The sequence below is a fragment of the Zootoca vivipara genome, chromosome 13, assembly GCF_965207765.1.
Source record: "Zootoca vivipara chromosome 13, rZooViv2.hap1.1, whole genome shotgun sequence".
Taxonomy (NCBI): domain Eukaryota; kingdom Metazoa; phylum Chordata; class Lepidosauria; order Squamata; family Lacertidae; genus Zootoca; species Zootoca vivipara.
Genome location: NC_142596.1, coordinates 34,171,346 through 34,427,976, shown reverse-complemented (window position 1 = coordinate 34,427,976; position 256,631 = coordinate 34,171,346). Strand labels below are relative to the sequence as shown.

The 256,631-nt window shown below is 45.4% G+C and overlaps 7 protein-coding genes and 1 long non-coding RNA gene across 19 annotated transcripts; 3 read left to right on the top strand and 5 right to left on the bottom strand.

Moving 5' to 3' along the window:
- The first annotated feature begins 20,462 nt into the window (after nt 1–20,462).
- On the top strand, nt 20,463–89,665 carry LOC118092967 (syntaxin-binding protein 4-like). Its single transcript, XM_060282778.2, has 22 exons — nt 20,463–20,647; nt 47,776–47,849; nt 58,460–58,555; nt 59,031–59,100; nt 59,297–59,371; nt 65,019–65,104; nt 65,899–66,025; nt 68,522–68,663; nt 69,392–69,498; nt 69,998–70,151; nt 71,881–71,953; nt 74,294–74,391; nt 74,633–74,729; nt 76,453–76,580; nt 77,070–77,162; nt 77,467–77,532; nt 79,624–79,812; nt 80,090–80,206; nt 80,703–80,752; nt 83,371–83,510; nt 86,369–86,426; nt 89,526–89,665. The coding sequence occupies exons 1-22, from the start codon at nt 20,583–20,585 to the stop codon at nt 89,632–89,634; spliced, it is 2,214 nt and encodes a 737-aa protein (XP_060138761.2). The 5' UTR covers nt 20,463–20,582; the 3' UTR covers nt 89,635–89,665.
- Nucleotides 89,555–98,952, bottom strand: LOC148683684 (uncharacterized). Its single transcript, XR_015946931.1, has 3 exons — nt 98,854–98,952; nt 91,429–91,609; nt 89,555–89,694 (listed from the first exon to the last, which is right to left on the bottom strand). It is a non-coding gene; the product is annotated as an uncharacterized LOC148683684 (long non-coding RNA).
- Nucleotides 93,347–147,617, top strand: SEC14L5 (SEC14 like lipid binding 5). 4 transcript variants are annotated; one of them, XM_088657420.1, is made up of 18 exons: nt 93,624–93,667; nt 113,531–113,606; nt 114,622–114,685; nt 115,518–115,567; nt 125,920–126,069; nt 126,178–126,309; nt 132,829–132,957; nt 133,768–133,984; nt 134,828–134,940; nt 135,926–136,115; nt 136,606–136,694; nt 138,295–138,365; nt 138,803–138,974; nt 140,021–140,155; nt 141,832–141,969; nt 142,592–142,837; nt 144,228–144,406; nt 146,425–147,617. In XM_088657420.1, exons 3-18 carry the CDS (start codon nt 114,676–114,678, stop codon nt 146,528–146,530), a joined length of 2,127 nt encoding a protein of 708 aa, XP_088513546.1. In that variant the 5' UTR covers nt 93,624–93,667; nt 113,531–113,606; nt 114,622–114,675; the 3' UTR covers nt 146,531–147,617. The 4 variants fall into 4 exon arrangements, with proteins under 4 accessions (XP_034986521.2, XP_060138741.2, XP_088513546.1 ...); XM_088657419.1 differs by lacking the exon at nt 93,624–93,667 and adding an exon at nt 112,462–112,516; XM_035130630.3 differs by lacking the exons at nt 114,622–114,685; nt 115,518–115,567 and adding an exon at nt 112,374–112,516 and having other exon boundaries at nt 93,347–93,667.
- A 6,310-nt stretch (nt 147,618–153,927) lies between these two features.
- Nucleotides 153,928–164,888, bottom strand: LOC118092525 (adenine nucleotide translocase lysine N-methyltransferase-like). 6 transcript variants are annotated; one of them, XR_015946929.1, is made up of 7 exons: nt 164,749–164,888; nt 164,362–164,516; nt 163,483–163,587; nt 160,429–160,569; nt 159,820–159,870; nt 156,845–157,011; nt 153,928–154,106 (listed from the first exon to the last, which is right to left on the bottom strand). XR_015946929.1 is itself a non-coding variant. In XM_088657421.1 (6 exons), exons 2-6 carry the CDS (start codon nt 164,512–164,514, stop codon nt 153,966–153,968), a joined length of 591 nt encoding a protein of 196 aa, XP_088513547.1. In that variant the 5' UTR covers nt 164,515–164,516; nt 164,749–164,888; the 3' UTR covers nt 153,928–153,965. The 6 variants fall into 6 exon arrangements, 4 of the variants coding, with proteins under 4 accessions (XP_088513547.1, XP_034986529.2, XP_088513548.1 ...); XR_015946930.1 differs by lacking the exon at nt 153,928–154,106 and adding an exon at nt 154,945–156,478; XM_088657421.1 differs by lacking the exon at nt 156,845–157,011.
- Nucleotides 164,889–166,418: 1,530 nt separating this feature from the next.
- On the top strand, nt 166,419–216,000 carry WDR90 (WD repeat domain 90). 3 transcript variants are annotated; one of them, XM_035130626.3, is made up of 43 exons: nt 166,419–166,546; nt 168,678–168,769; nt 169,692–169,868; nt 171,046–171,184; nt 172,450–172,620; nt 173,382–173,505; nt 174,725–174,792; nt 175,469–175,578; nt 175,769–175,999; nt 176,583–176,645; nt 178,383–178,451; nt 178,567–178,677; nt 180,574–180,719; nt 181,651–181,708; nt 181,822–181,940; nt 182,174–182,335; nt 183,472–183,602; nt 184,256–184,372; nt 185,274–185,509; nt 187,399–187,538; nt 188,480–188,610; nt 189,362–189,492; nt 190,539–190,700; nt 192,008–192,136; nt 195,461–195,594; nt 195,723–195,760; nt 196,640–196,771; nt 197,678–197,860; nt 198,475–198,581; nt 198,908–199,010; nt 199,714–199,835; nt 200,209–200,368; nt 201,135–201,325; nt 202,509–202,677; nt 204,141–204,252; nt 205,295–205,466; nt 205,562–205,684; nt 206,364–206,544; nt 207,223–207,353; nt 209,024–209,167; nt 209,904–210,023; nt 211,870–211,954; nt 213,955–216,000. In XM_035130626.3, the coding sequence occupies exons 1-43, from the start codon at nt 166,537–166,539 to the stop codon at nt 214,140–214,142; spliced, it is 5,622 nt and encodes a 1,873-aa protein (XP_034986517.3). In that variant the 5' UTR covers nt 166,419–166,536; the 3' UTR covers nt 214,143–216,000. The 3 variants fall into 3 exon arrangements, with proteins under 3 accessions (XP_034986517.3, XP_060138740.2, XP_088513544.1); XM_060282757.2 differs by having other exon boundaries at nt 166,522–166,546; nt 198,481–198,581; XM_088657418.1 differs by lacking the exons at nt 166,419–166,546; nt 171,046–171,184.
- A 121-nt stretch (nt 216,001–216,121) lies between these two features.
- Nucleotides 216,122–230,173, bottom strand: NAGPA (N-acetylglucosamine-1-phosphodiester alpha-N-acetylglucosaminidase). Of its 2 annotated transcripts, XR_015946928.1 has the most exons (12): nt 230,017–230,173; nt 227,946–228,431; nt 227,130–227,269; nt 226,138–226,246; nt 224,961–225,089; nt 224,502–224,710; nt 223,612–223,659; nt 221,270–221,398; nt 220,257–220,388; nt 218,920–218,971; nt 216,959–218,145; nt 216,122–216,899 (listed from the first exon to the last, which is right to left on the bottom strand). XR_015946928.1 is itself a non-coding variant. In XM_035130634.3 (11 exons), exons 1-11 carry the CDS (start codon nt 230,139–230,141, stop codon nt 217,926–217,928), a joined length of 1,779 nt encoding a protein of 592 aa, XP_034986525.2. In that variant the 5' UTR covers nt 230,142–230,173; the 3' UTR covers nt 216,122–217,925. The 2 variants fall into 2 exon arrangements, 1 of the variants encoding a protein (XP_034986525.2); XM_035130634.3 differs by having other exon boundaries at nt 216,122–218,145.
- A 3,885-nt stretch (nt 230,174–234,058) lies between these two features.
- Nucleotides 234,059–241,850, bottom strand: LOC118092968 (olfactory receptor 5V1-like). The gene is made up of 4 exons (XM_088657261.1): nt 241,818–241,850; nt 239,059–239,184; nt 238,687–238,771; nt 234,059–234,996 (listed from the first exon to the last, which is right to left on the bottom strand). The coding sequence occupies exons 1-4, from the start codon at nt 241,848–241,850 to the stop codon at nt 234,059–234,061; spliced, it is 1,182 nt and encodes a 393-aa protein (XP_088513387.1).
- A 438-nt stretch (nt 241,851–242,288) lies between these two features.
- Nucleotides 242,289–251,409, bottom strand: C13H16orf89 (chromosome 13 C16orf89 homolog). The gene is made up of 7 exons (XM_035131840.3): nt 251,260–251,409; nt 250,122–250,269; nt 249,286–249,400; nt 247,538–247,673; nt 246,465–246,569; nt 244,283–244,357; nt 242,289–243,702 (listed from the first exon to the last, which is right to left on the bottom strand). Exons 3-7 carry the CDS (start codon nt 249,352–249,354, stop codon nt 243,632–243,634), a joined length of 456 nt encoding a protein of 151 aa, XP_034987731.3. The 5' UTR covers nt 249,355–249,400; nt 250,122–250,269; nt 251,260–251,409; the 3' UTR covers nt 242,289–243,631.
- Between the last annotated feature and the right edge of the window lie 5,222 nt (nt 251,410–256,631).

Sequence of the window (256,631 nt, the reverse complement as noted above, 5' to 3'; positions counted from 1 at the left end):
TCATCTAGCTGCCCTCTTTGAGGCCAGGATGCTGGACTAGATAGGCCTCTGGCCTGATCTAGCAGGGCTATTCTTGTGTTCTCTTGAGGCTGACGGAATATTCATGCCCTGTGAGCTGCCTGCCAAAGGATATAATGTTGAGAAAACCTACAACCCCCTCTCTCTTTTTAAAATATTCATGCCCAAGCTCAGCCTGTTGATTTTAACTTCTCTCTGGAGCTTTTAGGAGAGACCTGTGAATTCTCTCCAGCCTATGTTGAGTGCTGGCTGCTGATCCTGCACTCTAATTATGTCATCTTGTTTATCGCTCCTACCGGTATCAATTCATCATTTTAAAAACCACCTTGGCCCAACGCCCAAAGCTGGTCTTTCATCCAGCTCTGTGGTGAAATTCAGTGTGCAATTTCACGACAACAGGGTTGATCAAAATAAGAGCTGATGTGCAAATACGCTCCTTCCCAGCCACGCCACTCCATAGCTGTCAACTTTCCCCTTTTTTAAAGGGAATTTCCCTTATTCCGAATAGGATTCCTTGCGAGAAAAGGGAAAAAGTTGACAGCTATGCATGACTCCTATTTATATTTTAAAGAAAGGGCCTGTACCACGGCTACCCTTCCATGCACCCTGCTATTTATGTGCATTTGCGATAATGAATATAGTCAACAAACAACAAACAATAGCTCCCAGCATTATTTGGGAGAGGTTGTGAGTGGTTGAAGCTTCAATGTGACCAATGGAAATATTTTATAATGAAAATACAGGGTACATATACATTTTGGATAACATCATGTGTGAACTGTGGTTTTTAAAAAGGCAGCATGGGAAATGCAGTGTGTGCTTTGTAACTGGGAATGTGAATATGGTCTAGGACTCCATAGTTGTCGGAGAGTCTTGTTTGAAGCCAACAAGTGGCATCAGTTATACAGTGTGTGGGGAGACACACAAACAAACAAAAGGCCTGTTGGGAAGCAGGGGAGGAGATGGGAACAAGATGGAACAAGCCTAAAGAGAATTCTAACAAAGCAGGAAGGCAATAGGCAGTGCCAAGATTTCCAAGGCCCTCCAGTTAATCTTCCGAGTTGTCCTGACTTGCCAGATTTCACACCTGCATTTCACTGCACTGATTTCTCCGTCATATTCAAGAGATCAAGTAAATAATGAAAGTGGCTTATTCTCATTTGCAATCTTGGTGCATCAAGCCCCATTTTGTCTATTACTGAGTACAGATGGAGGGAGAAATTCAATTCAGTTCACGTTTAAAGGCAAATCTATCAAATTCACACTTTTTGAAGCAATATGACAAGTGAAACACAGCCACCCTTCGAAATTGGCAAGTATATGAATTTTGCACTGTAGTTCTCCAAACAAACAGCTATTTGCAAAAAAAAAAATGCATATATTAGGAGGAAAGTGCGCAAAAATATACAAAAATGCATTGTATTAGGAGAAGCTGTATGGAAAAATGCTTACATTAGTTAAATGCACACAGAAATTTGTTTATTAAGAGGAAGTCATGTTAAAATGCTGATGAATTTTCACAAGGATTCGGAATGAAATGGGAACTGCTGCAGAAATGGGGAGAACTGAATTTAAGATTGGGGGGTGTAGAAACTGAGAGAAAACAACATTTAAAACATTAGGAGAATTTTCTTGCCAAAAAATGTGTGTGAATTTGAGTTTTTTGTTTGTTTTTTGTTTACAATTAAACAGTGTCTAAGAGGTTTTGCCAAACAAACAAACAAATAAATTTGTTGTGGTTACATTAAAATCAAAAAGCAAAAACCCCACCACCCTCTTGATGTGTTCAGTGGCTTTTCCAAACCTGAATAGTGAGTTGGTGGCTTAACAACATAAAGCCTTTTCTGGCTTGACCAGTGTGAAGTTGGCAGCCACACTGACAGTCTCCTCCTGTAGCATCTCTGTGAGCAGATTCTTTGCAGGTGACTCCAGCAGTGCGGCACTTGTTGATCTAAAAGTGGTTTTCTGCCATAACTTGTGGGAGCAGCAGGAGGCTGGGAGGGGCCAGGCGGAGAGAAAGCATCTTATGCAATTAATTTTCTTGGCACCCTCTGCCTCTTTCTTTCTCTCTTTCTCTCTCTCTCTCTCTTTTGAAAGGCATCTCACACCCTTCTCCTGCCCAGCCCCTAATTCTGTTCTCTCTACTATCTGTAAATATTGTCTGAAATAGCTGCTTCCCAGGAGGGGAGGTGGGGGTGGGGAGGAGGAGGCTTTTTGTGTTGAAAGCGTTCTCAAGAGAGGCACTGTTCTGAGAGGCTGCATCTTGGGGGCATAGCTCAGTGGTAGAGCACCTGCTTTGCATGCAGAAGGTCCCGGGTTCAAGCCCTGCAGGTAGGGGCTTTAGGAGCCGCCACTAGGTAGCATAGAAAATATTGAGCTATTGACTCAGTATAAGGCAGCTTGCTATGTTGCACTGCACCATGGCTTTGTAGTCTTTAATGCTTCCTGGTCCAGGAAAATGGGAAGGCACGCCCAGCAGCAATGCCTATGCAGCTTCCTATGATCTTATGTTCCCTTCTCCTTTGCACCTACTCAATAGCAGCTTCTGCTTGCCACTGCTTCCCCTGAAGCACATGGATAATGCCCTCTGGCAAAAGCAGAGGTGCAGAACCACTCTCCCCACCACCGCCTGGCTGTAAATTCAAACTGTAAATCCAGAAACACAACATGGTTTGCTCATACATAGTATCATCTCTCTCTCTCTCTCTCTCTCTCTCTCTCTCCCTCCCCCACCCCTTTTCTCAGGCCTCTCCCTCTCTGTTCTAATCTTGAGAGGTGAACGGAAAATTCTTTCAATGCATTGACATTTGCAGCCAAAAAGAATTCAGGCCTCTCCAAAGACTGGCTTCGCCAACTGGGTGCTGCCCAGATGTTTTGCATTACAGCTCCCAGCCTGCATGACCAGACCCAGAGCCACTTAGCTTCAGCAAGGTGGTAGACCATACCCTGGAATTATTTCGTGGACTTTTAGAACATGAGGACGTAAGATGAGCCCACTGGATCAGGCCAATGGCAGCATCCTTTTCTCACAGTGATTGACCAGATACCCCAATGGGAAGCCTGGAATCTGGACATGAGCACAACAGCACTCCATCCACCTGCAATTCCCCCAAAAAACCTGAAATAATTTGTGGGCTAGAGTCTGATTTATAAAATGGACAACATATCTATCTTAGACAGACAGACAGACAGACAGACAGACAGACAGACAGACAGACAGACAGACAGACAGACAGACAGTGTATCCCGTATTGGCCTGAATATAAACTTCACTTTCCCCCCAAATTCTGACTGTGAAAAGTAAGTGTGGCTTATATTCATGACCTTACGGTATGCAGCCAGGAGCGTGGGGCAAACAGCGCCAGGAGCGCAGCAAAGTGGCACCCGCCCCACGCATAGTCCCCAGTCCTCTCCCCCCAACGCAGGGAAGGGAGAGAGCGATGAAGGGGGAAGGCCACTGGCAACAGAGCGCGGCTTCCCCCCCCCCCAGCACGCAGCCAGGAGCAGCAAGGAATGGAGCGGCTTATATTCGGGTGCAGCTTCTATTCGGGCCAATACGGTATCAAGACATGGAAGGAAAATTTATTAGACAGAAATCTTTATATACTGTAAAGATTTTAAAAGTTGCTGTTATTATTATTATTACTATTATTATTATTATTATTATTATTATTATTATTACCCACCCTTCACCCCAAGGTCCTGGGGCACGTTGCAGCAATATAAAAAGATATATGTTTCTCTTTTTCATCATTGTTTATCATCATTGTTTTCATCAATGTTTCATCACTGTTTAATGCATATTATTGTTTTGTTACTTCACATTGTTGAAAGCCCCCCTGAGTGGTGCACAGGCAGTTAAAAGGGTGGTATAAAATATTTTGTATGCAAATCAAAGAAAATATTAATTAATTGAAGCCAGTTAGCCATAAAGTGCACCTGTGAAAATTCAGTTAAAGCAGGGGTAGGGTACCCTGTTTAGCATGGAGGCAGGGGTGCTAACTTGAGGTAAGCCCTGCATAATCAATCACATGATGTGGCACCCACCCACCATTTGAATAGCAATGCCCATCAACTTGGGGGTGGGTGGGTGGGTCTGGCCTTCTCCACAAAATTATTGCAAGGGTGGGGGCAAAGGGACCTCAGCCCCTAGGAGCTGGCTGCATGCATGAGAGCCACATTCCATTCTGAACAACCTTCTGGGGCTCACATGCCAGTGGCAGTGGTGGGTGAGCAATAATGGACAGGGAAATCAGTGTGCATGCCACCTTTGCGCAGTAGGCTAGTTTCTTTCTGCACATGGTCATTCACCCCTCTTTACCCTCAATCCAATGAAACAAGAGTCGTGAGCCAAGGACACATTTCGGCCAGGTCAGAAAATTCAAGCCGGTGCAAAGGAGGGTCGGTTGGGATGTAGCTGGGAAGTTTTGAAGCCAGAGGACCAGACAGGGTTTCAGACAGAGGGTATTCCTCATGGTGAACATGCTTCTGAAAATGATAACACATTTAACATTAGGGAAGCTTTTAATGTTTAATTGATGATATTTTAATGTTCTGTTGGAAGCCACCCAGAGTGGCTGGGGAAACCCAGCCAGATGGGCGGAGTATAAATAATAAATTATTATTATTATTATTATTATTATTATTATTATTATTATTATTATTAGAGGGCCAGAGGATCCCCACCCCTGAATTAAAGCTAAACTGTTTGCTCAAATCAGCACAAAGACCATTCACAATTCTAGTAATTGGTGATAAAACACAATTATCTTAACTTCGCTATGTTAATTATCACCTCTAGTGTTTTATGTTCTTCTTCTTTTTCTACGCATGTGAGAAAACTAGATAATCCAAATTTAAATGATGGGTGTCTTTCATGCTCCCCAAATGCTTAAAAGACACAAACATGTCAAGCTTCCACATCCCAGTGTGGGAGGTCTGTTCTAAGACTCTTGACACCCAGCAGCCTTCCGCATCCCTCTGGGCTATTTGGATCCATGAATTGACGTGGAACTTCTCATGCATCAAACGGATTGCGTACAGCCCTGGAGACAATATTACACAGCCTCCCTCTCCTCCTCCCTCTCTTGAACAACTAGATGCCCAGGGACTGCACTGTAGGGTTATGGCAAGGAGAGAGAGCAAAACGGATGTAATTTTTTTTTTTTTTTTTTAAAAAAAAACACCCTCCAGTTTTGGTGTCCCAGCGATAAGTGGCAGCAATTACACTAATTAAGTCCTATAGGTTCATGGGATGCTTGAAGGGAAGGATCCTGTTGCCTTGAAAATAGGGTGGCCAACTGATGGGGGTGGGAATCAGGCTGGCTCGCTCCTGTGCAGTTTTAATCAGCAGTTTTATCTGCAGAGATCGACAAGTGGAGCTTTCAGGGCAGGGAGATGAATGCGACCACCTGCTAACATCTGCAGGTGAAGCTGCTGCTAAAGGTGGAGGAGCACGGGCTAGTAAAACTGTTGGCAACCCCACTCAGATATAAAAGTCATAGATTGCTTTCATTGAACTGGCTCCCAAGTAAGTATTATTTCCTGCCTCTGGCCTTCTCTCCTCCAGCCCTACCACCCTCAGCCACCCATGTCCCCATGTCCCTTAAAGGGCTCCATCCTTTGTTAGTCTGTATGCCTGGAATGTCCTTCCAGAATGCCCACCTGATGGGGCCACCTCTCTTTCTTCTTTCAAAACGCCCCCTCCCAAGGCTCAAAATACATCTTGCCTCATGGAGGTTCTAGTCCTCATTGCCAACAAAGCTGAAGACTACACTTGCCCATACAGTACTGTATTTATCCCTGATTTATCCCAGCTTCTCCCTGTTGGAAGTACAACACCAGGGATCATTCAGTTAATAACCAATGGGTTAATTCTGTTTACAGTTAGCCAACCAAGAAGTGGTTCCCAACAGCCAGCCAGATTGGCCCCACTGAGGTAATTCATGTTCTGAGTGGCTGGTTAGTTCTGAGGGAGTTTTCCTCTGTATGTTAGCTGCATCTCTTCCTGCTATGGACTAGCCCTGAACCTTGTAAGAGAGACAACGCCTCTCTGTTTATTTCTCCTCTTATTATGTGCTGCTTTTGTTCAGCTTACCTAGTAAAGTATTGCCAGTTTCTTTTCTCCCAGGACTCCCTCAGCATGATTTAAGTGCCTCTGCCAACACTTCCTTCCTTCTCTTTGTTGTTCCCCTTGCTATGGAAATGTAGGGTCATCAGGGCAGAGACCTGTCCTGTTTTGTTTCGGCATAAGTGACTTTATAAAGTATGTCAAAGGTGTTATGCTAAATAAGTTCCTTATAAATGACCCAAATATCCTGAGGATCATGGCTCCCCTCTGAGCAACTATGACATCAGCTGGGGTGTGAAATTTGAGGAAGCCCTCCTCAGCTGCAAACTGCCCGGTGTGAGAGGAGCCAGAGTCAGGCTCTTTGCCAACATCACTGAGTAGATGGGCACAACTCGTTGGGCAGGAAGGCGCATCATTGGATGAGCTGGAATTAGTTCGTTGGATGTTGGAAATGTAAAAAAGCTGAAGGAGATCACTATCATATGTGGTGGCGGTGTGATATAGTCAAGGGATTTTGGGAACAAATTTATAATGAATAAAAAAAAGTATTACAGTACACGTTCCCCAAGAGGCCGGAGGCTTTTTTATTAGGCATGGTGGGCCAAGAGATAAACAAAAAGGATCAAAGATTTTTTAAATATATATATGCTACCACAGCAGCTAGAATAATGTTAGCGCAGAAATGGAAAACAACAGAAGTTCCAACGATCGAGGAATGGAGTATAAAATTAATAGAATATATGGAGTTAGCAAAATTGACCACAAGGATAAGAGATCAAAAAGATCAAAGGTTTTGGATGGACTGGAGTAAATTTATTGAATATATAAAAAAGTATTGTAAAGATTTGAAAATACTGACAGGTTTTACATAATGCCGGCAATCATTAATATAAAAAATCTCTGACCATAATAATTATAGGGAGAGTAAAAAGGCAAAAAGGACAGAGGTAAACGTAGGAAAGCGAAATAAAGATGATATGGGAAAAAACCAATGTAAAGAAGGAAGGAATTCACAGGCTCGGTAGAGCATCAGTCTAGGTTGACAAATTGTAAAAATATAAACTGTATATATGTATTTTTGTATTTGTTTTTTCTTTATGTATGTCTGTTATTTTTCTTTATTTTTCTTTTATCTATTGTTATTGTTTCTATATTATTGCAAAATAAAAATATTTATTTTTTTTTAAAAAAGGAATTAGTTCGTACGTCGCTTGGATATGCAGTTTGCAGGAGGGCAAACCCCTTGCCTTTTTCAAGGAACGTTTGGGAGCAAGACTTGTGCACTTATCCCAGGTGTAAGTCATTTTTCAACCCAAGGGCCACGTTCCCTTTGGAACAACCTTCCAGGGGCCACGTGCCAGGGATGGGCCGGGCCAGAGAGGAAAGTGGGTGGAGGAACAAATGCAGAAGCTCCCTTTGTACCACAGCTGCCACCAGACTACTTCCGGAAGACATGTGTTCATGGAAAACATGGTACCTGGCCTCTTGGCATCACAGGCAAACAGGCATTGCTTGTCACGCAACGTAAGCCCTGACGTGCGACAGGAAGCCATAAATAAGCTGTGTGTCACTTACAGGTATTTTCTCCCATCAAGTCAAACTGCTATATATCAGCCGGCTGTTGACAATTTGGGTGTTTCCCCCCCTACTTTTTAATACCTTTCCGCCTACATGGAGGAGCCTGCTGAACAACCTGCCCTGTCCTGGGATCTAATTGCACCTTGAATGGTTTTGCCACTAGGAGGAGGAGGAGGGTCACCACTTAAGAAATCACCAAAAAAGGGAACCAAAGGAGACGAGTATTTGCATCACATTTGCATATGCCGACTTACGTGTCCTGAATCTGCATGTTTAGGGTTGTTGCCGGTGCTACTCCTATCCAGAGTAAACCTTCTGAAGTTAAAGGGCAAGACTTACTTCGACACATTAATTCTGATGAGTCTACTCTGAGCAGGACTTAGAGAGAACCCTGAGTGTCAAAAGAGGAGGGCCCCCACCCAGCCTTTTTGCCAGACAAGGGCTCTGTGCTTTATCAGACACATATTCATCTGGTTCTACATTCCCCCAGCCTTGCCAACTGGATCGCTGCCCATCACATTTCTGTTAAAGAGACAAGGGCCCTACTAGCAATAATTAGGGGGAAATGGTTTGTTTGCAGGATGACCCTATGTTAAGTTAGCACCTTATTAATCCAATGCTGAGCTTCTTCCCAAAATAGAAAACTCCTCGGCGGTCAAAAGTACAAGAGGAATCTGTCCTGCCCCACCAAGCCCTGCCCCCCCTAAAAAAACCCACTTTTGGTTAGCCCAGGGTGTTCCTTCTTCACGTGACACACAGGTATGTGTGGCATTCTCATTTCACCCATCCCTCAAGAGCTACGTGAATCACCTTTCTGGCACTTGGGCTATGTGGGCAGAACTGGTGCCGCATTGTCCGAAGCAAAAGAAATTTAAAGACCTGGTGCAAAACTCCGATTTTAAATGCCTGCACAAATGGGCTGGCGAGACTCCGGCACATGTTGGCTCCCCTTCTTGTCTTTGTTTGCTTGTTTCATTTTTGTCCCCACCCTTTATTTAAGGAACTCCCACGGGCAGACTGGATGGGGCCTTTGGCCTAATCCGGGAGTCAGGTTCATGCGTACCCTCCAACATTTCTCCAATGAAAATAGGGACGTCCTATTATTATTATTATTATTATTATTATTATTATTATTATTATTATTATCTTATAGCTTGCCATCTGACTGGGTTGCTCCAGTCACTCTGGGCGGCTTCCAACATATATAAAAACATAATAAAACATTAAACATTAAAAAAAATGTCCCTATACAGGGCTGCCTTCAGATGTCTTCTAAAGGTTGAATAGTTTCTCATCTCTTTGGTTCAGGGGGCACATAACACCAACATTTCTCCTTAGGGATATCCTAAGGAAAAGTGTGACATTCCAGGATTGAATCAGAAATTGGGATGGCTTCTATAAATCTGGGACTGTCCTTAGAAAATAGGGACACTTGGAGGGTCTGCTCAGGGTTCCTTCCAATGCCTGAGTTCTATGATTCTACGCATTGGTAAACCCAGAGAGGCCTGGAGCAGAGCTGGCTCTGCCATTAGGCAGACTGAGGCTGCTGCCTCAGGCGGCAGAAGCCCCTAAGGCGGCACAGAAGCAGCGCCAGTGTTAGCGCCAATATTGACTGAAATCGCATCCAAAATGGCACGAGATCTTGCAGAGCGTGCAAGATCTCATGCGCTATCAGCAAGATCTGCTCAAATCAGGGGCGACCTTGCCCAAAACTGGGAACGATGGCAGCGCTGCTTTTCCACCAGCAACTGAGGAGGTGGGTGGAGGAGCAGCGCCAGCAGCAGTAGCAGGTAATGGTGGCAGCAATGGAAGCAGCAGAGCAGGACAAGATGTCACTTCCCATTGCACCTCTAGCAGCATATTGCAATATGTTGCCCCTAGCCTGGAGGTCTGCATTTGGCCTCTGGATGTGAGGCTTCTCGCCCCCTGCTCTAACCACTTCCCTGCAATGGGACTGAGCTTTAGACTGATCCTTTCTCCAACGGCATTACTATGCTATGGCAGAGGGAGTTGCCGCTGTCTTTCCCTGGGCTTCTGCTCGGTGTACAGGTGCAAGCCCTCCTGACAGGGCAGGTCTGTGTTCGCACACCTGAAACCGCCACCGACCACAGAGCACAGGTTCCCTTTGAGCGTTGACTTGGCAGAGCCTCTCCCTTGACGAACCAGCTCTGGGGTTTCAGGAACAGGTTGGGCCTGCCCTGCGGAGTTGTCTTCACCCCTCCCTCATTCCATCTCTAAAGAAAGTAGAGGGTTACACCCTCCCTTGTGCTGCATCTCTCTCTCTCTCTCTCTCTCTCTCTCTCTCTCTCTCTCTCTCGTCAATGGATTGGAATCTGCAGCCCATCCCTGAGAGCAGAGCTTGAAACTGTGGGTGACTGCATCAAGCCCCAAGGAGTCTCTTGAAGCCCCCCACCCTTGAAGCCTGTAGAGGCAGCACCCACCTCTGCTGCCCTGTCAGATGCATTCAGATGTCCTGGTTGTGAGAAGCAGGAGGAAGACTCATGAAGCTGAGTGCTCCTTCCAAATGCACCGAGTATGGTGCATCAGACCCAGGAGCAAGGAACTTCAGGTCAGGAGGTCAGCTCTGGCTCTCCAAGCCTCTCCTCGGCCTACACCCTTCCCTGGTCTTAATTCACACCCTCCTCGAGAGCTTTAGCCTGGCTGGAATGTGTCCTTGAACTGGGATGGTGCTTCCTCTCTGCCTGGATGGAGGATGGAGAGGTGGGTTGGGAGACCCCTCTGACTTTTCCCTGGCTAGAATGTAGCCTGCCACACCTACGTAAGGTCCCATATCTGCACTATGCATTTAACGCAGTGCCACACCCTTTAAACCAGGGGTCCTCAAACTTCTTCAGCAGGGGGCCGGTCCATTGTCCATAGCTGCCAAGTCTCCCGTTTCCCCCGGGAAACCCCCGTGTTAAAAGCCGTTTCCCGCTGTCATCACGAATGGCGAAATATCCCGTAATTTCCCCAGATTTCTTCCGGTGCTGCTCTGCCCATGTCTGGGCACCGGAAATCGGGCAGCGGCGGCAACGAAGTTGCTTCTACGCATGTCTGGACATGCGTAGAAGCGACTTCCGGTGGCGGCACTGCTGATCCCGTATTTTTCTAACCGGGACTTGGCAGCTATGCCACTGTCCCTCAGTCCTTGTGGGGGGCCAGACTATATTTTGGAGAAAAAAATGAATTAGGGACAATGAATGATGCATGAAAGGGCTGCAGAGAGCGGCCGCTCAAGAGGGGCACTCAGCCAACCGTGGCTACTGTGTCTTGCGAGTGGCAGGGGCTGGCAGCGGCAGTGGCAGAGGGATGATGAGCGGGGCACAAAAGGGCTCCGGAGAGGGGCTGGCACCAACAAAGCCCAGCCCCTTCCTCCTCTAGGCCAGACATGGAGAAGCCAGGAGGAGGGACGGAGGAGGTGCTGTCGCCGCCGTGTGAGAGAGCGGGAGGGAGAGGGAAAGAACACGTGCGCTGGCGATCCACATGCTGCCAATCCACACGGTGATTCCCAGACTGTCCGCGGGCCGGATTTAAAAAGCAATTGGGCCTGATCCGGCCCGCAGACCTTAGTTTGCCGACCTATGCTTTAAACAGTCATGGCTCCCACCCTAAAGAATCATGGGAACTACAGTTTGTTACAGAGCTGCAATTCCCATCAGGGAACTCTGGGAATCATAGCTCAGAGATTAACAGGTGTTGCCTTAGGCCAGCAGTGGAGAACTTCTGATAAACTCACTGTTAGCTCTGTGAGGGGCATAATAACAGCTCTCAGCTCCCTTGTGAAACTACAGTTCCCAGACATTTTGAGGCCCCTGGGTGGTTGCTCATGGTGGCTCGCCATACCTGATCTGGCGTAGAAAGCTATGTGTGGGTCTCTGATTAATGAATTGCTACCGGTTTGAATGAACGGCTTCTTCTGCAAAGTGGTGTGGGATCCCTGGAGATGGGATCTTTCCCTGAATCTGACCCTGTGGGTGAGGGGGCTTGAAGTTTCCCATCCACAGACTGAAACAGACAGAGCAGACCCTGGGGGCAGAAAAGGAATGTAAGCCCCAACACCGCTCTCCTTTGAGATCCAGCAACCCTATCAGAAAACAGAGTGATCAGGTGCAAAAGGCAACAGATACTTGAGTCATATCACTTCCTGGAAAACACAGGAGTGGGGAGTGTTCCTGTGTTCAGATCCTGCTTGCCAGTTTCCCACAAGCACCTAGTTGGCCACTGTGAGAAAAGGATCCTGGACTAGATGGGCCATTGGCCTGATGAGTCTTATGTTTATAGTGGAAAAGACAGGCTGCTCACCCATTGGCATAGTGGATTGCTTTTGATATATTTTATTTTTATTGCATCTCATTCTCTTTGCCTCTCAGTATTTGCCTATCAAATGTCAATTGTTATCACAGCTGGAAATTGCCTTGACACTATAAGGACTGACAAGGAATGTGCATTTTTGTAAAAAAAAATAAAAATAAACCAATAATAAAAAGTAAATATACCCCCTTCCAATACTTTGGCCACATCATGAGAAGAGAAGACTCCCTGGAAAAGACCCTGATGTTGGGAAAGATTGAGGGCACAAGGAGAAGGGGACGACAGAGGACGAGATGGTTGGACAGCGTTCTGGAAGCTACGAACATGAGTTTGACCAAACTGCGGGAGGCAGTGGAAGACAGGAGTGCCTGGGGTGCTATGGTCCATGGGGTCACGAAGAGTCGGACACGACTAAACAACTAAACAAAAGCCCCTTCACCCCTGCTTAGGGCTGGCCCAAAGTGCCCTTGATGTAGTATCACTCTTGGGGTGTTGTGGGTAATTAAAATGGCAGCTAGATTCAGCCAAGCAGTGTCGATTGCAACAATGGCTGCCTAACAGAAACCTACAAAGCCTCCCTGACAATGGAGGGGATTTTCCAGAGTTCACTGTGGACATAAGAAGAGCTTGTTAAATCAGTTTTGTCCGCACACCGGCCACCCAGATGTTTGCAGGAAACCCTCAAGCAGGCCCTGAGCACAAAAGCACTGCTCCCCCCCCCCAGTGGTTTATAGCAACTGGTATTCAGAAGCATTACTGCCTCCAGAAGTGAAAGCAGAGCATGGCCATCGTGGCTAGCAGCCACTGACAGCCTCCTCCTGCATGAATTTGTCCAATCTTCTTTTAAAGCCTTCCGAGTTGGTGGCTATCACGGCCTCCTGCAGGGGCGAGTTCCATAGTTTAGCTATGTTCTGCGTGGGCCTCTCTCAAACCTGTAGCTTCCCTTGCCCAGCAGTCTTGGGGTTTGCCTTTCTTTTCTTTTTACGGGACCAAATGCCCACTTCACCTTCTTGCCTGTGGATTTGCCGCCTTACACTACTGTATTTCTCAAATGAAATGCTTGGCTGAGAAACAACAAAGGCTAAAGGAGGCGAGAGGGAGGTGAGCCTTTAGCCGTGACAGGAGCTGCTGTAACGCCCAATATCTCAGCAGAATTGTTGGGGGAGGGCTGGCTGAGCTCCTCGAACCCAGAGTCACCTGGGGGCCGGGCTGGATCCTGAACAGTTTCGACAAAGCCTCCCCCAAATTCTGAGCCTCTCCACCACTGAAGGTGGAGCCGGTTTTTGCCAATCGCCTCCTTGGGCGCCTACTTGCCCCGTGGCTCTCTTGCAAACAGGAGGAGGAATTGGTTTTGCAAAGAAAATAAATAACACTTGTGGTATCGTACTTGTGACACCAATGGCCCATCCCTGAGAGGAACAATAGAAGGAATAGCTGGGCCCCGAGAATGGACAGAGAAGAGGACAGGGATGTTTAAAAATAGAGTGGGTTGGGCTCCCCAAGTTGTCTGGCAAGGGGGGTGAGGCTGCCTCAGCTTTGATTGCTACACAGGTGTGATCGCCTTTGTGAGGCTTCCAACATGACAGAGATCAGAGAGCGCCTCCTGGAGGCAGTATGTTTGCATGCATCAACAAATCTCCAGGAAAGCATGTTCCAGGTGTGAGGAAGGAGTGTAGCTCAGTGGCAGAGCACTGGTTTTGCATGCAGAAGCCCCCAGCATCTCCAGGTAGGGCTGGGAGAGATCCATGGCCTGCAACCCTGGAGAGCTTCTGCCAGTCCGTGTAGACAATACTGAGCTAGATGGACCAATGGTCTGATTGATTAAAAGGCAGCTTTGTATGTTTCCCCACAATGGAGAACCTGGGCCCTAAGCGTTGAGCAAGTGTGATAGATTTAGGGTTGCCAGACTCAATAGAGGACAGGACTTCTGTGCCTTTAATTGTTTAATTTCCAAGCAAAGGGTCTGCTGGTTTCTCTTTAAGGTTTCCAGACTCAAAAGAGAGCAGGGCAATTAAAGGCACAGAAGTCCTGTCCTCTATTGAGTCTGGCAACCCTAGATAGATTCTCCAATATTTTGCACACAAGACCAGGAACTGTCTTTTCTAAAGAAAAAGAAAAAACCATCCAAGGGCTGCCCTTGGTTAACAGGCAGAACTAAAGCTCACAGCACTGATCTCCATACATGGTCCATGTTGCCAAACCATGCTAAGCCGATGTGCTCCATGTTGCCCACAAGAGGGAACCCCTGGGCTACATTCAGTTGGTGTCTAGGGGCTTTTAAATTAAGGTGGACTTGCCAGCTAAGTAGGACTCAGATGTTCAGTTTAGTTGGAGTGCTGCTGCTGCTGTCATGAGTGAGAGGTTGGGTTTCCAGGTTTGGGTGAAAAGAGCACTCTAAAATGCTGGTGAATTTTCGTGGGTTTTTTTGTTTTTTAAAGAGCATATTGTTGCACAAATGTGAAGAACTGAATTGAATTTGAAGATTGGAAAAATGAGAGGATGAGAAAAAATGATATTGACAGATTTGTCCGTCCCTAATCTTGGCTTAACCAGCTGAGACCTCAGCAAACATTTTGCCCAAGCACACAGTACCTTTGCTGCAAACTACAATTAAATTAGGAAGTCTCTAATGAACCACTGTTCCCTATTTTGTCTGAATCTACAGTCAGACTATGGTTTAAGATCCTGGCTTGCTCTGAGCCTGGTAACCTGTTACCGTACATAAAGTGGCATGTGCTGATTTTAAAAATGAGGGAGTGAGGTGGACAGCCCTCTTGAGGCTAATAATAACAATAGCTGCTATTTGTTGTTGTTGTTGTTGTTATTTTATTTGCATGCCTCTGCCTGTCACTCCATGCCTCGGTGATGCCATGGGACCTGTGATGTGGGGAGAGAGTTGTTATGTTTAAGTCCTGCTTGCGGATTTCCCATTGGGACATCTGGGTGGTCACTGAGAATAGAATAACGGACTAGACCAGGCATCCCCAAACTGTGGCCCTCCAGATGTTTTGGCCTACAACTCCCATGATCCCTAGCTAACAGGACCAGTGGTCAGAGATGATGGGAATTGTAGTCCAAAACATCTGGAAGGCCAAAGTTTGGGGATGCCTGGACTAGAGGAACTGATCTAGCAGAACTCTTTTTAGGTTCACAGGCTCTTATGCTGCAGGTGAATGCAGAAGATGATGTACACTTGTCATCTCCCCAACCAAGTCTAATATAGGAAGCCGTATTATGCCGAGTCAGACCCTTGGCTCATTCTGCTTAGCACTTACTGGCAGCTCTTCTGCAGGGTTTCACAGAGGGGGCATTCCCAGCCCTACCTGGAGATGTGGAGGATTCAACCTGGAACCTTCTGCATGCAAAGCAGATGCTCCATCCCTGAGCCCTTCCCTTACACAGCTCTCTCTTTGGTTCATTGAGCAGGTAAAGTGGGATGGGGAACCTTTTTCCAGCTGGAGGGCCACATTCCATTCTGGGCAACCTTTGGGGGGGGCACGTGCCAGTGGTAGGTGGTGTGAGAAGAAAAAGTGAGCAGAGAAAGAAATGTGAATTTTACCTCCAGTTTCTACACACGCTTGCACACCCCTCTCCCTCCTCCATCCAGGCAAGCAAGAGGCACCTTCAGGGTTCAAGTACACATGCCAGCTGTCAGGAGTGAGCCAGCAGTAAATCATACCGTTCAAATTGGAGGTAACTCCCTATTAGCAACGACACGATCTGCACTGACTTAGTGGAGTGTCAGGCCTAATGAATATAGCCGTGCATTCCTGGTAGGTCTTGCCCCATGGATCAGTTGCTGAGATTGCAAGTCCCCACCTTGCCACAGTTGTCTAAGTCCACTCCTCTCCAGGGCTTTTCCCAAGCAATCTGAGACTGCCCCAGCATGGAGCCATCTTCTGCTACACTCTTTTCATGCCTCTTCTTGTTCTGGGAGGGAGAGGGGAGCTTGTCGCTTGCAGGAGGGGGAGACACCCATGACTCGTCACCAGCCTGACTCATCTCTGCCTCTTGGCCTATTTCCTTCCATTCTCCTGATTCAGCTTCTGTCCATAGCTGCCAGTCTCCTGTTTTTTTGCGGGAAACCCCCGTATTTTGAACCGTTTCCCACTGGCAGCCCGGATTGGAAAAAATCCTGTAAAACCCCCGGATTTCCTACCTGCCAGGGAGGCTCCATTTTGGGTCCTGGCACTGCCCAGACATGGGTAGCACGGCACCGGAAGTCACTTCTATGCATGTCCAGACATGCGTAGAAGCGACTTCTGGTGCCGCTCCGCCCATGCCTGGGCACCGAAAATCAGGCAGAGCGGCACCGGAAGTTGCTTCTACGCATGTCTGGACATGCATAGAAGCGACTTCCGGTGCTACGCCGCTGCTGATCCCGCATTTTTCAGCGGTAGACTTGGCAGCTATGCTTCTGTCTCTGATTTTGCGCTTCTCTCTGCTACAGACTCTCCCAGATCGCTAAGTCCTATTACCACTTCAGCTTCTGACACCTCCTCTTCCCATCCTTCTCCCTCTGACCACTCACTGTTGTCCGACCACAACTCCCCTGGCTCTGAGCCTTCTTCCCTTGGGGGTTCCCCAGCTGGTCCCTTGCACCATTCCTCTGCGTCCAAGCAGTCTGTGACATCAGCCAAGCAACAATGCTCAAGTCAGGTGCCGCCTGGAGAGAGGGGGTGTGGTCTAAGGTGGGGTGATTCCCAAGGGCTTGGAGTGTGGCATTCAGCGCCCAAGTTCCCCACCCGCAGTGCAAAGGGGGCTGCTTGCCTGTAAAACAGTCCTTGCTGGTGGGCTCAGCACCGTTTAATCACAGCAGTGCCTATTAAGAGGCCTGGAGCTTCAGCGTGGCTTTGTGCCACTAATGCCTTTGCTTGCCATCAACTCCATCAGGAACCCCTTGCCAAGGTGTGACACATCCCCACCAGCGATTAACCTCTTAGCTTCACTAACACCCGTGATCCAATAGACCTATGCACCCTGGCAGGTGCCCTGGTTCTTCACACCTCCATGCCCATCCACCTGCAGCTTCTGCTCATCTAGCTACGGCAGGGAGAAGTTCCTGCCAAAGCTGAAAGCTCTTTCATTGTGTTAGATCTCAGCCGGCATTTGCGCAAAGGAAGACATTTGAAAGAAGAGGCATACCAAAGGATGGACCAGTCTTGTTGGTTTCAATTCTTCCTCTGTTCCTCTTCCTTCCAGTCTTCTGTACATCTTCGCCCCATCCGTTGTTGATTTTTATACATTTTCTTTTTAAAAAACAAACAAACACAGCTATATTGTCAGGCTTGCAGGAGGTGGCAGCCTTAGGCATGTGCAAACACCCCTTATGTTTGGCATTCGGTGTCCTTTGCTGTATGCTACATAATTCTAAGGATCATGATTCAAAAAGCGCCTTCAGCTAAAGACAGTCAGAAGGCCATCTTCTTCTCCAGTTTGCAGTAATAAGCTGTAGGGTCACCAACCATTTTCTCCAAGATAAGGTCCTATGCCTTTTATAATTGCTTTACAAGCAGAATTGAGTAGGTAAAGTTCCCCCAGCATACAATTCTAGGGGAATGCTTCATGGGTTGAATTTTTGAATAACTCTGCGCAGACTTAGATATTAAAATATGGAGGTCTAAGCATGCAGCCAACATTTTACCTAATCGCTCACTAAGAAGTAACACAATTCAGCAAGTTTAAACATATTGGGCTACCTCATCTCCTCATTTTTGGAAAGCAATTTCCCCTGATATATTTTGCACATTATGTTCACAAATATCTGGGTTCTTATGCACATTTCCCCTGATCTCTAAGGCGCTACTGGAAGGATTTTTTTGTTTTGTTTCCCCCGATAAAGACATTTTTAAATTACTTGATTGCAAAAACGTGCACATTTGGCAATATACCATACAAAAATATGTATATTAGCAGGAAGGTTCCCTAAAATGTAGACAAATTTTCATGAGGACCTTTTTTTGAAAATAAACCTTCTACGCTGATGTAGAAATGTATTGAACTGAACCGTAGTCTATGAAAACTGAGAACCTGGGAGAAACTGAGACAGATCACCCACCTCTCATAGGACCATAATCTTGGCCTGTTGCTTGTCTGTGTGATTCTATTAATCATACTGTGAACTATCCCTTTCTGAGGGTAGGCCGGTCATGCTTCAGATGATATGGAAGCTCTGCTATTTGTGGCTTTGCTAACTCCTGTCCCTCAAAGCAAACACAGAATATGTGACGAGCAGACATGCATTCCTAAGTGCCCAGGGAGTAGGGATGGGCAAATATATCAGTTTCTGTGGGGATTGCAACTGGATTGGCGCTGGCACACCACGTCGATCCTCTAAAGCATAAGGAATAGCGTGGCATACCAGCTAATGTCAGAAAGGAAAACACGTGTAACAGGACAGGTTGGGAGGCCTGGGTCAGCAGGGCAACAGGTCATGGCAATACAAGTAGACACAAGGAAGGACATGATACATCTGGACAGAACTGGATAGAACGGGATGAGCCAGATGGATCAAGACAAGTCAGGGAAGACAATGGGATACAGGGAGGGTGTGTGTGCTGAGGGACATGTGCCAAGAGCATGGATAGAGGGCATGGCAAAACTGCACGTAGGTAATGGAGACATTTTGGGGTGGTACCGGGAAATGACGTGCACAGGAACATCACCTTCTATGGAGTCGCGCTACCACCATTGGTTAAAACTTGCGCTAACGGGTTAATCATTAGCTCTCATGTAGAACTGTCAATAAAAGGGAGCACCCGAAAATGCTTGAGGTCGCCTTCCCGTTGGAAACCATCCTGTCTCATTGCGTCGTTCTTCACCAGCCGCAACAAGTTTCCAATCCTTTCCCCTATCTTAAGTTCAGTTCTCCACCTTTCCACATCAGTCTGTGATTTTTTAAAATAAATAAATAGAAGGCCTCATGGAAATTTGTCAGCATTTTCGTGAATTTATCCTAATATGCCCCTTTCCTTTATACACAGTTTTTCATAATTTGTGCAAAACAACTTTCCCTAATAGAATGCACTTCTTTCTATCCATCATTTTTGCAGTATTTTTACGCACAGCTTAGTATATGCATTTTTGCACGTTGTTTGGCAGTTAGAGAACTGCCTTGCAAAATTCTGAGAAATGCAAATTTTGAAGGATACTTGTGTTTTGCTTCATGTAGTGTTTCGGAAAGTGTGAATTAGGTTTGCCTTTAAACATGAACTGAATTGACCCCCCCCCCCGCATCCCTGACAGGGAGCTCTGATTGACCTCAGTGTTGTACTACCAGGCTACTACATGTCTGAGAGCATGTCTGCTTGCAGCTCTTCCCACACTGCAAATACTGTTGGAACACAAATGTGTATCCATTGCAAACATGATTGCCGTGAAAAGTGTGAAGGCAGCTCTCTAATCTATCTCTGGGCAGCCTTTGAGGGGGAGGGTTTTAGCTATCCATTAATCTGTTTTCCTTAGCTGTTGAAATTGGATTTTTAAAGTTTCCAAGAGGGACATTTCTATTCTCTTTAATCTTTTCTTTCCCGGCCTGAATTTTGTTGCTGGGGATAGAGTGGGTGAGCAAATTTATATATGTGTATATATTGTGATTTTAAAAATAAATAAATCTACAACGCGTGTGATCTAAAAGAGTTTTCTATATTTTAAACATCCTGGAACAAACATCTTTCTCTGCCTCTCTTTTTTCTTTTAACTGGCCTGCGGGATATTTGGACTGTTTACATACTAACTAAAACCATAAAATCTTCTTTTCCTTGATCTGCTCTTGGGCAAGGGATATTTTATCAACTGAGTGGGAGGGAAGGGCTTCCGGCTTGATTGGCAGCATCTGTAAGTCTGGAACGCGGGGAGCAAAGAAAAGGCTCCGTGCCAACCTGCCGTTTATTGCGTCCCGAGTGTGATTCTTAAGGATACCTTGTGGAAGGCTCCTGGTGCGCTTTGCTTGTCTCCCCAACGCATGAAACAGACTCATGATGACCCACTAACAGCAGCATCCACGATGCTCCTGGGAGCTCTCCTTCATGCAGGAGGAAAAAGGAGACACGCGGGTCCCTTTGATCCTAGCTGTCCCTTCCAGGAGGTTTTTGCAGCCCCCCTCTTGTTGTTATGTCTGGAGCCAGAGCTAAAACCTTTGGAAGCCCTTGGGAATGATTCTGCCCTTGACGGACCTGCCACTTAGGATTAACAAAGAGTCACAACATCTGTTCCTCGCACGCTGTGCCCGAAAGGCTGCCAGAATGAAATGCTCAGGCCAAGACCGTGGCACCAGCCCACCTTTGTTAGCCGACGCAGGAGGGAGTTGAGGGCTTTGCCCTTTTGCAAATTATATTCCTCAAATCAATTTGCATTTAGAGCCAAGAGAGGCCTCCAACTCTGGGGATCCCGTCGCATGTCACGTTTTCCCCTTGGAATTAGAGGCATCGGATTCCACCCCTCAAACGCTCCCGTGGTTCTGTAGGTGTTTGGATTGCCGGGGAAAGCGCTTGCCGTCGAGTCGCTGACATATGGCTTTGCAACTGAGCGACCAGATTTGTTGCACGGTCTTATTCCATCGCTGGGGACAATAGGAGGGAGCCAGGCATTCCGGGGCCACGAGAGAATGTCCTATCTTAAGCCGACTGGCAGGGAACTTGAACGCTTTGACGGACTCTCTCTGATTTATTGGTAAGAGGGGCTGCTTGCGGTCTGGGGAGTGGGGAGAAGGCTTAAGTGTCTTCCTGCACAACTGCTTAATTGTCTTACTGCACATCAGTGGAGACGTTTCGGGATTTTCAGGCGGGGTGTGTGTGTGTGTGTGTGTGTGTGTGTGTTTGTGTGGTGTTGTGTACTTTGGAATGTTCGCCCAAGAGATTCGTGAGGCCGGACCAAGTTGCAGATCATAATGTCTTTTCTAAACCGTTACAGAAAGCTTCTTAAAACAGTGTAAGGAGCGTAAATGCCAAGATGCTGGCACACAGCCAAAAGACTGGATCAGAGGATACCATGTTTTGGAAAAGGCAAGGATGTTCCTTCCTGGGCAGTGTTCCTTGGCATATAATACTTGCAGGGAGATATAGTGAAATTCCAAGCCCGTTAATGGACAAATTGGAAACCAGCTATCCTTTGAAAGCCACTCTTCTGCAAATTTTGTGGTGTAATTCTCCAGCTTAAAAATGTGCACAAAAATGCATGCTGGGGGGGGGGGAATTATTTATAAAAATGCTCATATTAGTAAAAAAAAAATGACCCAGATTAAAAGCATTATATTATGGGGAAATTATTGCAAAAAATTGTGTATGAGGCAACATTGCATGCATGTATAGGTTAGAAGAAAGATTTAAATGCTGACAAGTGCTGATGCAGAAATATGGTGAACAAGACTGGGAAAATGAGAAGGTCTGTGTGTGGGGGGACACACACCAATATTCACCCATCTTAACATCTTCCAGTGTTGCATTAGTACCTCAGTCAAGAGATCCTTACACCATTCAAAGTGTGTGGCACATGACGGCCTTGCACACGATGGTCCCAGATATGACTTCTGGTGGGTTGCCAGGTGGAAGAGAAGCGGCTTAGGGAACTTAGTACGTTTAAAGTGGTGCCTGGGTTACAAAAACAAAACAAACAAACAAACAAAAACTCGAGGAACATTCCTCTCTAGGGAGTCACATTTAAAGATCTGTGGGGGGAATCAATAATGTCTGGATTACAGTGCAGACAACTACCGGTATTTTAGATTGAACATTGGTTTGGAACAATGTTTTGATCCTTGCTGGTATCGCTAGGGAGACAAAGTCCTTAAGTTCCCCTTGGCAAGGCAGTTGTGGTACTTGCAGCCTACAGGTCAAGCCTAAATCTGCATGGAGCGTGTCCACCACCCACATGCCAACATCTTTAGGCAAGGCGTGGCTGTGTACATATTGCACGGGCAACTAACTTGTATCCTTCCATGCATATGTACCCGTGTGTATCCTCTTTTGTGCACACAGAGTTTCGGCAAGCGAGTCACGGGTGGGAGGGGAAAACGTTCTGTGTGATTTTTTCCCCTTGGGGGGGGTCTCCTCTGTTATATTGCAAAATACGGTACTTTTGTAGGAGAAGGAAAGTCCTGATGTGAACACAGAACCTGCTTTTGCATGTAGTCATGATTGAAGGCTATCCCGGCTGACGGCTATTTTGTCTGTAGATTTGGGTATGTCCCTGGGTGGATGGGGTCTCCTCGGGAATATTATTCATGCCTACTGAATGCCTTTCAGTGATGTGCATGCAGTTGTAAAAACCCTGGGTTAGTCTACTTGACATGATCGGTATGTGTGCCTTGAGTCTGTGTTTGCATAGATGCATATGCTGTGGTTGGTGCAAGCTGAACTGAGAATGTGTACAAACATTGGCTGTTGCGCACGTTCCTGCAAATATATTGAACTGTACACAAGCACATAATATTAACAAGAGATTTTTGCAGTCTCCAAATGTAACTGGAGACAGCAGAAATAGGCATCAGTCAGGTAGTATGGACATTGCTAGGTCCCGATGTACATATTCTGAGCCTGACCAAAAATTATTAATGGATTTTGTCTAAAGCAAGGGTGAAGAACCTAAGGGTTGGGATCCAAATGTCACCCCCTAGCCCTCTTGATCTGGCCCTCAAGACTCTCCCTGGGGCATGCCCCCTCCCAGGCCCCACACATCTCTGAAGGTAACCTCCCTCCTGAGTCCTTCCCCCCCTCCTTGATCGGCGTGCATGAATGGAGACATGTGTGTGTGTGGCATGTAAAACCCTGCACCCCTCCTTCATGGGTTAAAATATTTGCCTAGTACACCAGGTAGAGACTGATATGCATAGGGTTGCCATACATCTGGAATTTCCCAGGCATAGACTGAATACGGCAGTCAGAAGTAGTGTCCGGACGGAATCCTAAATTATGGCAACCCATGTTAAAAGTCTAGATTTTGCTGAATTTCCTTTAGCTCTAAAACTTTTTTTTTTGGAGATTTTGCAAAAGCAGCTTTGTGTCTGGGTTTTCACCTTGTGTAATATGGCACCCCTCAATATGCAGGTACAATGGATTCTGTTTGTTTGCCACTTTTTGGCGGTAGCACAGCGTGGAAGGAGAAGGTTGGTGGTAGCCAATTGTAGTAGGTTGTAAAAGAGAGCTGTTGTGCTGTAGTGGTTAGAGCAGGGGTCAGCAAACTTTTTCAGCAGGGGGACAGTCCACTGTTCCTCGGACCTTGTGGGGGACCGGACTATATTTTTTTTGGGGGGGGGGGGAATGAACGAATTCCTATGCCCCACAAATAGCCCAGAGATGCATTTTAAATAAAAGCACATATTCTACTCATGTAAAAACACCAGGCAGGCCCCACAAATAGCCCAGAGGTGCATTCTACTCCTGTAAAAACACACTGATTCCCGGACCATCCGCAGGCCAGATTTAGAAGCGATTGGGCCGGATCCGGCCCCCGGACCTTAGTTTGCCTACCCATGGGTTAAGAGTGTTGGACTGGGACTGTTGTTGTTGTTGTTTAGTCGTTTAGTCGTGTCCGACTCTTTGTGACCCCATGGACCATAGCACACCAGGCACTCCTGTCTTGCACTGCCTCCCGCAGTTTGGTCAAACTCATGTTTGTAGCTTCAAGAACACTGTCCAACCATCTCGTCTTCTGTCGTCCCCTTCTCCTAGTGCTCTCAATCTTTCCCAACATCAGGGTCTTTTCCAGGGAGTCTTCTCTTCTCATGAGGTGGCCAAAGTATTGGAGCCTCAGCTTCACGATCTGTCCTTCCAGTGAGCACTCAGGGCTGATTTCCTTAAGAATGGATAGGTTTGATCTTCTTGCAGTCCATGGGACTCTCAATAGTCTCCTCCAGCACCATAATTCAAAAGCATCAATTCTTCGGCGATCAGCCTTCTTTATGGTCCAGCTCTCACTTCCAAACATCACTACTGGGAAAACCATAGCTTTAACTATACGGACCTTTGTCGGCAAGGTGATGTCTCTGCTTTTTAAGATGCTGTCTAGGTTTGTTATTGCTTTTCTACCAAGAAGCAGGCGTCTTTTAATTTCGTGACTGCTGTCACCATCTGCAGTGATCATGGAACCCAAGACAGTAAAATCTCTCACTGCCTCCATTTCTTCCCCTTCTATTTGCCAGGAGGTAATGGGACCAGTGGCCATGATCTTGGTTTTTTTTGATGTTGAGCTTCAGACCATATTTTGTGCTCTCCTCTTTCACCCTCATTAAAAGGTTCTTTAATTCCTCCTCACTTTCTGCCATCAAGGTTGTGTCATCTGCGTACCTGAGGTTGTTGATATTTCTTGGACTGGGACACCAGGGTTCAAATCTGCCCTCAGCCATGACGTTCATTAGGTGACCTCAGGCCAGTCACTGTCTTCCAGCTTAGCCTACTTCACAGGGTTGTTAGGAGGATAAAAAGGGGGGACATGTGCTGATGAGCCAGTGTGGTGAGCAGCAAGCTGTTAAAAGATCCAGAAAATCCAGAATGACACCAACCTACAGAAGAAATGGGAGAGAAACATCCAAAAGTGCTGCAAAAGAATATTATCTGGTGCATTTGAATCTTGCTGCTCTTTTCAAGGGTATTATGTATTTGCAGGAAAGGGATTCTTTTTACCTTTTGATTAGATCAGGGGTGGGGAGCCTTTGGCCTGGGGGCCAAGAGCAGCCAACCCTCCAAGCCTCTCTACCTAGCCTTCAAAACTCTTCCTATACCACAGCCCCTTCCCAACCACACCCCTTCTCCCCAAGCCACACCCCTCAAAAATTCTGGTTTACACCCCCACTTGTGTGTTTTTGCCTGGATGGAATGGACTGTGCCCTTGAACTCTGATAATGTCTCTTGATTGTCTGGATGGAGGACAGAGAGACCACACTTCTTGTTTGGTGTAGCTCAGCTGTTGTGTACACAGGTACACCCATTGAACATTACATGTCAATAATTGTATGAGTGTACAGCTCAGCTATCTGTGTCCGTAGGTACACAGACTGTACACTCGTTGAACGCAATGTGTGAACGCCCCATGGGAATAGCAATGCAAGTGTACAGCTCAACTATTAGTGTATATAGACACACCGATTGTACACTCATTGAATGTAACATGTGAACACCTCTAGAATGTGCACAGGCTCAATGCATTGGATGGGCAGCATGTTCACAGCCACTGCCCCCAATCTCAACTCCCTTGCTTTGAGTGGCTCTAGAATGCACAGGGCCTTTAGCTTGTCTGTGTACAGGCACTGTATCCAAACTTAATTTGGTACCCTGCAAAATGCAGCATCCCCAACTGCCACTGTAGAGTCGCATTATGTGCTGGAGCTACAAGTGAGACCAGCAGGTGCAATATCTGTTCTCGCTCTGGGCAATGAGCCTACACAGTCTAAATATGGGGAAATAGTTCCAGAACTTACTTTCTATCCCAGCTAGAAATTTGTATCAAAAGGAATATATCATTATACTATCTGATGACTGGGAAGGAGGACTCTCCCAGACAGTCTGTTTATTGAGTGTCCGTCCTCATTTGTTTGCACAAGATTTGCATGGTAGTCACACAACGTTGCTCTCCATTGGGTGGTCGTTGCGATTGGTTTGTGTGGAGGTTATGAGTAAGCTGTTCATCATCAACATTATCCCATCCTTTTTCCAGGGCATTTGCCCATCGCTAACCTTAAGGCAAAAAAACTTGAATTTTGCCCAATCTAAATATGCTGGTATAAAATTGAATCTGGAAAAGTCTGGAGGCAGCTGGAGTCTGAGTTTGGGCAGAGAATGACCAATGGGTTTTAAGCGCCTTTTTAAAAGTATGTTACTAGCCAGTTAAACTACTGCCAACCACATCATTGGTTAGGGAAATCACAACTATAACAGGGCCAGAAGAGTAGAAAGCAGCTACTAGTAGCATGGTGGGGTGGTGATGCTTGCCTGAGCCTCCTATCACTGGGATCTCTGCAGCTAATCAGGAGAGAGATTGGATGGCACAGCAGCAACACACCAGCAGAGCTAATCTAGTGCTCCTGCCAGGGTGTCTACACCATGCTGAACTCACTAACACCTTGACCCTCTTCTGCCCAGTTAGTTGCTGTGATACTGCTGATGGGAGGTCAGGTAAGCACCCTCTGCCCCACTGACTACGTTGGGTAGCTGCTAGAGAGGCTTCTGAAAAGGGAGAGCTTTCCTTAGAATTGGTCTCTTAGGCTGCAGAGGTGGGGATGTGCTATCTTCACACTCGCAGGGGTGAGGCAGGAGAAATTTAGATGACTTTCATAGTCATCTAAGCACAGTTGAAGATCTTTTTTGCTTAAACTCCTCCTTGGTCGCTTGCCTTCAACAGTTTTCGCCACAATTTTCCCGTTACAGCTGCACTCCTCCTGTATTTCAGATGACCTGCAGCCAGGGGACATACTTTTTTGCAGTCAGAGACCTGTGGTGGGGGAGTAGTTGGCTTCGGATCATGTTGTAACGCAGACCTGTTTAATTCGCGATCCATGAATCTATTTGTGAACTGAAGCACAACTATCCTTTGAAGTTCGCTCTTTTCTTAATTTTGCAGTGAAATTCTCTGATCCCCAAATGCTTATATTAGGGGGAAGTGTGTACAAGAATGCATGTATTGGTGAACATAACATGCAAAAAAAATGCATCTTCTTGCACAAAAATGCATATAAAACTGTGAATATTAGGAGAAATTCAGATTAAGATGTTGGTGAACTTTCATGAGGACTTTCTTAAAAAATAACTTAATATTAGAAACTGAGAGAAACTGAAACTGACAGATTCAATGGGAAAGTGAAGTAGGCAGATTCTTCAAAAACGAGAAACCAACAATGACAGGTTCCTCCATCCCTATTAGAGACAGTAGCACAGTCACCAGCTTCTTCTTTTAAAACTTTTCCACCATCCATCCTTTTAAACAGTTTAGGCTGCCACTTTCCCAGGGCATCAGTGACCTGTTCCGAAAAAAGGTGTGTAGAATTTACTAAGTCCTCGAGGGAGAAAAACAATCTGCTGGTAAACAGCTTCCTCCAGCTGCTCCTCCAGCTGCTGCCCCGTGGGTACAGCTGAGGCTGGCAATGGTGGTTGCAGCAGTCGGCAATGGCGGCAGCTGGCAATGGCCACCTAAGGCAACCACCCATCCATGCATCATGAACACACCAGCCCTGCCAGATGCATTGTGGGACAGATGCCCCTGACTGATTCCATATTTCCCTGGTCCCTGTTGTAGACCCCTTCCTGCTCTACTGGACCTCCAGGCTCCTTAGGCACAGTGAGTGGGGCAGATGCCCCACTGTCTCAACTATTTCCTCCATCACCACGGCCACCACTTTGTCTTTCTCTTCTAACCTCTTCCAGCTGGTGCAGAGTGCCTGAATCGCTGCTGCTGGCACAATTAGCATCAGGGAAAGGGCTGCAGCTCGGTGGCAGCACACCTGCTTTGCCTGCAGAAGGTCCCTGGTTTGATCCAATTCTGCCAATGCAATTCTGGGCTGCATCAATAGGAGTACAGCATCTAGATCAAGGGAAGTAATAGTACCACTGTATTCTGCTCTGGTCAGACCTCACCTGGAGTACTGTGTCCAGTTCTGGGCACCACAGTTCAAGAAGGATACTGACAAGCTGGAACGTGTCCAGAGGAGGGCAACCAAAATGGTCAAAGGCCTGGAAACGATGCCTTACGAGGAACGGCTTAGGGAGCTGGGCATGTTTAGCCTGGAGAAGAGGAGGTTAAGGGGTGATATGATAGTCATGTTCAAATATATAAAAGGATGTCATATAGAAGAGGGTGATAGGTTGTTTTCTGCTGCTCCAGAGAAGCGATGGATTCAAGCTACAAGAAAGAAGATTCCACCTAAACATTAGGAAGAACTTCCTGACAGTAAGAGCTGTTCGACAGTGGAATTTGCTGCCAAGGAGTGTGGTGGAGTCTCCTTCTTTGGAGGTCTTTAAGCGGAGGCTTGACAGCCATATGTCAGGAATGCTTTGATGGTGTTTCCTGCTTGGCAGGGGGTTGGACTGGATGGCCCTTGTGGTCTCTTCCAACTCTATGATTTTATGATCCCTGGTACTTCCAGGTACAGCTCTGAAACCCTGGAGAGTCACTGTGTAGACAATACACTGGACTAGATGAGCCAGTGGTCTGACTCAGTATAAGCCCCTTCCTATGTTCTTCTAGGAGTAGAGGTGCAGCTCAGAGCTAGTGCATCTGCCTTGCTTGCAGAAGGCACCGGGTTCAATCCCCAGCATCTCCAGCTAGGGCTGGGAGGGTCACCTGCCCGAAATCCTGGAGAGCCCCTGCCTGATGGCACTGAACTAAATGGGCCAATGGTCTGGCTTGGTGTAAGGTAGCTTGCTATGTTGCACTGCGTCATGGCTTTGTGGTATTTAAGGCCTTCTGGCAAGGAGAAGGTACACACTTGCACTGCATTGAGACTATGTAGTCTTTAATGCCACTAGGTGGGCAGCAGCAACTCCTGTGCTCAGCATCGGCTGGTTCTGGGAGGTGCTGGGAAGGGGGAAGGAGATCTTAGCGGACTCAGCAGCTTGCCTGCTTCTGGGGAGGAGAGCAGGGGGCAGCCATGGCTGACAGTGAGCCTTGAATAAGAAATGGCAGCCCTCCCGGCAGAAGCTGCTCTGTTTGTTCTCCAATATGGGGATGATTAGTTCTGGTGACGCATCAGCGGCAAGTTGCCCGCCCTGAGCAAAAGCCGGAGCTCTATGGCCAGAGCGGCCCCCTGCGTGTGAAAAGGGCCAGCTGTGCGGCCTGATGTTCAGCTGTCCTTACACTTTTATTAGGATTTTGTCCAGCAAGCCAGCTTTGGAGGGCAGCAAACAGATGGCCGGGGAGATAATGTGTCCCCATCACTTTGATAAATATGGCCCAACTCAGTGACTGATTAAAAGATTAATTTGTTAGAGAGTTTGGGGATGTGAGGGGGGGGAGGAGGAGGAGATGGAGAAACAGAAGGAGAAGGAGAAGGAGAGAGAGAAGAAGGAACAAGATCTTGGCCTGGTACTTTTCCAACCTCCACATGTGGCAGAATTTGATAACGGAAAGGTAGGAGAGAAATCCCCATTATCCCCTCTCTCCCCAGAAGGGAGCATGCTTAGCCAAGTTCTCCTCCTCCTCCTCCTCCTCCTCCTCCTCCTCCTCCTCCTCCTCCTCCTCCTCCTCCTCCTCCTCATTTCAAATAAACAAGGAAATTCAAGGATGCAATATGATGCCATTATATATAGTGTATTTTTACAATAGCACAAAAAATGTTGTATGGATGAATATTATCATGGATTCCAATGATGATGATGATGATGTAAATGCATAGGATTGCAGCCAATGTTAGTTTTACTCAGAGTAGGTTCATTGAAATGAATGAACATAACTTAGGTCTATTAAACTCAATGGGTTTTTTGTGTAGCAATCAGGGATGGGGGAGAAATTCGATCCAGTTCACATTCAAAGGGCAATCTACCTAATTCTCACCTTTTGAAACATAAGTGAACTGAAACATAGCCATCCTTCAAAAATTCTCATTTTTTCTGAATTTTGCAACAGAGTCTTCCAGCCAAGTTGTGCACCTAGGGTATTAGAATCTAAAAGAATATACAAATATTAGGGGAAATTGTTTTGCAGAAAATGTGTACATTAGGAAAAATTGCATAAAAAGATGAGTACAGTATATTAAGATAAATTCACAATAAATGCAAATAAATTTCATGAGGGGACACACACACACACACACACACACACACACACACACACACACACACTGCCACGTGAAAAATGAGAAACAGAGATACACCAAAATTGACATATTCACCCATCCCTAATAGCAAGTGACTAATCCACTCTATTGTTGTTGTGGTGGTGTTATGACTTCCTTAATCTTAGTTGCACAAGGAGTACTTTTCTTACTCTGTGGTGAAAAAGAAATACACTCTGTGCATGCTCAGCATCGACTGCTCCTATCACATCACTTCTCATTTCCTGCAAGGGCTCTGAAAACAAGGTCCAGGGTCTTAGGCCTAGTTGAAATTAAGCCATGTTTAAAATGGATCTAAAATGGACAGCGAGTAAGACTGAAGCTTGCCAGGAACCAAAGCCTTTCTCACAGGAAAGTACTTTCCCCCATTCTCAGATGGGAAATGCACTCTGCACATGTTTACAGATACCTTTGTCCTGCTTAATTATGTCAGGTCTTCCTAATTAAGCCAAGGGGGCATGATTACTACATGTCTTCTAATGCTAATATTTGGAGAGGGGTGGAATGTAGGTGCACTTCTTTAAGCCAAGTCTGTGCTAAAGTGGCTGTTTTTTTGTTTGTTTTTTGCCTTGTGCTTTTGGAAAGACAAATACTGTATATCATATTGTGAGGGACAGGGGATATCGCGAAGTCCCTCCCCTCCTAAGTTCAAGCCAATCCCCGAGCACAGGGGGAAGCAGAGAGAGTTCCGATTCCAGTGGGGAAGCAGGAAGTCGTGTCCGAGGCTCAGGCAAGGTAGAGGAGCCAGGGTCCCAGGTGGGACAGGAAGGGGCGAATAAGGGCGGGAGACCCATCCCCCCAACTCCGGAATTACGCAGAAAGAGGAGGGGAAAGAGGATGGGTCTGCCAAAGCTTTTGTGTTGGAGAAAGACGCGCCAAAAGCCATTAGGAGGTTCTGAAACCGACTGACAACATCACTCCGTGTAAATAGCAATGACTTGAGCACTGTAAATACGCAGCACCAATAAAAGAATAAAATGCAGAGCTGCGTAGCGTCGTTACTCTGAAGTAGTCCACTCCGGCCACTGTGACAGCAACCTCCTAATCCTTTTTGGGCTACTTTGGAGTTGCCGGGATGAGCGTGTCAGAGGCGGAGAAATGGCGGCAGATCGCGGAGCAAGCCCAGCAAGAACTGCAACAGCTGTCGCTGCAGGCGCAGGGGGAATTGAAGGCAGCTAAAGAGGAGACTAAGAAGGTCCAGGACGACCGGCTACAACTTGCGGAACAGGTGAGAGCGCTTCAGGAAAAAGAGCAGCAATTAAGGGCGGTGGCGGTAGACCTCCAAAACAAGCTGGATGCAGAGAAAAACAAGGCGGGAGGGGCACCCCAAGTCCAAGTGCTGCCAGGAAGGAGAGCCGGGACCCTAGTAAGCAAGTTCAATGGAGACCCGAGGGAATTTCAGGGCTTTGAGACTGAGATTGTGTATGCTCTTGAGCTGCACCACGATGAATTCCCTGATGATGAGCACAGGGTAGCGTTTATTGTGGAGCACCTTACCGGGGCAGCCAGGGAGTGGCTAAGACCGTTAATTGCAACAAGGAATCCTTGCATGAAGAATGTCAAACTATTTCTAGAAGGTTTGAAAACGATGTATTCGTCCGATAGTCATATGGATCAGACTAAGGAGGAACTTCATAATTTACGCCAAGGAAATATGACAGTTCGCGCGTATTGGGCGAAATTCACCATGCTGGTGCACAGATTGGGGTGGGAACTTGAGTCCCCCCCAATGCAAGCGGCGTTCTACTTGGGGTTGCATGAGGAGGTGAAGGATGAGCTCTCGAGAGGTCCAAAGCCCAGTAATATGGATCAGCTGAGCAAAGCGGCTCTGGCGGTGGGGGTGAGACAGGAATCCCGGTGGAGCGACAAGCAAGCAACGCGCGCAAAGCGGGCTTGGTTCCCACGGTCGCAGGAGAAGCCACTCCCCCAACAACCCTTTCAAGCCACGCCTGGGGCCAGTCAGGACCAGGAACCCATGCAGATTGATAGCGCGCGCGCGCGGGCTTTTCAAACCCCAGCGGCGCCAAGACGCAAGGAGGGAAGGGGTGGGAATTGCTTTCTCTGCAACTCCCCCCAGCATCTCGTCAGAGACTGCCCACATCGCAGGGAGTGGCAAGGAAAGGCGGGAACGGTTGTGCCCTCCCCCACTGACGCAGCACCACAGCAGGGAAACGGGAAAGCCTGGCTGCAGGAGACAAGGGGCGGCAGCCAGGCACAGTCAGCAGACAACAGCCCCAGCCCACCCACCCGCACAGAGAGGAGCAGAGCCAGCCCACCCCTCCCAGAGCAGGAGTGGTTCTAGAAGTGACGCTCACGCTTCCAAATGGCTATCCCCTGACAGTCCTCGCCCTAATTGACAGTGGGGCGTCAGCGAACTTCTTCTCGAGAAACTTTGCAGAAGAGCACCAGATCCAGCTTCTGCAGCTGGATTTTCCTCTGCACGTGGCAACCATTGACGGCAGAGAGCTGCTGGGAGGGGCCATCACGCATCAACCCCCCCATGAGAATGACGGTTGGAAGGCACTCAGAGACACTGGCATTCAACGTCACCACCATCTCAGACCCCCCCATCGTTTTGGGCATGAGCTGGCTGGCGCGCCATGACCCCTCCATAAGTTGGCACCAGAGATGCATCACTTTTGGATCGGACTTTTGCCTGGAACATTGCATGCAGCACCAACCAGGGGAGGGGCCTCCGATAGCCACGGTGGCCACCATGCACGTCAAAGGGGGTGAAGCGATACCCAAGCCGTACTGGGACCTGCAGGAGGTCTTCAGCGAAGCGGAGTCCGACCACCTACCCCCACACAGGCCTTTTGACTGCCAGATCAACCTGGTGCCAGGGGCAACTATACCCCCAGCCAAGCTGTACGCCATGTCAGACCAGGAACTGGAAGATCTGCGCGCTTTCATCGACAAGAACCTCAAGCGGGGGTTCATCAGAGAAAGCAAGGCAGCAGGGGGCAGCCCGGTCTTCTGGGTGGACAAGAAAGACACGCAACAGCGCCGTCTTGTGGTGGATTTTAGACGCCTGAATTCAGTAACAGAGCCAGTGGCTTTCCCCATGCCCAGAGTGGATGATCTCCTGACAGCGGCACGCAGGGGCAAGATTTTCACCAAGCTAGACCTGAGGGGGGCGTACAACTTGATCAGGATCCGGGAAGGCGATGAATGGAAAACCACGATGTTCACGCCTCTGGGCTCTTTTGAATATCTAGTGATGCCCTTCGGGTTGCAAGGGGGCTCAGCATGCTTCCAGGCCTTCATGCACCACGTCCTGGGGTCCCTCCTCTTCAGGAAATGCTTGGTCTTCCTGGATGACATCCTTATTTACTCCAACGACCCAGTGCAGCACGTGAAAGATGTCAGGGAGGTGTTGCAGCGCCTGAAGGAGAACCACCTGTATGTGAAGCTGGAGAAGTGCAAGTTTCACACCAAGGAGGTGGACTTCCTGGGCTACAAGCTGTCAGACAAGGGGCTGGCGATGGACAAGGACAAGGTGCAGGCCATCCTGGACTGGCACAGCCCCAGGACTCGCAAAGATGCCCAACGCCTACTAGGCTTCGCCAACTTCTACAGGAAGTTCATCAAGAACTTCTCTCGCGTTACGGCTCCCATCACTGACTGCCTGAGAGGCAAGCAGAAGTTCAGGTGGACACCAGAGGCGCAAGCAGCATTCGAAAGCCTCAAGAGGGTGTTCGCCTCAGACCAGAACCTGTTCCACGTGGTTCAGGACGCGCCCCTACGCGTGGAGACAGATGCTTCTGATAAAGCTGTGGGCGCCATTTTGTTGCAACTGGACGCCAACCGAGAGTGGAGACCCTGTGCCTTCTTCTCCAGGAAATTGACTCAGCCAGAGCGAAACTACACAGTGTTTGATCGGGAACTTCTGGCGATCCACGCTGCGTTCCAGCACTGGAGACACTTCCTGGTGGGCGCCAAGCACCCCATCCAGGTGCGCACAGACCACAAGAACCTGGAGTTCTGGAGAACTGCCAGGGTGCTCAACCAGCGGCAGATACGGTGGGCAGAGTTCTTCTCGAACTTCAACTTCTCCATACACTACATCCCGGGAGAGCAGAATGTCAGGGCGGATGCCCTCTCCCGCAAGCCAGAATACATGGAGGAGGAGGCGCCACCGGCACCCAGGCACATTTTCCCCCCGTCAGCATGGTCCTGCGGAGCAGCAGTGGTGAGCGAGGCAGAACTCACAGCACTGACGGCAGCGGATGAATTTGCCAACCGCATCTGCAGAGAACTGAGAAGGGGGGGGGAGCAGGCAAAAGACTTTGCAGAACGCAGGGGGCTGCTTTTCTACAAGGGTGCACTGTACCTGCCCACCACCCAGCTTAGACGTACGGTCCTCAAGCAGATGCACGACAACCCAACGGCGGGTCATTTTGGGAGGGACAAAACCACTCACCTAGTCATGAGACACTTCTGGTGGCCAGGGGTGCGGGAAGATGTTCGAGACTATGTACGGGGCTGTGACACCTGCCAGCGGGCAAAGGTGGTCAGAGCAGCGCCACCGGGATTGCTGGAGCCCTTAGCCACGCCACACAGGCCGTGGGAAGTGGTGTCCATGGACTTCATCACAGATCTGCCTTCTTCCAGGGGCAAGACCGCAGTGTTGGTGGTGGTGGACCTCATGTCCAAAATGTGCCACTTTATACCGTGTGCCAGGGCGGTCTCGGCAGAAGAGACAGCCAAACTGTTTGTGGATCACGTATTCAGACTGCATGGATTACCCTTAAGGGTTATTTCGGATCGTGGCCGCCAATTTGTTTCCAGGTTCTGGCGGCGGCTCATGAACCTCCTGCAGGTGGAGGTCAGCTTGTCGACGGCTAGACACCCGCAGACCAATGGACAGGCGGAGAGGGTCAACGCCATTCTGCAGCAGTACCTGAGATGCTACGTCAGCCAGAGGCAAACGGACTGGGTGGATCGCCTGCCACTGGCAGAATTTGCCTACAACAATGCGGTGCACGTCTCCACAGGGGTGTCGCCCTTTAAGGCCAATTACGGGCGTGACCTCAGATCTTTCCCTGAGAGGGAGGGGGAGGAGGAGGAGGAGGGCCCACAGGCTGAGGATTGGGCAGAGGAACTGGAGACGGTGCACCAGCAGCTCAGAGAACACTTGGAGAGAGCCAAGGAAGCGTACAAGAGGGGGGCAGATCGCCACAGGCGACCGGGGGAGGTCATTAGGGTGGGGGACAAAGTTTGGTTGTCCTCGGAGGGCCTTCCCATCAGAGGGCGATGCAAAAAGCTGGCGCCCAGAAGGTTGGGCCCCTTCACGGTCACGCAACAGGTCAACCCGGTGGCATACAGGCTGGCACTGCCAGAGGACATGAGGGTGCACCCAGTGTTTCATAGATCGCTGCTGTCACCGTACAGGGAAAGCAGCAGGCTCCGAGACAGCGAACAAACCCCTGAGGGAGGGGGGGAGAGGGAAGGCAGGGAGCAACTCAATGAGGCCACAGCCATCCTGGATTCAAGGTGGGGGGTGGGGGGCCTGGAGTACCTCATGGCATGGGAGGATGCTCCACCGTCCCAGAATGAATGGGTCCCAGCCACTCAGATACAGGAGGAATTCCTGGTAGAAGAATTTCACGCCCTTTTTCCCCATAGACCCAAGCCCTGGCACATGGAAAGGGAGGGGGAGGGGGAGGAAGCACGGGAGAGCAGTTCACCATGGCGCTGGGAAGCGGAGTTTGAGGAACCAGAGGATGAGGTATGGGTGTCACCGAGATCCACCCAGTCAGAGGAAGGAGCAGATTGGCAGAACATTTTTACCCCCACCAGCTCTGACGCCACAGACTTTTTGGGATTCCCGTCCTCCCAGGCGGAAGGGGGGGGCTTGCAGGACTGGGGGGAGGTGTTCACACCAACGGGCTCGGAAAGCACTGAGTTCTTAGGCTTCCAGTCGTCACCGACACCTGGGGGGGACCTGGGGAGGGGTGAAGGAGAGCTTGGGAGGGGGGTGGATGTGAGGGACAGGGGATATCGCGAAGTCCCTCCCCTCCTAAGTTCAAGCCAATCCCCGAGCACAGGGGGAAGCAGAGAGAGTTCCGATTCCAGTGGGGAAGCAGGAAGTCGTGTCCGAGGCTCAGGCAAGGTAGAGGAGCCAGGGTCCCAGGTGGGACAGGAAGGGGCGAATAAGGGCGGGAGACCCATCCCCCCAACTCCGGAATTACGCAGAAAGAGGAGGGGAAAGAGGATGGGTCTGCCAAAGCTTTTGTGTTGGAGAAAGACGCGCCAAAAGCCATTAGGAGGTTCTGAAACCGACTGACAACATCACTCCGTGTAAATAGCAATGACTTGAGCACTGTAAATACGCAGCACCAATAAAAGAATAAAATGCAGAGCTGCGTAGCGTCGTTACTCTGAAGTAGTCCACTCCGGCCACTGTGACACATATGCTCCAACATTCCAGGGCATTTCAGCGATTTCCGCCTAGACACTGTTTCCGACTGCCATATGTCCGGGAAATTCAGGACGTATGGCAACCCTGTTGTTGTTGTTGTTGTTGTTGTTGTTGTTGTTGTTGTTGTTGTTGTTGTTGTTGTTGTTGTCCCACCCACCTGAGTGGGTTGCCACAGCCACCCTAGGGGGCTTCCAACATATATAAAAACATAATAAAGCTTTAAACATTAAAAAAAACTTCCCTATACAAAGCTGCCTTCAGGTGTCTTCTAAAGGCTGTACAATTGCTTATCTCCTTGGTTCATACTCCATACCCTTCGATGAAATGAGGGACATCCTACCATACCCGCCAACACTTCTCCGATGAAAATAGGGACATCCTTAGGAAAAGCAGGACATTCTAGATTCAAATCAGAAACTGGGACTGCTTCTGTAAACCTGGGACTGTCCCTGGAGAATAGGGACACTTGGAGGGGCAGGTGCATCTCTCTCACTTTGCATTACCAGCTTAAAAATTTGTAATTGAACTACCTCAAATTTTGGGGAGAAGGGACAGCTAAGAACACAGTCAGTGAAGTAGTCATTTTTCAAATGTATTTCTTATTGTTACTTATTAAAAATATAAACAGGCTGCTACTTACTCAGGTTTCATGGCGTGTAACGTAACAGTGAAATGCTACTTTCACAATGGCTGTTTTGAAATCACATTTTTGTTCGTATCAGGGAGAAATTGCATGGAAACCTATTCTTTCTTTTCAAGAGCGTGTTAAAACTGTCCATTTTTATTTTCGAGCCCTGATCCAAAACACGCTTCCATTCCCAATCTGGATCTCAGAGCCGTGTGCCAATTTTCTTCTGAAAATAACCTCACCTGACAGCTATTTGCCCCCGAAGGTGATGCTTGTTGCAAGCTGAATCTCCAGAAGCAAATAGGGGAAACAACACCCCTCCGTATGCAGCCTCAAGTGGTGCTGTCCATCCCCACCACAGGATGCGGCCACCTCGTTCTGCCGCAGCAGACCAAGCCAGACCACAAGTTAGGCATAGAGGGCTTTGAAGTGGTACATGGATGCAATAAGTAGTGTCTTCCACCCCCGCCCCAAAAGGAATGCTTCGTGTATCTTTTTTGCTTCGGAGCTTCCATGAAATCAGCTTTGCAAAATTGTCACAAAACGGCATGGCTCGGTCTGCCAGCTTCTAGTGGGATGAGGATAAAGCAAATAATGAGATTTTAAGGGCCTGTCAAAATTGGAAGCTCCTCTCTCATGAGGGAGGGAGGGAGTTTGGAAGAGCTGCTGCTGGGGCAGCACTGGGCATGGCTGAGATTGCTTCTCGACGCAGTCCAGCTCCACAGCCAAGCAAACACATGGCCCCGGGGGCTGGGGTTTTATTTTTTATCCCCAAAACAAGGGCACAAATGTGCTTGCAGAAGACATAGATGTGATCAAGTTTGCCATGACCACATTCCAAGGGTGCTCCCCGCCCCCCAGGAAGGTTTGGCTGGTGCCTTCATTATACACCCCTAGGAGCCACGTGAAAATGTTCCTCTTCTTTGGCTGATTGACATTTGATGACCTTTTAAATGTGTTGTGGGAGGAGGGGTTATTGGTTTGTTCTTATTTTTATTATGTATTCTGTCTTTCTATTGTAATTTTTATGTTGCGAACTGCCCTGAGATCTACAGGTATAGGGTGGTATACAAATTTAAACAACAACAACAACTTCCATTACCTTATGTGGTAATATCCAGTGGTGATTTTTCCATTCCTTTGTTGAAGCAGTGATATTATTATTATTATTATTATTATTATTATTATTATTATTATTAAAAACAATAATTTCATGTCTCTACTGCTTAGCACACAGGGCAAACCAATTTAGGGAGCAGAGGGCAGACGGGCTTAGGAAATACAAGGCAGGTTAGCTTAAGGAGTGAAGGGCAAGTCAAATTAAGGAATGCAGGGCAGATTGGGAAGTACAGGGTGAGTTACTTTAGAGCAGGCACCCCCAAACTCGGCCCTCCAGGTGTTTGGGGACTACAATTACCATCATCCCTGACCACTGGTCCTCTTAGCTAGGGATGATGGGAGCTGTAGTCCCAAAACATCTGGAGGGCTGAGTCTGGGGGTGCCTGCTTTAGAGAGTGCAGGGCAAGCCAATTTAGCTTAGGGTTAGTTTAGGGAGGGCAGTGTGGGCCACAGAGCACATACATCTCTGCCTTCCAACACCAGTGCTGCTTGAGGCATATGCCTTACTCTGTATAAAGGTAGGGATGGCCCTACACACTCCCGGCAAGCTTCCCTCCACCATCCTGCAGTCCAGAGTCATGAGCCCATATGACCTTGAAGGCAAATCCACTTTTGTCATACCCAGACACATGCAAATCCCACCCTCACCTCAATCCCCACAAAGGACATGAATTGTGCCATGGCTTCTCCACTTACTTCCTTCCCACCCACTATAGTCCCTCAGCCAGTTTCCTAAGCTCTGCTAGCGAGGTCAGCCCTGGGACAGTCTAGACAGTCTAGAGACGGGCGTAATGGACCACCTGCTTCTGTTAATAAGTTTATAACCGGTAAAACCCTACAGACTGGGGAGTATTGGGGGGGGGAGTTGTGGAGGGACTTAGAAATGTCGGAAGACGGATAATCACGTTAACCCTTAATATGCCTGACTTACTGGTGGAGTGCAAGGGAAATGATTTCAGCGAGGACTCCAGCTCTCCCCCTCCCTTAATATTATAGAATCAGATGAGATGTGGAGTTATTATAGACTCATTCTCCTGAATGGAAAGGATTTATGAAGGGCAGGCTTGCATCATGTTCAGTGATTCAATTCTCACGTTATTATTATGTGAGAATAACCATGAATAACCAAGCTAGAGAGTTCCAGAAAAACGTCTACTTCTGCTTCATTGACTATGCAAAAGCCTTTGACTGTGTCGACCACAGCAAACTATGGCAAGTTCTTAAAGAAATGGGAGTGCCTGATCACCTCATCTGTCTCCTGAGAAATCTCTATGTGGGACAAGAAGCTACAGTTAGAACTGGATATGGAACAACTGAATGGTTCAAAATTGGGAAAGGAGTACAACAAGGTTGTATATTGTCTCCCTGCTTATTTAACTTATATGCAGAATTCATCATGCGAAAGGCTGGACTAGATGAATCCCAAGCCGGAATTAAGATTGCCGGAAGAAATCTCAACAACCTCAGATATGCAGATGACACAACCTTGATGGCAGAAAGCGAGGAGGAATTAAAGAACCTTTTAATGAGGGTGAAAGAGGAGAGCGCAAAATATGGTCTGAAGCTCAACATCAAAAAAACCAAGATCATGGCCACTGGTCCCATCACCTCCTGGCAAATAGAAGGGGAAGAAATGGAGGCAGTGAGAGATTTCACCTTCTTGGGCTCCTTGATCACTGCAGATGGTGACAGCAGTCACGAAATTAAAAGACGCCTGCTTCTTGGGAGAAAAGCAATGACAAACCTAGACAGCATCTTAAAAAGCAGAGACATCACCTTGCCGACAAAGGTCCGTATAGTTAAAGCTATGGTTTTCCCAGTAGTGATGTATGGAAGTGAGAGCTGGACCATAAAGAAGGCTGATCGCCGAAGAATTGATGCTTTTGAATTATGGTGCTGGAGGAGACTCTTGAGAGTCCCATGGACTGCAAGAAGATCAAACCTATCCATTCTTAAGGAAATCAGCCCTGAGTGCTCCCTGGAAGGACAGATCGTGAAGCTGAGGCTCCAATACTTTGGCCACCTCATCCTTGGAAAAGACCCTGATGTTGGGAAAGATTGAGGGCACTAGGAGAAGGGGACGTCAGAGGACAAGATGGTTGGACAGTGTTCTCGAAGCTACGAACATGAGTTTGACCAAACTGCAGGAGGCAGTGCAAGACAGGAGTTCCTGGCGTGCTATGGTCCATGGGGTCACGAAGAGTCGGACACGACTAAACGACTAAACAACAACAACAACCATGATTTGGCAAGTGCCATTTGGCACTTACGGTGGTTCAGAACCCAAACCTTTGCCTGTTGAAAATACTTCAGTTCTTCTGGTGACTTGCCAGTGTCTCTTCAGCTGGGATAAAGCAATGGCTGCTCCTTTCAGATCTGTTCCCCTAAGAAAGAAAGAAAGAAAGAAAGAAAGAAAGAAAGAAAGAAAGAAAGAAAGAAAGAAAGAAAGAAGGAAGGAAGGAAGGAAGGAAGGAAGGAAGGAAGGAAGGAAGGAAGGAAGGAAGGAAGGAAGGAAGGAAGGAAGGAAGCCATGCTGAGCTCTTACATGAGAGAAGGTGTTCATCTGTTGGGATTTTTTGGGGTGGAACTATAAATAAGGGCTTTTGTCAATGTCCGTCATAAAATGTGGTATCCAGAACTGGACATGCTACTCCAGATGCAATCTGGCTAGTGCAAAATAGAGTGGGGCTGTTACATTGGATTTGCATTCAGTTTAGCTGGATCCCTACTCACATCTGGTGATTTGTGCTGAAGTAGATGTCGGAATGTACAGTTCTCTCCCATTTAGATACACAGTTTTATCTCAGAGCTGTTGTAACCTGTTTAACCATTCACCATATTTTGTAGAAGGGAAAAGAAATTCTCCATTTTCCAGCCTGTCCTTTTGTTTTGTTTTCAGTGACGTCAGCCAGTAGCGTAGTCAAATGTAATTAGCCCCATAGCACATTTGATCACACCCCATTTTCTTCAGGTTACCCAATTGTCTGCAGTCACCAGTGTGACTCCTCTAGGAAGCATTAGCCTAATCCAGAATTGCATTCATTTCCTCCTGGTGATGTCACCACATAGTCAAACCTGATTGGTTTCATGGTGACATCATCAAATCCATTGAATGGTTTCTTGATGGAACCATTTTCTTTGGAACCATTTTCCTGGTCCTTTCCCTTTGTCCATTGTGGGTTGCCTCTGATATTGCTGAGATAAAGTTCCTACTCTGAGATGCCTGCTGTGCTTTGTGAAAGATTGGAGGGCCACATTCTTAAGAGGGGTGACATTGAAGGACTTCAAAGACATTGGTGGGTGGAGGAGATGCCCTTTTACTGTATGTCCAGGAGAACTGCATATGAAAAATGTGCATGATAGGGAAAAAATTGCAGTAAATTTTGGGTGCTTTTTTGCAATGAAATAACAACAACAACAACAACCATCATCATCATCATTCTTTATTCGACCGTCAGTCAGAAAAGATACAATTCTCAGTACAAAGTTAAAACATCTAAGACAGGCATCCCCAAACTTCGGCCCTCCAGATGTTTTGGACTACAATTCCCATCTTCCCCGCCCACTGGTCCTGTTAGCTAGGGATCATGGGAGTTGTAGGCCAAAACATCTGGAGGGCCGCAGTTTGGGGATGCCTGATCTAAGACAGGCATCCCCAAACTTCGGCCCTCCAGATGTTTTGGACTACAATTCCCATCATCCCTGAGCACTGGTCCTGTTAGCTAGGGATCATGGGAGTTGTAGGCCAAAACATCTGGAGGGCCACAGTTTGGGGATGCCTGATCAAGACATCTAAAAACTAAAATAAAACATGGGCAGCCCTAATAAAGGCTATACAGATAAACCTAATAATAATAATAATAATAATAATAATAATAATAATAATAATAATAATAATAATGGAGAAACTGAAATTAACAAGGGAAAAACGAGACACTGATATTGACAGATTCCTCCACCTCTTCCTTCGGTTGAGCCCTGCATGGGTAACTGATCTTCAGAGGGCTCAGCCTATTGCAACAGCTACTTCCTCAAGGGATTCTTTGCTCCTTTTGCCCACAAAGCTGCTTCCTGCTATCTACTGCTGTCTGCGCTAAGCACACCTCTGTGGTGCATGGCCTTTCTCCCCCGTTGCTATGGCTACAGCCATTTTGCATCATCCAGCTCTCTAATCATCCTATTCCAGCACACAGTGGACCCTTGATCAGATTAGGTGGCCGACTCAGCAGAGGGGGAAACAGGATGAGATGACGTAGCTGTTTGGCAGCTGAGGATTTAACTCTCTGTGGGAGACGGAGATGGAGGAATGGCAGCAGTAGGGGGAAATGGAGGCCTTCCATGGATGGTGCCCAGAAGGTTGCCTAGAAGGAAAGGATTGGAGGGGGGGAGGGGGGAAAAAATATTCATTTCACATTTAACAGCTAGTCTGCATCATTTCCCCAGATAGTGTGCAAACCAAAAAAAGTTATCTTTTGAAACCGGAACTTCTCTGAATTTTTCAATGCAAATAATTTGCACAAATACATTATGTTAGAGGAAATTGTTTTACAAAAATGTGTCGATTAGGTCAAACTGAATACAAAAATTTCACCATTGGGATAAATTTACACTAAAATGCTGATGAATTTCCATGATGAGTTCCCTCCCCCAATTGATGCAGAAATGTGGAGAACTGACTTCAAGACTGGGGAAGGGGTGTGTGAAACACTAAGAGAAACAGAAACTGACAAATTCCTTGATCCTACCAGAAGGGAACGTGACTTCTAAAGAGTCATTTTTTGTCAAGACTGCTGCAGCATAGGAAAGAGCTAAACACCTGTTGTCTACCTGCTGCTTCCCTGATTATGACTATGCTATATATATAATATAGATAGATATAGGCTTCTAAGTGGTTTATAAGATCAATTGTAAAATCCATGCATAATTAAAACGCACAATAGACCATTCAATCAAAGCATTAAAACAGTCATAATCTTAAAAATACAAGAAATTATGCCAGTTTTAAAGCATAGCAATTAAAACAGTGAAAAATAATAAGAACAATAAGAACAGAAGGTCACGTTTGGGGGAATGCTTGCCTAAACAGGTGTGCAAGAGCTGGTGGAATGCCAATGCAGATGGGATTTCTCATATTTCAGGAGGGAAGGGATTCCACAACACTGTTGCCACCAGGTAAAAAGCCTGCCTCCACGTTACCACAAGCTTATAGTGATCAGTCTCCCCCTCTCTGGAAAAAACACTGCTACGTCTTATTCTTTTTTTAAGTGCATATAAGAGGCATTGAGCACCACATCTAGGGCTCTGAACCAATTGCTGTTGGAGCTCATTTGCAAACAGACATTTATTTGCTATCTCACAGCTTTTGTTTTATGCAGCCAAAAGTCACTGTCTCGTCCCAAATCCTCTAATGCACCAGTGACCTTGTAGACCTCAATATTCAGAATAATGATCAGAGAAAAATAAATAGGCCACCATCCTGCCCCTTATATAGCTGCATTAGGGCATGGCTCAGGTTTTTTACGTTGTCAGCAGATCTTTTGAAACACAAGACCAAATTAGGCCTGGCTGGGCATTGTGAAAAACAAACAAATCTGAAATGCAGCCAGGAGAGGCTGTCTATTTGATAGGAGCAGCGATAGGTGGTATTTTGGGGTGGTGAGGGGGTGGGTTATGTAATCCTTTTCGTGTGGGCCATTTCCCAGTCAAAATTGCCTTTCCCCCAGCCATTTTTCTATCCGGATGTGGGGAAAATGCACAGGAACAATGCAAGATTTTGATCAGAAAAACATGTTGATTAATGGGTCACTCATCATCCACGTCACCTCTAGTTCACTAAACTTTTTTTGTCATTTGTGGGCTAGTTTCTCAGTTGGAAGTTGGTTTGAGCAGAGGTGACTAACCATTTCAACCTGATGGCTGCATTCACTTTTTGCCAACTCCCTGGAGGCTGAACACCAGTGGTGGGTGTGCCCAACCCACACTCTCACATGCTCACACACAGGACTCTGGTATTTACATAGCCAGGTGTATTCAGCTTGTAGTAGCAATAGAGGAAGAGAAGAATGGCTCTTCCCCAAAAACGTCTGCTTATATACATTATTTACACAATGGGCCTTGCGTGATTGGCTACTTCAGGGCTGCACCTGTGGGCCAATCAGGTTGCGGATTGACTTCTGCCAGCAGCCTGATTGGCTGCTCCTGCAGGCTAATCAGGTTGCTGATTCACTTCCACCTGGAGCTGGATTGGGTGGCTCCTGCGGACCAATCAGACTGCTGCATTCTGGATCCTATTGTTCTAGGATTCAGCTCAGTACATAACACCCCTCCCCACTTCCTGCAGATCAGCTGGGGAGGATGGATGGGGGAATGGATTCTTGCATCTCTCTGCTCATCAAAGGGAGAGTGGTCATTTGCATCTCCAGTGTTACATACAAAATCTAAACTGTGGTTAATCTTAGCTATGGTTTGTTGAAAAAAGCCAGCTTCCTAAACCATGACTTGTTAAAGTGTTCTATTGACGCTCAGGTGATACAGAAAAGCACTTCAAAATCACAGCATGGCAAATGTTTGTGTAAGGCACATTGTGTGGAAATGGTGATGTTGAAGCCTAATCAGTATGCACAACAGTTGGGTTGCTTTTTAATGTTCGGTCTTGGGTTACACCCACTCCATACATTCTGTGAGACTACCTTAACAGACATGGCTTCCTGCACAGACTCCTGAGAGCTCTGGTTTGTTAAGAGTACTGAGAGCTGTTGTTGTTTAGTCATGTCCAACTCTTTGAGACCCCATGGACCAGAGCACGCCAGGCACTCCTGTCTTCCACTGCCTCTGCCTCCCGCAGTTTGGTCAAACTCATGTTGGTAGCTTTGAGAACACTGTCCAACCATCCTCTGTCGCCCCCTTCTCCTTGTGCCCTCAAGCTTTCCCAACATCAGGGTCTTTTCCAGGGAGTCTTCTTTTCTCATGAGGTGGCCAAAGTATTGGAGCCTCAGCTTCAGGATCTGTCCTTCCAGTAAGCACTCAGGGCTGATTTCCTTCAGAATATATAGGTTTGATCTTCTTGCAGTCCACGGGACTCTCAAGAGTCTCCTCCAGCACCATAATTCAAAAACATCAATTCTTCAGCGATTAACCTTCTTTATGGTCCAGCTCTCACTTCCATACATCACTACTGGGAAAACCATAGCTTTAACTATGCGGACCTTTGTCGGCAAGGTGATGAGAGATGAGAGATGAGAGCTGTTAGGAGACTCCTATTCCCCCTCACAGATCTACAGTTCCCAGAGTTCTCTGGGAAGAAGTGGGATTGACTGTTAGACCACTCTTTGAATTATAGTTCTGTGGAGGGGGGATAGGAGTCCATACCATCCAACCTTTGGAGACCCTTAAACCGGGATGTGCGTCTTCCGGGATGCTCTCCCAGGCAAGAGTCTGCGGTGTCATGGCACCCAGAATGGCCGCCATGATCTCACGCAAAGAAACAGGGTATCCCTTTTTCCCAGGGCACTTGGCAAGTATGGGAGTCTTCTAATAACTTTCAGAGAAATGGCTGAGATGAAATCCCCCCCCCCCAATACTTTGTTTGCAGGCTGTAGAAAGGGCAAGCTGTTTCAGAGATACTTTGGTGGGGTTGAGTGAAAGACACATGTAGGTATGTATGTGTTTGCATGCATGAAAATCTTAAAGCCGCATAATAAGGGGAGCAATCTCAAGCCACTCATGCTGTCTTCTAAGGATCTCCATCCCCGTTCTTCCCCATATTTCATTCTTCTTCTCAACACAATGTTCCATGGCCATTGGATTTTTATCAGTCCTCATTAACATGGGGGGTTGTGTGTGGTTTTTTTGCTTCCTCCTTTATTTTCCCTGCTAAAAGTAAAATATATACTGCTGAAAATCTTGGGGCTCACCACCCCCCAGCAACAATGTAATAATCCACACTCTGCTATTAGCACATATTGGGATAGCTCAGTCTGGAGAGCATGAGACTCTTAAGCCCAGGTTTGTGGGTTCGAGCTCCACACTGGGCAAAAGATTCCTGCATTGCAAGGTGTTCAAACAGGTGACTCCTGAGGTCCCTTCCATCTGTACAATTCTATGATATATACTATTAGTATATATATAGGATATGTAATATATATGGTAGTTTTGGGCTATCCCTTCCCTTTAGGGCTCCCTCCATTTGTTTGTGCGTCTCCAAACCTTGGGTTCCACCCCTTGGTCTGCTGATACCTCCCTGCAGTGTGTGTGAAATCTGGGCAAACTTCCAGGGGCCACCTGCCAGGGGTGGGAGGGGCCAGAGATAAAAGTGGGCAGAACAACAAATGCAATTTTTACCTTTGCACAGTAGGCACAGTGGACACACACACACACACACACACACCTCTGTCCTCCATCCAGGCGAGAGATAAGCATCACCAGAATTCAAGGACAAATCCCTGCCAGGCAAAAGAATTCAGGGGTCAAAGGAGGGCCAGTGAGAGTCATGGCTTAGGGAGAGGGTGTGTGTGCCAGATAGGGTTCTGGGGCCAGATAGAGATGTTTTGAGGGTCATATTTGGCTCCCAAGTCTGAGGTTCCCCATCACAGTTATATAGGGCAGCGAAAGGAACGGGGTGACGTTAAAGAGAAATTCAGCAACAAGTTATTACAATGAGGGGCTTTCCATGGATCTCAACATACCCCAGGCAACGTCAAGGTTACCTGACTTCATCTGAGCTGTGTCCTTCCCTTGCTGCCTGTTCCAAACCAGGGCACCTGGCAAACAATAAAAACACATCAGAATAATTACTCTGCTGCTCTAATTATGCGTGAGCAACGATGATTTAAGAGCAAGGGGAGGGAACGTCCAGAGGATTTATTTCAGTCTAATTGAATTGTTTTGCCCCCTCTCTTCTGCCGAATCCCTCTGCGATAGGCCGAGGCTGCATCCGTAAAAGCCTTGCGTAAGCTTTAATCTTAAGAGAGCGATGGTTTCCCAGTGATCTGTGTTAATGTTTGGGGTGGACCTGACGTGCCATGGGGATGGTCACATGAGCTGCTCCCCATCTCCGCCACTTTTTGCCGGATCTCGGCCAAAGCAGAACGCTTACGGGCCAGGCAGCGGACTGGACATCTCCGGCACGCAAGATGCCAGCCATTTCGGTCCTCTACAAGGGAGCTGTCATTATTAGCAGGTAACGGCTCAGAAACAGGGCTTGAAGGGGGGGGAGGTCAGGCAAGCGCTGGCACATCATTGGGTCATGTAGAGAACTTTAGGGACACACATAAGAACGCAGGCTCCCCTCAAAGGGCAAGAGCTGTGGCTCCATTGCAGAGCATCTGCTTTGCATGCAGAAGGTCCCAAGTTCAATCAGTCTGCCTCAGTGCAGGGCTTCCTCCATCAGCTTTGCCGAAAGCCTGGCTCCACCAGGCACTTCCTACCCCTGAACTGTGCCAGCTGGTCATTATAAGAACACCTGTTTAAGAATTGATTCTTTTTCTCCTCCTCTTCCCTCCCTGTCCTTTGCCCCTTGTGCGGTGTGGTTGGTGGGTTATTGTTGTTTTTTTAGCTTGTAACCCTACAGGCAGAGGCTGCCTTGTTTTAATTGACTGTATATAAGCCACTGCGGGAGCTTTCCTAACTCAAGAGCAGGGTACAAATGCTCTAAATAAACACAGAACGTCAAATTTATTCTCCATCTCTAGGACTCTGTTTAGCGCTAGGGCTGATGGGAGTTGTAGTCCAAAACATTTGGGGGCCATGAGGGTGGTCTAGGCTGTCCTAGAAGGACCATAGGCCTGAGGCAGTATAACAGTTCTTCTCTTTAGAATCAGGGTGCCCCTGGTGTCTACAAACATTTTCCTTTTCATCCTGGTTTCTGCTTTCAGGACACTAATGGGACCATACGGAATGGATCGGACAGTCCATTGCATTGACTTCTATGACTGCGCCAATGGCCTGGGTGAGTGTGTCTTTTTCTGGTGTCAGTAGTACTGTGGAGGGATGAAAAAAAGGGGACTAAGAAGTCTGGAGCTTTGAAGGGTGCTTTCCCGGTTTTACTTTGCTTTCCAGAAGTCCCTAATGCCAAGATTCACTCTATCTGCTGCAGGCAGTCTATTGCTAATTGTCTGTCTGTGGGGAAACATTAGGAAGGCTATCTTAAATTAACATTTTGTTTAAGTTGACGCCTATGATTGTTTGACACCCTTTTTGTACAGCAGGACTGAGACAGTTCAGGCCTGGAGGCTGAATGTGGTCCTCACAACTCTGCCTTAATCACAGCCACTCCCCAAACCACACCCTGTCACTGGCCCTGCTCCCCGCCCTCTTTCAGTGCATTCGCAATGATGCCTCTTGCTTGCCTGGATGGAAAATAGAGACTTGTGGGTGTGCAGAAATCTCTGGGTTGTATGTGGCTGGCATGTAGCTTACTGAAGTTGCACCCATCACCCTGGCCACGTTTGCCTCTGGCCCTGCCCACCAGGAGCATGTGGTACCCAAGGGGATGTGACCCTTCGGCTGGAAACTGTCCCCCATCCCTGTTACACAGCATTGTAAAACATCAGACAAGACATCCTTGCTTGTTGCATCATGACTATCCATTACCAGTAGCAGAGGAAGTGGGTGCAGTGGGTGCGATCTGCTCCAGGTGTCATCACTGAGGGGGTGACAAAAATATGAGTTTTTTGGTTTTTGTTTGTTAATGGGCTCACGAAATTTTTTAGTTCGGTCAAGAAATGTAACGAAACACGGCTGGTACTGGGGGCCACGCCGCGGGGGCTGGCACTTACCGTGGGGCCAGGCCCGGCTCTAGGGGTAGTCTCGGTGGCGCAGGGCGCCAGGGCGCCAGGCTGGCAGGAGGGCGCTGCGCGGCAAAGCCGTGTGGAAGCCGTGCTGCACGTTGCGTCCGCCCACCAGGGCGGGGGTGCCAGAGCAATCTCCGCGCCACGGCACCAGGGCGCCCGACCGGCTTGAGACAGCCCTGCGTGGGGCCTGCAGCGTGCCTGAGCCATGCGTCCCTATTGGGAGTGATGTGGTGGCTTGGGCGCCTGCAGACTCCGCGCTGCCTAAAACAGCAGCGTGGGGCTTGAGTCTCCCCACTGCCTCTCCCTCAGCCGCCCTACAGCTGAGGGGGAGGTGGTGGAGAGGCTCCATGCAGTGCGCCCCGCCCCCATGGCTGGTTTGCCCCACCCTCATGGCCGGCTCATCCCGCCCCCGACTGCAGGGTGCGTATGCCGCACCGGACACCCGAGTGGCTAGCTACGCCGCTGTCCATTACCCAAACATGGTGGAAGAATCGACAGGGTTTGGGAGCAGACCCATAGTGCAAACATGTATGGAGACTGGCTATATCTGAGAAAGTAACTCATAATGTAATGGGGCTTAAAGGAAAGGGGGGTATTTGTTGGCAGTTTATTTCATAAACTACTGAAAAGTATTTTTGTGTTATCAGCCACATCACTGCAAATGTGGATGTCATGACTATGCCTACTTGTGGATACTTTAGTTGGAGAAGGTGATCTCACTGGGGATGGGTGTTTTCATTCAATGTATTTGAACAACGTAGGATAATTTTGTATAGAAACGACAGGGTATCATAAAGACATCAATACTTTTTCAGTCACTGGCAAGCTTGGAAGGAGCGCAGGCTTTGTTTGTGCTATTGCTTATGTTTACGCCTAATTTGTCTAGTTTTATATTTGTGGAAGGGACGCAGGTGGCGCTGTGGGTTGAACCACAGAGCCTAGGGCTTGCCGATCAGAAGATCGGTGGTTCGAATCCCCGCAACGGGGTGAGCTCCCGTTGCTCAGTCCCAGCTCCTGCCAACCTAGCAGTTCGAAAGCACGTCAAAGTGCAAGTAGATAAATAGGTACCGCTACAGCGGGAAGGTAAACGGCATTTCCGTGTGCTGCTCTGGTTCACCAGAAGCGGCGTTGTCATGCTGGCCACATGACCTGGAAGCTGTACGCCGGCTCATAGCTGCCAAGTCCCGGTTAGAAAAATACGGGTTCAGCAGCACCGGCACCGGAAGTCGCTTCTACGCATGTCCAGACATGTGTAGATGCAACTTCCGGTGCTGCTGCTGCACGATTTCCAGTGCCCAGACATGGGGAGAGCAGCACCGGAAGAAATCCGGGGGAATTACGGGATATTTTGCCATTTGGGATGACAGCGGGAAATGGCTTTAAAAACGGGGGTTTCCCGGGGAAAACGGGAGACTTGGCAGCTATGCGCCGGCTCCCTCGGCCAATAACGCAAGATGAGCATCGCAACCCCAGAGTCTGTCACGATGGACCTAATGGTCAGGGGTCCCTTTACCTTTACCTTTACCTTATATTTGTGGAAGCCAGTAAAAAATACTTTAAAGCGAAACATCATAGAGGTTCCTCCAGTGGAAGGACCAAAGCTCCATGGCAGAGCATCTGCTTTGCCTGCAGAAGCTCCCAGGTTCAATCCTTTGCATCTCCAGATAGGGTCGGGAATGTTCCTTGCCTGAGACCCTGGGGAGAAACTGCCAGTAGACCATACTGAGCTAGATGGACCAATGACCTAACTCAGTGTGAAGCAACTTCCGATGTTGCACTGTATTATGGCTTTGTAGTCTTTCATGCCTTCTGGTCCAGGACAAGGGGAAGGCACACCACTTGCGGGTCAGCGGCATCTCCTGTCCTCAGCACTTGGAGATGCTAGGACAGGTGAAGGAGATGTCAGAAGAATTAGCATCTCCAGGTAGGGCTCGAAATGATCCCTGCTTGAAACGCCTGAGAAGCACTGCCAGTCAGTTAAAACAAATACTGAACTAAACAGGCCAGTGGTCTGGCTCAGTATATATTAAAACAGTTCCTTATATTTCTGTGCAGCTACTATGCTTTGAGTAGTGTCAATGATGACATGCCAAAGTCTGGAAGTAGTGCAACCTGACTACCGTACTGGGCATGGTGCTGACATTCACACAACTACTCACTCTTGGCACAGCACTTTTAAAACACACACTGAGTTAAAAACATGGTTGCTGTGTCCACAGACTTTGTAGGATAGACCAGGATATTATATCTACTCTCTGTTGCGTGGGGTGCAGATGGTAATCTGGAATTAACTCCCTGAACCTAAATTCCATGAGTGTCTTAGAGATCTGCACTGATCATTTAATTGAAAATTAGTTACCATAGAGAGGTGCCAGTTAAACAATGTTTTTTTCTGAAAAGCTGAGATCCAATTATCCTAACCTTCATCTTCTTAGATCTAAGATTAACTTCATTTCACCTACAGTATAGCCAAATCCTCACCCCAGGCGAAGGAAAAGATGCTACAGAGACTGGAAAGCAAAACAAAGGGATTAAGCCAAATGTAATTAAATATAGTTGTCTTAGTCACAGATCTGGGTTGCTGTTCCAGAGTGCAAGAGGACAATTCTAGTGCATGAAATAAACAGGCCAAAATATTGTGGCGTGTGTGTGTGCAATTGCATGCAAGCAATGGAGGCAAAACCTGGAATTGAGTGCAGCATTTTGGAAATCTCAGCTTTATTTTTCTATTTAAGTTTCTAGTCTTTATAAGTGTGCAAGCAACATCTGCTGAAATATTAAGTGGGAAGGGATGGGACCCTTAAGGACCACTTGGCACATGATGATAGTTGTGGAAAATGTCAGGGTTGCACTAGCCTAGTCCTATAGAAAATATACACACTGCAAGCATCATGCGCTTCTCACAGTTTTTCATCTTTTAGGTGTGCACATACATCTGGGAACTCCACTGGGCTTGCCTCAATATAGAAAGAGAAGGTGGTATCCCGCTAACTCGTTCCATCCGTGCAAGGATTTATGCTTGCACCATGGAACTTTCCCTCCTCCTCTTTCCCCAGTGAGTCCCCTAAATCTGTTCTGGGAGTTCACCAACCCTCCAGAGCAGATCTGGGAAGAGGACGGGCAAAGTTCCATTGTACAAGGGTAAACCCCGTGTGCTGACTTAGTGTGCACTGCCTTGGATACAACCCTGCCTGTTGCTGCCCTATACCCATTGGTCTGCAAACATCATTCAGGTGCTCTGCAGGCACTCCACTCATCTCCTGGCAGTTCAGTAGGCTGCTGCCATTGCACTGGCTGGGCTGCAGTGTGCACAGGACAGGTGTCCCCCGGGGAATGCTGCTGCTGCCACCAGTAGCCAAATAGATAGCCAGCCTGAGTTTCCCACTGCCCTTCTAGCAACGCATTATGTGGAGAGGCAAGCCTCAAAAAGGTTGGTTGTGGGCGGAGCCGTTAATGTCAAGCTCTCCTTTCATGGGGAACCTCCTTGCTTTCTTGGCCTGAAATCACTGAAGTCTCCCCTTTCCCCACAGCTGGGAGAGTGCCCAGTTTAGAGGAGCGGAAGGTGGAGTTGCCATCACAGGCTTTCCCCACGCAGTGGTGAGGCCAAGCGGCTTGAGGGCTAGCTGCTGCTGCTGCTGCAATGCCTTGAAAGGCAAGGGACATGGCTGGTACCCTCCTAGCCCTGGGACACATTGCGATGGCGATCTCCCAGCCGATGATCAGGATGGAAGAGTACCAGCAGCATCCTGGCAAACTGCAGGACGTGGGTGAGGAGCTGCAGCAGGACGTAGACCAGCTTGCCCTGCCACAGCTGCTCAGTTGGGTGGAAGTTGCTGGGTGTGGCCAGCCAACCGGGGAAGGAGAGCAGGGGGAACCAGCAAATGGCTCTGGCTCCTCACCCTCTTCATATACTCACTTTGGGATCCCTTTCCTTTTCCACATGCTTCCTTCCTTTCCTGTGAAAATGGGTGTTTGTGCAAAGGGGGTGCAGAACAGAGGGGGAGGACGCTTGGATATGGGAGCAAAGGTGAAAACGAGGGTGCCAAGTGGAGCTTCAGAGTGGCAGAGAGAAGTGGCTTCAAAATGTGAAACTTATTGCTTACACTAGGGACCCAGGTGGCGCTGTGGGTTAAACCACAGAGTCTAAGGCTTGCTGATCCGAAGGTCGGTGGTTCGAATCCCTGCAACGGGGTGAGCTCCCGTTGCTCGGTCCCAGCTCCTGCCCACCTAGCAGTTCGAAAGCACATCAAAGTGCAAGTAGATAAATAGGGACCGCTCCGGCGGGAAGGTAAACGGCGTTTCCGTGCGCTGCTCTGGTTCGCCAGAGGCATCTGTGATGCTGGCCACATGACCCGGAAGCTGTCCGCGGACAAACGCCGGCTCCCTCGGCCTATAGAGCGAGATGAGCGCCACAACCCCAGAGTCGGACATGACTGGACCTGATGGTCAGGGGCCCTTTACCTTTACCTTTATTGCTTACACTGGGTGGGAGGGGAAAGTTCTGGGGCACTGATTCCCAAAGTGGGGTGTGCCACCCACTGGGGGGGGCCACTGGAATTATCTAGGGGGACATTAAGAGGCAACCAAGTGGCAAGAGGCTCTGGAAGTGTAAACGACTAACCGACTTTGAGCAGCTGGCATCACTGAATCAAGTTCATCAATTTGGTTGACTTAATTAGATTAGATAGTTTTAATTGGAATGTGAATAAATGTGAAATTGATTGTTTGATTTTTTTGCATTATTATATTTCTTAATGGGTTGTGCAAACTGCTATTCTGAATAATGTTTTTTTAAGGAACCAACGGGAAAGTAGTCGAAGAAAGTTTGGGAGCCACCATTCTAGGGGGTGAATATGGGGAAAATAGCAGGGGGGTGGCAAGCGGGGGTGAGCAAGGGGCTCTGTTGTGCGTGTTTGTGTTTCCATCATTTCAGTTCAAAATTGGGCTATTTCAGAGTAAAGGAAGATAGCAGACAAAGCAGACCCTTCCATAATGTGTAAATGGGAAGGGTTGTAGTTCAGTGGTACATTATCTGATTTGCATTCCCCAGTTCAATCCACAACAACTCCAGGTAGGACTAGGAGAGAGCCATACCTGAAATTCTGGAGAGCAGCTGCGAGTTAGAATAGGAGGGTCTTGTTGGCTCACCCTCTGGGAATGCCCTCCCATCAGATATCAAACAGATAAAGAACTATATGACTTTTACAAAGACATCTGAAGGCAGCTCTGTACAGGGAAGCTTTTAATGGCTGGTGTTTTATTGTGTGTTTTTAATATTTTGTTGGGAGCCACGCAGAGGGGCTGGGGCAGCCCAGTCAGATGGGTGGCATATAAAGAATAAAATTGTTATTGTTATTGGGCACGACAAAGCTAGATGAACCAGGAGCCTGACTCCAGGTGAGTTCTTTCCTAGGTGGCTCAAACTGAAACTTTCTGTACCCCAACAAAGGCAATTCAATAAGCACGTCGCTATATTTGTTAGGCGTGAGCAGATCAGTTGCTTTGATCTTGGCTTCACAGAATACCTCCAATCAAAGCATGTTTGCCAATAGGGTTGATTCCTTGGTTCAGTTGGCTCTCATGCTGTGTGTGTTGTGTGTGGTTGCCATAGACAGATGCTCAGTGTCTCTGGGCTTCCTCCCGTCTGTTAACACATCTATTTGTGTCTTGGATTGAGAGCAAGGAAGTCTGATCTCGCTGGCTCTCACTGACTGGCTGATTTGTTAATTAAAACCAGCATTCATAATCCCACAGCCTTCAGCCCAGACTCCAAGAAATTAGAATTTAATGAGCCTTTGATCAATTGCATTTTTGCCCTTTTCATGCCAGGCATTTCTGTGTCAAATCTCATGTTTTTAGTTTATCCATTCACAAACAGAGATATCAGGGCAGCTTACACATCCAAACAATCAGAACCACAAATTCCACATTAAGTATTAAAATACAAAACAAAATAACAACAACAACAAAACCCAGTAGAGAGTTCATTTCATTTGAAACAGTCCAATTGGTTAAAAAAAAAATCACCAGAAATTCTAAATGACCAAAAGCCAACTTGGAACTCTGGGAATTGTAGTTCTGTGAGGGAAAGAGGATTCTCCTAACAGTTCTCAGCATCCTTAATACAGTTCCCATAATACTTTGAGGGAAGCCATGGCTGTTTAAAGTGGGATCATGGTGCTTTAAATGTATGGTGTGAATGTGGTCTCAGTTTCTCATTTTTCTCATGTTCTGTTCTCCACATTTCCACATCAGTTTGTGAATCTTTTTTTAAAACTTCCTCATCAAAATTCAGCATTTTAGTGTAAATTTCTCCTAATACACATTGTTGTATGCAATTTTGCCTAATATATACATTTGTGCAAAGAAGCTTTCTTTGACATACTGCATTTCTGCATGTTATTTTCATGACTATGTGCATTTTTATGTACACACGCATTTTGGTACGCAGTACCGGTATTTGAGCACAGTTGTAGTTTGAATTTGAAAATATGCATATATTGTTTTTGAAAGTTTTGAAAGCCTTTTAAAAATGTGAACCAAACCAAATTTCTCCTCGAGCCATAATTTCAGTCATGACAGAGGATTCTGGGTAAGGGTTTGGAGTTGGGTTATGATGAGGCAAGCAAAGTTCTATTTCCCAGTAGCACCCTGGAGAGCTCCCCATGGAGCTGAGACTGGAAATTTCACATGCATGTTTCATCCCGATTTTTTGTCTGATTCTGAACTAGAGTTCTGTTTCGGATTTAGCACCAGCCATTGTATATTACCACCAGAGGGCACTGTGGCTGTGCAACAACATACACTTGAGAAACTGTTTGCGGGAAGGGATCCTCTTCCTATTGTTTGTGCTCGATCAATCGCCCTTGGCTGTGTGTGTGTGTGTGTGTGTGTGTGTGTGTGTGTGTGTGTGTGTGTGTGTTTAAAAAGGATGAGATGTGACTATCTGCCATGTTTCCTAATAGTATTGCATGAGAAAGAGGTTAGAGCCGGACAAGAAAACCGGAAGAGTTTGCCTTACTCTTACATTATGCATGAATTTACATTTTTCAAAATCCTATTTGGCTCAGGGCTTCTTGACCTTTTGGGACACATTTGGAGCTGTGCTGTAGGCACCACAATATGCCCATTTCACAGAAGGAAAACTGGCAATGCTGAGAATGCCTTTCCCTTCAACAAACACACAAAAACACCTTTGCATACCCCAAAACAAATAAAATGCAGACTAAAGAAGAAACAGGCAACTCTTCCCAAGCAACCCCCTAATACAAAAACAAAAAACACACCTCAGGTTTTTTTTTTAATTAAAAAACAACAACTTAAAAATTGGGAGTGGCAGGAAGCCTTGAAGGGCACCAAGGAAGATACCTGCCCACTTACCATGTTGGAGACCCAATATCTAGTTGGGTTCTAACACAGGTACGATCAATCTGAATTCAAGTGACTGATGCATTACTGAGCCCCTTGAGGAAGGATATTTAATATTGTGTGAACATGTGCAAAGATTAAGCAATACTGAAACTCTCTATTGACAGATATTAAAAGAGTTAATGGGCATGGCTTACCAAAAGTCCATAAAGACATGAGAAGAGCCTGCTGAATCAGGCCAGTGTCCCATTCCTGCTTGGTCTTTCATTCATTCATTCATTCATTGCATCTATATCACATCCTCTTTTCTCAGGAACTCAAAGTGGCCTATAAGGCTCTCTCTCCCCCCCCCCCCCAATTTCATCCCCACAACAATCCTGTGAGGTTGGTTAGTGGCTGGCTGGCTCCAAGGTCACCCGGTGAGCTTCATGGATGAGTGGGGATTTCAATCTTCATCTCCTAGATCCTAACCACTCTAACCATTACAGAACACTACCTCTTGCTGCTTGCTCTTGGTTTCCATCCAGTATGGTCCAACTCAGGGTAAACCACAGAAATCAATGGACATGACTAGCTTACGCCTATTTATTTAAATGAGACTACTCTGAGTGGAATTTAGGTGGCTGTGGCTCCCTGCTTTTATAATGCTATTTTACTGTTTTTATTATGCTATTTGATACTGTTTTATGTTATTTTTATATACCGCGGAGGGATTAAAACCATTTATGTGGTTTAGCTTTTAAATAAATAAACAGTAATCAAAACTGACCTATTTTCCTTCCTTCTCCCTCCCCAATGAACTTTTCACCCCAGCTGTTTTTGGCTTGGAATCCTCCTCAGCCAAATACAGTGCACAGGAATTCTGTGTCATTTTAATGTCAGAGATGTTGTGGCACTAGCCATTCTGGGCAGGTATCCAGCACATGCCCCAAGCAGGGCATCAGAGACAGAAGAGTTTGAGCAAAGCGAGGACATGTCAAAGGGTACAGTTTGATTTGCAGAACTGTGTTTGCCTTGAAATCTTCCTAACCCTTGGGCTTGAAGAAGTGTGCATGCACACGAAAGCTTATACCCAGAACATACTTAGTTGGTCTCTAAGGTGCTGCTGGGCATTTCATTTATTTATTCCAGTTCATTAGGATTAGGAAGACTGCAATCCTATGCATAGTTTTCTGGGAGTATCCGTTGTGTTCATCTTGCAAAACACATTGATCTATAATGCAGCTTCCCCGATGAAGGAGTTCCATATTCTCAAGGCCACTACTGAGGTTGCTCGCTTCACTCTCGTTCTCTATACCTCAAGTGGAATATATGTATTTCAGTGGTAAGGACTGATACATAAGGACCTAAGAAGAAGAAGCTGGATTAGGCCAGTGGCCCCTCAAGCCTAGCATCCTGTTCCGACAGGACCTGAGCACAACAGCCATTCTTACCACTTGCAACTCCAGGCATATGAAATTCAGAAGCATTACTGCATCTAACAGTGAGGGAAGAACATCGTCATCATGGCTAGTAGCCATTGTCATAGCCTTACCCTCCATGAATTTGTCTCATACTCTTTAAAGCCATCCATGTCAGTGGCCCTTGCTCCTTCTTGGGGGAAAGAGCTCCATAGTTCAGCTATGCTCTGTGTGAAGAAGTCCTTCCTCCCCCCCCCCTGAATCTACCTTCATTCAGCTTAATTGGATGCCTCTGAATTCTAATATTATCTATCCACTTTCTACCTGAAATCCTGGAGAGCTGCTGCCAGTCAGTGTTGGCAATACTGAGGTAGATAGGCCAACAGCCCAACTTGGTATGAGGCAACTTTCTTTGTTGACATATCAATGTTTAGTTAGCCAGCGGCGTAGCTAGCCGCCTGGCTGCCCGGGGCGACAAACCCGAAGGGGGCGACAAACCCAGGGGGCGGGGTGTCCGTCGCGTGCATGCATCGCCCGTCACGACGCATGCATCATGGCGCACGGTGCACTCTGCACGACGCACGGCGTATGCGCACACAAGAGGCATGCGACGCGGCAAAGCCTGTGAGCAAGCTGCGGAGTGAGGCAGTCTTGGTTGCATTGGGGCTTCTCCTCCGTGGCGGTGGCTGCATCGTGCGGCAGCGGTAGCCGTCGGAGGTGGTCAGCCCCGTCCAGCCTGATGCCCCCTGTCCAGCCTGCTGCCTGGGGCACCACCCCTATTACTACGCCACTGTACATAGCCCTTCCAGGCCCCTCACCAGACCAACAATTCCCAGCATTCCCGTGTCTTTTAAACTAGTGTGTAGGGTGGGTGTGCCTTCAGAGGATGGGGTAGGAGTTGCTTCTTAGTAAGGAAATGTTATGTTGTTGTATGTTCTGTTCTGTTCTGTTTGTTATGTTATGTTATGTTATGTTATGTTGTTATGTTTTCCTGATAGGCATTAAAGTGATTGGAGGCATTAAAGAATTTACTGGAGAGGAATATGGGGTTTACGTTAAGAGAATCCTACCAGGAGGTGTTGCTCATGCTGATGGTAAGTGCCATTTATTGCTTCTGTTTCTGACCTAAAGGCCTTGTGATGCTGACCCTGTGGAGAGATTCCCATTTGTTGAAAACGTTGGCAGCATTAAGATAAATTCAACAGTGTCAATACGTTTTGGTGGATGTAACCATGGAATACTGAATGGTTTAGTTTATGTAAAACATGTTATGCAAAATGAACCGTGGAGAGAGAAGAGGGGAGTAATTGATATTTTAAGGTTATTTAAATGAATACTCTAAATTGCAAAACAGAAAAGTTAATAAATGAGAAAGAGAGAGAGAGAGATTCCCATCTGACAGAGAGCCACTGCCAGTCAGTGCAGACAGTATGGAGCTAGATGGACCAAATGATCTAGCTCAGGATAAGGCAGCTGCTGGTGTTCCTATTGTCCCCATGCAATTGTGGATAGGGAGTATGTTCTTTTTACATATGTGTGACGCTTCTCTTGCCTGTTTTCTTGATTTAGGCCGCCTGCAACCGGGGGACCAGATCTTAGAAGTTAATGGAGACAGTTTGCTTGGCGTTACAAGCGAAAGGTATGGCGTTCTGGATCAGGGCTCTGGATTTGTTTCAGGATGCTGGACTTGATGGGCCTCTGGCCTGATTCACAAGGCTCTTCTTAAGTTCTTAACACCTGGAAACCCAAGTCTGAAGATGCTTCGCAGGCTGAAAAGGCCTCCCGGTGAGTGTCAGTCACCTGCTGCATATCACCGTCTTTCTTCTTTCTTGCAGAGCGGTGGATATCCTCAGGACAGCTTCCGCCACCAGCCACATGCGCCTTCTTATTGCCCGAGATGACGATGCCCGGTAAGGACTCACTTTCCCCCACACCTGGGGCAGGGAGGAATGCATGATGGACAGCAGAGACAGACTAGAGCATGGGTAGGCAAACTAAGGCCCGGGGGCCGGATCCAGCCCAATCACCTTCTAAAACCGGCCCGTGGACTGTCCGGGAATCAGTGTGTTTTTACATGAGTAGAATGTGTGCTTTTATTTAACATGCACCTCTGGGTTATTTGTGGGGCATAGGAATTCGTTCATCCCCCCCCCAATATAATTCACCCCCCCACAAGGTCTGAGGGACAGTGGACTGGCCCCCTGCTGAAAAAGTTGGCTGACCCCTGGACTAGAGTCTGGTGATGCAATTCCTCTGAAACTCCACCAGAGTGCTGGAACCTCTCGCTGATGGTCTATCTATAGAGTCAGCTAGCCATAGAAGGGGGAGAAACAGCACTTTGGGTGAGGGGAGAATAAAAGGAGGGAGAGAGTTAGACATGGCTGGATTTAAAATGAGAGATAGGGTTTGGTTTTGAGAAGGGGCAAAGGTTCAGGTTAAGAGATAGGGTTTGACTGGAGTTAGGAGTTAGGGAGTGAGATAAGGAAAACTGGTTCTGAGTGAAGTTAAACATAAGTACTGAGGAAACTATCCATAGTGAGAGGAAAGAGCCTTGTAGCTTGGATAGGGAAACGGGATCAAGGGTCTGGGAAAGGTATACAGACAAGTGTGTCCTGGGAGGGCTGAGTCTGAACCAGGAGAGGTAGATCTTGTGGGAATTCAAGCTGCCTGGGTCTCTGTATAGCCAGGAGGGGAGAGTTCTTCTAGTTACCGAAGACTCCCAATCCAGTAACAAGGGGTGAGGTGATCCCCTGTTATACCATTTAGAAGACCTCAGGTGTGGGATTGTTAAAAGAGTGGGTGCCCCTAGCTCATGAACCAAAGTATTAAGCTGTGAAGGAAAAACTGTAAGGTCTTGAAAGTATTTAACCGTAATATCTAAGTGACAGAAACTGAGTTGGACTTTTTACCATCTGTTCTAGAAATATGAACATCTATCACCTGAAGTGTAACAACTGATTTTTAGTATCTGGAGTTTAAGAAGAGCTGTGCCTATAGTGTTGTGTTTAAGCCTGAGACGTCTTAGAGTTAGCTGAAGTAAACAAGTTAACTTGTACCTGAAAGAAAGCATTTCCTGACCCACTTTGTTTCATAAACCTCTTGTTTAATCAAACCTTTCTTGTTTGTTCAGTCAACTCCTGACTGAGACTCACGCAAGTCCCCCCACTAGATAATCTGTGGTATATTGTAGATATATTGTGTATATATTGTGTAACTGGTGTATCGTGAGGTGGGCGCACTATATTTAATTGGGGGCAGATAGTGGGAGTGGATCCGCCACATTTTTAATTGATGGTATTAAGTGGTGGGTCCGCTACAGAATGCTAGTGCAATCACCTGTATATTTACTCTGAAGTAAGCTATTCGTGGGGCTTACTCCCACGTAAGGGTGCTCTGGATTGCAGCTTTATTGTGCAGAGTTGGCATTTTGCTGCCGGGACAATGTTCCTCCTTCACACATTCCATATACAGAAGCCAACTGGCCTGGCATTGACTCTGCCTTCAAAACTGGCAATGGACTAGCATCCTCTACTGCACCTGAGGCAATGCTGGCTGGTTCCCATTCGGACTGGGAGGGTGGAAGGCAAGGAACCCAACAGTAAGTGGAGCTGGAGTCAATGACAGGCAGAGCTCATTTCCCCCACCTCCTGCTTCCTCTTCTCTGCTGAGTTCCACACTGAGGTTAGGAGAAGGAAGGCAGTGCCACCTCATGGACAGGTTGCAATAAGAAGGCAGGCAGATGGGGGGCTGGCTAAGGTTGGCAGGGCAGTGTTCCATATTTGCCTGAATGGATCAACCTCCACTGACCTGAGGGTAGCAGGCTAGCTTAGTGCAGGGCAGGGCATATTCTTGTGCCCAGCCCAGTATATTCCACCTGAGGCTGCTACCACACTCTGCCTAACGGTGAAGCCAGCCTTATAAAGTTTGTGCATTTCAGCTCAGAGTTTACTGCTTTTACATAAGCAGATCCTCCAAGTGTCCCTCTTTTCCAGGGACAGTCCCAGGTTTACAGAAGCTGTCCCAGTTTCTGATTTGATCCTTGAATGTCCTGCTTTTCCTTAGGACGTCCCTAATTTCATCTGAGAAATGTTGGAGGGTATGGGGTTATCTGACCCCCCCCCAAGCCATCTGAAGTCAGCCTTGTATAGGGAATTTTTTTTAAAAAAAATGTTTCATGTTTTTATGGTATGTTGGAAGCCGGCCAGAGTGGCTGGGGCAACCCAGTCAGATGGGTGGGGTGTAAATTGTAAAAATATTATTACAGAATAAGATGTCCCTATTTTCACTGGAGAAATGTTGGAGGGTATGCAAGTGCTCTCAGAGGAGGAGCTGGCTCTCACCCTTATCTGTTGGCTGCACAGCACCTCCCTCTTCAGAAGCGATGTCCCCCTGAATTGGGATCCTGCCTAAGGATAAATAAGAGGAGAGGGCTCTTGCCTGAAAGACCTGCTTGTTGGCTTCTGAGAAGCACTTGGCTGCTGTAGGGAAACAGGAAGGATGCTCTTCTAGGTAGACTTGGAACAAAGAGCGGCGGTGGTGGTGGTGGTGGTCATGACCGCTTATTTATTATTCTAAACCACCGTCTCAGGGTGATTTACATATACAATAATTAAAAGTTAAAAACAGCAAATATATTTAGAACCCAAGCAAATGGACACTTGTGGTAGAGATCCATTTATCCAGCTGGGAAAGCCAGTCGAAGCAAAAATGTCTTCAGCGGTTTCTAGAGAGTGCAAATCCTGGGCTCCTGTCATATGTCAACATGAAGGGTATTCTGCAGAACAGTGGCATCCCCACTAAAAGCCCCACTCTGAGTTACTGTGTAAGGGGCTTCTGAGATCTTTGGAACTATCAGGAGAAACTCTCTTGCAGCCCACAGCAGTCCACTGGGTGTATAAGGGATAAGGTGGTCTCTCAAATGACCTGGTCCTGAACTGTCTTCTTCTTTTTTGGCGATCACTCGTAACCGAGTAAGATTGTCTTCCATAAACACAGTTTTAACAGTGAGTGTGGAGGCCAATTCTGTATCCATGCGGCCTTCCACAGTGGGGACATAGGTTTCCGGACGGGAGTTGATCATGGTAAGGGTTTGCCAAGTGTGCCTTCCTCTTAGCACGTTTCTCCCTTTCGTCCTGAGTTCGAGCGTCTTCAAAGCCATGACCTCTTTGGTAATGGCTGTTCTCCAATTGGAGCGCTGGCAGGCCAGTGTTTCCCAGTTGTCGGTGTTTATGCTACATTTTTTTAGATTTGCCTTGAGAGAGTCTTTAAACCTCTTTTGTTGACCACCAGCATTATGCTTTCCATTTTAAAGTTCAGAATAGAGTAGTTGCTTTGGAAGACAATAACTGTATACTAGCTAACACATACCACCCTGGTAGCTCTGACTGCAGTTTCCTATCTTTGATTTTATTTCAGAGCAGCTGGCCTTGGAGGGCGCGTGTCATTTGAGATTAGATTTCCCTACCCAAACAATCTTTTCACTAATAATGGAGATTCCTGTCTTCATCAATAGCAAGATCCTGGGAAGGAGAATCAAGACTATAGTGTGTGTATTATCTAAGCCTTAACGGGCAGAATACATTGGCAAAAGAGACTGGTCCTTCTTTCCGCCAACTGGGAAACAGCTGGCCAAGTGATCTGACTGGATCTGATTGGCTGTTGATTAATTGTTTGCTTGCTTTTTATGAAGCATCTCAAACCTATATGGCACAATGGTTTGACCATTTTAGCAGTCTCCTTTTCTTCAGAATCTCATTTTCGGATTGAAGGGGACCCCAAAAGCCCATTCAGTCTCACCCCCAAACTCATTACAGTAGGCTTATGAGTCCTCTGATGAAATCTTCTGTACTCTTGCGATAACTGCAATTTCCATGTTCCACGCTGTCCAGTCGTATCTTCCTAAAGTCACATCTTTTAAACTGCAGCAGATGTCTGCTAATATAAAGAGGCTTTCTTGCCCCTCAGTGGCCAGGAAATTACTGTCAATCAAATACAACATACCGAACCCAAGGAAAGGCGGTTAAATTTGAGCAACATTTACAGCCATCCTTTGCTATCAGTTATGCACTAAATCTGCAAAAGATCATCCAGAGGGGGAGTTGGCCTGTAATCTTTTTGGGGGGCCAAAGATTTGTAGAGATTTTGCTTACATAATCATCTCACAAAATGTTTAATACACCAATACATATCTCCAAGATTAAGAAGAAGAGGAAGCGAGAGCGAGAGGGTGGTTTTATGCTGGCCTTTTAAGCATTTTTATTTTGTTTTGTTTATCCCTTATTATCTTTCAGCCATGCCCTTGAGCTTGAAGGAGTAATCATCCTTGTCTCCACCTTAGGGTCAGAGGTGCATATCTGACGCAGATCAGGTGACCTGGGTTGGTGAGGTGCCCAGATCGCCCCCTCCCTGCCCCACCTGCTCTGTTCTTTTGAAATCAGCTGTTTTCGCATCAGGAATGACTCGGCCTGTCAGTGGTCAGGCTGGCCAATCTTTGCTCAGCCTGTACTCTCTATAGGTCTCCATGGCATGATCAAATATCCATATTGCAAATGTGATTTCTCATTGCATCAAGCCTTATTTGTCCCTGGTCCTGATATTGTTTAGGAATGGGGGAAGAAATCTGATTCAGGTCACATTTGAAGGAACTTAATTTCCACTTTCCTAAACAATGCACAAAACAAAAAAGAGCCTTTTATTGAAATCCATTCTGCTCCGAATTTGGCATCACAGTTCTGCTGTCGAGTAATACCAGGGTAGAGTGTCCCCCCCACCCTCCAAAACCTGGCAAAGGCAAATCTTTCTGAAAATAACAGAAAAATATGTTGAGTTCTGGCCTTTTTACCTAGTGTTTTTACTTGTTCTATTTGTATTCTTAGATCAGTGTTTTTCAACCACTGTTCCGCGGCACACTAGTGTGCCGTGAGATGTTGCCTGGTGTGCCGTGGGAGAATTACTTTATATATAGTCAATATAGGCACAGAGTTAATTTTTTTAACATTTTCTAATGGTGGTGTGCCTCGTGATTTTTTTCATGAAACAAGTGTGCCTTTGCCCCAAAAATGTTGAAAAACACTGTCTTAGATGCTATGGCCTGTTGGCTGTGCGAATAAAGTTCGGTTTGATTTGATACGTTGAGTTAGCAGAAGCTTGCTTTGCAAAAATGTGTGTGTGAGGCAAGCTTGTATAGGAAAATGTGCATAGTATGATCAATTTGCACCGAAATGTGAATGAATTTCATGACATGAGGACTTAAAAATAAATAAATTTGCAAACTGGTGTGGAAATGTGGAAAACTGAATTTAGGATGCAAAATACTGACATTATTAATTTAACATTATTGCCTTTAGCCAGATATAAGATTCTATGTGATGAGGGGTTTTTTGTGGGATGGGGGGGAGTGCCACAGAAAACCTAATTTTAGAAAGAAAGGAAAATTATGAAAAGTTCACCTTTGTTTCAGATAAGTGGGGTTTTGAAACAGCATGAAACACACTCTCTCACACACACTATATTTGGGGGTAGACAGTTGTACTAATTAGCATTCTTCTTCTTGTCCAGGAGAGAATTTGCAGAACTGCTGGAAAAATTTGGATCTCATAGCAACACAGGTTCGGCACGCAGCTCACCGGTTCTCCATGGTGGGGGTCAGTATATATTATCTTGAGTGAACTGAACTAGCTGTGGAACTAGGAAAGAAAGAGGACAAAAAACAAAACAGTACATCCTTAGGGATGTAAGATATTTTCATTTTCCATCCTGTCCTCTCTTAGTCATTGTTTCTCTTCCACTGCAGATCAGCTTCTGCCTGAAACTATTTTAACCATCTCACTAACCACTGTGAGCTCAGAACCTCTACAAGTTCTGACACTGTGTCTGAATTGCTGCTGGACTGAGCGGTCACCCCCCACCTTTTCCAATGAAGTTTTATTAAAAACCAATAAAAATGTTTTTAAAAAATGAAGTTTTATTAAATTTTGCACACTGTCCAACTTATCACAGCCCTTGTTGCTTGCAGTCAAATGGCTCAACAGCTCTTTATGCTTCAAGCAATTCGGACACAGAGTCAGGAGTTGTAGAGGTGACAGCTTAGGAGCTGGCTCAAACTCAGGGCTCTAAACTGATCAGGCTGGAGATCAGGAGAGAGCAGCTCCTGGGGCTGTCAGACAGAAGCATCCAGGAGGAACTCCTGGACCACCACAGCCTCTAGGGCTAGAGTCTCCACCCTCATGGGCACCCGAGGAACCAGATGCCTCCCACTGCGTGCCACTGCTTCCGTGGTGCAGGGAGCACACTTGGAGGGAGGCTATGGGGTGGGGGAGGGAAGAAAGAGTGTCCCACTTCAGGCCCTTCCTTCATTCTCAGTGTGGCTTGAAGCTTGTTGATGTCCAGGGAAGTCTCTCATTCACCTCCAAGCTGTGTCCTTGGCTTTGTTCTTCAGGCAGGTATTTGGAGAGTACGTCCTCGGGGTCTTCGTCTCGTTCCCAGAGCCCTTTGTTGCTGAGCCCGGCAAATTCCCACGGACCACTGATTGGGAATCCAGGACACCCACCACACCCACCACCGCAGTATGTACTTCATCATCATCATCATCATAATTTTTTATTTATACCCCGCCCTCCCCAGTGAGAGCCGGGCTCAGGGCAGCTGACATCATTAAAGTTACAATAAAATGTAAAAGAAAGAAAAACAATTGATTAAAATGCAGATTAAAATACAATTTAGATTTAAACATTGTTTTAAAATGCAGCCTCATTTTAAAATGGCCCAAATCAAAACCCAAAGGCCAGGCGGAACAGCTCCGTCTTGCAGGCCCTGCGGAAAGATGTCAAATCCCGCAGGGCCCTGGTCTCCTGTGAGAGAGCATTCCACCAAGTCGGGGCCGATACTGAAAAGGCCCTGGCCCTAGTTGAGGCCAATCTAGCCACCTTATGGCTCGGGATCTCCAGAATGTTGTTATTTGTGGACCTTAAGGTCCTCCACGGGGCACACCAGGAGATGTGGTCCCGTAGGTACGAGGGTCCCAAGGCGCATAGGGCTTTAAAGATCAGAGTTCCTCTGATCCTGTACTCTCGAGAGGTGTCAGTGGTTGGCTGCAATCCCGTTGGATCACCTATCTGTGCTCGTGTGCCCCATCACGTGTGGAGCATCCTGGCGGATTAGAGTGCGCATGTGCACACATCCTCCTCGGGCATGCTGTGCAGCCATTTGTGTGGCAGATGCACCTCCCGTAAGAATGGACGTGCCACATCCCCCTGCCTCATTAAAGCGAATAACCGGCATGTTGGGAGAAAGGGCTTTTGCCTAGCCTTTTCCAGGAGGTGTTAGCTTTCCACATGCATGGAGTTCTGTCTTTGCTTCACATCGCGGAGCTTTGAAACACGTTGCCTTGCTCTGTGGTGTGACAAAGCCCAGCCAAGGTGTAAGACCAGGTGATGTTCTGGCAGGAGACAAGGCAAGGTGGGGTGAAGTTCCAGCAGAACACAAGCTGGATACCGAGGGGAACAGGGTTCAGGCTGGATACCCAGCTCAGGTGGTGGTCTGGGGATCACAGAGCTCTGAAGTTGCTCCAGCAAGGAACCAGCTACAAGTGAGCCCTTTTATAACAGTAGCACCAGAAGCAGTCTCATTGTTGGTACCACACACCCATTTCCAGTAATCTCCTACTGTGGTGGAGTGGGTAAGCCTCAGGCCTTCCCAGGTCTTCTTCTATCTGGAGGTCTTCTCCTATCTGAAGAAGTGTGCATGGACATGAAAGCTCAAAGCAATGACAAACTTAGTTGGTCTCTAAGGTGCAACTGGAAGGAATTTTTTTATTTTGTTTTGACTACGCCAGACCAACACGGCTACCTACCTGTTACAGTCCTCCAAGTTGGACAATGGTAGTGTCACCTTCTTGGGCCGAGAAGGGGCACTGACTCTGCGGGTTCATGTGATAGCTTTGCTTCTGGGGTAGCCCCATGCTGCCTTCCCCCTTCAGGTTCACAGTCCTTGCCTCCATTTGTCTCCTGGTCCCTGACAACTGTACTCTTTCCACTAGCCGCCTTAAATGGAAAACAGTCCAGGAAAGGCTATATTACCTCTTATTTTCGTGAAGTTTGGATGGGCCTATCATAGAGCGATAGTGAGTATAGTTTGAGACAGGGGTATGTGGAAGATCCTACCTTGTGGACATAGCAGGAAGGATCTTGATGGAGCTTTTGGGTTTTTCCTGCACCACGAGACTATGAGAGCCAAAAGGTCATTAGGTGAATTTGAAGTCTGAATGTGATTTGCCTCCTGCTGATGGCTATGACCTCCATGGTCAATGGCAGTCTACTGCTGAATACAGTGGTACCTCCGTTTGTGAACTTAATTCATTCCGGAAGCCTGTTCTTACACTGAAAACGTTCTTAAAACAAGGCATGCTTTCCCCAATGAGGCTTCCTGCCCCCAGTGCCCTTCCACCGGTCGGCTTCCGTTTGTCTTCTGGGGCAAAGTTCGCTAGCTGGAACACCTACTTCCAGTTTTGTGGAGTGCATTGCCCGAATTGTTTGTTAACAGGACTGTTCTTAGACCAAGGTACGACTGTGTCAGATGCTGCAGAGAAACACTGCGGATGGACTATTGCCATCATATTCTGCTTGTGTGCCTCTAAGAGGTACAAATCGGAAGGGTAGTAGAACATCAGTTTTGCATGTAGAAGGACCTGGGTTTAATCCATAGCATTTCCATGTAGGGTTGAGAGAGATTGGGCAATATACTGGGGAGCCACTGCCAGTGTAGACCAGTGTTTCCCAACCTTGTGCCTCCAGATGTTTTGGGACTACAACTCCCATCATCCCTAGCTAGCAAGACCAGTGGTCAGGAATGATGGGAATTGTAGTCCGAAAACAGCTGGAGGCACAAGGTTGGGAAACACTGGTGTAGACAATACTGAGCTTGGATGGACCAGTGGTATGACTCCTTGTAGGCCTCTCCCTACGTTTCTCATGGCTGGTTGCTGTTGGATACAAGTTCCTTGCCTGATTCAGCTGGGTTCTTCTTAACATCTTCCACTAACCTGCTACCCTCTTCCCTTGCAGTTGCTCCATCGAATCTGGGATCCAGAGCATCTCTATAGCAAAATCCTCTGGGCTGGGTGTGACCATCGGAGGAGGGGCCAACCGGCCGGATGGGCCCATGGTTTACATCCAAGAAGTGCAACCAGAAGGCGACTGTTACAGGGTGAGCTGAGCATTTGAACAGCTTCAGGCTGGCACTGCTATATTTCAAGGCATGTGCCACCCCACCAGACTCTCCATCGAGCCCCTGGGACTCTTCTGAGTCCACAGCCCCTCAGCAAGGAGTGTGCGAGTGTGTGTGTGTGTAGAAAGTAGCCAACCACACAAAAGAAAACTCACATCCATTGCTCCACCCACTTTTTCCTCTGACCCCACTCACCATTGAGTGAGTGTCAAGCAGATTGAACAGCAATAGCTAACTCCTATCCTCAGGGACTGGATCAAGTACCCTCCCAGAAGATAGTTCTGGTCCCTCACCAATTTTGGGGATGGTGATAAAAAGGGGGGGAAGATATAATGCTGTGATGAGTAGAGTGGTTTAAACCTCTTCACCCTGGTAGAGATACAAATCTCCACCTTCCAGATCATCAGATTGATCATGTGATGAGTGAAGTGGGCAACCATAGTCTCTCTCCTCAGCTGAGCCATCTCTAAAGTGTGTGTAATGTGTGTGCTGCATGTGCAAATGTGTGGGTCGGTGTGGCCACATCCACCACTGGCATGCAGCCATCAGATGGTTGGTCAAGGGTGAGTGTGACTCTCAGGCCAATAAAGGTTAACTACTCCTAGCGAAGGACGACTGAGGAAATAATGTGGTCCTGATTCACCTCACTCCTCCATGTTCCATGAAGCTTGATCTCACAGAGATATTCTTCTCTGGCACTCTTACAGGATGGCCGTCTCCGGGTGGGCGACCAGCTCATCGCTGTCAATAAAGACTCTCTGGTGGGGGCCACACATGAAGAGGCCAAAAGGATTCTTGCGAAAACAAAATTCAGGTAAAGGAGACTTTCTGAAAGCCCTTTGGATGCTAATGATGTGGTGCTGGAAGAACTGCAGTGGGAGATCTTGAACAGAGTTGAGATAGCCAAAGCTGCCTTAATTCCCACTTGCAGATCAAAATGTCAATCTCAGTACCCCTTTAAAAAAGTGCACTGCATTTAAAAATGTGTCTACAGTGAGGTTGGTTCCAGGCAACTGAAGCATGTTCCTCTTGCAAGCTTATGCTTGTCCAACCTTGTTTTTGACCATATTCCAAGGAACAGAAATTCCACAGCCCTTCAGGCTGCAATGCCCACACAGATGTTCACACAGCCACATGGCGCATGGGAAGAGGGGTTTGGGGTTTTTTTTGGTCTATGTTTGGCTACAACTGGCCACCATTATGAATCAAGATGGCAGACGGAACCTTTCAAAACTGTAGCGATATTTTGGCGTCTCAGAATTCCCAGGTATGAGGCTGTTTAGTTCTAAATTGGTTTCTCTTTTGTTTTTAAGACATGAGGGAAACACTGAAGTGGCCTTTATTTCCGGAAGAGGATGGTTCCATCCCGGACTCTCAGCTCACAACAGCACCCATTCCTTGCCGACTAAAGCTGTGGGGAACGGCCTGAGCACCTGCAGGTTGAAAGTCCACGTGAGATCCCCTGAGGTAAGGTGGCGAGACTCAATGAACTCGCAAAGATCCCACCCAAATGTTCTTCATTTCCAACAGGATTTGATCTTGGCCATAATCCTCATGGATTACTTGTCTGGGGAAAGAGGTGGCGTATAGCAGCTTGGGCCCACTTGCCCTCTCCTTGTTCAGGGTGAGGGTGCTGTCTAGAGCTTTTCATATGATGTCTCTTCTGTTTAGAAATAGCCAGCGTGTTGTTTTTGCAGTGGGATCTTTCTGAGCTGGCTGGAGCACACTCCTGTTGACAGAAGGGTCCTAGACAGGACAGGGGATGTCTGGTAGTATTGATAGCAAGCTTTCCTCTCCCCAACCCCACCCCTTGGATAGCAGGGATTTTACTATGAAAAGCACCAAGTCTACGCCACAAAATATCCCTTCGCTCCCCATAACTTTAGGAGCTGTGATTCCGAGTGAGGAAGAAAAGATAAGAGTTTTGAAACAAAATTCTCCAATAGTCATTTGAGGCTGCAGTTCCCAGGATGCTATGGACAAATGTTGTGACCATCTGGTCTGTGGTTGTAGTCAGAAGTGGCTCACCAGGTGAAGCAGACCTGTTTTGCTGGCTCTCTGGAAAGTGGGCTGCTGTTGCTTACCAGGAAGAGCAAGGCAGTGGGGAAGGTGACTTGGTGCCAGCACAGTGATGGAGCCAATCTAGTGGTCCTACCTGTGAGCTTGCAGCATGTGACCTCACCCCTCCTCCACCTTTCTCCTAGTAAGCAGCAGTGATACCCCTGATGGCATGCTATCATAGCCCCACCTCATCTGGTGAGCCACTTCTATTGTAGTGTATTCAGGGTCCACATCCAAAGTCAACATGACTTTTTCTTCTGCTTGCCCTTATGATCACAGACACATTTGCTCTTCTGCTTGTTTCTTTTAGGGCATTCCACTAAAATATTGCAAGAGCAAATGCTCACATGATGTTTGAGAGTGGCAAAGGCTGCTTGAAAGATCCTTCTCTGCTCTGCAAACAGACTCAACTTGTTTTTGGTCTTTTGGCAAGCTCTGGTGTATGTGTGTGTGTGTGTTGGGGGGGGATATCCCACATCTTCAGTGTAGTTTACCATTGTGACAGTCCCTATTGGCTAATGTCCATGCCATCACCGATACCCACAGCACACATTTGGTGAGGGGAAAGAGATATATCAAGCAAGCAAACTTGGACAGCCCACCTGAAGAATGACAGGGTGGGCAAAACCTTAGGCCAAAACCTTGGTCAGTGGGCACATTTGCAGACTGAAGGAACTGTTGTGGGCACCATTCAGAGAGAGAATGCTTCTTTCCACTAGCATTTCAGGGGGGGGGAGTCAGGTGGCTCTGTGGACCTCAGGGTTGTTCTCTGTGTGTACTTTTGTGCCCTTGGGCACCGTGTTTGCAATCCCCGCCGTAGGTAGATTCACTTGCCTATTCAGTTTGCTGGTCTGTATGGGATGTGTCCAACTCAGAGTAGAGCCATGGGAATTAATGAATCTGTTAGCCGTGTTCAGTAATTTTAATGAATCTGCTCTGAATAGGACTAGCATTGAATACAACCCTGTTTCCACACCAACACTTGTGAAGCTGAAGAATCTTTGTGGCTGCTCAAATGGCGCTTCACTTTGTTGTGGCTCCAAGGGAAACTTTTGCATCTCTTTTTTGCCTTTCATGCTCTTAGCTTTTTCCCAGTCAACATGTCTTCTGTTGCATTTTTCCTTTCCTTTTCCAGAGCAGACACGACAGTCCCTTCCCTGTGCCTTCTCCATCTCCAGACATCTGTCCGCCAGAGCTCACCGTTTCCGGTAGGGGGACTTCCTCAATGGCATGTTGAACCGGTGGGATAAATCAGCCCATCACTCCTTCCAGTGTGCTAAAATAAGCCACTGAAGTCCTTCCTGGACTGTACCACCTCAGAACTCGGGGGGGCAGGGGGCAGGCTGCACATTGTAGATTGTTTTCCTGTACTGTTCTTACCTACACATGGAAATCTAGCTTGTAAGGAGAAGACTAGGTGCAGAGCCGTCCCTAGGCCCGGGCTGGGTGGCGCAAGGCACCAGGGCACCTGGCCATCAGGGACGCAGAAGGGGCGCCGAACGCTGGTGTCTGCCTCCGCGCACCTCTGCTGTTGAGCAGCTTCAGGCAGCTCTCCGGAGGCGGCGGGGAGCGCTGGCCTGGGGCCGCCTGAACAGCTGAGAGGCGCAGCGCGGCGCCCCCAGGCTCGCACTCCCTGCGCGCCTCCGGAGCTTCGCACGGGGAGCGCGAGCCTGGGGCTGCCTCCTCTGCGCCTCTCAGCTCCCTGCACGCCCCTCCTGCCCGCCTCACTCATGGGGGGCGCCAGAGGGATCTTGGCGCCAGGGCGCCAGGTATGGTTAAGACGGCCCTGACTAGGTGACAGGTCAAACTAGATGTGATCAGGGAAACACAGAATTTCTTTCTAAGTTGCTGGTGGATTTTCAGGAGGACCTTTTAATTTTTTAAAAAAATTGCAAACTGCTGTGAAAATGTCGAGAACTGAAGGTTTTTTTTGGGGGGGGAATCAAGAAACTGAGATAAACTAAATTTCACTGATACATCCATCCCTACCACCTGAAGATCACACACAATATTTCCTCCATTCAGAAAAAGCTCTGCACATAACAGGAGATCGGGCAGGTGTAACAGGATGTCATAAGTTAATTAAAGGCAATTTAGATTCTCTTCAACAGGTGTTCATAGCCACCTATGCCACTTTCCTTATGTGGCAGGAAGTATTGCAAAGGAGGCTGGATGAGTCAAAAGATTAGTAATGGGATACAGAAGCTCTGGTACCTCCAGGCCACTGACTCAGTTACAAGTTAGGAGTGAGAGCAAGTTGTTGCAGTCCTTGACCCTAAGTGTGGGATCAGTAGAAGCCACAACAGAGTTATGCACATTTACACATAATTTCAGAATTAAGACCTGATGGGATTATTCCCAAAGAATGATGGGCAAATCTATTTCAGTTTCCCTCGGTGGTTCCTCGGGGTTTCTGGAGATGCCATGAATTGAACCTGGGACATGCGAAACAGCTGTTTTACCACAGAGCTGTGGTCCTTCCCAGGTTCCATCTGAACAGTGTTAAGTGGCTGGATCTGGCTGCCCATTTTGTTTCCCAACCTGCCCCTTTCTTCACGTGAGCGCAGCCCTCAACAGAGAAGGACACCGCTGGTTCAAAGAAAGATTGAGTTATATTCAGAGTGATCTCTGCCACAGTCAGGGCAGGACTCCACCTCGGTCTAGCCACAGACAGAAGGGAGCTATCAGAGAGAGAGAGAGAGAGGGAGAGGGAGAGGGAGAGGGAGAGGGAGAGGGAGAGGAGATGGGTGCCGGCTGGCCTTTAGGTGCACCTGGGAAATCTGTGTTCTGATCTAATGAGCAAAACCCCCTGGTTAATCCTGATTAGCAAGGAGGCAGAGGGGGAGTTGCTCTGTCCTTGAACCCGCCTGGGCTGAATGGTGGGTGACAAATCCTGCAAACCCTGTCAGTTCCCTCAGGCCACATACAAAGCTCTTCTGTGCTTGGCAGGGACTAGCGGAGCTGAGGATTTAGCTGGATTACGCTTGTGAGGGTGGCTCCTCTGCTGCTTCTTCCAACCTTCCTGTGAAACACCCTCCTCACCTGAGAGGTACAAGGGGTGGCCATCAGGAGGTGCCTTCCACCAGGCAGCTCTCCACAATGGGAGACAATCAGCCTCACACAACTGCCCAACAGCAGGGCCGGCTGCTGTTCTTAGCCACCTAGCAGGGCCCACTGCTCTGCTAAACCTCTAGATTGCAAGCAGAAACTCTTCCGTTAACTTTGTAGTTCTGTTGGGTTTAGATTTGGCTTTGTCACCCAGACCAAAGAAGAACTGCAGTAACGATACAACCATTACCAATGCCGCTTCCATCCCAGCCCATTTCTTCCTGGATCCTGTCCTTCACCCTTCTCTCTGCCTGTCTCCCTGCTCCCCTCGCATGTGGAAGCAAGTGAGGCTTAAATTCTGCCCTACAGGAATTCGATGGGGGGGGGGGGGAGAGAGAGAAAGCAGAGTCCAACAGACTTTTATTTTTTTGGCGCCCAGTGCAAGGAGCAGGCATCCTTGCATTGATCGTGCAGATGAATGGTGACTTCTTGTCTTACAGCTCCTGTTTCCTCTTCAAACCAGCGAGCGGCTCCAGCCACCAAGCCAAAAGTGGCCCTGGATCCTCACATTCGCCTCAAGGATGGCAAACTTGAACTGGTGAGTCTGACAAGAAAGTCCCACTCAAAACGGAGGCCACATTCACACCACATCCTATGACGCCGCTTTGGACAGTCATAGCTCCCCCAACAAATTACGGGAGCTGTGGTTTGCTAAGGGTGCTGACTGTTGTTAAGGGATCCCCTCCCAGAGCTACAGTTCCCAGATTTGTTTGATAATCAATCCCTCTCCCCATGGAATTCTGCATTGCAAAACCCGCTGCTTCTTTCCCCGAAATCAGATGCTGCAATATTTAAGTCTTGATGTGAATGAGGAGAAGAAGAGGCAGTTGCGGCAAAGTTTGACAACTGACTCTCAGGGAACAGTAGCCTATGGAGGTGAGTTTCAGCAGCGTAGACTTGATACAGTATTTATTTATTTTTTTCTTCCACTCCCATGAAGAAATTGGGGGGGGGGGCACTGAAAGCACCTAGATGGAATTAGCTGGAGCAGTAGAAAGCATTGCTGGCCCAAACTGTACCCAGAAAAAGTAAACAAGGGAAATACTGTACTATCTGAGAAAAGGCTTTGCTCAGCAGCTAGTGAAAAGTAGAGAGGTGCTGCCCTCTGTAGCTCAGTTTTGCAAATGCAGTGGTACCTCTACTTACAAATAACTCTACTTACGAATGTTTCTACTTACGAATGGAGCTCCGTCCGCCATCTTGGATGCGTTTTAGATAGGATTTTTTCTACTTACGAATTTTTAGATAGGGTTGCTTCTACTTACATTTTTTTCTCCCAATGCATTCCTATGGGATTTGACTTACAATTTTTTTCGACTTACGAATGTGTGTTAGGAACACATTAAATTCGTAAGTCGAGGTACCACTGTGGCTCTTTCAAGGTTCATGCAATTCTGGAAGTTTCCCTCACTAATATAGCACCTCCTAGATCAGGGAGTCACTCCCTCCCCCAAGGAAGCACATTATATATATATATAAAGGACAAACTCGTGGCAGGGGGCATGTATGGCTTGAAACCGCTATTTTTGGTTATTTTAAAAGTTTTGGGGCCTTCTAAAAAAAGCTCAATAACTTTGTGGGTGTAAGGAATTTTACTTTTTGAAATATGGTAACCCTAATTGGGTGGGCATGCTCAGCCAGCGAGGGAATCCTGGGAAGCCCTGAGTGAGCTGCCCTGTAGGGCAAGTGGGAAGAGCAAATACATAGGCAGCCCAGGTAGGCTTTTCTGCACTCCCACTGTTGTCATCACAGCCAACACTGTCCAACAAAACAAGGTGATGGTGTATGAGATGTGAGTGAGCATGTACAATAACCAGGTTCTGAGACCATAGTGTGAGGCTTTGGTCCTGTCCCATGGTTTGGGGACATGGCTCCTATGGTTTGGGACATTGCTCCACTCTCAGATGCCACTGTTTGGGACAGCATCAGGGAAGGTGATGAAGGAAAGGATCTGGCAGCTCATGGTTGGCTTGTATGCCTGCTACAGAACTCATCCCTTAGAGTCTAAACTGCAGCTTTTGAAAACCATGGTTTAGATTTGTTTCTGAAATAACCTACTATGGGCACCAAAGTTAGATAGATACTTTATTGTCATTGTACTTTAAATAGTACAACGAAATTGAATTAAAAACAAAACAAAAACACAATTACAGTCATACACATACACACACATCCCCCTGTTCTGTTACACTGTCTTTGTTTAAAGTTGTGGCTTCCAAAGTTTTTACAGTGTTGGAGGAGAAAGTCGCTTATGTTTTCCTTTTCCTTTTGTGTTGCATATTAGCTCTGCTTCCCTTCTGAGGCAGGTTGCTTTGTATATCTTGAAGGGCTTGGTTTAAGTTTTGCACATTTCACAGTAGCGCGGTAGTCTGCAAGTGTGGGTTAGTGAAGAGCAGTAGTTGGGAGATGGAGGATTGGAGTGGTGTTCAGCTTGTTTCAAAAAAAAGTAGGCGCAGTCCTTGTTTCAGAACTTCATCCCCCATTCAAGAGATCCAGTGGTGTTCTGGGTTAAAATGTATGCATTTACTGCTGCACCAAGAGATTTCATTGGTCTCTCGCCGCTGTGCACCTCTTCTAAGCCTTTCCTTTTCCATCACAGACGTCCTCCAAGCACTGAGGGATCTGCTGCCAGAGGAGCTCGAGGAGGCCAGCCTCAATTCCAACTCAGTGCTCTTCACTCAGCATGAAGTGGCCACCCTACTGGACACATCAGCTTTCCATTCTCTGGTCAGCCTTGGGCTAGTCCAAAGTTTCTTCTTCCTTTTCCCATGCTTGCTCCAGGCTGGGGAACTGGCTGTGCCCATCTTCTGAAGTGTGTTTGCTTACTTAATGATAGCCAGTAGTGCGGTGGCAAATTAAGACATGCATAGTCCTTTCGTCATAATCACACCCCTCACAGCCATACACCCTTCTAACATTATACAATAACCTTATAATTATGCAGTAATAATAACTGGGGGTGCGTTGCAATGATCCCACCTGAAAATAGGAGCAAACAAAAAATTTATGGCCCAAGTGTCCGCAAACCACAGTCCTCTTCATCAGTTGCATGAAGTGTTATTCCGAGTTACACGATCATGTTCACGATTTGGGGGATGAGATCAGAAGGAAATGAAACACCCATAATGAATATGTTAGTCTTTAAGGTGACATGAGACTCTTTGTGACTTTCATTGCAATGAGACTAACACAGCTGCTGGAAATCCTTACTTACAGACTTTCGACTCCGTCAGTTGCAATGACAGTGAAGAGTTGGAACAGCTACAGCTGGAAATGACAGACCTGCGGCAAGAAGTCCGGAGGTTAAAGGTGAGAGGCTCACCCAGGTGGGTTTGATTCCAAGCATGTTGATGCCATGCTCACAAAAGCTGAAACAGGCCACAAGCTGCCATATACTAAGAAAGGCCATCTAACTCAGTACTGTCTGGCAGTTTCATTCGGGGGACTATTCTTATTCTTACCTGGAAATGTAGTTGAACCTGAGGATTTCTGCATGCATTTTTTAAATGGATGGTGAAGTTGCAGATCTGTCCAGAGCACTGTTTTTCTTTGGGGTTGGACAGTATTGCCTGGCTGACTGGGCGAGTTTGTGACATTGCAATCTGTCTCCTAGTCTCTCCTGAAGGAGGTAGAAAGCAACAAGAAGTCCATGGAAGATGAGCTTCAGAGACTGAACCAGGTCAGTGAAAAGCTGGGTGATTGATTACACTCTTGATTTTTTCATTGGCATTTTTTTGTGCAGGTTATTAACAAGAATGCAGGAAGCTGCCTTATACTGAATCAGACCATGGGTCCTACTATCTCATTATTGTCTGCATTAACTGACAGCGACTCTCTTGGGTACCAGACTGGGGACTTTCCCAGCTGTTGCTGGAGATGGATGCTATATTACTTAGCTGTGGTCCTTCCTCAGATGGGTAGAATTACAGTCACAGGTCACAACGTAGAAATCCAGATGAAAGATGCAACTAAAACCTAACTATCTAACTAAAACATATATCTTGCAATAAAAATAACTTGAAAATGCTTTATTAATTCTTCCTTAGCATATATGAAAAGCAGATCAGTTATTTCTGCACAGATTTATAAGCACAATGTAACCCTAGGGATGTGGGTAGCACTGTGGTCTAAAACACAGAGCCTAGGGCTTGCTGATCAGAAGGTTGGCGGTTCGAATCCCCACAAAGGAGTGAGCTCCTGTTGCTCTGTCCCAGCTCCTGCCAACCTAGCAGTTCGAAAGCATGTCAAAGTGCAAGTAGATAAATAGGTACCACTCTGGCGGGAAGGTAAACGGCGTTTCTGTGTGCTGCTCTGGTTCGCCAGAAGCGGCTTTGTCATGCTGGCCACATGACCCGGAAGCTGTACGCCGGCTCCCTCGGCCAGTAAAGCGAGATGAGCGCCGCAACCCCAGAGTTGTCCACGACTTGACCTAACGGTTAGGGGTCCCTTTACCTTTTTACTCGTCACCCCAGTGGTGAGAGATTCCTGGGATTTCAGGGCTTACCCAGGGTTTGGTTTCCTGGAATGAGGGACAGCAGAGACTGTGGTGTCCTAGGGATATATGGCTTTACTTACACATATATACAACCTGAGCATAAGATTTGGGGGAGGGGGGATGCTCACAGCATTAACACCCCAACAGATCTTGCTTCTCCATTAGTCAAAGCTGTGGATCCATCACAGATCAAGTATATCTTTGTGTCCAGCTTCCAGCCTGCTTTTTGCACAGCTCTCTCACACAGAGAGACACTGTGTATTGTTCTTCTATGTAGCAGCTAGGTGCAGTGGAGAAAAGGCCTATGCATTAGCCTGGAGGGAACCATCTCTTAGTTGTAGCTCTTGCAACTTAGCTAATCTTTTTGGGATGTTGAGGGGGACACTTATGTGGCCCTCTAAGGTCATTGCCTTACAAAGAAACTTGTCTGACTAGTATTCCTAATAGAATCCTCTCTAGAGATTCAAACCCTCGCTAGGTATGGGACCCCAAGAATTGGAAGGGAATCAGGGCATCATTCAGATTGACAGCCCCCTCCCCACCCAACAACATAATAATTCTGCCACATCAGAATGATAATGCCTGTTTTCCCTTGTTTCTTTTTAGACCAGTAGTGTAAAACTAGAAATTTAGTCTTTGTGGGATCCTTAAAATTTATTCAGAAGTCCTAAGCTGTAGCTTACTTAGTTTGGGTATAAATCTGGCCCTCGTGATTGGGAGCAGGGCCAGATTTAGGTTTGATGAGACCCTAAGCTACTGAAGGTGATGGGGCCCTTTATATGTCCAGCTGTCCTTTGTCAACAACAAATTGTCACTGTTTTTTTGTGTTGAATATAAGCTATATGGTAATTTATGGACCTAATAGTTATCTAATGCCATTTGCACATGTTGCCGTGCAACCAGTCCATGCAGAATGTAGCCACCCTATATATAGAAATGAGAAAACCAGTGATATTTTAGGGAGCAGACTAGCAGGCGGGGCCCATTACTTATATCATAAGTACTTACAACCACTGTTGCTGTATGTAGGTTTTATTTTATTTGTTTTTATCTTATATTTTGGAAATGTACATTCAGGGTTTTTTTCTTTTAATTTTTTTGGGGGGCCCCAAGAGGGTGGGGCCCTAAGCTATAGCTTGTTTAGCTTATATGTAAATCCGGCACAGATTGGAAGTTTTATTGATGGACATTTAAAGGATATGGTTTCAGGAAAAAGAAAGGGACTGATTGTTGCACTTTGGGAGTAACATCCCGCTTCTGTTTCCCCATTCCCAGAAGGCACTGGGCTTCCTCTCAGAGAACCGAACCCTGCATAACAAGCTGCAGGTAGCAGAGGTGTCCCAGCGGCAAGCCCACAGCGCGGAGCAAGATTACGAAGAAGTGATCCATTTGCTGGAGGCTGAGATCACAGAGCTGAAGACTCAGCTGGTGGGGAAGAAGACGAAACAGGCTTCAGAAGCAGAGGTCAGTCTGCAGTGAGAGGAGGTAATAGAAAATGTAATTTTCTGGAGTGTGTGGACAGATGGAGTTGGTCAAGTGATGGGGCAAGGCAATCCTGGCAGTCATGATGTTCTTACTGGGAAAAATGAGGAGAAGGATGGCAGCCAGCCCATCCTGCTGGCTATCAAGTGAAGTCCTTGCCTCAACTCCCATGCTTTCTCCCATGGGAAAGCCTATTTTCCCAAGACACCTCCTTCTGTCCCAATCCTTCTACCCTCTTCTGCTTCTCTCTCTAAAACAGAGTGATGTCCTGGAGCTGAAAAGGCGCTTGTCCCTGGTTGACGGGCAGTTGAAAAAGTCTGAGGTCACGCGGAAACGGCTGGAGATCTACAACAGGAAGCTGCTCTTATTTGTGCAGGTGATGTGGCAGTGCTGCCCATTCTTGGCCAACCCATCCCTATAACAGTGCCCCAGCCCAAAAATCTGTTCAGCAGTCTCAGCTTTTGTAGCTGGAGTCAGTCAGGGCCCAGTCCTCTCAGGCCAAGTGGAAAATGCCTACAAGGCAGGAAGCAGGTCTTCCAGGACTCACCTTAAAATGGTCTCTGGCCCCTTCAGCAGCCTCAGCTTTCATAGCTGGAGCTTTCCTGGTACTGACATCAAGCTGACTGGTCAGTAGTTGCCTGGGTCTTCTCCTTTTTGAAGATGGGGGCTACATTAAATGGCTTTGACTGACTTGTATAGATTGTTTATTTTGCGGTGGATTGACATTGGCCTCTCTTGGGATCAGTAGTCAGGGCACTGAATTGACAATGAGCTCAGCAAAATAGATAAAAAACGCCACCATGATTGGTGTGAGATTTGTTCCTTTAATACTGAAAGCCATTTCCCCCCACTCCATTTCTATTTTCACACAGAATGCCCATAAGCTTTTGAGCACATCTACCACATTACCGGAGGAGAAGAGGTAAGAATGGCTTGTGGGAATTGTTCTTAGCATGTACACAGCAAGTACCCAGAGTATTTCACATAGTAATCCTTGCACCAACCCTGTTAGGTAGACCAGTATTATTCCTATATTGCCATGTCGTCAGTATGCTGATGATACCCAGCTAATTCACATGTGAATGTGAATTACTGTAGCAGAGGCTGTGCAAGCCCTGGACCTGGACCTGGACCCAGTAGTGAGCTGGATGGGGGTCAATAACCTGACTCTAAATCCTGGAAAGGCAGAGATGCCATGAGTTCAAGAATCTGGATAATTGGTCAATTGTCTGCTTTGGTTGGGATTGTACTCCCTTTGGAAGAGAGGTTTTATAGTCTGGGGATTCTCCTCAATCTATCTTTGACTCTAGAGGCCCTGATGATCTCAGTAGCTAAGAGTGCCTTCTTCAAGCTTTGGCTGGTCAAAATAGCAACAGATCTAGAAAAACTAACCAGTAAGCTGAAACTGACATGGGGACCAACAGAAGAAGACACCTTCACCCCAGCATGGTTCCCCTTCATCACTTATACAGCCCAACAGGACAATGACAAAAACTTACCGTCAGCATGCAAATCAATATGGCTAACTTGATCAAAACACCCTCCCTCCCCCACTCACGCAAGAAATTAAGGATCATCACAGCCAACCATAAATGAACAACCACATTCTAAGACAAATCCTGACCTCTCTCACCAACAAAGAAACACAAACAAACAACAGAGAACCTGCACAAACGACGCTGACGCCGAACCCCTGCACATATCAAGAAAAACAGAAACATCGGCAATCCACCACACCCAACTCCCCATCCCACCTACCTCTTCCCCCCCCTTCCTCATAATGTCTCAACAAGTAAAATTGATGTGTAAAAATGATGCCTGAAGAAAAAAATATGAGACATTGCACTACCTTTGTAACCTAAGAAAATCTTTAATAAAAATAATTATATAAAAATAGCAACAGATGTTTATGGTCTAGGATAGCCTGATTGTTGCCATCGATGCGCAGGCTGGATTACTGCAATACACTCTATGTAGGGATGCTTTTAAAGTTTTGCTTTTATTGCTTTATTGTTTCTGGTTTGCCACCCTGGGCTCCTTTGGGAGAAATAGATAAATAGAATAATACAGGGGTGGGAAACATCAGGCTGAGAGCCAACGGTGGCCATCCAAGCCTCTGTATCTCACCCTTGGGCCCCCTCCCAGACCTACACCTATCACCAGTAAGACCCATTACTGGTACTGCACTGCACCTTCCTCAGTTGCTTGTGCCAGGTGTCTTTGAATTGTGAGCATGCCTCCTGTTTGCCTGGATGGAGGGGTAGGTATGTGTGTGTGTTTGTGCATGCATAAAAACGTCTGGCTTTTGTGTGACTGGGATGTAGCTGACGTTCATTGACCACATTCATTGATCTGGCCCAGGGGTCTGCAACCTGCGGCTCCGGAGCCGCATGTGGCTCTTTTACACCTTTGCTGCAGCTCCGGAGCGGATACGAGGGGAGGAGGCGTCAAAGCCATGCACCGCCTGAGCCATGCGGCGGCGCCCGCCACACCCGCCAGACACTCGCGCGGTGCCCACCGCCACCGGAGCACACAGCTGTGGCGGCGCGCTGTGCGCCTGCGCCCCGCCCGGCGCCCGCCGGAGTCCACAACTCCGCTGTGCGCGTGCGCTGTGCAAAAAGGACGCAAGGTGACGTTAGCAGCCCGGGGAGTGTGGTTGGCCCCATCCCTGCATCAGCCCCTCCCCCCGCCGCATTTCTGCAGCCAATAGGCTCACGGGGGGCGGGGGCGGAGTTATTTATTTTTTTAAACGGTCGCGCTTCTTCCCGCCCAGCAGCAGAAAAGGCATGCGGGCTCGGAGCGCGTGTTTGCTGCTGCTGCTCCTGCCTGCGGCCTGCCTGTGGCCTCCTGCCGGCCTGGTCAGGAGATTGAGGTAGATGTATTAATGGGTTGATTCAATATGAGGAAATTTTATAAGTTCACTTGATGGGAGCAACACACATGAAACCATACAGGTGTCCTAATAAGGGAGTCAGAGTTTTGCCCATTCCCAGTAATCAAGGCAGCCCAAACTCAAAGTTATTTTTATAATGACGAGGATGACATTGGGCCCTCATTATTACTTATTATTTACATCAGGCACTGATTATGATTTATGGTACACTGGGGCCCTGATTCATTTTCTATGGCATTTTGGGGCATTGATTATTGGGCATAGCAAATTTTGCTATGGGGCCCTCTGATTTCTAATTACGTCCCTGTTTTGCGGCTCCCAGTTTATTTTTTTCCTTCGGAAACGGGTCCAAGTGGCTCTTTTTGTCTTAAAGGTTGCAGACCCCTGATCTGGCCACTTTTTGTGCTTCTTGCCCTGCCCATCACCGGCATGTGGCCCCCATGATGTTGCCCATGAAGGCATGCAGCCCTTGACCTGCAAAAGGCCCTTCTACCCCCCTTAGTGTGGTGACCTGCTCAAGGCAACCTAGTGAGTTTGTGGCTCAGATGAGACTGAAACCAGGCCAGGGTGGTGGGGGCACTTCCCTGGCTTGTTTAGCATGTCCATTAAAAAAAAAAGGAAAACAAGATCTTTTTTTCTCTTGTAAGAGCTGACAGTCAAGCAGGCGAGGATAAAACAGGAAGAACCTCAGAAGCTCCTCTTCCACCTCCAGATCTTGCGGGCTTGTTGATAGCAGAGGCAAAAGAACTCTTGGAGCCCATCTCGTCATCTAATGCCACAAAGGAAGGTGAGTTCCTTGCAGCCTGGAGCTGGTTTACCTCATTGACGAAGAATTGGTACTGGCTTGCAACATGCTGCTGGTACTGGTGGCGAGTGCCCATTGGAACTGGTAATGCAGAAGCTAAGAGGCCAATGGCACGTGCAGCCAACTAACTCCAGGTTGTTCCACATCCTCCTCGGTCCTGAGTTCTACAAGACACCAGCCCATAAACTGGTAGTAAGTGAGAATGTGGGTACGCGGGGGTTGGCTGAAGGCAATTGGAGGCTTGTGGAGTAGTGTCATCTCATCTCTGATGGACCAGTCTCCACTGGCTACTGGGTCAAATTTAAGGTGTTCCTGCCTGTTCTTTGAGATCTTCTGGAGTAGCGTTGCAAATTGTCCCATAGAACATCAATTTGGCAGGTGCAATTAAAGCAGCCCTGTTATTGTGGAATTCATTGGCTTTGTACATTCAGCAGGTGTCCTCTGGGTTCAGGTTCAGACACTAGCTTAAAGCATTTTTATTTACACAAACCTACCCTGCCATGTGACCCGTTTTCAGCTCTGTCAGTCTTTGACTTTTTATGTTTTGATTTTATGAACCCTGCTTTGGTTAGAACTTTTCTTTGATATGGTGGTATAGACATTTATGTATAAATTTAAAAGTCTCTCCCTAGAGCAGGGGTTAGGGTTAGGGTTATGACTCTCTGAGCCTCTCTATATGGCCCTCAGAACTCTCCCCAGGCCACACCCCTCACTGACCCTGCTTCCTATGCCCAATGTTTTTGCGTGGCTGGTGCTGTGTTCCTTGAACTCTGATCATGCCTCCTGCTTCTCTGGATGGAGAACAGAGAAACTAGTCTACTCTAAACAGGTAAAATTTACATTTGCTGCTCCACCCACTTTTGCCTCCGGCCCCACCCACCACTGGCATATGCCACCCCACCAGAAGGGAATGTGGCCCACAGACTGAAAAAGGATGCCCATCCAAACCCAAAAGAGGAATCAGCTGAGATGCTGGATGAATGGGCAGCCCATGTAATAGACATGGGGCTGTTAAACATGAGACACACATCTCTATAGGCAACTTTGCACAGGGGTCTTTTCCAAGGTCACTTAGAATAATAGAATCATAGAGTTGGAAGAGACCACAAGGGCCATCCAGTCCAACCCCCTGCCAAGCAGGAAACACCATCACAGCAGACAACTTCCAGACAACTTGTTTATTAACCATTCGTCCTAATTATTTTTGGGGGCAGGGAGGTTTCAATGACATCAGCTGTTTATTGAACATTCATTCTTAATTGTTTGGGGGGGAAGTTATATGATGTTGCGTCCACCAATTGTTATCTCACACTTTTCTAATGCATTTCCCATACCTCATGAATAAGAGGGGGGAAATTTGGTGGGAGGGAAGAGGGTTTGTTCTAAAAAGTGCCAAACCAACTTGAATTGCACGACTTGAATTTGCTAGTATGCGATTGAATCACCCACTGGAAACTAGCAACAGTCTGGAAGCATCCCAAGATTAAGTTGTAGCTGATTAAGATCAGAAGATCCCTCCCAGCCTTTAATCAAGGGTTCCCTGTCCAAGGTTCTGAAACTATACTCACAGCCGCTGAAAGCCCTGCCCTTTCACCAGCTGCTGCATAGTCTTTTGAAGTGGTTCTCCATACCTAGGACTTGAAAGCTGCTTTAAACCAAAAAAAGAAGGAACACCCCAACCAAATTGTACAAAACATCACAGGACATGCTATGCCTTGTTCTACAAAAGATGACTCATACGAATTGACTCAATTTGTAGGCAATGCACTCAAAAGTCCACTTTAAGAAAACTTAGTTACATCACTGGGGTTCATGTATTTGGGGTGAGTTGGGATTTAATTGGTAAGCCAATAAATTTGAAGACTTAACACTGTTCTGGAAGTATTCAGCTTCCTATTCAAAAGTCAGTCTCCCTTTGAACCCCCTTTGTGGAAATTCCTTCCCTGTAATGCAGTTCAATGCCACTTGAGGGAGTGTTTGTGTGTGAACACTGAAGTCACACTGGAATATATGTTTGCATGGTTCTTTCCTTCAGTTGAAATTCTCCCACTCAGCTGACGTGGGATAATGAAATAGCTGCTCCATTTGTGTTTGTGCATGTACACACACACACACACACACACACACACAGGAAGCCTGCCTCTCAGATGTATTTACAGGTAGGTAGCCGTGTTGGTCTGAGTCGAAGCAAAATAAAAAAATTCCTTCAGTAGCACCTTAAAGACCAACTAAGTTTATATTTTGGTATGAGAAGTGTGCATGCACACGAAAGCGCATACCAAAATATAAACTTAGTTGGTCTTTAAGGTGCTACTCTCAGATGTATGAGTGTTGATGGCTTTGGCTAGTGGCGCAGCAAAGGTACTCTACACATGCTCAGGAGCATCCATTCTTTGCTGCCACACATATTCCAGGAGTCAGCTCAGTTACTGAGTCCTAGCTCTACCTAAGGTTTGAGAATAGGTGGGTTCAGAACAATACTCACACCCCTGCTTCATGGAGATGAACACAACCATACAATGGAACATATATTCCCAGCTTTGACACCCTGGTGGAGCTTGAAAAGGGGCTTAGAGCCAAGTGGGAGAATGGGCCAGTGAGTTGGTAGGAGAGTGGGGTTGAGTTCTTCTGTGGCTTAGATTAAAATCTGAGCAGGAGAAGAACTTTGGGGAGGGGTGGCTATGTGTGCAGCACCATGTTGCTGGTCACCTGACTAGATCCTAATTTATGATGTTCAGCTGTTGATTTAAGAACTGATAACATTTAATACCACATTAGACCTGTTTTATATTGATGTGGCAGTGCTTTCTGATCTTTTACTCTTTCACTTGGGTTGACAGCTTTTCTGTATGACTGGGATGACTGTACAGCTGGTGACAGCACCCCTGACTACAAAGAGTGAGTATCTTGGCACCTTTTCTTCAACAGGATGTTTGTGGGCCATCTCTGGTTTATGCAGCTTCTTCAGATCACCTATCAGAGTCTCTGCCTCTCTTATTATCCTGCCTCTCCAAAGCATATGTATCTGTTGCATGAATGGTGTCATAAAGAAATGTAGCAGCCAGGACTGACTTTTGAAATTTCACCAGGAAATCTAAAGCCAGATGGACTAGAAACTTACTCCCCCTTCCCCATTTTAAATCCCGTGCTTGCATAGTCTAGTTATGGAAATGAAGAAGAAATACTACCATTTGCATTGGACCATCTGTGTATCTGGAGTTTTACAGCATAATACTGTACTTACAAATTTTGCTGTTCGTTTATATAACTGTTTTCTGCTGTTGAAGGTCTGCTGTTTAGCTGGATTTGTTGATGGTCTTTGTAACTGTATTATTGAAATGTGTTCTTTTTGGTTTCTATGCTAAGGAGCTTAGTGGCTCCTTTGTAGTGAGTGACTAATTTCCAAATAAATAAATAAATAAATAAATAAATAAATAAATAAATAACATTTGGTAATGGTTAGAGGGCAGAAAGGGAAGAGAGGCAAAGGTAACATGAAGTAAATGTGAGCTCAATGCAATTACATATATTTAGATTCTTGCCATTGGAAATGAAGACCAGGGATTAGGTAATGGCATAACAAACCTGAGATTTCACAGCACCAGGTAATGATCCTGCAACCAATGGTGCTATCTTGCTACATGGCAAGAATTCAGGTAGATGATGGGGGTCCCACTCAGCAGAATGAGCAGAGGGGCTCCCAAATGCAACAGTGCCAGCTCACCACTTTTTGAAGTAAGTGAAATAATATGTATTGCTACCAACAGAGACAACTTCCCTGTAAGACCAATGAGTCTAGGGTCTGGTATTACCTACCTGCACCACTGCCTCAACTTGATCATAAGAACATAGGAAGCTGCCTTATGCTGAGTCAGAATATTGGTCCATCTAGCTCAGTTACCCCTATTCTTACCGGCAGCAGCTCTCTAGGGTTTCAGATAGGAATATCTCCCAGCCCTTTCTGGAGATGCCAAAGATTGAACCCAGGACCTTCCACATGCAAAGCAGGTGCTCTATCACCCAGCTAAACACCATCCCCTAATCTTAGTTCTAAGAAGAAAGTCTGTTTCCCCATCCTCCACCCCCTGCTAGTTATCTGAATTATTAAAGGCTCTTCGAAAATGTGGTTGAAAATGCATTCGAGTTTATTAAAGATCAAACAGTCCTCTTCTTCTCATATCCGGATGATCTTCCAGACCACTCACAGCTTCCTAAAACAGCATACCCATGTCATTTGTTCTGTCCCCTGAGACTTAGATCAGCTGCTTGCAGTTTGGACCTCTCAGATGTTTATTGATATGAACAAAATTTTGGTGTGGGTGTGTGTCACAGACTATTAGAAATTGTGCACACTTCACACTTCCCGATCCAAGTTTGGGGTGGGGACTTGGCAAAATGCCCTATGCAGACCCTCCTATTCTTCCCAGGCCCCACTGACATACCTGCCCATAGGGCAAAGGGACAGACAAGTGGAAGATACTGCTCCATCTTCCCTCACGCTTGCCACTGCTTGCTCTTTTGCAGATGGGAGGCGAATAGGCAGTGTCAGCAAGGAGGAGGGCTAGGAACATAGGGAGCTGCCTTACACTAGGTCAAGATGGTCAGAGCCAATAATGCCTCTAAATGCCAGTTGGTGGAAGCCACAGGAGAGGAGAGTGCTCTTGTATTTGGGTCCTGCTTGAGGTTTCCCACTGTGTAAACAGGATGCTGGACTAGATGGGCCACCGGCCTGATCTAGCAGGACTCTTCTTATGTTCTTTTATTTATTGGTCCTTGTAGCTCAGTATTGCCTACACTTTCTGGCAGGGATTTCTCCAAACCCTAGCTGGAGATGCCAGGGATTGAACCTGGAATCTTCTGTAAGCAAAGCAGGTGATCTACCACTGATCTATAGCGCTTTCCCATAAGGGGTTCTGATACATTGGATGGGGACTGGAGAGCTGGGGGCCTCGGCAGGTGCCTGTCCTAGTACGATCTGATTTCAGGAACTACCGGTATCTATGGCAGGAGTTGCAGGACCATGGATAGCTCCAAGTAAGGAGGAGTTGCCACTCCATAGATCAGGGGTCAGCAACGTTTTTCAGCCGTGGGCCAGTCCACCGTCCCTCAGACCATGTGGCAGGCCGGACTATATTTTTTTTGGGGGGGGATGAATTCCTATGTACCACAAATAACCCAGAGATGCATTTTAAATAAAAGCACACATTCTACTCATGTAAAAACACCAGGCAGGCCCCACAAATAACCCGGAGATGCATTTTAAATAAAAGGGCACATTCTACTCATGTAAAAGTAGGCTGATTCCTGGACTGTCCATGGACTGGATTGAGAAGGCGATTGGGCCGCATCTGGCCCACGGGCCTTAGGTTGCCTACCCCTGCCATAGATACGGTAGCTCCAAGTAAGCAACTTCCTCCAACAAAGGTTGAGAGGAGAAAAACCTCTCGCTATCTAGTTTCTTCCCTGAGTGATTGGATGTGCCCGGGTCACCTTTTCTTGCATGAGGTTCAGTGCACTGGGAAATCCTCCTGCCCCCCCAATCCCATGTTAATTAGTTGGTGAAGCTGACATAAACTGTTCCTAGATCACTTGTGGTATGATTTGGTGTGCATGTTTTAAGATCTAATGTTCTCAATCTGTTTTATACTGTTTCAAATTCTGCTTTGTGTGTTGTTTTTAAACAATTTTTATTGACTTGATTAATATTATTGTGCTTTTAATCATGTCATTGCCTTTGAGGCTATCAAGTGGCTATAAAGTGGGGTGTGAAATCCCCATACTAAAATAAATGAAACAAATACTGCATCTGTAGAGTCAGAAAAGATGCACTGAGGGTAAGCATCTCTTCCCATGCGGCCCATCAGGACTTCCTGGCTGTAATCTTAGGAGCTAAGCCAGGATCCCTTCCCACTTCCTTTGTTCTTCCCTTGTGTTCTTTCCACTTCCATCTCCTGCCCCAAACCCCGCCCCGGAGTGACACCTGTTTTACTTTTCCAGCTATCTTCACCAGAAGACAACGTGGCCTCCTCCTCCTCCGAGTGAAAGCACCAATGGTGACCCGCAGTCTCCAAGCACCTCCAAGGGTCCCTCTGAGAAGCCTGCATAAGTCTCCAGCCTCGGTCTGCTCCTCCTATTCCTCATTTTGTATATTCTGAGCCTGGACACTCTGCTTGGGAGGCAGAAAAGGAGAAGCGCAGCTGATGAGAAGAACCCCATGAATGTTTCTCTTCTTAAGACGACTGACTCTCCTAACCCAAACGTCCAAGGCTTTAAGTAACAACACTGTCCTCTTGGTGGCTACCTCTGGATTGTTGCACATGAGGCTATTCCCCCTGGATTTAAAGATTTAGAACAAGAAAGAATACCTGGGGGACATATTGCCATAGGATGTCTGAATTTCCCAGGCAGAGGGCTGAAGAACCAGTAGCCTATAGCAACAAGAGCAGCAGCCTGCTGCTGAGGGGCTACCCAGAGGCCCTTTGCATTTCTTATGAAAAACTAAAGTACATTTTTTTCAGGCTGTAGGGTGTTGTAGTCATTTGTATTAGGTCTGCATAGCTGTCTTTGGATGAACCTCTTGTCGGTTGTAAAGACTTATATGAACTGTGCCCCTTGATTAAGGAGAAGACAACCAGATGGCTGCATGGTAGATGTCCCTGAAAGAAGATGTACAAAATGCTGAAAGCAACACGGAGCATCAAATTAAGACTGAGGAAGACTTCCCAGCTGCCCCATCTCAACAGCAATTCATTGTAAAAAGAATAAAAATTGCAGGGGCAGGCTTGGGAGAGGGGGGAGAGAATAAAAATTAGGCAGTGGTTTTTATGTGATTAGCAAATAATATGGTAGAGCTATAATGTGAGAACACAGTTCTGGCAAATAAAATGACGATACAGCTTTTGAGATTGCTGAATTTGCAAATGGGTGTGCTGTTAGTTGGCTGAGAGTCTCAAGAAAAATGCAAGAAAGCCTGGGGCAGGAGTTTCAAATGGCCCAGTTTGTAAGACCTTGATATTATATTTGTATTTTAATAGCTTATTTGTAAGATTCCTTCCCCACCCTTCCCCACACAATCCCTGAGCAGCTAACAAAAATACAGTATATAGTTATGGAAACAGATAAAATCATTGGAATTTTTTTTAATGTGAAAAAAATGGAACAGAATGGGATGAATTTAGCAAAAGATGTGGGTCCCACAAATCAAAATACATTTTAGCTGTTCAAGCCAGGGTAAAGAGGTGCATCTTCAGCTGATGGTGAAAGCTGTACGGTGAAGATGCTACAAAATTAAAAAATTCCTTCTAGTAACACCTTAGAGACCAACTTTTGTTATTGGTATGAGCTTTCGTGTGCATGCACATGAAGATGCTAGATACAGCTTTGTGACAGTTTCTTAAATATAAGTGGTTGTGAATATTCAAAATTGCAGACTTCAAACTCTGGTGGTTTCTGCATTTGAATTTATCAAATCTGTTCTGGTGCACTTTTGCCACCAAAACATACACCAACAGTTCACGGCTGGATCAATGGGGGTGCAATGCTGTTTCATGTGTCCCTGAGCCACACTCCTCATCAGCCCTGCTTCATATCCTCCTCCCCTTAGGTGTTCTTTCTCTTTCATGAGGGAGGAGCATTCACTGATCTAAGCCCCCATACCACATCTGCAAACATAAGTAAGACCAACCTGTTGAGTCAGGTCAATGGCCCATCTAGTCCAGCATCCTGTTATCACAGTGGCCGACTCAACGCCTGTGGGAAGCCTACAAGCTTGACATAAGTTGAAGGGCAATCTGCCCACCTGTGATTCCCAGTGACTGGTATTCAGAGGCATGATTCATCTCACAGTGGAGGTAGAACTAGACTGGGATTCAGGTTGTATATATAAAATAGTCCTAGTTACCTGTGGTGTTTACACACCAGCTTGTCCTTCTCCCTCCTAGGCTGGAGACAGTAAATAGTATTTAAGAAGGACAGAAACATCATTTCCCATTGTGTACACACTCATTTCATTTGATCCATTGTTGCCCCTTGCAGAAGAAGTTCTGCAGGGTTTGTTTGTTTTTCACCGGGGTTTCAAAAACCTACAACATTTATTTGCAGACAAACAATGAGACAAAAGAAATATGGTTGTATACAATGAGAAGCCATGCTACTATGCATTCAGTCAAACTTCCTTCCCAGCACATAAAAACAAGTATTGAGGCACATGAATGGCCTGGTTCACACACAATGCCAAACCATGGTTTATTAAACTGTGGGTGAGTTATTTTGTCTTTGTTTTTGAAAGCCACAATGATTTGTTTGAACATCCAAACCTTGGCCCACAGGTGAATTTTGTTTTGTTTATAGCCAACAAACCACTATCTGAAATCATGGTTTGCTGTTGGTTTATAAACCTTAACTTTTTTATTTATTTCTTGGCATTACGTGTGAACCCAACCCCCTAACCATGGTTCGTTTGGCCACCCTACCCCAGATGCTCACCAACTACAAAAGCATGAGTTAAGAACTGCTTGAAAGCAGAAGAAAAGCCATAGTTTGTTTGATTGTGGGTCCACTTGAGGTTAGTGTTGTGGATGAACCAGGCCAAAGACTGACACATTTATTGCAGCATAAGCTTTGGTGGAAATGGACTGTAGCCCATGAAAGCCTATGTTATAATAAACTTTAGAGAACTTATCTTTAATGTGCCACAAGATATGCTGTTCTTAAGGAGTTGTCTTTGTTGCAACAAAGCTTTACATGGCTACCCCTCTGGAAATTCCTAAACAGTATGGTTCACATTTTTAGAAAGGGCCTCTTCTGAGCAGCAGGACTGCAGATGATTGTCCAGAAAACCCACCATCCCACAACGACTGATAGCTTTTTCATAATTCAGCAAAGACATTTAAACACCAGCTCTAGGATTTCAGACAGGAAGTCTCTCTTAACCCTTACTGTAGATGTCTAGAACTGAACCCAGGGCCTTCTGCCTGAAAAAAAGGAGCTGCTTTACTAGATAGCCAGCTGGGTGTTGTGGTTTGGGTGTCGGAGGAGGACCTGACAGACCAGGGTTCAAATCCCCACTTGGCCATGACAGACCAGCATTCAAATCCCCACTTGACCATTACCCCACTGGGTGACATTGAGCCAATCACACCTTTTCAGCCTCACCTACCTCACAGTATTGTTATGGGGATTAAATGTGCATAGGAGCCTTTGGCCCCTCAATACAATATTTGAGGGGGGTCACCCCACCCCAAGCTGATAGACATTGCCATTCAAATGTTGTGCGTGTGCCGTTTCGTGTAATCGATTGTGTGGGGCATGACTCACCTGCCTCCTCCCCGCCCCCAAATCCTTGAATATTTTATTCAAGTTGGCATATGAGCCATGTATGCCCACGTTGAGGTCCTTGGGAGAAAAATGTGGATCACAAACCAACGCAATAAAATAAATACGGTAAGTACATGCTACTACTGAGCTGTGCCCCGTCCCAAGCAAGCTTGCTCTGGATTGCGAACCTTCCGATCGTTATCTTTATTGCTTATCACCATAGCTGCCAAGTTCTCCCTTTTTTTAAGGGAAATTCCATTATGCTGAATAGGCTTCCTCGTGAGAAAAGGGAAAACTTGGCAGCTATGCTTATCACACAAACACAGCGCTAAGGCTGCTCGATCTAATTCTAACCTACCACCTTCCCGGGACAGAGGAGAAGGGGCGGGCTTTCTTGGAAGAGTGGCAGCCGGTGGGCGGAGTCCGCCAAGCCGCCTTCTCTCCTCGTTCTTCTCCCTTCGTTGGTGGGCGTGGCCCGGCGGCGCGCAGTGGGCGTGGCGCTCAGCCGCGGCAGCGAAGGGGAGTCAGTTGTTCAAGAAATCGCAGGGGCGCGGGAGCCCGCAGCGCGTGCGAGCTTGGCCGGCTATTGATTGGCTGAGGCGCGCCGGCCGGCCTTTTCGCCGCCTTACCCCCCTCCCCTTCATCCTCCCCCCCCATCCTCTACCCGCTTTCCCTTCATTTGAGGGGAACCGTCGCGCTGAGGTAAACTGCATCTTCCCACCCCTCTGGGCAGGACCAGGAGGATGGCAGCGGCGCCGGCAGAAGCGCTGGGTCTGGGTCTGCTTGCGGGCTTTCCTTTCGGCTTCTCCTTGGTGTGAATGATAGTGAGTATCCTCTGAGAGGAGGGGTAGGGGTGGGAAGCGGGAGGCCGGGTCTCTTTCCTTTTCCTTCCATGGCTCAGGGTGAGGGTATTGCCACCCCACCCCACCCCACTTTTTAAAAATTAAGCCTTGTGTGCTGGCGACCCCTCCAATTTTGACAGGCCTAGGCTGCTCCCCCCCCAACAAGCTGAGGGCGCTATCCCCCCTATTTTGACAGGGCCACCTCTCCCCCCCCCCTTAGCGACACCTCCTTCCCCCTCGCTTTTAGGGTGGAAGAGGGGGGTTTAAATATTCGAAACACGTAAGAAATAATCCCGAATAGAAATACAATTCCAACTACAGAAGATGGGCATTTTCTCTTATCTCAACTCACACCCCATTATCGCTTAACCCCAGCCACCAATGGGGCCCAATACATTTTGTCTGCATACACACACCATAGAGTGAGAGCACATCTAAAGCCCATTTACACACACACACACACACACACACACACACACACAGAGAGAGAGAGAGAGAGAGAGAGAGAGAGAGAGAGAGAGAGAGAGAGAGAGAGAGAGAGAGAGAGAGAAGAACTACAGTTTGCTGGGAATTGTAGCTCTGTAATATGGGGTAAAGTACCTCTCCCCCCCCCTGGATTCCTTAGAAGCAGGGGTGTGCTTTAAAAGTATGGTGTGTGTGCAACCTCAAAAGGCTTCATGAAGGATGAGGAAGAACCCTTGGGAGCTTCACTCCACTTTAGCAGTTTCTAGTTTGTAAAACTGCAGGTTGCCCCTGTAGCGAATCTTCTATGAGGCTACTAAAAAATGTAATAAATAATCTTCTCCCTTTCCCCATCACAGAAACAGGAAAGTGCAGTGCTTTTTTTTCCCTAAAAAATGTTTAGGGGTGCTCTCATTTTGACCCAAAGAAAATCACCATTTTATAGTTCAAATCAGGAAAAATAAATACAGTAAATGGACAAAAGTAGAGGTATGTGTACCCCTGTGTACCCACAGAAAAAAGCACAAGGAAGGTGCCTTATACTCCGTTAGACCATTGGGCCAAGTAGCTCAAGTACTGTCTATACTGACTGGCAGCAGTTCTCTGGGGATTTCAAGCAGGGAGCATTCCCAGCTCTACCTGCAGATGCTAGGCCAGGGGTCCCCAGACTACGGCCCGCGGCCCAGATGCGGCCCAATTGGCCTCCCAATCCGGCCCGCGACGACCCCCGCCGCCCGCTGCCGTCGCCCGCTCTTGCGGCGCGCTGTGCGATTGCGCCATTCCAGGTCTGAAAAAATCGCTGAGAAACGTTTCTGCGCATGCGTATGGGCCTCTCCCGACCCAGAAGAGGTCATTTCCGGTGCACTTCCGGGTCGGGGAGGCCCATACGCATGCGCACAAACAATTTTCGGTGATTTTTTTCGGCCTGGAAGCGTTCCACCGCGCCAGTAAATGGGTGTGCGCATGCGCACTGGCGCACACTTCCCCGCCCTCCGGCCCAAAGGCGGGTAAGTCTGGGGACCCCTGTGCTAGGCTGTTGAACCAGGGGCTTTCTGCATGCAAAGCAAGTGCTTTGCCATTCAGCTATGGGTGCTCCTGATGAACATAGGAATCCGCCTGATGCTGACTCAGACTCATTGGTCCATCTAGCTCTATATTGTCTACATGGACAGGCAGCAGCTCCCCAGGGTTTTAGGCAGGGCTCTATTCCAGCCTTTCCTGGAGATGTTGGGGATTGAACCCCAGGATCTTCTGCATGCAGAGGTGTTCTGCCACTCAGCTGCAATAAGCCCTTCCCCATCTCCCTATGAAAAGAGGCTTTGTGTGTATTTTGATGCACCATTCAAAGCTGGCTACCTGTTAGATTCTTAGTGGAACAAGGACTTTGACAGTTGGTTGGCTTTGAATGATGCCTCTTGCACAAAAACATGTGCTCTCACCCACCCACAAACCCTCACTCTTCTCTTTCTACCTCTCCTACGGGGTGGGTCTCAGTGGTAGAGCACCTGCTTTGTCTGTAGAAGGTTCCAGGTTTAATCCCCAGCATCTCCAGTTAAATTGTTCAGTGGCAGTGTTGTGGTAATGCTATTAATTTTATTAATAGTTAAAAGAATTTGACAGGTGGCCGGTTTTGAATGGTGTCTCATCCTTGATGCTGTTCCTTGCAGTACGCACTAAATATATGTTATATAGGCCATTCTGTTCAATCTCAGTTATTTTTCTCTCTCTGTGGGGGAGAAGAGGTATGCAGTGTATATTATTTTCTGCTTGGTAACTACTGAGTAGTTCCTTGAACTTTAGGAACATCAAATGGAATTGGAAAGAGCTTCCAGACTTGATACTTTCAAATTTGAACTCTTGCATCTCTTTTTATAGAAGTTAAGCACTTAGCCCTTCTTCCTCTTAATACATGCTCTTCCCAAGCAAGTTAACTTCGCAGGGTTGCTAGAAAGATGAACTGAACATTTAATAAACACTCTTTGAATCCCTAGGTTCCCTTCTCAGTCCCCCTAATTCTTAAACTGGTTGTCTTAGTGATGCGAAGGTAGAGTAAAAATGTTCTAATAAATAAACATATCCCAAAAATCAGGTATAAAATTGGAAGCTGTTGATTAGAAAGAAACTTAAAACATGTTTGTTCTTTCTAGTATATATAGTATACTGGTTCAGGACAGTTAGTTTTGTTGGTAGTGAAGCTTTCTGGATTTGATCAAAGGTCCATCTTGCCGTCCATTCTGTTTCCAACAGTGATCACTTGGAAAGTTCTAGAAAGCTTTCAGAGCACAATGGTGGTAGCAATAATCTACACTGTTGGGAGCATGCACAACTCTTTCATGAAGCATGTCTAAGAGTCTAGTATGGTTATGAAGTTTTGCTCAATAGTCAAATACACAGTGCTTAATATGCTATCTATTGATTACATAATAGGGGCATGTATGGGGTGTTGGGGAGGAGCAGTACCTCTGGTGGGGCACAAGTTGTGCTCCTACTGGAGTAGTTTGTCCATCTATACCAGGTGGGGATAGCTGATGGGTCTCAACCCCTTGGTGAGTTAGGGACTTCTACATGCGAAGACAGGGTGGTTGGGTGATACCTTGTATGTCTCCTCTTTCTGGCAACTCCTGCAGCCAAGCTGGTGCCAAATGTACTGCTCTGTTTTCATTTTGACCTCATCAGCAAGGCTGAGTGCGGGGTATTGTTGTTTGGGCAGCTCAAGACCTCCATACACACTGCCCAAGCTTGCACTCCAGGGAGGTCATTTCAATGCTGCTAACACAGCGATTTGACTCCTACCACCACCCGGAGGTGCACTCTATTGTCTCTCGAGACAGACAGATACCAACAACATAATAGGGACATACATTAATGAGCATTTTACTAGATACAGAAGAGATTCATCATTTTATACACAATGGTGTTGAGTTTACAAATACTTAAGCCAAAGTAGTGTAACCTTTTTTTTTGTATGATAGTTTGCTTTAACAGCTTCTAATTTTTCCTGTTAATTGGCATAACATTTTTAAGGTGCAGCAGCTTGCAGCTCCACCTCTAATCTTAGGTATACAGTACAGTACTGTACTTATAATAACTGAATAAAAACAATATGAAAGGCACTATTTTGAGTACTAAAAATATATGTAAGCTTTGCTATGTATTTAAGTTAGCAAATAAAGTTTAAGCTTAATGAGCGAGTATTACATAAATATATCCATTTTCATTTCTTCCAGATCATATATATCAGGCATCCCCAAACTGCGTCCCTCCAGATGTTTTGGCCTACAACTCCCATGATCCCTAGCTAAGAGGACCAGTGGTCAGTGATGATGGGAATTGTAGTCCAAAATATCTGGAGGGCCGAAGTTTGGTGGTGCCTAATATATATTTTTCTGTGTAATGCAGAAAGGTCCAAAAAATAGGCATCTTTACCTATGGGCTCACTTACTGTCCTCAGTTCTTTGAATTATAAATGTGCATATATATACGATGGATTCCTTAATGTACCACATCACTGTTGCCTGTATGTATTTAATCAGAATTGTTATCCCTCTGCGGTAGGCTGCTGATGCCTAACTGAAAAGCAGACTCAACACTCTCTCATTCACATGTACCTCTTCCATTGTTGTATGTATTGTAGTGGCAGTAATTTCTCAAAATCAAAACACTAGGCAGGCCCCACAAATAACCCAGAGATGCATTTTAAATAAAAGGACACATTCTACTCATGTAAAAACATGCTGATTCCCGGACCGTCCACAGGCTGGATTTAGAAGGCGATTGGGCCAGATCCAGCCCCGGGTCTTACTTTGCCTACCCATACTTTAAATCAATATATGAAGCCTAAATCAACATATGAAGCTGCTTTATACCAAGTCAGTCCATTGGTCCATCTAGCTTTATGTTGCCTTCGGTGTCTGCCAACAGCTTTCTAGAGTATCCAACAGAGGTATGCCCCCACCATTTACTGCTGAGACTACAGAAGCTGCCATACAGTCATAGCCAGTTGAATAATTTACTTTTTCTTCCTGAATCAGTAGGCTATTTTACAGGGTAAGTTAAGCCTGGAAAGTAAATTGAGTTTGTTTCTGACATTATTGCAACATACCAAGGGAAAAATTACTGTGCAGTTAAATGATGAGTCTGGCATATCGGGTTAAAGATACAGCTAATCCAGGTTAAGAATTCAGCTCTCAAATTTGCTTGCTTTAAATAGCTGCTGCTGCTACAGAGTAAACATACACACTGAAGCAGTCTTTCCATCGAGAAGATTAACTCTTCTCTTTCAAGGAAGACAAACCTTTATACTGGAGTAGAAAACCATTTTTCTATTGGGGGAATATTGACCCACAGAATGATGTCAACTGGGGGCCCTATTGTTGTTAGCTATTGGCTGTCCTTCCATGTTTTCAAAGGCATTCCTCCTAGGGCAGGAGGCTGCCCATTATTGGACAGCCTCCTGCCTTAGTAGAGCTTTGAAAGTGGATTGGGCTGGCTGACAACAGTGTGACCTGTGCATCCAGCGAGCTGGATGAAATTAAGCAACTGGGTTGTAGGGTTTCCACCCCTGCATTGTGCAGCATACAGAGAGATAATTTAGAATAGCTTTGCTGATGGTGATAACAACAACAGTAATACATTAATTTAGGGAGTGTTACCTGCTGCATTTGCCTTATGACTATCTATCTCTGCTTGCTGCTGTTGCTACTCACTTTCTGTCTTTAGGTTTCCAGGCTTGTCTCCTCAGGTCAGTTGGTAGAGAGTGAGTCTGCTTACTGGCCTGAGAAGAGAGGTAGTTGCTATAGCATTGCACCATGGGAGTGCAAAGAAGCAATAGGTTAGCTATTCTTGTGGGTCCCTGCCTGCTGTCTTGGCTTGCCAAAATGCCGTGAAGGAGCTGTGATAGGCTGGATCACTCCTAGCCTGGGTGTGCTCTGTCTTTGCTATCTGAGAGAGGGGTAGACAGGAGATGAAGCATATTTTTGTGTCATTTTGGAAGTGGGGCTGTGGTTGGTATTCTGGATGTAATATATGTTTGCTTCAGGCAGCACAGCTGGTACTCCAGATTAGTTGACCTATTTTTGCATGTCATACATTTGATTTTATTTCAACTAGCCTTTAAGGTATGCCTGGGGAACCTGGAATCTGGATGCCTCCCTGTCTGGCCCTTGGAACTTTGCCCAGACCAAGCCCCCTTCCTAGGCCACACCCCTTCTGGACAGGAAACTGCTCCCACTGACCCTGCTCAATGCCCTCTGAGTGTGTTTGCCTGGCTGGAAAGTGTTCTGAAACTGTAATTATGTATTTTGCTTGCTTGGATGGGGAACAAAAATATATGTGTGTGTTGGAGTGTGTAGAAAACCCAGAGTTTGTGGTGGTTGAAATACACCCTTTTGTACAAGGTTAGAGTCCCATCCATTGCACTGCCCACTTTTGCTTCTGGTCCTGCCTACCACTGGCGTAGGGCCTGGAAAGCTGCCCTTGAGGGAATGCGACCCTCAATCTGAAAAAAGTACGCATGACTCTGCTGGTGCTGTTTTCCAGTCAGAGGAATTCAGTAATTAATGAGAAAAAGTGATGAGAAAACATAAACTTTTTTCAAACATAACAACTGGATTAGTTCGGAAGTGGATACATAGTTCTCTGTCTTGGTTGCATTGATTAAGACCTCCTGCTGGGTAGGATCAGTGTCAGTAGTGTTGAGTAGGCTTAACAACTTTCATGCTGATATAAATGCCAAGGCCTTGTTTCCGTGTGAGCTCCCAGTGGTGAGGCTAAATGGGTATATTCAGTAGTGGGATTTCCACTTGCTGCTGCCATGTAGGCAAGACTTCTTAAATAATAATAAAAGCTTATATAACTATAGGGGCTAGGACTTGAGAAAAGGAGAGTGTGGGTGGGAAAGAATTGCTATGCTTTTAGATGTGTAAAGATGGAAGACTTAGTCATGAGCCTTAGAGAAGCAGAACTTGAAGTAAAACTTTAAAGATGGTGACAAGTGACTGACAATCTTAAGTGACTTCTTGTCACAAAGTAAATGGCTTATATGGCAATTACCTGTTTCTCCTTTTTAGTGTCCTTAGGTCACCAACCAATCTCTAGGTATTTTTAAAAGCAATCTTTAGTGTTTCTGCCTTTGTAGACTCAAAATCACAGGATAACATAATGCCTCTTGTGTATCCAGACATAATTGGTAAGCACAGTCTCTTTCGAACAAGGCTCCAATAAGGAGTTACATACATTCTACTCCTTAATATTTTTCATATTGACTTATTTACTGAGGAATCTCTCTGCAGAGGATTCTGGGAGTTTGCTGTCAAGCCATGTGAATTATGTCACTTCAGAATCAAGTGGGGGCTCATAAGATTGAATGCTTCAGGCAAAAAAACATTCTCTGCATATAGGAAGCTAGCATCTTAGGGAGAATGCTTGGTTAGAACCCTTTTCCCAGTCCCTACCACCCAGCTTTAGTGTGCAGGCATTTTTATGAGTAGGTGTATTCTGTAATGGCGAGCCTTCAATCTGCAGTGTGGAATATATATCGCAGCTGCAGCTATAATTTCTCATCCGCAGTTTCTGTGAACTGTCGTTTTCCTAGCATGGCCTAGGCCATAGAATGTACCTGCACATTGCATGGGAAGATCGGTAGTAAGCAGGAAAGTGCTTCTCAATGACAAGCCCCTCCTAAGCTTACAGGGAACCCCATAATTTCTCAGAATACAGTATAAAAACAAATTCATTAAGGGTGGTTTAGGACTGGCAAAGGAAAATGGTCAATTTAAAGTTGGATGCAGCTGACTGAGAAGATGGCAGGCCAGTAGCTCCATGTCTACTTAAGGAAAAGATGATGACATAGCTTTAAAGTTAGACTTAGGAAGGATGGGCATTTTTGTTCCTTGTTATTGTATTATTAGTTTTTGTTAAATTAATAAAAAAATGTTCTCACACAGCCTTCCACACATTCAGTTGTTCAATGAATTGCTTTTCCAATACAGCCCTGTTAGCTAAGGGCTGCAAACTCAATTTGCTGTTTTAAGAAGCACATTACGGTAGAGAAACAAGACACAGATGGTGATGCAAAGTCTCTGGATTTTTGGATGGGTACTTAAACTTTTAGGGGTTTGGACACATGAAATATGCTTTTGCCTATGAAAGGTTCTTGCCTGTGGAAGGCTATTCCACAGAAATCAGTTTGAGGCCTAATCACCATCTGTGGTTAAGCCATTTATATGAAGTGGTTCTCTTCTTCTGTTGTGATTCTAACCAAATAATTGTAAAATTTCTTTTACAATTCTTGCAGCATATTGCAAGGGACTGTGAGATTCTGGGTAGGAAGCTGAATGAACTTGGGGCACAGATTTATCACTCCATCCTATTGAAGGTTATGGCCCAGGAAGAGAGGAAGATACTAGAAGTAAACAACTGGCTGTGCAGATAATGTCATTGGAAAACAGAGTTTGGATGGCCATCTGACAGATTATTTGCCCAGATTTTGTAGAAACCAAAAGAAATGTGATGCAGTATTTAAATGGATAGTGTAGTTTGTGACTTTGAACCACTAACACCAAAAATCAGGTGGTTCAAAATGAATCAGGTGATTCAAAATGGCATCTTGATTCAAAATGGCACCATGCATCCAAACCACGATGAAGACTGCTACCATCAGCTCTGGAGCCCTCATGCTGTGTTTGGTAACAATTTCTTGAGCGACAGCTGAACCTAAGCCAAAAAAGGGGCAAAGTAATTTCAGTCATGTTTCAGTCTACCATATTGAACCAAAATGATGCCCAGCATCCAAACCTTGATGAAGACTGCTGCCCCCAGCTTGTGAACTCTTGTACTAAGTTGGGCAACAATATTTCATTAGGTGGCCAAACTTTTTTCAAAACATGGGCAAAGCCATGCCAAAGTCACCTTTTGGTCCACCAGCTTGATTGATAATGACACCCAAACATCAACATAGACCCCCATCTGAGGATCCCTCATGCCAAGTTTGGCAATGATATCTCAAGGTGTGACTGGCCTATGTTAAAAAACAGGCAATATATTGTCAAACTGATGTTTGGTGCCCCCTGTCCAAACAGCAATGATGTTTTCTGCCCCTCTTTGGAACCTCTCATGCTGAGTTTGGTGATGGTATCTCGAGAGGTGGCCAAACATATGCCGTAAAATAGGTCATGCCAAAGTCATGTTTCAGTTCACCATATTGGTTCAAAATGGTGACAATCATCACAAGACAGTGATGAACACCCCCCCCCCCTTTGGAAACTCTTAGGCTGAGTTCAGCAATGGTATTTCAAGAAGCGTCCAAATGCATAGAGAACAAACAAAGGGACATGCAAACAGCCAAATCATGTTCCAAAATGTATAGCAGATTTTAATTCTAAAAAATTTTCATGTGCCTTGAATCTTGTAGTCCTCATTGGCAGATAGCATCAGTAGTTCCTGGCTTTTGAAGTTCTTTGTTATAGAGGTAGTTAGGGGTGATGGGGGCTCAATAACATAAAAAGTCATCTCTTTCCTTCTTCTTGTTGCCTGACCAGGTCTGCAGTTGCCACAGGGAAATAGGACCCCCTTCCCTAGAACAGTGTTACCAAGCACAAGGCCTGAACCTCATTATTATCCAACGAAGGCAGGGGCCTCTTCTTACCTGGGCAGATGGTAAATTGGGGGTTTTGTCTCTAGAAAGCTGAAGGGAAATGTAATCATGCTGTTGTGAACAAAAACAAGGGGATAATTTACTCAGCAAGCTTGCCTCCATTGGTAGGTACTGTGTGTGAGAGAGAGAGGGGGGGGAGGGGGGAGGGAGGAAGGAAGGAAGGAAGAGAGAGAGAGAGAGAGAGAAAGAAAGAAAGAAAGAAAGAAAGGAAGGAAGGAAGGAAGGAAGGAAGGAAGGAAGGAAGGAAGGAAGGAAGGAAGGAAGAAAGAGAAAGAAAGAAAGAAAGAAAGAAAGAAAGAAAGAAAGAAAGAAAGAAAGAAAGAAAGAAAGAGGAATCTGTGATAATCTGTTTGGTACTGTTATAAGAATTTTGAGGTCATATATATATATATAATAATTGTTCATAAAACATGTACATGAATGTACAGAAACATGTCTGAAGCAGCACAGGAAAACAGGCCTGACTGACACCATTTTGACTCTCTCTGACCAGGTGTTCCTCTGCAAGGAAGAAGGGGGGTGGGGGGAACCTTCTCATTGTCTCAGGAATTAAAGTGATAATCCCTGGCATCCTGATACCTGACTGCCAGACAAAAGGGTGTGATTAACTTGGCTGGGAAACAGGGAAATGTAAATATCTCTCAATTTTGTTGATTAGGTTCTGGGGGCAGGGGGCAGGGTCCAGGGTGCTCAGATTACTGCCACCAGACCTCCCCTTTCATGATGTACCTATGATGAATCTAGGGAGGGGGGGTCTTGGGCTACACCCCTTCTGTGACATATGGATGATGCTTCTGGGGGGTGGGCTGAAACCAATTTCAAATCTCTTTTTAAGGGCAAGACATCTTTGTTTGGGGTTCCTTCCTGGTTCTCCTGTGTGAGAGGAAGGACCCTGTTGCAACAGCAAAAATAAAAGTGCCTTGCTTCGCACGTCCTGGTTTGGTCTCTGTTATTTGGTGGGCAGGAGACGCTTAAACTTTGTCTGCTTGCCAGGATACCTGGACTCTTCCTGGGTCGAGGATCCACTTAATTCTAGGGCCGTGTAGCTCTGCAAAATTTTTACAACAGTTTGGCGACCACTTCGGGGACCCAGTTTTGCCTTGAGCTCCGGGTTCACTGAGGAAGGGGAGCCCAGCGCGCCCTTGCCTCTTTTGCAGGGGGGTAAACCAACCTCAGGACCCGAGGCACTTGGTAGTAATTGAGAGTCCAAGCGGGACCCCCAGGACGAAGCAACGTTTAAAGGGACAAGGCTGTTTTTTTTTAGGAACCAGTTGGAAGCTGGAGACAACGGGATTCGACTGAAAGGATCGGTCGTGAGTATTAAAAGGGGACACCTTGGGTGAGCTAAGAACCACAGCAACTAAAAATCTATTTCTCCACTTGGACTATCCTTTTCTACTCTCCTCTTTGGACCTTAGTTGCAGCAAGGCTGCCAGGCACAGTTACAGAGTAGAACTGAGGTCCCGGGCAACAGTCTTTACGTTAAACGCAGAGCTTAGAAAGACTGTCCCAGCTCCCTTCTGCCAAACTGAGCAGAAGTCTGAGCAAACTGTCGCTTTTCTACCAATCTGGGAATCTGGCTATCCCAGCTCTGTTTCCTATTCCTCTGCTCTTAATCTTCGGGTGAAGACGCCCCCCTGCCACGGCGACCCTTGTTGGGTAGGACCCGTGACCAGGGAATGCAAGTGCGCCTGTTCCTTTCTACTCTGTATTCCTCAGTTCCGACCTGACATTGCGTAGGCAAGCGTTCAGTAGGACCTGAGTCTAGTGTGTAAGAGGCAGGGAAGTTGCTGTGGAACCCTCAGGCAATTGATGACCAGTGGGAGGGTTCCAATAGGGTTTTAGCTGCACCAGGCCGCCTAGTAGTTAGTGCACGCGAACGGCAGGCAGGAACACCACTAGGACGTGGGGGTGAGTCATAGACTCGGGAAGTTAAGAGTGTCCAGGAACAGGGTCGGGGACCCAGAACTGCAGTATAAAAAGACAGAAGTAAAATGGGTGCAACCCACTCTAAGGAATTCCTTTCCCAGACTCCCAACCGAGGCAAAGCACAACTGAGGCTTTGCTCCGGTAAGGACTTTGAGGATGAAAGTCCACTCCAATTCGTTCTCTTAAATTGGCATGAAATCCCCGGGGCGGACAAGCTTGAAGGGAACCAATTGCAAAAACTTTGTAAGAAAAAAACATAGGGTCCGATTTACTATGGACCACCCAGATGAGGGGAAATGGCTACCAGGAGGTTCCTTTAACATACAGTGAATCTCCGCTTTAAAATTAACCCTGGTGAACTCTGAATGGGAAAAGTTTTGTGAGGAATCCTGCAAAGTATGTTATGGTATAAAATTATATATGTTTGCATGTTACATGTTGTCTGTGTTGTCTGTTACGTGTATGTGCGTCTGTTCCTTGTGTCTGCTATAGATAGTTGTTTCCTTTAAAGTAAATGAGAGATATAATCCAGGTTTAGGAAATTAGGGGTTTGTGTTTAAAATTTGGCCATGACACCCACAGACTGCCTTTTTTAAAGCATGCATAGTTTAAAATAATATAAAAATTAAGGCAAGCTTGCTTAAATAATCTTATGTAAGGGCTTGATCAACCCAAAAACATGGCAAATATTTAAAAGAGTGGAGGTAGTGTGTAAAGGTTTGTTTTAAAGAGGCTGTAGAAGGCCATTGTCTCCTCTCCAAAAGTAAAAAGAGGGGGCAGGATGAAGGAAAATAACGAGCTGTAAGTTTAAAAATGCTTGCTCAATGCTTTGAAAATATTTTAAACTTGAAAATGTTCATAAACTCCAGCTATAAGTGGATAAGAGATGTACTCAAGGTTTAGAATGTTATGGGGTGTGTTTAAATTGGCTACAACATCCATAGACTGCCTTCTTAAGTGTGCATAGTTAAAACTGCCAACTTGTTTAAATTTCTAGTATAGAAACAATGTTGAACCGATCAATCTTAAACATTATAAATATGAGAATGAGGTGTGCAAATGTTTGTTATTGAGAGAGGCTCCAAAGGGGAGTCTTTCTCCAAGTGACTAGATGAATATTGACTAAAGGAAAATTGAACAGCTATTCCAATAAAGGTGATTTGTTTGTCAAAGGTAGAGCTTCCATAGCCAGGAATTGTCTATCTGAGTCTAGTTTTAACTTCAATTGTGTTGGACAGAAGGGTTATTGTTGGGCTCCTAATATCAGTCTCTTAAGAAAAAAACAACTCATCTGCTCAAGGGTTCTGTATAAAGTTGGTATTTTCATTCAAATCTTGTGAATCCTGTATCTTAGAGGGTTAGACTAAATGACCTCAGGGTCCCTTCTAACCCCCATTTTAGAGCTATGTGAAAGGCAATGTGTCTGATGTGGTGATGGGTTGAAATTCAGCCCAGCTCTGCTTTCTGGCAAGGAAAGATTATTGGTTTTCAGAGTTGGAACAAGAGTGTAATTGTTTTTTTTTATGGAGTGATTATATAAGTTTTTATCACGTTGTCTATTAAGGTTTAAAGTTTAAGCACATATGAAAGTCTTGAACATTTCCCAATCTTTATCCAATCTTAAGGTTTGCTAAAGGCTTCTATATAACGTTGGTACTTTTAATCTTCCCCTTCCTTATTTTTCCCTTAGTACACACATGTGCTTCCGTGATAGGGCATAGCCTGTGTTTCCTTCCCAGTCAGGCGTCTGTACTCAAATGTATGTGTATCCTAAGGGCAGTGATAGTGTTGAGATCCCCATATTTCAGAAGGGGGGGACTAGATTACTCAAGATCCCTTCCAACCCTTTCCAAACTTAGAAAAAGGAGGGAGAGAAAATGTGTTTGTAAGCACTGAAAAGTGAGTTTAAACCCTGGTGGTATAGTGAAATGGCCTGAATTCAGTCAAGCATTACTCTTTGGTGGAGAAGGATGGAAAGATAGATTTTTAAAGTTTGGCATGAAGAGTTTGAGGTGCCATTCAGAAAGAGGTAGAGATGGTATATCATGCATTGAAAATGAATGTCTGGTGTTATTTTTTCCACCATATTGTCAGCTATTTTTTTTAACTGCAAAACTCCAGCCAACAGTTCAAGTAAATAAAGGGCCAGAAAATTTTGTCTGGAATTGGTAAGGCTGAAAATCAATGAGAATGCAAAGGATTTTATGAATTCTGGCTCTATGGCCATATTACCCATAGATAAAGGGGCAGAGAATTTAGTCTGCCATGGCTGTAATAAATTAATTAAAAACAAACAAACAAACGAAAACATTTGCAATTACGAATTCACCCCGAACCCTGTAGATAAAGGGGGCAAATCAAGATTTATTTTGCCTGGGGTATGAGGTGTTTATTTGGTGACTTCATTAGGACTTTAATCTGACCCAACTTTTATTGCAGCTTCCAAGTTAGTTTAAGGTTTATAAGCCTGCTTCTTAAGCAGCAAGAAACAAGAAACAATGTATCAAATTGTATTAGGACTCCAAACAAGGAAAAAGAATTTAAACTGGCTCTGAAAAAAAAAACACTGCTATGTTTCTATCTTTTGTTTGAAATCTAACCCTACTTTAAAATCTACTCTTTCCCCTTCCCTTCCTTTATTCAGATGGTAATGTTGTCAAGAGGTACAGCACTTTAAAAAAAAAAAAAGGGGTATAATAGACTGCCGAATCATGAACTCTGTACATGCACAGAGGCTATGTCAGCTTGAAGAGGAAAATAGAGGAGAAAAAGGAGGTTTAAACTAAGGGGCGAAAAGGTTATAATCTGCTCATGAAATATTATTCAAATTTCTTAATGTAAAGCTTTGAACCACTGAGGGAAAACAACCTCATGTATGTTACTGGTCCATCAAAGTTAAATGGTTGCCAAGTTTCAAAATCTTAACATGCCAGATTCTTTCCACAGGTATAAATAGCAGAGTACTACTATAAGTCTGTCTCTTGAGTAGTTTATAAATTAATTAAGAGGTTCAAGGTTATGCTTTGCACATGAAACTTAAATTTAAATTTCTTTATGTAAAAATAAATAAATAGATAAAGAACCATTGAGAACCATCAACTGTTTAGAAGCTGCCAATTCCAGTTCAACATGCAAAACTCTGTACATTTTAGGAACATTTCCTGACTGATTTTCACATGAAATAATTTTCCCTTTCCAGCAGGATACTGAGATTCAGTGTGCAGAGAAATTCTTTCAGAACCTTAATGCAAAATTATCTCCCAATGGGGGGGGGGACGCCACCTAAACAAGCCCCCTCCACACTTGGAAATTCATAGAAAATTGCTGTCTACCAGTTGACAGACTATGCAAACAAAAGGCTCCATTTCTTTCCTAGCAGGTACTCAGGATGGATACTTATCTCTCATTTGCATTTCACCCCGAAGCATTACCCTATGTTAATATAACCCTCCCTTTTCTAATGTAGCAATGATTGAGTGTTTTGCCAATTTTTTTCTTCCACAGCACAAAAAAAAAAAAAAGAAAGAAAAAGTGAGGAGTGAGGAGATACAAACAGTAATTTCATTTCTCTTTGGCGCTTCTCTTTAGCTTATAAATAATCTGCTTCCATTTATTAAATCAGTTTTTCCATTATGTCTATGAAATTATTCTAACAATAACCAGGTATTGTTTTGTGACTGTATTTTGTCAGGTAGTCTTGCCTGAGTATTTCTTATTATGATGAATTTCAAAGCTTTTTCCGTTATTTTACCATTTTTCCATCTTAATTGGATATTTCACCTTCAGATCTTTAAGGTTCCTCTCCAATTTATAATGTCTTTGTATTATTTAATGATAATTCTTTTTTTAAAAAAATCTGATATCTTTGTGTCAAGTCCAATTTCATTTGAAAAATTGTTGTGTGAGTGGTAATCTAAATTTTATTGTTTTATTTTTGTATCTTTTTTTTGGTATTTCTACTTTTTCTTTCTGTACATACAAATGTAGCATCTAACTCATTCTTTCCTGTAAATAATAATAATAATATTAATCCCTTTCAAACAAGATACGTGAACCTCAAAGAGAATTCAGAACCACATAAGGAAAATGTTAATAACTTATCAATTGTGTCCTAATTAACAAAATTTTTGTCCTTTGTTTCCTCCACAGCCAAACTAGGTGAAGTAAATTAAACTGACTGAGCAGACAATAACAGCAGTAATTAAATATGAATGATAATAATAATATTTAGATGAATAAAATGCTTAACTATGATCTTATATTCTTTGCAGCTTCCCAAGAAGAAATTTCTAGAATATTCTCCCCTTTCTTGACTTTATCATTATTATACTATTTATTATTATTATTTTTTAACTAATTATATCTTCAGACCCCAACCCCCTGCAGGCCTATTTTCAAAAGGATGTTTTACAGGAAACCAAATTGACATTTTATCTCTTTGATCACAACCTAAGAAGGAGGACCTAGAAAGCTATAACGTTTCAGCAAGGTTTAGAAGTGCTGGCATAGAAGTACTGTTAACTTCCTCCCAGTGACTCGAAGGCAGACAAGAAAACCCCCTTGTTGGAGATACATGCAAAAGCAGCAAGAATTATCTCAAGTTCACCTGATTGCCTCAAGATATACAAGTGGCGTATAATTAATAATTTGAAGGTTTTGTGCATTATGTGTTATATAGGAACACTGAAATGTGTCAAATGACTTTGGGACAAAGGGGGAAAGTGAATTGCAAGGACATTCTCTCTCCTTGACCTCAAGACTCTGTGCCCTAGGATTTAAAAGCAGCCGGAATTGTCTCAAGATCATGATGGCCTCAAGACATACAACTGATATATGATTATGTTTTATGTTGTGTGATATTCGACAGAAACATTGAACTATGTCTGACAGTATGTTATTTCCACAAGGAGGGGGGGTGAACCAACTTTGTGTTTAATTGTTTTTTTATGTTTAATGTATAGTGTCCCAATGATTTTTTTTGTATTATTGTATGCCTTTTAAAGGATCAGGATATTGCATAGTCCAGTATTTAGATTAGATCAACTTATGACCACGTTTTCTTGTCCCACCTGGCACTCTGCAGTGTGCCAGCCTTCTTACACAATTTTAGATTGTTTTAAATCATTTTACCAAGAATAAGCCCCAAGATCCATGAAACACCAGATAAATGAAGGTATTTATGTCTTGATTTAACAGGAATGATCCCTTTTAGAGTTAAATTTGACTAATTTGGACATGTTTTATGGGGCTGTATAAATTCTAATTGGGTCAGTTCTAATTGGGCAAGTGTATCCAAGGTGCAAGTAGCTTTCTTCCTTTAAGAGCAACTGGGCAACTCCCTACAGTGCAAGGCCAGAGCCTATAATAAAGGCCCATAGGAAGCCCAAGGCAAAGGCATCTCTCTCATGACATGTCCAAACCTGTGGCAGCTATGGGGGGTGCCAGGCGACATGGTCAATATGAAAGCCCTAAGGGGATTCACCAGGGATTGTTGCTGTTGTGCCACGATGGAGGTGTGCAACCAGAGGAGAGCTAGCTTTTGACACCTGAAGAACACACAAAAGGGTAAACAAACAAACTGCACTTTCCAGTCAATATTGGTGGACCATCCTGTTAAATGAAATACGTAGACCATTTTTGAGAAATGCTTCTCCCAAAGTACTAAAACAACACATCTGGTTATTCTTTTGTGGGGCAACAATTTTTAAGAAAAATTATAGCCCCAAATGGGGGATATTGTTATAAGAATTTTGAGGTCATATATATATATATAATAATTGTTCATAAAACATGTACATGAATGTACAGAAACATGTCTGAAGCAGCACAGGAAAACAGGCCTGACTGACACCATTTTGACTCTCTCTGACCAGGTGTTCCTCTGCAAGGAAGAAGGGGGGTGGGGGGAACCTTCTCATTGTCTCAGGAATTAAAGTGATAATCCCTGGCATCCTGATACCTGACTGCCAGACAAAAGGGTGTGATTAACTTGGCTGGGAAACAGGGAAATGTAAATATCTCTCAATTTTGTTGATTAGGTTCTGGGGGCAGGGGGCAGGGTCCAGGGTGCTCAGATTACTGCCACCAGACCTCCCCTTTCATGATGTACCTATGATGAATCTAGGGAGGGGGGGTCTTGGGCTACACCCCTTCTGTGACATATGGATGATGCTTCTGGGGGGTGGGCTGAAACCAATTTCAAATCTCTTTTTAAGGGCAAGACATCTTTGTTTGGGGTTCCTTCCTGGTTCTCCTGTGTGAGAGGAAGGACCCTGTTGCAACAGCAAAAATAAAAGTGCCTTGCTTCGCACGTCCTGGTTTGGTCTCTGTTATTTGGTGGGCAGGAGACGCTTAAACTTTGTCTGCTTGCCAGGATACCTGGACTCTTCCTGGGTCGAGGATCCACTTAATTCTAGGGCCGTGTAGCTCTGCAAAATTTTTACAACAGTACAATGCAAGCAAAATATTAAAAGATTAGAGTAGTTATCTTATGAAATACACTTGTATGAATTTACTTGTTGCATTATCCCAAAATGCAGTAAAGTGCAAATGCTGGCTTATGCCTGCCTATGCTTTCCCATCATTTTAGCAGCTACTGGTAGCTGCTTGATAGTCCAGGGCAGGTCAAGGCTTCCTTAGAATGCTGAACCTCCTGCAGAATGTAACATGACTTTCCCTGCATTGGCAGGTTTCGCCTTTCCCGTAGCAATTCGTCACAACTTTGGCGGATGCAGGCCTTGGGCGGAATCCTTTAGTCATTTACATAAAGGGGAGGGGCGTGGGGGCGGTGACCCCCCGCCCTATTGCGGCGGCGATAACAGGGTTCCCGTAATCGGGCATCAAGGGGGGGCATTTGGCGATGCCACTTGGCTGGTTATTGCCCTCCCCTTCCAGCGGCGGCGATCGAGCGGGGGGGCTATCTGCTTGAACATATGTTCTCCAGAGTTAGCCCAACCCCCACTCATGCTGGACAACCCTGAAGATCACCCCACCCCCTGCTGGGGGCTGGGAGGGATATACGCCCAATGCCTGCGCCAAGGTCTTCCTACATCTGAATTTTAATAAAGTTGTGGCCAATTTTTAATCCCATAAATACGTTGTCCTGTGTCATTATTCCACTCGGGGCTGCCCTGGGGGGCTGGGGGGACTCCGCCTGACTGCGCAATGTAACATGAATTTCTTATACTGTAGGTCAGCAAGCGCAAGGCAGACTACAGGTAGGTAGCCGTGTTGGTCTGATGTAGTCAAAACAAAAAATAAAATAAAACCTTCCAGTAGCACCTTAGAGACCAACAAAAGTTTGTCATAGGTATGAGCTATGTATCTGAAGAAGTGTGCATGCACACGAAAGCTCATACCTATGACAAACTTAGTTGGTCTCTAAGGTGCTACTGGAAGGGTTTTTTTTTGTTAAGGCAGACTACAGTTAAATTTATTTTGCAGATAATATTCCTTCACTTTGCTAGCACTTACTCATATGTCCCCTGTACACTCCAAGTATTGGACTTACATCTTTACGTTGTAAGGTACCCTGCACTTTTTGTAGCTTGGGTGTCTGTTATATGATATCAGCAAAGCTTTCTGCAGCTTGACTCTGTCCTGTTAGCACTCATCAACACTGCCTTTATGTGCTCTGTCTTTTAGATATTCCTATCGGTGTACCGGTAGTACCAGTGATAACTCTTATCCAGGACTTCACAATTCTCAGATGGTTGCTTAGTGGACTTGAAGTGTTGAGACAAGTTCTGAAAATTAATGGACTGATTAAAGCAATTTGCAAACTCCAGGTATCGTTAAGGCCATGAATGACCATGTTCTATTTTCCTCTCCTTTATCAGAGAACTTTATTGTACAAGTAGTTCTTAAGAACATTAAATGGCTTTTAGATGGAGAGCTTCCTGAAGGTGGGTGTAGAGAACCTATGTGTTTTTAACTCTTTCATTTCCCACAGTTGACTCAAACTCTCTTTGATTAGCTATTTGTTCCCAGTGTTGATTTCACTGCTTGTATGGTGGCTTGCCTTTTCAGTCCTGGTATCTTTGTGAGAAAAGTTAAACCTAGAGGCCTTCTGGACTTCTCATTCCTGGGCATTTAGTATTAATAGTGGAGGCAGCATATCCTACAGTGTTTGCAGAATGGAACTCAATGAGCTTTTTGTTAGAGTGCATTCATTATTTCTCAGGGTTCTTGTAACTGGCATGCGTGTGCGGGCTAAAAGCTGTTGATGGGGGCAGATGGAGGAATTCCAGTGGTTTGGGTAACTGAACTGCCGAGATGAGTATTGTCAATCCCACAGGGCTTTTTTGTTCATTGCAAGGTAACCAGCTGGTTTAGAGTCACTTGTCAGAATGGTGTAATTTCCCCAACTGTGTATGGAACATTTTGTAAAAGTATGCTAGCTTGCATCTGGATTTTTTCTCCCCCCCCCCCGTTTCTATTAAAAAATCAAATGACTTTAGCACAGCTGGGCACAAATTTGAATGTGGTTGTTTTAAACAGCCTTTAAAATCAAAAGCATTAGTCTCAGGGTGGTGATATGACGACATCAAACATAAGATAAAAGGAAAGGGTTATAATATTTGGGGACTGACATACAAACGGCTTCTTTTTCTTGGGCACCCATATTAGAAATCTGGCCCATCTTAGTTGAACCTCTGCTTCTGTTCTGTCTCCTGGCTTTGATCACCAAGGGGAAAATAGCAGTTCTACTGAAGAGTCTAAAGTGCATTTGTTCAGGCTTGCTGAGTGATGTTCAGAGTAGATTTCTTTTTAAAACAGGTTTCTGTTCTCTTTCATTACAGGTGTGAAGTAATAATGGTGCAAAAATATCAGTCTCCTGTTAGGGTCTACAAATACCCATTTGAGCTTGTTATGGCGGTAAGTGGTATTTCTTACTACTTCTTTGGTGTCTTTCATAGCTTTAGGCTTGAGGCTCTAAAAAATATTCAGAAGCCTCTGATTTGTGTGGTATCCAGAGTTATGATGTGCTGATTTGCAGTATATGAAAGGTTTATATCTGTGCTTTTGGTTAAACTTTCTGTAGGATCAACCTGTAATTGGGTTTCTTGTCATAAGGTACCATAATTTCACAACTTCACAAAAAATATTTCTAACTTCTCTGTCATCCAGTGCTGAATTTATTTGTAGTAATTATCAGAAAGGAATGTAAAAAATTAGATTTGGCAAGTTTAGCAGTCATAAGATTAACAGGTACTGTTATGGATTAGTAACTGGTTAGAGAACAGGAAGCAGAAAGTAGGAATAAATGGAATGTTCTCACCATGAATATAGGTAAGAAGTGGTTCTCTCAAGGATTTGTATTGGGGCCACTTCTTTTTAGTGTTTTCATTAATTATTTGGAGTTAGGAGTGAGCAGTGAGGTAGTCAAGTTTACTGATGATGTCGGATGCTTTACAGTGGTAAAAACAAAAAGGGAGTGCTAGGAGCTCCAAAATGATCTCTCCAAACTGGGTGAATGGGTAGTAAAATGGCAAATGTGGTTCAGTGCAAAGTGTAAAATGATGTACATTGGGGCAAAAATTGTAACTTCACATTTACATGAAATGGGGTGTGACCTGATGATGACTGAGCAGGAAATAATTATTGTATAATGGTGAATAGTTTGATGAAAATGTTAATCCAGTGTGTGGTACCTGTGAAAAAGGCACATCACATTTTAGGGTCCATTAGGAAAGGGGCTGGAAATAATTTATTACTTATGGTGCAACTGCCCTTGGAATACAGTTCACAGTTCTGGTTGCTGCCCCTCAAAAGATATTGTAGAGCTGGTAAAAGTGTAAAAAGAGCAACCAAAATGATGAAGAGGGTAGAGCAACTCCCAAATGAGCAATAGTTACAGGTTACAAGTCTTAGTTGTTTTTTTTAAAAAAAGGTGAATAAGGGCTGGGAAGGAACATAAGTGTATAACATATATGATGTGGAGAATATGGACAGAGGTTAGTTTTTTCTTCATCTCACATAATACTAGAACCTGGGGTTAGTCAATGAAACTGAATTTTGGAATTTACAAGAACAATAAAATAAAGTACTTCTCCATACAGTGCCTTGTTAAACAATGAAATTTGTTCTGACACGATGTAGTGATGCCCCCAACTAACAGATTTAAAGGGGGATTAGACAGATTCATGGAATATAAAGCTATATATCAATATCAGTCATTAGGTTTGTATTCTATATTCTACCTCCACTGTTAGAGACAATACATCTCTGGATACCAGTTGCAGGGGATTACAAGTAGGAAAGTGCTATTGCTGTCATATCCTTCTTGTGAGCTGTCTATAGCCATCTTCTTGGCTACTGTGAGAACAGAATGCTGGACTAGAAGGATGTTTGCCTGATTCAACAGTACTCCTCTTATGTCTTTATGGTACAAATTGGCTTCCATTTTTTGCCTTATTTAGGGGTCCTTTGAACACTGTGACCTTTGAGATCTTGCTGCCTCCTCCGTATCTGGTTTTAGGTCCAATAGAAATACACTGTGCCAACGTTGGTGGTGATTTTGAATGCCTCTGAGAGCAGCTCTCATTTTTAATTAAAATAACCAAGTGATTTCAGGAAACTTAGCAATTCCTCTCCCCGCCTTCATTTGCACTCAGGTCTGGCATCCCTGGCCTCTCTAAATATTTGCGTTTTGAAAATCCCAGTGTATTGTGCATCTTGCTTCAGATCTTGTTGAAAAACAAAGTTGGGAGGAGAGGCTTAACAACTGTGGCTAAGTCTATTCTGCTAATGTCTGTCTATTCTGATAATGTCATCTATCTTTACCAGATCTATCTGACTTGCACCAGGGGGAAGAGACATATGTTCCTGTATCCCTTGTGAGTTATGGCTTTGGGGCATTTAGTACTTTTATCTGCAGAATTAGTCCATTTAAAGTTCTCTGCAAGCTGCAGTTCAGAGAGAGAGGCAGGCAAGCATATGAACTATTTTCTATTAACATGTGGAGTTGTGCATGATAAAAGCAGTTGTCATTGCACTGAAAGTTTCCAAGTACATTTGGTATCTCTAATGACAGTTCCCTGACTTCCTTCTGTAGAGTGTTTTGCAGTATTCAACACAAAGGCACTGGTAAACAGAACAAGCACCTATGTGCACTTCAGCTCCATTAGACACAGATGGCTCATGTCAGGTGGTTGTCATTAAATTTGCTGTTAATACAGGAGGGTTGCATCTAGACAAAGCTGTTGTAAGTTTGGTAGCATATCTTTTAAAGACCAAATATTGATGCATTTCTTTTTGTTGCATTTTTTATTTCAGGATTTTTCTCTACTTGACAAAATGTCTTAGGCAATCTAATGTACTGTTGTAACCCCTTGGATTTATAGAAGGTGAAACTAACATGCTAAATGAATTATGCTCTGGTAAAAACAAAACTGAATCCTGAATGTTTTTAATCCTCAGCTAGAACTTAAATCACATGTAACAAGAGCTTCTAGAAAAACATGATGCATTCTGTCCATGATGCCTAGGTTGCAAAAAGATTGCTACTTACAAGAAAGTGTAACTGCCAAAATGAAACTTGATTACATTATACAGTTAAGCATAAATATGTTGCTTAAATTATTTAACTTAAGGCAACACCTAGCACTAGCTTTTGTTTTTAGTGCTAGGATTTAATCTGAGAACATTTTTGTAATAGCAATAATGTGATTCTGAGCATAACAATATCAAAGGGCCAATATCAAAGAGCATAAGAATATCAAAGGAACAATATCAAAGGGCTTGGCTTCTAGGCAAGTGGAGCCCTGGATCGCTATGTTGTTTTGGTTTGGAATTCACCAGTTCCTTGCCAGCATAAACAGATGGATCGTTAAAGCCTGTTCTTATGAAGAATACAATAAATGCACTTGAGGAATGTGCAGACCGGTAGACAGAAACTTTGAGTGGAGCTTTTGCTTTAGGAAGTGACTAGAAAATATCAACTTGTGAGGATGACTACATAAAAGTTGGGATGCTGCCGAAGAGCAGGGTCACCTTTTGTATCTTTGGGAATATTTTGCCAAAGTGTTGGGTGATCATATTATCTCTACCTTCTAGAAGCTTTTACTTTAAACAATTTTAATGAGGTATTCCCACTCTGTAAATAAAAAAGATCCTTATAAAGAACAAACTCTTTGGGTGCTGGGCCTCTGGGTTCAGTCAACACACTCTTGTAGATTGCTGTTCTGAGGTTCACCTTAGTGTTTCTAGTTACAGGTAGGTAGCCGTGTTGGTCTGAGTCGAAGCAAAATAAAAAAAATCCTTCAGTAGCACCTTAAAGACCAACTAAGTTTATATTTTGGTATGAGCTTTCGTGTGCATGCACACTTCTTCAGATACAGGCTACCTACCTGTAACTAGAACTATGGAAGGCACCACATTGAGCCGCATGAAATGGAAGTCCATCAACCTCACCAAGAAACTTGCACGTGTATCTGAAGAAGTGTGCATGCACACGAAAGCTCATACCAAAATATAAACTTAGTTGGTCTTTAAGGTGCTACTGAAGGAATTTTTTTATTTTGCTTAGTGTTTCTGTTAGTATTAACAGTCTTCACCGCAGTTTTCACCATCTGTGTGCCAAGTGTTGCAACTTCTCAATCTGATGATTCAAAATCTGCTAATGTGTGAAATGCATCTCTTGGAGAAAGATTTGAAGGAACCGTATGATAATCTTGCGGATATTGTATAGATGCTTTTGCTCAAAGGAGATGAGGCTTTGATTTATAGGAAGCATGTTTCTTTTAATGAATATTTTCCTCCAGAGGACTGGAATTGAGCATTCAGGATAGTACTGTACTTAATTGGGTTCATTATTTATTTTAGTTGTCTTTCCATGTAAAAATGAACTCAAATGTGACTTACACATGTTAAATGAATGTAATAAAATAAAATTAAAACCAGTAGCACTACTTTATAATTAAAATATACAACTCCAAAATCAACCTGTCTCAGCAACAATATCATGTTTTTCATTGTACCGGTACAATGTTCCATATGTGGTGGCTATGTAAAAAAATTAAGCCTTTTGGGGGTGATGTCTATTTAGAACTTAGGTTAGGGGCCTCATTCACAAAAAAACCCCAAAGGCCTCCTTACTGGGAATTACAGGACCCTATATTCCTCAGAATGTGAAAGATATCTTTCTATATGCCACCATTGCCGCGAGAATTTTAATAGTGAGTAATTGGAAAAGTGACAAAACCCCTTCGAGGTCGGAATGATTACAGAAACTAGTTGAATATGCAGTTAGCCAAATTAACTGAAAGAATGAAGGATAAATCAAAACAAGTATTTATTGTAAAATAGGAACCTCTTAAAACATATCTTAAGAACAACTGTGGAAGTCTGAATTCGGTCGCTGCTTTTGAATAACCTCTGTAGTAGTACTAAGTAAGAAATAAGGATACAGGAGAAATAATATTTTATTGTAAAATGAATAGATTATGCAAAAAGTTAGTAAACTAGAAATAAAGTATGGAGAAGACGGGAAGTCAATGTATTTCAAGAAGGTTTATTGTCAATTATACAAATTTATTTTTTTTGGTTAACGGTGTAGTTTGTTAGAAATGACGTAAATATTTTCTTTTTGTGTATCTTGTTGCTGTGTAAGCATAATAAAGCATATAAAAACAAAACAAAACAATATCATGTTTTTCAACAGTACACAACTTGTAAGTAACAAGAGATGCTGTAGTCACTGTTATACTACATGTGGTTTGATAGTCTTTATGAAGACACTGTGCTTAAAGGGGTGGTATACAGACCCACTGTGATTGTTTGCAAATACTTTGTGCTTTCCATGGGGCTGAGTTTAATGAATTTACTGGATTAGTTTCCCCATACTTATCTCAACATCAGGTACTGACATTGTACTGATCCATCCTATGAGAAGATGTCACTGTATCTAGGTCAAACATAATCTAGTTCCTTGAAACAGCCACTTCCTTTCGTAATATATAGACCCGGGAGGCCCTAATATTTTTATTTAAAGTTTCTCAAATCAGAATCTTAACTCGGATATGCATAATGTGACAGACTTTTACTCCCTCAAGCTTTGCATTCGTTAGAGGATTCTCCCTGCAGCAAAGAGCAGTTTCTACTAAATTTCCTTTGAAATTTAGTCAGCAGTCAGGAAACTTGAACTGATGATTTCAGAGGTTTGTGGAGAGCAGCTAAAGTGGTTTGACAGAGCTCTGTCCCTATCCAAATGTCAAAATGGCAGACTTGTCCCCAGTGGCCTACCGTATCCTTGGATGGCTCTGCACATGAGATGCACTGTAGGCCCTACAGCCACATAGGAAATATATCTGCAATGAAACATGACAGTGTGTGGTTTGTGAATGTACTGTTGCTTAGGGATGTATTTTATAATTGTAGATTCAGACACAATATGGGGCTAGCTTACAGTACTCATTGACCCCTTCGTATGTGGCTTGGCAGCTGTACTGTCGTGGAATGTGTGCGGTGGTGGTGAGGGGAGTTATGTTGGTCAGTTGCCCATGGCAGATACAAAGATAGGCTAACCCATCTCCAGACTCTCATACATTGTGTCTGACTCACCATTGGTTTGTAACTGCTTGCCAGTTTATGATTTTTCTTACAGGACTAACTTTCAAATGCATTTCCCTGAAGAAAATATAACTAGGAAGTAGCCATAAGACTGACCAAAAAGAAGATTAGGAAAAGGGTTTCTGAGCAAGCACTGAGGTCCAGCGCCGAGGGCCTTCTGGCAGTTCCCTAACTGTGAGAAGCAAAGTTACAGGGAACCAGGAAGAGGGCCTTCTAGGTAGTGGTGCCCGCCCTGTGGAATGCCCTCCTACCAGATGTCAAAGAAATAAACAACTACCTGACTTTTAGAAGACATCTGAAGGCAGCCCTGTTTAGGGAAGCTTTTAATATTTTATTAATTATTGTATTTTAACATTTTGCTGGAAGCCGCCCAGAGTGGCTGGGGAAACAGATGGGCCAGATGGGCAGGGTATAAATGAATTATTATTATTATTATTATTATTATTATTATTATTATTATTATTTATTAGAAATTACTCTTTTTTGCATTGAACTTTTGCAATTTCTCTTTTGCTGCTCTGTGTGCAAAAACATATGTTTCAATGTTTACTTCTAATGCTCACGTTTCTTCTTCTTCATAGAATAGTAAGGAAGACCAGCAGCCACTCTGATCCTATCTTTACTTTAATCTTGGCTGTTAATCATGACTATTTGCTATATAGTTGAAATGAGTAAATAGTCTTGGCAATAACTTTTCCACAAGTAGAATGCATAGGAAGCAACTGCCCATGTGATAGAGATGTTGTGACAGTGCACTCTGTCACTGTGGGTATTGTGGAACAGGGTATTGTGGAACAGGCCTTTGTCCAGTTTCTTGGCTGCTCCTCTCATTATCCTGCAGTCAGGAAAAAATTAAAATACTTCACATTTGTGATTGGTATCAGGACTATTGATCAGACAGCTTCATTTATAGTCAGGTTGATCCTCATATACGGATATGGGAAGTTCCTACTTATGCTGAGAGCAAAATGCTGGTACAGTGGTACCTCTACTTACGAATTTATAATGCGTTCCGAACACACATTTGTAAGTCGAAAAAAATTGTAAGTCGAATCCCATCGGGAGAAAAAAATCGTAAGTCGAAGCAACCCTATCTAAACCGCATCCAAGATGGTGGACGGAGCTCCATTTGTAAGTAGAAAAATTCGTAAGTAGAGTTATTTGTAAGTAGAGGTACCACTGTATATGGGACTCTGGATAGGCACATGCCCATTCCATCTGCATGCCCTAGCTGGCATAACTTGCAGAACACACAATTCTTTTCTACCATCTGCTAAAATTAAAACCAAGCATTTTGTACTGACTTACGGCTATAGCCGCGGTCTGTTTGCTTAGAAACTTTTCCCTGAATAACTTGAAGGAACAGTCCCCATAGCAGCATTCCTATTGTGTAGCTCTTATGTTGTACAGTATTAATTTGAGCATTATGCTTCAGTTCAGCCTGAATTCTGCATTTAGTCACAACTTTTTCCTCTTTGTTAGGCCTACAGCTAAATTTCCATGTGTTGTGATAATATGGTATTGCACAAATCAGGTTCAGGCTAGGTCACAGCTTCAACAAGGCAGCTATAAGGAACCTGATAACGGCTATACACGTACACTTGTTTTTATGTTGAATTTGTGTACTAACACTGTTGCCTAGTTAAAGATTTGCTGATAGTACTGAGATTCTGGGAGGAAGATGTTTTGTGTCATGGCTAGTTCTGCTACATAGCGAATCAAAAGGTGTCAAGTGTCCAAAGCCCTCACCCATGTATTCCAAAATAAAAAAAATTCCTTCAGTAGCACCTTAAAGACCAACTAAGTTTTTATTTTGGTATGAGCTTTCGTGTGCATGCACACTTCTTCAGATACACTTCAGATACATGTATTCCAGATACTTTACAAAAGTGCACCATTGATACATAATAATAATAATAATTTATTATTTATACCCCGCCCATCTGGCTGGGGTTCCCCTGCCACTCTGGGCGGCTTCCAACAAACATTAAAATACATCAAATATCACAGATTAAAAACTTCCCTAAACAAGGCTGCCTTTAGGTATTTTCTAAATGTCAGGTAGCTGTTTATCTCTCTGACCTCTGATGGGAGGGTGTTCCACAGGGTGGGTGCCATTGCATCTATGACAATTTTATGCCTTTTGTTTTTGCCACCAGTTCCTATTTTGAGATTGCTTTAACTCTTACAAACATATCTCTAATTCTATAGAAACTATTTTTTTCGGGATCTAGGAGTTGCTTATATTTATCTGCATGCTTTAATGAGGAGTGATCTAACAGAGGCATCCGCAGTGAAAGCCTAGGAGCCAAAACTGAGTTCTAATTCCACCACACCATCAATGTTACTTTTAAGAATGGATTGCCCACCTTTTCTTGTTCTGTGAGACAACTACAGGAAGGGCAGAGCATGTACCAATAGTCTTGTGTGGGTGCTTTCTGTTTGTACCCATGAAATCTCCACTTTGCCTTTAATGAGGGTGTCAATGATTTAATTTAGAAAGTTGCATAGTATTACTGTATTTGAGATTGGGTATTCCTAGCCCTCCTTTGTTCCTGTGCCTAAAAAAAAATTTATTGACTGAGACTGATTCTTTTTCCTAAAAACTAATAAAATAAAATACATAATTTAATTTAAGTTGCTATTTTTAACCATAACAGGAGAAATGTATATTGGCAAAACCTGAAATAGGAAAGAGTATTTTCATAGAATTGATATTTATATAGTCGTGATATGACCTAGCCAGCTAAGGCTTGAATGCTTTCACTTTAACAGTTCTTTATTTACACTATTTTTTAAGTTGGTTTGGATCACATTTTTGAAGAAAGTGACTTTATCAACAGCAGCAGCAGCAACAACAACAACAACAATGTAGAATGCGGAATCTTTGAAGTAGTGTCGTCTTTCAGACATACAAAACTCAGTCATTGGACCCCATGTAATTAAATAACCTAGCCATGGCCTTTCAAATAGATGCAAATCAGGTAACTATAAGACTCTGAGGACTTGGTTTTGATTACATATTCCAGTTAATGAAATTTCACTGCAGTCCCTGGCAAGTGGAAACTGTCTTGTCAATCACAGAGTGACACATACATTGCTGTTCTCAGCCAGCTGTCCTCATTAGCTGAACTTGTTCTTTTCCTTGGCTTGCCAACAAGGTTTGCCTAGTTCGCTGCCCTTGATACTGCGTCTGTGCTTTGTTCCCTCGTCCTATATGGCATGCAAAAATAGACCATGATAAGATGAAAGAAAAGCTTGTGTAGTAGTCCTCTGGTGGTAAAATTGGTGCTGATATGCCTACCCTGGCCTTCCCTCCACTGCTGCCTTCTAGATGTTTAGGATTGCAATTTCTGTTGGCCCCAGTCAGCATTGGTCAAAAGGTCAGAGAAGATTGAACTTGAAGTCCAAAGAATCTGGAGGGCACCAGGTTGCAGAAGACTGGCCTAGACACTTAAATACTGGCTAAAAGAAAGCTAGTGTGGTGCATTGGCTGCAGGTTTGGAATACTGTACTTAGGTTCAAATCCCTGCTTGGCTGCAAATTTCATGACTTTGGGCAAATGGCCACCTTTCACAGGAAGGCTGCAAGGCTTAATTGCCACTCTTAAGTTCCTTGACATACCAGTGGCAGGATGCAAGAGCTACCGGTAATAAAAAGCTAATGTCTTCCTTTGTTCATTTGTGTTTCAGTCTTTACCAAACAAAATAATTGCTTTTTTGTCATTGCAGTCACTTTTCTGATCGAAAAAATACACTTTGGAATTTTTGTTAGGATCCATAGAAGTCTCACATGTAGGATGTTACTTTGTGAAAATTATGTAGATGCACATTGGCTCTGTTAGCCTTTACTGGGTTTGCTCTGCCATGTGATATGTTTGACATCTAATATCAGCCAGAATACAGTTGGTTTTCTTTGCTCCGCTCCACAATTTCAGCAGGACTCCAAATCTTGGCTTAAAATCACATATATTGAGAGAATTACTGGGTTAATGTATGTATTTTTAAAACCTTTTCTAGGAATACGTCTTATTTTATAAAAAGGGTTTGCATCTATTCATAATGCCATTTCCAGCTGAAACAACTTTCATCTATCTTTTGAAGATTTTCATCACTAAATGTATTATTATTATTATTATTATTATTATTATTATTATTATTATTATTTATTATTATCATCATTTCCCCTAGCAAATCCTGAGTACCGGTAATAAACCTGTATAGACCTTATGTACAGTATTCTCCCTTTATTTGAGCCATGCGGGAATTTTGCACCACACAAAGTTGAGAGGTCATGGTAACTTGTGCATCATCAAATGTAATTTAATCCTTAGCAAAGTTGTCATGTTAAAGGTGAACCATGTTAAATATAACATCAGCTGTTCACTGCTTGCCTGAGTTGTGATCAGAGACTGTGCTGCAATGTATCTTGATGGTTAAATGTCTTGGATATAGAAGTCCAAAGGCGTGTTCTAAAATCTAGCATAATTGAGTTTTTCAGTATAAGCCATTCCACACTTGCCAGAGCCCCAGATTGGCCTGAAACATACTATTGTGTATTTCTTAAAATGTTTCATTGTTCTATGCTTTTGGGAGTCTGCCCAAAATAGTAGCTCTGCATAGCATTGTCTCTGGAGACCTTCACTGTAGATGCTTTGTGTCTACCTTTACTACTGTGACATATCTATTGGTCAACTTCTGCCACATAGCAACTGATTTTCCTATTTGCCAGTCTAACAACAACTGCTCAAAAAAACAATAACAGTAGTTGTGTGTTTCCCTTAGTCTGTATTGATTTCCAAGAGCCAGTTGGGGACAGGGCATCTTACATAACACAAGGGCTTTGTGTTTTAGCTAGAAAATGATGGTGATGATTTATTACATTTGTATACCAACCGTCATCCATAGATCTCAGGGAAGTACACAGCATAAAAACACAAAATACATAAGAAACAATAATAAGAACAAAACAATACCCCCAAAAAGGATGGGATGGGAACTTGGGGGCAACAGGGGAGTCAAACAATGGGGAACAATCCCTTGCTACTTGAAACTAAATGTCGATCTATAAAATGAGGAGGAAAGAAATGCATTTTTTTTACTAAAAATATTCTTATACAAATAAAAAGTAATTAAAGGGTCTTCAAAAGTTATTGTTATGAGTTAGTGGGGATCTCCCAGATTTCCCCCTCTAGATTATTGGGTGTTAGGGTTTAATCAGAGCCTTGATAATAAAGGTTAGCTGACAGGCTGAGCTTGTTTTTCTGCCAGATAGAGGGGCAGGTAGAGATAATGGCCATGCCATTAACCCAATGCAAAAGCCATCCACAAGACAAAAGACCTTATGGGAGGTTGCCAGGGCAGCATGGGTGTGATGTTACAGGAAAACAAGTTGTCCTCTTACACAGAGGTTTTTGGCAAGGTGTTCTGGAAATTAGGGAGAATTCCATGTGCACAGGCTAGGAGAGGCTGCATTGAGAGACCAGGGGCCATGACTGGTTGCTGCTTTGGACCCAAGCTTGCAGAAGCTATGAAAGGAGCAACAAAGGACACTCTTAGGGTGTAATGTTTTGCACTCTCTCTCCATTGAAGGCTTCAGGTGTAAATATGTATGAATAAACCATATTTCTAAGACACTACAGACTCCTCTGTGCCTTGATTTTCCAATAGAAACACAACCCTGGGTGAGTGCCTGGAACCCCTGAAATCTTAACTACTACTCAGCAGAGATTGGGCATGACATGTAACATTCTTTTATCTTATTACTATTTTTAATAGCTATCCAGGGTTTTTCTGTCCTCACTTTTCATATTGTGTTTGGGCAGTGGGTACAGCTCAATGGTAGGTCACATCATTTGCATGCAGAGGGTCTTGGCTTCAATCTTTGGCAGGAAAACAAAGAAGGGCCAGGTAGCAAGTGATGGGACACTTCCTCTGTCTGACGCCCTGGAGAGCTGCTGCCAGTCAAAAGTAGATGAAGAATGTGGTACCTGTGGCCATTAAGATATTGTTGGACTCCGATTTCTATCACTGGGGATGCTGAACCCTAGTGTCCCACATCCTAGTCCAGTACTCTGTTCCACCACTCTGTAATCTTGAGTATAACACCCATGATATATCACTTCCACTGACCTCTACCATGGTTTCACCTCAGCCCACATCACATCATAATCATTTTATTCAATATTATTTTAATATTTAATAATCACACACAGCTGCACAGGCATTCAGTGAGCAAAGGCACAGCAGATTCCATGTGTGCGTTACTGTGCAGGTTCACAGGCATTCATCCACCTTTTTTTAAAAAAAAAAGAACTTGCAAACACCATTCACTTTCATTCATTACAGTGATGTGTGCTACAGAGTTGTGTGATAAAGAAAAAGAGGATTCCAAGAAAAAAAGAAGAATGGCCTTTACAGCATTAACATATATTCTCTCTCTCCCTCTCCCTCTCCCTCTCCCTCTCCCTCTCCCTCTCCCTCTCCCCCCCTCTCTTTCTCTCTCTCTCTCTCTCTCTCTCTCTCTCTCTCTCTCTCTCTCTCTCTCTCTCTCTCTCTCTCTCTCTCGTGTGTGTGTGTGTGTGTGTGTGTGTGTGTGTGTGTGTGTGTGTGTGTTTCAGGCCTATGAAAAGCGCTTCCCTACTTGCCCAGAGATCCCTGTTTTCCTGGGCAGTGAGATCCTTAGTGAATCCAAGAGTGATGATGGAGCCATCCACATAATTGAACGCAGCTGTAAATTGAATGTAGATGCACCTCGGTTACTGAAGAAGGTGAGAGCTAAGATTCCTCATAGACATGTATTCTTAAGGCTGCCTGGGCTGTGCTCATAATATATCCCACTGTAGTCCTTACATGCTAATCTTATTTCCCCTTTTCAGATTGCTGGAGTAGAATATGTCTTTTTCATACAAAAAAACACGGTCAACTGGAAGGAGCGAACACTTGTGATCGAAGCTCATAATGAGACTTTTGCCAACCGTGTCATTGTCCTGGAGACATGTAACTATTCAGTAAGCATTCTTTCTATCAGATTTCCCTTCTCTTCAAAGTGCATTGGGTGGGTTTGAATCTTGGTGGCTCTAGTAGTTGTTTCTGTCTTATTGTTACTAGGAATAACATTCTTAGGCTTGTACAGTTGGCTGTAACTGAATGCAGATTTTACTGGTTTGGATTTGGATCTCTGTATGTTTGTTTGAAGGGTTGTAACCTTTGCCAGTACTTATACTGGCGAATAAAATAAGTTGTCTCTGCTTGCTGCTTTTGGAGGTGTCCTAAACTGAAAAAGGGACCCAGGTGGCGCTGTGGTTAAACCACTGAGCCTAGGGCTTGCTGATCAGAAGGTCGGCGGTTCGAATCCCTGCAATGGGGTGAGCTCCCGTTGCTTGGTCCCAGCTCCTGCCAACCTAGCAGTTCGAAAGCACGTCAAAGTGCAAGTAGATAAATAGGAACCGCTACAGCGGGAAGGTAAACGGCGTTTCCGTGTGCTGCTCTGGTTTGCCAGAAGTGGCTTTGTCATGCTGGCCACATGACCTGGAAGCTATACGCCAGCTCCCTCGGCCAATAATGCGAGATGAGCGCGCAACCCCAGAGTCGGTCACGGGGTCAGGGGTCCCTTTACCTTTACCTTTAAACTGAAAAAAGGGAAAGTGCTCTGGGGATAGTAGTTGGCTGCTGAATGGTGAGGCATACATTTCAGATGGGATTGTGTTGTTATTTTTTCTTGGTTCTCTTTAGCTAAGATTCAAACATCAGTACTGATGCTGAAAATTCATCTAGTTCCAGAGCTACCCTATTTCACCATGTAATGGTTGCATTTTTTGGTGACGATTTTTCATTTCCAAAAAGGGGCGTGTGACTATTATGCAGGGAAATACGAAAGTGTGATCATTATGTGAGGAAAAAAGTAGGGACAACAACAGGTGGATCCAAGGAACCGGGCCAGCGGCATGGGGAGAGTGAGCGTGAACCAGAGACAAAGTAACTGTTGTTATTGGAAGAGAAAACAGAAAGACACTAGTGTACCTTTCTGTAAAAATGAAGCCTCCCTTGTGCATATGTTCTCTTGTCCAGACTATTGACATGCAGCAGCCTCGCTCATTTATCAGAATCTCTATGGTGAACGAAACTGCTCTATATTTTGCATTGCAAGAGTGGAGTAGCCATTTAAATTTGGACAGGAAGTTCTGGTAAGGAATGCCGTGGGAACAGCAAACAAGTGGCGCCAGCAGCCAGGCCTGCCACCACCCGCCACGTCTCCCCTCAGCACACATGGCCTGGCCATCCCCTACATTGGTTCCCAATGAAGCAACAATAAAAAAGCAGCAGGCAGATGGGAGGAAACAATCTCTCCCACTCCGCTCCCACTAGGAGCTCATGGTCGAGATGGTGAGGTACAAGGGGAGCAGGGGTGGCAGCCACTGGGGGAGGAAATGAAGGGGCCTGAAGCCTAGTGGAGCTGCATAAGTTACCCTGAGACTATTATGTGGGGAATGCTCTGGGATCATTTTTGGGGTCCGAAAAAGGGGAGGTGCAGCTATTACGTGGTGGCGACCAGTATGCATGAAATACGGTATTGTGTTGAGAGGGCTACTAGGACAGTTATAAGACTGCCTGTGTTTGTGGTTTTCACTTGAGTTGAACATGCATTTGTGTTATGCCAATGCTTAACTGACCAGCATGACACGTGTTACCAAGCTGCATTATCTAACATTAGATAAGCAAAATGCCTGCTGTGATCTTGTTCCCAGGGATTGTAAGGTAGTGGGAGTTGAATTTGGTACAGGGCTGTTCTGGTCTATACTATCGATTGTCTTAATATAGCTGTGCACTTCAAAACTCTCGTAATTAGAGCAGCAGAAACCAGAAGGAACAACTGTACCCTAAGTGAACGTAGTTCCTAGATTCCCTGCTTCATGTTCTTTCTGTCTTATGTCTCCCACTTATTTTTTTGTTAGTGATATTTGCTGCAAGGCCATCACTATGTAGCCAGGTAGCTATTATAACAATGGTGTGTCATGTGCCATGTAAGCCTATATTCGGTTCAGCAGAGGTTTATGGGTTGGTTCTGCCAGTGACATTTAAGAGCAGCTTGGTCTATCTCTGAAAGCAATTAAATACCCTTTTGTGTTTGATAAACAAAAGCTCAGATTGTGTTACCTTACTTATCTGTTTTGTTGGCATGTATTCAAGACAGCAGCTTCTTGAAAGCTGAGAGACTTGGAACTTCTGCTGCTTTGGGTGACCTTTTGTGACTAAAGCCTACAGGTCTCTTAAATTTCAGTCTATTTCTCTACAGCTAAGAACCAATGTGTTGTGTGCATCTGCTTAAAAATACAGTGGCACTTCTATTCTGCTGTCTCTTTAGCTTTGTCTCAGGTGCTGCCTGAGGATGGAATGAGACATGAAGGAAGCAGACCTTTGTCTTTAAATATAGGTCACTACCAAAATGCTGAAAAGCTGGGCAGGTGATTTCAAGTGGAAACATGGTGGGTGGGGTGGTGCTGAATCCTTCCAACTGCCGCTTCCCTCTCTACACTATTTTTCTACTAGCTGGCATATTTCAGGTCTGCAAGCTTGAAGAAAAATGGTATGAGGGAACCATCAGAAGGGTTCAGCAAACCCTCCTGCCCACAGCTTTTTACTTGGAGATTGTGTTCTCTCCCCTACTTTACAGCTGTTCAGCACACCATCACATCTAGTTCTTGACCCAACTTGAGTTCTGAAAGAGGGTGACTTCATGGAATACCACTATAATTTGCATACCAATTGTTGTTTCTGATGAGTGGGAGAGGGAAAGAGTGATACTTTTATGGAGCCTGAGCTTTATGAGTTCATTCTCAGCTTGGCTTTAATTCTATATTTTCCTCAGTTAATTTATTTTGCTAAGAATCTTCCATCTCACTGGGTGCATAGCCTGTCTACTGCTACAGTGACTGGAACAGAAACTACAAACTACCTGAAGTGTAAGGAAAACTTTGTGGCTTGAGGCAAAGCTGTTCAAATGCCACACTAACCCTGTTTCCAACAGGTAGGAACACTAGGCAATTGTTGTTGTTTAGTCGTTTAGTCGTGTCCGACTCTTCGTGACCCCATGGACCATAGCACGCCAGGCACTCCTGTCTTGCACTGCCTCCCGCAGTTTGGTCAAACTCATGTTCGTAGCTTCGAGAACACTGTTCAACCATCTTGTCCTCTGACGTCCCCTTCTCCTAGTGCCCTCAATCTTTCCTAACATCAGTGTCTTTTCCAAGGATTCTTCTCTTCTCATGAGGTGGCCAAAGTATTGGAGCCTCAGCTTCACGATCTGTCCTTCCAGGGAGCACTCAGGGCTGATTTCCTTAAGAATGGATAGGTTTGATCTTCTTGCAGTCCATGGGACTCTCAACAGTCTCCTCCAGCACCATAATTCAAAAGCATCAATTCTTCGGCGATCAGCCTTCTTTATGGTCCAGCTCTCACTTCCATACATCACTACTGGGAAAACCATAGCTTTAACTATACGGACCTTTGTCGGCAAGGTGATGTCTCTGCTTTTTAAGATGCTGTCTAGGTTTGTCATTGCTTTCCTCCCAAGAAGCAGGCGTCTTTTAATTTCGTGACTGCTGTCACCATCTGCAGTGATCAAGGAGCCCAAGAAAGTAAAATCTCTCACTGCCTCCATTTCTTCCCCTTCTATTTGCCAGGAGGTGATGGGACCATTGGCCATGATCTTGGTTTTTTTGATGTTGAGCTTCAGACCATATTTTGCGCTCTCCTCTTTCACCCTCATTAAAAGGTTCTTTAATTCCTCCTCGCTTTCTGCCATCAAGGTTGTGTCATCTGCATATCTGAGGTTGTTGATATTTCTTCCGGCAATCTTAATTCCGGCTTGGGATTCATCTAGTCCAGCCTTTCGCATGATGAATTCTGCATACAAGTTAAATAAGCAGGGAGACAATATACAACCTTGTCGTACTCCTTTCCCAATTTTGAACCACTCAGTCGTTCCATATCCAGTTCTAACTGTAGCTTCTTGTCCCACATAGAGATTTCTCAGGAGACAGATGAGGTGATCAGGCACTCCCATTTCTTTAAGAACTTGCCATAGTTTGCTGTGGTCGACACAGTCAAAGGCTTTTGCATAGTCAATGAAGCAGAAGTAGACGTTTTTCTGGAACTCTCTAGCTTTCTCCATAATCCAGCGCATGTTTGCTATTTGGTCTCTGGTTCCTCTGCCCTTTCGAAATCCAGCTTGCACTTCTGGGAGTTCTCGGTCCACATACTGCCTAAGCCTGCCTTGTAGAATTTTAAGCATAACCTTGCTAGCGTGTGAAATGAGCGCAATTGTGCGGTAGTTGGAGCATTCTTTGGCACTGCCCTTCTTTGGAATTGGGATGTAGACTGATCTTCTCCAATCCTCTGGCCATTGCTGAGTTTTCCAAACTTGCTGGCATATTGGGTGTAGCACCTTAACAGCATCATCTTTTAAAATTTTAAATAGTTCAGCTGGAATATCATCACTTCCACTGGCCTTGTTATTAGCAGTGCTTTCTAAGGCCCATTTGACTTCACTCTCCAAGATGTCTGGCTCAAGGTCAGCAACCACACTACCTGGGGTGTACGAAACCTCCATGTCTTTCTGGTATAATTCCTCTGTGTATTCTTGCCACCTCTTCTTGATGTCTTCTGCTTCTGTTAGGTCCTTACCACTTTTGTCCTTGATTATGGTAATCTTTGTATGAAATGTTCCTTTCATATCTCCAATTTTCTTGAACAGATCTCTGGTTTTCCCCATTCTATTGTTTTCCTCTATTTCTTTGCATTGCTCATTTAAGAAGACCCTCTTGTCTCTCCTTGCTGTTTTTTGGAAATCTGCATTCAGTTTCCTGTATCTTTCCCTATCTCCCTTGCATTTTGCTTGCCTCCTCTCCTCCGCTATTTGTAAGGCCTCGTTGGACAGCCATTTTGCTTTCTTGCATTTCCTTTTCCTTGGGATGGTTTTCGTTGCTGCCTCCTGTATAATGTTACGAGCCTCCATCCATAGTTCTTCAGGCACTCTGTCCACCAAATCTAAATCCTTAAACCTGTTCCTCACTTCCACTGTGTATTCATAAGGGATTTGATTCAGATTGTATCTTACTGGCCCAGTGGTTTTTCCTACTTTCTTCAGTTTAAGCTGGAATTTTGCTATAAGAAGCTGATGATCTGAGTTACAGTCAGCTCCAGGTCTTGTTTTTGCTGATTGTATAGAGCTTCTCCATCTTTGGCTGCAGAGAATATAATCAATCTGATTTCGATGCTGCCCATTTGGTGATATCCATGTGTAGAGTCGTCTCTTGTGTTGTTGGAAGAGAGTGTTTGTGATGACCAGCTTGTTCTCTTGACAGAACTCTATTAGCCTTTGCCCTGCTTCATTTTTAACTCCAAGGCCAAACTTGCCAGTTGTTCCTTTTATCTCTTGATTCCCTACTTTAGCATTCCAATCCCCTGTAATGAGAAGAACATCCTTCTTTGGTGTCATTTCTAGAAGGTGTTGTAGGTCTTCATAGAATTGGTCAATTTCACTTTCTTCAGCTCCGGTAGTTGGTGCATAAACTTGGATTACTGTGATGTTAAAAGGTCTGCCTTGGATTCGTATCGAGATCATTCTGTCATTTTTGAGATTGCATCCCATTACAGCTTTTGCCACTCTTTTGTTGACTATGAGGGCCACTCCATTTCTACTACAGGATTCTTGCCCACAGTAGTAGATATGATAGTCACCCGAACTGAATTCGCCCATTCCCTTCCATTTTAGTTCACTGATGCCCAGGATGTCGATATTTATTCTTGTCATCTCATTTTTGACCACATCCAGCTTACCTCCATTCATGGTTCTTACATTCCAGGTTCCTATGCAATATTTTTCTTTACAGCATCGGACTTTCCTTTCGCTTCCAGGCATATCCGCAACTGAGCGTCCTTTCGGCTTTGGCCCAGCCGCTTCATCAGCTCTGAATCTACTTGTACTTGTCCTCCGCTCTTCCTCAGTAGCATGTTGGACGCCTTCCGACCTGAGGGGCTCATCTTCCAGCGTCATAACTTTTATATGCCTGTTGTCTTTGTCCATGGAGTTTTCTTGGCAGGGATACTGGAGTGGCTTGCCAGTTCCTTCTCCAGGTGGATCACGTTTAGTCAAAACTCTCCACTATAACCTGTCCATCTTGGGTGGCCCTGCATGGCATAGCTCATAGCTTCTCTGAGTTATTCAAGCCCCTTCGCCACGACAAGGCATTGATCCATGAAGGGGATCAATAGATGTCCATATAGGCAATAGATGTCCATATAAATCAGTTTTCAAGGTTTCACAAGTGATTCATCATTTCAGCTGCCAACTGCACACTTTATTCCTTTTTGACAATTACACCAGAAGAAATGTTTGGTCTTCTTAGAAGGAGAACAGACAAAAAGAAAGTACATTTGAGAGCTGGTTTCATTGCCTTTATCATGAACAGCCTTTCTAGAGTATGCTGTACTTATTCTAACTGTGCCATATCTGTGTCTGGGGTTAGGTTCACCCTGAGAATGAAGACTGGACATGCTTTGAACAATCTGCATCTCTTGACATCAAATCATTCTTTGGCTTTGAAAACACAGTGGAGAAAATTGCAATGAAACAGTACACAGCCAACATCAAGCGGGTGAGCTGTGATTGGTAGAATAAATAAAATAAATGAATTATTTTAGACAAAACTTGCTGTAAGATACTGCCCAAGCATAACTCCAAGCACTTTATTGTCTTGACCTGCTTTGCCTGCAAGCCAGCAGAACTAGGGAATGTGGGGGATGGGCCATCAAAAGGAAAGCAGGTTTAAATCAGCCCACAAGTCAGAAGAGCAGATTGGGTTGGACTCAAGCAGTTGGACCTTGCACAGCTCCAAGGTTACAACGTGTTTTGATAAGTTGTGCTGCCCAAATGAGACCTTATGTCCTTCCCAGGCTCTGCCTTTTCTGGGATGGATCTATCAGGTTTAGCACACTAGCTCTTGATGTTCTCCTAAATGGGAATGCAAATATTTTTAATAGGATTAATAATCTTTTTATTCCTGGTTTACTTTGTTTATTCCAGGGTACCTTTTCTCACATTGTAACGTATTAAATACAGAGAATATGAGAAAATCTTTATACATCCAAATGTGTTTGTGTGTTTGCTGCATAGACCTCTCCAAACGACAGAACATTTGGACTTGACAGATTAATTTTGTTAAAGGGAATATAGGCACTGCAAGTGTGTGGGGTGTGGGTGTGTTGGCATGGGCGTTGGCCTGAGCGGGTACGGCTGGGATATGACAGTTCACAGATAAAAGTGGATTTGAACCTAGATTCACACCTAGAACTCCATCCACTAACTAGGCAAACATTGCATACATTTTCTTTTGCATGTAAATATCCTTCATTGACAAATCTGTATAGACTGAGAATATAACTCTAATAAATCATTTAATTTTCAGGGCAAAGAAGTGATAGAGCATTATCTAAAGGAATTGATTTCCCAGGGGATCACTTTTATCCCCCGATGGACTCCTCCAGCAGTCAGAGGGGAAACAGCTAAGAGGCCTTCATCAGGATGTGATTGTGGCACTGTACCAGCAGTAGCACCCCCACACGGAAGTGACAAGGAACACCGAGGCAGCACCTGCTCCTCTGTGGAGGCATCAACCCCAGATGGTATGTGCTTGTAAGCCAGTCAGCAGTTCCTTGCTATCTCACTAGGATGCTTTCAGCATTTTTCAGCTTGAAACCTGAACAAATGCCACAGCGCACCCTCCTTTCTTTTTTCATGCCTGGCCTATAGTTTGCAATCCTATCTTTAGATGCCTTTATGTTCTGGATAATTTGGGAGAGCCTAATTTTGACTATGGCATTCCTGCAGTCTGGTAGCTGCTTATCCTTAGGCATTTCATCAGGTCTACTCTGGACTACTGAGTTCAGGAACAAAGAAATTATATGGAGCCAATCCAGAAAATCCTTCCCCTCCTTCACTCCCTCTTGTTTGTTCCCATTTGCTCCCAGCACAGCTGCAGTCCCAGGACATTCCCCTACTTTTACAAAGTTCCCTTTGCTAGTGGCTGGCTGTGCATGTCTGCAGGTGCATATCTGCTTCACTACTCCAAATGTTTCTACTTGTCTCTTGTTCCAGTACCTTGCACTATTATATCCAGAGAGTGCCCGCATAGCAAAGGGTTTGTGTTTTGTCCTGCTGTAGTTCCCTTTGTGAGCACTGATGGAATATCATCCCCCCCCCTGTAAAAATAGTGCCTATAGCTGCTTTGTAATAAAGGTACATGCTAAAGGGTGATATTCCACTCCAGTTCATCTAGGTATTTTGCATTTATTGTTATTTGGATTTCTTTAAAATTTATTTTATTGTAACTATATTCCCCCATTTTTTGTATAAGGCTGAAGCCTATTTTGTAGTGTTGCTGTTGGAAGTAATAATAATTGACAGAAATATGTTACTGGTCTTATTGACTCGCTTCCTTATGGGACTGTTTTCTTCCCCCTCCTCAGCTGACAAACTAGATGCTGATTACATAGAAAGGTACCTAGGACAATTGACTCCCATGCAGGAAAGCTGTCTGATCAGACTCCGTCAGTGGTTGCAAGAAACACACAAAGGCAAGGTAAGCACCTGTGGCAAAGGCTGTCTGTTTGGGGAAAGAAAATATTAGGTTGATTTAGCAATCAGGTGGTCTTAATTACTTTATCATATAACTAGTATCCTTGTACCAGCTACCTACTGCATATTTTTATATTTAAGGGACCCTGCCTTCCCCCTTATTTTACACATTGCTGAAATTGTTTAAGGTTTTAGTTTTGACCATTTCTATATCACTTAATATATAAAAATATCTCTAAGCAATGAACACTAAAAACAATGACAAATATTACAGAAACACACAATAAAACCATTATGGGCAGACACCAAGGTTGATGGAGCCCAATCAGGCTGCCCACAGCTGTGTCTCATTCAGCTACTCTCCACACACTCAGCACCAGGCTACAGCAGCTTAGGTTGGGTGAGTTTCCCAGGGGGTCTAAATTGTGGCAAATATAAGACCCTTCTACTCACAGTTCTTTCTAGGGTCTCTGCACATCTCTCCTCCAGCCGTTCTTTTGCAAGTTGTCCACCTGTGTTGGTTCTGACTGATTTGGGTGATTAAAATGCAGCGATCGCTAGACAGAATAGAAGAAACAGATAACTTGGGCCTAAACTTAGTTGTACAGTGGAACCTTGGGTTACGTACCGTCCTCCTTACAAATGCTTCGGGTTACGAGCTCCACTAACCTGGAAGTAGGTGTTCTGGGTAGGTAATTTTGCCTCGGGATGCAAGCGGAAGTTGCACGCCGGCGGTGTGGCGGCAGCGAGAGGCCCTATTAGCAAAAGTGCGCCTCAGGTGAAGAACGGTTTTGGGTTAAGAACGGACCTCCAGAATGAATTAAGTTCATAAACGGAGGTACCACTGTATTCTAGATTGTTAATGAGGACAGTAGTTGGTTTGTGTTTTCAAAATTTGACATATGAGTTGTTCTTATTCTGCAGGAATTCTTTATAACGTCATGCCTTTGACAATAGGATGAGCCTTGCCTTCTCCTTTTATTGCTCAGATTCCCAAAGATGAACATATCCTCCGTTTTTTGAGGGCTCGTGACTTCAACATTGACAAGGCTCGAGAGATGCTGTGCCAGTCACTGACCTGGCGCAAGCAGTACCAAGTAGACTACATCCTGCAAACATGGAGACCACCTTCTCTTCTGGAAGAATACTATACTGGTGGTTGGCATTACCATGACAAAGGTGGGAAGCTCACTTTAAGCCAGCATACTGTGCACTGGGACCGACTATGTTATGTGGGAAAGTTGGTTGACTTAGGCCACATGTCACTCAATCACCTAAAGACACCTCTGAGTACTTCTGTGCTTAATTTCTGAAAACGTGCAAGCAAGAAACCAATAAGTGTTATTGTAACACAGGAATGGTCAGATGTAATCAGTAAAGTTTATGCGAGTGAATTAGAATCCATCCCCTGTTCTTCCCTGTTGCATCTCTAAACTTCTTACCTATTGCTATTCTGTGTTTACCTCCTTGCATGCATTTTCAGAGTACAGGCTGGTAAATGTAGCGAAGCAGCTTGAGGTGTCCTCTGTTTTCCGAAAAGAAATTGGATGGGAACATACTTGGGCAATCATGCCTTAATTTTTTAATATTCCCTACTAAGTACTGTAGGACACAAACAGTGCAAAAACACATTTCATTCAGCTGCTTTGTTTATTTTTTGTCTTTAAAGATGGAAGGCCACTTTACATACTTCGCCTTGGTCAGATGGACACCAAAGGACTTGTAAAAGCACTGGGAGAGGAGTCACTCCTTCGTCATGTAAGGACACGCTGCCTTTGTATTACCTATGCATAGTTTCTCTAGAAAAGCTTCAGGCCTTAAAGCCTCACTTGATAAAACACAGTGGTGACCAAGTAATGGGTCCCAGGAAACTTGTTGGTGGGGTGCCCAAGTATTGCTAAGGTTACCAGATTTTTTTCAAAGAATCCAGGGACACTTTTTTTTGAAAAGAGGATTTTTTTAAAAGAAAGAAAGAAAGAAAGAAAGAAAGAAGTAATATCTTCTCTTCTGTGGTCTCCTCTGTCCCACGGCCTTCCTCTGGACCTCAGCCTGCTCTCTTGGAGCGCTAGCCGCCATGGAGTAGGCTCGGGTTGGGCCTGGGCTCAGTCACGTGTCCTTGCCATCCCAGTGCTCTCCTACCTCTCCTCCTCGGCAGCAGGGGCGCGGCAAGGTCAGGGCTCCCCTCCTTTTTCTCCTTCCTCTTTCTCTCTCTTCCTTCTCCTTCTCTCCTCCTCACTGCGTCAGTTCCGGGGGTTTTACTGGCCCCGGAGTGCCGCTGGGCAGTTGGCTGGGTGGCCAGGCGCTCTCACTCCCGGCTCGATTTGGGTTGCGGGAGGGGAGTCAGCAGTTCCCCCAGTTTACGTGGCGGGCATCCCTGGTTCCCCCTTGGCAGTGGCAGTGGCAGTCTCAGCAGCCCGGAGCCAGCCTGGTAGAGCAGTTGGCTCTGGTTGGCTTCAGGAGCAGCTCACTGCCATGGCACCCACCATTTTGCCTCGTCGGAAGTCCCCATATGATGTGTCTTGTGCTGTTGAACCAATCACGCAACATTCATTCCCTACTAATAAATCTACAGCACTTAAAATATAAAACCAGGGACATTAAATGAAATCCAGGGACATTCCAGGGATGGATTTTGTCCAGGGACAGATTTGTAAATCTGGTAACTGTCCTCGGGAAATGGGGACATCTGGTAACCATATCCTATGTGGGAATTGCAAGTGTGGGGAACAAGGGAGTATGGAGGTGATGCTGGTGAACTTCCAAACAAAAGACCAAATTGTGTAGGCAGGCTGTTGTTTGCAATATGCTTGAAGTGTAGTTTTGGTCTCTGGGGTAAGAACCACACTCTTGTTGTCCATAGGCTAGGGGCACTGCCAAAGTCCCCGTGGTGTCAATACAGTGAGTCCAATAGTGGGTCCAACACTCAAGAAGGCAGTTTCTGCATGTGCTTTAGAGAGAAGTGAGGGGCAGATGGGGCTTATCAACCTGGGAACGTATCCCAGGTTTGGAGAAGGAAAACTGTGCTCTGCTTTCTTTTGGACCACATCAGCGAGCCCAAGAGGAATGTCTTGTTGTCTGGGCACCCCAGGATTTTCATACAGGGCTTGTGTCCTGAGGAGGTCCCTCCAGTTTGACATCACCCCTGGAGGCACACTCCATTGTCTCTCAAGACAGACTGATGCCAACAATACACAATGGGGAGATTTTATCACTTATAACCTGAAATATTACAACAGGGCCTTAATTGGTCTTGCTATGTTCTAAGTAAAATTTTGTCATAACCTGCAAAGCCTAAAATTTAGAGAAGGTATGAGGATGTTCCTTAGTAACTGGAGTCATTCCTTTGTTCTCCTTTCAGGTACTGTCAATTAACGAGGAAGGACAAAGGAGGTGTGAGGAAAACACCAATCTATTTGGCCGCCCAATCACGTTCGTATCCACCCAGTTATGCAATGACCCCTCTCTTCTTTTACTTCATGTAAACCTTGGCAATAAGAGAACATTTTTAAAAGCATATTGATGCCTTGTCCTCAAGCAGAATTATTTTCACAGCTAGTGCTAACCATGCATTTTAATCTGGAACCTGTCACTTCTAAATGTAGAGGTAGAGAATATATATATATATATATATATATATATATATATATATATATATATATATATAAACAGGGAAAGGGGAAAGATTGACCATTGTAGCTTTTTCACACTTTACAAATTTGTGGGAGTGCATTTACAGATGCACTATTCTGTGCAAACTTGTGAAAACACCGTTAAGCCTCATACAGGAAGATTGTCTTCGTTGCTTCTGGTTTTGAATGCCAAATGCATAGCTTGAGAAACAGCTTTATGGATTTAATCTCTTTCAGATCTTGGACCTGTCTTGTTGACCTTGAAGGGCTGAACATGCGCCACCTCTGGCGCCCTGGAGTAAAAGCGCTCCTTAGGATTATTGAAGTGGTTGAAGAAAACTACCCAGAGACCTTGGGAAGACTTCTGATTGTGCGAGCACCCAGAGTGTTCCCTGTTCTATGGACTCTGGTGAGTGATGGTGCTGGGGAGGCGCTACCTACTCTTGGCTCTGGCCTTAACGAGAAGATATTACTAGTCTGTTGGAGCCCACCAAGGAATGAAAATGACAGACCTATGAGTGCTGTTTTGACAGACAAGGATATGTAGTTGCTTGACTTCTTTTCTGGGTTCAGGTTCCTGTTCAGGTAGTAGCAACTTATTTAATGCAGAATTTATATTTTGGTGCCAGAATGAAGATAACTGTAAAACACCTTTACAGTGAGAGTTACTGCAGAAATTATGGGTAATAATGCCATATCTTGTAGTCCTTGGGTTCAAAAATGCAAGGACTGCACCGATTAACTTTGGCACTGTTGATTTGTTTATGTAACTTTCTAGTCTTCCTCTAAAATACCCAGTGCTTTTTTCTGGGGGTATTCAAGGGGGTATTCAAGTACTGACATCTTCCCCCCCCCTAAAAGTAAAGCACTGGTTAAAAATGTGACACTTGCTGTAACAACTTCATGATGAGTACCAGCACCTTTATTTCCTAGAAGAGAAACACTGAATATACCTCCTAGGGCACAAAAAACTGCTAGCACATTTGCAAAACTAATCAGGGACCAGCATGGTTTCAAATTGGATGGGGGACTGTGTGTTGAGATTCCTGCATTGCAGGGGGTTGGACTAGATGACCCTCAGGATCCTTTCTAACTGTACAGTTCTATGAGCACATCTTCCTCCAGTATCGTTTCCCTTTTATTCAATTACAGGAGAAAGTTTGGTAAAGTGTTACATGGTTTAACCCCAACATTAAAGCCTGCCTCTTCACTCATTTTATGATCTCTAAGTTCAACAGAGAGTGCTCTTTTAACATCTGTGCACTAGGTCTAGATATCAAGCATTTACAGAGAGATCTTCAAGTCCACCCTTCAGCTGGAGACTTGCTAAAGACCAAGAGTGATTTGTTTGGACTGGCTTGTTGGGTTGAGTTTTTAAAATGTTTTTTGGTGGGACTTGACCGTTGTTGTTTTTTAATGTGTCCTGAGAAGAATAGCTTTTACATTCTATTTCAGGTGAGTCCCTTTATCAATGAGAACACTAGGCAGAAGTTCCTCATTTACAGTGGCAACAATTATCAAGGACCTGGAGGGCTTGTGGATTATCTTGACAAAGATGTGATTCCAGATTTCCTTGGAGGAGAATGTGTGGTAAGTTTGGAGAATGTGTGTAGTACAAAATTCTTAGGTGAGACTTAATCTTGCTTATCTTACATTACATCCTTATTAAATGTTTAGTTCTATAAGTGTGCTGTGTGCAACTGAAATACAAGCTCCTGTTGGTGCTGAGCTCTGTATGAACATCATACACCTTTACATTTAGTTTTGAAGAAAAGACTAGAGAAGCTTTAATAACTGTATACAAATATGGCATGGCAGTCTGCACTTATGCTATTATTAGTACTTGCTGTACAGTATTACTTGGGTTGTTACACAGTGCAGGAGGACAGTATGTGGGCCTTTTGATAAAGTCAAAATATTTCTGTTGAAAAGATTACTTATTTTAACAAAAATATTTTCAGTAGCCTGCAGAGACATTACTGTCTCTGTGTCCTTTGTTTGCCAAAAGAAAAATGCTGTCTATATTCTTGATGTAAGATCCATTCAATTGTCAATGTTGTAATTTGTAATCTCTATGCTGCCTCAGGGGGCACCCTGTTTAGAGCAGAATTGGCGATTCTCCCCCCCCCCCTAACATTTCTAGAATTCAAGATGCTTTGGTGAGTTATTTTTTCCTCTTCAGGCAGTTGGCAAAAAACTGCTTGGTTTGACTTATGAATTGTTTATCATAGTTCAGATAACACTTGTACTGTTTATAGCAATTGGCAAAACTATTGTAAAAATTCAGACTGGATGGTTTATCATAGTACAGATTCAATTAGAAATGAATGAGTGACCTCTTCAACAGAAGTGTTATTAAATGTTGTTCCATTGTTGTTTTGTTAATTGCTTGGAGATTATTTATTGATTTGATTTGATTTGATTTGATTTCTTGCCCGCCTTTCTCCCTAAGGTCACAGGGCACGTTACAGCAATTTAAAATTCAAACTTAAAGACAATTAAAATATATGTGCTAAATATATATATATATATATAAATAAGCAGAAAATTCACTGAGCAGCACTTTTATTCACAGTGCATTCTAGCTCATCTAGCTGCATACAGACACACTGTACCAAATCAAAGATCCAAACTCCGTTATTCTTCAGAATCTGCCTTTTTGCTCTTTAACTGTAATTCCCAAGATGAGCCTTGCAAATTAATGTTTGCATCCATTCATGCAAATTGCAAAACTGCATTGCCCCATTTTCTGCTATGTTCCCTCTTGAAGGAGCAGCAGACAGACTGCAGTGTCTGTCTTGAATATGTAGAATATGCTTCCATGATTTTTTTGCTGTCTGGCTTCTAGGCTGGACTAGGCTTCCTACTATTTACAGTAGACCCTCTTACCTTCTTAGTTTGGCAAAGCCTTTTTATCAGCCAGCCTTCTACTTCATTGACAGCAAGCTTGAGGACATGCGAGTCTGAATAATGGACATTCTCTAGAGGATGTAGATGTAGATGAATGAGTGAGATAGAAATAATGAAAGTGCTTTCAGAATTCATCTGGTTGCTATATCTATTCTTGTTTGCATCTAGTTAAAAGGTGCTTTAGTGGGCAGGGTGATGGGATGAGATTGTTTCTGTTCTCTCACTTTACTTGCTAAATAGTAGGAAGGTGAAGCTGTGCTGTATGAAATGGCAGGGAATATTCTGTCAGTTGGCATTGTTTTAAAGTGTTGATCTGCATTTTGAAATTCACTCTCCATCTCTCCCCCATCCCACAGTGTAATGTGCCTGAAGGTGGCCTTGTTCCCAAATCACTCTATCAAACAGATGAAGAACCTGAAATCTCTGATCATATCCGCCTCTGGACAGAAACCATCTATCACTCTGCAAATGTATTCAAAGGTGCTCCTCATGAGGTAGGATGAGGAAGTTATTCTGGTCAATAGAAGGGTTGAAAGTAGTAGACCAAAAAGTAATTGTTCTGTGCTCTTCTAGATCTGGCAGTTGGGTTTAGGTGGGATTTTGGAGATGCTGTAAAAGAAAGGAATATTGCCTGGGGTCTAGAAGCATTTCTTCAAATTCCTGATGTATATGCTCCATATCCCTCATTCTTGGAAGAATTAAAACTCTACTCTTCCTACTCATAGTTATTCTGAGTCTCTGTAAGAAGTGCTCAGTCTGGTATTGGTAGGGGTGTGCTGGTGGATGGCTGTGTCTTAAGATCTCCCTGCTTTGGCATAAGCCCTACTACCCAACTAATATACATTCTGAACTGGGGCACCCCATGGGGGAACTGTTGTAAACAAATACAGAGCTAGTGTGAGAGGCTTGACATCTTGTGCTTAGGTTCTGGACAGTCAAGAGAAAATTGGAATAATTTTTAAAATATATTTATTGAGTTTGCTAGTTCCTCCCAAAAAGGAGAATCATTTCTGTGTTGCTTAGAGCCAGATGTTTCTGCACTAGTTAATTGATTTTTGGGACAACGCCAGCACTGAATTGAACAGGATGGATGCTGTCATTTGTTATCTAATCTAGATAGTTGTGGAAATCTTGGAAGGTGAATCGGTGATCACCTGGGACTTCGACATTCTGAAAGGAGATGTCGTGTTCAGCCTCTTCCATTCCAAGAGGGCACCTGAGATTTGCCGCAAGGAGCCTACAGTGCCAAATGCTTTGATTGTGGGGGATAATATACAGCTAATTGGCAAGAGCTGGGTCCTGGGAGTGGACTATAGCCGTGTGGAGTCCCCGCTGGTGTGTCGTGAAGGCGAGAGCATCCAGGTCAGTTGCACTTCCATGCCTAAGATCTCATGCTGGGCCTTTGTGGTTTGATTGTCATAAATATTTAGGAACTTCCTCTTTCATTTTTAAAATTACATTAATGTAGGTACCCACCATTAAATATTCCCAGGGAGGTTTACAAACTCAACAGTTTTTGAAATAAGGCTATTTCATTGTCCTGTGAAATTCCAACGTGGGTGAGGAGCTTCTTGATATCAACTGCTGCTGCTGCTGTTGTTGTTTAGTCATGTCCGACTCTTCGTGACCCCATGGACCATAGCACGCCAGGCACTCCTGTCTTCCACTGCCTCCCGCAGTTTGGTCAAACTCATGTTGGTAGCTTCGAGAACACTGTCCAACCATCTCGTCCTCTGTCGTCCCCTTCTCCTTGTGCCCTCAATCTTTCCCAACATCAGGGTCTTTTCCAGGGAGTCTTCTCTTCTCATGAGGTGGCCAAAGTATTGGAGCCTCAGCTTCACGATTTGTCCTTCAACTGCTATTGAGCATAATTGATCCACCAACTGTCCTGCGAAAAAGCTCCCTGTGGCACTTAGTTCTGGGATGTTACATATTTTATAATATATTAAATATGCAGTGAAGTGCCCCTTCTCACTACATTTTATTTTTGTTGCTCCTGTTTACCTTTTATAGATGGAAAACTGAACCAGAGAGAGTAGTGACTTGCCAAAAGCCCCCTAACACGTTAATGGCTGGACATGAATCCAGGCTTCTCATATTAAAGCCCAGTACACTTTATCCAGTAGAATGCCCTGGCTATTACTGTTGACTAAACACTGGGGGAAAGCCTATTGCACAGAATTAAGTTCTATGTCTCAGAGGAATGGGTTTCAAATTTTCTTCCTTTTAAGATCTTTCCAAATCAGTATCTGCCAAGGAATCCCTGCAAATCTGCAATGGAACCCTGGCATGTTGTAGGGGGTTCTGGAACTTGTTTATCTCACATGCTCAATTTATGAAGGGCCCTGGGCCAAGCTTCATCATTGTCCTGTGTGAACTGAATGTGCATTCCAGTACACACCCAATATTCTTCTTTGACTGCACACTGCAGGAAAAGATTAGTATTGCCCCAGCAAGCTTCTCTACGATTACTAAGCTTGTCATTGAGGAGCCCCTGATAAACTTGCAAGGAACCTCAGATTAGGTGCATTTGGATCACACTTTGCAAATCCCTGTTTCAGCTAAAAAGACCCAGTTAGCTAGAAAGTGTTAGTGACTCTACCTGTTGACTTCCCCTGGCCTGCATGCATCAGTTTTACGTCAATTTTTGACCTTCGTTTCAAGATGCCAAGAGGGCTTTGAAACAAAGCCAAACAAACATAAATCCTTTATGTTTACCTGATTGGTTTTCTCACTATCTATCACTTTTCAGGGTTCTCATGTGACTCGTTGGCCTGGCTTTTATATCCTCCAGTGGAAAATGCATAGCCCAACTCCCTGTGCTGGGACCAGCCTCTCTCGGGTTGATGATGTCTTGGCTACACTCCAGGTCACCAATCACAAGTGCAAGATCATGTATTACTATGAGGTGCTTGCATCCAAGGAATTCAGGTAGGAGGGATGCAGGAGGAGCCATTACATGACTTGTTATATGTGGGGATGATGGGCATCAGTCAGTGCTTGGTATGGTTCTTGAAAGCTATCAGCAGGAGTTCTGCTTGCTGCTTTCTTTGATCTACTTCTTTGTCCTGTAATCCAACAGAATGTTTTGCTCAATTAATAAGATAATAAGCTTGCAACACACCTGTAGTTCACAACAGCGCCGTCTTAAGTGCCCCTGTCGCCATGGTGCGCCGGATCTCTCCAACGCCCTTCCGCCCCGTTTCCCAACGTGGTGGGCGGGTGGGTGCGGCGCTGCTGCACGGCGGGCGGGCAGACACAGCGCGATCTCTCCGGCGCCCTCCCGCCCCGTTTCCCAGCGCGGTGGGCAGGTGGGCGCCGCGCGCAGCTGCGCAGCGGACCGGCCAGCAGGCGGGCGCAGCTCGCGGCGCCCTCTTGGCGGGCCGGCGCCATGGTGCCCTGCGCCACCGGGGGTCTACGATGAGCCGGCCCTGGTTCACAAGTGCCAATTTGGGAATGTTAATGCATTCCCAAATTTTTAAATCCTGCTTTGGAGCATCACCTTGTGAACTCAGTTCTCCAGGACAACAGAGCTCTGCCATCAGTCTCTTTCCACTGTTGATATGTGTCTTCCAGGTGATCCAGTTAAGCATATCTCGATAGCTGTAAGCATGGAAAATGGTGATGGTATTAATCTTGCTACTAGTTTCCGCTTTCATAAGTTTCCGCTTTCATATGGTATGGTTCTTGAAAGCTATCAGCAGGAGTTCTGCTTGCTGCTTTCTTTGATCTACTTCTTTGTCCTGTAATCCAACAGAATGTTTTGCTCAATTAATAAGATAATAAGCTTGCAACACACCTGTAGTTCACAACAGCGCCGTCTTAAGTGCCCCTGTCGCCATGGTGCGCCGGATCTCTCCAACGCCCTTCCGCCCCGTTTCCCAACGTGGTGGGCGGGTGGGTGCGGCGCTGCTGCACGGCGGGCGGGCAGACACAGCGCGATCTCTCCGGCGCCCTCCCGCCCCGTTTCCCAGCGCGGTGGGCAGGTGGGCGCCGCGCGCAGCTGCGCAGCGGACCGGCCAGCAGGCGGGCGCAGCTCGCGGCGCCCTCTTGGCGGGCCGGCGCCATGGTGCCCTGCGCCACCGGGGGTCTACGATGAGCCGGCCCTGGTTCACAAGTGCCAATTTGGGAATGTTAATGCATTCCCAAATTTTTAAATCCTGCTTTGGAGCATCACCTTGTGAACTCAGTTCTCCAGGACAACAGAGCTCTGCCATCAGTCTCTTTCCACTGTTGATATGTGTCTTCCAGGTGATCCAGTTAAGCATATCTCGATAGCTGTAAGCATGGAAAATGGTGATGGTATTAATCTTGCTACTAGTTTCCGCTTTCATATGATTTGTCAGGATTGCCACTTTAAATGTTTTCTTTCAAGGGGGAATTAGATTTTTGGCAGCAAATGAGAGATTACCAATCCTGTTGGGGTTTTCATGGAAGAAGTGGAGGTGAATTGGTTGTTGACCCTTCCCCAACCCACTAACTTTCATCTTTCCTTGGCTGTTTTCTCTGGCCTGGCTCTAGTCCTGGGTTTCTAAGCAGGGAAAAGCAGCAGAGATCCAGACAGAAAGCAGCAGGTAGGGGGAGGGTGAAGCAACTGAAGAATTTTCAGAATTCTAATAACATCATGAATGAGTTGGAGAGACTGTTGATTGATCACAGTGCCATGCAACCCTTAGTAGCCATGGCTAACTCTGCCCTGTGAATAAAGGTTTTTTTAAAAATAAAAATAAAAGCCATCTCATCTGGCAATAGAAAGGTTTCCAGTTGTTGATTTAATTATTTAAGAATTACAATGGAAGCTGGACAGGTTCAGCAGAGGAAGAATAAAAAGAGATAACATTGGGAGGGGTGATACACAAGTTGATTACGTCTTTAATCCATTTAGGTATAATTAAGAGCTCAATGTAACAACAACAACAAAACCCACCACATCTTTCTTTCTATTCCAGGGGGTCCATGACAAGTCTGGAATCCTGCAACAGTGGATTTTCACAGCTCAGTGGAGCAACAACATCTTCCAACCAATCGCAGAGCAGCTCTCTGATTTCTAGATAACATCATCTAGGAACTTGTTGAACACTGATAAATGAACTGCTCAGCTGAGATGCTTTCCTCAGGTCTGTTCCATAGAACGAGCCAAAGAGTCCTGTCGCGGAATGCTAGTGCCTAGGGATGGCCTTCTAGGGGAACACAAGTAACAGCAGTTTGGACACAAAGATGTTTCTAGGGAGCCGCTTGAAATCTTTGCTTTTTCGGGAATAGACTTGCAGCTTCTGAACTTTGAAGATTGATTTTCCTGGACCGTGTATTAACAAATCTGTGCATTAGACTGCATATCACTTTTGCATGAATTTTACGTGATTCCTGTGGTTTAAAGGGCTCTTTCCAGTCAACTTAACTCTACGTAAATGTAGAGCTATCTGGTGTTGCCTTACCTATTAGGACCTGTAGAGCTGTCTCTTATGTGTAGCAAAAACTAGTCTAGTTTCACCGGGGCATCAACCAGTGCCATTTGTGTTTTAACAAGAGGCATAAGGTGCCTCAGTAGCAGGGATTACGTGCAAACTACTAATATGTACATAAATAGATGGGGGTGGGTGGGAGGAAACAAGGTTTCCAGGTTACTTCAAGTAGGAAACATATCTCAGAGGTTAGATACCTAGATTTAGCTAGCTTAACATGCTTTGGCATCCCTGAGAGACCCCAAAAATGTACATAGGTTTCTCCTGCAGTGCACAGAAACGCCTTCTTTCTTAAAGGAGTAAGCACTGATACCCCCCCACCCCCATTTTTTCTCAGGTCTATGAGCAATAAATGAGTAGATCTCTGCCCCATCCCTCTCTCAGGGTAGGAAGTGAATTCCATTACAAAGGGCTAAGCAAAGCAATATTTAATTTCTACAGGCACAAAACAACTTTACAGTGTTGACGAAGCTCTTATTTTTGAAAGCAGGGCAGGCACAAATTCAAGTTGGGGTGGGCACTTTAAGTGTGTGTGTGTGTGTGTGTGTGTGTGTGTGCGTGTGCATGAATATATGAAAATTCCTCTTTATTCAAACAAGACTAAGACTTAAATTAATAACTTATTTGTATCATTTTATAGGTACAACTCAAGTATGTATTATGAAATATGCCCCTCCCTTTTTTGTGTGTTGATTTTTTGAGGCCAGAGGGAGGAATTCTGATCATCTTCAGCTTTGTAAGACTGTTTCACTGAAACATGGTTTCATAACTGGATATTTTTGGAGCACAGGACTGCATTATGCAGAATTATTTGCACAGGTCTCCATTTAATCTTTTGAGTTTGATAAGGTTGTGGCCTACATTGTAACTGGAAAACTGCTCTGGCAATATGGCCCTCAATGATTAAGGACCTTGATTTTGTAAAATTTATATGCCCTGGAACGATAACACCTGGGACTGCACAAACTTCACTGTGGGGTTGGCATGGTTTATTGATAATAAGATAGTTGTGAAGTTACATACAAAGGGAAGAAAGGGAGACGTGAATGTTGAGATACTTCTGAGTATGCATGAAACACGAGTTCTCCTTTGCAAGGTTTATTTTTACTTCCTGTAATTAGGGGATAAGTAAGAAGACAAATCAGCTGAGATTCCAGCTGCCTTTGCTTGCCTGTGTGTTTGTTCAAAGGTGCACTGCAGTGCTGGTGAGAGAAAAGGGAAGCAAGCAGGACCAGTCACTACAGCAAAGTGCGTCAGTGTTGCTGTTTCCCTGTGCAGAGGGACTGCGGGGAATTAGATGCCCAAGCTTGCCTTAGAAGGCTAATTCCAAGCAATCCTTTTGAGGAAATAGCTGTAATGTGTAAGTAACGCTTTCAGTTGCTTTATCTTAGTGCAAGGCTGAATGTTGCATGCAATCCCCTGAGAGGAGATTTAATGAAAAGCAGCTTGGGGCAGGGAACAGGTAGATAGGGGGCAATTTTTAGCTGAAAAACCAGACAGTGGAGAGGAAGAGTTAACTGCATGCATAAACATTAGTGTTTTTCTGGTTCCTGACATAGCCTCCTGAGGCTGCTTTTTCTTAATATTTTGGGTGTAACATCTACTCTAATCCTTAAAGCAAATTCCAACTTTGCTGGAGTAATATCCAGTCTAAGGTGGTTCCAGTTCTCTTTTTAAAGGAAAATTATGGCTGCTTTCTCTTGGACTGCATTGGGAATGCCATGTCTCAAAAATGTTGCCATTGGTTGTAGAGGAAGAAAGACCAGGGTACTCTAGGTTTCACATGAAAATGAAGAGGGTCTCCAGCTCTGCTTTTAAGTATCCTTACAGTGAAGCAAGTTGTGATCTGCCTCAGCTAAGGTCTCAGCAAACCTCTTAATCTGTAGGTTACTGTTAGATTGTGCTTCATTTTAAAGACCTATTTCGTGCCATAAATGATGGCAGATTTATAAATGTATATATTCTCTAAAGCTTAATTTTTGTTTTCCTTCTCAGATGTTGAGGAGTCTCGAGTCTAGACTCAGGAGGATGTTTCTCCTGCATCCTAGTTGGGTTAGGGCCTGCTTAATCAGCACCTCTGTTCTGCAAGAGTGAATCTAATATGAATGACAAGGACAGGAAGGGTGGTAGAGGGCTTTGCAGACATGCTGTTGGTTATGAATGAAGCTTGTGTGTAGAGACTTAATAAGGAGATGAAGATTGGAGATGCCCTGTCATGACCAAAATAATTGAACTGATCCTTCCCATATTGATGGAGAAAACAATGATCTCAACCATTTGGCAGTGGAGGAAAAAGAATCCTCTGCCCCTTCCCATCCTCCTCCAACCCAGTTTTAACTGTGACAACCTGAATTTCCTATTAATTGACAAACAGCCTAGTTCTATCTTGACTGAGTCAACCTCTGAAGAGGGTGGCGGCTTTGGTATTGTATGTGAACCAGCCTGCTCTGTCTTACTGACTTCCTATGGCAGCCAGACCTTTGCTTCTGCCTATAATTTTCCTGCCTTGCCTATAGTCTTCCATCTCATTGTAGATCGCAGTACATACTGACCTGTAACAGCTGGAAACAACAAAGGTATATATATATATATGTGTGTGTGTGTGTGTGTGTGTGTGTGTGTGTGTGTGTGTGTGTGTTGTTCATAGTTTGGACACAAAGGATATAGTAGTCTTGCAGAAGTCAGTGTCTGGATGGGAGACTGCCTGAAAACTCCATGCATACTGCCTTGAGTTCCATCATGGAAGAAAGATGGGATATAAATGTAAGTAAAAATGTATGATCCCATGTACAATAAGTATTTTAGGACTATACCTTTAATTATTATTAGCATGGAAAGAACATCCATTATTAGTTGTGTAAGACACACTCCAAATTGCTGGTGCACAAGTGTGGGAAGCTTTACCAGGTGCCCAGTCTTGTTAGTGCCTTGAGCACCACGATGGCTATGTTCTACTTCCACTGTTGCAGGTAGCATACCCCTGAATACCAGTTGCTGGCAACCACAGGAGAGGAAAAGTGCAGTTGCGGGTCAGATCCTGCTTGCAGACTTCCTGTTAGGGCATCTGGTTGACCACTGGGAGAACAGTATGCTGGACTAGATTTACCACTGGCCTCATCCAGCAAGTTATTTTGTTCTTATAGTGTCTCACATTGATTATGTCTGGGCCTAATATGGGGGCTTAGAGGTTCCTTAAACATATTTTGAGACTGGCTTGGTTCTTCTAGAGACTGTAACTGCGCAATGAAAAGATATTTTGGTATTAAAAGGGCTCTCTGCCTTCCCTTACTTAAATGCTTAAAGCAGTCTGAGTTGGCTAAATAATCATTCAAAGTCTTTTCTAATTGTAGAAAGCAGGACTTGATCTTTAGGAAGGTTGGTTTTCATTCAGCTGCTTTTGTAACTATAATTTAGAATCTACCCCAAGCTACTATCAGTTTATTCCCCTTATAGCAACATGAAAAAGGCAAGATATTCTTGCTGTGTTCAGTGATTCCTGCTCCCACCAGTCAGGTGAACAGCACTTGGATCCTGGGCCAGGGTGCACTCAAGTACAATATTGCTGCTACTATATACAGTATTTAGAATTTAATAATGTTCACAACTGTGCTAGGCATTTTACAGAACACAGGAGGTCAGATATAGATTTGTCTCAAAAGATATCCATCCTTGACATCACCATCATCATTTTATTTGTATGGCGCCTTTCCATAGTTAAAACAGTGCTCAAGGTGACTTACAACATGACAAGATTTACATAATTACCAACATAACAAATTCATAAGCAATGAATAAAACACATCAAAAAGTACACAACCAAATGGAAAACTATTTCCACATAAATCATAAAATCTAAAACTAAGAATACAGCTTTAATATCAATCACAATTAAAAATGACATAGATTAAAAAATAAAAGCAATTTAAAAAACAAAAAACCGGAGCGCCCTCTGCCCAGCAGCAGCAGTCCTTTATGGAGCCTGTCAGGCCTCGCCCCAAGCCAGGTGGAGAGAAGCAGGGCACGAGCCTTTAGGCTCCCAGCAGGTCAGTCCTCGAAGGAGGCTTCATTGCAGAGTATGAAATTTCTGATTCAGAACCTTATCAAGAAAGTTGAAGACCAAGAGCAAAGATGCAGCCACCTCCTTTTTCTGTAGCTCTTCATTTTGGGGGCATTCTGTATTTCTAGTTCCTCAACTGTCTTTTTAAGTACCAATATTTTTCCACGACTTGCAGCTCTCTTTTGCTTGGATATTCCTTCTTGGATTTCATCTCCTGATAATTGCTTTTTGAGTTCCTCTAATTGTGTTGTTAAGGATATTACTTTGGCTTTGTTTTGCAGCTTTAATTTGGAAATCTTGGATTCAGATGCTTCTTTTTCTTTAATTGTTGTTCTTTAAGGCATAACTCGCTATCCTTTTCCCTGACAAGTTCTTTGAGTCCTGCTACCAGCTGTTCATTTTGTAGCAGCTTTTCTGTCAAATCGGTCACTGACATGCTTGCTGCTTGAAGTGGGCCATGAGCTCCAGATTTAGTAGCTGAAACATCACCACTGCCCCATTTCAGCATAGTTTTAAAATAGCTGAGGGAAGGAAGAGAGTTGGGCAGGGAGCAACGCGCTCACCACCCCCTCAGCGAGACCAGAGCGGTAGGGGCGTAAGGGGTGCAGGTCAGACCACATAGGCCAGGCATCCCCAAACTTCGGCCCTCCAGATGTTTTGGACTACAATTCCCATCATCCCTGACCACTGGTCATGTTAGCTAGGGATCATGGGAGTTGTAGGCCAAAACATCTGGAGGGCCACAGTTTGGGGATGCCTGATATAGGCCTTGTTGCCAGCTGTTCCTCCTCTTCGGCCTGCTCCAGGTGGCCCATAAGGCAGCCGAGAGAGTCATCCTGACAGGCTGCTAGCTGGACAGAGTAGTTTTCGCCCGTGTGTGTGCCGTGACACTTCCCTTGTAATAGGTATTATTTCTGCCAACTCATAGAGCATGGTACTGAAGAGGTTCACCAGGTCAATTGACTTATAAGCAGTGTGTCAGTCTTCCAGAGACTGTTTAGCTAGACTAAGCCATTGCGTTTGCAAGTGATCTGAAGAAATCTCCTTGCTGGGTCTGGGTGAGTTTGCCTTGCAACCATACTCTTCTGTTATTGGGATTAATAGGTTAAGGAGCTATTCTAACCACATGACAGAAGCATATTTCTGAGCTTTTTTTGGGGGGGGGTTAAGATGCTATCATGAACAGGTGTAATAAATAACAAGATGAAAGATGGAAAAAGTCTTTTTTAATAATTCCAGTGGCACCTTTAAGATCAACTAAATATAAGCTTTCAAGGTATGAGCTTTCGTGTGTAATACACACTTCATCAGATACTCTGAAGCAGAAGTATGGGTAAAATATATGGGTAAAATGAAATAACGATAACCTCCAGATTCAGAGGTGGTGTGCTATTATTGCCTTCAAGCTTTGCAGGTCTGTGAGGCATTTGGTTGGCCACTATAGGAAGCAGGAAGAGATGGACCTTTGGTCTCACCCAGGAGGGCTCTGATGTTTTTCCTATTAACCTTAGAACAGGGCTATGTACTCTATCAAAAACCTGAACGCTGCTGGAGGAAACTTACATTATCCATACTGGGTAAATTTACAGAAACTTAAATTAACTTTTTTTTACCCTTCAGTGTTGGCAAAAGGCTGGAAACTAATGGGAGGAGATATGAAAGGGAAAAAGGATTGTGTAGATAACCTTTTTTGGCCAGAAGTTCTGATCAGATTCCCCTTCCATACCTTTTAGAAGATGCTGCACCTGCATTTTCACTCTTTAGTCTGCAGATATGAGGACTAGGACCTTTAGGGTTTTGTAAAATGCCAGCTAAGATTGAGACTCTAGATGCCATGGTGAGCAGCACATTCAAGTTCACATGGAACAAAGCCTTCATTTTAAGATCACCAGCCACTGTTGAATTTGGTTATTAAATGTTTGGCTTCTTCCATTGTTTTGAAGCATGAGTGTTGTACTTTGTCAAGGTGATGGGATGGCATAGAAATGGCGCACGGATTGCATCATTTGACTCCTGATTTCCTGCAGATTTGGCAGTTTGGGTTTGTACAGGTGTGTGAGGGACCAGACCATCCTAATGCCCTGATTAGTAGCTAGTTCTTGAGCCATTTTAAGGAAAAGATGGCTGGTCCCACCCCCAGTCCCAAACGGTTTTGCCAGTAAAGGAACACTTCATAGACATCATCTCAATTCCCATGTACTGTACATATATACCCTTTGCTTCCTCCAGGGGCCTGATGGTAATTCTTCCCGAGGGAGGGGGCTTAGTCTCTGGGCCACCAAGTGCTGATCCCTATTTTAATATGTGAAGATACTCAGGGCTCATCCACACTTCGGCTTGTCCCATGGCTAAAAAGCACAGGTCCAAGCAGTTTCGCCCTGCTTCTTTCCCAGGGAAAACCAGCTCTTTAGTGCTAAATCGGAGCAAACGTCAACCTGGAGAAAACCCAGATTGAGTGCTAAAGAGCCGTTTTCCCCGGTGGAAAGTATTAGGACAAGAGGAAGTGTAGATATGCCCTCAGTACGTTGAACTGAAGTGCCATATACCTAGCTGCTGTCTTTGATGTTGTTTAACTAGAGTCCTCCTCTTTCCACTTTATAATAATAATAATTTATTATTTATTGTGCTAGTTATTTAAACGACTATACTGTGACCTTTTCAATGCAAAAATAATTAATAATAATGTAGATAGTAAACCATTTTGCACAGCCTATGGCAAAGGCTATATTAAGGGCATTTTACAGAGATTTTGCAAATAGTACCTTATTAGATTTACAGGAGCTGCTAACCCCCCCCCCCCTCCTGCAAAGGATGGCTATCAGTATCAACAGGGGCTGAACTGATTCCAGTGTGATGACTTATCATTTTTTGTGGAGCTTAAAAAGCCTGAGTTGCTGAAATGGACATTCTGAATGCACAGACTGCAAAGCTAATGTAGTTGTCACTGTTATTTTATAGTGAAGATTCATTCCTATCTGCGAAAAAAAGAGATTTTCAGATCACTGTATGCATGTTGGTGATCAGCAAATGTGATACGAAAGCTGTGCTGTGGCAGGGTCTCTGTCAGAAGCTGGGCATTACTAATACATTTCTGTCCTCCGTTTTGCTGTAACTGAAAAGAAGAAAAATAAAATAAACTGGAGACGAGTTGGTTTTGGCTTAAAGCATTGGGGAAAGTGTGACCTCTCCATATGCAGTTTTGTGGTCAAGAGATCAGGACTACCTCATGGGTTTGTGAATTCACTCCTTTCTCCCACACATACCCCTGCCCCACCCCAGTTTCAAAGTCAGCTGCAAAATAATGGTGCCAATTGCCTATTATACCCAGGAAGCCATACAGCATAAATACCAGGGACTGTGTGCCCACCAGTACCTCCTATGGTATCTGGAAAAGATATTGGTAAATATTACTGCCCTGTTCTATGTTCTTGTCTCTTTATTCTGCTCTTTTAAATGTGGCAGACCTTTTGTGTTATGCCACAAACCTGGTGCCTATGGAACTTTCTCAAAATTCTGAATATCCTTACTGGTAGCCCCTGATACATACAGAGCTATGTATTGCAGTCTGAGTTACTCTACAGTAAGGATTCTAAAATGCAAGCTTAAAAGCTGTCAGTACAGCTGTGCAAAGACCTGCAACCAATTAATACACAGGTTTGTCCTACCAATTCTACTTGCTGGTGTTGAACTCTAGGGAGAGAGAAACCCTTTCCAATCTACAGCAAATAACTACCAGGAGACTCCAATCTATCTTCTGCCCATCTGTCCTGCAGTGTTGCAGTCTGCACTGAGATCAACACTACTTATGGTTAGCTTTAACATAGCTGAGTTCGATATTGGGGATTTGAGGCTTGTTTGTAAAATCTGTTTAAAGGTAGCCATGGTTAATATTTCCCTCTGCAAGATGGCAAGCGAAATCATGAAAACTGAAAAGCGGGGAACACACAAGCTTGCAGCCTGATGTTCATCTTTTAATCATGGTTCAAGAAATCAGAAAACGTTACATACATCTCTTTGCACTGCACCAACAAAATAAATCTAGCATCTCTTGACAGCAGCCTCAGCCTTCTAGACTGTTCCTCAGCCATTCAGTTGGGCTTATATTTAGTTTTTAACTTTAACTCACGGACCTTGGTTTTTGTAAGACCCCCTATGCACTGACTGATCCCACAACACACAATTTGGGTCGGAGATTATTTTCTCCCAAAATACAGGTTTATGGACACACCCTGACTTCTCAGCCTCCCTCCTCCTGGCAGAAAGCTGGCATGACAACTTATTTCAAACTTCATGGAAAAGATGATCTTTAAATATGAAGACTTAACTGACACCAAATCAATAATCTTGGGGAATCTTGTATCCAAAGTACTGTAGTAATAATAATAACAACTCATTCCATCAGTGCAAAGACTTCTGCCTGTGCACCCCCACACTGTGTGCTCCCTAAATCTATGATGTGGGTTCCCCCAACCTTCTGGAACAAATTTGGGGAGGATATGGGGCACACAGGCGGAGCAGAGGAAGAATGTTCCATTGCACGGACAGAAATTGCACTGATTGGACACATTAGTTGGATACTGCCCTAAATCATGCCAATTTCTTTTTTCCATAGTCACATTAATATTTCTTTGTTCCTTATGATGCCTGCATACTTCCCAGGATAGTTTCTTCATCTTTACTTGTGTTTGTAAAGGTGTAAAGTGTAGAAACTTGGGTGGGTTCACATTTCAGTGGGAATCAGCCTAACTCGTACTTCCCTGAATGATTAAGCAAACTAAAAACCAGCTTATCTTTGAAATTTGTAATGAAGTTCTCATACCAAAAGATCATGCATGTTAGAGGAAATTGTGTAAAAAATATGTTTATGCCAGTGAAAGTAGCATTTAAATATGCATTATATATGCAGGAAGTTGTTTGAAAAATAGGCATATTAAAATGTGCAGTGAAACTGGATGGCTTCCAACAAATTAAGACACAGTAAGACATCAATCAAGGGACCCAGGTGGCACTGTGGGTTAATCCACAGAGTCTAGGGCTTGCTGATCAGAAGGTCGGCGGTTCGAATCCCTGCGACGGGGTGAGCTCCCGTTGCTTGGTCCCAGCTCCTGCCCACCTAGCAGTTCGAAAGCACATCAAAGTGCAAGTAGATAAATAGGGACCGCTCCGGCGGGAAGGTAAACGGCGTTTCTGTGTGCTGCTCTGGTTCACCAGAAGCAGCTTTGTCATGCTGGCCACATGACCCGGAAGCTGTCTGCGGACAAATGCCGGCTCCCTCGGCCTATAGAGCGAGATGAGCGCCGCAACCCCAGAGTCGGACACGACTGGACCTGATGGTCAGGGGCCCCTTTACCTTTAAGACATCAATCATTAAAAACCTCCCTATACAGGTCTTCAGATGTCTTCTAAAAGTCAGATAGTTGTTTATTTCCTTGACATCCTAATGGGAGGGCATTCCACAGGGCAGGTGCCATTACCGAGAAGGTCCTGGTTTTAAGGGGAACAAATTGCAAACCAATGTGGTAAACTGAACTTAAGACGGGAGGAAAAGGATAAACTGAAATAAAAAATGTGGGTAAATTTGTCCACTGGTATCTGCAAGTACCCACCAGCCCCTTAAGGTGATAAAGCCATTATTTCGGGTGTGGGTTGGGGGAGAGACAGGGGGGGGGGAAGTATTACTGCTAGAGTCATGATGCATTTGGCATAAGTGTGTTATTTGTGGAAATTTCTTTCATTGGCCCTCTCATCTGAACTGTGTAACCATTATAACCTATCATCATCATTAAAATTTGTATACCGCCCTTCATCTGAAGAAGAAATATAAAACAAGCATACAAAATACAGCAGTACCTTGGTTTACGAACTTAATCTGTTCCGGAAGTCCGTTCTTAAACCGAAACTGTTCTTAAACTGGGCCTCCTGCCGCCAGTGCTCTTCCACCATTCGGATTCCATTCTTAGACTGAGGTAAAGTTGTCAAACCGGAATACTACTTCTGGTTTTGCGGAGTTCGTAAACCTTATCGTTCATAAACAGGACTGTTCTTAAAGCAAGGTACCACTGAATATAATAAAGCAAACACAAACCAATGATTCCCCCCCCCACTAGTGAAGACAACTACTAGCAAAAGGAAAGGCACTGTTGTCGATTTCATGCATCTTTTCCATTTTCCCTGCACAGCTGAGTTTTATGGAGCACGTTTAGCCTTTGGCTGGGCATCTGCCTGCCTGCTTGCTTGCCGTACTGCTGTGATGTTATAGGCCCATGCTCTTTCTAAGTTGTCTCCAGCAATGCTGGTAGGAATCCAGTTGAGGAAAGGGAAGCGGGCAGCCACCACGCAGGCCCCATCTGGGAGTTCTGAAAGCAGTTTTCTCTCCAGGAGCGGGACCTGCCGAGAGAGGCCTGCTTTACAATGACGTTGACGGCAGCAAGATCTGACAGAGAATGAATCTCAGAAGGGACAAAGAAAGCCTTGGGGAGACCACCCAAAGTGCTGCTCTATCGGCAGAGGTTGGTCTATTAGGGCGAAGTCCCACCAACCTCCGTCTGCCCTCAGTCAGCCCCCATCTGCATGCCTCCTTAACTTATCAATCTAGGAATTGAACTGCTTGTCACCTTTCTGCCCCTTAGTCTCAGGGTTGCCTTTGTAGAATGCAGCAGCGAAGAGGATGGGGACGAAGCTAGAATTAGGACAGGTCCGCACCATACATTCAATGCACATTCAATGCACATGTAAGAACATTCAACACACATCCTCCCAAGTATCCTGGGAACTATTGTTTAAGGGTGGCTGGGAAATGCAGCTCTCTGCAGGTGAAACCATCTATAGTTCCCAGGATTCCTTGTGGGGGGAGTCACATGCTTTAAATGTGACTGAAAATGCTTTAAAAGTATGGTGTGGAGCTGCCCTGAATTAGCTCTGCCTGTCCTTGGCTCTGGCGCCACTTTCTGCTGGCCTTTCTGCCTTCTGCCCTACCATTTCCAAAGGGTACCAGCCACCCCTGGGCTTCAGACTGAAGCATCATCATTTGTTGCATGAACTAAGAAAAAAAACCTACAGGAAAATTGTTCTATTTCTATGAATTCTGGCCCTAACTGCTCCCCTGATTCCCAAATCCATGTGGCGTACGCGATGAGTTTATGTGAATGTTCCTCTACCATTTCCTAACATAGAAGCTCCGTTGAAGCAAGGCAGTCAGCATCTATTAGGGACATGAGAGGAGACACGGGGCCATAATGTTTTGTTTTTTAATATAAAATGAGTGAATAGATCAGCCTCTTCTTGAGCTGAAACAACACCGTCTGATAACTGCCTAACTGGAGGTTGAACCACCCGAGTGTATGGTGTTTTTACACGGTGTCTGAAGAAAATTGATGATGTCTTTTCCTGTGCAGCAGTGGGAGCAGTGAAAAAGGCCTATTTTCAGTCTGCAGACCCTATGATAGTCTGCAGAGGCAGGGTTACATATAAAACACCCCCCCCCAATGACGCATACAGGGGCAGATGGTCCTTCAGAAAGAATTCTGTTTGGTAATTCCAGACTGAAATCAATTAAAGGAAACTCTTCAAGGTGACTCCTGAAAGCTGCAAAAAGAAGACTGGGCCAATTTCTCTCTTAACTGACCAGCATCTAGCATAAGGTGACTTGGGAATAGTGAATTTCAAACTGCAGCCTCTGCAGAAATGAGGCAACATTATTTGCTTTTGGCTGACTTTGCAGTCGGGGGGTGGGGTGGGGGGGAAGCTGGCAAGCTCAGCATCTGGCTGTGGTGACTGCACAGCAGCAGTGTAAATAGAGCACACAGTTGTGATGCCTCAGCAAGACTGCTGGGCGCTTCTAGGGCAATCGTCATTCTTTAGCAACGGATGGACTCAGTTGTTGCCACCTAGTCCCACAAAGGAAAGCCAGCAGCAGACATTGTTAAAATGAAAGACACTGCCAAAACAACTAAATCAGTATGTGCTGAAGATTGTTAAATCCCCTTTGGCTTTCAGTACAGGAGTATGATTTAAAAAACAAAACAAAACACCTTACCAAACAGGTGCAGAAAACTAATTCTAGTTAACCTGTTGAGTTGTATAGGGACAAAGGAGGAGGAAACTGACTCCCCGGGCTGGTTGCAAGTAAAGTAGGCAGTTGCAGGCAGACTGAGGCTGGTAGGCTGTGCCCCTTTTGCTCAAATGGAGCTGCCACCACTGTTAGTATAAGGTTTTAATTTCTATGTCTCGACTGATTTCTAGGTCAGAGGCTGGACAGTACCAAGCAGATGGGGAGAATTCCTTCTGCTGGGAAAAATGAGAGCAAGTGTTTTGTAGAAGATGTTATCCACTTGTTGGCTTTGACAATGAATTTATCTAAATGCTTCTAGTCTGCCTTTCAGATGCAGGGCAGTTTACAGAAGATAATTAATAAATGCAGGAAAGCAAACATCTAATTATAGAAAGGATAAACAGCAGGCGTTCAAAACCCAACACACTTTTTAATAGGATGCAGAATGCAATTTGTTTTCAAACAGACTTTTACAACTTAACAAAGATGGGGTAGTATGCAGTTCCTTTAGCGAGAGTGCCAAGGATATGGGGCCACAACTAATAAGGCCCTGTCTCCAGTACTCACCAGCCTAATGGATACTGAGGTGAGCGTAAGAAATAGGGTTTCAGACCCAATTTTAAGACTGGGGCAGGTTCATAAGACTGAATGCATAATACTACTGCCAGTTAATTGAAGGTATTAGTCCATTAGATATCGTGAAGACTGGGCATTGCACTGACCATCCTTGGTTTTGCTTAGGTAATATAGACAAGCTTATCTGAAAACTACTCACCAAGCTGGGAGCCAGGAACACAGTGACATTGTTGCAGTCAGAGAGATCTGCCTTAAAACAACAGCACCAGCAGCAGACAATTAGTCAAGAGAGATGGTTCGATGGTTGTTTCCTATTCTGGACTGGACTACATCCCAGTGCACTGGGAGGCAAAGCACAGTCCCATGGTCTCAGATATTGCAGCATATAGTTAAGCTACAGCACTCACTCTCTTAAAAGAACCTGGGGCCAACCAGTGATGCTGAACCTTGGGAGATTCAGGACAAACACAAGGGAACACTGCTTCACAACACATAGCTAAACTATATAGCAGGAGCAACCAGTGTGGGTTGGTGGTTGTTGAACTACAACTCCCATCAACAGATGTTGTTAAGACTATAACTCCCATCAACCCCTGGCTTCTGGACATGATGCTGGTGCTCATGGCAGCTGGGGGCCCAACAATACCTGGAGGTTGCCAAACTTAGGGGAAGCCTTGCTGCTAACTTTTGCTTCTCCTGAGCTTCACTTAAGATGCAGGTGAGATGGCTACCGCAGACAGCTCCTCCTTCCACTTTCGGTTTGCTCCTTACAGGCCTAGCTTCTTGCCTCCGTGTGGAAAGAGCTTACCTTCCAAAGGTCTTCTCGCCGGAAGAAAACCTTTCCATAGCACCCAGCCCTCCAGGCACGAAAGTTGGACAGTTGTAAAAGCCATGGATTGAGCTCATAGCCAACAGACGGCCTGAAGCCTTGTTTGTAAGCCTCCAACACCTGGAAGTGCAGCCAGAATCAAGCACGTTGTCTATTGCCTAATGCTGTGTCAGTTTCATGGTGCAGGTCACATCTGCACACATTTAAACCCTCTTTTATTGTTTTAATAGTTATGGAGAATCCTGGGAAATATAGTTTGCTGGGAATTGCAACTGCCAGGGCCATACAACACTGGTCCTGAAAGACCTACAATGGCTCCCAGTACGTTTCTGAGCACATTTCAAAGTGTTGGTGCTGAACTTTAAAGCCCTAAACAGTCTCGGCCCAGTATACCTGAAGGAGCGTCTCCACCCCCATCGCTCAGCCTGAACACTGAGACAGGGGCGTAGCCAGGATCAAAACTAGGGGGGGGGGGGGCAAGCCATGGTCGTTCAGGGGCGGGGCCAAGGCACGGAAGGGGAGGGGCCACGAAGTGGGCGGGGCTAAAGGGCCAGCGGGCCTGATGACATTGTGGCGGCGGCAGCAGCGGCCACCTTGTGCTTCTGGGGCTGGTAGCGTTGGCGGCTACCCTGCTTGGCTGGAGAGGACGGGAGGGTCGGGCAGGCGAGAGGGGGTGGCAGGGCGGGCGAGGGCGAGGCAAGACACGGCCGCAGCCACGACGGCTCCGAGGCGTTGCTGCATATCAGCATAATATTTCAACCATGGTTCAAGCCCCACCTTAGGAAAAAAATCCTGCATTGCAGGGGGTTGGACTAGATGACCCTTGTGGTCCCTTCCGACTACAATTCTATGATTCTATTGATATATTACCATAGCATATGCATCATTCTGCTTTCTTGAATTGTCCTACTCCTAGGCATAGCATCCAACTCCTAGAGGCCTAGGTGCCCCCCCCCAATTACTGGTAAATACCGTATTTGAAAGAGTCATCCCCCCATGTTGATGGGCTTTCTATGTGGGGCTTATCTGCCTCCCCCCCGTATTTTATTAAGGCTGGAAGAGGGAGAGAAGGAAGGAAGAAATAGAGAGAGAGATAACTCATATTTGTGAGTGTCTCTAGATGACGCTGTGATGCTGGAACTCTGCAGCAAGAGGACGGGAGGGTCGGGCAGGTGAGAGGGGGTGGCAGGGCGGGCGAGGGCGAGGCAAGGCATGGCCGCAGCCACGACGGCTCCGAGGCATTGCTGCATATCAGCATAATATTTCAACCATGGTTCAAGCCCCACCTTAGGAAAAAAATCCTGCATTGCAGCGGGTTGGACTAGATGACCCTTGTGGTCCCTTCCGACTACAATTCTACGATTCTATTGATATATTACCATACCATATGCATTGTTCTGCTTTCTTGAATTGTCCTACTCCTAGGCATAGCAGCCAACTCCTAGAGGCCTAGGTGCCTCCCCCCCCCCAATTATTGGTAAATACCGTATTTGAAAGAGTCATCCCCCCATGTTGATGGGCTTTCTATGTGGGGCTTATCTGCCCCCCCCCGTATTTTATTAAGGATGGAAGAGGGAGGGAAGGAAGGAAGAAATAGAGAGAGGGATAACTCATATTTGTGGGTGCCTCTGGGTGACGCTGTGATGCTGGAACTCTGCATGTACAGGAGCCTTGTAAGCAGCTTTCTCTCTGCTTGATTTACAGCAGGCACGTCCAACAGGTAGATTGTGATCTACCAGTAGATCACTGGATGTCTGTGGTAGATCACTGGTAGGTCACTGGCACCCCTAAAAAAAGCTCACCCAAAATTTTCCTCCTCCCTCAAAAAAGTTGAACTATGACCTGAAGCCCTAAACAAAAATGGGCCTCCCTCCCTCCTAAAAGAAGCTTCCCTTCCTTTAAAAAAAACTCAACAGCTTTGACCTGAACCCCCCAAAAGGGGGTAGATCACCCCCAGTTTTAAACTCTGAGTAGATCAGAGTCTCTTGGGAGGTGGCCACCCCTGATTTACAGTATACAGATGCAGGAGGAGGGGCAGACTGGAACACCAATGCTTTTTATAAACATCACTGTGTCTGTCAAAGCTACAGCCTCCCCCCTTTCTTATTCACTTCTTTTTAGCCTTGCAGAGCCACCTTAGTCAAATTGAATCCTCTGAGTCTGCACCCTCATTAAATCGCCAATAGAACTCTTAATGCTCCTGAATGCTCATTAACAACTCCCACTTAAGAACAATAGGGTGAAATGGTCAGCTATCGAATCTTGCCTGGGGATATATGCTCCATTGTCTTAACTGCTTAACTACTGGTAGCCACTTTGCTTTATTTATTTGATGTGTTTTTGTTACTGCTGTGTCCCCCCCCCCCCAGCAAGCAGAGACTTAGCTGCTCTTGCTAAAGCAAAGCCCTTTCCACTTCAGTTTTTGGAGGGGAAAAGTGCTGGTTATGGTCTGTAAAATACAATAATTTTTTTGCTTCTAGGGGGGCAGCTGCCCCCTCCTGCCCCCCCTGCCTACGCCCATGCACTGAGATTCAGCACCGAGGGTGCCTGCCCTGTGGAATGCCCTCCCATCAGATGTCAAAGCAATAAGGGGAATCTTTTTAATGTTTTATTATTTAATATGGGGAAGCTTTTTAATGTTTTATTATGTTTTGTATATGTTGGAAGCTGCCCAGAGTGGCTGGGCAAACCAGTCAGATGGGCAGGGTACATAATAATAATAATAATAATAATAATAATAATAATAATAAAGAAATTAGCAGAATTTAATTCCCAGGATTCTTTGGGAGAAAGGTATGACAATGTCCCCCACAAAGGGTAGGATTTCCGACGTTAAATTTGCGTATATAGCTCAGTGTTAGAACAGAAAGCATCCCTGTAAGTAAACAGCCCCCACCCTATCAACAAAAGGTCATTTATTCTTAGTTTATCTTAATCACAACCAAGCAGTGAGTGTGGCAGGCAGATGCTCATCCTTGCCATGCACCAACGGCCTTGGCAATCCCACACTCGGGTGCATTTTGACGTGCTTACAATTCTGCCATCACCCGATCCTAAATCCACCAGCTTCCCAGAGCGCCCCTGCAGCAGCGACATCATATTCCTCACTTGCTTGACACTGGAGGGTACATATGGCACCTGGATTAAAAAGGAAAGAAGCTGGTGAGTTTTGCAAAAGGCATGGATATTGGGAACATGTAAAACTGGCTTATCCCACATGAAAGTGTCGGTTCTTGTAGCTCAGTGACAGACCCTCCAAGTGTCCCTATTTTCCAGGGACATCCCTGATTTAGAGAAGCCGTCTTGGTTTCTGGTTTGATCCCAGAATGTCCCGCTTTTCCTTAGGACATCCCTCTCTTCATCAGAGAAATGTTGGAGGGTATGGAGTTATCTGACCCCTGAGCCATCTGAAGGCAATCCTGTATAAGGAAGTTTTTTTAAAAAAATGTTTAATGTTTTATTATGCTTTTCAGATATGTTGGAAGCTGCCCAGAGTGGCTGGGGCAACTCAGTAAGATGTGTGGGGTATAAATAGTAAAATTATATTATCGTTATGGAATGGGACACCCCTATTTTCATCGCAGAAATGTTGGAGGGTATGCTGTGACTGTCAGTGGCTCTCCAGTATTTCAGGCAAGGGACTGTAGATTAGTTTATTTGTATCTCGTCACCAGGCCATAGAGGATGATCAATATGGAGGTATCATGCTCAGCCCAGCCAACCTCAGTCTGCCCTTGGCCAGCCCCCACCTAATCATCCTCTTTCTCACAATCATCCAGGAGCCTTTGAATGTGTGCTCTGCTGCCCCCTTGTGGTGAGGCACTTATTGCCCATACCCTCCACAGACCTGCAGCTTCTCCTGCTCCCTTCGCCCTGCTCTAACCATTTTTAAATGGTGGTAACCTCAGGTACCTGTAAATAAACTTTGCGTAGCCCAAGGGCAAGAGATCCGGCCCAGGCAAAATAAAGGGCCAAGCTGGTGCTTGCTGCTATCTGGAAAGGACCCCAAGCACTCCCCTTTTCATGCAGCTCTGCCGCCAGTTTTTCTACATTGTCATGATCCATGACTGCAAAAACAAAGAAATGTGCAAATCATTTCCTAGTTAAATGCTGCATCTCTGCCACTGCAGTACTGGCTGCAAAAAAGAAGAAGAAGGGGGGGGGAGGACAGATCTCTGGTTGTAGGGCAGCTTGGGAAGAATGGGAAAGTCATACTTTAAAAAAACAAACCATTTTTTAAAAATAAAGTGCAAAGAAGTGTCACCTGCATAATAAGAGAATCTGCAACAAGAAACTTACCGAATCTTCTCCCAGTCCTTTAACATTTGCAGCCAAAATGGCCAGACTGCGATTACTTTGTGACCTTGGTGGACTTTACCCTTTGTGCAAAAACACAGCTTGCGTAGCAATCCGAACAGAGCAGAAAACACATCCCTTATTCCATGCATAACAATTCCGTGTGCCTGTGAAGGAAAGAAAGAAAGGACTGCTGATCTGTTGGAGCAGCTGCTTTGCATGCAGAAAGTCCCGGGTTTCATCTCTTGCATCTCCCAGTAGGGCTGAGAATGCCCCATCTGAAACTCTCAAGAGCAGCTGTCAGCCAGTGTAGAAAATACTGAGCTAGGTGGGAACAAACTGGTGTTAGGCTAGCATCTTATGTTCCTAAAAGACCTGTCACAGAGCCTCACCTAAAGAAAGTCATATGGATTTGACCAGTGCTTTTTCCCTGCCCACCTAGCAGTTCGAAAGCACATAAAAGTGCAAGTAGATAAATAGGGACCGCTCTGGCGGGGAAGGTAAACGGTGTTTCCGTGCGCTGCTCTGGTTCGCCAGAAGCAGCTTTGTCATGCTGGCCACATGACCCGGAAGCTGTCTGCGGACAAACGCCGGCTCCCTCGGCCTATAGAGCGAGATGAGCGCCGCAACCCCAGAGTCGGACACGACTGGACCTGATGGTCAGGGGCCCCTTTACCTTACCTTTTTCCTTAAGAAATGTTTAGGGGTACTCTCATTTTCCTACTCATATTGAAATGAGGCCAAACTTAGATTCACAAAATGTTTAGGGGTATGCGTCCCCCTAGAAAAAAAACAACACTAGATTTGCCACAGTGACCTGATAGTTCTCATTTATGGTTTTGACATGGGGGTGAGCAGTGCTTTTTCCCCTCTAGAAAAATAGGCGCCAGTACTCACCCTGAAGTTGCTACAGTAACGAAATAAAACACCCCATTATCTAAACTATTTAAAACATTTAGTTAGGGATTGGTCTTGTTTGTTTATATTTTCATCGTAAGCAGGTTGAGTTTGATTTTAGCACAGGAAAGCGTGGTATAAAGTGCCCTAAACAAATAGACACACACACACACACACACACACAGCTCTTTCCCCCAAGCGAAGTCAACCCAACACAAGCGGCTGGATTCTCTTTGCCATATAACTAAATCCTTTTGCTCCTTTTGCCTGGAGTTGACATAACGAAGGAGTTTTACATGTTGCATCTGCTATGGCTTTTCTGAGGGTTTTAACGCATTGAGTATTTTTGCATCTTAAATAGAACTGATGGGAACAGTTACAGGACAGGTAGGTAGCCGTGTTGGTCTGAGTCGAAGCAAAATAAAAAAAATTCCTTCAGTAGCACCTTAAAGACCAACTAAGTTTTTATTTTGGTATGAGCTTTCGTGTGCATGCACACTTGGTCTTTAAGGTGCTACTGAATGAATTTTTTTTATTTTGATGGGAACAGGCCCACCATAGAGATACGATGGCCCACCACAGAGATACGATGGCAGCAGAGAGGCCACGCACCTTATTGAGAGCGCGCGAAGTGCTTTCTTGAATGGCCAGACGGAAATCGGAAGCGAGAGCGTCGCTTGTCACTCTCTCCATGAACTCTGTGATCCAGGGGGATGGGGCAGCCGCTCTAGCCCTAGCGGAATACAGTACAGTACTGTAGTAGGTTTTTCCCCCACCCTCCGCAGTCCGCCCGAGGCGACTCTATGGTTGCGGGAGGCTGGGCGGGCTCCTCTCGGGCAGCGGCGGGAAGGGAGAGCGGGCTTCAAGCGGAGCCGCAGAGAGAGCGGGGCAGCCATGGCCAGAGGTGCCCCCCGAGGGGAGCGGGAGGGCAGGGGAGCCAGGGCGGGTATTGGGCTCTGGGGAAATGAGGGGCACTAGGACCCCAGCAGGGCCAGGCGGGGCTGGTTTGGAGGCTCCTCGGAGTCTGAGCATCCACGGGGCGGGAGAGGGAAGAGTCCCCGACAGCCCCACCGATTCCCCTATTCTGAGACAAAAAACAACAACCCGTGGAGCTGCTGCTGCTGCTGTTTCCTGGCAGGGCTTCTGCGCTTTCAAAGCAGCAGCTGCATGAGAGGACAGGCAGAAATTCGCTAGGTGTAGCCTTTTCGGTCCTCTCTGTGATTAGGGGAGACGCATCTCCTCGCCCGCCGGATTTCTGCCTGTGGGCAGCCGCGACTGCACGTAGTTATGTTTTTAGTGCTCATGAGATGATTTTGGCTTTCTGGAGGACTGGATGAGTTGCAGTGTGTGTGTATCCTGGCTTTCCTCCTCAAGGAGCCCAGGGGAGGATAAATATATGAAATAGTCTGTGATGTTTTGGATATTTTTTTTAGCTGTAGTATGTTTGGACCGTAATTGGGGTGGGTTTTTGGTTTTGTTTGTTTTTTGTCTCTTTAACATTTTGCAAGTTGTGTTTAAACATTTCTTGTTGCATTGCCCAGAGAGCCATGTTACAGGGCAGTTAATGAATAAGTGAATGTAAGTTGCATGTATTGTATTGAGCAGACATATAGCTGCCACAGAGGTCCAGCCTTCCATCCTCTGCAAGAGGGAGAAGTTTGGGATGCACAGGAACTCTGCTTATACTGTACAATATTTTGTATTAAACAGCTGCACAACATGGATAAAATGCAACTGGTGGTGATTTCTACCATCCCTGATTAAACAAAGTCCAGCTATCAGATTTCTGCCTCACATGCTGGTGTTAGGGGGGGGATTTATATATATAGTATGATGGGCATAAGTCACAAATGGCTTATTCTCTCCCCCTCCCCCATTTCTGCCTCCCCACTCTACTTGTTGGGTTGTTTCTGCAGTATTGTTTGAGATATGGGATGCTAAACCACTGAGCTTCACCGCAACGGGGTGAGCTCCCGTTGCTCTGTCCCACTTCCTGCCAAGCTAGCAATTGAAAGCACACCAGTGCAAGTAGATAAATAGGTACCTCTGTGGTGGGAAGGTAAACGGTGTTTCCGTGAGCTCTGGTTTCCGTCAAGGTGTTCCATCGCACCAGAAGCAGTTTAGTCATGCTGGCCCACAAGACCCGGAAGGCTGTCTGTGGACAAACACCAGCTCTCTTGACCTGAAAGCGAGATGAGTACCGCAACTCCGTAGTCGCCTTTGACTGGACTTAACCGTCCAGGGGTCCTTTACCTTTTACTTTTAACTGTTTGAGATGCATTATTGTTTTTCCTAGTTTGGCTGAGCTCCTGTACATTTAACAGTGCATGACAGGCATTGCTATCTATTCTTCATTTATACCTGGGGGGGGGACTCTTATATTTCTGCTTGCCATGCAGCTCAATGCACAGGAACACTCCTAGGAAAAATAGTTTGCATCTATGATTGTTATAGGCATTTTGCAGCTACACGACAGGTAGAAATTCAACAAGTGAAGTTTTTAGCTATGAAGGGGGGGTCTTCACCTGTTAGATATCTGTCTGATATGCAGTAGTTAAATGCTCAGTAGGACTTACAGTGCCTTAACAGAAAAAGTAAAATACAATCTGGGATAGCAGAATATACTAAAAGTGTTCATCCCAAAAAGTCACATAGAACAAAACAAGAATCAATCCCCATTCCCTTAGTAAAAGTAAGGTCATTATTTAAGCATTGATCCTTCTCACATAAACCTTGGCTGAGTTTTTATATATTTTTCTTCATTTTTTGATGTTGGAAAGTAAGATGCCATTTCTATTGATTATCTTTAACAATTTATTTTGTGGGGAAATTGAGAGAATGAGATCATTTTAGCAAAAATACAAGTTTCCCCCCCCCCCCCACACTGGGACTCATAGCTGCCCTTCTGTTTAGGAGGCTAATTCTAATTTTGGAAGATAGCATAGGGATAATTCTGCTTTGTGTAAAGGGAGGGAAGCAGCTTCAATAGCAGGAATTACATTGTTTGTGGGTTAACAGATTTGTTTTCTCTGCAGTGTGGCAGCATCCCTATCTAAACATCTTCAAGCACTTTAAAGTCGAGGAATGGAAAAGGTCCACGAAGGAGGGCGATGTGACAACCTTTATGGTAGTGTCAGAAGTTCCTGATCCTTTCTTGGGTAGTTAAACGTAGCCTTGGTATTAGCACTCAGCTAGTCGCCTGTGGTGAGTGGAAATAGTCTGCAGGCGACCAAGTGTGGCACTGCCACCGCTGCTGCATGTGAGCTCTCCCTTCCATGAATAGGGGAGGAGATGGAAAGAGTGACAAATATGATCCCTAAGGGAACTCAAAAGTAGCATGCATAAGGGCACCTTTGCCTCCAGATATCTGGACAACAAAGTAGTAGTCCAAAACCTCTGTAATCATAGAATCATTGAATTGTAGAGTTGGAAGGGTAATCTAGTCCAGTGGTCCTCAACCTTGGGCCTCCAGATGTTTTTGGCCTACAACTCCCATGATCCCTAGCTAGTAGGACCAGTGGTCAGGGATGATGGGAATTGTAGTCTCAAAACATCTGGAGGCCCAAGGTTGAGGACCACTTCTAGTCCCAACTCCCTGCAGTGCAGGAATCCTGCCCACAGCCATCCCTGGGTGGGTTTGAAACACCAACCACCTGGTCAACAGCCAGGCGCACTGACCCACTACACCAGGTTGAAGAAGGCTGGGCCAGCCACAGACCTGTTTGGCTTTAGGAAGGTTTCTGCATCATATGCCTTCCCACCAAAGCCCTGTATATTTTCATATGTGTCAGAACTTCCATCTGCTGGAGGTCTCAGACCTGGGGCTTTCTGGGAATTGAACTGGATCCTTGTCCCCCTCCACTTGGGGATGACATCAGGGAGAGTGAAATGGAGCACTGAGTGCTTTGCTGATATTTCCTTAATGCTGTGTTAATTGCCATTATGCTACATACGGGAGTCAGCATCCTTGGATGCTTATACTCCAGCTTTTGTGTGACCTGATTTCTTTTACCTGAGCTGTTCCATCTGTTTTATCCTCCTGTGTTCAGGACAAGACTCTGAAAGGGACAGTGTATCGCATCAGTGGCGCTGTGCCTGCTAGTAACTACCTCCAGCTCCCCAAGACCAGTACACAGTCACTGGGTCTCACTGGTCGCTACCTCTACATCCTCTTCAAGCCAGCACCGACCAAATATTTCGTGGTGCACTTGGACGTTGCCACAGAGGTGGGTGAGAGTTTATCTCCTGATCTCTTACAAGTACCCTTTGTGGTACCATCGAGTGGGCCTATTTCTCTTTGGAGGCCTTGATCCATTCACCTTTGCAGAACGTGGCTTTGTGAGCGTTTTAGCTTTTGTTTTTATGAAATGCAAAGGTCTAGTCCTTACGGTTGTCAAAGATAGGCCTGAAGAAATCTCAAAGGGCCTCTGGAATAAGATTACTGTGGGACAGCAATGGAGAGTCATTGCCCGACAGAGCTTCCCCACCCCCTGGCTCACTTATGGAGCAGTTGCTGTGCACACAGAAAAGCTGGAATGAAATCCTTCGCACTGCTAGTTTCATCTTAACTTCTTTTTTTTTTTACTCCACTCTTCAGCTAAAAAGCCTCCCAGAGGAGCTTACATATAATCAGGGGCAATAAAAGACATTCCTCACCTACAGACAGTCAGAAAGGCATAACAAAAAAAGAAAAAGGAAATGAGACAGGAAGATGGGGAGCCATAAAAACTCAGACACTAGTTCTTAAAGTTAGTTGTTCCTATAATACCAAGCTGGAATGAATGCAGTTCAGAGAAGGTGGAGCCAAACATTTGGGAGTTAGAACACCTTGCTGACCATCCAGAGATACCCAGTAGCTCCTGAACTACCTTATGCCCATCACTGGTCCACACGTGTCACAGTATGTAAGGTAAAGGGACCCCTGACCATTAGGTCCAGTCGTGACCGACTCTGGGGTTGCGCGCTCATCTCGCATTATTGGCCGAGGGAGCCGGCGTATAGCTTCCAGGTCATGTGGCCAGCATGACAAAGCCGCTTCTGGCAAACCAGAGCAGCACATGGAAACACCGTTTACCTTCCCGCTGTAGCGGTTCCTATTTATCTACTTGCATTTTGACGTGCTTTCGATCTGCTAGGTTGGCAGGAGCTGGGACCGAGCAACGGGAGCTCACCCCGTCATAGGGATTCGAACCGCCGACCTTCTGATCGGCAAGTCCTAGGCTCAGTGGTTTAACCACAGCGCCACCTGGGTCCCTGTCACAGTATGTAGCTTTGCTTAAAATGTAGGTTTTCGTTCATTAGCCATGGTTATTGATATTTATTGTTTCTTAAGAGCTGGGTATTTACTGCCTTCCTGTTGAAATAACTAACCCATGTGAATAGGCTGCATTTATTTATTTCCAGGACAGCCAGGTGGTCCGCATTTCCTTTTCCAATCTCTTTAAGGAGTTCAAGTCAACTGCCACATGGCTGCAGTTCCCGTTTATTTGTGGGGCAGCCAGAGGGTCAGTCTATGAAAGCACATCCAAGGCTTCTAAGCAAGGTAAAACACAAAGAAGACCAACCAAATTGCTGTTTGCGCAGCAAGCTTAGGTAGCTCTGAATGCCTTCTGATTTGGTCCTCAGGATGCTGGTGGCTGAAATTAAAAGTTCCTTGAGAAACTACCGTAGGTTTTTGGTCAGACTCTGAGTTGATCTGGGAGAAGAACAGAACGTGGTTATGGATCAGGGGTCAGCAAACTTTTTCAGCAGGGGGCCGGTCCACTGTTCCTCAGACCTTGTGGGGGGCCAGACTATATTTTGAAAAATAATATGAACGAATTCCTATGCCCCACAAATAAGCCAGAGATGCATTTTAAATAAAAGGACACATTCTACTCATATAAAAACACCAGGCAGGCCCCACAAATAACCCAGAGATGCATTTTAAATAAAAGTACACATTCTACTCATGTAAAAACATGCTGATTCCTGGACTGTCTGCGGGCCGGATTTAGAAGGCGATTGGGCCGCATCTGGCCCCTGGGGCTTAGTTTGGGACCCCTGTTATGGATGAAGAAGCAAAGCTTTGCCACCCCCCAAAAAATAATACTACTTTGGGCATCTATAAAATAGCACCTTTGACTGTTCCCAGCAATCCTTCTAAGGGTCCTTTAAAGTAGACCATGATGATTATCCTTATACCTTATATGGGAAGCAGGCACTGAAAGATTATTAGTTCCCCAGGAAGTTTGGGAGCTAGGTGAGATTTGAACTGGGGACTTACCTGGATCCCAGCTCACACTCATAGCCAATTCCTCACAAAGCATTTGAAAATTATTTTTCAAAAAAATAAATAAATTATGTTTTATTTAAGCATATTTACAAACAAACAATGAAGTACACACACTTAACCCCCAAAACCAAAGAGAGTAAAGGGAAAGGGTACGAAGAAGAAAAACATCCATTAGACTCCCCTCCACCAGCACTTGTCATCTTTGAGTCATTTAAGCTCTTATTTACATTGCATATCATTTATCGTTGTAATTACTTCTTTTATAGTACTATTATGGTATAACATCAAGCCACCTTACAAGCTTAGTCTAAACATAGCAGCATGTTATCTTTAGAGCAGTGTTTGTTCATATATACTTTGAACCATAACCATTGTGCCCTTAATTTCTGGTGTGTTTGATATCATATCAAACCCACCAGAAAATTAGAAGTGGCCTAATGTGTGAAGCCCATTCTGCCTGTAAGTTTTGGGATTTAGTGTGTTGAATGTCTATTTCAATTCAGGTGTTTCCTTTCTGTGTTTCTGACCTTTAGACCTGGTGGGCCTGGCTCCCAGCAGTGTGCGGTGGACCTGCCTGATGCTCGACCTCCGCTACATCCTCTCTCTGTACTTGAACAGAAGCTATAGCCATCTCAAGAGTGTCAAGCTCTGCTCCAACCTGCTGGTGAAGAACCTGTTCACTAGTGACTTGCTCTTTGATCCAGGTGAGGATTAAAAGGAACTTGTGTAAAGGATCACTGACTTAATAGTTGCATGAACGTGACTGCTAAGTTCTCATGGTTAAAGCCGTTTTATATCTAGGGCATTTATTTATTTAGATCATTTATATGTCACTTTACTTTTTTTGGGGGGGGGGATACACAGCTCACAACATTTCTTCAAACATCACAAACATAGTGTATCAATATATCAAAAAAAGAACATTATGAAAGAAAATCAAATGGACAAACTAAAATCCACATTTCAAGCAGCGTCATTAGCAGCAAAATGGAACAGCCTTTTCCAAATCAGAAAATCAAAGATTGTTATGTAACTGGGATTGGGCACAAGTTTGTCCCCCTTGTATTCACCCCAAAATCCAAAATGAAGAATTACCACCTACAGCTATAGACCAGTGAGGACAGAGCGTCCTCAGTGGGCATGGAATACTAACAGAAATGTGGAAGAAAACTGAGAAGGCGGGGAATGCAGTCCAGTTGCTTGGAACCCTGAACACTCCAGATTGCAACATGTTCATGCCGAGCCCCACCTGTTAATTGGAAGTCATGAATTCCAGCCGTTGAGACTTATAGCACAAACAGACTCCAGACTGCCAATCAGTAATGGGATACTGACTACCGTAGTTTACACACCATAGGATTGGGCTGGTGTAATGCTGTTCTTGCAGAGGTCGATAACGGAGTTCTGCAAGCTGTTTTTCTAACAAATGGTACTTCTGCTTCCTCCGTCCTTTCTGTGCTTTTAGGTGTGACCTCCTCTGAGGCTCATCAATCCAGATTAGTGACACAAGGTATCTCCCCCATGCCACGAGAAATGACATTTCCTGTGCCAAAAGGTGAAAATTGGCATGACCTCTACGATTATGTTAGGTATGGTTTGCTGAATTTTATTTCTGTGATTCCGCGCGGGATGCCAGCTTTTTTCCTTTGCTTCTCTTTATAACTGGTATATTTCTCCTTTAGAGGTTAAAGAAATGGGGTGTGTGTGTGTGTTGTGAGTGAGCAGTGCTATAGTTCATGTATGAATGTATGCTTCTGACTATTGTGTCCATAACTGGCTAGGATTGGGCATATTTTATCAATTTTTAAGAATTCTTACCTGCCCTTCACCACAAGGTCCCAGGGTAGGTTACAAAAACATAATAAACAGTTATAAAAACCCAACAGCCAACAATTTTGGAGAGTAAAACTGCTCCAACCAGAACAGAACAGTATGGGTTCAGTAAAAGAGGTGAGATCCTGCAAAACAAAATGCTTTTAACTGTTGAAGACCAGTGTAAAGAGGTGGTGTCTTCATATGGTAAAAGCTGTACAGAGAAGATGTTATATGCACCTCTGTTGTTCTCCTTGGACTTATTTATTAGATCTATATCTCACCTTTCCTCTAAGGAGTTCAAGGTGGTTCTCTGCTCCCCATTTTATCCGCACAACAACCCTGTGAGGTAGGTTAGGTTGAGCGAAGGAGAGTAACTGGCCGGAGGCTGCACGGTGAGATACATGGTTGAGCTTGGATTTGAACCCTGGTCTCCCAGCTCCTCCACACCTAGAATACTCAAACATTAGCCAACTCAAAGGAGATTTCCGCTGAACCAAATAGGCTTTTTACCATCCCTGCTCTCAAGAAGCCTCTGGAGATCTGGCACATAGCTCAATAGGAAAAGAGGTTCCCCTGCAGAACTTAGTGTTGGCAGTGATACTGCACTGAGCAAGATCCTGATAAACACGTCTATAGTGCTGGGACCAAGGAACACCAATTGGGCTGCATTGCATTTGGGAATTTTGAAGTGGATATTTTCCACATATCTGTGTAAGTACAGAAAGCTCCCCCAAGAAAGCTGTTTGGCTGCTACTTAACCATTCATTAAGAGTATCTTGATACGTGGTCACTTTCTTTGGTTTGTCCAGGTTGTTTATTGCAACATGCAGAATTTGCTCCAATCTGGCCACATTCCAATGGCCATAGTCAGTGTAACTTTGTGTTTTTTGTCTGGTAGTCCAGCATCCTCCTTTGAACCAGTGAAACAAAACCATGCCTTCCTTACATTCCACGCTTTTTACCAGTCACCCTTTCTCTGATCTTCTTGCTCAGGTTTCCTTCTGATGGGTCCAAGATGCCATTTGACTCTATTCAAAAAGGCACTTTGAATCCTGCTGCAGGTAGGCAAAAAAAAAAGGGAGGTTGAAGAGAGGAATGGAAGCACTCCATCCCAGGACAGAATTCATCCGACACAGACCACTCTATGCCAGATGAGAGTGGATATGAGCAAAACATCTACTACAGGAGTAGCCAATGTGCTGCCTTCCAGATACTCAACTCCCATCAACTCCAGCAAGCATAGCCAGTGGTCAGGAATGATGGGAGTTGTAGCACAGCAACATCTGGAGAGAACTATACATTGGCTAACCCTGTACTAAAAGATGCTACTAGCCATGATCACTATGTTCTACATCCACTGTTGGAGGCAGTGTACCAGCTTCTGGGAATCCTAAGTTCGGGGGGAGCATTGTTGCACTCAGGCCTGCTTCCAGAAGTTGTCTGCTCTTCCTTCCTGAATTCTATAAGAAATGAGTTAGAATACAGTCCTTTTTGCAGCAATGCATGGCTTGTCCCGGGCCTGGAATAGATTACCATTTGATACAGTTTCCCCTAGAGGTCTTCAAGAACCTAGTGGTGCAATCCTTTACATATCTATTCAGAAGCAAGTCCCAGGTCAGGTTGTGTAGCCTAGATATGATTACCTGACAGCACAGCCCCATTGAATGCAGTGGGTATTATTTCTGAGCAAACCTGCAGTGGATTGTTGTCACACACGTCTTCCGCTTGTCCTTTCAGTTGCTCATGTAGAAGACAATCCAGTTGGCCAGCTTCCAAAGGAAGTATTTCTAAGCAAGCCTGTTCAGGACAGAGTGTCTCTCATCCAACAAATTACCAGTCCGAAGCGAGTGAGTATGCCTTGATAGCTATTTCTCTTGCCCAGGGCCATGTATATTTTGGAATTGGATTGCATCTGCCTTTCTAGGAAGCAGTGCTCTATGGCAGTTGCATCTGGCAAAGGGTCTTGATTTAGCCCTCCTTAGAAATTGGAGATTTGTGACTGTGATCCTTGCTTTTCAACGCTTATCATTTTCTCAGACTCCTCGCCGGTCTCCCCTCCTTACAAAGAGCATCCCCAAGATTCACCGGGCAACCTCTGCGCCTCTACAGACAGTAGACCCTGTGGACCAGACCTGCTGGAGGGAAAAACCGCAGGCCAGAGGGGATTCCTCTCTCCCAGCGCCTTCAGAGGGCGATGGCAGCATTCATGTTTATGCCCACAAAAATGGGGATGTGACTGTTCATACTGTCAGTGTTGATTCTGATGAGGTAAGCATACACCATAGGCATGGCTATTCAGTGCACATTCTGGAATAATGAATCCATAGCTTGTTTTCACCTTTGATTGGAAAAGATGGTCAGATGAGGAAGGCCTATCTGCTAGTCCTCAAGAAAGAGACAGCAAAAGAGCCACCATTGCTGCTTCCCAGAGAAACTCTTACCTGTTACCTGTTAAGGGGAAGATATATAATACTCTTTCTTCCAAGGACTCCAGGGCAGCAAGATGACTCTTGTCTCTGTAGGGAGAAGTGGTCAGTGGCTACTTCCTCTTGCTGGATTGTGAGATCATTATGGGCAGTGAAATTGGATGTTATGGGGAGCCATCTGGGGTACAGCCACTAGACTGAACTTTACCTTTATAAGGTTGCGCAAAGAGTGCAAGCAACATAGAAACAAGATAATGCTCTGTGACATGTGTGGGATACCCACCGCCCTCCACAACCCCCTTCACCCTGACCACTGGTCATGCTGGCCAGTCCAACTACATCTGGAGGGCTAATAGATAATAACAAACCCCTAATAAGTTCTTGACTCCCATGCCAACATTTTAATTTATTTTGAATCTTTCCAGGATGTGTGTGCACAAGCGATGGGACCAAAGGTGATCTCCACCAAGGACTCAGTTCGTTGCATGGTGAGAGATCCTGCCTTTTAGTACTATTTAAAGTACCACTCTTTAACTTCCCATCTCCCCTTGCTACCTGGAAGAGGTGCCTTGATTTCACAGACATAGCTACATCAGACCTCCTCAGCCACTGATGCCTGCAGACTGTCAGTATTTTGCAGGAGCAAACTGAAACTTTAGATTTGCATATTTATAGTGGATTAAATCGCTGCTCTTACCCTGGTGCAGAGGTTTTCAAACTTTTTGAGTCCATTGTTTTCTTAACCAACTAAATCCATTCTTTCTGCGGGGCTCAAGAGTCCAGTTATGGCACCCCTTGCCTGCAGAGCTGACAGCCTCTCACACTTGTGGAGTGTTCCCTCAGCCTCCTCTCCCCTCTCCTTGGGAGTCCTCCAGGAAGCTGCTGCTGCCGTCCCTGGTTTCTGGTGAGTTTCCTCCCAGCTAAAGAAGGGTGCCTCCCAGAGGCACCATTCACCTGCGGAACATATAGCCGGGGCTGCTGCAAAACAACCACAGTTGTGTAAGCCTTTGGGAAGCAGAGATGTGAGAGGGCATCAGAGGAGGGAGGGAAGGAAACAGGGACAGAGACCAGTGTTGCCCGCAGAACCCCTGACCATCATTCAAGTCACCCCAGGGTGCCACGGCACCCTGGGTGAAAACCACTGCCCTAGTGTAACAGATCCACTTTAAAAAGGAACAAGACTATTAGTGGTTTGAAAAGCAGTGAGGAAATGAATTGAAAAAATTGATATGAACAAATGATTAATGGTAAGATGTACAAATACTCTGTAAACAAATCAGGATAAATGCTCATTGTCATGTAACACACACACCCCTTAAACAAATCAGGACGTAGGCTCAATAAAGACCGGGCATGGCTTTACCACTTCAAAAGCTTCTCGTACAAGCAAATCAGGATAAACTCTGAAACCACAGGTTGGCTGGAGAAGCCGTAGATCTCTCGAGTCTTGGCCTCTTTCCTATGATCATGGCTGCTGACCCTCCAATTCTGGCCACAAGCCGTGTGTGCATGGAGCAGCTACTGGAAACAGGAAGCTGCATTATCCCGAGTCAGACCATTGGTCCATCTGTATGAGCATTATTTACACTGACTGGCAGCAGCCCGCCAGGCCTTTTGGCCAGCATTCTTAAGAACGTAAGAAGAGCCTGCTGGATCAGGCCAGTGCCCCATCTAGTCCAGCGTCCTGTTCTCACAGGGGCTAACCAGAGCACTCTGCCCACCGGCAGTTCCCAGCACCTGATATTCAGAGGCATAATGCCTTTGACCTTGGAGGCAGAACATAGCCTTTATGGATGGTCGCCATGGATAGCCTTGTCCTCCATGAATTTGTCCATTTCCCTTTTGAAAGCCATCCAAGTTGGCGGCCATCACTGCCTCCTGCAGGAGGGAGTTCCGTAGTTTAACTATGCACTGGGTGAAGTAGCCATTTATTTTATCTGTCCTTAATCTTCCAACAAGATCTTTCCCTACCCAGGGATTGAATCTGGGACCTTTGCTTGAAAAGCAAGCGCTTTGCCACAGAACAAGGGTCCTTATGTCAAGGAGAGGCATCTCCCATCCCATAATTTGGTTGGGTAACACGCCCTTACAGGAAACTTCTACGCATGTCCCTATTCCTTTCCTGAATGGAAAAGATGGAGGCTCACTTAAGTGTATTATTGTACGTGGTCCTGGACTTAGCAGAGTATCTTAAATCTGATGACGGATCGATTTTTCTCCTCCAGAAACTCTTGCCAGATCCAATCCTGAAGCTGAAGAGGGTTATTGGGTTTGGAGGCTGCAGCACCAAATGGGTCAGTATGCCTGAATTTATTCATCGTACGTATTTGGCACTTAATGCTTCAAGCAAGAAGTGTAGTCCGTTCCCTGCAGAAGTCTCTCATTTGACCTTTTGTCTTTGTCACCCAGGCTCTGTGGGCTGCAAATGGATCTGTGGTGGTCTACCCCTGCCATGCTCTGATTGTAGCAATCGCATTAGACACTGGCAGACAGTGGTTCTTTGCTGGGCACACTGATAAGGTAATATTTGTTTCTTTTGTCTTGTTTTTCCACATGTCAATAAAAATACAGGAGAGACTTACAAATACACCAGCCCTTCTCAACCTGGGGGGGATCTTCAGATGTTATGTACTGCAAGTCTGCTCAGCCCCAGCAAGTATGGCCAGTGGCCAGGGATGGGCACCAGGTTGGAGAAGCCTGGCATGCACCAGGAGCATTCATAACGTCAGATGGGTGCATTCTGAGACTTGGGGTAGAATTAGAAGCAGTATTTTGGTATCTCATAAACGTCACCCAGCCGTTGTGAAAGCAGGGTTGCAGAACCGGTGGCCTTCCAGATTGAGGCACAACTCTCAGCAGCCCTGACCATTGGCTCTGCTGGCTAGGGCTGATGGGAGTCAGCATCCAGCGACATCTGGAGAGCCACAGGTTACCCACCCCCCTGTTAAAGAATTTCATATCTACAGCCTGACTTCCTCCTTTAATTCGCGAAAGTTTATTTCTTCGATTTTGATCATTGTGCGCATGCAGTTTTTGCAGCTGTTAATAAACAGCAAGGGGGCAAGCATTCTTTTACTGTGTTCTTTGTCCAATATCCTTGTACACCTTTGGCTCCCGCATATTGCTTCCAAAATACCTTTGTCATTGGTTGCTGCATTGGTGCACGTCTCTCTGTGTGTATTGTGTGAAATCTGCAGGTATAATACTATGAGTTGGTTCACAGATAATAAACTATTGTTTATGAAGATGCACTCATTAATAAACTGTAGTTTGTTAAGCCAAGGATGACCATTGGGTTCAGCGCAAGTCAGAATGGACAACGGATGCATAACTGAGGCTAGAAGGGGATAGTGGCAGCACTTAAGGGACATTCAGACCCATAGGACCAAGTGCCCCCATTCAATTTTATAGCCCCTAAAAACAGGTGTTAACTCTGGACAAAAGGGTCATCTCTCTCTCTCTCTCTCTTTTTACTAAAAATAGGATATCAGTTAGCTTGATGATGAGCGTAATGGCTAATTAATTAGTTAATGAGTTGCTTCTTGCAAACAAAGAAGTCTTGAAGTAAAACATAATATACCAGTTTAAAATATGACACGTTGAAAATGTTCATGTACAATAAACAAATTATAAAAGGAAAAAAATCCGTCCTCCATGCAACTGCAATATCACTACAAACATGCTAGCACATGTGCACAAAACCATGGCCGCAAAAAGCACCATGTCCCTTGAAGCCTTGGAGATTTGGAACATCTTTGCCTGCTGTTGAAAAGATGCCATTGTGACGGGTGACGTTCCCTGGGGAGAGAGCCCTGAAAGACTAAGCTGGGGACCGGAAAGTCTGCATTTGAAATCTTGCCTTTGTACGGATAGATCACGAGACCCCTTAATCTTAGGGTTGTGGGTTCAAGCCCCACCTTGGGTGAAAGATTCCTGCCTTGCAGGGGGTTGGACTAGATGACCCTTGTGGACCCTTCTAAATGCAATTCTATAATTCTTCATGTGCTTTAGGCAAGCCATATTCATCCTTAGCACCACCACCACTACCACCATCTGCAACGTGGGGATAATAATTCTGGCCTATCTTACAGGACTCTTGTAAGTGAAGGTGAAGCTCTTCCAGTGCTAGGTGAATGCTAAGTAGGAGGTGGTGGTTGAGGCTACAGCAGCAACAGCGATTCTCTGGAGACCCTCCTGCTTCTGTTACCAGTTTAATAAACACCCCATAATAAGGATTTGATTACCTTTCAACTGTTTGATCAGCTCCTGTAAGTTGGGCAAATTGGTGTGGTTTAGAAGAGGAGCAGCGACAGGCAGTTCCTTCCTATGTAAAAGGCACGTGATTCTCCCGAAAGGAATCCAATTCTGCTTTATGCCACAGGGTACCCTTTCCCACAATGTCTCAATTTTCTGCAGGTGGCGGCATTGGCGTTCAACGGCAACAGCACTTTGCTGGCCTCTGCACAGATAGGGCAACTGAGCGTGATACGTCTTTGGGATTTTCCATCGGGGAGGTGCCTCTGCATGTTTAAAACGGGGATGCAATCAATCTCTTGCCTCAGGTAAGTGCAGGAGGGAGCAGGGCAGGCTGGGCACAAGGAGGCATCCAAGGAGGAGCTGGAACTCTTGACTCCCAAAGGCTTTAATTTTAAGATTAGAATGGTACGTAAGGCAAGTCACAGGTTGCAAGAACCAGCAGTTACTTGAGAGGTCAAAGGCATGGTTAGGCACACTCTAAAATATTGAACCGACGAGTGACAAACCCCTTGCACCTTCCATTTGAGGGACAGGAGGGCACAGCATTCAACAGGCCAAGCAGCCAGAGCCCAGAGGCTAGGCAGGCAAACAGGCACTCCTGTAGTGGGTTGGCTAGGTGAGGTTTGTGCACACTGGCATCTCCATGCTCTAGCTGCCAGCTTGGCATCAAATGTATTCCCAGCTGTTTCCCAGGAAGGCTCCTGTGTAACGGGGGAAGGCAATTGAGACATCTCAGCTGGTAAAGCTGAGGAGTGTGTGTCTGGAACAAAGATAACAGAAGGCACCTCTGAGAGTTTTCCTGAGCCTCCTTTGGAGGGCAGATCTCAACAGATGTCTCAAAATCTGCTATGCCCACCCTGCCAAGGGTGTAGATCTAACTCCCCAAACTCCTCCTTAAGGTCTCTCTCTCTCACACACACACACACCCTGTCCATGACACCTTCACAGGACTCATGGCAGCAAGGTAGAAAGCGAAAGACTGCCAGTTTTGATGCTGTCAAAACTGGGTTTTCAGTGAACAGCGGAATCTGGTCTATAGTAAGTACTCAGACTGCTTCTCCATTTATGCTAGTGCTGTCTACTCTGATGGGCATAAGGTTGCCAGGGGGTTCAGGCAGAGGTTTTCCACATCACTTGCTATTACCTGATGCTTTTAACTGGAGATTGAACCTGGGATTTTCTGCATGCAAAAGACTGTTCTCTGCTGCTGAGCTCTGGCCCCTCGTTCTTTTGCAGCTTTTCCTACAGTGGGGGTATCCTGTGTGGCACTGGGAAGGACCGACATGGGAAAACAGTGAGTGAATTAGCATTTCTTTCTTTGCAGTGGGTGTGGTGTGGGCGGGGAGTCCAAAGGACCGGCTAGCCTCACCCAGCTGCCTCTCACTCTCTCTCTCCTCCCTTTTATAGATGGTGGTGGTGTGGAATACTGTTCAGGTGAACCATGGGGGAGAGGTGGTGATGCTTGCCAAAGCGCACACAGATGTGGACATCCAGGCCTTAAAGATTGCCTTTTTTGATGACACCAGGTAAAGAGCTTGTTGTTACCATTTCATTGCATATGTATCCTGTCCTTCCTCCCAAAGGAGCCCAGGGCAGCCAGCAGAGGCGGAAAAAGGAAAAGCAGCATCACACAGGAGGAGAGAAAGAGGCACCCCTTTGCTTGTGGGAACCTGAACTGTGACAATGCACGATGCAAGGCTTGTGCCTTAAAAACAAGTCCTGTCTAGTTTCATTCTCCCAGCTTCATTTTTCATAACAGAATGGTGTCGTGTGGCCGGGACAACGTGAGGCTGTGGCGGGTCCGGAGTGGAGTGCTGCGCTCCTGCCCAGTAAATTTGGGCGAGTACCGTTCCATGGAGTTCACAGACTTGGACTTCGAAGCAGGCCATTCCACCCAGCGAGAGCCACAAGACAGGACACTGTAAGAAGCTGCTCCACCTTATTGCTCCTTGACTAATGCTTTTGAAAAAAGCTGATACTGCAAGGCAGACTTCTGGGTTTCTGTAATGTTTTCTGTACCTGACACGGCCCAATTTGCTAACAAGATCATACCTTCATGCTTCCAGGACCCTGAGCTAATTAGAGTTGGGCAAGTCAGGGATGATCTCATTCCCTAGAGCCCTGGGTAGATCCACTTCTTCCCACCAACAAAGCCTATTTCAAATCAAGCATTCCAGAGAACATAGACTAGCTACATGACATCTCTCTCAGAAACATACATGAAATAAGCAGGAGCTCCCTTAACTCTCTTCCTGTTTAGTTAAATTGCCAGCTGTAGATTTAATCAGCTAAAACTTTCATTCCTTGACCTACTGATTTTAAGTTGGCACCCCTTTGTTGTTGTTTAGTTGTTTAGTCGTGTCCGACTCTTAATGACCCCATGGACCAGAGCATGTCAGGCACTCCTGTCTTCCACTGCCTCCCGCAGTTTGGTCAGACTCATGTTCGTAGCTTCGAGAATACTGTCCAACCATCTCATCCTCTGTCGTCCCCTTCTCCTTGTGCCCTCCATCTTTCCCAACATCAGGGTCTTTTCCAGGGAGTCTTCTCTTCTCATGAGGTGGCCAAAGTATTGGAGCCTCAGCTTCACGATCTGTCCTTCCAGTGAGCACTCGGGGCTGATTTCCTTCAGAATGGATAGGTTTGATATTCTAGCAGTCCATGGGACTCTAAGAGTCTCCTCCAGCACCATAATTCAAAAGCATCAATTCTTCGTCGATCAGCCTTCTTTATGGTCCAGCTCTCACTTCCATACATCACTACTGGGAAGACCATAGATTTAACTATACGGACCTTTGACGGCAAGGTAATGTCTCTGCTTTTTAAGATGCTGTCTAGGTTTGTCATTGCTTTTCTCCCAAGAAGCAGGCGTCTTTTAATTTCGTGACTGCTGTCCCCATCTGCAGTGATCATGGAACCCAAGAAAGTAAAATCTCTCACTGCCTCCATTTCTTCCCCTTCTATTTGCCAGGAGGTGATGGGACCAGTGGCCATGATCTTGGTTTTTTGGTCATATAATGATGTTGCTGCTGGGTGACCTTGCTGCTTTCCTCTCAGGTTTGTTTGCAGCCGGAGTGGACACGTTTTGGAAATCAACTATAAGAATGTCGCTGTCAGAAATGCCCGGCGCCTCTTGCCATCAGAAGGGCAGCACTCTCATCGGCGAGAGAAGCAAACTTTTAACTCAGGTGGGCTGCGTCAGTTTCTCCGTAGCTGCCTACAGAACTTTCTTCTTGGAAACTTGCCAGATCGGCCTTTCCCAACCTGGTCCCCTCCAGATGTTTTGGACTAAAACTCCCATCAGTCCCAGCCAGCATAGCCAAATGGTCAAGGATGATGGGATTTATAGTCCAAAGCATCTGGAGGGGACCAGGTTAGAAAAGACAAGCCTGGAGACAATCCGTTTGTAACACAGGTGTTGTGCAAGAGCGAGCAGTCTTCTTTCAAGGAAGAATTTCTGTTTCAGTGTTGCTTAAATTTCCAAGCGCTCAAATGGCAACATGTTGGTGGCAGAAATCAGCTTGAATGCCTTTAAGAGTGTCATGGTGGGATATGGAACTGACCCATGCAATATTCTCCTGCCCAGCTCCATAGAAATGAATGGCTGATTGAGGGATAGATCTCATCAGGTTCCTCTACACAAGCTACTTCTGGCTAGCTGTGGAAGGTTGCACTAAAGGCTTCCAGCACGGAAAGGATTTCAGAATTATCCCACAATGGCTGACATGGGTATCTGGGCCAGCTCCAGATCTTCTTGCTCAGATTACAGCTGACTATACAGTGTGAGGCCTTCACTGCCAGCTCTTGTGCTTCAGAGTGTACTGGATCTTTGTTCTTTCAGGTCCTGGGATTGCACTGAACAGCATATGTCTCTCATCAACTTTCTGTGCCACAGCCTCTGAAGATGGCTACCTGCGCCTGTGGCCACTGGACTTCTCTGAAGTCTTCTTGGAGGCAGGTGCGTAGAGCTTCGGGATCATGCTGTCAAAGCTCTGCATAGGTGTATAATTGACAAGATCTGTGTAGTAAACTAAGGATCAGGTTCCTCAGGCTCACGTGGTCCTCTAAGCCTTTTCCATCTGGCCCCAGGAGCTCTTCCCAAGCCACACCCCTCATTGGCCAATCCTTGCAGCCTCTTTGAATTTTTGCCTGGCTAGAATGTGTCTAGAACTCGTGACGATGCCTGTTGCTAGCCTGGATGGAGGAGATAGCAGAACATGTTCGGAAACTGCCTTACTGTGCAGAGGTAAAATTCACATCCATTGCTCTGTCCTCTTTTGTCCCTGGCCCTGTCCACCAGTGATACGTCGCCTCTGGGAGGTTGTCCAGAAGGAAATGTGGCCCTCGGGCTGATAAATGGTCCCCTGTTGCTTTAGAAAACGGAGCTCTGTGGCAGTTCCACCACCAATCCCTGTGGCATGTTCACCCTGGAGGGATGGCTCCAGTAACCTATTCACCATGGACATCTTTCATTATCTCGTTAACAGGCTACGTGTAAATTTAGAAAAAACTGCCATGAAGTGTGAGATCCGTGCCCATTTGCTTTCCCAATCAAATGAAGAGTTCTTATGGCCTACCTAGAAGCCTGTTTAGTCCAACATCCTGTTTTCCACAGCAGCCAACCAGATGGCCTCTGGATAGCCCATAAGCAGGATAGTCCCTAGCCATCTCCTGCTATTGTTTCGCAGTGACAGGTATTTAGAGGCCTCTGAGCCTCCAGGTATTGTTGTTGTTTTAAAAAAACGCATTCTTCCCAACCTGTGGCTGGTGTCGCTTTGGTTTCACAAGCATAAACATGAGAAATAAGTTACAAGCATGTCGTCTGCAGACTCTTCATTGGGCAGCTTGTCTTCCTGCAGAGCATCCCAGCCCGGTGAGTTCGGTCCGCATCAGCCCAGATAACCTGAAGGTTTTGTGCACAACTGCCTCTGGGAATGTGGGTTGCCTGGATATCCAGTCTAAGGACTATTGCACCGTTATGCGCTCCCATCTGGATTCTGTCTTGGCATTCTCTGTGGAGAGATCCCAGAAGCAGCTGGTGACTGTCTCTCAGGATAACACCATTCGCGTCTGGAACCTTGAGTCTATGCAGCAGGTAATGTCCAGAGTGCCCTTTTTCGTAAAGTCCACCGGGGACTCAGAGGGTCATATCGAACGTTAATCCTACTTGGAGTCAGCTTGTTGAAATCAATGGACGTGACTCTCTTAGGTCTAGTTGACAGCACTAGTGTCACTTCTCACCCCACCATATTTCAGTCCTTCCTTAACAGCTGATATTTCTATTGGATCAAATTGGTGAGTTATTTCCATTTGGTTGTTTTGTTGGGTTCAAGCCTATCTGCTAATGCAGTGTTTCCCAACCTTGTGCCTCCAGCTGTTTTCAGACTACAATTACCATCATTCCTGACCACTGGTCTTGCTAGCTAGGGATGATGGGAGTTGTAGTCCCAAAACATCTGGAGGCACAAGGTTGGGAAACACTGTGCTAATGTGACATTGAACTGAGATTTGAGGTTAAGGCAACATCTGCGCTATAAATGTAAGGCACTGTGATACCGCATTATTATTATTAATATCTTGTATTTTTCCCTGACAAGACTCAAGGCTACTTACAACTAAAATTGAAACTGCTAAAAAAGCAGTCATTCAAAAACAATGAATCATTAGTAGAATTCAAATGTACTGTACATGTGGTACCTAACACCAAGAAAACTAGCACTAATACGCCCAGGAACCTCGCCAAAATGCTGCAGAGGGTGCACCTCAACAGGCACATATTTCCATATGTGGTGGGAGTGCCCCAAAATGCAATCACTCTGGACAACAACTATACAAGAAATATGTAAAATAACCAAACAAGTAATAGAAATAACCCCAGAATTGGCCTTACTAAACATCTTCCAAGACAACAATGCCCACTTACACCACAAAAACTCATAACCCACTTACTCTCAGCAGCCAGAAACACCATAACAAGACACTGGAGAGACCTGTCAGGAGTAAGCATGGACCAATGGTACCAAATAGTATGGGAAACAGCCTTACTAGAAAAATTAACCAATAAGCTGAAACTGACACGGGGACAAATAGAAGAAGATGGCTTCACCCCAGTTTGGCTCCCTTTTATCACATACATAGCCCAACAAGACAATGACAAAAATCCACCAACAGCATACAAATAATATGGCTAACTTGATCCAAAACACCCACCCACCCACCCCACTCACACATGAAACAAAAACCACCACAGCCAACCACAAATGCATAATCATACCCTAGGCCAACCCCATCTCTCACCACCAAAGGAACACAAGCGAACAATAGAGAACCTGCACAAGCGACGCTGACAACCCCCCCCCCCACATATATTAAGTAAAATAGAAACACCGTCACCCAAACCCACCCCCACTCACCTTTCTCCCATCTACCTCTTTTTCCTTTCCTCCCCAATGTCTCAACAAATGAAACTGATCTGTAAAAATGTTACGGGAGACATTGCACGTATTTCTGTAAAAGAGAAAATCCTTAATTTTATACACACACACACACACACACACACACACACACTGTACATGTAGACGATCACATACAATTACTTACAATAAAATCATCACAGCACTAGCCCTTTCCTAAAAAATAGTATATTCCCAAAAGCCTATTGAAACAAGAAAGTATTACAGTCATGGCTTCCCCCAAAGAATCCTGGGAGCTGTAGTCTGTTAAGGCTCCTCTGGGTTGTTAGGAGACCCCTATTCCCATCCCATCTGGGTATTGTGGCTCTGTGAGGGGAGCAGGGGGTCTCCCAACAACTCCCAACAGCCTTCGCAAACTACACTTCTCAGGATTCTTTAGGGGAAGCTGTGGCTGTTTAAAGTGGTATCATAGTGCTTTAAATGTGTAGTGAGAACGAGACCTAAGACATTGGCAGCTTGTTATTGCCAGCCCGTCTTGTGTCTGATCAGCATGATCCTCTGTCCCCTATAGCTCTATGAATTCACTGCTTCTGACGAAACACCGTGTGCCGTCTCTTTCCATCCCTCGCAATATATCTTTGCTTGCGGTTTTGATACTGGCGTCGTGAGGACCATCAGTCTGGCTGCCTCAAAACTCCTTGAGGAACACAAGTAAGTTTTTCAATATACAGTATACTTTCAAAGTTGCATCCTGAGCGTTCTTCCATATGTCAATCCTAAATGATGCAAGTTGCGGGCTATGGGTTGTATCTACTCAAAGAAGAGCCATTGAAATTAACGGACCAGTTACTAATCTCTGTTCATTTCAGTTGGTTTACTCTTGAGTAGCATTGGATGCAACCCAATTGGATGTTCTTTCAAGAGGAACAGAAATGTGGGAGATCAACATTATCTTGTGTAGATATTAGCTTCTTGCAGACTTTGGAGTTCTCTGTTTCAGTCCTGATTTTGTGAGGAGCTGGAAAAGAGGCTAAAAGTGCAGGGTGGGGTGAGGTCTAGGAGAGCAGGCAGGCTTCTCTGTTGACACGGACCTGGTTCTGACCAGGTAAAAGCTCTGTATGGGCTATACCACTTTAGAGTGTAGGGGGAAGAAATCAAATTACAAAGTGTCCCATTACAAAAAAAAATATATCCCTCTATATAGAAAATCTGCCTGTTGGGGAGAAGGCTAGGCTAGAACCCTTCTTGTTTTCCATGTGAAAAGTTGTGGTTTTTAATGGAGGAACATTCCGTAAGAAGAGTCCTTCTGGATCATAAGAATGGTTTATTAAGTCCAGCACTGTTTTCTCACAATGGCCAACTAAATGCATATAGTTCAACAGTGCTCTTCCCCACTTGAGATTCCAAGCAAATGGCATACTGCCGCCATCAATGCAGGTGGAACATACCCACTGTGGCTAATAGCAACTGACAGCCTCGCCCTCCACGTGCTTCTTTAACTCCATCATGTGAGCTCACTGCTGCCATCTGAAGTGTTATGGCCCTGACATGAGCGCCGCCTCATTAAGAATCAATGCATGAACTAGTTTGATTGCCATCTTAATTTTCAGTTGCCCATTCTGCTTTCTTTCGTTCTTTTTGGTACTTTGCAGGCAGCACCGTGGGTCAATCACAGGTCTGACCTTCTCCCCAGATGGCAATTTCATGTACAGTTCCTGCAGCCATGGGACCCTGGCTCTTTATAACTCTGCCATCCAGAAAAGTCACATTATCAGAGTACTAGGTAAGGTGTTTGTTTGTTTGTTTGTTAATATATTTACTTAGAGCATGTGTACTCTGCCCTTCAGCTTCAGTAGGTCCCAGAGCAGCTTGTATACCATCAATTAAAACAGGACAGTTCCTGTCCGCACTCTTTCAACATGGCACAAAAGGAAAAGGGAATGGGGAGGGAAGAGGAAGCAAGCAAACTCAGGTAACAATTCTTCCTTTCCCTTGCATTCCTCTCCCCGCAACGGCTGTTAACTAAGTGGTGCTCCGCCACCAGCAGGAGCTTTCACTTGCATTTCTTTTGCCAAAGTTCATTTTCCATTTTAATTTCCATTTTATTTCCATTTGGGTCTGGTTCTGCCACCATTGGTGTGCTGCAGCCAACAAATTACCCCCAAGGGAATGTGGCCATTGACAAGGAAAAGGGGTCCTCACTCTGGCCCTAATGGTTTGTGAACTCGTGCTGCATTATGATTTTGGTGTGGCTCGATGGTCTAGGGGCTCTTTCCTTCTGCTTTCTTGGTGTGGTGGTTAGAGTGCCAAACTAGGACCCAGGAGACCAGGGTTCAAATCCCCTCTCTGCCATGAGTCACTGGGTGACTTTGGGCCCATCACTGAGTCCTGCCCTAACAGGGTTGTTTTGGGGATAAAATGAGGGGGAAAGCCTTACACGCCACCTTGAGCTCCTTGCAGGGAAAGGGGGGGGCGTAGGAATGCACTGATTTAATAAAACAAATAACTTCTCATACTATCTACCTTTCATTCAGCTAATGTCACCTCACAAGATGCTGGCCACGGTCCTGATGCGCTTTCTGTCAGCGGCGATGGACACCTCTTGGCCTTTGTGGGACCTTCCAAATACATCGTGACTCTCATGGATGCTTATTCCTTAGATGAGGTAACTTGACACTTGCTCACCACTCGCTGTTCCGCAGGAAAGCAGATCTCAGAAGGTTGCAGAAACATCTAGCCCTTTCAGTTACAGAGTGGGAAAGTTGGTGGTTTTTTGTCTAAACCCAGAGAGCACCTGAAATGCTGAGAGGCCGGCCTGTTCTCAGTCAGGGCAGCCCTTAGCTACATCTGCTGGGCTGCAGAAATAGCAGGGTGATATGCACGTCCCCCACAGTGTGTTTTATAAACATGGGGGCTATTCCTGTCCACCACTGTCACTACATAGTGCTTCCAGTAGCACCTTAGAGACCAACTAAGTTTGTCATTGGCATGCACACGAAAGCTCATACCAATGACAAACTTAGTTGGTCTCTGAGGTGCTACTGGAAGGAATTTTTTTTTATTTTGTTTCGACTACGTCAGACCAACACGGCTACCTACCTGTAACTTGAACTACATAGTGCTGCCATTCTCTCCTGACAAACATTTGTTTGATCCTGATTGGCCAGGATCCCTTCTTGCAGAGGCGGATTTAGGACAGCGTGACTGGTTCCCCCGCAGAGGTCGAAGGGGCCAAGGGAGCGCCTTCCCATCTATTTCCCAAAGCAGAGTAAGCTCTTGCTTCAGGAAGGAGGTGTAGTGGCTCTGACAGGGTCCTAGAGTCCTCCTTCCTCCTTTCCAAAGCCTAGTTAGTGCTTGCTCCACTTTGGGAAGGAGACAGGAAGGCTCTAAGACCCTGCCAGAGAGCTTTCGCACCTTCTTCCCCAAAGCCCAGCACCCCGCTTACTTGACTTCGGGAAGGTGGCATGAGGGTTGTATTACTAAGGTCGGTCCCTGCTCCTTTATTGAAAAATAGTGCATCTCATGCCTTAAGATGTTTTATAGTCCACTCCACTTAATTGTGCTTTATGTATGGACCAGGCCTGAGTGCTCTCTTTCTAAATTTTCCTCGTTTTCTCTTTTAGTGCAGAAATATTTGCTTCAAGAAATGGGACATTTATTATTATTATTATTATTATTATTATTATTATTATTATTTGTTCTGCCTGGCAGCTGCTGAGAGTAGATATGAGCATTTTGGATTTGGACAGCACTGTTCTGGACATGGCTGAGAGACTCTGCTTTGCCCCTTTTCCTCTGGGCCACCTCTTGGTGGCGACATGCTCGCAAAAGGTTCTGGTGATTGATGCCAAGTCTGGACGCTTGATCAGAGTGGTAAGGGACTCCCATGGTCACTTCTTTGTGTTCTGAGGTTGGGCTCGCACGCAGTTTCCAGGGTTCCCCCCCCCCCGTGCATTTCCCTCTGCAGTGAAATTCCCAGGGAGGGATTGTGTCATTCTGAAATTACTAAATTACTTCCAAATGCCAATTTATTTGTATCTCGTGAAGTTTCTCAGTTGATCAAACTAGTGCTCCCTATTCCCTTAATGTATTCTGGAGACATTTTTTATTCAAAGAAATGAAAGATACTCTCCTGGCTGAAATTTCTAAGGAGCTGGCACCCGAAAATGAAACATGCTGTAGACATAGTGATGGCAACGAAATGAGCAAAGGCCACTCAGCTTAATTATCCTGATTGGACAGCACTCCTCTGAAGAAGAGGGAAATGAATCTCTTTCTCCTCATTTGGTTCCCAGCAGATTAATGTAGCCCAGAAATAGGCCCCGTGCTCAGTGGGCAGTTGAGCAATCGAAACCAACTCCAGAGCAAGACTCTTCTTCTCAGATCTTGAGAAATGGAATGAGGCCCCATAGATGATGATTCCAATACCAGACTCTTTAATGATGCTAATTTCTTACCATTCCTCTTCAATCTTACCTTTGGGTCTCCAACTGGTCTCAAAGGATCTGTCTACTGCAGCCTCTTGAAAGATTTCATGAATCGAAATCTTCTCAGTGCACAGTTCCTTTCCCTTTTATCAGAATGGGCTAGACGTAGCCAAATAATCTAATGGCTTTGCACAAAGATTTTATTCTTTTGATCAGCAAGCCGTGGAGGACCTTAAAGTCTCAGCAGTGGATGCCTTTGTAGCAGCCCTCCTGAGTGGATCTGTCATCCCGACTGATGGAATGCACTTCTCAACGATGTGTCGGAGCACGGCTCAGTCTTTGACCTAAAACCTACGCAGGAGCCTGTGATCACTCTTCCTTAGGGCAGCCTTCTCTGCTAGACTTGGTTGGATGGCTTGGTAGAGCAACCACATAATGACTCGGTCCAAAAACACACACAGAAGATTTCTGAAATGGTAGCGTCCATTGCCAATGCTACCCGGGACCCCGCCCAGTTTTCCATGGGGACCATAATAGTGGGGGCAGTAGCTAGGACATCAAGGCATTGAAATGTTGACACTGGGTATGGTTCACCTTCGTATAAATCTCTTCGCAGGGTTGCTAACTCCGCTTATTTAATTACTTCCTCTCTCTTTAACAAACATTCTTTTCTATGTGTCTGTCCTCAGTGTATTTGTCTTTTTGGTGGAAACAGATGGGTTCAATATTGGGGGTGGTTTGTCTTGATTGCAGGTCCCGCAAGTGCACAAGCAGTCTTGTTCTTCGCTGGCCTTCAGCTCCGATGCCCGGTTTCTTTTGACAGCTGGCGATAGGGTCCTCAAGGTGTGGGATTATGGAATGAGATTTGATGTCAACTCTCAGGTACTGCACTCAACAGCAGGGCAGTCTTTCCCCCCCTCCAGTTGTCACTGTTCAGGCTAGATCAGTGGTTCCCAACATGCCAGAGGGGTCCGCAAGATGCTATTAGAATAAAGAATATATTAAATATATTCCGTATGATAACAGATTTTTTTGTTTTGGCCGCTTCCTGCATGAGCAGAGTCTAGCGCAAAACTAGAATTAGATAGAGGCAGTAGTTCTGCTGTATGCCGTTAGGTGGCGCTTTACAAACACTGCTGTTTTGCAAAGAGGCAGCGCGCGCATTCTACTAACGCTCACCTTCATTTGTGCGCTACTGCGCAGGTACCCTGTCTTCTCCATTCCCCTCCCTCCTCCCTGGCGCGCGCTGCCTCTTTGCAAAACAGTAGTGTTTGTAAACAAAGCGTTGTTTTTCCGCGGAAGCTACAGTTCGCGTAGTTAAAAAGGGTTAAAAAGTGGTTCGTTAAAACGACAAAGGCCTACAGATGAAGAGGAAGAACTGTAAAAAACGTATAAATATAAAATATAAAAAGACTCTTAATTTGGCTCTCACTTTTTAATTTTAGGATTAGGAATTAATGGGGGTCCTTGTCAAATAGCGGCTCGATGAGGGGTCCTCGAGAAAATTTTGTTGGGAACCCCTGGGCTAGATTGTACAATGAACATCATAGTAGCACATTCAAGTGATGAAATGGAGCCAAAACAGGGCCACAGAGAAACAAACAGGGGGTGCTTGGGGGAATATCTTTCAGCGAACAACAGCAGCAACACCCAAGAGATGCAAAACTCCCTGAAACTGATTAAGGAGAGGTGAAAATGTTCAGCAGGCATTGGATGTTGAACCTCACTTAGAAAAGGGGGGGGAAGGGGAAATTGTGAGGAGAGAATAGAACGGTTGACTGGAATCCCGAATAGAAGCAACCCTATGAGAATATATTGCAATGGTCAGTTGTTGAGAAAACCCCTCACTTCATTCTACATGTTACGTTTGTGAATACAGTGGAGACATTGATTCCTGAATAAGAAATTAATTTGAGGGAATAAATTTATATAGGATGACTTTCTCTAGAGATGATTTGGGGAGTAAATTAGCGCGGGAAATTGGAGGGGAATTAAATTGATTTGCAGAAGACTGCTGAAAAACGTAGTGTAAATCAGTTGAAAAGGAAGTGATTTGGAATGATCTGAGGTGGGGTGCGAATTTAATTAAAGAACATACCAGGTGTGATTTGGATAGAAAAATTAGTTGTCTTGTCTTCTGTGATGATAAAAATTTGCATCTGTCTTTTTAGTGGCTTGCAGTGCCGTCGCTCTGTAGCACCGTCACATGCATGTTTACTTAGGAGTAAGTCCCACCATGTTCAGTGTGATATATGTTTAGGATTTGAGCCCTAGGTATCTAACTTCTCATTTATTCATTTCACTTATTGCTTGGAAATAATTACATCTAATCAAGGTTGCTAACAACAACAACAAAAGGATAGAGCTGCCAAAAAATATCTGCAATAATATATTTACTGAAGCTGCCATTGTAAACACCCCCGGAAATGAAATTTTGAAATCCCAAGTCACCCAGAGGAGCTGCATGTTTGAGTTGAGATTTCAACTATGGTCTCTCTAGATCAGGGGTGTCAAACTCAAATTCACCGGGGGCCGCATCAGCAGTTTGGTCACCCTCAAAGGGCCGGTTGTATCTGTAGGACTATGTGTCCACTCTTTATTATCATAAATTATTGTCACTGCATTCAATTATTACTGTTTTTTGTAATAATGTAAGTAATAACTAGCTCTGAAAGCAGAAACATAGTCAAAATAATGGCAAGTAGATATTCAAATGTACAATTATTGTACAATTTATTGAAAAATGATTTTTGGTAACTGCACTGGGTGGTGGAGGCTCGCTAGGGTTTCATGCAGGACCTTTGCAGAGCTACTAGTACCTGGATATGCTGGGGTCCTTCTGCATGCAGGACAGATGTTCTGCCAGTGAGACACCACCCTTCACCAAAGGGACTGGCTGAGGTTGACTCACTGGAGCTGCTCTCCTGGTTCCAGGGTTTAAGGGCCAGAAGTATAAAGCAGCATCCTATGTTTCTGAGGAGAGGGAGAGGGAGGGGAGGGAGGGAGGAAGGAAGGAAGAAAAGAGGGAGTGGGAGGGAGAGAGGAAGGAAGGAAGGAAAGAGGGGAGAGAAAGAAGAGTAGGAAATAAGGAAGGGAATAAAGAAGGAAAGAAAAAGAAAGAGGGAGAGAAGACGGAAAGGGAGAAATAAGGAAGGAAGTAGAGGGAAAGAAAGAATAAGAATGAGGGAGAGGAAGATGGGAAGGACAGAAGAAAGGAAGTAAGGAAGTAAGGAAGTAAGGAAGTAAGGAAGTAAGGAAGAAAGAAAGAAAGAAAGAAAGAAAGAAAAGAGGGAGCAGGAGGGAGAGAGGAAGGAAAGAGGTGAGAGAAAGAAGAGTAGGAAAGAAGGAATAAAGAAGGAAAGAAAAAGAAAGAGGGAGAGAAGACAGAGATAAAGAAGGAAGGAAGGAGAGGGAAAGAAAGAATAAGAATGAGAGAGAGGAAGAAAGAAAGGGAAGGGGGGTCGCCGCCTTGATTCAGCGCCAGAAAAGAGCGCGAAGGGAGCCAGGGGCAAAAAACATTTCCTGTGCAGCGTAAGGCAGCGGGTGTCCGTTTTAGGAGAAGTGCGTAAAGCCTCAGAGTTGCACGTTCGTGAGGCTGAGCCGCGGCAGGAGGAGGAGGAGGTGAGGCAAGAGGAGGAGGAGGAGGAGGCGGCGGCTTGCCGGGTCGGTGCCCGGCAGCGCCGTGCGGAGAGTCCCGAGCCTCTGGGACGCAGCAGTGCTCTGTAGCACTTTGAATCCTCCTCCTCCACGAGGCGCTGCTGGGTGCTTTGTCTGTGCTTCAGCAGCAGCAGCAGCAGCAGCCGTTTCCAGGCGCCAAGCCGTGGCAGGAGGAGGATTCAAAGTGCTACAGAGCACTGCTGCATCGCAGAGGCTCGGGACTCTCCGTGCGGCACTGCTCCGGCCGCCTTTCTACCCCCCCCCGCCCCAGCTGTTTCTCAGCGCTTTGTCGGCGTGGCGCTTCAGCAGCAAGGTCCCGCTGCTGGGTCCCGCTGGCTGGGGCGCTCAGCGGGCCACATGACGAGGTCTGGCGGGCCGGATTTGGCCCCCGGGCCTTGTGTTTGACACCCGTGCTCTAGATCCTAGTCCAACATTCTAACCGCTAGTCTGCATGTTATAACTATAATAAGTTGGGTCTCCCTGTCTTTACATGCTCTGCAATGTAGTTCCAAGAGGCCAGCCATTCTGCTTTTGCTTTTCTTTCTCCAGGTGTTTATTGGCCATTCTGAGCCAATACAGCAGGTGAGGTTCACCCCTGACCAAAAGCAAGTCATCAGTGTTGGAGATGCCATCTTCCTCTGGGATTTCCTAGGTGTGTTTGCAGAGGAGTCCTTCAAGGATGAGTAAGAGCCCAATGTTTCCTCACTAAAGCAATTGTCTTTGGAAATACGATAGTCTGTAGGTGCCTGCATATTTACACCTGCCTTTTCATTTCCCCGTCTTTTAAACTCTGGACTTGTTACCATTCCAGAATCGATTCCTCCGAGTCCTCAGATGCTAACAGAGTTGGTAAGTCTGCATTTGTTGCTGAGGTATGCTACTTGCAAAACCCCACATCTGTCTGACAGTGAAATAGCTACCATTACTTAGCTGCTCGTGTGAGGCACGGCTTTTGCCCCTGGCTGCTTCCTCTCTCAGCTTTTGGACAGCAAAAAGGTATTGAGTCCTGGAGGAAAAGGGAATAAGGTGTGCCCAGCCAGGCAGCTAGTGACCCGATCGCCAACAGTTGGGGGGAGGGGGAGGGAATAGGAGAAGCCACAATGATCTCTTTTCTAATGAGCTCTGCCATTGCATCTATCACTGTCTGTGTATGTCTTTGACACAGATTTGTAGACAGACATTTTCCTGGTTGTCTTCGGCAAATAGAGAGATTTTCCAGGTGAGCAGAGCAGGGAGGGAGGGCTAAGGCTATTTCTTTTTATGGACCAAATGCCTGATGTATGGGGAAGAGGGACCATTAAAAATGGTTTGGGCTAATAACTGTGAACTTTAAAATTCAGGAAGTTTCCTGTTTTGACTGGGGGGTTGTTTTTGTTTTTATATAAAAAATGGGACATAACCATTTGCAGAATAACCCTAACAGACATTAGAGCTGTTGACAGCTGCAGCCATCAAAAGAGGTGACAAAGGTGTTGCTTCTGTTCATTATATTTGTATCTCATCCTTTCTCAGGTCAGTTCAAGGTTTTGTCTTCCCCAACTGCTTTATATCCTCTCAACCCTGTGAGGGTAGGCTAGGCTGACAGAGAATGACTGGTCCAAGGTCACGCAGTGAACTTCATAACTGTGGAATGTTTTACCTGGATCTCCCTGGTGCCAGTTGAGCACTTTAACCATTAAACCACCCTGCCTCTCATTCTCTTCCCCCCCTTCTGTTCTTTATCCACAGAAGCCAATATGGAGAGGTCACATGATTTGACGCCCGGGGCCAATGATCTCCCCCGCCAGGTGGTTCCTCGGCCAACCATTGTGTCCCCACCTTGTCTGGAGCTCAGCTCCATCCATCCAATGGGGCATTGCGGTGAGCAGAGAGCACTTCAAATGAAGCAAATATTTGTCAGCCCCTTAAAATCCTTCAGGCGCCCTGAACCCCATCCCCATTGTTGTCTTCCACTTGCTATTTTTGTTCCCTTCCCATGTTCCCATGATTAATCAAAGTGGGTTGTATCCAGCTAACTTTTACTATTATTAATAAATCGAAGTTAGTCATGTCATTAATTTCAAGTAGTCTAATCCGAGTAGACCTAACATTGGATACAAGCTTCCTGTTGCCACCTATGGCGCTTATAGCTGCCTGCCATCTGCAGCTGCCTAGATAAACATTCCATTTGTTTTGGGTAAGGATTATCAAGGTACTATATTGCATCCCATAAAACAAACACTGAAAAGCTATCCAAACACAGGACGCTGCCTTATGCTGAGTCAGACCATCTAGTTCAGTATTGTAGGCACTGACTGGCAGCGATTCTCCAGGGTTTCAATCGGGCGGGGGGGGGGGGCGGACATTTCCAGCCCTACTTGGAGGTGCTGGGAATTGAACCTGCGACCTTCTGCATGCAAAGCAGATTCTTGACCACTGAGACATGACCCTCCCCCTTACTGCTTGCTGTGAACAGCACTCTAACCAAACTGGATGAAGAAAACATCAATCTAATTCCTTCTCTTCTCAGGCAGAAGGCTGGAAGTAGCCATTTCTTTCTGGTGCTTTCATCCTTAGCACGCTTGGTGTGTTAAAATCCATGGGACTTGCCCTGCAGAAATGGCCTGGTCTCTGTTCCAGGTGTGGTTCTCAGGGGGCTTTGTGTTTTGAAAGAACCGAAGCTAAAGTGTTTCAGTTCCATTGCTATACTTGAGCTCCAGAAGCTGATGTACAACAAGGGGCTGTTGCTCTTCTTTCAGTCACTCTCCCCTGTTTCCTCTCTTTCAGATACTTCTGAATCGGAAGAAGAAAAGGAAGCATATCAGAAAGGCAGCCACAGAGAGGCTGTTGATGAGGGTAAAGCCCAATTAGTTCTTGCGTTGAAGGGCACTATCCCTAGTGAAGACTCTCTGGCTGTGAAACCTGAAGTCATTCAGCCTTGTCCAAGACCCCATAGCCATGCAGGGAATGGTAGGTCAACATGTGCAGGGGCTTTGCTAAGTTTTTCTTCTTCTCGAGATAACAGGTGCTTGTTTTTTTATCCATATGTATGTTACTACATTGGGACGCGGGTGGCGCTGTGGTCTAAACCAGAAGGTTGGCGGTTCGAATCCCCGCGATGGGGTGAGCTCCTGTTGTTTGGTCCAAGCTCCTGCCCACCTAGCAGTTCAAAAGCACGTCAAAGTGCAAGTAGATAAATAGGTACCGCTACAGTGGGAAGGTAAACGGTGTTTCTGTGTGCTGCTCTGGTTCGCCAGAAGCGGCTTTGTCATGCTGGCCACATGACCTGGAAGCTGTTCGCCGGCTCCCTCGGCCAATAATGCGAGATGAGCGTCGCGACCCCAGAGTCGTTCCGCGACTGGACCTAACGGTCAGGGGTACCTTTACCTTTTTATGTTACTACATTCAGTTTGATTGTGTGCTTCATCCATTTCCCAAGTTTGCAAAGTATTAAGACCAATTTTCACAGCTCGTAAATAATAATTTATAGGGAAACATGCTAAAATTCTATATAACAATGGCTCTTAAAGAATGCTCTCGTAAACTCTGTGCTAAAAGATGCTTTCCAATTGTTCTCTCTTGAGTGCTAGAAAGTAGAAAGGAAAGCAAAGGATCCAAACCCCAAAACAACACCTGCCCGGACTGCTACAGGCACTTTACCCCTCGTTTCAAAACATCGGCACCCCAGAAGGTAAGAAACGGTCTGGTGTAAACATAAAAATTTTGTTGAATCATACCAATCTAGAGTCAGCATCCTGTTCTCACAGTGGTCAGCAAGTCTGCAAGCAAGACCCCAGTTCAACAGGACTCCCCCCATTTGAAAATCCCAGCAACTGGTGTTCAGAGCGATACTGGTCTGGTCTCAAGACTTGATGTAATGGTTTCTGAGCACAGTAAGAGTCTCAGGGCTCTTGAGAGCCCCTTTTGCACATGGTCAAGTTTTCTCGAGGCAGTGTGAGAGACATGTCTGGAATCTCTTCTAAACTTATGCTGAAGCTGTGCGTGTTTGTCTTCTAGGTATTCTCCTCTGCTCTAACTAGTAACGAGGGCCTGAAACTAAAAGCAGTCATTGGCTACAATGGGAATGGCCGGGGAAATATGGTTTGGAATCCAGATACAGGTATAGTCTGCGTTTGCGAATTGAGATTCCAAAATCTGTAAATCTTCTGTACCCAAACTTTCCGCTGGACAACCAAACCAGCTGGCATCTTTGTCAGAAATACATTACAAGGAAATCAATTCTATTGAAATTATGTGGTATGTTCAGGGTTGGAGTGCAAAGCTCTCTGAAATCAGTTGGTCTTAGAGTCTAGTCGCTCATCCCATTAGCCAGGCTCTGTTGTGAAGGCTGCCTCTTGACAGTCAAGGAGAGCGGAAGGGGCTTGCCTTGAAGTCATGTTGACAGAGAAGGAGAGGTCTCTCAGCAGCAGACGTCTTCCTTCTTTTACCTCCCTTGGCTTATCTCCTCCAGCTCAGTTGGTAGAGCATGAGACTCTTAATCTCAGGGTTGTGGGTCCAAGCCCCATGTTGGGCAAAAGATTCCTGCATCACAGGAGGTTAGACTAGACAACCGTCGTGGTCCCTTCCAACTCTATAATTCTATTACTCTCTGGAAGCGTGGGAGATGCATTAACTGGCTGAGTGAGATGATGGAAGGTAAAAGCCTGCCAGGCAGTGGACACTCAGAGGGTGTTTGCTTTTTCACATGGTGGATCCTGACAGGCTCCTACTTCCAACTTGTCTGCATTTGGTGGTTTGTGGCTTTGCCCATCCTTTGCATGCAGAATTCCAAGCACTGAATGCAATCTCTTCTCTCTCCTTAGGTTTCTTTGCCTACAGCTGTGGCTGTCTGCTCATTGTCGAAGACCTGCACTCTGGATTCCAGAAGCATTGGCTTGGTCACCCTGAAGAGATTTCAACGTTAGCTGTTAGCCATGATGCTCAGGTACAAACATTCCTGTTTCCATTGAGAACATCTGGGTGGTCTGGCTAGCACAAACCACCTGCTTTCCTTCTAATAATACAGCACTTCTGAACAGCCAGTGGGCTATGAATGCTCTGCTCCCTTTTCTCCTCACTAATGGGAGGAGGAAGAATGTGCTTGCCAAGCATTTCGCTGAGCCTTAGGCTGTGTTTAGCTTTTGGTCTGCCATTTGGGTATTTGTTCATTCATGCCCCTGACGCATGAACTTTGCTCTGCTGCTGCTTTAGTGATTTGTATTGTTGGCTGCCCAGATTGCACTCCAGGCCAGTAGATGGGCAGGATAAGAAAAGTAAAAGTGCTAACTAATAAAACGAACGAATGAATATCCCCGCAGGCCCTTGCTTCTGCTTCTGGTCAGGGTCGTGGAGAGTCTCGCTGCCAAATCCGCATCTGGAATGTCCAGGATGGATCCTGCCAAAAGGTTCTGTTCCATCACGAGACCCAAGTCCAAGCCATGGCGTACTCTCGGGATGACTGCCTCCTTGCTACTCTAGGTGGGCATAAGCAGTGAAGAGCACACAGGGCATTGGGAGAGCTTTTCGTTTTGAAAGACCTAGACTTTTTCTCCCAGAGGAAAAGGGAAATCTCCTATATGAGACTGAAATAAAACAGGCCGGTTAATCATGTTTATAGAAATACTGGACTGCCGATGACTTAATCTGCACCCAAGCTGCTGCCACAATTACTGTGGCACCTTAATGCAAGACCAGAAATTGAAAGGGGCCACAGCACAGCTGCAGAGCACCTGCCTTGCATGCAGAAGGTCCCAGGTTCAATCCTTAGACTCTCCAGATATAGAATGGTAGGTTTGGAAGGGACCCCAAGGGGCATCTAGTCCAACTCTGGAACCCAGGAATCATATCTAAAGATTCCCTGACAGATGGCCGTCCAACCTCACTTTAAAAAACTCCAGTGAAGGGAGTGTCCACCAACTTCCAAGGTAGCCTATTCCACTGTCCAGCAGCTCTTACCCTGAGAAAGTTATACCTAATGTTTAGTTAGAATCTCCTTTCTTGTAATTTGAATTCATTGGTTCAGGTCCTACCCCCCTGGAGCAGCAGAAAACAAGCTTGCCCCATCTTTCAGGTGACAGCCCTAAAGTTATTGGAAGATGGCAATCATATCACCTGTCAATCTTCTCTTCTCCAGGCTAGGGTGGGGCTGGGAGAGATGGTTTGAACAGCATCTTGGCTTTTATTGTTCAAGGGTTTGTTCATTCTGATGTGTTTTTGCACACTGAAATGTGTACTCTGTCCCCAGGGGACTATGTTGACAGAGTCATTGCCTTATGGAACACCCACACTTATGAGCTGATGTCATCCACTCGCGTCTCTGAGCCGGTCCACGAAATCGCTTTTAGTCCGCTTTCTGCAGGACACCTTGCCTGTGTGGGGAAGGGAGCAGTGACCTTCTGGCTAACGGAGCAACAGGGAGCTGACATTAGCCTCAAGGTACTTCACCTGTGGCACACTCTGATGTTTCACAGCAGGGGTGGGTGTCAGGGACTGGGCAGAGGAGGGATGGTGGAAACTGCTCCCACCCACCCCAATCCTGACCCTTCCAGGGAAGACGAAGAAGAAGACAGTATAGATTTTACAACAGGGGTTCGAGGGAGGTCACAGCTCTAGGCAGATGAGAGCAAAAGTTGGGAAATCATGGGAGAGCCAGAGCAACACCTGGCTGACACGTTGCCATTAGAAAGCATTCCAGACCCTCCATCTCCCAGAACCCGACGAGCCTTAAAAGTAGGAGAGCAAAGAGCTCAAAGAGGATGACAAATGAGGAAATGGGAGAGATGGAGGGTGGAGATTCACTGGGGACAACACCATTATCCAAGAGGCTGGGTTATGTAGCCTCTCTCTGTAAAGATTGAAATAAAAAAGGACTGTAAGAAACTTTTCCTTGTCTTTATACTTTCCTGGGCAAGCAGCTCAGAGCTGCTGACAGTATCCTGACAGTGGGGCACCTCAGTCAAGGACACCAAATGTGGCCTTCCTAATCTGGCCCTCAGGACTCTCCCCTGGCCACACAAACCCTCCAAAGGCCACATCCTTCACTGGCTGGAATGTAAAATAAAAAAATTCCTTCAGTAGCACCTTAAAGACCAACTAAGTTTTTATTTTGGTATGAGCTTTCGTGTGCATGCACACTTCGTCAGATACACTGAAACAGAATCAACCAGGCCCTTATTTATATTCAGAGGGTGGGGGGGTGGGTGGGAATGGGTGATGGGCTGATAGGAGTGGTGAACCTGTTGATGGCTGTTAACGACTGCTGATGACTGCAATTGGTCCTGCGGGGGGGGGGGGGGAGCAAGGCACTGTCCTTGAACTCTGATAATGCCTCTTGTTTACCTAGATGGAGGATAGAAAGGGTGGGTATGTGAATGTGTGCAGAAAGTAGTCTACTGCAAGGTTTGGGATAGCTGCTCCACCTACTTTTGCCTCAGGCCCTTCATGACATGTGGTCCCCAGATGTTTACCCACAGGAGAATCTGGTCCTTGGTCAGGAACAGGCGCCCTACCCATGTTTTTGAGACCCAGAAAAGGAGTAGAGTCAAAAGGTTAGGAGTTCAGCCTCGAGGCTGACAGCGGGGATCATACACAGCTGACACGACTTTTCTTCTGACTTCAGGTTCACAGAGTCCCTGTCCCTGATGCAATTGGTCCAGTGGAGCTGACCTCATTGTGCTACAGTGCCGGCTGCCTTCTGTACACTGGGACCAGCACGGGACAGATCTGTGCGTGGGACATGCAGACGAACCGTTGTTTCATGACATGGGAAGCTGTTGAGGGGGAGATTGGTGAGTCTCTGGGCAGCTGTCTTCACACGACCAAGCTTTCAAGAGAAGCATGGGAGGGGCGTGGCTCAGTGGCAGAGCATTTCCTTCGCATGCAGAAGGTCTCGGGTCAATCCCTGGCATCTTCAGATACAGCTGGGAATGTGCCCTATCTGAAACCCTGGCAGTAAGCTACTTGGAGAAATGTTCTGGCTTGGTATTAGAATCATAGAATCATAGAGTTGGAAGAGACCACAAGGGCCATCCAGTCCAACCCCCTGCCAAGCAGGAAAAACCATCAAAGCATACTTGACATATACATGTCAAGCCTCTGCTTAAAGACCTCCAAAGGAGGAGACTCCACCACACTCCTTGGTAGCAAATTCCACTGCCGAACAGCTCTTACTGTCAGGAAGTTCTTCCTAATGTTTAGGTGGAATCTTCTTTCTTGAAGTTTGAATCCATTGCTCCGTGTCCGCTTCTCTGGAGCAGCAGAAAACAATCTTTCTCCCTCCTCCATATGACATCCTTTCATATATTGGAACATGGCTATCATATCACCCCTTAACCTTCTCTTCTCCAGGCTAAACATACCCAGCTCCCTAAGCCGTTCCTCATAAGGCATAGTTTCCAGGCCTTTGACCATTTTGGTTGCCCTCTTCTGGACACGTTCCAGCTTGTCAGTATTCTTCTTGAACTGTGGTGCCCAGAACTGGACACAGTACTCCAGGTGAGGTCTGACCAGAGCAGAATACAGTGGTACTATTACTTCCCTTGATCTAGATGCTATACCCCTATTGATGCAGCCCAGAATTGCATTGGCTTTTTTAGCTGCTGCATCACACTGCTGACTCATGTTAAGTTTGTGGTCTACCAAGACTCCTAGATCCTTTTCACATGTACTGCTCTCAAGCCAGGTGTCACCCATCCTGTATTTGTGCCTTTCATTTTTTCTGCCCAAGTGTAGTACCTTACATTTCTCCTTGTTAAAATTCATCTTGTTTGCTTTGGCCCAGTTGTCTAATCTGTTAAGGTCATTTTGAAGTGTGATCCTGTCCTCTGGGGTATTAGCCACCCCTCCCAGTTTGTTGTCTGCAAATTTGTTCAGGATGCCCTCAAGCCCAGCTTTGATTCTCAGATGCTAGAATTGATTGTGTCTGGATTTAAGACTTTTTAAAATGTTCTCTGTGTCATTTTTTTCCATAAAGCACCCCTTAACCCTCACTGCTGTAGCTCCCGCAGCCGTCCTGGCAAGCTGCTGCTGATTTTCCAAAGTTGTTTGTGTCCTTGGCTGTGGGAGCTGCAGTAGCAAAGGCTGGAAGAAAAGAATCCTGTGGTTTGTACCCTCAATGCTCCACTTTGGGTAGTCAAAGATCTCTGGAAGGGATGTCTCTATGGCGCTGACATCGCCAGAGAGCTCTGCAGCTGTTCAACATTCAAAGGATGAAACCCAGCCATTAACCAGAATAAACGCTTGACTTGTCTAGGGGTGCTGCAGTGTCACAGAGACAGGCTTGTCAGCGGCAGCAACACCAAAAAAATTCAGCTGTGGTCAGTGGCAGCAGTTCAGGAGCTGAGAGTAAAAGGTTCCAGTGCCAGGTAATGCATCATCTGACTCAAGTTTGCTTAGCCCTAGAGAGAGGTGATAATTCAGATTTCCACTTACGAAGCCTGTATGTTAGGACCAGTACTGGGTGGGTGGGTGGAGGGGAGAACAGCACCCATATTTTAAAAATCAGTTCCATGATCACAGGCAGGTGGGGGACCTTTCGGCCTTGAGATGTTGCTGAACTACAACTCCCATCATCCTTGTCCACTGGCCATGGTTGTTGGGGCTAATGGGTTTTTTTTAGTTCATCAGCATCTGGAAAGCCAGGAGTTCCCTGATCACAGGCCATCAGCAAGAAAAGATAAGCTTGATTAATGAGCCATTTCTTGATTTTGGAGAGGGGCAGCTCCTTTATATTTTTACCGGCAAGTGCTTTCACACTTTTTCTAGGCGGTTATCTTTGACAAACTCTTTAAAGAAGAATATTTTGTGTTTGAAATGACTTTTCCCAAGGGAAAAGAATCTTTCTCTGCTTAACTGAGGTGGCTTAATGAGACTTTCCTGATTTGTCTGCAAATGAATATTAGGGATCATGTTAATAATTTGCATGATGAAGTTCTAGTGGGCAGTCACGTTGTGTGGACTGAAGAGCTGAATACAGACATAGCTCTTACATGGGCCTCATTGTAAACAGAGCATCTAGGGTGGCCTCGCCTAACCTGCTGCCCTCCAGATGCTCTGGACTGCAATTCCCATAAGCCCCAGCTCCTCTTTCTGGCCCTTGGAACGCTCCGCCACTGTCTTTTTACCCAGGGTGTTTGTACCTGCCTGGAATGTGTCCTTGAAATCTGAGAATGCCTCTTCCTTGTACGGATGGGAGAACACAGAGGAGTGTGGGAGTGTGTGTAGTAACTAGCCTGCTGTACAAGGGTAAAATTCACATCATGCCTCTGGCTTTGCCCACCACTGGCATGTGGCCCTTGGGAGGATGCCTAGAAGGGAATGTGGCCCTCAGACTGAAGAAGGCTCCCCACCCCTTCTCTGAAGCCCAGGTAGAGTGTGATTTAGTGTTCTGCTTTTCCCTCCCTGTAGATCTAGCTCAGTCCTTTTGGAACAGGAAATGACCCTGGATGGGACCATTGTAAGTGCCGCCTTCGACGACTGTATGGACATGGGCATTGTTGGCACGACAGCAGGGACGTTGTGGTACGTCAGCTGGGCAGACAACACCAGTATCCGGCTGATTAGCGGGCACAAGAACCAGGTAAGAGGTTTTGTAAGCAGTTCCTTGATGGTAAAGAGACCACTCTTCTTGGAAGTTTATCAAAGCTTCTTCAATCCTCTCTGTCGCCACTGCAGGTTAGCGAGGTGGCCTTCAGCCCTGGAGAGTCTCACTGTGCTACCTGTGGGGAGGATGGCAGTGTGAGAGTTTGGTCCCTTGCCAGCATGGAGCTGGTGGTGCAGTTTCAAGTGCTCAACCAGGTAATGGCTGAGATGGAAGTGCAGTTAAATTTTCCCCTAGAATTCACCAGAGACGAGAGACTCTTTTGATGACATAACCTCCTTCGTATTTGTGGTGTTGTGCCTGAAAGAATCAATGGGTATTCCTAATAATAATAATAATAATAATAATAATAATAATAATAATAATAAATTTTTATTTATACCCCGCCCTCCCCAGTCAAAAACCGGGCTCAGGGCGGCTGACACCAACAGAATTACAATAAAACATAAAAACAATTAATTAAAATACAGATTAAAATACAGTATTAAAATTTAAAATGCAGCCTCATTTCAAGTAGGCCATAAATCCAAGCCATGAGGGAGGAAAACACAGGGATCAGGCTGAGTCTAACCTAAAGGCCAAGCGGAACAGCTCTGTCTTGCAGGCCCTGCAGAAAGATGACAAATCCCGCAGGGCCCTGGTCTCCTGGGAAAGAGCGTTCCACCAGGTTGGGGCCAGTACTGAAAAGGCCCTGGCTCTAGTAGAGGCCAATCTAGCCATCTTATGACTCGGGATCTCCAGAATATTATTATTTGTGGACCTTAAGGTCCTCCGTGGGGCATACCAGGAGAGGCGGTCCCGTAGGTACGAGGGTCCCAAGTCGCATAGGGCTTTAAAGGTCAAAACCAGCACCTTATGTTCCTTACTCCCCCCTAGAGTTCCCTCTGCCTGGCGTGGAGCCCAGTGGCCATCACTGTCAGTGGGGCAGAAAGCCAGCATATTGTGGCAGGGTACAGCGATGGCACCATCCGGGTGTTCAGCGTTTCCCGGACAGAGATGGAACTCAAGATGCACCCTCACCCTGTGGCTGTAACTGCACTTGGATACTCCGCAGACGGTAGGACCTTGATGGATGCCAACATCAAATCTTGCCTCAAAAAGCACTGCATTATTATCAATTCGCGATGGGGTGGAAGGTTCGCAGGCTATGAAGGACTTGCTCACTAATTTATTGACAGCTGCACGCATTATTATAGTTAGGAAGTGGAAGGGGCAGGCAGAATATAAAATGGAAGAATGGTATAAAGAGGTGTGGGATATAGCTATTAATGATAAATTAACATGTGCCATTCAGGTAAGGTGGGGAATGTGCAGGAGAAGTGATTTTGAGGGGATAGGGAGGGTGTTTGTAGAATCTGTACTGTTAAAATGGAAAGGGGTCAAACCATTGCAAGAGGTGTTGAAATTTTGGGAGGTTGGATAGTTACAATGGAATGGTCTCGATGGTGGGGTGCACATTTTTATTCTTATTTATTTATGATTATTACTTTGTCAGAATAATAAAAAAGTACTACTCAGGTGTCACTAAAAATTAATAATAACAATCAACAGCTCATTTAACATACGTAAGCTTTTAAGTAAACACACGGTGGGTCAATTCAAGTACCCATTAAGCAGCTCCCTTCTGACGGCTCCTAGGGCTGGAGGGTGGGGCAAGGCAGATGAAACCACCCAACCCCTGATGGCAACCCCGGAGTCTCTTTCCCCTCTTCTTTGTGCTCCGTTCACTCTCTAGGGGAAATCATCTTGTCTGGAGGCAAGGACGGGATGATGGCTGTCAGTAGTCCACGCACAGGGATGACCATTCGTGTCCTGACTGACCACCGCTCATCTCCTATCAATGTTATCCACTGCACAAGAAAGCAGGTGGGACGGAAATCTGTGTGACGTCCGAACAACCTTTCCTCACTGGCAGATCAATGGATGTTCATCACTTGATTTTTAATTGAATCTGTGTTGTAAGCCACTTTGGCCCAGTTTGCACATAACACAAAGCCAAACCACGACTTAGCGTGAATGAGCAAACGTGCGGTTTCACTGAACGAAGGTTCCAGGCGCCGCACTCCTTTCTCCGTCCTGCTGTTGCTGCCATGGTTTGTCTTCCCATTACATCCAGACTCGGGCTGTTGGTTTGTCTCACTCCAGACAATAATTCAACCACTAAGAAGACTCACGTGTAAGACTCAGCAATTCAGTTTGAATCAGAAAAACAAACATTGCAGTATGAAATGTAAAAACATTTGATGACAAATTCCTAAACCAGTTGGCACAGCACAGCAGGCTAGCAAAGAGGTATTTATTCAGCTGGCACTGAAAATTAAACAATGACCAGAAGGGAGAGCATTCCACAAACAGGGCGCCACTGCTGAGAAGATCCTACTGTGCATCACTGTGCACTTTACCAAGTCCAGAAACAAAGCAACACAGAAGGGCCTCCCTTGCATATCTTGAATCAAGTCAAGTCAATGTTTATTACGGCAAACAGCCAGCATATTAAACCAGAAATTCTGCATAATTCTCTACATGAACAATAAAAGCAACTGATATGGGGTTTTAATAGTCAATATGCAATACTTAAAATACAGATCCAGCAGAATAAAACACCATAAAAGAATAAGAAATTTAACTAAGTACTGTAGCCGCAATATCATCTTCGGAGGGCAGGACAAATTGTTACAATATGTTATTCAATAAAAGAGATTTATGTTTTTTAATAGCTAAGGTGCAGAATTTGGCCACAGCGTAGGATACTGAGCTTAAAGAGTCTTCCAGAAGGAATTTGCATAACGTTTCGGGGGGAAATTCCAGATAATATTGCAAGGGTGTGAATTTTGATAATAGGGGTAAAATGAGTCGCGATCGTTCTTCATTATAGAATTCACAGAATAGAAGAATGTGAATAATAGATTCCACCTTGTTAGACATGCATGGACAGAGGCGCTCTTCGATTGGTATACGCAAGAATTTGCCGTGTAAGACAGCTGAAGGCATCGCATCAAATCGGGCTCTGGAAAAGGCCCATCTATAAGATTCATAGATAATATTGGATAGGTACAGGGCAGCTGCCAGATTAGGCCAAGATTTTAGACACCTGTATCTTGAATCATGGGGCAGTTGGTATCAGGAAAGACATTCCTTCCAAGTATTTGTTCTCCAAGTATTTTAGGCTTTTATGCTTATGATTTGGATGACCTTCAGTAGAGAAAGGCAGTCTAAAAATAGAGTATACCATTTTAACCAATCTCTTACTATTTTCTAATTGTATTATTATTTCATATGTAACCCGTTCTGTGCCCCTAATAATTTCTCTTGTACCCTCCTTACGTTTATTGCACATTATGTATTCAGCAGTACTGTAGTAGGGTGGCTAGTCCTCAAGACACAAACACACTGGATTTAAACTGAGCCCATGTTACTCCTATTTTTTTTACTTATCCGTACAATGGTACAATATGTCATCATGCCCTGCATCAACAGTTTCAGAGGACAGATGTGTAAAACAAGAGCTGTTGTCATTTTGGTATCCTGTCTTCTAGCACAGAGAACTTGGCGTTGAAGGTGATGATCTCTGGTTGGCTGCAAGTGCCGATCGACGTGTCAGTGTCTGGGTCTCTGACTGGATGAAGGACAAATGTGAGCTCATTGACTGGCTAAGCTTCCCAGCTCCTACAGGTCCCGAGGTGAGGATATCTTGCTGTAGCCTCCCGTCCTCCGCTCATGAGCTGAGCAATAAGCTTTTCAGCATGTGGTGTGTTTTGTAGTGTTGCTTGTTAAAATTTCCTGAGGCTGGAAAATTTTACAAGGCAGAAGCAAGAGCAGATTGAGTGTCTTCTTGGCATTTGCCAAATGAATACATAGGATGAGGCTAGCTGTGTAGCTCAGCGAGATCTAGAAAACCGTGGTCACAAAGAATCTGTAGAATTTTGGCTTTAAATAAAGGACTAGTTTCTATTTCCTCATTTTTTGTGGAAAAGAGCTATTCAAATGGCAGGCTTAGTTTGCACTAAATGCTTAGAAGTGTTTCTGGATGCAGCTTTCAGATTTCGAAGAGGGGAAAGTGCTCCACTCCACACGTCAGAAGAAATAGGGTTGCCAGACTCAATAGAGGACAGGACTTTTGTGCCTTTAATTGCCCTGCTCTCTTTTGAGTCTGGAAACCTTAAAGAGAAACCAGCAGACCCTTTGTTTAATTCCCAAGCAAAGGGTCTGCTGGTTTCTCTTTAAGGTTTCCAGACTCAAAAAAAGAGCAGGGCATTTAAAGGCACAGAAGTCCTGTCCTCTATTGAGTCTGGCAACCCTAAGAAGAAATAATTGTTCAGATTTCATTAACTTTGTGCTGGCCCTGAACTGGAGGTTGGTTAGCTCCAAATGATGCACACCTGCCTTGTCACTCGTGCTTTTGCCTTTCCCCTCCAGGTACCCAACCCTCTGCCTCCCAGCCTAGCAGCATTTTGCCCTTGGGACAGGAGCATGATTGCTTATACAGGCTTTGGATTGCAGAAGGAGATCCTCTTCTACAGCCTGCAACAGAAACAGGTGCCTCATATATTGGCTTGCTGAGATCTTGTGTGTTCTACCAGCAGGACTGCTGGAACTGCATCTGACCAATGAGCCTAATGTTATTGGCTCAGCCGTGGACTTGCTGGTGTGTCACCTTCTCTTGGCACACTTCCCTTAATCTTTGTTATGGGTCTATTTTAGCTCTGTTAGCTGTTCCACTAGACAAGCGGAAACTTGACATCATATGAAAGTTGTCACTCAGTGGTAGAGCATCTGTTTTGCATGCAGAGGGCTCCAGATTCAGTCCCCAGCATCTCCAGGTAGGGCTGAGAGAGAACCTCAGTCCGGGATCCTGGAGAGCTGCTGCCAGTCAGTGTAGACAGTGCTGAGCTAGAAGGACCAGCGATGTGTCTCAACAAAAAGTAGTTTCATATGTTCCTGGGCTATACAATTTTAGGCTGAGGCAGCAGGCGATGTTTGTTATATATGCAAAACTCTCACATACACAAAAAGTTTCTGGCTATTTGTTGGAGACTCTATGTGTTTGTGGTTTGGTGAACATAGGAAAGCTGTCTTATACTGAGTCAGGTGATTGATCCATTACTATCTACACTGACTGGCAGTGATTTTCCAAGGTTTCAGGCAGGAGTCTCTCCCAGTCCTTCCTGGAGATACCAAGGATTGAATTTCAAACCTTCCACATGTAAAACAGATGTTCTGCCACTGAGCCATGACCTTTCTCCTATGTGGGAGAAGCATGAAGACTTCTGGCCCCCTGCCTTTAGTCTCAAAAATGCCACATGCCCTAGCACCAGAAATGTTACAGGGAGCTTCTCCTTGTTCTGTTTAGCTCATAGAGTTTGAGTGAAAAGCAAAGCAGTGCCAATGAAGTCGAGATGTAGCAGGTCACTGCAGCTCAACAAATTTGGACCCTGTATAACTTCCGGCCTCTCTCCCCCCAATAGGACTTGAGCAGGATGGGATGCCCCAACTGCAGCTGAAATGGAGAGGGACAGAGCAACCCATGGATTGCTCCTTTTTCTCAATAGACCACTGAATTTATATCTAGAGTGGTTGACTCTCTCCCCACCCTTTTTCTTTTCTTTTGCATTTTCTCAAATGCCTAACATTCTTCTGCAGAAATGATGGCTTCTTCTGTTTTGCAGAGTCAGATCACCCAGCCTAATGGGCTCCACCCTTTTGTGCCCTCTGCAAGATGCCGCAACTGCTTGTTGTACATTATGTCCTATTGCACATTAATCTGATTGCATCTTAGAATCATAAAGTTGGAAGAGACCACAAGGGCCATCCAGTCCAACCCCCTGCCAAGCAGGAAACACCATCAAAGCATTCTTGACATATGCCTGTCAAGCCTCTGCTTAAAGACCTCCAAAGAAGGAGACTCCACCACACTCCTTGGTAGCAAATTCCACTGCCGAACAGTTCTTACTGTCAGGAAGTTCTTCCTAATGTTTAGGTGGAATCTCCTTTCTTGTAGTTTGAATCCATTGCTCCGTGTCCACTTCTCTGGAGCAGCAGAAAACAACCTTTCTCCCTCCTCTATATGACATCCTTTTATATATTTGAACATGGCTATCATATCACCCCTTAGCCTTCTCTTCTCCAGGCTAAACATACCCAGTTCTTAGAGCAGATTGCAACATTTATTGGAAGCCCACACATACAGGGGGTGCATTCTTTGTTAATTTGGACATTTTCCTGTTCAAATATTCCTGCAGGGGGAAGCTTCTCCTCCTATGCCTTCCTGGTGTGTATTGGGATGAAAAATAAGCAGCCTTTTCCACACTGCAAGAATAACACTTCCTCTTCATTTTGCAATAGATTCTAACACTTTGGGACTTTTCCTCTCGCTTGTCTGCAGGTCGTAGAGAAGATTTCCTTGCCGTACTTTGCCACGTCGCTAAGCTTGTCTCCTGCTGCCTGTATTATAGCTGTTGGCTTCAATGGTGGGTATCCAAAAGACCCCAATGGGCAGGTGGGGGTAGTCTCTGAAGACCCCTGGGAAGGCAGCTCTGTATATGGAACGAGCCAAGTAACCTTGCATAGGAAGATAGGAGACTGCCTCACATGGAGTCAGGTCATTTGTCCATCTTGCTCAGTATTGCTACACTGACTGGCAGCAGCTCTTCAGCGTTTCAGATAGAGGTTTCCCCCCTGCCCTGCCTGGAGAAGCTGCCAGGGACTGAGCCTGGGACCTCTATGAATGCAAAGTAATTGCTCTGCCACCAGGCTCTACTTAAATATCTATGACACGTCAGGCTGCCTCAGAAGGTGATGGGGGCTCTCCTGTGATGAAAGTAGTTAAGTTGAAGCTGGATGGCTGTCAAGGGTGGTGCAGTTGCCGCCTGCATTGGAAATGCAGCGCTGAACATAGGAAGCTTCCTTATGCTGAATCAGACCGTTGGTTCATCTAGCTCAGTATTGTCCACACTGACTGGCAGCAGCACTCTTAAGTTTTCAGACCGGGAGTTTCTCCCAGTCCTACCTAGAGATGTCAGGGAATGAACCTGGGGCTTCCTGCATGCAAGGCAGATGCTCTAGCACTGAGCATTCCCCTTTTGTGTTTCCAGTGCCCAGCAGAAGTGTTACGACCTATCAGACAGGTGGGGCACTTGTGAGAACATAAGACAAGTCCTGCTGGATCAGGCCAGTGACCCATCTAGTCCTGCATCCTGTTTTCACAGTAGCCTACAATGCAGGTGGCACTGTGGGTTAAACCACAGAGCCTAGGGCTTGCTGATCAGAAGGTCGGCGGTTCGAATCCCTGCGACGGGGTGAGCTCCCGTTGCTCGGTCCCAGCTCCTGCCAACCTAGCAGTTCGAAAGCATGTCAAAGTGCAAGTAGATAAATAGGTACCTCTACAGCGGGAAGGTAAACGGTGTTTCCGTGTGCTGCTCTGGTTCGCCAGAAGCGGCTTTGTCATGCTGGCCACATGACCTGGAAGCTGTACGCCGGCTCCCTCAGCCAATAATGCAAGATGAGCGCCACAACCCCAGAGTCGGTCACGACTGGACCTGATGGTCAGGGGTCCCTTTACCTTTACCTGCCCATGGGCAGTCCGCAAACAGGACCTGAGTGTAGCAGCACTCTCCCCACTTATGAGTCCTGGATACTCATCATGGCTGGTAGCCACTGATAGCCTTACCCTCCATGAATTTGTCTAATCCTTTTTTAAAAGCCATCCAGTTGTGCATAGGGATGGACTTGTAGGAGACTTCATTGGTGCTGAGTGTTATTCTCATGCTTTTGAGCATAGCCTAGAAACTTGAGATCATTCTCGCCTTCAGGGAGCAGAAAGTAGGGCAGTCGGCTTTGCCTAAAAGCCCATGGGGAGCCCAACGAAGAGGTCCAAGGAAAGTAGCAAAACTTTCCAACTCGGTCACTGCATTGCCTTTGTTTTTTTTCTTTTAAAACCTGTTCTGTTATTGCCCTCAGGTGACAAACAAAGCAATGACCATATGGCTGGTAAAAAAACACATTCAGAGCAATGTAGCCCCGCATGCATGAGCCATCTGGTCAGAAGAGTCCTGGGTGCTCTTTATTAATATCTCTACCCTCCCCCACAAAGGGCGGGGCGCCCTGGTGATTTATTGTCTTGGGAACTCAAAAATCCTCACGCCAACCCTGGCTGAGATTCTTGGGCAGACATATTTTTACACATGTACACATCCCTCAAAGGCAGAATGGCACTGTCCTTGATTTATAAAAGGATCCCTTCCAGTAGCACCTTAGAGACCAACTAAGTTTGTCATTGGTATGAGCTTTCATGCACACTTCTGCACACGAAAGCTCATACCAATGACAAACTTAGTTGGTCTCCAAGGTGCTACTGGAAGGATTTTTGTTTGTTTGTTTGTTTGTTTCGACTACGTCAGACCAACATGGCTACCTACCTGTAACTTATAAAAGGATGTTTACTTAGCCTGTGGCTTTGTCTGCCCTACAGAGCGCATGTTGAGGCTGATCGAGCACCCAAAGAAGGTTGAGAGAGACTACCTGGGCCATGATGATGCTGTGTGCCTCTGCCGGTTTACCCCGTCTGGGAAACGCCTCTTCACAGCTTCTTATAATGAGATCCTGGTGTGGGAGGTCCAAAGCAGAGGAACGCAGAAAGCCATTTCCATCACCAGTTGAGTAGGATGCAAACATGGTCGCTACCTCACGGCCCTGAAAACTCCCCATCCCAATGCTGTGCACCAGCTCCAGCCTCCTGTTTCTGAGTTCAGCAACCGAAAATGCCCAGGAGCTGCACAGCTGTCCCCACTGGAACAAGCAGGCTGGGGCCAGGCATGACCCTTCCATGATCTCCATTTGACATTCCAGGAAGTGAAAGTGGTCAGTGGTGATGAGCCAGAGCCTGCAGGGATTGGGAGCCAAAACGCATATAAGCCCCTTACCTGTCAATCACCCCCCTCTTCTTCATATTGGGATGGAGGGCGGGAAGGAGCCCCCCTTTCCTACATTTTCTTACGTTCTGGCTGTCTTATCTCCTTTTTCACCATGGTAGGACAGCTAGCTTGATCAGAGCTCCTGAAATTTGGGGCAGGCAAGCTGTAGGTTGATGCCTGGATTTTATGGGGATGTCTGTTGCCCTCTTTCCTGTTGGAAGCAGTGGACATCAAGGCAGGTATCTGATAATAGCCACTACTCAAGCAAGCAGGGCATATATCCTCATCCACATTTTCTGAATGGGAAGGTTCTAGGACTGACTGACCTAAGCTGTTCAGGATCAGGCTCAAACCCACCAGCATTTTCACACTTCCTCGACCCCCTTGAGGTTGAAGGATGGGCAGTGGTCACTCAGAAATAGCCCACCCCCTCATGAAGAGCAGCGGCGGAGGGTGGTCATTTCGATGCTCTTCCAGAATGTCACTTTTGAAATGCTGAAGAAGAGATGATCTCGTTCTATTTTTTTAACTATATATTAGTTGAGCTTGTTATACCCAACCATAACTTGTTATGTATTACAGTACGATGGCCTCCAGCACAGGGGTAATGTTCCAGGGCTGGTGCATATATTGCAAAAACACATATACTCAAACCACCTTCCCAAAAGAACTTCTCAGAGCCCAGTAAGCAAATCTGAGAGCTTAAACGCTCTTTCTGGGCCAGGAAAACTTTGTGCAAAAGGAGCTTTTAAGCTCTCCCCTTTCGGGTGCAAGCAATTTGTCCGATTTCAACTGGCTGGCTTTCAACTGCGTAAGGTTCAAATCGCGCAAGTTAAATGTGCGTAAGATGCGATTTTGCTGTACATATGGATTAGGATGCGTTTCTTGATTCTTAGCATTAAAAATGTGTACACATTGAACATTCCTCCCTGCCCCCCCCCCAAAAAAAGAGACATCAAAAAGGGTTGATTATTCCTCGCTCATCTGTCCCAGTACTAAATTTTGATTTTATGGTTCTCTTTACTAAGTTTTCGGTTGACTGTATGAGAACCAGAAGGGATTACACACACACTCCAGCAGTTTGTTGTATTCTCTCAGCAAATACAGTGGCAAAATGTATAAAATCACATACAAAAATCAGCCATGACCATGATAAGGATAACCACTGAGTGTAAACTTTGTGAGCACAAATTTGCCTTTCTTTTTTCAGAAAGAAAAATATTTTTAAGGAGTATTATCAGGGATGTTCTAGAGTGTTTTTTATTCAGATTTTGCAAATGTTTGTTTTTTACAATACAATTGTTTCTATGCAAATGTTTTTGTTTGATTTTGCAAATGTTTGTGTTTTTTTACAATACAATTTTTTTTTGTTTTTTGTTTTACAATTGTGCAATAGTTTGCTTCTGAGGTGCAAAGCTGATAGAAATGGAATTGCTCATAAACCAGGCAGTGAAACAATTATTTCCCACTATCTCAAACGTGGCCTTAACACATAACTACATTGCTAGAGTTTTTGTTTGTAATTTATAGTAAGATGGAAGTTTTTAGTAAGATGCGTTTTTAATTTTTGATCTAAAATAAAGTAATATTTTTGTGCATTTGAACCTTTGTAGAGTTCCAGTTTTGTATGTAGACTAAGGTATCTGGGGACCATGTGAAAATGGACGAGACTCCTGTCACTATGCCTCTGGCACCCTCTTGCAGCTATTCAAAGGACAACGTTCATAACCCAAGAGGGAAAAAATGTCACTTTATTGTGTAAAAAGTATATAGCCCTGATTGTATAAAAAGTATATCCCTGCACCAAACATGGACGGTTGCTGCAAGTGTTCTTCAAATTTTGAAGCTAACAAAACACATAATTTAAAAAGTGGCACAACATTTCACATTTCACATATGCTGCCAAAGACCCCTGGCATTACAAAGGAAGAGGCAAAGTGCAAAAGAAAGAAAAGGCGGCTCATGTATTCAGGCTGAGACAGTCTTAATTTCTGCTTTAAAATAAATTACCGGAAGGCAATCCCACCCGCAGCTACACCTTACAAAATATATATTACTAAAAAACCTTGTCATAAGATCGTACGCTATAGGCCTACATTAGGCCACCCTACTTAAGGCGTAAGAGTCAAGCACTCCGATAACCAGAGTTGGAAATAAAATTCCTCACAGTGAAGCCCGTTTCCATTATTAATTCTTTTAGCACTTTCTCAACATGTGATGCTGAGGCAGGCTCTGGTACGTCTCCCCCCAGCATGGCACAGACTGGAAGAATGCAAGAACAAGTCATGAGCGCTGTGAACCAGCACACTGCTCAGTTGCATCAAGCCAGTTAAATTGTTACTAGGGTTTAACATTATTTGTGAAGGAGCCCGTTTTCTGGATCCACCTTAAAAAGAAGAGCCAGTCTTCCCAGCAAAGGCTACAACCACCACTTACAAGAAATTAGTAAGGATGCCTCCAGAATAATGTCCTGCCCCTTGACAGCCTTGGATCCGGCCCAAGCCTGGATCCCAAACCAATTGGGAGTGGGGCAGAGGCATACAGGCTTTGGCCGGCCCAAGCCTGGATCCCAAACCAATTGGGAGTGGGGCGGAGGCATACAGGCTTTGGCCGGATCCAGGCTGTCAAGGAGGCATGGGAAAGAGAGGAAGGCAGCAGTCTCTGCAAAACGGCACAGGGGCGTTTGCAAGAAGGCTTTTAAACAGCCCCACTGCACTTTGGCTACATCCACCTGTTCTCAGCAAGGAAACACAGGTAGTTACACAGTTTTTGAAAGCCATTTTGGCTCATGACACATGACAGGTGGGGAACCTCCAGCCCTTTTGCTATTGCTGGGCTACAACTTCCCTCATCTGTGACCATCAGCCATGGAGGCCATACTGTAATGTGGTGGTTGTTTTTATGAGCAGGGGATTCTATTTGGAGTCCTTTACTGTAGCAGCAGAAAGGTCAAGGCCAGCCCCAGCAACTTCTAGACTTCCCCCCCACACACACACCTAAAACACCTGGAAGGGCAGTGGCTCGTTTTGGAAAGGGTGGGTCCAAGGTGGGGAACCTCAGGCTTGGGGGCTAAATCTATCCCTCTCTATTGTCCCTCAAGACCCTCCTCACGACGCAACCCCTTTCCCCAAACCCCACACTTCCCCAGCTTCAAACTCGAGTTTCTTTTGCCAGCTGAAATGTGTCCTTTAACTGATATTCCCTCTTGCTTAGCACGATGGAGGATATAGAGGTGTGTTTGTGGAAACTAGCCTACAGTACACAAAAAGGTAAAACTTGGGTTAACTGCTCTGCCCTCTTTCGCCTTAGGCCCTGCTCACTGCTGGGAGTTTCCAGATGGGAATATGGGCCCTTGGACTGGGAAAAGGTTTGTTGCCCCTAGGCGAGGCCAATGAGAGGAGCAGTAGTCAAGTTCTACGTGGAAGCCACTTGTTCCTTCTGGAAGGTTCTGCTACAGTGTGCCATCACATAAGAGTGATGGATGGGGCCTCCTGCTGGTTCTCACATCAAAGGATCACAGCCGTCTGTGTTAGGTCTCTGCGTCTTCTGTGTAGTCTTCATTCTCTCCTCCTGCAAGTGGAAAACTGTTCGATTTCCCTAACAGTTCATAGTGGGAACTGTTGGGACGCCTGGAGAAGTAATCATTACAGTTCTGTCGGCCTGTGGAGCTGCTGCAGCAAAAGTGCTTTATGTTGAACGCAGCACTAATTAGAAGCAGCACAGATAAGACTCCTATAATCCATCCCTTCCTGTAAAAAACCAAAATAAATACTATTAATAATAATGAAATGAAAATAATAATCAGCATGTTTACAGTACCTTAACACGCCAGCCTGCGAACTGACAATAGAAGTCAAAAGATTCCCATTTCATCCTTGTAACCACTTTGCTAAAATAGACTTGCCCCAGCGGACGAGGATAGAACTAACGGCCTTCGGCTGCAGGAGGGGAGACTGCGCTTGAACATTAGAAGCAGCTTCCTGATGGCAAGGCCAGATGGACGATGGGACCGATTCCCTAGAGAGGTGGGGAGCATCTCCCATGGTGCAGGTTCTTCAAAGCGGAGGCACACTGCCTAGTTAAAACTATGGAATTCGCTCCCACGGGAGGCAACGATGGCCACCAACTTGGATAGCTTTCAAAGAGAATTGGACAAATTCATGGAGGAAAAGGCTAACAAAGGCTACCAGCTGCCATGGCTAGGTTCTGCCTCCAGAGAGGGCTGTTGTGCTCAGCTCCTGTTTGCAGCCTTCCTGTAGGCATCAAGTTGACCACCGTAAGACCAGGATGCTGGTCTAGATGGGCCACTGGCCTGATCCAGCAGGCCTCTTCTTGTGTCCTTATACGGATGTACAGCCAACATTGGGGGTGATCTATACTGCCTGCACTGGGCTAAGGGCTGGACTAAGCAGAGGTGGAGGAGGCCTTGTAGACTAGGACTCTGCGACTAGCTCTTATTACAGGCGGCTAGAAAATATTACAACATACAACCACACTACAAAAACACAAAGCACACAACTTACATTGTAAACCCAAGGAGCACACCTTTCTCATTGGCCTTCAGCAAGCACTGCTCTGCGAGAGAGGGAGAGAGAGAGGCATTTTGATGCTTATTGCCAAGCACAAAGGACAAGGCAAATCTCCAATGCAGCAAAGAGAATGGAACGGATCCACGAAGGCTTAATTGTCACATCAGAACAAGAGTCTAGATTTCTCTTGCTGTCCTGAAAGGCATGGTTCAAGACAAACGCAGATGACAACTGTGTAAGGGGGTGGGGAGGCAACAAAAAAGAGACGACACCCATAGTGCCCTAACTTATTTCAAGGAATTCCTTCTCAAAGAATCCATACATGCCACCATCAGACTCGGTCCATTTGTAATCTGCTCAACTTCAGCAAGATCAAGAAATAGTAACTTTGGTTCCGATGCAACTGGAGCTTAAGCACCCTTGAAATCGAGGAGATTTCCAATGGGACTCAAGCAGGTCTTAACTTCACCTGGCTCAAAGCCTCAGTTTACAGTGTTTACACTCCTTGGGAAAGAGGCACCCCTGAAACGCACCAGGAATAAAGTCCGCTTCCTGCCCCCCTTTTCTATACAGTGGCATCGTCCCATTTCCCCTTTCTTACAGCTTTTAGATCTGTTTTCTTCCCTTGTGCGTTGCACCACTAGAAAGCTATCCCCAAAATCCACAGGCACTCTGGAATGTAGACCAAGAAGGGGTAGGTGGGATAAATGAAGCCATTGAATCTCTTGGCCTATCCAGCACAGTACCGCTATTCTGACCAGCAGCAGCCCTCTGGGGTGTGAGGGAAAGAAAGAGCTGTTCCAGGTTAACACCACAGGGAAGAGCAACAGCCGCACATGCAGAAGCTTCCAGGTTCAATCTCCAGGTAGTGCTAAGATGTAGGAAAAACACTGAGGCCTAATTTGACCAATAGAATACTTGGCCTCTAGTGAGCGGGGCTTTTATGCTGTACTTTAGAATTGGCCCCTCTCTTCAGGTTGTCTGTTTAAAAGGCTGTCACTTGCCTCAATATGTTTCATTTCTCTCAGTCAGCATGTTTACACTTTTCTACTATTAAAGCTTTGCTTCATATATATATATATGAGTGAGGAGACATTTCCCTGGCAGGAGGGCTGATGAGAGATCCCTGCCCGAAGCCCTGGAGAGCAGCTGCCAGTCAGAGCAGGCAATACTGAGATTGGTGGGCCAATGAGCCAGAGCCAAAATAAGGCCGCCTCCTATCTTTCCAGGACCCTTTTAAACAGGAAGCAAAAAGGCCAAGGGCCAAACCTTTCGAAAGAAAAGCTCAGGCTGTGTCTCCTCCTGAGTCACGAGGCCCCTGAGCCACCTACCTCTGTCTACGTCGCCAGGCAGGGGGCATTCAGCAGAAATGTTGCAACTGCCCGTCTTCCGATCACAAGGACGCTGGTTTGGGCAGGGACAGGCATCCTGGCAGTTTGGCCCGTACCGTCCGCTGGGGCAGGCTGAGAAAACCATCACAGGGAAGACAAGTTGGGGGTTACACAACAGCAAGCAGGCCAAGGAAACACATGGCAGAATCAGGCCTGGCTCTCTGTCTTATAGCAGGGTTTTCAGGCACGGATGAGCAGCTGATTGCCAAGACTTACAAAGCCCTTCCGCCTTTGCCCAGAACAGGCACCCCCAAACTGCGGCCCTCCAGATGTTTTGGCTTACAACTCCCATGATCCCTAGCTAACAGGACCAGTGGTCAGAGGTGATGGGAACTGTAGTCCAAAACATCTGGAGAGCTGAAGTTTGGGGATGCCTGGCCCAGAACAAGCTGTTCTTACAGCGGCTAACCAGATACCTGTGGGGAAACCAGAAAGCAGGACATGTGTGCAAGATCACACTCTTCTCCTGTAGTTTCTGGCACCTGGTATTCAGAAGCATGAATACCCCGACTGTGGAAGCAGAACTGAGCCATTGTGGCCAATAACCATGAATTTGTCCAATCCATTTATGTTGGTGGTCATTACTGCCTCCTGTGGCGGTGAGTTCCACAGTTTAACTGTGCACTATGTGTAGAATCTGTGATGCAAACAAAGAAGACGTGGAAAGGTTGGACATTCTTCATCCACTAGCTGGCTCCACTGAGCCTCTCCTGCCAGCTAACTCGCCCATTTCTTCGCCGCTTACACCGTGTCTTCTGGCTGTCCAATTTCTTTGCAGCAGAAAGCATGCCTTCCCACAGCACGTTAAGGAATTATAATGGCTGGGAGGGGAGCAGGTCACAAGAACCAGGTGCAGACAGTGCTGTTTTAATCAGCAGGCTTTAACTCGGCAAGAAGGGAGTAGAGCAAATACGTTATCACCACAGCCAAGTTGAAATAAACAAATCTCTCACCTTCTTCGCAATGCGTGCCTTGGTAGCCAGCTGAGCAATTGCAAGTTCCATGGACAGGGTCACAGGCACCACCATTGAGGCAGAGGCATTTCTGAAGGCAGCCGTCGCCATAGGAACCAGGAGCACAGGCTATGGCAGAAGAGACGGAGGGAGGGAGGAGACCACATGCAAAACACCATCAGGACTTTGGGTGGGGAGGAATATATTTTTACTGTTTATTTGCTTCACAAAAATTATATGTACAGTGGTGCCTCGCTTAACGAATGCCCTGCTTAACGAAATTTCCGCTTAACGAAAGGATTTTTCAAGCGGCGGTTGCCTCGCTAGACGAATTCGTTTTACGAAAAATTCGTCTAGCGAATCGCGGTTTCCCATAGGAATGCATTGAAATTCAATTAATGCGTTCCTATGGGCAAAAAAAAAATTCAAAAAAAATTCAATGCATTCCTATGGGATTCGCTAGACGAATTTTTCGTTATAAGAAAAGACCCGTGGAACGAATTAAATTCGTCTAGCGAGGCACCACTGTAGCACTTCATCCTACAAAAACAGCAACCTGAAATTCTTTACAAAAAACGAATAAAGCAATAAAATCGTCAGTTAAAAACCAATTAAAAGCCTTCAGAAATAAGCTAGAGACTTGATGAAAACACACAACAGCATTCCACAGGCTTGTCTAAACAAAAAATGCTTTTAGTAGGCGCCAGAACTTACAGCGAAGGTGCCTGCCTGATGTCAATAGTGCGAGCCAAAGTGAAGGTGCCGCCATGCTAAAACGCTGATTTCTTACAAATGCTGAACAAGTATTATGTGGCACTTTTAACGGGGCCAGCTCAGAGCTGTCAAGTTCGCAGGTAAACTGCTCCCAAGCTGTTTAGGGCTTTATATAAAGGTAAAGGTAAAGGTGCCCCTGACCATCAGGTCCAGTCGTGTCCGACTCTGGGGTTGCGGCGCTCATCTCGCTCTATAGGCCGAGGGAGCCGGCGTTTGTCCGCAGACAGCTTCCGGGTCATGTGGCCAGCATGACAAAGCTGTTTCTGGCAAACCAGAGCAGCACATGGAAACGCCGTTTACCTTCCCGCCGGAGCAGTACCTATTTATCTACTTGCACTTTGACGTGCTTTCGAACTGCTAGGTTGGCAGGAGCTGGGACCAAGCAATGGGAGCTCACCCCGTCGCAGGGATTCGAACCGCCGACCTTCTGATCAGCAAGCCCTAGGCTCTGTGGTTTAACCCACAGCGCCACCTGGGTCCCATATTCCCCAGGAAATCCCCGTTTTCCCAGCTTTTCCTAGCTGAAAAAACAGGGTTTTTTTGTTTTCCCCCGGTTTATTCTGGCACGGTGGCCATTTTGGAACTGGGCGGAGCATGCTCCAGAAGCGACTTTTGATGCTGCTCTGCCCAGTTCCAAAATGACTGCAGTACGACTTCTGGTGCGGTGGCCATTTTGGAACTGGGCAAAGCAGCATCAAAAGTCACTTCTGAGCATGCTCCGCCCAGTTCCAAAATGGCGGCAGCGCTACTTCCGGTCTGCTACTTCCGCCCGGTCCCTTATTTCTCCGACAGCAACTTGGCAGGTATGCATTTAAGCACTAGCCTGGTAAGACAAATGGTAAGGACCTTGCATGGACAAATGGTAAGGACCTTGCATGGAGTAAGCTGGATGAGGGGGGAGCTGTGGATCTCTCCATCCCCCACATCTGTCCCAGGACAGAAAATGGAGCCCATGTAGTTTCTGCAGTTTGCATAAGCTCCTCCTCCTTTTGCAATAAATCACAATAATAATAATAATAATAATAATAATAATAATAATAACAACTCAGCATTTGGTGGCCACAATGCAGGCCAGCAAAAGTGCCTCCCCCCCAACACATGTAGCAAAGTCGAGATAGAAAAGTCATCACATTGTAAGTTGGGCCTGGAAATATATATTTACCGTAGTTAATTTCTATCCTGACTTCCAACCAAAGAATGCTTGGGGCAAGGAACACAAAGTAAAGCAATAAAAGAAGAACAAGGCAATAAAATCAATAAAACTGGAGAAAAACAACTACCGCCAGTTCAATCAACTACAGCGTATTTGAAAGGACTATAACAATGCAGCTTATTATTTGGCCAAAGGGTGAAAAGTTTGTTTTGTTTTGTTTGAGTTTATACTCTGCCACGATGGCTGGGGTCGATGGAACTTGCGGTCCAAGACCTAGGTTGGGAAACGCTGCCCTGTCTTTTGCAATTGGTTTCCCAAGTTACAAACTGATGCAATAAATAAATATTCACACACACACACACACACACACACACACACTCCAAAGTAAGGATTGTTAGGAAGGAAATCCAGCTACCTTCACTGCAGTTGGGGCTCTGCCAGCCAGCATCACAAAGACATCCCTCTGCAATAAAGGGGAAAAGAAGAAATGGATGTGATTTTGGAGCAGCAAGATCATGGGCACAGGGAGGTAAGTTGTGGCACAAGCAGGAATAGAGTCGCCAGTGCTGGCAAGGGAGGGAATTCAGGACAGAACATGGAATTTCCAGATAAGCCACGGCCAAGGGGAAACGGAGAACATTTGGGGAATATTATTATTAAATTAGCCACCTTATTTTTCAATGACAACTCAAAGCAACTTAAAATATTTGAAGAGAGTAGCAAACACGTAAATACATCAAAACAACATTAACAAGTCTAAAAGACAGTTCTATTTAAAAACAAGCAGAGCCACCAACACAAAAAGGAAACAGATAGTCAAAAGACAAAGGCCAGTTTAGGGGGTGAAGGGGAGGCTGGGGGACAAACACAGCTCTGCCCTCCAAGATGGGGGATTCAGGAGGAGTAGGTGGGAAACTGCCCCCACTGCTCCTATGCTGGATACCAAGCAGCTGCCTCCCTCTGCCCAATGGTAGAGCCAGCATCCTAACAAATCAGAACAGGTTAGTCCGAAGCTGCCTTTAACCAAAAGAAAAAAGGGGAGGAGTGAAAAAGCATCCCCTGCTATATATCCAAGGGTTTTTAAAAACCCCAGTTTGCCCAGAAGCAGTCTCAGCAGGAGTCCCCCTTGTTATTAGCAATGTGCTTTCTAGAACCCTAACTCTATAGGCTTATCAGGGGTGTCTACTTGCTACTAGTCATGTGCTTTTCAGAGCCCCATCTCTATAGGCAGCCCTGACTTGGAGGACGGGCACCTGTTCTACCTGCCCCACATGCTCACACCTCTCCCAGCCTACGTGGCCTTGCCTTCTGTACAGATTCCATGCAGGGTGCAGTTGGAAGGGCCGCAGTCCAAGACATTGCATGCTGATCCTCTCCAGAGAGCTCCATCACACTGACATTCCCCAAGGACGCAGTGCCCATGCCCACTGCAGTCCGGAGGCTGGCAGGCAGGTTCGTGGACACACAGGATAGTCGAAACCTGCCTAGGGCAGCGCCACATGGGGTAAGGTTCGCTGGGGAGAAAGAAACATGGATTGCACCAAAAGAAAAACAACTACAGCCAAGCCAAGCTCTAGTACGCATCCTGGCCCTTCTTTAATGCTGTAGTAACTTCTTTTGACACTGATGCAGACCCACGGAAAACTGTCCCACCCCCAAACATAGCCGGACCACTTTGGGGCCAGAAGTGTGACAGTAGGGGGCTCTTTCTTGTCCACGAGTACAGGGTCGAGCTCCCCTTTAGCAAACAGCGACAGCACCTACCAGTGATCTGAAGGGTAACTAGCCAGCGTTCCATTTAAGACCAGGGTTGCAGACCCTCCGCCGTCCAAGTTGATGGCATTGACAACGCCTTGCTGCTTCAGGAAATCAGCCATATCCCAAAGGCTGAGGCTGTGCAAACGGTAAAGGGGATAGCTGTGAGAAGATGCCTTGCATAGGTGGAAGAAGAGTAAGGGCCAGCCCTATCCTTAGGCGGAGGAAGGAGGCAAGTGCTGGAGAGCAGGGAGCGACAGTGAAGTGTTAGGGCTGGGTGAGCCATGTGGCATGCTCTGTCCCCGCCGACACTAGCCTGTGGTCCTTGTGTGAAGTGGAATGTTCTGGCACATTAACAGTGTCAAGGCAAGATTAAATTGTTAGTCCGCTAGGCTTTTGTACATAACTTCACCATCTGCCTCAGGCAGTGAGAAGTCTTATGACAGCCCTGAAAAAAGAGCCAGCGATTACTGTAGCACAGACAAGATAACAGCTTGGGGGTTGGGTTGGTGGGGACGACCATATATTTTCATGTGAGAGAGAATTCACATACTCCAGTAACCAGCCTTCCAAACCTGGCTCTGCTTTCTTTAAGAGAGTCAATTCAGGTCATTAAAAAAAACAAGGCTCTTTCATATAGGCCTGGTCCACATGTTAACTAAACCGTGGTTTAATTTAACCACCTGAACACGCCCCAGTGCCTTAGCCTGTAAGCAGTGGTTTACTGCAGTTAACATAAACTAAGGTTTGCAAACCAACCTCTTAGCATTATGGGTGGATCAGACTACATTAAAGAATCATACTTGTCTGGTGCTAGGCAGGCCTGGTTGATACATGACACTAAGTCCTCCGGGATTGTTGAAGCCTTAGTTTGCTAAGCAAACCATAACCATGTATCCCTAAACCATGGCTTATTACACCACGGCTTAGTGTTATGTCCAAATCTCATCACTCTTTGCTGAGTCATAGGATGGAAATCCCTCAGACACCTACCGGTACATGTTAAATGCTAGCACCTACAGATTCTTTATTTAACTTTTCTCCTGAATTGTTAACTTAAATAAAAAAGGAAAACTGACCCACAACACTTCAAGGAGACAAAGAGGCCCTCCAAGCAGAGCTCAATCTGAGGCAGGGACCACCTGCCCGACTAGGAGGAACGACTTCAAAAACTAATCAGACTTACCCCCTTGTATGGGTCTGCCCATCAAAGTGTGCCAACACCAGCTGTCCTTGCCTGTCGTGCCCCACGGCTGTCCTGGCAGACACGGTATTGATGAACTTGTCAAACGTACCTACCACAAAGAGGTGGGGAGAAAGAGAGACCGAGTACAAATAGCTGAGAAACATAATCACTCTGCTACAAGGATGTTTTTTGTTTTTTAAAAAATCACAGGGCAAAACCTCTCCTTACAGCAGAATGGTGTAAGCATGTTTTGTTTTCTTAAAAACTATCTGCTTTAAGCTGGGTACCATCACAGCTCTGGTCTTTTGTTTCGCCATATATAAACATATGTATTTAATTTTCATGAGCATACAGAGAAGAAACATAAATGTAATGAATCGTTTGAAGAGAGAATACAAGAATTCAGTTTTGCTGAAGCATGGGCATGGTGATTATAATGAAAGAACATTTAAAAAAACCAGGTAGCTGGTTCTGGGAAGGAAATAAAAATTAATATGATTAGCTGCAGTCCATTAACCACATGTCACTGGTGTGTTTGAGGAGGTTTTCTTTGTTGCATACAAATTCAATTAAACAGTACCCACATTTGTCTTTTTGATTACCTTTTCCTAATGCTTTCATCCTATATCTTAATTTTTTCCACTGGGGCAATGGACAGCCTTGGCCTCAAGCCTGCTGAGCCTGGTGTGCTCAGAGCTTGCAAGGTCATGCCAGGACCATCACGGAACGCATTCTTCCCCCACCCAAGCCTTACTCACCAGAGGAACCAAGTGAATCCCTTAGCTCTTTACCCACCCAACAGCACAGAAAGCGTGGTAGGTGGGGGGGGGGGTTGCACAGAAAAGCAGTGGACCGAAGGAAAAGACACAGGACACATCAGTTCCTCTCCAGTCTTGGGTGGGTACATGCCCCCTGTTATCGCTCCTCCTCCCCTTCTGACCCTCCAGTGCATCAGGCAGACAAAAGGAACAGGGCCCCCTCCCCACATTTACCTGTTTCCTGCGTCTCGTCACATTCCACCGCCCGACTCTGATTCACGTAGACCTCCCCATCTCGCAAGAGCCACCCCACCCCACTCACAAGCTGCACAAAGGGGTTGTCTTTAGCTAACACGTCTTCCTCGGAGAGGTAGCTGGAAAAGACAACAGAAGAGCCATGTTATAAGGAAGGAGCAACATTTGGAAATATTTACAGGACAATTTCTCTCTGGGAATTGTAGCTCTGTGATGGGAATAGGGGCCCACTCTCAGCACCTTTAATAAGCCACACTTCCCAGGATCCTCTGGTGAAAGCCATGACTGTTCAAAGTGGTATAATACTGCTTTAATTGCCAGTGGATCTCGGGAAGTGGTAGAGCTCCCCTATGAGGCAGAAACTGAATGGCTCTCCATCAGGGATGCTGTAGTTCACTCTGCACTGCAAACCCAGCCCTGAAGAGTGGGTTGAGCTAAGTATGACCACCAATGTCCCTTCCAAGTTCACAGTTCACCATGACCTGAGGGATGGCTCAGGTGGAAGAGCATGAGACTTGTAATCTCAGGGTCGTAGGTTCAAGACCCACGTTGGGTGAAAGATTCCTGCCTTGCAGGGGGTTGAACTACATGACCCTCGCAGTCCCTTCCAAACTCCAAGTCTGTGATAATGGTATCTCCCCTGCTTTCTAGGATTTCAGAAATCCTGAAATTCTAGAAAGTCACTGCCAGTCAGTGTTGACCATGCTAAGCTAGATGGACCAATGGCCTGACAGGTATTATGTGATTTCCAGCTCCCCACACCTGGTTTAAAGGGAAGAGTTGCTGATACCTTACCCAAAGACTAGGGTGCCATCCTTCCGGATGCCAAAATGAGCATTCTGAATCCCTCCGGAGGACTGGATGAGATGCCCGTCACTCACAACATCCCCAAGGCACTCTCCGGTTTTCGTGTTGAAGTACCCCCCATTCTGGGCCACAAGGCACTTGCCGTGCCTGGCAGTCTCTTCCACCGTTGCTCGGCTGCGCTTACGGCAGCCCCCTGGCCCACCAGGCTCCAGCACAGAGAACGTCCTCAGGGGGTCCCTCACTGTAGTGAGATGGCCGTAGACATGTCGACTATTCTGACCCTTTGGAGGGATGTCAGAGATGAAGGTGCTTGTGACAGTCAGTGGAGAGACAGTGCTGTTGTTGCTAGGCCAGGACTCGTGTGTTGTGTTGCCATGTTGGAGAGCTTGACAGTCCCGAACATAGCGATGGTGATGCCGCGGACCGTGTCGAGGTGGAGGATATGGCAGTAACAAGTCATCGTTCAATGAATTCCTGAAATTTTGCAAGTTTCAAATGTGAATCATACAGGTTCAGACTCACTAGCTTGCCCTGTCAAATCGTTTGCACTACCTTGCTTCCTTACAACATGTGTCGGATACAAGGTTGACCCTAAAATGTTATTTGGAGCAAATTTCTAATAAATCTGTATAAAGCCGGGCCAAGAAATGCAAACCCATATAATTAAATAGGGACTGATAGCTGGTGTCCTCAAAGTTACCACCCCTTTAACTGAAAAGCATTGTGTTACAAATAAAGTTGCAGAGTGGGACCTCCTGCTAGCTAGATATCATCTCCAAACTATGCAAACCTCATAATGTTATTATTCTGTGAAATTTAAATTCTAGATTGCTTTTTTGAATTATCATAGGATGCACTGAGGAAGGCATTTAGAACTTGGAGTATATTTGGGTGGAAGAAAGAAATGCCATCTGTTATAAAACTGGTATGAATTAGGAAACACCACCTCTCCACCTACGTGGAGTGAAGATCTTTCTTGTTTCACCACAAGCAGCTCTAATGAGCCATGAAAAGCTGTTCCATTAATGCTCAGGTAATAAACACATTAAGTTTGCTCTTTTCCCATGCCTGTCATTTTACATGGTGGAGCTAAATAGGCCAGGGGAGGGGGCTAACCAAAGAAGAAACTCTGACTCAAGGGACTGCAAACAATGGCCACTAAGCAGGTCAGAAGTCAAAAGGGTGACAGGCAAGATCAGGCTTGTGCTTGAATGAGGAAGCACACTACGAAGGCTGAACATCTGTAAGTAGGCAGTTCTGCACTAAACTAGATCCTAAGGAAACCCACATTGTGTAAGTGGATGGATGAACACTCAGTGGATTCAAGAAAACTACTGCCCCCACTCACATGCCTTTAAATGCAGCCTGAGAGCCAGAAATTAAGGTGCCCTGAGTTTTCTCCACCACTGGAAAAACTTCACTGAATCTCTGTGTTAAAGCAACCGGAACAGAGGAAATGTAAAGCAACCGTCCTACTAGGTCTCACTCCCCCATTTCTGCCTGACAAAACTACCACCAAGTTCTAGAACAGAACTAATTCAGTTACAAAGAAGAATGTTTGAGGAAACTGGAGAGCTTCTTGCACACAGCTGAGAGGAAAGCCAGATCCACAAATGTGATAAGATGGGGAAGTACTGACGTGGCAGGATAAAACTTTACTGCTGGGGGTGGGGTGGGAATGAAAGCATTTTTTAAGGCTCTCCCAAATTAAAAAAAAGTTCTTTGCAATGATTTGTACGCATATGTATATAGACTCTCTCTACCCTAAAACAAAAAAAACAAAAAAAAAACACTCTAGGAATTCGGTGCTATTCCAAAATCCTCTCCTTGTTCTACTACTTTTAAACTTGCAAGCAGTGTTACTTGTTCAACGGGACATCAGCCCAGGTATTGTCAATTTGATCTCTTCGGCCCTCGTATCACCTGACTTTGCTTCACGTACAAACACAGCTAAAGATTGGCTAAATGCGGCGGGGGTGGGAAGAGCCGGAAACTCTCGCCCCCGCGCCCATAGGATGCTTAGAGGTGGAAAGGCTTCTCCTCTGGTTGGAGCACTTACCAAGCTACGGCGTGACCCTGAACTCCCAGAAAGCAGCGGAGCAGCACCATAGAAAAAACCACCAAAGCAGTCGGTCGCTGCCCCTCGCCTACTCTATGCACTAGGCGCTCTATGGAGGCCGCCATATTGAGCCTGCCGCGCGGTCACATGACAAGCCATCACGTGAGAGTATTTCAAAAGCAGCAAAGCCAGGAGCGGAAAAAGGAAGCGTGGTTTCCCTGCTCCTTCTGGTGGCCAACTAGCGGAGTCACAGAATCTGCTCTCCTGGGATTAGGAGGAGCAAGCTTCTTATTGTTTTCGTTGTTGTTGTTTATTCTTGTGTCCTTAAGGCGGCCACTTACACTGGAAAAGGATGCGTATTTGCATAAAATTTGCACATGCTAATTTGTAGCTATAGATGCAAATTTAGAAATAACTACTGTAATTTAAACAGACATACCAAATCTCATCGTAATGGGGAAGGCTGACCCGAGGGGCCTGTGTGCCTCCTCTGTCTAGGTGCTATCTCCTGGTGAGCAACTGCAACCATAGCTGCCAAGTTATCCCTTTTTTACAGGGATTTTCCCTTATGCTGAATAGGCTTCCTCGCGAGAAAAGCGAAAACTTGGCAGCTATGACTGCAACCCTCCTCCCTTTTATGATTTTTAACTTAACTTTCCAGTGGGCTATGGACCTGACAGCCTTTCAGACAGAGGGCTGTCCTCTTAACAGCACTCCAAACTGAGGACCATCTTCTGTAAACTAAGACACACTGTCACCCGCCTGACCATCTAAAATTTGACACCAGGCGAACCACAATGCAGGTGGCGCTGTGGGTTAAACCACAGAGAAGGTCGGCAGTTTGAATCTCCCGTTGCTCGGTCCCAGCTCCTGCCAACCTAGCAGTTCGAAAGCATGTCAAAGCGCAAGTAGATAAATAGGTACCGCTCTGGCGGGAAGGTAAACAGCGTTTCCGTGCGCTGCTCTGGTTCACCAGAAGCAGCTTTGTCATGCTGGCCACATGACCCGGAAGCTGTACGCTGGCTCCCTCGACCAGTAAAGCGGGATGAGCGCCGCAACCCCAGAGTCGGTCACGACTGGACCTAGTGGTCAGGGGCCCCTTTACCTTTAAACCACAAAGGAAGGGGGAGGTGCTGGGTTGAGGAGGGAAGGGATATATCCCACCTTTACTCCAAGGAGCTCAGTGATTTGAACCCTGCTCTCGCAGCAACTAGTTCAGCATTCTAACCACTACACCAGATTTTGATTATCCCAGCTACATGATGTTTAGGGTTGGGTGCAGGCGCCATTGCAATAGTGCAGCTAAGGCAGCAATCCTAACTAAGGTCACATCCACATCAGACATTTAAATCACACGTCTTCCCCCAAAGACTCTTGGGAACTGTAGTTCACCCCTCACAAAGCTACACTTCCCAGAACCTTTAACAACCTACATTGCTTGGGATTCTTTGGGATTCCATGGGTTGATGTTTGCTCCAATTGATTGCTAAAAAGCGGGTTTTTGCGTGGAAAGCTCCAGAGCCAAAAAAAAAAGGTGCTCAGACATGGAGCTTTAAAGGATGGACCGTGTCTGGAAAGGTAAGTGTGGATAAGCTGCTAGTTTCACTAGATTCAGTGGAGCTTTACTCCCAGGTAAGTGGAGCCAGGATTGCACCCTTAGGCCATCGTGTCATTTCCACTCTACCTTATTCCAGTTCTCTAATGGTATTTCATTGGGATAGATGAGCAGTTTCCACCCGCTGCTTTGCACAGGTTGCTGCTCTGTGTGGTGATTTTGCATTTGACCCTGGGACTTGCTTACCTACCGGTTTCCTCAGCTGTGTTTACATGAAACAGGTGGGGATATGAATCTGTGAGCAAGGGACAGCACATCACAAATCACTGGCCTGGCTCCTTTGTCTGCCCATTGAACCCACCCAACCACACCCAGCACCTGCTGCCTGAGGACAACACCCCACTCTGTCTAATGTTAGGGCGGGCCCTGAAATCTGTCAGCACCCCCACCTGCAGAGCAAAGGTGGAAAAAGTGGGTGGAGAGAAGTTTTTTTCCTTTAAATTGTCATAACACTAGAAATTGGGGCCATCCAATGAAGCTGAATGTTGGAAGATAGACAAAATACTTCTTCATGCACCGCATAGTTAAGGCACCAAGCAAAAGGTTTCCTCTATAACCAGACCTTTGGCCTTCAACTATTTGTGCCCTTTTAGGAATGAGTGGGATGTTTTAAATGCATCCCCTCCGCCCGCCCTTGGTTTTGATATATCTATGTGGGTTTCTTGGTTTGTTGGCTGTAAGCCACTTTGGGGAGCCTTGGGCAAGATAAAGCGATGAACCAGTTTATTAAATAATAATAAAAATTAAACTTTGGAACTCGCTCCCACGGGAGGCAGTGATGGCCACCAACTTGGATGACTTTAAAAGAGGATTGGACAAATTCATGGAGGGCAAGGCTATCAATGAGCACTAGCCAATATGGCTATGCTCTGCCTCCTGGTCAGAAGAAATAGACCCAGTTGGTGGAAACCACAGGAGGGGAGAGTGCTGTTGTGCTCCTGCCCTGCTTGTGGGCTTTCTGTGGGTATCTGGTTGGACACTGTGTGTACAGGATGCTGGACTAGATCTAGGACTCTATCCTTATGTTCTTAAGTCAGTGCATCTAAGAGGGTTGTAGCCTGGCTGGGACCACCACATCTCTAAGTTGATGTTTTGCATTACCTGGGATTTGTTTTGTTTTGTTTTCTGAGTGGGGTGGAAATTTGCTTTATAGATGGACAGCCTCCATTTAATGAATGAGAGCTTGGTTCATTTACAGGAACAATTGGAAGCGGGGCATATCAGCAACCACCGTCACCAACTGCCCTATCCAATGTAGAGTTCCTCTTGCTCAGAGTGGATTTTTCAGGAGACTTTGGCTTAAGTGATTGGGGTGGGACACCACTTGCCATTATGACAGCGAGCAGAACAGGGTGCTCAAAGTGGGAGGGAAGAAATTTAAAGTGTTATTCAAAAAAATCTACTCCTAACAGCACAAGCTTATACATGCTTAAAGGTAAAGGTAAAGGGGCCCCTGACCATCAGGTCCAGTCGTGTCCGACTCTGGGGTTGCGGTCTTTATCTCGCTTTATTGGCTGAGGGAGCCGGTGTACAGCTTCCGGGTCATGTGGCCAGCATGACAAAGCTGCTTCTGGCAAACCAGAGCAGCGCACGGAAACACTGTTTACCTTCCCGCCGGAGTGGTCCTATTTATCTAATTGCACTTTGACGTGCTGTCGAAACTGCTAGGTGGGCAGGAGCTGGGATCGAGCAACGGGAGCTCACCCTGTTGCGGGGATTGAACCGCCGACCTTCTGATCGGCAAGCCCTAGACTCTGTGGTTTAACCCACAGCCCACCAAGTTCAATGAGGCTTATTTCCAGGACTGCAACCCTAGTTACTTATTTGTCTTTTAAAGTGTCCTTCTATATCCACAATAATAGTAGCTAAATGAGAAAGTTTCCTCTCACAGGAAACCCCAGTGTTTCTACATGAGTTATTGATTCTAGGTATGCCTCGTGGTTGGAAGGAGAAAAGCCAAAGGAGCAGGGGCTCATCCAGAGAGACACCAGGCAGCCTCCTCTGAGGATGGGTCTTTCCACTGTCTGAATCAGGAACCTCAGGGTTCTAGCAAATAATGAGCGCCAAGGGCCTTCTGGTGGTTCCCTCATTGCGAGAAGTGAGGTTACAGGGAACCAGACAGAGGGCCTTCTCGGTAGCAGCACCTGCCCTGTGGAATACCCTTCCATCAGATGTCAAGGAAATAAGCAGCTATCCTAATTTTAAAAGACATCTGAAGGCAGCCCTGTTTAGGGAAGCTTTTAATATTTAATGCTGTATTGTTTTAATATTCAATTGGGAGCCGCCCAGAGTGGCTGGGGAGACTCAGCCAGATGGGCGGGGTATGAATAATAAATATTATTATTATTATTATTATTATTATTATTATTATTATTATTATTACAAAAATAGTAGATCTAGTAAGCCTGGCATCTGCCCACTTTTGATTTAGAAGATGTTCCGCTTTGCACTTGCCAGTCTTTTCACCGCCAGCTTCACTTCCTGGTTCCGTAGGCTGTATATAATGGGGTTTAGCATGGGGGTTACGATGCAATACAGGGCTGAGACCAGTGTGTCCACATCTAAGGAATAGCCTGCGCTGGGCCGGTTGTAATTAAAGAGAGCAGTCCCAAAGAACATAATGACCACTGCAAGATGAGATGTGCATGTAGAGAAAGCCTTCCTCCTGCCCTCTGTGGAGCGGATCTGGAGGATGGCTAAAGCGATGAAGACGTAGGAGATGATGATGAAGAAGCAGGGGCTAACCCCAATGAACATGCTGGCTGTGTGGAGCACAATATTATTCAGAGCTGTATCCGTGCAGGACAACTCCAAAAGCGGGGGGACGTCACACATAAAATGGTGGATCTCCCTCGGCCCACAAAATGACAGGGTGGATGTCAAGAGAGTGTGCACAAGGGAGTTCAGGAAGCCCCCTGTCCACGACCCAGCCACCATTTGGAAGCAGACTTTCCTATTCATTATGACCGTGTACAGCAGCGGGTGGCAAATGGCTACATATCGGTCATAAGCCATGGCCGCTAGGAGGATGCACTCTGACCCAACACAAGAAATGAGGGAGAAGATTTGGACCATGCATCCAGCGTAGGAGATGGTCTTGGGCTCACGGAGGAAGTCTGCCAGCATTTGGGGGACGGTGGTGGTCATGTAGCAAAGATCAATGAAGGACAGGTGGCCGAGGAGGAAGTACATGGGTGTGTGGAGACGGCTGTTGGCCATGACAACCAGAATGATGAGGAGATTCCCCGTCAAGGTCACCGTGTAAACGATGGAGAAGGCCAAGAAGAAAAATATTTGCAATTCAGGATGGTTTGAGAATCCCAGGAGGACGAATTCATGGATGGAGGTTTGGTTTCGGAGGTTTCCTACACATTGGGAAGAAGAAAGAGGATGAATGAAGCTTTGGAAGTCATGTGCTGTGGTGATGGTCACTAACCTAAACCTAATTTACATTGAGAAGATTATAACTGGTTTTTTGGGTGGTAAAAGACTGACTTGATATTCCTTTATGATACATAGCTACAAGCTTACTGAAGAAGCCAACTGTGGCGAAACAAGGTGCATGACCTAGGAACCTTGTCTTCACTTGTGGATATTCCCATTTCACCTGTGGATATTCTCATGCCCCGGACGCATTGTTGCCACCTACCTAAACGTTGGTGAACACCTCATTCTGTGGAACTCAAGCATTTACATCTATTTTGCAAGTACTTTTGAATTGATTTATCTCCACATGGATACCCTATATGAACTATGACTTATGAACTACTACTTATGACTGTGGACATTGCATTTATGTTGGACTAAGTCCTTTTCTGATACTTTGCAACACATGGTTGTGCTATTTATGTTATTTCACATTGTCTTTATAAATTCTTGAATGACTTGTTACAGCAGCCGGTTACACCTGTTTATATAATGGCAATTATTTGTGCTTCATGGTGCTGTCAGGACTATTGCACAAGATCCCGCGTTCAATGTTGTTTGAGCCTGCAAATGTTTTGGGGCAGACATGCTCTTTTGTCTTCAATTTGTGCCTGTTCTGCAACTTCCTGCCGAAATCCCATAACTCTTTATACCACAGACATTCTGGCTTATTTTTTGTCCGGCTTTTGTTGTACTGTAGTGCAAGGGAGCCCCTCTGGGCAGCAATAATGCAGAAATATTGGGAAGCATCACAAAACAACGAAGAAAATGGAATGATGCGTGGACAGTCCAGTGTAAATCCATGCACAATGATTGCATTAATGATATGTTAGAGAATTTGAATTCATTTGAGGCTTGAGCTAGATCCAGAATGTACAGAATGTCCATTGTCTCTTGCATAAATGCTTGACTTTCAGTTTTCTCTCCTCTCTTCTTTGAAGTCTCTTTGGGAGATTAATCTTGGAAGTGTATTGGATAATGCATAGTGGGAAAAGTTATAGCTTACTCCCACTTTTAGATCCGTCTCCAAAAATATCCATGGAAACTCCTTAAAAATAATCCACCAATGGTTCTTGACTCCAGTCTGCCTGGCACATATGTTGGATAATATATGCCCTCTTGTCTGCGTCCCCCTATGCATGTCATCATCACCCTCAAAGACATGGAGAAAGAATTGCTTCATTTTTACCTGTTCATTATATATTTTTCATAAAAGTTACAAAAATAAATAAATAAGCAATACTGTACCACTTAACAGAGTAAAAAGGGCAATGTGTGGGGAGAGGGTGGTGGTTTTGAGGAAATCCACCCCCCCTCCCCCCAAAAAAGATTTACAAAAACAGACTTCTATTTAGCCTTCTGTGGTCACAACACACATTCCAGTAAACTATTAAATCCACCTACTTAACTGCAACATTAATCTATTCATTGCTTCTGGTAGGTCATTTCAATCAAATCTCTGTTTTGTCTCCTTTTCATGAACCATGTACGGTATGTATGATATGCAGTGCAAAGTTATATGGGGACATAAGCAAATAAAAAGTTTTCTTGTGAAATGGTGCAGACCTGATTTTCTGGTTTTCTGGTTCAGGCAGGCTGAACTAGTAAGACCTACTCAGCAGTCAACTTTTGTTAACACCACCAACTTTATCTAGGGAAATTCTAAGAAGCATTGTGGAAAAGAAGGAAAAGAATGAAGATTGAGGATTTCCAATAGCAGAATGTTCAGGTTTAAACCCCTCTGAGCCATTGTTGCTCTTATTCTATACAAAAATTCTATACAAAATTTATTTAAGATCTTTATACACCATTTAATTATTCACATTTCTAAGCAGCAGACTTGAAGAAAATGAGACAATAAAGCAATGCAAATTTATCATAAAACCCCAATGATACCTTAAAATGCCTTTTGGAGCAAGAAAGTGGGGTGGGGGATCATCAGGAAAGATTGCAAAGCAGTTTGCAAGGGAAATTGAACAACAAAATTAAGTGGTAGAATCTATAAAGCAATAACAACATTGAAATCCATAAAACAGGGTTCCACTCCCTCCATGCCGCATGGATGCCACACACATTCACACACCAAACAAACTACGGTACACCTACATTTACACACACAAACACGCTGTCCCTCACTCTCAACAATTCCTGGACGCAGGATGCAGATACAAAAGGAGCATAAGAAATGCTGGCAGGAAACTAAAGACCAGGAAACTAAAACCAAATCTGACTTGCAAAACTCTCTCTCTCTCTCTCTCTCTCTCTCTCTCTCTCTCTCTCTCTCTCTCTCTCTCTCTCTCTCTCTCTCTCTTTTGTGTCTGTCTGTCTTGAGGATGGATACCCCACCTTTCCATTGAAAGGAGCACAAGGTGACTTATGGAAAGTATGTGGCAAAAATGACAGAGGCATACAGTACAAGTAAAAATCTATCAACCAAAAATCTAACAGCGGTTCTGGATCCAAATGAAGAATGTTGAGGAAAGAGCTGCAGCAAACGGGACCCTTCGTTGTAAATGCCATTTCTGCCTTCAATTGGTCTCTGAGCCGTGTTTTGCTGATTCGTGACGCCATGCATTTTACTTTAAGGGCTCGCCCACATTTCCACTTGTCTTGTGCCTAGAAAGCATGAGTCCAAGTGGTTTTCTGCTTGCCCCATGCTTTCTTGGCATGGGTCTGAGTGGTTTTGTCTTTGCCTTGCTGCTTTCCCACCGAAAACCGACTCTTTAGCACTAAATCAGAACAAACAGCAATTGGGGAAACGGGGGGGGGGGAGCGGTGGAGCAAAGGGAGTTGTGGATGAGCCCTAAATAAGAATCTTTTGCCTGTCAGGTGCTGCTCCCCTCATCCCTGACGACTGGCCATGCTGTCTGGGGTGATGGAAGTTGGAGTCCAGCCACATCAGGAAGGCCACAGCTCCCCTGCCTCTTCTTACCCATCCTCCTCCTTCTCCTTCTTCTCTACAGGAGCTATTAAGGACATCTCCTACATATCAAGCTAGCAGCCTCTTTTATACTGAGACATTGTTCCTGGTGCGGATGGGCAAATCTGCCAATTTCAGTTTCGCCAGTTTCTAATTTCCCCACTCTTCAGACTAGCTCTCCACATTTCAACAGTGCAGAACTGGCCCAGGTGCATTTGTAAGAGATCAATCTTGGTGTGGCAGAACTCATAGTTTGGAAGTTTGTACTTCACTGTACTCTTTTCGGCACCTGCTAAAACATTTTTCTTTAGGCCAGCCTATTCATTTAGCTTATCAATTATTTTTTAAAAATATATATATCTCTCTCTTGATTTCCTTGTTTTATTCTTTTCGTAAACTGCTTTAAGTTTTTTTTTAAACTAAGCTGTATATAAATTTCTTTTCTTTTTCAAGAAATGTCTTTTCTTTTCCAATATTCACATTTTTGTGTGCAATTTCCCCTCATATGTGGACATCTCTGCCAAGCAAATTTCCCCCTAATAAAATGCATTTGGTGTGGGTGTGTTACTTTCACTAATAAATGCATTTTAATGCACATTTTAGCCTGGTCTATGAATTTTTGTACATATTACGAACTACATGCAAACTGAACCTAATTCCTCCCTTTGTTCCTCATTACAGCTTCCACTTATACCGTCTAAACACCTACCATTGAAGCCAGGAGCCATAATGGCCGCTGCAGAAGGCTGCCTCACTGGAACAGAATTGTGAAGCAAAGGGATTCCCTCAAAGACCTGTGGGCATGAAAGAAGAAAACAAAGGTGCTGGAGAGCATTTGAGAATCTGTTGCATGTATCTGTTGGGGGGGGGGGGAATCAGTGTTTTTATAATGTGGCACAGCTACAATCGCTGATGATGTTCCCTCACTATTGAGAACCAGCCCTTGTCTTTTCCCCCAGAATCTTTCCACATTTGTATTAAAGCCGAATCTTCCTTTCTGAACAGTCAAAGCTGGGTTAGCTAGAAAAACATCTACTGTACGCTGATTTTAACAAGGGGTGGGGGAAGAAGAGGCGCTTACCTTGCTGGGAGCCAAGGTCTGTAGAGATGTGCTTCCTTGGGCTGGCATTTTAAAATGCTTCTGTGCCTCTGAGGAGATGTATTCACCAAAGGCTCTCAGATCCAGCAATCCACACTGTGGGGGGTTCTGTTGTCACGGATAATGAAAAGGGAATAATTAACATAAGAAAACAAGAAGAGCCTGCTGGATCAGGACAGTGGCTCATCTAGGCCAGCATCCTGTCCTCACAGTGGCTGACCAGGTAATATCCATCTAGCTTAATATCGTCTACACCATGGGTTGCCAACCTGGTACCTACCTCCCACTAGTGGGCATTTCAGGATTCTAGGGCGGTAGGGGGTTCTATGGCACAAGCTGAATCCTCCTTCCATCGAGCACTGGTGGGCAGTAAGGAAAACTTACCATCAAGTAAGATGCGTTAGTGGGCGGTAGGTATAAAAAGATTGACTACCCCTGGTCTACATTGACAATGGCTGTCCAAGCTTTAAGGCAGGTGTCTCTCCAAGCTGCATTTGGAGATGCTGAGACTTGATCTTGGGACCTCCTGCATGCAGAGAAGAAGAAGAAGAAGAAGAAGAAGAAGAAGAAGAAGAAGAAGAAGAAGAAGAAGAAGAAGAAGAAGAAGAAGAAGAAGAAGAAGAAGAAGAAGAGTAGTAGTTTGGATTTGATATCCCGCTTTATCACTACCCGAAGGAGTCTCAAAGCGGCTAACATTCTCCTTTCCCTTCCTCCCCCACAACAAACACTCTGTGAGGCGAGTGAGGCTGAGAGACTTCAGAGAAGTATGACTAGCCCAAGGTCACCCAGCAGCTGCATGTGGAGGAGCAGGGACGCGAACCCAGCTCCCGAGATTATGAGTCTACCACTCTCAACCACTACACCACCGAGCCAGGCTCCTTCCTCAAGCATTTTTAGGGGTCCGCCCAAAACAACCCTGTTTGTGATGTACCCTCCAACATTTATGTGATGAAACAGGGACATCCTAAGGGAAAGCAGGACATTCTGGGATCAAATCAGAAACCGGGACAGCTTCTGTAAATCCGGGACTGTCCCTGGAAAATAGGGACACTTGGAGGGTCTGAGACTGATGCCAGGGTGGTCACAGAAGTGTAAGAAGAGAACCAAGCAGCGCATATTTGCACAATCTAAATGGAGACACAATGCATCTCACCTTGGTGGGGGAAGATGGTGAGCAGGCAACTTGTGTGCCTCCTCACTCTGCTCTGCCGGTGCCTACTGGGTGTGGGCAACTTTGAGGCCCCCTTTTCTCTCCATCCTTTGGATTATTTGTCTTTAAACTGCTCTTAGGCCACGCAGCCCTTCAAAGAGAGAACCCATCAGATAAGAGAGAGTTGTCCTCTGTACAGTAAGACACACTGCCACACTGGCAGGTTCATGTGGACGTAGGCCAGGGCTGGCCCACCCTTGAGGCGAGGTGAAGCAGTGTGGGGCAGTTGGGAGAGGTCTTCTGTGTTTGTATATATGCCTGAATAAAACTGCATATCCTAAAGACACCACTGTCTCCGCTGAGCCTCATTCCAAGGGCAAGTGTTGGAATCCAGTGAATACAATTGGCACTGTTGCTTTCAGTCCACAGAAAATACATTCTTGATCATGCCGTCCCCTATTTGCAGTGTGTTTTCTTTGCATGGAAATGAATGGAGTGAAATAATATAACGATGATGCCATTTGTGGAATTAATTATGTAAATTACATGAAGTGTGTGATTTTGCCACAGTGGACAGTGTTTTGTTTTGTTTTGGTTTTTTTGGAAGATGATCTGCAGCAGAATGGAAGCAGTGCTCGGTTTCAAATCCCCACTCAGCCATTAAACTCACTGGGTAATACTGGGGTCAGTCGCTCGCTCTCAGCCTAACCTACCTCACAGGTTCAGGTAGGTAGCCGTGTTGGTCTGACGCAGTCAAAATTTAAAAATTGTCCAGCTTATATCCAGAACAAACTTAGTTGGTCACTAAGGTGCTACTGGACAATTTTTCATTGATTAATTTATTTCTACCTCACAGGGTTGGGGTGGGGTGGGAGGAGGACTATGTACGCCACCTTTAGCTCCTTGGAGGAAAGGTGGGATATAAATGTTATAAATAAATGCATGTGAAATTAAGGGTCAAGTGGAAAACATTGCCTTCTCACATCCCTAGTAGCAGCCATTGTTTTAAGAAAAACCTGGACTAAAATTTGGATAATGGACATTACCCAAATTCCGGGGGTGGAGGGGAGGTCAGATCCAGCTGCTGGGCCTCTGCCCAGATAATGCACACAAGGAGAACAGCAGGCAGGCGACTTAACTTCTTGCTGTGTTTATTTTTTAACCTGTTCCCGGAGGAACTGTCCCTCAGCTACTGCTATGTAAAGCACAATGTGGGGTATCGTTAAAAGTTAGCTGTAGTTTTTTCCTAGTAAACTTTCAGATGTGGTGCCTGGGGCCTTATTATTGTCTCCCAGTTTTCTTTAAAATGCTTCATGGGGGAATTCCTTATTAAGATACGCTTGAGACTGATTTTCTAGTCTCTGGTGCATTCCAAACTTGAAACCATCCCTCTGGCTTTTGGTTAGCTCAAAACCCAAGTAATACATAGGAGATTTTGCTTTGTTTTTGTTTTAGTGTCAAAAATAGCAACATTATGTCTTCTAAACATGCATTTTCCCTCTGCGTTCTAAATAGCTAGGGATCACACATGCACACTTTAGCGGGGTTTGTTTCATATTGTCACAAAGGTTGCACCACCGCCAACACCTACTGAGTGGTAGCAAGATTCCAGGGGGTTCTTCATGTTTCCATTACCCTGTTTCTCATATTTTAAGACATACCCATAAAATAAGCCATAGCAGGATTTTTAAGCATTCAAGGAATATAAGCCATACCCCGAAAATAAGACATAGTGATAGGCGCAGCAGCAATGCCGGCCGCGGCAGGAGGAGGAGGAAAAAATTAAGACATCCCTCGAAAATAAGCCATAGTGTGTTTTTTTGAGGAAAAAATAAATATAAGACATGTCTTATAATATGAGAAACACGGTAGGAATCAAAGCACAGCAGAGACTGTCATGTCTTTAAGAAATATGGTTTATTAACACACTTTTACAACTTGAGTGTAGATGGAATGCAGACTTGAACAATGCTTGTTGAGGTCTTGAACCAAAAATCGTAATCAACCATGGCAGAAACCTGAGCTGGATCCAGGTGGAGAGACGACAAGTCAGATCTTAGGGTACTTGAAAATGCAGTTTATTGCAAAAATAGATAGAGTAAGTACATGGGTGGCACATCGATGGAAATGGCAATTATTTGGTTAAAACTATAGAGACGGCAGGAGATATGGAAGACTGGGAGAAGCAGGATAGCATACGGTGCCGAAGAAAGGAACAATGCAAATGGAGCCAGATAGACAAGTGAGGAGCCTAATTCGATTGGATAAAAGAGATTAAAATGTAAGTGCATATGGATGGCGCTGTCCGTCTGAGGCCACATCTGTACCAGACATTTAGAACAGAAACCTCTGCGCAGAAGCCTCTGACTTTCATGTGACTGGAATGCAGCCTACTGTTCAAAGGTTAAGAGCCACATCTGTTGTGGGACTCACTTTTTGCCTCTGGTCCCACCCACACCACTGGTATGTGGTCCTTGGGTTGAAGAAATTGACTTAGGTTGTGTTCCATTGTGTGCATAAACAAGTCCCGGTTAGAAAAATACGGGATCGGCAGTGTCGGCACTGGAAGTCGCTTCTATGCATGCCCAGACATGCGTAGAAGCAACTTCCGGTGCCGGCGCTGCCCGATTTCTGGTGCCCAGACATGGGCAGAGTGGCACCAGAAGTCACTTCTATGCATGTCCAGACATGCGTAGAAGCAACTTCCGGTGCCGGCGCTGCCCGATTTCTGGTGCCCAGACATGGGCAGAGCAGCACCAGAAGTCACTTCTATGCATGTCCACACATGCGTAGAAGCAACTTCCGGTGCCGGCGCTGCCCGATTTCTGGTGCCCAGAAATGGGCAGAGTGGCACTGGAAGAAATCCGGGGGAATTACAGGATATTTCACCATTCGGGATGACAGCGGGAAACGGCTTTAAAAACGGGGGTTTCCTGGGGAAAACAGGAGACTTGGAAGCTATGCTTAAAACTGCAGCACCTTGTGTTTTCAGTGTTCCTAAATGCTTAGCTTTGGAGCATGCCATGGCTAAACAGCTCCCCTTTCGTGCTCATTGGGCGACTCTAGGACAATGGAGGCAGAGACCCTGCTGCAGAAATAGTAAGAGGTCTTCAAGCCCCAAAGACCCTGGCACCTCACTGCCCCTGCCCCATGCTAGGGGGGCAGTGATGTGCCAGGGTCTTATTCTACTCCCCGTCCTAATGAGGTACCAGCACAGCACCCCACAATGTGAAGATGATTTTTCCAGCGCCCTTGTTGACCGGGATGTTGAGAGCACAGTCATGTTGACTAGCACCCAAAATGTACCTAGAGAGAAGAGCGATTGGTTTTTGAACGGTTCCTGCACTGCATAATAAAGCCAGAAAGTTAAGCTCGGTGGCATAAGAAAAAAGAAGCAGAAAAGCATCAGAACTCGTAGTGGAGAAATCCTCCAATCGCTCCTACGGCCACGGCAGTGTTGTGAGAAGAGCATTCACCTGCAAGGAAATGAGACTTTTGGTTATCAAAGGGAAGAGAGGGTTGTAATTTAAACTGGGGGTGGGGAAACTTTGGCCCTTCTGTTGTTGCTTAACTACAGCTCCCATCAGCACCGGGAAGCATGGCCAATGGCCAAAGGATGCTTGGAGTTCTAGTTTAGCAAATTCTGGGGAGGTTCCCACAAATTATATAGTCTCAATAATGGGCTCTCTGCTTTATAGGTGTCTTACAAAGATGGAACGATTATTATGTTGCACCTGTAATTATGTGCCAGTTTTGCAGCTAAAAGCCGTCAAGTGGACACATCCAGGGTAAGGCCATCTCACAGATAAACTGGTCCCAAGTTGTTAAGGTCTTCATATACTAATAGTAACAACTTGAACTTTGCCTGGTAGCAAATTGGTAGCCAATGCAGGTCTCTGAACAAAGTATTAGACACACTAGGAGTAGCATATCCATTGAAATCAATGGATCTGATGGGTCTACTCATGGGTGACTTGGTACATTATTTTTAAAATATGTGATAGGTTGGGAAACAATTTTTATCTATGCACCCACACCAGTTGCCATTATCTTTACCTTCAAGAATCTTCTCCGTTCTCTTAACTCTTCGTGCTTCCTTGTGATTGTCTTCAGAAACTGGGCTGAAGGAGTCTAACAGAGGAAGTGCTTTAGAATGTGAGTCCTCATTCAGCCACAAACTTACAAAGGCAAACTGTGCATGTTACTCAGTGGGATTTCCCACTGAGCTTGATGGGACTTACAGAGTAATCATAGATACATCTACTCCGAAGTAAGTCTCGTTCTCGTCCATAGGGTTTACTCCAAGGTAAGAAGGTATAGGATTGTAGCCTTATTCTTTACCAACAGTGCAATCCAAACCCAAGATCTGCCAAGATGAGAGTTTGGATCTGGCGGTTCTTGGACTTTCCCAGCTTGGGTACCTTATGCCGGTTGAGCCAGAGATACACCAGGGTAAATCCCTCAGCCAGTGCGAATTAAACCAGAGTAAGTTAAAAAGGGGGAGGTTTTCGGAGGGCATGGACAAAGCTAGACTCGCCCAGTGGCAGAGCTGCATGCTCCGGGAGCAGAGAGCAGGTGGGAGCGTGGCTGGCGTGCATCCCAGGGGCATGGCTCGGGGGAGCGGCCGCGATGGTACCCCCCTCCCCAATGGTGCCGGGGGTGGTGCGCTCCCCACGCTCCCCATTCCTCAGCCAGTAGACTCGCCCACAATTGCACTTCCTTAATACAAGATGGGTGACACCTGGCTTGAGAGCAGTACATGTGATCTAGGAGTCTTGGTAGACCACAAACTTGACATGAGTCAACAGTGTGATGCAGCAGCTAAAAAAGCCAATGCAATTCTGGGCTGCATCAATAGGAGTATAGCATCTAGATCAAGGGAAGTAATAGTACCACTGTATTCTGCTCTGGTCAGACCTCACCTGGAGTACTGTGTCCAGTTCTGGGCACCACAGTCCAAGAAGGATACTGACAAGCTGGAACGTGTCCAGAAGAGGGCAACCAAAATGGGTTGGGCATGGGAATACCCACAAGTGAAGACAAGGTTCCTAGGTTATATATCAAGGTTATATATCAAGGTTATATATCAAGGTTATATATCAAGTCAGTACCGTGTTTCTCATATTATAAGACATGTCTTATATTTATTTTTTCCTCAAAAAAACACACTATGGCTTATTTTTTAGGGATGTCTTATTTTTTTCCTCCTCCTTCTGCCGCGGCCGGCATTGCTGCTGCGCCTATCACTATGTCTTATTTTCGGGGTATGGCTTATATTCCTTGAATACTTAAAATCCTGCTATGGCTTATTTTATGGGTATGTCTTAAAATATGAGAAACAGGGTACTCCGTCTTTGAAAGGTATGTACTTACATTGAGAAGTTTATTACTGGTTTTTTGGGTGGTAACAGACTGACTTTATATTCCTTTATGATACATAGCTACATGCTTACTGAAGAAGCCAACTGTGGCGAAACAAGGTATATAACCTAGGAACTTTGTCTTCACTTGTGGATATTCCCATGCCCCACCCGACCTTCATTCGGACGCTTCGTTGCCACCTACCTAAACGCTGGAGAACACCTCATTCTGTTGAACTCAAGCATTTACATCTATTTGCAAGTACTTTTGAATTGATTTATTTCCATATGGATACCCTATATGAACTATGACATATGAACTACGACTTATGACTGTGGACATTGCATTTATGTTGGACTAAGTCCTTTTCTGATACTCTGCAACACGTGGTTGTGCTATTTATGGTGTTTCCTGCTTGGCAGGGGGTTGGACTGGATGGCCCTTGTGGTCTCTTCCAACCCTATGATTCTATGATTCTAACACACACACACCATTGCACACAGAACTATTTCCACTGGAAATGCAGGTGCATATTTAAAAATGTGAGGACATAAGAAAACCTGCTGGTTCAGCCAGTGACCCATCTAGCTCAGCGTCTTGCTCTCACAGCAGCCAACCTGATGCCTATGAGAAGCTCAAAAGCAGGACCTGAGTGTTACAGCACTCTCACCTGTGGTTTCCAGCCCTGGAATTCAGAGCTTCTGGCAGTGGAGACAGAACCTAGCCATCAGGGTTAGGAGCCACAGATATCCTCAACCTCCACAGATTTGCCTAATCCTATTGAATTTGTAGCAACTCTACTCAAGTTGCAGCATTCATTTTCTCCATAGATTTGCCACTCTAGCACTGGATGAATCAAACAGCAGTGCTCACTCACCAAACATCCAGAAACATCCTCTTTCCTTTTTTTGCCAGTTGAGAATGATGTCCAGCCACTGTGGTTTATAGAAGTCGGAGAATCCAGCCAGGCCACAAAACAAAACTGAGAGACAGAATGCAAACACGTTAAATGGCAACTATTGTCTTCCATCCCTCCTTGCTTCTTTCCATCCATCATGGCACCCAAAGTGGTTTCCCAGCAGTCAGTCTCTCACCCAAACACCAAGCAGACTTGGACCAGCTTAACTTCAGCAAAGATGGTAGCCTCACATGTCTCCATGGGGCCCTGCCCTTCTTATTATGCATTTGTGATGCTTTGTGCTCATGGTGCTATTGGGATGGCCCAACACAATCCTGCCTCCAACCTTATTCATGCCCGCAAAAGTTTTAGGGTGGACATACTGCTTCATTACCGTTCAGTGCCTATATCTGCATTTTGTGGTTGTTGTTGTTGAAATCCTCTAACTTTTCCTACCACAAATGTTCTGAGGGTTTTTTGGTCCTATTTTTATACAGTGGTACCTTGGTTCTCAAAAGCCTTGGTGCTCAAGCAACGTAGAACCGAAACACTACAAACCCGGAAGTGTTACGGATTCCGAACATGCTCCGTTTTGAGTGTTACACTTCCGTTTTGAGTGCCATACTTCAGTCTTGAGTATTACGCTGAAGTCTGTTTGTTTGTTTTGCTATTTATTTTGTGTTTTTGTTTTTGCGGCTCTGTTTTGTTTTGTTTTTGTGACTGTGTGGACCCCAATTCAGCTACTGATTGATTGTGTGACTGCAGTACATTGTTTAGTGATTTCATTCTATGGATCAGTGGTCTCGTTAGATAGTAAAATTCATGTTAAATTGCTGTTTTAGGGGTTGTTCTTTAAAGTCTGGTGGAACGGATTAATCCATTTTGCATTACTTTCTATGGGAAAGCATGCCTTGGTTTTGGAACACTTTGGTTTTGGAATGGACTTCTGTAACAGATTAAGCTTGAGAACCAAGGTACCACTGTAAAGTGGTTCCCTGAGTGAAGCACACTGCTTCCAATAGTGACTACAACACAGCAGTAAGGCCACTTACTGTTTTCCGTAAAAAGGTCTCCCATGGTCCCTAGAAGCGCTTGCCTTTCAGCGTAGACATTGATTTGCATCATTAAATGACAGAACACACTCTTGTAATATTGTGCATTGTGGAAGAGAGGATCCGAGCATCCTTTCTAGAAGTGAACAAGAAGCAGGGGAAGAAAGACTGTTTTTCCTATACCATCTTGTAGCACAGTTTTGCTTATCGAGAAAGGGATGGTGAAGAATGGAAGTATTCAGCTAATCAGAGAAAAAGTCTGTGCTCCCCCTCCCGAGACCATCATTAAACTACCTACTACGGTAAAGAGAACCAGTGTGAATATTCATGAATATTCGAAACACTGAAGTTTTCCAGTTTTGCCAGGACACATTTGAGTGGGAAAATCCAGAATGAGACTTTTGAAGCTTAAAAGATTCAAAATGAGTGTGCTTTCAACCTGATGGCATTTTGTGATTGTTTTCGTAGGCAAAAGCCCCTATTCCCCCTCACAGAGCTACAATACCCAGAGTGGTTTAACAATCACTCATTTTCCTTAGTAATTCCCAGGGAATTGTCACTCTGGAACGGGAATAGACTCTTAAGTAGTCTCAGGACCCGTAACAAAGTATGGTTCCCAGGATTCCTTGTGGGAAGCCATGACTGTTTAAAGTGGTATAATAGTTCTTTAAATTTTCTATTGATAACTGAAGCACTGGAAGGGCAATTTTCACCAAGATAGTGGCTGCATTGTGGTCCTGCAAGAAACCACCCCCATTCCTAGCAAGGATTCTTAAAAAACAAACAAAACCTATACCCCATAACCCAACTGCAATTTACACAATTTACATGCAGTTAGCCCTAAATATATATGGACCCAGGTGGCGCTGTGGTTAAACCACTGAACCTAGGGCTTGCTGATCAGAAGGTCGGCGGTTCGAATCCCTGTGACGGGGTGAGCTCCTGTTGCTTGGTCCCAGCTCCTGCCAACCTAGCAGTTCGAAAGCACGTCAAAATGCAAGTAGATAAATAGGAACCGCTACAGCGGGAAGGTAAACGGCGTTTCCATGTGCTGCTCTGGTTTGCCAGAAGCGGCTTTGTCATGCTGGCCACATGACCTGGAAGCTATACGCCGGCTCCCTCGGCCAATAATGCGAGATGAGCGCGCAACCCCAGAGTCGGTCACGACTGGACCTAATGGTCAGGGGTCCCTTTACCTTTACTAGCCCTAAATATAAGTGCTTTCCACCTAACAGCTGCTCTCAGATACTAAATACCATTACATGTCAACCATTAAATACTACCCAGTGCTAAACCAATGCATGTCAACTATCAAATGCTATCAAATATTGACAATGAATGTTATAACCACATCAAATACAGACAGTACAACTTATTCTATGAATATTTGACTAATCTGTTCATGCACACACATTTATGTGCAATGTGCCTTAGAAGTCATTGGCAAACATTAACCAGTTTTAACTGTTTTTAATTCTGAATTAAATTGTCACCGGTCCTGGGTCCTGCGAGTGAAAGGTGGGAAGTAAATTACTCTACTACTACTACTACCACCACCACCAGAGTAGTACTATTCTAGTAGTAATACAGTTGCAGTATTCATGGTACATTTCATCCAAGGTTCTTGATTCTGGATGAAAGGTGATATTCTGAACATAATGCTAGGCTCATTTCCATTCCCTACCCCTGCCCCCCCCAAAAAATTAATGTTTCTGCCCCGTTAGCAAAGCACATGGCCAACTCCTTACCATCTCTGCAAACAGGAAGTAGAAAAGCTGGTGGGACAGGCCGTATCCCGAGCAGTGTGTTTTTATCATGATGTTTCTGCAGTTATCTGGAACAAGGCAAGGTGTGCCACCGGCCCTTTTGTAGAAAAGCATGGCATTAGGCAATTTCAAGAGCCAGACAGGCGAGAGATTTGTGTAGCAGGCAACCCATGCTTCGGGGTACCTGGACTGCATGAGGTTGCTGATTCTGACACTCCAGTATTGTGGTGTAAAACCAAGATATTGCTGCATGCATCCCAATCTCTAGGTGGCGAGAGACTCCTGGGGTTCCAGCCATTACCTAGTATTTGCCGCCCCCTGATCTAGAGTCATAATGTTAACAATAGGTATAGAAACATAGAATCATAGAGTTGGAAGAGACCACAAGGGCCATCCAGTCCAACCCCCTGCCAAGCAGGAAACACCCTCAAAGCATTCTTGACATATGCATGTCAAGCCTCTGCTTAAAGACCTCCAAAGAAGGAGACTCCACCACACTCCTTGGCAGCAAGTTCCACTGCTGAACAGCTCTTACTGTCAGGAAGTTCTTCCTAATGTTTAGGTGGAATCTTCTTTTTGTAGTTTGAATCCATTGCTCTTCTCTAGAGCAGCAGAAAACAACCTTTCTCCCTCCTCTATATGACATCCTTTTATATAATTGAACATGGCTACCATATCACCCCTTAACTGTCTCTTCTCCAGGCTAAACATACCCAGCTCCCTAAGCTGTTCCTCATAAGGCATCGTTTCCAGGCCTTTGACCATTTTGGTTGCCCTCTTCTGGACACGTATGACAGAGAGGTAAGCGAAATTCCTACCCTGATCCTAGCAGGCTGGATATGCAGGAATCGCTTGTTCCCAAGTCCAGACATGAGCCGTTGGTTGGGGAGAAAGAAACAGGAGGGTCATTCCGAGCCCACTGATGGGGAATCTTCCAAAACCCTGGGCTTAAAGCTTGATGAAATGCTGCAAAGTGGGGTCGGGGGGGGGGCAAGGGGAAGAGATAATAGTTTGTTATTATTTTGCAATGACTTAGTTTGTAGACAATACGGTAATACTGAGCTAGAGAGACCATTGCTATGACTTGGCATAGGGGAGCTTCCTATGTCCCAATAGGACAGGGGTAGGAATGGATGACAACAGTGAATCTGTGACCTTTACATGACTAAGAGGCAGGTACATCCTGCCTGAGGGCCTCATTGCCCTACGTTCAAACATATTTCATACAGATGTCAATTTTGTGTGGATACCTATTTGAACATAGGGAGGGCTGGCATTATATGTTTCATTTAAGATTCATATACTGATGATCACTGTTACTGCAATGTGAAACTATTGTTTTTATTAGTACAAATTATATATTAAAATTTATCATAATTTATTTTATTTTCTCTCTTTTTCTTCTTTTCTCTTTTCTTCTTATTTAATTTGCAAATAAAAATCAATACATTCCCTTCTTGGCAACCTCCTGGGGGCCATATGCCAGCGGTGGGTGGGGCCAGAAGCAAAAGAGGGTGGAGCAATGCATGCAAATTCTACCATTGTTCAGTAGGCTAATTTCTGCACACACTTGCACACCCCTTTCTGTCTCCCACAGGGGCAGCCCATCCCATTTTGCCACCTGAGGTCTACCTCACACGGACAGCATCCTCCAACCAGTCCAACGTGAGGGATTATCAGAGTTCAGGGACACATTCCAGCCAGGCAGAAACATTTCTGGGTGAAGCAGGGCCATTGAGGGTTGTGGCCTGGGGTGAGTTCCAGGGGCCAGAAAGAGTGACATTTCCCCCTGGGGTTGAGCCTTGCCACCCCTGTGATAAGTCACCTTGAAACATGGGGATAGCAGATATTTGGGGAACGTCTTTGCCCTAAAGACAGATTCCTGCCTGCCTACTGTCCTCTCTAGCCACAGGCCCCACCCCACCCATATTCCACTATGGTGAGGTTTGATGTTACCTCTGTAAGAATCTGGCTCGTTCTGCTCTAGAGCATGCTTTGCTTTTTCGATCAAAGCTGACACCTTCGCATCCAAGCGTCGCACTCGCACTTGCTCCGACTCTAATCCAGACACCGAGGCCCATTTCTACAATGTTCCATTCAGATACGCTGGATATTTAGAGAAGAGAAAGAAGATGTTTGAATTCTGCCTCTAAAGGATGGAGAGTTGGGGGTGGGTCAATTCCCCTCCACCCCGTTATATGCAACTAAGTTCTATTCATTGTAGACCATTGTAGAGTCATTAATGCCTATTAATGGGTCTACTCTGGGTAGGACTAGCTTTAGACATAGCCCAAAGTTCAGTTCTTCACATTTCTGCAATAGTGTTCTCTTTCTCTCCCACCCTCCCCACCCCCCTAAATAAATGTACACTTATTTCTTTACTTTCTGGACCCTCCATTCAGTGTTATAACAAAGACCATTTTGCCTCTGTCTAGAAGACCCTGAAGGAAAACCTGCTTGGTTTTTAATGTTCAGAGGTGTGGGAAGGACTCCTCAGCCAAGAAAGACGTTTGGAAAACTACAAAATAAAGTCACACCCAGACTTGACGAGTGAAGCTGGCAATTTTTAAAGTGAGTGAGAGAAAGAAAGAAAGAAAGAAAGAAAGAAAGAAAGAAAGAAAGAAAGAAAGAAAGGAAGGTGGTGTAACAGGAAGAATTAGTCTAAAACACACTTAGCTAGGGAGGCAGCCCCACTGAACATAATGAGAATTAGAGCTCAGCAACACTTAACCTTTTGCCCTACTCTTCACAGACAAAGGGCCACATTTTGAATCTTCATGTGCCAGATGTTGCCCTAAACTTTCCCAATAAAAGCTGCTCAGTTGGAGCAAATGTCATCTGGGGATTGCTGTTTGCTTCAGTTCAGCTTCAAAGAGCGCGTTTTCGTGGGGAAAGCTCCGGAGCTTTAAAAAACAAAAGCGGACTTGGGCACAGAGCTTTAAAGCATGGACCATGCCTGGAAAGTGGGGGGGGGAGGTAAGTGTGGATAAGCCCTTATTCCAGAGTAAACATGCCTAAGGGTTGTGCTATGTGCCTCCAAAGTAGCTGGAACTGTACCTTGCAACAGACGATATCCAAGCACTCCATCTATGTTGAGTTCATTATATTGCTCTTCCAGGAACAAACTTGCTTTCTCCAGTGCGGAGATGATCGAATTCCTCTTGTCCTCACATCTGGATAAATTCAGGTTGAGGAAAATCAACAGCTGGAAAAGGAGGAACAGCATGCTTTGCTAGAAGGGCTCTGCCAGGGAGGAGTGCCAGTTGCTTCCGAGCGGTGCCTGGGAAGTGCCCTGCTCCACTCTTTCAAAGCAAAATATTATCTGTGCAAATACTTGTCAAAGGGAGGGACAAAGCACTACACTATGACTCCATGGACACCTTCAGGAAACATTTGCATGGTATGTGAATGTCCAGGTGCTGTTCTTCCGATGAATCATTTGCACAAATCATTTCTCCTGGATGTGCAGGGTAGCTCAGGTGGTACAGCATGAAAATCTCAGGGTTGTGGGTTCAAGCCCCACATTGGGCAAAAGATTCCTGCATTGCAGGGGGTTGGACTAGATGACCCTCATTGTTCCTTCCAACTCTACGGTGCTATGAATTTCATCTTCCTCTTGATCCCTTTAGTCAGTCCATGTATTCTGGTTCTTCTCAGTGGTTATTTCTTCTAGAATTTCAGCATGAGAGAGACCTGAATCCAATCCAAACACCCTTCAGGTAACAAATCAAATCTACTCCAATCCCCCTGAGTTAACCATTCTGAGCTTTCAGCTTGAACAACTTCAGTTGCCAAGTTTACCTCCTCTTCTTTAAGAATTTCTCTTTTTAAATTAGTGTTTCAGGCTTCTTCCATAAATATTCCACAGTTCAGTCTAAGGTGTTTGTGTATACAGTGGATGTTGCTTTTTATTGCTCTCCTTTTCTAACAGATAAATGGGTGAACTTCTTGTCTGCCTATTCCTTTGCAGTGATTCGTGCTCTGTGAGATGGGAGATCCACAGGGACTTAGCGCTCTGTCTTGTGAGGACCATGTTCCAGGTCCCAGTTTTACAATTTAATGAGCAGAGTTAAACAACTAAGGAATTTTATACCTCAGATATGCTGATGACACAACCTTGATGGCAGAAAGTGAGGAGGAATTAAAGAACCTTTTAATGAGGGTGAAAGAGGAGAGCGCAAAATACGGTCTGAAGCTCAACATCAAAAAAACTAAGATCATGGCCACTGGTCCCATCACCTCCTGGCAAATAGAAGGGGAAGAAATGGAGGCAGTAAGAGATTTTATTTTCTTGGGTTCCATGATCACTGCAGATGGTGACAGCAGTCACGAAATTAAAAGACGCCTGCTTCTTGGGAGAAAAGTAATGACAAACCTAGACAGCATCTTAAAAAGCAGAGACATCACCTTGCCAACAAAGGTCTGTATAGTTAAAGCTATGGTTTTCCCAGTAATGATGTATGGAAGTGAGAACTGGACCATAAAGAAGGCTGATCGCCGAAGAATTATGGTGCTGGAGGAGACTCTTGAGAGTTCCATGGACTGCAAGAAGATCAAACCTATCCATTCTGAAGGAAATCAGCCCTGAGTGCTCACTGGAAGGACAGATCCTGAAGCTGAGGCTCCAATACTTTGGCCACCTCATGAGAAGAGAAGACTTCCTGGAAAAGACCCTGATGCTGGGAAAGATGGAGGGCACAAGGAGAAGGGGACAAAAGAGGATGAGATGGTTGGACAGTGTTCTCGAAGCTACGAACATGAGTCTGACCAAACTGTGGGAGGCAGTGGAAGACAGGAGTGCCTGGCGTGCTATGGTCCATGGGGTCACGAAGAGTCGGACACGACTAAATGACTAAACAACAACAACAACAACAAATAGCTACGCTGAGTGGCATCTTAGCATTATGCCTCTGGTTGTTTTCTCTCAGTCCAGTTTTTCTGCAGAGTTTAAAAGCTTATCCACATTTACCTTTCCTCTGCTCTTTCCAGGCACAGTCCATACTTTAAACCTTGGTGTCTGAGTGCCCTTTTTTCCTTCTTTTGCCCTGGATCTTTTCCCACAAAAACCCACTCTTTAAAGCTTAATTGGAGGAAATGGCAATCTGCAGAAAACCTGAATCAATGTTTGCTCTGATTGAGCATTAAAAGAGCAGGTTTTCATGGGGAAAGATCAGGGGGGGGGGGAAGAAAAGGAAGAAAGAAAAACACTTGGACATGGAGTTTTAAAATGTGGGCATGTGCCTGGAAATAGTGGGTCAAAAGATAAGTGTGGATAAGCCCTAACTGGAAACACAGGCTGCAAATCAGAAATCTGTATACCGTACAATCTTGGATACCTGTAGATCTCAGGGCAGTTCACAACATAAAAATCACAATGTAAAAAACACAAAACACGTAATAAAAATATGAACAAAAACAAACACACATTTAAAAGGGCATTGGATATCAATCAGCCAAAGACCAAGGGAAAGTGTTCTAAAAACACTTTTTGACATGGTTGTAAACTTTTACAAGGTTGCTAAGTCTCATCCTGTTGCTTTGTAGAAGTCATGGAAAAAATAACACCCTCTCCCCTCTGCCAACTTCCTCCCTAAAGAATCAAGCAATTCTTAAAAAAGATTTTCTGTAAGTACAATGAAGAGCTTGTCTCCCACTATCTCTGTTGCCATCTCTATCACAGGCAATTTGAGTGTTTTGAGCAGGTGTGATTTCCCCTGCCATCACCATGCTCTGCTAGCTCTTGGCATAAAATTAAAGGGGAGATGCCCTTTAAATGTTGTATTGACATTTCAAGGTTAAATTGGTGCATTGTTGCCGTCCCCTCCTTATTCGTGCCTTGACAAAACACCCTTTTGCAAGCAATTGTGACTGTGCAAGCATTTATCCAGCTGAGCTGGGAATAGAACTATCAGGTGGCATAGCCCTGGATAAGTCCTGATTCCAATTCCAATTTTGGCGGGGGGATTGTTTTTATTTTCACTTTATAATACACAAAAAGCAATAACAACAAAGCAAGTGAGTTAAAGAAAATAAAGCAAGGCAGTGAGAAGAGAGGAGAGAGTGCTAGTACAGTGGAACCTCAGTTTATGAACACCTCGGTTTACGAATTTTCGGTTTACGAACACCGTGGACCCATCTGGAACGGATTAATTCACTTTCCATTACTTTCAATGGGAAAGTTCGCTTCAGTTTATGAACGCTTCAGTTTATGAACAGACTTCCAGAACCAATTACACCCATGCTTTGGGTTAAGTATGCTTCAGGTTGAGTACTCCGCGGACCCGTCTGGAACAGATTAATCCACTTTCCATTGCTTTCAATGGGAAAGTTCACTTCAGTTTATGAACGCTTCAGTTTAAGTACTCCGCAGACTGCCTGGAACAGATTAATCCACTTTTCATTACTTTCAATGGGAAAGTTTGCTTCAGTTTATGAACGCTTCAGTTTATGAACAGACTTCCGGAACCAATTGTGTTCATAAACCGAGGTACCACTGTACTGTATTCAAAAAACAGCATTATAATTCCTGACAATTGTCCTTCACAAATACATTATTCAAGAATGTTTCTGCATGGCAGGCCATGAGAGGTGGGTGGCTGCCAATCATGGTCCCTTTACCTTAATGTATTCAGTAAATGGTTTGAAAAATTGTTGTACCTTTTCGGATAGTGTAGGATTTGGGCATCTTTTGATAACTTTTCCATTAGAGCAAGAGTCCACCAGCTCTGGAGGTAAAACCAGCATCCTTGTGTGCAGCCTGTAAGGCTTGGGGATGTTATCTGCAGCATCCTTGGAGTAGGCCAGCTTCTGGATCATCCACCAGCCTCCTCTCTTGTGCCGCCTAGGAAGAAGGGGAGAGCATTGTGGAGAGCTTGCTGAACATCTCCTGGGGGGTGCTCAGGTCCACCTGCTTGCAGATGCAGGATGGCAACTAGTGCATCTGCCCACTGCCGTCCTCCTCCTCCTCCTCCTCCTCCTCCTCCTGTCATTCCGGCTGCAACCTGGGAACACACTCCGAGTATAACCTACATCACAGGGTTGTTGTGAGCAGTGCTTTTTTTCTGGGTACGCATACCCCTAAACATTTTGTGAATCTAAGTTTGGCCTCATTGAGGGGCAGTATTTCAATATGAATAGGAAAATGAGAGTACTCCTAAACATTTTCTTTTTAGAAAAAAAGCACTGGTTGTGAGGATAAAAATGGGGAAGAGAACTACATATGGTACCTTGAGCTCCTTGTAGGGAATGTTAGATACAGTATAAGTCTAATAAGTTAGTAAGCAATTATTGGTAGCAGGGGGCTTCCGTTGTGGTGTGGGGCAAGGGCT

Coding starts and splice junctions, on each gene's coding strand:
- LOC118092967 (XM_060282778.2), top strand. CDS start 20,583: ATGTCCTATCTTAAGCCGACTGGCAGGGAACTTGAACGCTTTGACGGA. Junction 70,152..71,880: donor TCCACGTGAGATCCCCTGAG/GTAAGGTGGCGA, acceptor TTCCTTTTCCAG/AGCAGACACGACAGTCCCTT. Junction 83,511..86,368: donor ATCTAATGCCACAAAGGAAG/GTGAGTTCCTTG, acceptor TTGGGTTGACAG/CTTTTCTGTATGACTGGGAT.
- SEC14L5 (XM_035130630.3), top strand. CDS start 113,544: ATGGTGCAAAAATATCAGTCTCCTGTTAGGGTCTACAAATACCCATTT. Junction 136,116..136,605: donor TTGGCATTACCATGACAAAG/GTGGGAAGCTCA, acceptor TTGTCTTTAAAG/ATGGAAGGCCACTTTACATA. Junction 138,366..138,802: donor CTATTTGGCCGCCCAATCAC/GTTCGTATCCAC, acceptor AATCTCTTTCAG/ATCTTGGACCTGTCTTGTTG.
- LOC118092525 (XM_035130638.3), bottom strand. CDS start 164,514: ATGGATCATGACAATGTAGAAAAACTGGCGGCAGAGCTGCATGAAAAG. Junction 160,570..163,482: donor GATCGGGTGATGGCAGAATT/GTAAGCACGTCA, acceptor CTGCACTTCCAG/GTGTTGGAGGCTTACAAACA. Junction 157,382..159,819: donor TGTTCCTGGCTCCCAGCTTG/GTGAGTAGTTTT, acceptor CTCTCTCGGCAG/GTCCCGCTCCTGGAGAGAAA.
- WDR90 (XM_035130626.3), top strand. Junction 173,506..174,724: donor GACCTCTACGATTATGTTAG/GTATGGTTTGCT, acceptor CTTCTTGCTCAG/GTTTCCTTCTGATGGGTCCA. Junction 200,369..201,134: donor CTGCCTCCTTGCTACTCTAG/GTGGGCATAAGC, acceptor CTCTGTCCCCAG/GGGACTATGTTGACAGAGTC.
- NAGPA (XM_035130634.3), bottom strand. CDS start 230,141: ATGGCGGCCTCCATAGAGCGCCTAGTGCATAGAGTAGGCGAGGGGCAG. Junction 226,247..227,129: donor TGACGAGACGCAGGAAACAG/GTAAATGTGGGG, acceptor TCTTTGTGGTAG/GTACGTTTGACAAGTTCATC. Junction 224,711..224,960: donor AGTTACCCTTCAGATCACTG/GTAGGTGCTGTC, acceptor CTTTCTCCCCAG/CGAACCTTACCCCATGTGGC.
- LOC118092968 (XM_088657261.1), bottom strand. CDS start 241,850: ATGAAGAACCCCCTGGAATCTTGCTACCACTCA. Junction 239,185..241,817: donor TGGAATCTTGCTACCACTCA/GTAGGTGTTGGC, acceptor CCGTGACAACAG/AACCCCCCACAGTGTGGATT. Junction 238,772..239,058: donor AGACCTTGGCTCCCAGCAAG/GTAAGCGCCTCT, acceptor TCATGCCCACAG/GTCTTTGAGGGAATCCCTTT.
- C13H16orf89 (XM_035131840.3), bottom strand. CDS start 249,354: ATGATAAAAACACACTGCTCGGGATACGGCCTGTCCCACCAGCTTTTC. Junction 246,570..247,537: donor AGACCTTTTTACGGAAAACA/GTAAGTGGCCTT, acceptor TCTGTCTCTCAG/TTTTGTTTTGTGGCCTGGCT. Junction 243,703..244,282: donor AACGGAGAAGATTCTTGAAG/GTAAAGATAATG, acceptor ATTTCCTTGCAG/GTGAATGCTCTTCTCACAAC.